We start from the raw sequence: 262,068 nt of genomic DNA, 5'->3' as shown, positions 1-262,068 counted from the left end.
ATTTGCTGTAATCTTGCTTTGTTTTTTGTTCTTTGTTTTTTGTTTTAAAGATTTTATTTATTTATTTGACAGGGAGAGACACAGCGAGAGAGGGAACACAAGCAGGGGGAGTGGGAGAGGGAGAAGCAGGCTTCCCACGGAGCAGGGAGCCCGATGCGGGGCTCGATCCCAGGACCCTGGGACCATGACCTGAGCTGAAGGCAGACGTTTAACAACTGAGCCACCCAGGTGCCCCTGTAATCTTACTTTGGGCGAGTCCACTGGCCTCGGTGAGGTGGTTTCTTCACCTTAAAATGGACGGACTGCTTTCCTCATGGGTTGTGCAGCTCCTTGAGAACACTGTTGTCCATCTTGCCTTTCGGTTTTTCTTAGGTACTGTCTCCTTTGCCTGAACAGCTATTTCTTTCCTTGCTCACCCCTGCATCCCCAAGGTGGAATGCCCCTTCCTCTAGGAAGTCTTCCTGAAGCTCCTTGTGGTGGACATAAGATGCACCATGCAGATGGCCCCTCAGTGAAAGACTCAGTGTCCTGGGTCCGGGGTGCTTCCCGCAGAGAGCCTGCACCCTTCAGCCCCCACCCCGTTCAGGGCTGCCCGTGCCTGGGGACTGCTCAGTGACCACTGGCAGGAGGGAGAATCAAAGAACTCCTCCCAGACATCCCAACCAACTCAGGATGACTCTGAAGGGCTGTTCTCACTCCACTGCTCCCGTAGGGGTAGCTGAGGTCCCTGGACCAATACTAGGGTCCCCCCTTTCCTCCCACCCAGTTTCTGTCCCCTCCCTTCCACGGGTGTTGATCTCAGAACACGCCCTAATAAGCACCTACATGCTGACCTCCGCCTAAACTTCTGCCTCCAGAGAACCCAGCCTGTGACCCCTAGTCCAAGTCCTAAGTCACTCCCACGGTGCCTGGTCATCTCCTATGTAACACTCATAATAATTTAGGGCACTTGCCCATTTCCTGTCTACTTCCACTAGAGTTCTCGTGCAAGGGGGCACGCACACACAGCACTAGCACCCCTTGGGGCAGGTTGAGATCACCAGGGAGGAACTGAGAGGCAGAGAAGTAGTAGAGTGTCCACAGCCCCTGGAACTCTCAAGATCCTCAGCATGGTCCTCAACATGGCCAGTGTTCCAGCACAGAGGGGCCCGCCAGTAGCCAGTGGGCGGGACGTGCAACAGTCTCCAGGAGAAAGGACCTACCCATCACTCTTGGGCTAAGAGGGAGGAGGGGACACGCAATTTCTCTAAGTAATAAGAAATACATCGAGGAATGTGTGGCCGTGAGCAGCTCCCCAAGGATTTGGGGAGAGCCTCGAAGGTCTCGGCATGCAGGGAACACCAATATTTGCCAAAGCGGACATGGGCGGCTCCTGACAGACTGGCCTGGTCCAGCCAAGCCAGCCCTCTGCTGAGCCACCAAAAGTGAGAGGCCCCCCAGGCTTTTCTCTCATAAGGGTACACACCTCATGAGGGTAGGAGCTGAGTGGGTCTGGTTCCCTGCTCAATAAATTGTATGGGTGCCATATGGATAAATAAACACACAGATCAGTAAATAAGGGACAGAAAAGCCATTTACAAACCTGAAGCATTATTCAAGATAGAGGATACTTGGGGGGAAAAATGCTTCTTCCAGGAGTTATTCCTTAGGAAGGGCAAAGAAAAAAAAAGGTCTATTAATAGACCCGATTAATAAACATTCAGCCAAGGTAAATGTTAACAGGAAGTACCTCTACAAATGTTGGCGGTCTCTGGCAGGGCTCAGGGTAGACTGCCATGCAGGCAAGGAAGGCATCCTCCCTTCTGTTTGCTCAAGGCAGCCTCATTCCTAGGGCAGCCTGCTCCTTGAGTCCCAGAGTGGGGGCCACTGTCCAGACTTGCTGCTTCCTGGAAGCTCACGCTGCTCCCAGCTACTCCTGCCCCTTAGATGTTCCCTAAACACGCCAACTTAGGCAAACACACCTCAAAGCCTCCCCCCTTCCATTGTCCGTCTTTCCCTCACTTCCTTCAGGTTTCTGTACAAATGTCACCCCCTCAGACAGGTCTTTCCTGGCCCCAATCTAAAATAGCAGTCGCTGTCCCCATCACTGCTCATCTCTCTCTCTCTCTCTTTTAATTCCCTAACTCTGTTTTAATTTATTGAAGGGACTTCGTACAACCTGTAATTGTATATATAATAGATATGATTTTTAAAAAACAATTCTTTGTGTCCAACTCCCCCTCTAGAATGAGGACAGGGACTTTTTCTGTCCCATTTACTGCTGTATCTGCTAGAAGAGTGCCTGGCACTTGAGTAGGCACTCGGTAAAATGAACAAATAAGGGAGGGGTGACCTGGACAGAGTCCCTGTCCTCAACCAGCTCCCCTTCTAACAGGCAGCGCTGATAGCTAACCAGGCAGTTTCTCTGCTGCAGGCTGGCTGGTGCGATGGAGGCACGCAGGATGCTCTGGGGGCAGTGAGGACAGCATATAACCCTGCTGGGAGGGTGAGCAAAGGCTTCCTGCATGAGGCTGCATCTCACTAAGACCTGAGTGCTGAGTGGGAATCCTCCAAGTGCGGGGGAAGAATGAGTTCTGGGCAGAGGGATGTACAGGTTCAAAAGCCTGAAAGCAAGAGAGAAACTGGCAAGTTGGAAAAAGGTAAAGAAATCGTGTGGCACTGGACCAGAATGGCGAGGGGAGAAAGGATGCAGTAGAGGCTGGGTAGTGGGCTGGGCAGGGGTCCCCTCATGAAGGATCTGGAGCAGACGCTGAGCTTGGAATAACATAACCAGATTGCACTTCTGCACACCAGTGTTTTCTCACCGTATCCAGCATCTCTCGTCCCAGTGATCAAGACTATTCACAGAATATTTTACATGTCACTGACTCACTTTTTGTATATGCATTCATTTAAAAGGGAAACTCTTTGTAATACGATCCTAATTTGTGTCAAATATACAAAGTGACAGTAAAATGAAACCTAATGAAAATGAAATATTGTTACATCCCATTGCCTGCCTAAGGCTCTGATCTTTTCTTGTTAAAAAGGGAGATTAAAGTATCAGCAAGGTGCTAAAGACACAATAGCACCAGCTGGGACTTTCTCCTTGACATAATCATCAGAAAGATGGAAAGAGGAGTCAAAGGGAATATCTTCCTTGCTATGTGATTCAGTGTTACTTCAAGCTGTGTCTGGATTTCTTCTAAGATTATTTTATAACTACATAAAATAATTTTATGCACGACCACTGGTACAATTTCCACACATTGAGAAACTCACTGTAAATGTTTCAGGTGTCTTTGACTGAATGGGAGTAGAGTATGGAAGAGGAAATGGAGTAAATGGCCAAGAAAACTGAACAAACCAATCAATCAAATTTTATCCCCTAAGCCTTCCTACCTTGGAAAACCCACCCACCCATCCAACCAGCTGGGCATCTACCTGCCTGTCCCTATGCCCACCCACCTTTTTGCAGGTCTGCTCGCCCACTCACAGATCCCATTTACTTACCCATTTGCTCACCTGCCTTCCATTTACCTGAATATATGCACCTGTCTCATCTACCAAATATATGCACTCACTCCCTCCACCCAAATACTCTACTGAACATTCCCCATCCATTCCTTTGTCTGCCTATCCACCTACTATCCATCCATCCATCCATCCACCCTTCCATCTATCTATCTATCCCACACATTAAATTCCGCACTTATTGTCTTAACTCCTGGTTCTGTTCTTCCTAAAATAGAAGCTGTGGCCATGACCTCTTTTACTGAGCTCTGACTTGGGGTTCATTGCCTCTTGTAAGCTTCAGTTCTCCCTGAGCTGCCCTTGTCCCTAAATGGAATCTCTGAAAATCACCTTATTCTTGTTGTCCCCGACCTCTTCCCCTCACACCCTCCTTCCCACGATGGGTTTTATTTACCATAATCTTACCAGGGCAGTGTCCTGGATTGTCAAAACTGAAAGGGACTGCAGAGACCACTGAGCCCAAAGCTTTCAGCTTCTAGATGGAAAAGCCGGGGTCCAGAGTGGGCAAAGTCACAGCATGAGCCAGTCACAGTACTAGGAAACTTCTCTTTCCCAAGCTAAATCCTTTAGTCCCCACAAACTACTCATAGATTTCCAAAATGGCAGGGCTTGAGGCATCCTAAGACATCATTTCCTTGAGTGGCTTTTCACTCAAGGATATGGGCTTCACAGAAGAGGGGGTTGTAAGTGGTCTGGTCTCTTAGTCCCTACATCCCTATTTCCTAGAGGACGGGACATGTAAGACTTCTTTTTTTTTAAGCGGGGCTTGAACTCACAACCCTGAGATCAAGACCTGAGCTGAGATCAAGAATCGGACATTTAACCGACTGAGCCACCTAGGTGCCCTGTAAGATTTTTTTTTTTTTTGAACAAAGATTTCTGGTGCTAAGAAGCAAAGTTTAAATCTTTTGCTCTCATCCAACGCCCTCATTTCATGGACAAGGAATAGTTTCAGAGAGGAGAAGGTTCTTGCCCAAAGTCATACAGCAGGTGAGTGGCAGAGCTGGTTTGCTAACCAGGGTTTTCTGGTCTTGTCTTTTTCCTCTGCTGAGCATCTGCTGACCTTAGAGGAACTTGAGTTGTGTGGCTGGGGAAGAGGGAATGCCATTCTTTTACCCTGAGGAATGCCACACCTAGCTTAGGGAGGGCAAGCGATCCCATTCACTGCTTATGGACTGAGGACATACTACTTTTCAAAAATCAGATGTGGTCCTCTGGACTCCTGGACTCCCTTCACTGGGCCCTGGGCCAAGGGGAGGCAAGCAGGGGCACCAATTATACCCCAAGCCCTTCCTTTATGATGGCTCTCTCTCTTTAACAGCTGTCTCTTCGCTCTACAAAATTCTGCCTATTAAAGTTATGAGAACTGAACACACTTTGTTCACTGTGATTGTGGGTTTTGCTGTTGAAATTGATAATCCCTCTTGGGAGAGGCATGAGAGGCCGACCTTGATACACAGTGTGAATTGGTCTCTGCTCCCTAGTGGAGGGTAGAAGTGTCAGGGTTCTGTGGAAATCTAGCTCAGCTGTATTTGAAACTCAGCCTATCAATGTTCTCTGGGGATAGGGGCCAAGCTCCACAGCACCTGACCTTGTCCTGAGACCTTCCACCTGCACCGCCAGTCACTCTCAGAGTTCTCTGGGCTTATCAACATTTGCTGAAGCGTCACCCTTGTTTATTTATAGGTTGGCTGTAGGCCCTGCCCCTGGCCTTTTAACACAAGTGAACTTGTCTTTGCATGACATAATGAAGCTGTTAAGAGCAGACTCTGGAGTCAGGCTGCCTGAGTTCAAATTCCAGCCGCCCTGTTTACTGGTAGTGTGTTCTTGGGCAAATTACTTAACCTCACTGGGCCTCAGTTTCCTCATCCATAAAATGGAGATATAAACTAATGGGAAGATCAGAGAAGATAGGAGGTAGAAGGTCAGAGATGTTAAGGAAGAGGAGAAGAGGAGAGGAAAGAGAATGGTGGGCAGAAGAGAACTGTATGTACAAAGGCCCTGTGGCAAGAGGACGTAGAGCGATTCCTAGGGACTGGAAGAAGGCCCAGGATGGTGGAGATACTGTAGCTTGGCTTGATCAGCATCTTTTGTAGTGTGCTTTCCTGTACTAGAAAGACCGAGAAGCTAGACTTCTGAAGCCAGGCCTCCAGATGTGAATTAGGTCCTATCACCACGGATGCACCACAGACAATAACACTGTAGGGCAGAGTCATGCCTCTCTGATTCTGGGGCGAGGAGACCTAGAGGTGAGGAGACTTTGTTTTTCTACAGCAGCTGTTGCACAGGGCCCAGTGTCTAGACCCTCGTCTGCGAAGAGCTTGGGGCCCCCATTCTCTCAGAGAGGGGATCGGGGCAGTTTAGTCCTGGATCCAGCAGTGGTGGTGCCAGCATCCTGATTTCCCAGCTGCTTGATCATGGCAGAGGCTGCAGTGTCATCTGGGGATCATTTCTGGAAGCTCAGCCAAGAACCCGCCTCTCCAGCCCTCCCTACAGTGCTGTAGGTACTTTCCCCTGGATTAAATTCCTTTCTGCTTTAATGAACTGGAGCGGTTTCTGTGATCAGAAGCTGAGACCAGCTGCGGTGGATCAAAGAGGGCCACCAATTCTTCCCCATCAAGCAATGGAGCTGCTTTTCCTCCCCTTCAACCTGGGTTGGACCTGTGACTTCTTAACCAAAAGATGGCGGCACACGTGGTTAAGAGCTAGACGTTTCTGCTTTTTACCTTCTGGAATGCTCACTTTTGAGACACTCCAGCTGGCATGCTGTGAGAATTCCAAGCCACATGGAGAGGCCATATGTAGCCTCTGGTCCACAGTGCCAGTCAAACTCCTAGGAAACAGCCAGTATCCATCACCAGACTGGTGAGTGAACATCTTGGAGGCCATAACTCCAGATGACGTCAGTCTCAGAAGAACCACACAGCTGAGCCCAGTCACACCTCCAGATGACGTCAGTCTCAGAAGAACCACACAGCTGAGCCTAGTCAAGCCCAAGAAGCACAAGAGGTAACAAACAGGTGCGGTTTTAAGGCACTACATTTCAGGGTGATTTGTTATGCAGCAACAGATAACCAAAATACTGACTGATGCAGGCAGAGGGAGTAAGAGGAAGTGAGATGAAGCTGGGCAGGTCAGCAGGAGTAGATTACATGGAGCCTGGTTGGCCATGATCAGGAGTATTGTTGTCATCCCAGAGCAGAGGAAAACTGTGGAAACGTATTAGGCAGAAAGGTGACATGTTAGCATTTACCTTTCATACGGACCACCCTGCCTGCTGTGTGGAGAACAGACTGGAGAGGTGAGCCAGCCTGACTCACCTATTGTTGAGGCTGTGGTTTGGGCTGGGAGAGAGGGGTAGTAATTCAAAGGGAGCAAAATGGGTGGCTCAGAGATACTTAGGAGATAAAACTGTAATGCTGGGTGATGGCTCAGGGTCATCTAGGTGGGCTTTACCCGATCTGTTCCTGCTACTCTCAGGGCCCCTGTTACTCAGTGCCTCATACCTCTACGGAGGCATAAAGGGGAAGGAGCAAGGGCTCAGGTATCAGATACATTGGGTGTGAGTCCCCCATTCCCCCCGTACCTGCTGTGGTACTTTGGGCAAGTCACCTAAATGCTCTAGACTTCACTTTCCCTCTTCAATCAAATGAAGGTAATAAGATGATCATAGTAATACCATTGGTTTATTAAACAGTGCCTGGCACACAGTAGGCATGCAATAAATAGTTGTTGAATGAATGAATGTAATAGACTGGAACCAATGGGGTACGAGGAAAAAAATGGCCTTATTTTTCTTCTCCACCTGCAAACTTCTTCTGTCAAAGGCACTTTTTCCTTCCTTGACTCCTGATGACAATCAGGCAGATCCATGACTTTCTGGTCCCTTTGGGTTAAATAACAGTTTCATTTTGGTAATTAAAACTCACTTCCAGGGCGCCTGGGTGGCTCAGATGGTTAGGCGTCTGCCTTCGGCTCAGGTCATGATCCCAGAGTCCTGGGATCGAGTCCCACATCGGGCTCCTGGCTCAGCGGGGAGCCTGCTTCTCCCTCTGACCCTCTCCCCTCTCATGCTGTTTCTCTCTCGCTCGCTCTCTAAAAAATAAATAAAATCTTTAAAAAAAAAAAACAACTCACTTCCAGTGACTGGAAAGTCCACTCTGACCCAGTGAGATAGAACATTGTGATTTCCCATCCAGCTCAAAGCTCAAACAAACCCTTCCTTCATGGAGCACTACTATGTGCTAGACCCTGTATTGGGGCAGGTAGAGCTGCCAGATCAAATACAGGAAGCCCCATGAAATGCAAACTCCAGACATAATTAGTGAATAATCTGTTAGCATATGTATGTCCCAAATATTGCACAGGGCACACTTATAGTAGAAATTATCTGTTGGGAGCACCTGGTTGGCCCTGTCGGAAGAGTGTGCGGCTCTTGATCTCAAGGTCATGAGTTTGAGCCCCATGTTAGGTGTAGAGATTACTTAAATGAATAAACTTAAAAAAAAAAAGGAATCATTGGTTGCTTATCGGAAATTCAAATGTAATTGGACTTACTGTGTTTTTATTTGCTAAATCGCAGCCCTCGTCCACCTTGCCCCTATCCCGGGGGGCGTATGAGCCCTCTCTGCCTCTGCCAAAGGCATTTGACTTGAGGTGAGCAGACAGGTCAAGGAATACCTTTCCCTCTATTTTCCCCTTAGCCCGTTTGACATGACTATCTACAAGTATGGTTTGAGCGGCGCTCCTCTGTCTACCTGATCGGCCCCACTGCCTCTATGTTTCCACCATTATAGCTGCAATCCTTTGGTCTTTGGAAACTTGTTTCTTTTCAGATGGTTAGGAAAGCATGTCTCCCTCCAGGAGGGTTAAAGCACTATTGGTTAGTACTTTATGTGACATCGGATTGGGAGTAGGAGTTTCTGAGAAGAGAACTCAGTGGTGATTTCCCAGAAGGGGTAGGGGCGGTGCTGCCAGGAGGGTGGGGAGTGGCCTGATGGAGGAGCGAGAGGGACCCAAACTGGGGATCCTGGGCCCAGCGACTGGCTGAGCAGGATAGTCCCTACCCTTATCTGAGCAACAGGTTGAAGAGAAAGCACCAGAGAGGGCCTGGAGGAGGCCACTGTCTGCCCGGGTGGCAAAAGGGAAGCACAGGGAGAGCTGGGCTGGGGACGTGGCCAGGGACAGGCTAAAAAGTGTGGGTTTGGGGCAAGGCCCTTCTTCTTGAGCTTCAGAGCCCCCATCTTAACTGCCCCCATGGGCAGTTGGGGCAGCCCACCAGACCCCTGTCCCACCCCCCTTTGATCTCTATCTCTGACCCGCCAGAGCAAGTTGGCCTTTCTGCTAGGTCCTGCAGAGCCCCCCTCCCAGGGGAGTCTGCTTTTGTGTCTGCCCTCCTCTGCCGCCACGGGCATGTGGGGCCTGGCACAGGGTGGGCTGCACATGCCCACGGGAGGGACAGCCTTTCTCCCACCTGTCCTCAGGCCCTGACCCTGGCTGTCTGTCCAGAAGCGGGAACCAGGTATAGGGCAGGGCAAGGAACGGAAGGGACCACTCTCCTGTCTTTAGCTCCTCCTTCCGTTGGCCTCTGTAGGTAACCACTGAGCCTTTGGGGGCTCCTATCGTGTAAATGGGGTTACTTCCAGCTTTCCCCACTGGTCCTTGGTTCCTCTAAGTTACGATCCATTGATCTGCTTTTCTGCCTTCCAGATTTTGTTAATGTTACCTCTTTGTGCTAATTATCCTCGTGGGTTTTTTTGCCTTGAACAAAATCCCTTTTGCCTCCGTGTTAGTGGAGCGTCAGGAGGGAGCCGAGTTGGGTGTGCGCATGCTCCATCTGTCTTATTTAACCAGATTTCATAGTCAGTCTGATTTAATCTTTGCAACAATACCAGGGGGCCACTTATTACCCTCATTTTCCCAATGAGGGAACTGAGGCTCAGTGACAGTGTCCACAGAGCAACTAAGTAGGCAGGACCTGGGACCTCCCACAACCCTCTGTCTCCAACACTCTTTTCATCTTACACAGCTCTCCTGGCAGTGTCCCCAGAAGGCCGTGCCCTCCTCACCAACCCCCCAGAAGTTGGCCTCCTATGTGGTAAAACCCCATTTTGCCGGAAGGATGACTTGAGGTGATCATGCCTTCGTCCATCTGCATGTGTCCTCTGCCTGTGCCTTCTGCAGGAGCCGAGGCATTATGAGAGCAATAAGCTATTGTCGAACGCAATTAACAATTGGAAATGACCTTAATGTCCAACCATAGCAGATTGGGTAAATAAATTACAGTATACCCATTTAAGTAATACTATCTGGCTGTCAGAATGATGAGGTAGAAGAATATTTAATTTCATGGAAAAATGCTCCTGACATATTGGTAAATCGAAAAAAACATATTTTCCGCGAAGTAGGTACTGTATAGCAACAATAGCATGCACATATCATAACAAATGAATAAAAAAGCAATTAACACTTACCTGCAACCCTTGATCCTTGAGTATAAGTTCCAAGCCGATATCCAAAGTCAGAAGGAATTCTCTCTGTCCCAGGATATGAGATCAAGTCCTAATGCCTTAGTTCCACCCTTCTTGCACTCCTATCTCTCCTCCCTCGTGATCCTGAAGCCCACAGTTCACATCCCGTGGAGAAGAAAGTGCACTGACCGTCCCTTACCCTTACCGGGGGCTTAGTGAATTTCTACTCCTGGAATACCATGGGTACTGAGAACATTTTAAATAGTCAGGTTTTCTCTTTACCATCAAGCTGGGACACTTGAAAACACCCCTGTCTTTTTTTTTTTTTCCTTTGAGGGAGAGTAGGGGTGACTGAATGAGCGAAAGGGAGGGAAATGGCAGGGAGTTGTAACGCTGGAAGGAAAATACCCTACCTCACACTAATGAGGGAAAATGTACCAGAAATGTAACCACAGCCTGCTTTAGGAAACACTGGATTTCCTTTTCCAAAGCTGCGCTGGACTAGGATAAAGATTTATGTATTCCGGATGCCTTAGGATAGTGTGTTTCATTTTTTTTTTTTTTTTTTTAGATTTTATTTATTTATTTGAGACAGAACGAGAGAGAGAGCACATGAGAGGGGGGAGGGTCAGAGGGAGAAGCAGGTTCCCTGCTGAGCAGGGAGCCCGATGCGGGACTCGATCCCGGGACTCCAGGATCATGACCTGAGCTGAAGGCAGTCGCTTAACCAACTGAGCCACCCAGGCGCCCCAGGATAGTGTGTTTCAGAATGAGGATCATTAGCCATTCCAGCTGTGCTGTCCAGGCTCGTAGCACCGGGCACACGGGGCTTGTGGCGCCCTTGAAATGTGCTGTAAATGTAAAAAACACACTAGACCATGAAGAGTTGGTATGTAAAAAAGAATGCAACTTATCTTATTACTGACTTTAAAATAATTGAAATAATATTTTAGCTGTTATGGATTAAGTAAAATAGATGATTAAAGTTAACTTCACCTTAAAAGATTATCGAAGTTAAAAACGCTTTGAGAGCCCTGTGGTCTCAGCGGCTTGATACAACACGTATTAATTTTTCATCTAAGCTTCATGCCAGTGCAGCCAAGGCAGATGTGCAGAAGGTTCTGCTCATCATAATCATGCAGGGACTCTGGCTGATGGAGCAGCTGCTGGCTGGAGCGCTTTAAGTCACCTTGCTAGAGGGAAAGCCGTAGCTCTGGAGGAGAGGGCTCTGGCAATTAAATGCTCTTGCCTAGAAGTGACACCTGCCATTCTGCTTACAACTCAGTGGCCAGAATTAGTCACGTGGCTCCATTCAACCACAAGGGGGTGGGGCAATTCTACCACGTGCTCTAAAGGCGGACATCCAGAAATAATTGGCAATCGGGGCAAATGACCCCCTCGGTTTCTATCAGCTTTTTAATTTTTTAAAAATATATAGAATACTAGAAGAAGTAGAATGGAACAAAATAGGAAAGAGAGGGACTGGCAAAGCTTTTAAATTATGGTAGGGGCCATAAGTATTTGCGGAATGGTGAAAATTCTTTCTGAAAAGGGATGGTAGCCACAACAAACATGTCCCTTTTGCTTTCTTTTCTTTTTTTTTTTTTAAGATTTTATTTATTTATTTGACAGAGAGAGAGAGACAGTGAGAGAGGGAACACAAGCAGGGGGAGTCAGATAGGGAGAAGCAGGCTTCCGGCTGAGCAGGGAGCCCTATGCGGGGCTCGATCTCAGGACCCTGGAATCATGACCGGAGCCGAAGCGACTGAGCCACCCAGACGCCCCTCCCTTTTGCTTTCTTACTAACAAAGTAAGTGCTTGACCACTGGTGATCTCAGTTGGGTGTTATGGGTCCCCTTTATGGATGAAGAAACTGGTTCAGAGAGGTGAGTGATTTGCTTAGCTCATCCAATCAAATGGCAGAGCTGGGGCTTGGGACAAGGAAGATAACTGGTAGGCTTCCGTCTTCAAACCCATCTTTCTTTTTTGTTTATCAACCTTGAATCCTAAACTTGCTATTTTCTATTTCTTTGAATAATGCAAATGTTTAACATGTACTGAATTTAGTACTAACATCACTGTTATTTTGTAGCCAAGGAAACTGAGGCAGATATAGATGAGATACCTGCTCAAAGTTACATAGTCCATAAGAGGCAGGACCTGGACTCATATGTGGGTCTGTAAGATTCAAGGCTGTAACCACAATTCTTTTGCCGCTCTGCCTTATTGATCTGGTTTTGGAAAACACTTGAATGGCATCATGGATAAGGCTTGAGGATACTTCCCAAGATTGTTTGGTCCATGTGGTCTTCACCCAGCAACACCTGCCTGATGCCTTGGGCCCTTCTTATCATCCTAACATTGTAAGAGCAGATACTTTGAGATTCTGCCTGGAATCTGGAGCCTCAATAAGCAACCTATGGACATTAGAAAACAGATGAGAGACAGACAAACAAATTAAAACTCTCTGATATTAGCAAATAGAACCAGATGACTACATTATGCCAGGGTTACATTTTAAAGATACTATTTCATTTCTAGCTTTATGGGATTTGATGTAAGCTTTTGGAAGTGTACTTTTATGAGACTCAGATATTTATTTTACATGCTCTTTAAAAAGTGCCAGTACCATAAATAATAGCTAACATTTAGTTCCTGCTATATGCCCTGCACTTTGCTAAGGAATTAACGTGGATTATTTCATTAATCCTCACAATGTTAACGAGGTAAATATCACCCTGAATTTCAGGAGTGAGAAGAAACTCGACCCCTTACTATGCTTGGGAAAGTGGCCTCCACTGGTATTCTCAAGTACTGAGACCCGGCACATGTTCTGCAAGTTACTTACTTACATGCTTTGATCCTTAGATTCCACATCTACTATTGAGATGGATGATCTAGAAACTCCTAAAGAGGAGGGGCTTGCCTGACTAGTGTTTAGCACAGTAGGACTTTCATCTGAAATGAAAAATCGCTGTCTAATTCAATCTTCACTTGACAAATCAGAGTTCTCATAGGGACCATGGACAGAGTATTTGAAAATGGAGCTTCCCTCCTGGAAACTTTGTTGCAAAGTTTCAGTTTGGGTTGCTAGCTTGCTTGCCACTAGGAAATGAAGCAGCAGTGGTTCTTTTTGTCTTTTTTAAGATTGGTTCACATTGATCAAGTGCTCACTATGTGCCAAACTCCATGCTCAGACATTTACAAGGATTAATTCTTGTAGTCCTCATAACCACCATATGTAGTAGGTACTGTGAAAATGTCCATTTCACAGATGAGGAAACGGGGGACTCAAGAGGTGGGCAATTTGCCCAAGGTCTCAATGCTGGTAGGAGACTGAGTCCAGACTCAGAACTGGTACTCTGACTCCAAGGTTCTTGTTCTTACCACTCTGCTTTCCCTTCTTCAGCATACTGAGGACTTGGGTTTGGGAGGTAGATCAAGAACAAGTCCAGCTCAGTTCCTGCTCACTTAGAGGATGAGCCTGACATTTGCTTCAGGCTCTTTATGCGCCCCTGGACAGTTCTTTATTGTGGGGGGCTGCCATGTGCATTGTAAGATGTTTAATAGCATCCTTGACCTCTATCCACTAGATGCCAGTAGCACTCCTCTCCCAATTGTGACAACCAAAATTCTCTCCAGACTTTGCCAAAAGTTCCCTGGGGTCAACATTGCTCCCAGTTGAGAATTCTTGCTCCTGGCTGATGGGTGACTTCTGATGCAGGGTTGGGGACTCAGGTAAGATGAGGTGAAAGGGAATCTCATGACTTTCTTTTAAGATCCATGAGGGCAGGGACACCAGGGTGGCTTAGTTGGTTAAGCATCTGCCTTTGGCTCAGGTCATGATCTCGGGGGCCTGGGATCGAGCCCCGCATAGGGCTCCCTGCTCAGCAGGGAGTCTGCTTCTCCCTCTCCCTCTGTGTGCTCTCTCTCTCTCTCAAATAAATAAATAAAATCTTTTTAAAAAATCCATGTGGGCAGGTGTTCGGGGCTCTGTGGCTCTGAAATCAGCCCCCACTGCACCGCGAGGTATTGACTAGGTCTTGTAGCCTGCTGGAGTGAGTGCAGCTGTAGGTCCTTTTATCTCAAGACTGACGGGGGGTGCTCTCACTGGGCAGGGCTCCAGTCATCAGTGTCTCTCCTGCCCAGGGTTCAATTTATCTGGGGCCATTAAGGAACCTGCCTGATGATTATCTCTTGGCTTGAACTTGGCTTTATCTCTGGTCTTTGATTCTAAATGGGACTAATGACCACTTGAGATTCATATTCTGCACCAACTGCCCAGCACCTTCTTGATGAACCAAAGGGAAGCCCCTCACTGCTTCACTGCTCCCATCTCAACAAATGCCCCCACCTCCGGGGCAGGTTAGAGAGCCGGAAATCAGTGCAGATGTCTCCCTCTCGATCAATGTCCTATTTCAAGTATTCGCCAAGTCCTATCGATTTTGGATTCTAAATATGATTTGGATCCTGCAGTCCTGGTGACTCGCACTTCCCCAGGCCAAGGCACTATAGACTATTGCAATATCCTCTGAGAGGCACCCACTTTGTTCACTCCTGCCTTCCATTCTGTTGCCCACACAGCAGCTAGAGTAGCCTTTTTAAAATGCTAATCTGAACCTACCCACCCACCTACCTCTATACACACATTCCTACTCCTGCCCTAAATCATTCAGTGATGCTACCTGTCTTTCCCCCATCACTCTCTCTACTCTACTCCACACTTACTGGCTTTTCTGTTCTCAAAAGCACCATGTTCTCTCCACTCCAGGGCCTTTGCACATGTTGTCCCCTCAGCTATGTTCCTACAGCAGCATTTCTCTCTTTCCTCACTGTCATCTCAGCCTGTGTACATATTTGGGGATTGCTTATTTGTTGGAACTCCCCTTCCCCTTGAGACTGGAAGCTCCACAAATGGGAACAATGTGTCTATTTTCGCTCACCATTATATCCCTGAAGCCTTGTATATTGCCTGGAACATAGGCACTTTATAGGTACTTGTTGAGTGATGGTAATGAACTCATACAATCCTCCCAACAAGTGAGAATTTTACCTAAGGCCAGTGCTCTGCTCTGACCCCCTACAATACCTGCTTTCATGTCATTATAAGATGGAGAGCAATAGGCTTGAAAGACATAAAGGGCTCTGGAGCCTGCCTGACTGACTGGGTTCATATCCTCCCTCTGCCACTTCCCAGATGTGGGACACGGGGCAAATTCTTTAATATCTGTGTTTTGGTTTCCTCTTCTGTAAAATGTCAGTAATAATAGTACCTGTCTCATGGGGTGATTGTAAGGATCCAATAAGTGAACTTCTAGAACATGCTATTGGGAGGGCTTGGTGGTTAGTGCCCCATTAATCTTAGTTATTATTAATATTATTAACAGAAGGAGCATAGATTCTGGGAGTACACGAATCTGGTTTTCTGTCATATTTGCAAATCATTCCCTGTGGGACTTTGGATAAGCCGTGTCACACCCCTGAGCCTCAGTTTCTCCACCTGTTAAAGTGGGATCTCAAGACCTACTTCAGAGAGAGCCATCATGAGGGCCTGATAAGATATGAAACACGCAGACCAGTGCCCTGTGGTCCTTCCTGATGGGCTAAATTGGTCCCTGTTGCCTTTTAGACAAGAAGCTTCCTGAAGATCGGCTTCACATCTGCCTTATTTAGGGCTGTTGTCCCCAGCCCCTCTGTACTTGGTTATTGTAAGTGTTCAATAAATAGTTCTATTTTTTAAAAAAATATTTTATTTATTTATTTGAGAGAGAGTGAGAGAGAGAGAGCACGAGTCAGGGGGAGGGGCAGAGGGAGAAACAAACTTCCCATTGAGCAGGGAGCCCGATGTAGGGCTCCATCCCAGGATCTGGGATCATGACCTGAGCCAAAGGCAGACACTTAACCATCCAGGTTAAGTGGGTGGTTGAGCCACTCAGGCGCCCCTCAATAAATAGTTCTTTACTGAATGAATGAATCAATAATGGCAGGGACCACGCTTTGTTCGTCTTTGTGTCCAACCTGAGACTAGTGAAATACCTAGCATCTAAGTTCAATAAATGCTTGTTGACAGAATAGATTTTTTAAATAGCTATTCGTTTCTGTTCCCCGCCCCATTTGAGTTTCCAAATTAAACTGAGAAAGATACTTGTTAACTTATCCTATACCTCTCTAGCCTTAGTCTTCTTATCTATAAAATGAGGCTATAAATAAAATCCACCACATAAGAGTGTTCTGAAAAGTAAACAAAGCAATATGTATTTGGCACATAGAAAATGTTAGTTCATTAGTATTCCTTTCCCTGAGCTTCAATTTCCTCATCTGTGAAATGGGCATCCACTCACTCATTTATTCATTGGTTATTCAACAAACAACGGGCCCATGTGCAAGGCATTGTAATTAAGACCTAGGGCAGTTAGAGAGGTGAACAGGCCATGGTCCCTGTCGTGAGGAAGTGTCTGCTGTGGGACAACATATGAATAGCAAAACCCAGTGATAAAAGAGCCACGATATGTGTGAGGTCTATGGAAGCTGGGCTGGGCACCTGCAGGGTTTCAGTGAGCTCTTTAGGGAGAGTGTAAAAGGTCACCAATTCAATGTAACCACCAACATGTCATCAATCTGAAATGGAGTTGTCCTCTCTGGGCTCTGGTTTTTGTAGCCTGGGTCTGTGGGATGCGACAGTTTTGCTGCAGTCCCACTTTCTACCCTGGCTCACCAGCATATGAGAGGCTGATCCAGGTGTCACAATCCCACTGAGCATCCAGTTCAAACAGACATATCCTTCCAAGGCTCAGCCTTGTCTTCCTCCCCTTCCCCCTGGATCCTACCTTCTCAGGGGACTGAACAGTGATTCACTCACAATGTGGAACAATGGGGTGCCTCCAATGAATGCTGGGCTCTTGGTTCTCCAAAGACAAGTCTGCCTCTTCCTGGAGTGGGACCCAGGGAGGGGATCCTTGGGCACTGGGGATGGGAACAGGCCAGGCTGGGTGTCTGGGCTCCTGCATCTAAGGGGATCACATGTTTGTCTCTGGTGTTCACAGCTGGTTCCAGGAAACTGACTCCTGCCGATCAAACTCGTGAGAGATTGAAACATCTGAGTTAGAATTTTACATTTAAGCTAGGTGCAACCTGTGGGGTTGGGAGGGACTATTCTCCAGTCACCAACATATTTGCACCTGTTACCCAGAGCAGTCTTACTTTCAAGTGAAAGAAATTTACATGCCATGGGTATTTAAATATCAGGGGAGGGTCTGCCGTCAGTGGCCTGCCAGAGGGAGAAGGATGTCTGAGTCCCCATGGCCCATCCTAACAGGCCTCAGGGAAGAAGCAAGATTTATGAGGTGAGAGCCCGCCTGGGCCGCTTCTTCTAACCATAAAGGCCTCCCTGCAGTATTTTCTGTCTCGTCAACACTGCATTTCATTTTAAATTGCAGCTGAAAGCAGATATTTTCCCTCTTGCCTATTACACCTCTTAATTTGTCTCTCCCTCTGCTGTTATTTGTCTCTATAAAGTGTTTTGCATGAAAGACCCACACCGCACAATGTTGCTCTGCCCTGGGTTAGGTTTAACAGGAAGGGAAGGCACAGAGAGACTTAAGCCCAAGGAGGAAGGTGTGAGGGAGGGCCTTGGGGTGGAGACACACACAGGTCTGGGAATATATGCCTGGCAGTGTGTACATGTGCATGTTTTTGGACCTATTGTGCATCAGTGGGTATGTGTGCACACATGTCAATGTTTGTACTGATATGTATAGATGTCTATGTATGCTCCGGCATAATCACTTGGTGTCCATATCTAAATTAAGTGTATGTGTGCAGGTACTCACTCACATGCAATCCCTGAGCGCATAGGTATCTATGCATACGAGCACACACGTGCACATCAACACATGCAGGCATGAAGGTACGCATGTCACATTATGTGTGTGGTCTGTACACACGACCAGGGTTCTCTCTTCCCTGCCCTCCCCTCGCATCTCTCCCTCCCCCACCGGGGGGCCCTAGTCGGGTTTGGGGCTGTGGCAGAGCAGTGGTCGGTGGGGGTCCAGTGGAAACACTGCCTTAGCCTGGTCCAGCCGTGGCCACAGCTCTCCGGCTTGGCTCCAGCCACCTTTTCCTTAGAGCCTGCCCGGGCAGCACCACCACGGCTCCTGCAGAAGCTCTGGGGACCCCTGGGCAGGCCCCCAGCTCCCTGCCAATCCTGGACTGGCACGGAGGGGGGACAGCGGCTCCTGAACAATGGCCAGAGCCCTTCAGACTGGCCGGGTCTCCTGCCCCCACCCGGAGACCAACTACCCGAGTGGCGCGGGCGGGGGCGGCCAGGGGGCCTAGCGGTCGCTCCCAGTCCAGCGAACGCCGGCCACTAACCAATGGGCGACTGCAGCCCAACGGGGATCCCTCCGAGGCAGCCAATGACCTTGCTCCGCTCTCCACCCCGCCCTCGCCAACTCCGCGCAGCTGGACCATTGGTGCTGGATGGGGGGGGGGGAGTGTGCGCGGCGCTGGCCACTTGAGGGAGGGGGCGTGGCTTGGAGTCCCGTCGCCTCTCCCCACCGGCGCTTAGGCCCCGCGCTCCCTACCCACGGACGCGAGGCCATTGGCCTGGCTGCGACGCCGCGGCGGGGGAGGACCGCTGGGCGCGCGCAGTGGGCGTGGCCCGAGGGCGTGGCCCGGAGGGAGGAGGGGCCGCGGGCGCTGTCTCAGTGAAAGCGGAGCTGCGGCGGCGGCGGAGGCGTCCGGGCGGGTGTGCGCGCGTGTGGAGCGCAGGCTCGGCAGCGGCGGCGGCGGCGGCGGCTCAGCCTGCGGCGGCAGCGGCCCGTTTGGAGCGGCCGCTGCGAGGACGCCAGCTGCAGCGGGAGAGGTGCAGCCGGAGCTGCGCGCTCCGCGGAGCCGGCGGGGGACGGGAACAGGTGATCCCAGCGGGTTGCCGAGCCCTACCGAGTTGGCTGGGCGGGAGTCCGCACTCCCGGGCGCAGCTGCGGCCGCCCCGCCGCGGCTGGTCGCGGAGGGCGCCCGGCTCCGGACCGCGGCTCCGGCATCCCTCGGCTCCCGGGGGCCCAGGAAGCCCCCTGCCCAGCGGGCTCAGAAGTGCCTGCTGCCGCTGCCCGGCGCCCGCTCCGCGGCGGAGCAAAGTTGTGGACGTGTCCGGATAGCCGAGCCGGGCGCTGTCGCGACCGGGTTGGGTCGGCGGGTTCTCGCAGCGGCGCTGACACGCCGGCCCCGCCACCGCCTCGCCCCCTGAGCCGGCCCCCTCTGGAAACTGCTTCTGAGGCTGAAACTTTGAGCCGAGGGGCTGCGGGCGGCTCGGCGCGGGGACGAGGCCTGCCGGCGCCCCTCCGCGCGGACGGCCTGGGCGCCGCGGACGGCATGTGACGGCCCCGGCGGCGGCCGCAGCGCGGGAAGGCGCGGGCTCCGCGGGCTCCGGCCGCTGCGAGGAGGGGCTGCGCGGCGGCCGGAGAGAAGGCTGTGGCGCGCGGCCGACCCTTGCGGGCCCGGGCCCCGAGCCGTGCCGCCCGGCGCGCCCGGGCCCCGCCGAGGCCGTTGCGCCCCTGCCTCAGCTCGGGGACACTCGCCCCAAACTCCCTTAACTTCGGGGGCAGCCTCCGAAGCGGCGAACCTCCCACGGACCCCCACCCCGGGCGGCGCCCCTCGACGACGTCCCCGCCCCGAGCCCCTGCTGCCCAGTGCCCGCACTGAGAGGGCCTGGGGCTGAGGCCGGAGCTGACCGGCCCCAGCCCCGTGCCAGGCCACGATGCTCATGAGGAAAGTGCCCGTCTTCGTCCCGGCCTCCCCGTGGGGGCTGCGGCTGCCGCAGAAGTTCCTCTTCCTTCTCTTCCTCTCGGGCCTCGTCACCCTGTGCTTCGGGGCCCTCTTCCTGCTGCCCAACTCCTCTCGTCTCAAGCGCCTCTTCCTGGCCCCCCGGACCCAGCAGCCCGGCCTGGAGGGAGTGGCCGAAGTCGCCGGCCACCCCCTGGCCCGCGAGCAGGAGTCGCCTCCCAACCCGGCGCCCGCTGTGCCAGCCCCCGGTGAGGGCGACGCCAGCAGCCAAGCAAGTACCCGCCGCCGGAAAGTGTGGCTGCGGCGCACGCACCCCACCGGGACACGGGAAATGGCCACGGTGGCCCGGAGCAGCGGCAGCACGGCCCTCAGACCCCAGGAGGGGGGCATCCCGTTTAGCTTTGACTTCAACGCGTTCCGGAGCCGCCTCCGCCACCCGGTCCTGGGGACCAGGGCAGATGAGAGTAAGGAGCCCCAGAGCCTAGTTCGAGCCCAGCGGGAGAAAATCAAGGAGGTAAGGACTCTCCTCCCCCGGAAAAGGAAAAGACTCTCTGTGCTTCCGTCTGTTTTCCCTGACCCCAGTCACTTCTGGTCCCTGGACTACTGCTCTAGGTCCTCCCAGCACACTGCACCCTCCTCTCTCCTCCCAAACTTTCCACCTTCTCCTCAGTGGGCACTTTCCCCACTGCTGGGTTCAGTTACTCGTCCCCACCTCTGACAGATGGTAGCTGAACCGCTGGATCGACTCTCCCCCACCCCGACTCTGGTCTTTTCAGTCAAGTCCCCAACCCAGGTGGGTTGCACTTTGTCCCTTTGTGGAGTTGCTAGTTAGCTTCATTAATGGACACCCTCTGCTTGCATGGGGCCAAGGGCCACACTCTTTCTCATCGTGTGTTCTTAAGTCCTGACTTCCCCCAAACCCCTGTAGGATCTGCTACCTGGAAATCCAGGATATGGGGGTGGGGGTGGTATTTAGTGTTCTGCAAGTATTTTGTAATCTAGCCAGCAATCTACAAACCAGAGGGTGTTGTGTATTCTTGCTATTTCTGTTGAGCTTTGAAACAATTGTGCGCAATCGTGTGTGATGCAGGAAGGAGTGATCAACAGGGCAGTGGTAATGTTACAGAAGCTCTGAGGTTATTGGCTTAATGAAGCAGGTCTTGGACTTGCTCCCTGTAGGGACTGTACCAGGGAGGGGTTTAGAAGGATCACTTTGAGTGTCAGTCTTGGTCCTAGTTTAAGAAACCAAGAACAAACACAGCCTCACCATGGCTTGAAGACTGATGCCAAGCTGCCTCTGGTAACCAGATATTCTGCTCTACCACTATTAGAGCTGCCTCCCTGAGGTTTTTGTCCAGCAATGCAGAGGGGGCTGCAGTGACACCCCCGGGCCACGAGGGGGCTATGGGCAAGCTGTGGGCCAGGGTCTCCTCCCTAGAAATGAGAGGATGCATCCCCCACTCCCCGTGGACCCAGAAGGAACGGGCTGTTTCTGCCTGGACTGGACTTCTTGGTTTGCTGCAAAGGGGTCAGCAGGTCTGACTTCCAAGGGGAGCCAACAGCAAGGGTCAGGACCTGCCCTGCCAGGATCTACTCAGAGCCAGTAGAGAGCTTAGCTATCCCTCTCTCCTTGTCTGGACTGTCCTCCAACCCAGTGTCCACCTCTGCCCTACTTCTTTCCTCTGCTGGTACCCAGCCCTTCTGCAATAAGCCCTGTTGGGAGACTCTATCTTAACTAGCAACCACAGGACATTCTGTGACGTGAAGATAGGAAGTCACAAAGATGAGTCCTTGTTTTGTGCGTGTGTGCGTGAGTGCGCTCTCAGTTTCCAAATTCTTGTTGAAATTTCAAAGGTTAATTGAAGGCTGGAACTTGTAGTAGCTAAGGAAGGGACATCATTTCTCCCTTTCTGGTTAAGAGCTGTGTTTTTGACTACTTACCTGAACCACCCACAGCTTCTTTGCTCAAAGCTGGCTCTGAGGACGTTAGCCCTTTCTGCCTTTTTATACGTCCCCAGAGGCCAGTCACCCCCAGTGAAATTACATATAAACTGCATGCTTGCAGTTTCTCATGGTGTGTCCAGAGCTGCCATCAGATCTTCAAAGGATCCCCCAAACAATTAAGAATTAACTATTGTCCTCTTCAGAAGAGGTGCTTTCTGCATTTGCATCTAGATCTGTGACCTATTTCTGAAAGCCTGGGGTTGGGAGCCATGGTAAAAAGAGTGGGCTGGCTAGTGGGGACTTGGTTCTGCCCCTCTTTACGTAGACAGCCTCCCTTGCTGGCCGAGGCTGCAGGCTGCAGCAGCTAGGGGGTGGTAGGAGGTGTGGAGACTCTGCTCTGCAGGTGGGTGTAAAATAATATGGTGGGTGAAGGTCTGTGTTGGTCGCCAGATGTCTGGATCATTCAGTCTGGCATCTCTGAGCACCCCTGTTCATATATACCTGCAATTGGTGTTCAGTGAGCCCTCTCTTACTATCTTGGAGACCTTAAACTCCTCAGAATGGAGGAGGCTGAACTATATACACTATTATATTTTGAACCCTATTGTCTCTTCAGGCTTCTTGAGTTTGGACCCCCTTTCCAAACAACCTGAAAAATGGGAGGCAGAGTTTTTGGTTTAGCTGTTAACCCAGAGTCACCTTCCCTGGTGTCCGGCCTGATAAGGAATGCTAGGACTGTCGCTGGAGGATGTCTTTATTTCCTTCTCATTTAAATTTCTGTCTGTGCCCTGCTCAGGGGTAGATCATTTTAGAAAGGTGCCTGTTTTCATAAAAGGGACTGTTGCTTCCTTCTCTGGCTTATTTCCAGACATGGATTGATTAGACCCCAGGAGCAGAGGGGACGCTAGCATCAGATAAAAAGGGCTCTGTTCTTATAAGATGAGGTTTTTAAAGTGAAAGTAAACATCAAGAGAGACCCAGAGAGGGTGATAAATGAGAGTGAATGAAGATAGGACACCCAGTTCTAGATCAGTGAAGTATATTTATAAACATTCTGGTTTGAGAGATGAGCATAGGCATGAGGTCTGTGCTGATAAGATGGGTTGAAGCTGCATGTTCTGGGTGCACATGCATCAGGAAGCAATCTGTCAGTAGAACCAACTATTTTCCCTTTGCAGCCTTGGAACCTTGGAGGAGGCAATGTGGTGGAAGGGGGAAAGCCAGAGACTGTGGGTTCAAGTCCCAGCTCAGTTACCAGCTGTCTGACTTTGGGCAAGCCACCTGCTGTCATTCCTGGACCTTATTTTTCCTTCTGTAAAATGGAGTAAGGGAGGGGAGAATAGGCTGGTCACGTACATTCTTGCTTCCAGACCTGGCCCCAGGCAGGCTGCCAGTCTGGTCAGGGACTCCTTAGCAATTGGGCTTTTCCCAGCTCTGTATTCAACGTGTTAGTTCCATGAAGTCAGAGACAATGGTGTGTTGTTGTTGACAAGGGTGGTGGTATTCACTGTTTTATCCCTGGCACTTAGTCAAGAGTAGATATTCATATAGTTGGTTAAGTTAATTCCCATCATCCATATGGAACTTTAGAGCTGGGATTGAACAATGACAGATCCTCAGCTTGGGATCGTGAGGAGTAAAGGATTTGGCGAGAATGTAAAATAGCTTGCTAGCAGCCTTCCCTTTCAGATCTGATGATAATATAGGAAATTATTGTCATGATTATTAATTACAGGGGACCTTCGCCATTGGTGGATTTCTTAACAGATTCAAGTTCAACAGACTTTTCTCACTCATGACAAGAGCTGGGAGTGTATAGCTTGTCAGGGTTACATCCCATGAAAGAACTCAAACTCTCCTGGGTCCTGCTAATGATGGTTGGTTGCTGATCTGGGGAACCTGAGTTGTCCCTTCCAGTGAAGGGGGCTTTTGTTAAAGGGAATTGGTCAGTCTGGGACAGTGAGAATATAGTACTGGAATGAGGCTGCTCCTGGGTTGCAGAACATAGGTTGAATTTCATCCTCATCCCCTGTGCACCACTGTGTGTGGCAGTCCCGCTAAGGATCCAACCTGGGTTCAAGTCCTGGCCACACCATCAACTCTGGCCTCAAAGAAAAACTCCTATCACTGGGCCTATTTTTCCGGTAAAATAAAGGGACTGGCATTTAGGGAACTCTTCTCTTTCCCGCACTCCCATCTATTTACTTGTTTGTTTATGCATCTCCCAAGCACCTAGAAGAAGAGGGTCGGACACCTAGTTGGAGCTCAGTTACTTGAATGAGTGCCTACAATAAAGATCTATAAACTAACGGCTAAGGTTGCTGGTGGCAGAGGCTGGGTCTTCTTTCTGAGGGTACCTGGAATTCTAAGAGTGTCAGAGGAGGGGCCGTAGCAAGGTTGGGGCCTCGGCAGCTCTGTGACCCAAGAGGCCTTTTAGAAGTTTCGGTATTTTTCCAAGTGCAAGTCTACCTTGAAGAGATTGGGGAGGTGGCAGCCATGAATAAAATCTTCTCATGCCTGGATAGCAGGCATCTGGAGGATGCCCCAGTCACCCTGGAGTGCCTGAGACTTGGCAGGGAGTGCCGCAGCTCTTGCTTTCTATGCCTGCTGCGTTAAGCCTCCAGGATATTGCTGGTTATGATATGCGACTATGTCTGAATAAGTCATCTTGGCAAATGATCTTTGCTCGCCATTAATGGGTTGGTTCGTTAGTCATGTGTGGTTTCTCTGTATACCTGATTTATCACCGCTAGTGCCGTGGACAGGTAGGAAAATTAAAAGGCTTTGTGTTCTTTGTAGCATGTGAATCGGAGCCTGTGAGATGTTCAGGATAATTAATATTAGGAACACCTTAGATTTAAATAGCTTTCCTTTGAAGATCTCTGTTTAAGTTGCCGATTCATCGAAGATCCTTTTCTCCCCCGTCCTTCAGTTTCACTCTTATCCTGCTCTGTGATACATTTAATGTAGATAGGAAGGCTGGCCTCTAATAACTGGACTGGTCCCTTGGGAGACCCTTAAATCCTGAGCCCAGCCGCACTTCATCCTTCCTCCTTGGAAATGAGTACTGTGTGTAAAGCTTAGAACTTGCCCCCGCCCCGCCGGTGTACAACTTAATACCAGCAGGTTGGGTGGATCTCTTCTTTCGTTTTGAGTTGTATTGTCATTTTGGGGAATTAGGTGCAGACATTCCAGAAACAGTTGCTTTTTGGGCCTCACATCCTTAACTCTATTGTTAGTGTTAGGTCTAGAAACAGTGACTTTTAAAAGTCAGTGTTTATTGCACGCTGTAGTTAGCAGAGGGGTAAGAATATAGATTCCCCTGCGATTTTTCAGAGTGACTGATTTACATCTGAGCTCAAGAAATGCTTTTTCTCTAGCTTTCCCCGAAGACTGATCCATTACTCTACCAAAAATAAATATTGTGATATATATCAGGCATACTTTGCTCAAAGGGACTTACATCTTTTCTCTTACTGAAAAAAATAAATCAGGCTCACAAATTGGAAAGTCCCATTCAGGGAAGCAGTTTGATTATCTCAGTGGGCACCCGGTTTGGTGGGTACTGCCTCTGGTCTTTCTGTATCCTAACTTGAGTCTGTGTTAAGGGAGGTGGTGGGAGCTTTAGGAAATTCTCTCCCTGCCTTGCTTTCATTGGCCAGATCAGGAAAGCCTTAGCAAGGGAATGATGGACAAGATTCAGGAGAGTAATTGCCTCTGGTGAATTCACGGGTATTTATTACATTACTTTAAAAGAGAGACTAGGGCGCCTGGGTGGCTCAGTTGGTTAAGCGACTGCCTTTGGCTCAGGTCATGATCCTGGAGTCCCGGGATCGAGTCCCGCATCGGGCTCCCTGCTCGGCAGGGAGTCTGCTTCTCTCTCTGACCCTCCTCCCTCTCATGCTCTCTGTCTCTCATTCTCTCTGTCTCAAATAAATAAATAAAATCTTTAAAAAAAAAAAAATGTTTTAAAAGAGAGACCAGGGGCACCTGGGTGGCTCAGTTGGTTAAGCATCTGACTCTTGATTTCAGCTCAGGTCATGATCTCAACATGGTGAGATGGAGCCCTGCATCAGGCTCCACACTGGGCGTGGAGCCTGCCTGGGATTCTCTCTCTCCCCCTCTTCCTCTGCCCCCTGCAAAATAAATAAATAAGAAATAAAAATAAAATGAAAGAGGGACCATGCATGGAGCAGGGATGAGTGTCATGAATCAAAGATTATTATTATTATTCCAGTCTGTATACCTGCAGGCCAAAAAGACGAGGCTCAGTCAAACAGCAAGCTCTGATTCTTGACTTCCGACTACCCCACGGTCAAGTCCTTAAACACAACAGTTTATATGATTTGGGGGAAAGAAACAGTGGGATTTCTTAGTTCTGCATTCTCATAGCAGATGATGACAAGACACCAAATTGGAGACTCCTCAAAAGAATTCTGAGTCAAGAGCCTAAGTCCCTCTTCTTTTCCCCCACTCATCTCTAGGGGTTAGTTAATAGCTTAGGCAGCATAGTTTTGGTTATTTTTTAATTTTTATTTTTTAAGTAGGCTCCACCCGCAACGTGGGGCTTGAGCTCAGGACCCTGAAATCAGAAGTCACATGCTCCCCTGACTGAGCCAGCCAGGTGCCCCAGTTTTGGTTCTTTTAAATGCAGAGTTGATGTGGCTGTGATCACTGTAAGTTACACAGTTTTGGCACCTCGATCCCCAAAGAGAACAGAAGTCATGGAGACCACAGCTGTAGACTGTAGACTCAGCGTGTGTGGTGGCCCACCTGAAGGTATTTTCTTCCCTGAAAAGGCTGTTTTCTAAGATTTGGGCTGAGAGCTCCCCAAACTTGGCAGGCAGGCAGTTGGAATAGCTCTTACAAGGAGGTCTGAGTATGTCTCTTAACTCTGCATTTTCATTAATTAAAGGCTGAGACCAGGGCAGTTGTCTATCTCTTTTAGGGCCACACTGTTAGTGGTAACTTTTACAGAAGAAACTGAGCAATAATTTTGCTTTTATCTGGCATGCTCTGGGTATCAGCTGTTCCACAGGTGAACATTACAGGCAAATAGTTTTCACTAAATAGCAGCCATTTTCAGTGGCTGAATAATAGATTTCTCTCCCCTCCTTCCACCTCCGCCATGATTTGGTAGTCATCAGAAAATCCACTGTGCAGTACAGCAGTGTTCTGTAGGGCCTGCTGAGTTGTCTAGATAAGCCTGTTGGCCTCTCAATGCCTGTCCCTTGTATTCTTGTCTTGTTTTTTTTATAACAATCCTGCAATGCAGGCACTGTCTCTTTATTTAAATATAGTTTACATATAGCAAAATATACAGATCTTAAACATACAGTTTGCTGCATTTTAACAAATGCAGAAAACTACGTAAAGCACACATGGAAATATGGAACATTTCCATCCCCTCAGAAAGATCCCTCTGCTCCTTCCCAGGCAATCCCCCATCATCCACCTCCCATCTCCTATTTCAGTTTGTCACTAGAGATTCTGATTCTGTTCTGAAACTTCAAATAAATGGAGGAGTACAACATATGCCCTTTTGTGCAAGGCTTCTTTCACCAAGGATGTTTTTGAAATTCATCCATGTGTGTATTCATACTTCATTCCTCTTTATTGTCAAGATAAAGTTCTGTTGCATGAATATGCTACAGTTTGTTTCTCTGTCACTTGTTGTGGACTTTTTGGTTGTTTCCAGTGTTTGGCTATTATGAACTAAGCTGCTATGAATATTTTATGTACAAGTCTTTGTATAGACATGTTTCCATTTCTTTTATGTAAATACATAGGAGTAGAATTGCTGGTTAATAGAGTAGACATATGTTTAACTTTATAAGAAAACTGGAAACACTTTCCCCAAGTAGTTAAGGCCATTTTATACTTCCATCAGCAGTGTGTGAAAATTCTGCATCTTTGTCAACATTTGCTATTTTCCGCCTTTTTAAGTTTAGCCATTCTATGTGATAGGCAGTAATATTTCATTGTTTTAATTTTTGATTCCCTGTTAACTGTTGGTATTGAACATCTTTTCATGTGTTTACTTACTGTTTCTATATCTTCAAGTGTCCAAATCTTACACCCTTTTTTAACTAAAAAATTGGGCTCTTTATCATCTTACTGAATATAGAAATTCTTTATATATTCTAGATATAAGTCCTTTGTCAGATATACATTTTGTAAATATTTGCTCCCAGTTTATGGTTTGGTTTGTCCTTGCATTTTCTTAGTGGTAGGATTCAAAGAGCAGAAGTTTTAAATTTTGATGAAATCAGTGTATCAATATTTTCTTCTATGGTTAGTGCTTTCTGTGTCTACTTACAAAAAAATTTTTGCCTTCCCCATGGTTATGAAAATAGTCTCCTATTAATTCCAGAATCTTGATCATTTTAGTTTTTACATTGAGTTCTCCCATCTACTTCAAATGAATTTTTGTATGTGGTATGAGGTAGGAATCCAGAGTCATTATTTTACATTTAGATGTCCAGTTGTTTAGTATTTCTTGTTGAAAAGTCTTTCCTTTTCCCATTGAATTGCTTTGAAGCCATGTTAGATTCATCAACCATATATATACCATATATATTCTGTTCTGTTTCTGGACTCTTCTACTGATTTATCTTTATGCCAATTCATACTATCTTGATGCTATAGCTTTATAGTAAGTCTTAAAAGCAGGTCCTCTATCTTTGAGCCGCTTTTGCAAAATTGCTTTGGCTATTATAGGTCCTTTGCATTTCTGCATACATTTGAGAACAAGCTTGTCAGTTTCTGTGAAAAATCCTGCTGGGAGTTTGATTGGGTTTGCTTTGAACCTGTAAGTCAAATTGGGGAGAACTGATACCTTAACAGTATTGGGTTTTTTATCCATGAAAGTGGTATCTCTTTCCACTTATTTAGATTTTCTTTAACTTCTCTGAACAATGTTTTGTAGTTTTCAATGTGGAGAACTTGAACATCTTTTATTAACTGTATTTCTAAGTATTTTATAATTTTTATGCTGTTGTAAATGGTAATCTTTAAATTTTTATTTTTAAATTTTTGTGTTTTAAAATAAAAATTTTTATTTTTTAAATTTTTGTTGCCAATACATAGAAATACAAGAGATTTTTGTATATTGACTTTATATTATGTGACCTTATTAAAGTCATTTAATTTTTTTTGTAGATTCTTAAGGATCTGTTAGGTATACAATCATGTTGTCTATGAGTCAAGACGAAGGCATTTTTACTTCTTCCTTTCCAGTGTTTATGCCTTTTATTTTTTTGTCTTCCTTGATTGCACTGGTTAGGACTTCCAGTTCAAGGTTAAATAGAAGTGGTGAGAACTGACATCTTTGTTCTTGATCTCAAGGGAGGAGCATTCAGCCTCTACATTAAGTATGATGTTAAGTGTAGGTAGATGCCTTTTATCAGGTTGAAGTTCCCTCCCATTCCTAGTTTGCTGAGAGTTTTTATCAGAAATAGGATCACATTTTGTCAAATGCTTTTTCTGCATCTGTGGAGATAACCATATTGTTTTTCTCTCTAATTCTGTTAATATGGTGAATCATATTGATTTTAAAAGAATGTTAAACTTGCATTTGATTTTCTAATATTTTGTTAAGAATTTTTGCATCTGCGTTCATGAGGCATATTGGTCTGTAGTTTTCTTATAAGGCCTTTGTCTGGGTTTTGGCACAGCTTATGTTACTTCATAAAATGAACTGAAAAATGTTCTCTTCTATTTTCTGAACAAGTTTGTGGGACACTAATATTATGTCTTCTTAAACGTTTGGTAGAATTCACCACCAAAGCCATCTAGGCCTAGAGAATGTGTGTGTGTGTGTGTGTGTGTGTGAGAGAGAGAGAGAGAGAGAGAGAGAGAGGGAGAGGGAGGGATGGAGGGAGGGAGAGAGAGGAAGAGGTTTTAAATTATCAGTTCCATTACTTCAACAGATATAGAACTATTCAGAATTTCTGTCTCTTGTGTTGGTTTTGTCAATTTGCTTTCAAGAAATTTGTCAATTTCATCCAAGTTGTAGAATTTATTGGCATAAAATTGTTCCTGAGATTCTCATTTTCCTTTTAACATTTGTAGGACCTGTAGTGGTGTTCCCTCTTTCATTCCCGACATTGGTAATCGCTTTCTCTGTTTCATTCTTTAAAATAGTTTAGCTAGTAGTTTACTAATTTTACTGATCTTTTTCTGGAACCAACTTTTGATCTTTTTTAAAAATATCCATTAAAGGGGCACCTGGGTGGCTCAGGTCATGATCCTGGGATTGGCCCCCCCCATTGGGCTCCCTGCTTAGTGGGGCTCCCTCTCCCTCTGCCTGCCCCTCCCCCAGCCTGTGCTCTCTCTCTCTCTCTCTCTCAAATGAATAAAATCTTAAAAAAAATCCATTAAACATTTTTTAATATTTACATTTGTCTTTATTTTCTTCTTTCTGCTTATTTTGGGCTTAATTCACTGTCTTCTTATAATTTATCTAGTCTGACAATCTGCTTATGTCCACTTCCCCTCTGTCAGTCATCATTCTGTTGTTGTCATGTAGTTTGCTTCTACATATATTACAAACCTCATAATACATTAGTAATTTTTTTGCTTCAAACAGTTTTCTTAAATAAATTAATAAATTAGAGTTTTTATTCACACACATACTTACAATTTATAGTGTTCTTCACTCCTTCTTGCATGTCTGAGTTTCTGTCTGGTACCATTTCCCCTTCAGCCTGAAAAGCTACTCTTAATATTTCTCATAGTGTAGGTTTGCTGATAACAAATTCTTGCAGCTTTTGTCTATTTTGCCTTCATTTTAAAAGGGTATTTTTTGCTGGATATAGAATTTTAAGTTGACTTTTATTTTTCTTTAATGAAAGACTCATTGTCTTATAGCTTTCATTGTTTCTGATGAGAAGTTAGAGTATATTCCCCTGGATATAATATATTTCCCCTCCCTTTGCATGCTACTAAGATGTTATCTTTCATATTCAGCAATTTAACTACGATGTGCCTAGATGTGGATGTCATTGTTATTTTTCTTGGGGTTTATTGAGCTTCTTGTGTCCGTGAGTTAATATTTTTTCATCAGGTTTGGAAAAATTTTGGCTCATATTTCTTCAGTATTTTTTTCTGGCCCAATCTATCTCATTTTCTTTTAGAGCTCCAGTTACTTATGAGTTAGATTGCTGGATATTTTTTTTACAGTCACTGAATTTCTTTATTTCTTTTCAGGCTTTCTCTCTATGCTTTGATGTAGATAGTTTATATGAACATATCTTCAGGTTCACTGCACTTTTCTGTAGTGTCCAATCGATTGTTAAGCCTACCCAGTGAATTTTTTATTTCAGGTATTTTTTTACATCTAGAATTTCCATCTGGACCTTTTCCATTGTTTTTGTTTCTCTGATATTTCCAATCTGTTCATTTATTGTCTCCGTATTTTTCTTTAATTTCTAAGGCATATTTATAATATTTTTTCAAAAAGTCTTTTTGGCTATTTCCAAAATCTTTCTCATCATTGGGTCTGTACTTATTGACTGTTTTATCTCCTGGTTCACATATATATATATTTTTTAATACATCTTCATGTGTCTACTCATTTAAAAAAAAAAACTGTGCAAAACATTGTGAATCCTACTTTTTTAAGATTCTAGCTTCATCTGCTTTTATGCAATCTTTCTCCCCTCTTTCTGTAGCTATCAGGCTACCTGCTCTGGCTGCTTTATTTTCTACTTTTCCTATTTTGTGATGTTCTAACCTATATTTGGCCAGGAAACCATTCAATCTAGCTTCTATAAGTTAGCATTATGTAACATACAAATGAACACTTTGAGTAGGTTTCTAAAGACTCCTGAATCAACTGTGTGAACTTTAATGTACATATTTTAGTGCAGTTTAGATATTTAAAGATTCTTATTTATTTTTGGTTATTGATATTGGGTACATGAAATATAATTTTGTATCGAATCTATATCCTAAGTAAAGACAACAGTTCTCAAGGGCTCCTAATTTTTGGATGATGTGATCTTAAACTATTTGTGCATTTTTTGCTCCTCTGTTTTTAGATGTTACAAGAAATATTTCTTAGTATCTTCATGTTCCAGCAGCCTCCATTAGTGTCCCTTTCTTCCCAGGATTTGACCTGTCAAATATTTTCTCTGGCTCCTTAACTTAAGTCTAATGACTACTTCTTAAACCTTGTTTTGTAAATGCCCACATTAAAAAAAAAAAAAAAAAGAACTGTTCACGTAGGCCACATTACTGAATTACTGATCAGAAGAAAGCTAAATACACATGGATGAAGGATTTCCAAAGTGCATTCTGTGAGATCTGATCTCTTATTTCCCCTTATTCAATAAAGTTAATGTGGAGTAAAGATAGTATTTTATAGCAAAGGCTACCCTTAACTTTATTTGTCTCCTTTGGAATGAGTGGGGTGTTGAATAAAAGTTATAAATCACTTATTTAAGATCCCTCTCCCCCATTTTCACTCCTGGAGTGAGCATTTCAGAGGTTAAACCAAAACTTTGCCAAGTAAATGCTGATCTCGTGGGAAGACATTTCAGCACCATTTTTGTTTTTTCTGTACTTGTGTTCTTGACCTAAATCAGCAAATCTTTCTCCTTTCCAGCTCTCCCAGAAGCCATTCTCCATGTCTGTCACATAACTTACAGAGCTCTGGAGTTGTCTTGGTTTTTAATTATAAGAATCAATGGGGAGGGGCGCCTGGGTAGCTCAGTCCTTAAGCGTCTGCCTTTGGCTCAGGTCATGATCCCAGGGTCCTGGGATCCAGCCCTGCGTAGGGCTCCCTGCTCGCCCGGCGGGAAGCCTGCTTCTCCCTCTCCCACTCCCCCTGCTTGTGTTTCCTCTCTCACTGTCTCTGTCTCTGTGAAATAAATAAATAAATAAATAAAATCTTAAAAAAAAAAAGAATCAATGAGGAAAGAAGATTTTGGTTTCTTTCAGAGCTGGGCCTTTTAGAGAGCAGCCTATAAAATATAACCAATGTTGTTACTTTGGGGTATGAGAAAACCCTTTATAGAGAAAGTTTCATCTTTAGACAGAGAAATAGCAGCTCAGTCTAGAGACTTCTCTAGGATTTTCAGATACAGGGCTTCTTGGATGTATAATTATGTAAGGGGCAGAGACTTCACACTGATGTACTTTCAGAGGTAATAGCCTCCTTACAATCATGTAAGGAGGTCTGTCTGGTTATTGATCCTTCAGTAGCTAAGAATGGTACCAGAGTAGTGTCTGTCCAGATGGGGCTGAGGGAGACAAACAATATTAGACATTTCCTGTGATTAGGCACTGAATTAGATTAAAGCATAATAAGATTCTCTGTGCTCTGAATAAAGTGCTCTTAAACTCGGCAGCAGTGGGAGCAGAGTTCCAGGTTTCCAGCCCTGGTATTTGAAGTCATCTTGCATGTTATAAAAAGGGTTTCTGACTCTCTGGCCTCTGTACCAACCACTGGCATTTAAATCCCCAGGGAGAATCCACGGGGGGGGGGGGGGGGGGGCGGTCTGCTTTGGAGGGGAGTGGGGGTTGGGCTGGGATGATGCCCACTTCCTCCTGGAGAGATGAGATCAAAAACTCCTTCTGGGAGTTTCTCCCCTTAAGAGTTTAGCTGATCCCCAGCACAGCCTGTGGCAGATAGGGCATGGACTATAATCCCATTTTATAGCTGAGAGAATGGAGACACTGAAAAGGCAGGCCACCGCCTCCAGGCCCTGCCAGTTTAAACGCTGATATATGATATAAACCTGCTCTCCTGCCACTTTGGTTGACATTCGTTCTATTACATCATCTAAAGGCTATGGGTGATAATTTAGAGGAAGAGCTTTCACTTTGGGATGGAATGAAGTAGAAATTGTCAGTCTTGGTAGGTATCAAAAGAACTGGTGTAGTGAATCTTTAGAACAGGGGTTCTAACCTTTATTACAGTCTGGAACCCCATTGGGGATTTTAGTAAATACTGACACCCGAGTTCCTCTTCCAGAGAGTTTGATTTAATTGGTCTTGGGTGCAGCCTGAACATTGGGATGTTTAAAAACTTCCAGGTGGTTCTAATGTGCAGCCATGCGTTCGCACACACCTATGGCAGCTTTGTCTTCATGTAGGCTGTGTCTCCTTTCTGGATTTATTTCCCTTTTACCCACTTATGGGAGAGGTTGGAAATTTTCTATATTTATTCAGACTTCAGCCAGGATCAGATAAGGAAAAAATGAGCTGAGGAAAGGACTCAATTAAAACTGACTTTTCCAGTTTATACTGTTAACACGATCAAGAGAAGCCATGAATTTATTAAAACTTTAAGAAAGAACATTGAAAACACCAACTATCTATTGAGCTTCAGTTATACACTGAAGGCTGTATGAGCTGAAGGAGAGGCAACGATGGATCTCTGGCTTTCAGGAGTTTTATGGTGTAGTATTGTTATGGGTCCGAATCACTTCCCACCATATATAGATGCAGAGAAGGGAGGAAACATTCGTTAGCTGCGTAATATTTGCCTGTCCCACCTAAATCCTTTTTTGGGAAGCAGGTAGGACATAAACATCTGGGTTGGAAATATTTGCTTGTCCAGAAGTAGATTTCCCAAAAGACCATCGCCCTCCTGCCTGTGGCCACTCTTCCGCTTTCCAGTTAACAGAGCCGCCTTTTCACATTGCTGTTTGGGCCTTAACATCGAGTAACAGATGCTCAGGAAAAAGAAGATATTGAAGAAGTGAAAAGCTGAACCCAGCCCCCAGCGTTCGGACTCCCAACAGCCGGGTCTGCAATTTCGGACCCTCTCTGCCCTGCCAGGTGCTAGATGTGACTTAATCTGAGAATTGCTGTCCTGGGTTATCAGATCGACTCTACCCAGGCCTTCTCTGGTGGAAGTTGCACAAGGTGAGAATAGCTACAAAGCGGTGTGAGTGTCCCTGACAGTCCTCTTGCGAGCTCTGTTTCCACGCAAGAAACCTTGGAATTCTCCACCTGTGCTATAGATTGCCCTGTTTCTTCAATCTGTCCCAACTATTTCTAGCAAATTCTTTGGCTGAAACGGCATATAAAACAAGTCCTATTTGTCCCAGTCTTATTTCATTCCAGCTTCCAGGGGTGGACATTTAGCATAGGAGCATTAATGGAGATGCAGACTTCAGAGAAGACATCTCCTTCTGTTGTTAGATCTTCTGTTAAGCCGTGCTTACTCAGAGGCCTCTGGCTGCAGCAAGCAGTGATGGGGATGGAACTTGGCAGATAGCTGTGGCTGGGGCTTTGTGGAGGCCTGTGTGGGGACATGATTGTTTGTATATTGGTTTGCATTTATGTATTGGTCTTATTTTCATCTTCCTGAGGTACCCAGATGCTATGGTGATAGATTGGTTGGAAACGACTCATTTGTCAGGGTTCCATGGGGGATGTAGGTTTCCTTCTCGTGTGCAGTGGAGTCTAAAATGTTTAATTAGATGCTGAGGCATTTCTGCATGGGTCCGTCTCTGCCAGTTCTTCTGGTGAATGTCATTCCTAGGTTGGAGAGGGACTGGGCATTTCCGGGCCTGACCTCCCCTCCCCTCTTGATGCAATTCTCAGTCCTCCCTTTTTATTAGCTGCTGGGTTCCCCCCCCCCTTTTTTTGTTCTAGAAACTGCCTTTATGTGACTGCTGGAATTTGCAGAGCTGATTCGTGTTGGAAATCTAGTTGTCAAACAGGTCCAACCCAGACTTTATGAAATAATGTAGTTGAACTGATATGCAGTGAGAGGAATATTAACTACCTGCTACTGATCTGTTTTGTTCAATGCAACTTCTTCAGAGAATTTACCTTGTTCTCACTGCATGCCAAGCGGTGCCTGGGATGCTGAGGATGCAGAGATGCGGCTCTGCTCTCGGGAGTAGAACATCTAGCCAGGGTGCGGTGGATGTGCACACAGTTGTGGCACCATGGAGGTGTCCAAATAAAGGGGTGAATAAAGGACTGGGGAGTCCCATCAATTTGACATCAGCTTGGGGAAAAGGAGAGCATTCCGGGCAAATGTGGAGAATACCAGGAATAGTGGGCTTGCGGGATAGCAGGCTGCCTCATGTGCTGGACCTGGGGAGGGGTTGGAGGTGTGAATGTAGGTGAAATGTGGAATGCCCAGGGTTTCTACCTGGGGTAGATGGGGACATCGGGGAGTGGGGACAGTGAGAAATCCTGGGAGGGGAGAGAAGTTGAATTCTAGGCATGATAAAATGATATGCTTGTGAAATTGAGGTGGACACATCCAGTGGGTGGTTGGAAATACGGGTTTGGGACTGGGGGTGATGGCACAGGAGATGCTGATTTCGAAGTCACAGTGTGGCGTGGCAGGGGTCGAAAGCTGGAGTGCAGAGCCATTCAAGGAAAACTTTGGGAGCACCCGTGTTTAAAGAAGAAACCGAGATTTGGGGAGAAGGTAGAGTCAGGTGGTAGAGGGACCAAGAGAGCCACATCCAGCCTTCCTTTTCCAGCTGGTTCTGCCATACCTGGCTGCCCACCAAGCCCTGGGAGTAGCTCCCAGGCTCAGGCAGGCTTGCTGGGCTGTGTCCTCTTCTGAGAGGCCAGCCCTTCATTTCCTCTCCTCCTCACCCCTGCCCAGCTACTGTCTGCAAACTCTTTGGCTGGCCTTCCTTTTTGGAATCAAGGATTAGTCTGTTTCTCCCCTTTGTTTTCTCACGGTTTATCAGGACTCACCTTCAGACCTCTGTTAAGAGCTGGGTGCTCTGAGTGGACTCTTCTGCTGGCCTGGTGCTGAGCGTGCCCAGCCCTGTAGCTTACTCCTTGTCCCGGAAGAGCATGCAGAGCCACTCCTCCACCTCCTTTCTGGAAATAGGGTGTGTGCGTCTCTGGCCTGGCCTTGCGCTGAAGATTCTCAGGCCAGCTCATCAGTAGGAGGAGGCCACGCGTGGAGGGAGAAGGCACAGTTTAATCTTCATTGCTATCCAGGAAAGGAAGACACTGTGGAGTAGTGAAGATACATTTTGTCTTTTCTCAGTGACCACAAGCAGGCCCTAGCCAAAGAGATACATTCTTCTCAGCTTGTGGCTGGAAGCCTCCCTTCCAGAGGAAGGGCTCTCTTGAAACTGAGCCACTGGCCATAGAACCGGGAGGGTCCCTAATGAAACTGCCATCCAAGGAACCTCTGTGTGGCTTTGTCACCCTGGACACCCTTCCAGATTTTCTCATGACGTGTGAGCTGCAGAAGCTGCCCTGCTTTCTGGCCGCAGCCCAGGACTGAAAACAGGCTCCTCAGCCAGACTGTGTCTAGAAGAAACCCGAAAGCTCCAGGGCCAAAGCAGCCCCTGCCTTGAGGCCACGAGGTGGCCGCGGCTTTTTCTGTCTTGCCCGAATTGCTCTGAGTTTTCCTGTAGTGGTTCGAGCATCTTGAAGTTGGAATACGTAGGTCTGTTCGCCCCCTGGGGTAACAGGCGCGACGTGGCCAGTGCTAGTCCATTCCAGTTTCTCATCGCTTGTGGTGTCTTTCTCCCCTCTGTCACTGCATTTTCTTTTTCTTTCTTTTTTTTTTTTTAAAGATTTTATTTATTTATTTGAGAGAGAGAGAATGAGAGAGAGCAAGCACACGAGAGGGGGGAGGGTCAGAGGGAGAAGCAGACTCCCCGCCGAGCAGGGAGCCCGATGCGGGACTCGATCCAGGGACTCCAGGATCATGACCTGAGCCGAAGGCAGTCGCTTAACCGACTGAGCCACCCAGGCGCCCTGTCACTGCATTTTCAATGACCGTCTGTGTTGGGTTGCTCAGCCTCCTCAGGGAGGGGACGAAAGCTAAAATGAGTTCCTGTTCGTCCCTGCTCATCCGTACAGTGTTGACTGAGGTTGGAGCAGCCCCACCAGCTCAGTTGAAAAGCGTCCAACTTCCTGGCTCTGTACCCCCGTGCAGTGCCAGCCCCCACTGGGCCTGGACCTTCTGCCCCAGCCAGCAACCCCTCTCCATCCCGGAGCTCTGGAGACTGCAGTCCTGCATTAGCGAGGCTACAGAGGCTGCCTGAGTGGCACCAAGGCATTGCACAGACTGTTATATGAGGTGACTTCTAAAAAATTGTGGGTAAAATACACATAACATAAAATTTAGTATTTTAAGCATGTTAAAGTGTACAATTCAGTAGCATTAAGTACATTCGCAGTATTATGTGATTATCACCACTGGCCAGTTCCAGAAGTTTTTCATCACTCCAAGTGGAAACCCGCTACCCTTTGAGCAGCCATTTCCCACTTCCTTCCTGACCTCAGTCCCCGGAAACCACTAACCCACTTTCTGTTTCTATGGATTTTTCTAGTCTGGATATTTTATGTAAGTGGAATCATACACCGTGTGGTCTTATGACGTCGAGGTTCGTTCATGTGGTAACGTGTCAGTTTCATTTCTTTTATTCATTTCGGAATAATGTTCCCTTGTATGAGTACACCACATTTTGTTTATCCATTCACCTGTCGATGGACATTGGGATAGTTCTACCTTTTGGCTACTATGAATAATGCTTCTATGAACATCTGAGTACATGTTTTTGGGTGGACCTCTGTTCTCAGTCCTTTTGGGTCCCTACCTAGGAGTAGAATTACTGGGTCACGTGACAGTGCTACGTTGAACTTAATGAGGAGCTTCCACAGACTTCCACAGTGGCTGTACTGTCTTAGATTCTTACCAGCGGCATGAGGGGCAGTGATGTGGGCAGAGAAGGACCATGTGGTCAACTTGGGAGGGCTGATCTGGGAGGTGTTTGTGGGCTAAGCCTGGGATGGTGGCAGAGGATGGCCTCACTGGGGGGAGGGGGGGAGTCTGGTTAGAGAGCCAAGCCCAGCCCACAGATGAGGCTGTTGGGGGGAGGAGTGTGTGATGGTGGATGGGAGTACTTCACTGGGTTCCAGCGTGGAGGGACCATGTTTTACCCTAAAGCAATGCCCCTTTCCTGAGGCAGAGGCCGCTGGTTGCCCTCTACATGGGGTTAGGTTCTGAATAAAGCATGTGAGGTGAAATCACTTATGGTCAAAAGTATCCTTGAAAATCTCTCATTACCGGGACACTGACCTTTGGAAGTTCAAAAGCCAAAATTTAGCTTCCTTTGTTTGCTCTTCAGTGGTAGGCTTCTCTTTCCTTGGGGCAATGGAGGTCAAGGCCTAGTTTGCTTGAGAAAAGAACAATAGGGAAAATAAAGACATTGGGGGAAGAGGTGGCAGATAGATAGAATCAAATATCTGCAAGTTAAATGTATATATGATGTGACACTCAGGCCTTCTGGCCTCTGTACTGATTGGCTTAGGACCGAGAGTAGGTGTGGTGGGGCTGGGGAGGACCAGAAAAGCCAACAGCAGCCCCAGCTCAGCACAGGCAGGGTTGGGGTGGCTCTTTCACCATACCCAAGCTTCAGGAGCCCAGACTGCATCTTGGCCTACCTGGGCCAAGTCAGTGCCACCTTACAGTGTTATGATTTATCAGTGTTACAGTTTCATTGTGATGCTTCTACATTCACTGCCTCCTAGAAGCATCTGGTAATCGGGAAGCTTGTTCCCAGTTTACAGATTGAGGCTTAGAAAAAGAATGGCTTTCAGAGTTGCATGATTAGGAAGAGACAGAACTAGGACACACACCTGGGACTTCTGGCTGTAGATTCAGCATTCTTTTTCTTGCGTTCCACTTCTTGAGGGGAACTATCTGATATTGGTGCTAATCTTTTCCAACGTGCTCTTTGTTAGGACGGATGATAGTCTTGGGGTCACGTGGTGGTGCTGAGAACCTGGGAAGCGATCAGGATCATGTCTGTTTCTTACACACGTAGCTTTCTTTCTCCCCAGGCTCTGGTCAGACGTGAGATAGATCTGTTTTCTCTGTCTCTGCCAAGGCCATCTTGGCCCCCGGCTGTGCCCCCATCTGTCTAAGCCCCTTTCTGGGCAGCAGCCTCACAAAGAAACAGCCCTCAGCTCAAGTCGGCTGAGATTTTTGGGTCGAGCCTCAGTTCTGATGAGGCAGAGTTAGCATCTCCTGCTGCAGCCCTGGTTTCAGCAAATGGTAAACCCTACTGGAGGGCAACATTCAATTATGAAAATCTATTTCTCTTGCCACATTCAAAAAGTCTCCTAATGTGCCTTTGTGCACATACACATTTAGTGACACATCACTAAATGTGTATGAGGTTGCCATGGAAATGTCTCTCCTCTAACATGGCATTCCAAGAGCAAAGAGAAGGGAAGTTTTCTTTGTAAAGAGAAGCAGAGCAGAACTTGGCTAATTGTCATCACATGAATCCCCAAACTGTCATTCTTCCCTGACTACCTATCTCCTACTTCCTGTCAACAACCTAGTGCTGGAAGCCAAATCAGCATGCTGCGTTTCCTCAGGAACTCCACAAGGATTGTTCTTAACCTCTATGCCAGGCACATCCCAGGAAGGATGCCAGGACTCCTGATTTGAGTTTTCACCTAGCTTAGAAAGTGCACCTTCCTGGACCGTCTAGCACATGCCACTCATGAACACTCAAGTCTCAGAAGAGCTCTTGGCACCAGCCTCTTTGTAGACGGTGCAGGCTGCGCAGGTCTTCAGAAGATGCTCGACATTTTCCACCAGAGACCCTGAGCTTCAATTTTTGTCTTTGTGACAAATGCACGATATGACAGCATACAGAGAGTGCTAATACTAAAGCACCTTTTGAATATCAGAAATCCCCCAAATTTTCCCACTAGTGGTGTGAATCCACAGAGTGAGGGAAAGATGGAGAAGAACCTCAGAGACCTAAATCTGACTGAATGTCTTCCTGTTTCTGACTCATCTTGCCCTGTTTTCATCTCTGTCCTGTCAACTTTCTTTCCTTTTTTTTTTTTTTAAAGATTTTATTTATTTCACAGAGATAGAGAACACAAGCAGGCAGAGCGGCAGGCAGAGGGAGAGAAGCAGGCTCTCTGCTGAGCAGGGAGCCTGACGTGGGACTCGATCCCAGGACCCTGGGATCATGACCTGAGCCGAAGGCAGCTGCTTAACCAACTGAGTCACCCAGGTGCCCCTATCCTGTCAACTTTCTTTATTGATCCTATTTATGAACAAAGAAGTCATTGTATTTCTGGACTTTACTGGCAATTTCGGAGGTTATCCTTGATCCATATTGGCTGATCCTTTGACTAGGACATGGGGTTCACTGGATTTCCCAGTTTTGGAGCTGGGTTGCTGTTCTTATTGGTTCTGAAGTCAAAGCTGATGGGTCTACTATAGTTCACCAGCGGCAAGCTCTAAGGTGGGGACCTTAGCATCTTGTCCTGCACACCTGCCCTAGGAACCTGTCATTTCTATTCTCAGTTGCTCTGGATTTCTCCGTAGTCCTCTTTGGCCTGTGAGGCTTTGCTATCATTTCACAGGTAAGAGACGGTTTCAGGGCTCAGAGGCCAGTTCACCCATATGCATGTTTCTGTTCCTGGCATCCAACACACATGTGGCTCTTGGGCTGGAGGGTTCCAGAATGCTGGACTCCAAGGGGACTTCTTGGTTCCTTGGGTTCTGAGAGCCTGCTTGTTGCTGTGCTCCAGCTGCCCGGCATCTGATAGAAGCATCTGGTTCCTGTCCAGTATCATAAGGTGAACTCCAGAGGTTGAACATATTCCAGCCTTGTTGCTTTTTTTTTTTTTTTAAGATTTTATTTATTTATTTGACAGAGGCAGACACAGCGAGAGAGGGAACACAAGCAGGGAGAGTGGGAGAGGGAGAAGCAGGCTTCCCACCGAGCAGGGAGCCCGATGTGGGGCTTGACCCCAGGACCCTGAGATCATGACCTGAGCCGAAGGCAGACGCTTAACGGCTGAGCCACCCAGGCACCCCGTGCCTTGTTGCTTTTAATGTTGAAAATCCTAGGATGCTCCATCTTGCTCATGGCCGTACTAGCTTCCCAAAGACCATTTGCCACTAGCCAAGCTGCGTTGCCAAACTGGTGGGACAGAACCAGCTTCTGACTTAAAAGAGCAGAGGGTATGTGTGCTGCCGGCCCCCCAAGTACTCAAATCTGCATTCCTGACAGGATCCTATTGGGTCTCCACTTACCTTGGGTGTGAAGCAGGTCTTTCCTGCCATGAGACAGATCTTCTTGCTTTTATAAATGAGGTTCTCAGCATTGTTTCTTAGCCAACATATTTCTCCTGCTGTCAAGGGATGGATGATGAGTCAAGTGGCTCATTGCTGCCTGTGACCTTGTCAATGATATGTATGTCGGACCATGAGCTGAGGGGATTCCAACCAGAAATTCTGTAGGGGTTTGGAGCCTTTTGTTACCAAGTCAGTGGCCAGTGCTCACCATGCTGGGGCCTCTGAGGAACCTGTCCAGCTCTGCAGGCAGCCGCTGCTCCAGGCTACTTCTGTGGTTGCTTCTGAGCTTATTTTGGGGCCTCTATTGGGAGCTCATGACCTCTCCCTCAAGAGACCAGGTCAGACATTGCCTGCTTTAACTCTGTGGCCTAACCAAATCTCCCCTCCAGCAAGGGACAGGGACTTTTAACAATAGGAAACTCTATTTGGGACCATATAGAACTTATCTCTGATGTAGAATGTCCTGAATTTTCCTTCTGCCATTTTAGGCTCTGATAAATCTGCCACACTTGAATGGTTAAATGTCTGTTAGGAGAGCTCACTGCCCCTTTTTGCTCTTGGCTTGTGCAAGTAAGTATCAATTTAATTCTTATAGAAGAAAAATAAAGGAGACTCGGTTGCCTTCCTAATCCACAAACCCTGTAATTCTCACCTGGAAAATCTGGCTCTCCTATTTCAAATCAGTTTTGATGGCACAGGTTAAAGGGAAGCTTTATTGCTCTTATCCGAGCTTATTTCTAAACTTATTTTTCAACTTGTTCGTTTAGTAAATAAGAACCCCTCAGAAGAGACCTGGAGGGGATTGGCTTAGGAGAAAGGGAGAAAGGCAGTGATGCCCGCAGGATGAGTTGGGGAGGGAAGCTTGGTTCTGGAGACAGTCCACCTACTGCACACTCAGAGTGGAGTCCACCAATTAATGAGCAAACATTCTAGAAATCAGTGGATGCCAAGAACCAAGGGCCTGGCCACTGCTGAGTCTTCTAGAGTGTCCCAGAGGAAAGCACAGATTAGCCCTTGCCAGAGACTTCTACTGGTAACCAGGCCCAGCTGGCCAGAAAGACAGACTGCCCAGTTGGAGGGGTGAGAGGGTTCTTGGTTCTTCCAGGCCCGGACCCTGAGCATGCTGGGCTCTTCAGCTGTACTTTAAGCTTCTCACTGAGCTCACTGCCTTCCTGGGGCCAGGAGGGGCCAGCTCCAGGCTGCTCGTTGCCCTACAAGTCCTTTGAATTGGACAGATTCCTGTTCCTCTTCTGCCCTTGTCACTTGTGAGCAGCCTCCCAGCATGTGGAAAGGGCAGCACATGCCCAGCACTGTGGACACGGCTCCTGAAGGCAGTGCCTGACCCTTCTGTGTCTGTGGGGCCGTGATCCAAGGCGAAACTCCGTATCTTCAAGTAAGGTGCTCTCTGCAGGGAGAGACTAATGTGTGTTCCTCTGGCTCTTGTCACTGAGCAGGTTGCCCAGAATTAACATGCTCACCCTTTAACCACAAGCTGATCCTTCTGGCCTGGTAGAGTGCATTCTAATTCCCACCCTGGCCGGGGCCTGAGGTCAACTGTCCGTAAAAGAGAGATGTTCCCCATGGGGAAAATCTGTGCTTTTGGGGGCTATATCAGGTTTATTTCAGGCGTTTCCTTAGACTACTGGATTGTGGGATTTAGAAGAGCCATGAAGTCCTGTTCCATCTGAGACGTGTTAGCGATATGGTCCCACATCAGTGCTATGGCCGGTCCTGAGGGGGAGGGAAGACACTGCCGCCTGCCTGCTGTGGCCTGAGCAGGGGTCGCGGACTCGTTTGGAGACCCGGAGGGCCCGTCCTGCTTCCCAGCAATGGCTACCCAAAGCCAAGCGCTTTATCTTTCCGATTTGCCCCGTCAGCAGCTCCCGACGCCTGAGTCTGAGTGGCTGACCCCCGGGCCTCCAGGCACGTCCCAAGGACACTGGTAGCCACTCTGCTCCCAGAGGAGTCAGGGCTGGAAGGCCCGGGTGGCCTCTGGCAAGAGGTTTGGGCAGCACCAAAGGCTCCTGCTGCAGGACAGCTGCTGCCTTCCTGGTGGCTGAGGGGAAACAAATGGCTTCTCTAAGTGACACTGGGGCTCTTGCGAGTCCTGCTTTGCTGCCAAAGAAGTCTGTTCAGTGTGGCGGAGCCACGCTCTCCTGGGAAGTGAGACTCTGCTAATGTGTTCTCAAGTTCTGTTCCAGCTGGCGGCCGCCTGTCCTGCCCCACAGGCTGGAAGGCCCCCCGCGCCCGCCCCGGCACGGGCCTCGGGGGCCGGCAGCGCCTGGCGGGTGGCTGGGCAGCAAAGACCGAGGCTGCTGCCGGCCCCGAGCCGTGCCATCTTTTCCCCAGTGGGCCTTGGGAGCTAGGGCCAGGGCCTCGTGAGGAGCTGTCGTGAAGCAGAGCTTAGGCGCGTCCTCCCAGAGACATGTGGAGGCAGCCGGGCGCCTCAAGCAAGTCACGGAACTGCTGCCTCAGTTTCTGTTTCCTCACAACGAGTGATAATGGAAACCACCCTTGAGGTTGGAATACGCGTAAAGTGCTTAGCCCAGTGCCTGGCACATAGTAGGTGTTTCATCAGTATTAGCTCCTATTGTAACTTCTCTGCTGAGACCCCTGAAAATTACCCAGCTTTCTAAGGGGCTTTTATAGGAAACCATCTTTTTTGTGTTGTGACTACTGTGTGCCCTTCCTTCAAATGCCTTCTGATCAGATGTCTTGTCCCCTGCCCTGGATGCAGTCCTCTGGCTTCTAAGGTGGGAATTCCACAGATGTCCAAATTTTTCTGAACTCTCTTGGAACCAACAGCTGTCAGTGTCGTGGGCTAGGGGCCATGTTGGAGAGGGTAAGCAGCTAAGCTGCTTTCTCCAGAACTAGGCTGCTGTGGCTGGCCTCAGTTTCCCTCAAGTCTGGCTCCAGCAGGAAATTTGCTGAGTGGCCTAGCTCTTGCCTGGGAGGCAAGGGATGAGGCATATTTGGGATGACAGTGTGGGGACTGCCCCTGAAACTCACCATCTGTCTTAGTGGTTCTCAACTGGGGTGATTTTGTACCACATGCCCCCCCCCCCCCCCCCCCCCGCCAGTTGCAGGTGACATTTGGCAATGTCTGGAGATATTTTTGGTTGTCACAACTGGGGATGGTTTTGCAGTGTGTAGAGGCCAGGGATATTGCTAAACATTTGACAATGCACAGGACAGCCCCCCACGATGAAGAATTATCCAGCCCAAAGTGTCAATAGTGCTGAGGCTGAGAAACCCTGATCTGTTCCCTTCTGGATAAGGAGACAAGGATTGTAGGGAGCAGCATCACCCAGAGAGATCCACCTGAGTTCTTTATCCCTTCCTGCCCTGCAGCCCAGAACCTAGGATCACTTATCTCTTACTAATATGCTGTGCAACTGTGGACAGATTTAGCCCCTCTGAACCTTTGTTTTCATTCCTTGTACTCAGGGATACTAGAAGTTGCCTTTCCAAATGAGGACCTATCCAAGACTTCCAGGTCTAATGTAGAGATTGTTATCTTAGGGGATCCCAGGCTGTTATACTGATTCATGAGGCACCTGACTCCTTCCATAGGGTAAGGCTTTGTAAAAAGAAAACAACTCTGACTTTTATTTGCGGGGGACTGTTGAGCTGGATCTAGACTCTGCATTAAGGCAGCCCTGTCCCATGGGGTGGGTGGATACTCACCCCAACCTCTCCCACGTCCCAGGACATAGCCACTGCTGAAGCAGTTTTTCTTGCCTCCATGTAAGCAAGCTTTTAACCTGTGTGTGGCCGCACTGGGAAACCTGACTTTATGGCAGATGCTGTGCAGTGTAATCTGCTCACGTTTAGGCTGTAAATTTTCTGTGGTTCCAAAGTGCTGTGGAGTTCACCAGAACACATGCTGTCCTCTGATAATTGAAGTGCCTTAAAACAAAGCAAGGCCTTATTGGTTTGAAATAAACTGTCTTGTGAGCTAGGCTATTTTTAAAAGAAAACAAAACTTAGAGCATATCTCTGATGGAGGGCTCCAACCTACTTCATCCCCAAAGATCATGGATTAAAGAATTAATCCACTCTGTGATCTTGGGCAAGTCCTTTAACTTCTCTGGTCTGAGTTTCATCTGTAAAATGTGGGGCCCAAACTAGATCCCCAAGTCTCCCTCCTACTGCAGCCTCTCACTCAGCTCCTGTGTTTCATGGAACTTAGGGAGGGAACTTAATGCTGCTCTTCCAGGGTGAAAATCACCCCTTCTGAAAGGTGTGGGCGAGCTGAGGAAATGACCCTCTCCTCCCCTCCATAATTACGATTCTCAGATGCTCTCCAAATACCAAATGACTAGTTTAGTTACACAGAGCTGACTGATACTCGTAGTTTAAATCTTTTTTCTTGACTTCAAGGGAGTGAACTGAGTTTGACAAATACAAATGGAAAACCATTCTCTGGCTCTTTCCTCTGACCCTTGGGGACAGAAGATAATTGATGTGTGGTGCAGAGGGTTGCTGGTTAAAAAAAAGTGGGCTCTTCCTCCCACATCCCTCTTCAACACCTGGTTTGTCTCGTTGGGTCTGTTGTCAGCCTCATAGCAGGGGTACTGATTTCCAAGTCTATTGGTTGAAATCTTTTCCTTTTTAAAACCCTCTGGAAAATGCCAGTTTTCCCTCAAGGACTTGTGCCAGGGGTTAATAGGACAATGTAAAGAAATTCACTCTGACCCTGAAATCTCAATTTTTCCTGTTGCAGTTTGACCTAAACAAACAAACAAACAAAACTCTTGTCCTTGAGCCTGACAATATGAAATAGCTCCCCTGGAGCTGGGGGTGGGAGAGCAAGCCCAGGGCCTGGACTGGGGGTCCGCATGAGCTGCTTCCTCTTTCGGAGGGGAGGGAGTGGTGGGGGGTGTCTCCAAAGGATTGCCTACAAAGCCGATGTGGGTCTTAGGATGGGATTATCATGTCCTTCTAAAAGATAGCATTTCATAACATAGCTGAAGGTACACTTGGCACCCTTACCAGGTCTAGAGATTCCCAGTTCAGTAGTCCTTCACCAAAGTATTAGCTGAAATACTTGCCCAGTTTGATACGGTCAGCTTCATATTTGGAATAAACAAACATGAGTGTTAAATTCCTTCTGGGTCTCTACCTTCTGCAGATAATTCCACGTGTGTTTCTCTGCTGTATGTCAGGCTGTGCTTCTGTCTGCTTTACTGTAGTGGTTCCTTTGAAGGTGCTGGTGGAAGTGGAAAATGGAAGGAGAAGACACTTGTTTGGTCATGCCCACGCTGGCGTCTTGCTCTTCACATTCATTGATCAGAAAGGAGTCAAAGAGGTGGCGGGGGGTGGGGGGAGTGGATCGAGAGGCCAACCTGGGTGGTAACCAAGCAGAGGAAAGGTCTTGTGCATGGATCCAGATGGAAAATGGATCCCAGGACCTTCAACCTTCTAAGTGAGAGCCTGACATGGTCCTGTGTATCATGACCTGGCTGGATAGTTCTGTGTCCTGAAACCGTTTTCTAGGAGTGAAGGAACATTCAGACTGAGAAAGCCGCCCTCAACATGTACCTTTGTCCAGAGGTTGGGGAGAAGGAGAAGCAACAGTTATAAGGGTAGGGGTAAAGATGGGGAGATGCTGCTCAAAGTATAGGAACAAAGTGATGAAGCAAGGCCCCGAGGCTTGAAGTGGTGGCGCCTTCCGTGTTTGGTTGGAGGTGCTTACCTTCTAGTGAATCATCCATACACACAGCAGTTTATGTCTTCATTATTCTTTAGCAAGAAATAATTTCCTACTCATATGTCACTTTAAGACTAAGGGCCTTACACTCCCGGTGCTGAGAATGTAGTAGCTCATTGTACATCAGTCCTATTTATGTCCCATTTGGGGACTTGGGGGCTGCCCTTTGACAAACACACAGAAAAGAGATTGATACAGCAAAAGCCATAGAAGAACAAGAAGGCAGGACCGGGGAGCTTGGTAACCTCATGGTAGGCCCTGTTAGCCACGGGGGCTTTGACCTCAATAAGTTATCACCGGCTAACCACTGCCTTTTAGATGTCATCCTTACTAGAATAAATACACCCATGTAACTTGCATGGTGAATCACCCGCCCTGTACTGTGATGAGGGACATGAGTTCTAGGCTGTGGATGACCACACATGGAGCCTGACCCACCGACTGGACACCTGCCCACTTTGAGGGCTTGCCCCCTTTCAGAGCATTACAGCCAGGCCCCTGCTGTGCTCCTCCCTGTTCTCTATGCCCACTTCCCAGCCCCCCAGGCCTTGATGGTCTAAGCAAGACCACACCCCTGCTCTCTACGAACATCTGGTCTCCCTCTGGGTGGCCTGGCAGGTGTTAGTCATCTGAAGCCACAACTCGGTGACTACTACCAGAGTGTGTGTGGGGGGGATCCTTTCCCATAGGTTATTCATCTTCATGATGGTTCCAGGAGACAGAGATGATAGTTCTCCTGTGTTACAGTTGAGGAAGCTGAGGCTCAGAGATGTGAAGCAACATGCCCAGTGTTATACAGCCAGAAAGTGACAGAGCCAGAGTGTGAATCTAGAGTGGGACCCTTGGTTATCCCATTCTGCCCTAATCATAGGATACACAAACTATAGGCTATAAGGGCTGCATGAATGGGGAGGTTTCATGGGAGTGAAGGAGATTGACCCAAGGGTTGGTGTGAGCCCCTCCAAACCTGCCTCGGAAAATTCTTCCTCTTCTCTGAGCTCCCTCCCATCTACTCAGCCCGTTACAGCTTCTGTAGCCCCTTCTCTTTCTCTCCTTTGATCTTGGGAATCATTCTCACAGTTGCTGTTTCTCTGGATGAGAAAACTGAGGCCCACAGGGAGGGCCTGTGCAAGATGGTATGGCAAGTTAGCGGGAGAGTTAGCGGGACTTGGTGTCCTGAGTTGTGCTCTCTACTTTCTGTGCCAGCCCCAGCCCTGCCATTCCCACCATGCTGGTGTTTTCTAAACCCCAGGTGTGACTGTCCCTGCAGAAGGACGCTGGGCTGGGCCCTCTGAGCCCCTCCCCAGACCCTCGCAGCCCCTCCTTTCCCTGGCTCACCCCAACCTACCCATTCCATCAGACTGACTCTCCACAGACCGTGAAGAAGCTGAGAGCAGCTGCACTGATTCCATGTGTTACCTGCATCTTCCAGGCCTGACCAGCAGCATCACCAACAACGCTGGCCCTCCCTGCCTCTCCCCTGCATGCCCTACATTGTTCCTGAGCCCACTGCCCAGGGGAGGAATGTCAGGAAGAGCAGGAGGCCATGGCAGGGTCAAGTGTGCTTATTCCCAGCACCTGACAAGGGACTTGAGCTGTGAAGTCACCCACTTGCCTGAATGGTCCCTGGTTTCATCACAACCGCTACCAGATGGAGCTCAGATGTGATTCAGGAAGTTGGAGTTGGGGATTTTCTTGTCTTGGGCAGCGTTCAAAGTCAGGACCATTTTGTTCTAGATCCCTTGTCTTCTGGGACCTTTCCCCACTCCCCATGCCCCCTGGTGTCAACAAAGCTTATTGTTCTACTTCTTTAGCACACCCAGCTCTGTCCTCCCACCCCTGCCTCAGACCTAGAATTACCTCTTCTCTGGCTGACCTGCCAGAGCTTCTGCTTGATCCTCAGGCCACAGTTTTCTATAATATGCACTTCACTACCTAAAAAGCACAGTGCCGGCTACATCTTTTTTGAGGCCTCCAAGAGGCGGCACCCTTCCCTCCAGGGAACTGAGTAGGCCCTGGGGTGGGGCTGCAGCATAGTTCTTAGAAACCCTAAATCCAGGGAGATTAGCAGGCCCCAAATATAATTCAAAAGAATTGTGTTTTTGTTTTTTATTTTTAAATGACAAAACTTACATGTTGTATAAACATGGTTGCACAGTCCTGGGTGAGTCCATTGCAGCTGAATCTCCTGTGATCCCAAAGCAGGGTTTGGTCTGCCTGTGGGGTGCACCCAGGGATGTACCAGAGCTGAAGCAGGAGAGCCACTGTTAAATTTTCAGAAATTTTGGGAGCGAATTGTTCAAAACAGCCATTACTTAAAAATTAATTATATAAATTTACAATTAAGGTATATTAAAAGCAAAGGTAGCCAATATTCAAAACTCCTCGCTTCCTAATTAATTTACTACGTCATTACTCATCTGTGCTCATGAGGTGACATGCATCTACTCTATCTGTATATAATGGTGCTCTTCTGCACATCTCTTCCTAACATCATGTTGGTAGCTTGAAATAGTCAGTGGTAGGCATGTTTATACCACAGAAACTAGCAAAGGCTATAAATCAGGATCTGATTTATTGTTCAGATGATTGTCTAGACGTAGGAAAGTGGTGGAGAAAATGTTAATAATGCAGAGTAAACTTAAAGTGTATCATTGTAAATAGCACGAAAAATTGAAAATAACCTTTTTCCAGTTCTCATAAACTGCTGTCGAATTCAGCAAAGAACCTGCTACTCTCTTGACAGACAAATGGAATTCTGGTCTGTTTTCCGTTACTTCATTTTTGTCTTACTCTTCAAGGTAAGCGAAAATACCCAGCAGAGCTCCTGTGGTAATGACACAATTGCCAAAACACTGTTAGTACAGCTCTGCCGCATGTCCTGTGTGTTTTGCCACCTGCCTGCCTCTGACTGGCGTGTCCAAGTCCCTTTTCATTCACTGGCTCATTTAGCAAGTAAGGATTGAGTGTGAACTATGTGGCAGCAGTAAACAAAACAGACAGTAAACAAAATCAATGTCAACTCCATAGTATGCATTTTCAAACTCTTCCCTGCTTTGACGCACAAGCTCCCCCTTCTCCGTGTCCTGCTCTTCAACCTTTCGCAGAGGGGGCTGAGCCTCAGTTCCAGGACAGAGTATGAGCAGAGTCCTGTGTGAACAGCTAGGAACTTGAACGAAGGCCCGGAATTGAATATTGAAGTAGCTTTGTGGGAGAAAGCCAATAAGAGGGAAGCAAAATCCGTTTCTTGCGGGTTTGTGAGATGGGATGCATCCTCCGAGTTGGATGATTTTTTAGCTGTTCTCTGTGCTGTGGGCTTGAAGGAGATCTCAGATGAGACCTGTGTGCCCGAAAGGTCTGAAAAATATTTAATATAAGAAACAGCACAGAATAGCCTGCTGATCCACTCCTCTGTTTGTTCAGCAAATACACGTGCTCCCCAGTGCCAGGTGCTTGCAAGCTCCGTGAGCTGCCACGCCTAATGATCCGTGGTCTCTCCCCTTGAGCATTTTCAAACTTCTGGGGCAGTTTATAATCCAGATTGCTGGCCAGTGAGCGCAGAAGCCCATCTCTCTGGAATCCAGCCCCCACAGGCAACAATTCTCTTTCTCCATTCTCCCCCTACTTAGCATTGATCCCAGTTTGTAATGATATATCTCTATATTTGATTGATGTCTGTCTATCTTATAAGAATGGCAGCTCCAGGAGGGCAGGGACCCATGTCTGTCTTGCTCACAGGGCCCTGCATAAGTAGGTGCTCGGGGAAAACTTGAGTAAGTGGATGAAGGAAGCATGGAGGAGGGCGATTGGTGTGGGTGACCGGCCCAGAGGGCATCTGGAGGAAGAGGCTTGAGCTGGCAGGATGCAACCTTCATTCTTTGACTCCAGGCAGGCGAAGCCAAGCCCTTGCATTTGCCAAGACCTTGCCCAAACATCGCCTCCATTGCATAACCTGTCCTTACCCCTTCTCTGTGGGTGGATCTTGGTGACAGAACACAGCAGTTTGCATTACAGCTTTTCTGTGATCCTGAACCTGTCTTGAGTCACAGACCCCTATGCTTATCTGATAAAAAGCATAAACCCTCCTCCCCCAGAATAATGCTAATGGTATGTGCACACATGCACAGTTTTATGTACAGTTTCAAGGGGTTCATGGATTTCAATTCCATCCATAAACCCCAAATCAAGAACCTGCTTTAAAAAATGATTCCCCATAATAGGCACTCCTCCTGTTCCTCTGAGCCCCCAATATCTAGCACGGTTCTTGGCATATAGACTGTACTTAATGTGGAATATTGTGTGGGTGAATGGGTATGTTAAAAAGTGTCCTGATCTGCCACGACCTGTTTAGAATTGAGCTAATAATTCCACTGAAGTCATCAGGGGGAGAAGGGGCAGCTTGAGCCGAGGATGGTAGCATTCTTGAGACCATTGCTCTGTCCCGGCACTGGGAGTATGGTTCTGCCCACATCAGGAGGCCCACCAATGCCGCAAAACCATTTTCCAAATAAAAACTTAGAATATGGTGTCTGACACATTGTCTAATAATGGGACAGAATATTTGAAATTGGGCCTGTCTCAGAGAATCAGAGATTGTGTGATTCTATAGGAACATAACCTAATCCGAGGCTGATTGGGTTGTTCTTGGAGCTTCTTTAATCCTCAGAAAGGGATGGTCAGGGACTAGGCTGCACTCCCCCTGGAGTCTAAGTTAGTCCTCCAGCTCTGGGTAGAGGGGCCCAGCATTGCAGGCTGTCTGTCCTCCACTTCTTCTCCGTAGTCACTTGTGCTGAGTAACTAAGTGAACCCTAGTGGTACCTCTAAATGCTGCCCATCTTCTGCTCATTACTCTCTCCCTCCACCCACCCACCCACCTACCCGCACACAAAAGGTAGTGTGAATCCCTGGCCTTTAAAATGTTCAACTCTGGAGGCTTGATTTTTTTTTTTTCTTTACTTCTGTTTTGATCCCTATTTTTCACATTAGGGCCTTTGACAATGTTGATTTTTAGACACCAGAATATTTCAAAACCATGGGGGAAAAAATCCTACAGTACTAACATTTGTTTGGAGAACAGTTGTCAAGGAAATAGATTTTGCAAAACACTTCCTCCCAGGAGAGCTCTCTCTTTCCATGTATCCCCACGTTGAACATTATTCTCTTGTGCAGTAGTGGTAGGCAAAGGTACCATTGGCAGGTAATTTGTCTAGCCAACATCTAATTATGAATTAAAGCCCTTGCTGGCAAGTTCTCAAGTCGGCAGCCAATGGTGGACGAAGTTCAAGTTCAGCTTATAGTGCATCTGAAACATTCTTGGACTTACAGGAATGACGGAAGACTTCTTGGCTCTGGCTATAGACTGGGGAATAAGATTCTGTAAACTCTATTAGCAGACAATGGAAGCACCTGATAGATGGAGCTGAAATTGCAAAGCGTTGTTAGATTAAAAGAAAAGGTGAAGGCTCATGGGGCAGGGGCTATGACTCAAGCACTCTCATAAGGAGATACTTATCTGATGATTAGAGTGCTGGCAGCCCAGGCACCAGCCAGTGGTTCTTTGAGAATCCATAACTGTTAGACATGCCAACATATGTACGTACTGCTCAGTTGTGATCAGACCTCACAAGCAAGGCTGGCGGGTTTAATTATCACTTGTAAGAACTTAGTGAAGAAAGTGCTGGCCTGGTTAGAGTTATGGCCACCAACACTGGCAGGCGGTTGATTACAGACTTGGTCCGTGCCGTGGAAGCGTAGGGTCCACGTGTAGGCAGGAGGACAGTTGCTGACAAAGAGGCAGAGAGATGGCCGTGTCTCCATTATTCCCATTTGTGTTAGAATCTATTGTACTAGCAGTAATCTTTAATTATAAAAGCTATTACTATGGGATTGATTATCAATATTATTCATTTCTGTCACGTTGCCTGGTAACGTCACTTTGTGCCCCAGACACACATGTTTCTGTAGTTACAGGTTGAAGAAGTGAAATCTTCCTCTCTCTTAGCCACTTTGCCATCACCATATTATAAAAAGCTATTTTGAGAGATAGTGGAGCCCAGTCTATGGCGTGAAAAATGGACCCGGTCTGACGACAGCCTGAATCTTCAAAAAGACTCCATTTTAACCAGAGTAGTTCTTCACGATGCGGTGTGCCTCAGTAGCAAGACGGACGGACGTTCCTAAACAGCTGACTGTTCTCCTCTTTCAGATAACGTTCTATCCAATTACAGACCAATCTTTACTGAGGGACCCATTTTGCACATCCCTACGGATGGCGTCAGATGTGAGATGTTGTGAATCTTTAAGTTTTTGACGATTTCCAGCCCAAGAAGAGATCACTGATGGAGAAAATAGGGCATTAGGTACTGCAGGTAATCTGTTTGAGCCTCTATGAAGTCAAGTTATCTCCATCACCCTGCTGGTTTTGAAAATGCCCCATTAGTGGAAGAAATGGTGGAGCATTATCACCAGAAGTACTCAAAATCCTTCTCCTTAAAGGTCACATTGGTGGGATTTTCAGATAATACTTGGCATTGCTATTTTTTTTTTAAGTGGGAAAGCAGCTCCTCCGGGTCTGGGGAGAGGTCATGTGTTGGGTTTCAGATCTCCAGTTAAGGCTGTAACCCCACAAAAGTGATTATCGCTTAAAGATAATTACATCCACGTTGTTTCTGCTAAACTCTTGAGATGGACTGATTGGTATATTTAAATCTCATCTCCCAGGCATTTGCTAATTATCATAGCCTCATTGGAAAAAAAAAAAAAAAAACTAATCAAATAGCTGTTTAGAGATGCTTTGCGTTTTAAAATTTTGCTGGGTTTATCATAAGAAGAGAAGAAATATGCCTCTGATTTTCCTCTGGTTCTTTCCCTGACCTCAAGAGGGTTTAAACTTTTAATGGCTTAAATAGCCACAGCTTATCACTCAAAAAGCATTTTTGCATTGACATTCTCTGTCTCTTTCGCATCATTTCCATCCCTGCCCTCCTCTGTCCTCCTCCAGTGAAGCTTTCTCACTTAGTGACTTCCTATCTGTGAGGGGACCCTTGGATTCCAAATAATGAGGCTCATACTTTTTATTCATTTTAAGTGGTACCAGGCAGGCCCGGAGTCAGATCTGAGCGTGAACGGTTACTCACATCTTTCTCAGGTGCATAAATAGAACACCAAATCCACAGTGAAAATAAGAGGCATTTCTTCCTCTTGCCCGGAAAGAGACACAAAGAGAGCAGCTTCTGAGGTCAGCAGGTTGAGTAGAAGCCACCCTCCTTAGAAAAGGCACCCAAGACGTTTGATTTTATTAACAGCAGCTAGAGAAGACCCCTCACCCTCCCCCTGCCCCTGTGCCCCCCACTCCCACCCCACCCCTGCCTCTGCCTGCTGAACTGATACCGTTTTATGTAACTTTTTTTTTTCAGCCATTGTGCTCAGAATTGGGAAAACATGATGGCTTTTCCTTTATACAGAACACATGGCTGTCAGTGACAGAAATCTCACCAAGGCCTTTCTTTTGTAGGGAATGCCTGAAAGGGCCTGTCTTTGAGATTTATGAAAGAGCCCCAGCGAGCCACCATCACCCAGAGTTGTACCTCCAAAGCAAATACAGGGAAGAGGAATTCTGTGAAGGTTTCATCAGATCACCTGTCACGGGCCATCAGTCTGCTTGTCTCCCTCCTGTGAAAGGGTCTGTTTTGCCTGCTGGTTTACCAGGCCCCAGCAGGAAGCCCAGATTGGGAGGCAGCTTAGGTGACAGAAAATCCTGGTTCTGTTAGATGCCAGAGCAGCAGAGCAGGGGCAAGTGAATCCAGTTATTTGGGATGTGTGGACTTGAGGGAGGAGAGAGCTACAAATCCAGCCAGCTGAAGACCTGCTGTGAGCTTGGATTCTGATTGTTCATACCATTCAAGAATCTGTGAAACTCTAAAGATGAGTTTTCTCTCTCTCCTAGTCTATCCCATTAGCTCATCAAGATTAGCGTCTTTTGGTTTTCATAGTTAATTATTCTTTGGTATTCTCTTCCAGGGTTTTGAAATCAAATCACTCTGTCCCGTGTGATTAGGTTATCTTTTATAACAGGACTGCAATAATCCTTTCAAGAACACAGGGTTTCAGATCAGTGCTGTCAAGGAAAATGTCCTGTGTCCCATGAATTTCAGTTTTGTGGGAGTGAGAAAACACCACCAACCCCTTATTATGCATCCAGAAGTGCCACCCCACGTCATCCATCATCACAGACCTAGAGAAATGAAAAGAAAACTTATGTTGAGCTGTCTGATTAATGCAAACTCAAAGAGAGCTTATGGGGTGGCAGCTACTTGGCTTGGTAGGATGAATGAGCTCCAACTACCGAATCATCTTATACCGTGTTTATAAGGCTGAGCAGGTCTGTTTACTGCTTTGGAATTTTCTCTTCTGAGGTGAACAGGTAACCTTATCAGTGGGTTTTGCAAGTCTTTCTAGCCAAAAAAAGAAACTATGTACTTTGGAATCTGCTGATGGAGACCTAAGAGGAAAAAAAGTCAAGTGCATTTCTCAGGCTACACATGGAAAACAGAAGGAGCTTTGTTTTTCAGATACTAAGTAAGATCTCAGCGTAGTTACCTCTTGGGGGCTTTCCTCCACCATCCCCACCCACTCAGTCACCCTCTATTCCCTCACCTTGCTCGGTTTTTCTTCATAGTGCTTATCACCATTCAAAATTACCCGGCTTGCTTATTTCCTTCTTATTATCTGTTTCCCCACACAGGTGTAGGAGCTGTGGTGGCAGGAACACAGGGTACATAGTAGGGGCTCAATACGTATTTTCTGAATGGTGTCAGGGGAGGGGAGGTTGAGGAAAGAACAGGAAGAGGCAAAGGTTGGAATCAGACCTGGGTTTGGCTGTGTACCCTTGGAATAATTACTGAACCTCAGTTTTCTTGTCCATAAAATGGGCATGATACCTGCTTCCCAGAGTAGCCATGGAGGATTAAATGAGATAAAGTATACGATAACATCTGGTTCAGGGACTGGCACATGGAGGTACGTAGTAAATACTGGTTCATTCTCCAAGCCTTGATTGAAACTGTTTTACTGGACAAGAAGCAAGGCCCTTCACTATCTCTGGGTGTCCAGTGGTTCTCTGGCCTCCTTCTTGAGTCCTGGACTGGGATCTCTGAGACCAGTACTGATCCTCTTTGGGCCCCAAGAAGAATCACCAGAGAACGTAGGTGGCCCCACGTGGTTCTACATGGATGTGTTAAGGAGGGGGCCCCAGGGATTCTACACCCAGAGCTTGTCCTCAAGAAATGGCGTCACCAGCTAGAAAACAAGACTCCTGCCCTCCTGGAGCTTTTGTTATCCTCCTTGGCTGAGGGCCTTCCTGTGAACCCCAAAGGCCCTGAAATAGGTCACTTGGGCTCCTTGCTGCCACTGAGGTGCCACTAGCAGTCTTTAGAAGGTGGTTATCTAGGCCGAACCTCCAGATTTCAGGTCGCATCATCTCCCTCGGAGACGTGGCAGCAGGATTATTTATCTCCATGATCTAGTCAAGATCTGTGCAGGGCTCATGTCAGTATTTTCCTTATTTTCACTTAAATCTGTTTTTCTTCCCCTTTCTTTTTACAAAACCCTTAACATTTAGGCAAAAGAATGGGTTCTGCCTCTTTCATGTTTCCAGAGGCTCTAGCCTCTACTGGAGCAGCTTTAAAGCAGGTCATCCATTTCTTCTAGCAGCCTGAGCCTTCAGGAACTGGGAATGTGGTCGTTTCTTGTTTTCAAAGAGAAACAGACCTTAGGATGGGCCACTCGGCCCAGGCACTAGGCAGCAGGCTGGTCCTCGGTTTGATTCTCTGCGTGCTGCACGCCATCCGGAGGTGCCAGTTCAACATTTTGTTCCTTTACTCTTTAGACAGCGGAGCAGCCTGGCGGGGGGGGGATGGAAGGGACACATAGCCTTTTGAATCAGCCAGACCCCAGCTTCAAACACCAGCTCTACCACGCTGCATAGCACCAGGTGTTGGGAAAAGGAGCCTCTGATCTCACCTGGGAGGGTTCTTGGGTGGGATGCGGTGTGCTGGTTAAGAGTGCAGGCTTCCAAGTTGTCCTGTTGCGTCCATGGCCTGGCTCTGCCACTGTTTGCTCTGTGTCCTTAGGCAAGGTAGCTAACCCTCCAGGACTTACTGCATCATCCTGTAAGACAGGGATACTAACAGTAGCCCACCTTGCAGGGCTGGTGTTGGATGAAATGCTTGTGAAGGGCCTAGACCTGCGCTCAACACACAGTAAATGCTCAGCTCACGTCTGCTACTGGATGACAGAGGTAACGCATACAACCATTATTATTACTCATGAGCTGTGTTGATTTCCTCTGTTCGGCCAGCTCCTGGGCTAGGGGTTGGGGATGTTTTGATGAACAGGTCACAGAGTTCAAGGGCAGGGGAGACAGACTTGAAAGAAATTATGACCATGCTGAAGTGTTAAGTATTACCATTGATGGATAGCAAGGGGCTGCAGGAGAACAGTGAATTCCGGAATGCTGGTACCCATGCTCCAGAATATCGGAAGTCCTTATGCAGAAAAGAGCCATGATGGAGAGGGAAGTGCATCTGGAGATTTGGTGGTTTGTTCATTCAGTTCTTCATTGGGAAGTACAAAGGCCCTGAGGTAGTGGCTTCGTCTCCTATACAGTACCAAATCACACAAACCCAGTGACTTGAAACAATACAGATTTATTCCCTTACAGTTCTGGAGGTCTGAAGTTGAAAATGTGTCTCATTGTTAGACTACATTCCTTTCTGGAGGCTCTGGGGGAGAATCCATCCCCTTGCCTTTTCCAGCTTCCAGAGGCACCTACATTCCATGGCTCGTGGCGCCTTCCGCCGTCTTCAAAGCCAGCAAAGGCCAGTGGAGTCTTTTTCACATTTCACCACTTGGACCCTGACTCTCCTGCCTTCCTCCTTTACTTCTAAGGATGCTTGTGAGTACATCGACCCACCTGGATAATCCAGGCTAATCTCCCCCATCTCAAGGTCAGCTGATTAGCAAGCTCAGTTTCATCTGAAACCTTGATTCCATTTTATCATACATATTCACAGGCTCTGGGGATTAGGACATGGCACCTCAGGGGCCATTATCTGCCTACCCCAGGCAGGACGGGGCTGTATGCGTTTGAGGCATTGTCCAGAGGCCCCCGTGGCGGACACACAGAGATTGAGAAGGGTTCTGGGGAGAGGCCAGAGCAGGCCTTTCAAGCCTGGAGCCTTGGGAGGCTCTCCGAGGCACTCACACAGAAGAATGGCATTTAATGATTGATGTTTGTAAAGGATCAGCTCCAGCAGTTGGAGAAAGGAGGGGGGAAGTGGGGCGAGAGAGAAAGCAGGGAGACTGGCTGATGTTCAGGGACGGGGGCCTGGGAGGGGGTGGGGAAGGAGGAGAATTACAGGTGTGTGTCAGAGATGTCAGTGACAATATTGCTGGATGTGAGGTGTGGAGAAGATGACTCTGGGCCTGTTTCCTGATGGGAGGAAAATGATGCCCTTGGACCCCGCGGCTGGCAGTCCCAGGTGCTAATGCTGACCAGGAGTCTTCCATGTGCCGGACACTGCGCTGAGTGCCTTGTGTTGTGATTCATCCATGTGGCACCCATTTGAGGCAGTTATGCAATTGGTCCACTCTATGAGAGGCGGTAGAGGACTGTGGCCAAGAGCACAGACTGCCTGGGTTTGAATCCTGGCTCTGCCACTGACTTGCTGTGACGCTGGGGCATGTGCCTCGGTTTCCTTATATGAGAATGGGGGTAATGATATACTAATGTTATAAGGTTAACGTGAGGATTAAATGAATTAATATATGTGTAAATCACTCTTGACTCATGGGAAACACTGGGTAAGCATAACAGTATCAGTATTTTTAAACAGATGAGCTCATTGAGGCACAGAGAGGTTAGGTATCTTGTCTAAGGACACACAGCTGGGGAGAGCTGGGATCCAAAGCCAGGCTCTCAGCTCCTATATCTTGTCGCCACCTCCTCGAAAGTGCCTTTCAGAGCCGTGGTGAAAATTGTATGTGCTCATACACACAAAAGCCCTTATTATGTTTGGCACATGGTATATGTTCCATAAATGTATGTATGTGGAAGTGCAGTTTCTTTTTTCTGTAAAATGGGGGTGATGACACCCACCCTGTCTCACTCACAGGTGACGATACGGCTCAAATGAGGAAGGGAAAGCACTTTGGAAATGGCAGAGCTGCCTGCACATGGGTGGGTTTTGTACTAAAATCCTGCAGAGGGCCTTGTTGAACCATTTCCCCCTGGAAGTTCACTCACAAATGAGCTGGGGTCTTCCCTGCTGTCATTCATCTCTGTTCTCCACACCCCATCTCCCGGTCCTTCCCCCCACACCCAGTCGGTGACAGAATAGAGGAGTGGGGAGGAGCCTTCACTTTGCAGGCAGGGAGCCAATCTCAATGCAGTGGCAGACCTCAGACTTGCTTGTGATCTTCCCCATCAGCTCCTTTTGTCCAGCTGCAGACTCTGTACCAAGATCAAAAAGGTATCTCATAGGAGAGTGTCTTGCTCATTCTTGCTATCCCTTGTGGCCTCACAGTTGGAGCTCTTCCATTGTTGGGCCTTTGGTAAATCCTTGCTGAGTCAAAGCCACTGGGCAGTCGGTGTTTCTGTCCCAGCATTGCCCTTTCTTCATGATCCTCATGACATGAGCAGCCCAGGGGAGCTTCCCTGTGTTGTCACCATCCTTAGGCATTTATTCAACACGTATTCATGGAGGGCCTCTATGTGCCAGGCACTCTGCTAGGGGATGGGGAGCAATAGTGAGCAATGGAGACTATGTTCTGGTGGGGAGAAATAGATACTAATTAAACAGTCACACAATTAATGTAAAATTCTGGCTTTGATGATCTTCCATAATAGGGGAATTTGACTTGATCCAGGAGGCTAGGATTCCCTAGGACCGAGATGTGAACGATGAGTGGAATTTGCCAGGCAGAAAGAAGAGAGGGCAGTGGTCCAAGGAGAGGTGCTATCATGTGCAAAGGCCCTGTGGCAGGAAGAGGCGTGGTTCTTTGAGGAACTGAAAAGGAAAGCTGGCATGGTTAAGGCAGAGACAGGGAGGATAAACTGAGGCTGGAGGCATGAGTGCGTGGAAATCTGCAGGGCTTGATGAGCTTGATGAGTTTGATCTTTATACCCGAAAGAAGTGTTTAAGTGTGTGTTGGGGGTGGAGTAGAGGTCTGAGTACATTTGCATTTCGAATAATCACCCTGGCTACAGTGTAGACAACGGTGTAGGAGGCAGGAGAGGGGCCCAACTGTAGGCCAGTTAGGAGGCTGCTGCAGGAGTCCCATGAGAGATGGGAGTGCTCCAGATTAGCGTGGTGGTGTGGGGAGAAAAGAATGGAGGGATACTTAGTCGGTAAATTAATAGGGTAGTGAAGATCCTATGGCTGCTTTTTATTGAGCACATATTATGTACCAGCTGCTGTGCTAAAACACTTTTCATAGATTATCTTATTTACTCTCAGGATTATTATAAGGATTATATTCCTGTCCTTATTTTACAGATGAGGAAACTGAGGCTCAGAGAGGTTAAGTCACTCACTCAAGGCCCCACAGCTAGTAGGTGACAGAGCCCTATAGCAGCTTCTCAAAATTTAATGTGCAACCGATCCCTTGAGGGTCTTGTTAAAGTGCTGGGTCTGATTCAGCAGGTCTGGGATGGGGCCCAGGATGCTACATTCCTAACATGCTCACTGGGTATGCCCAGCTTCTAGTCCCTGGACCACACTTTGAGCAGCAAGGGTCTATCTCCAGGGCCCAAACTCTCAACCGAGGTGCTCTAGAACAGCTACAGATGAGGGAATATTTCTGAGACTGCTCGAGTCTGCAACCCCATGGGCAGGATGTGGGAGAGCTGTCTGGACCTTGGATAGGTAGGGAGTGATATCACATTTTTATTTCCTACATTTGCCTTTCAATATCTCAAGCAAACCCAAAAGTGAAAGGGTTAGGGGCAGCACCTCCCCCTTCTACTTTCCACCCCACCCCTCCACCGCTCCACCCCTCAGCACAACCAAATCCCACCTGTGTCCAGCTTCTGAACTAGATCAGGGACTATGTGTATTCAAGGGTGTCTCATTAGCGGTCACCAGTCAGATCATGCTGTGAGGCGCTGATAGATGGAGGTAGATTGAGGAATCTAATACAGATGGTTTTTAGGGACCAAGCTGTCCCCTGTCTCCCTGAACTGTGCTAAAGGGGACAGAAAAGAAAATCAACCCAACATTCTCATCTCTATCTGTCTGGTCATTAGATCCCAAGATCATCAGAGGCCAAAATCGTTTCCCTCTCAGCCCCTGCAGATGGGCCCAAGTGTCACTGCTGGGAGACGCCAATAAGGCTGAGAGTCATGGTGTGAGCACTTGTCCCTAAAGACTGGGAAAATCCATTTCCCATCTTGGCAGCTTTGAGAAGTTGTGACAATGGTTCCGGGTCACTGCCAGGCCTGATCCTGTCTGTGTGTGGGTTTTCTTGACAAAGAGGAATGTTGCACCATTTCAGTGATTACTCCTTCCTCCCCAGTTGCCCCCAAAGAACTTTCCAACACAAACTGTCTCTTAGTTTTCCAGTCTAGAGGCAGGCTGCCAGTTAGTTCCATTTCCTCCCCTCCTCGAATGCATCCTTTCTCTTTTGATTCCGTTGTTCTGGAACCCTTGAGCCAGGCTGGGCGTCCGTGCCTGGGCCATGTGGTGGATTCCAGTAGCTTTTCTCAGGAGAGAATTCTAGAGCTCTGAGACAGGTAGAAAGAACATCTTAAACAAGATAATAATGTCTACCTCAGACAAGTAAATATTTTTCATTTTAATATTTCGTGTCCTTGTAATTTGTTCAGGCGGACAAGAACGTCTTTTGTCTGAGAAGAAACTGAAGGGATGTCTTAGGATTCAGCTCCCATTTGCTCGCCTGTGCCTCTCTATCATTGCAGCTTTGTTTTCTACCTTTGCAGGGCTCAGCAAAAGGAAGGCTTTGTGGTCTATTGTTAGGTGTTCTTTGAATCTATAAATCACAGACTGCTGGAAGGAGGGGCTTCTAGAGACCATCTAGAGCTGCCTTCTGTCTCCAGCACGGACACGCACGCATGCACACGCCGACAATGACTGCCTGTTGTGTATTTCTGGAACCCAGTGGGGGCAGAGGTATAATTTCTCTTGGTATTTGGTTCTCATGTCTCTTTGATTCTTGTAGTCATGTTCTTGAGTCCATCCCAAATCCCTCTTGCCATGGCTCAGGCTACCCCTGCTCCAGTCAGCTGCATCACTGTCCTGGCCCACGTTCTTGGAGACAGGACCATCTCTGTGCTGTTAACTTCTGTGTCCTGGCCACGGCAAATCACTTCCCCAGTCTGAGCCTCACCTAGTTCTTGTAAAATGTGGCTTTAGGAATAGAGAATGTCTTTGACACTCAGATTCCGTTTGACTCTGAGATTCTGGCTCTGTGCTTCTGTTTATGTTGTTTTTCTTGCTGGTTGGCCTTCTCTCTGACTCCCAGCTATAAAAGGCCTTCTTCTCTTTTGTCAAACCTGGCTCCATCCTATCCACTCCATGGCCAACCACCCAAGCACTCTCCCTTCTGACTTAGGAGTAGCACCATATCATTTTCTCCTTATGCTTTTCATTCTACCAACCTTTAATTTTCACATTACAAGTATTTCTAGATACCCATTATAGAAAATCCAGAAAATATAAGTCAATTAAAAGGAAAAAATAACAACCACTAAACGTCTTACTATCAGAGATAATCACTGTCAGCATTTTGGTGTATTTCCTTCCCGTCGTTCTTTTTCTTTTCTTCTTCTTCTTCTTTAAAATACTCATACACGGGGGGCACCTGGGTGGCTCAGTCGTTGAGCGTCTACCTTCAGCTCAGGTCATGATCCCAGGTTCCTGGGATCGAGCCCCGCATCGGGCTCCCTGCTCGGTGGGAAGCCTGCTTCTCCCTCTCCCACTCCCCCTGCTTGTGTTCCCGCTCTCACTCTTTCTCCCTCTGTGTCAAATAAATAAATAAATAAATAAATAAATAAATAAATAAATAAATAAATAAATAAATAAAATCTTTTAAAAATAAATAAAATACTCATACATAGTCCAGTAAGTTTCACACTATATAATTTGGTGCCCTGCTTTTTCACTTAATATTATACAAATAGCATTTCGTATATCACTATGCACTTGGGAACAGTTTTTATCATCTATTTAATACTTTACATCTCATACTTTATTGAGCTCTTGCATGATTATTTCTAAATGAGAATAATACTTATCCTGTCAAGACCACTGAACTACCCAAATCAAATGAGATAAAGTGTGCAAAGAGCTACACAAATATAAATGACTATTATTAATTTTATCTCCCCAAGTGAACTACATTACTGTATTGTATAACAAGCTTGTTATATATTTTTCCATTCACCAAGTTTTGCATACTGATGGGCAAAACAAGCTGTCTGGATTTACTCTTTAAAAGGGAACATACATATTAATAACTTCTAATTTTTTCCCAGCAATTTCTTGGAGGCTCTGGCCTAAATAACTTTTTTTTTTTTTAAAGATTTTATTTATTTATTTGACAGAGAGAGACACAGCGAGAGAGGGAACACAAGCAGGGGGAGTGGGAGAGGGAGAAGCAGGCTTCCCGTGGAGCAGGGGAGCCTGATACGGGGCTCGATCCCAGGACCCTGGGACCATGACCCGAGCCAAAGGCAGATGCTTAACGACTGAGCCACCCAGGTGCCCCTGGCCTAAATAACTTGTTTGAAGTGCGGAAAAAGGAGTGTGCACAGAGATGTTCATTATGGCATTATTTACAATAGCTACAAAGTAGAAATCACTGAAACGTCAGATTGTATGGGAGGAAGGTTAAGTAAATGATGCTGAACCTATGTGCTAGGCTATTGTATAGCTCTTGAAAATGCTGTTTACAAAGCCTTTGTAATAAAATGGAAAATGTTTATGTCAACATCCCGGGAAGAAGCAAAGATGAATGGGAAAAGAGTAGAAAGAAAGACACCAAAATGGGAATAGTGGTTATAGTATTTGAATAATGGGTGGTGGTTTTCTTTCTGCTTTTCTACAATGAGCATCTATATGTTAGGTACATTAAAAGAGAGAGATCTACTTTATTTTTAAAACTATTGTAAAGGTCAAATGCAGAAGAGGGAAGTAGAGGGCACAGAACATAGCTCAAGCGACAGGAATGACCCAGACATGGGAGAATGGGCAGGGGGCTGAGGCCTGGACTGAGCTGAGACTTCTGGAAAATGCCCAGAACCACAAAAGGGGACTTTATTTTTGTAGCAGGAAGAGCAGAGTAAGGATGGGCACCTCATTTAAACATGGTAATGTAATTATGAAAGGAGAAACCAAAATTGCTCGTTCCTCATTTGCTCTATCTTCTGAGGAGAACCTGCAGGACAGGCCTGGAGAGGGGGCTGTGACCGCCCAGCAGGGCCTTTGTGGAAGGAAAGGTCCCTGTGAGAGGACCTGCGGGGAAACTGGCAACAGGCATGTTCTGACATAATTTATAGAAGTGGAGGGAAGCAGAACCTGTAATATAGAAATGTGGGTGAAAATGGCATCAACTTCCAGCAAAGTTCCCTATCGGATTTTTTAACTTTTTTTTAAAAGTAGGCTCTACGCCCAGAGTGGGGCTCGAACTCACAACCCTGAGAACAAACATTGCATGTTCTACCAACTGAGTCAGCCGGGTGCCCCTTCAATGGGTTTTTTTAAAAATATAATTTCAGATTTGTAGAAAAGTTGCAAAAATCTAACAAAGGTTTCACATTTACCTTTTACCCAGATTCCGCAAATGTTAACATTTTACCCTTTGCTTTTTTCCTCTCTTGCCACGCACACACGCACACATGCACACACTTTTCTGAACCATTTGAGAGTAAGTTGCAAATGTAATGCCCCTCACCCTTAAATATTTCATTGTGTATTTCCAAAAACTTAGTGCCACTTTTCTACATAACCACAGTAAGACCCTTAAAAGAAAAAATTAACACTGATGCAATACTACCATCTGATTCCTACACCCCATTCAAATTTTGTCAGTTGTCTTGACAGTTGTCTTCATAAAAATAATTGTTGGGCACCTGGGTGGCTCAGTCGTTAAGCGTCTGCCTTCGACTCAGGTCATGATTCCTGAGCTGATCCCAGAGTCCTGGGATCGAGCCCCGCATCGGGCTCCCTGCTCCACGGGAAGCCTGCTTCTCCCTCTCCCACTCTCCCTGCTTGTGTTCCCTCTCTTGCTGTGTCTCTCTCTGTCAAATAAATAAAATCTTTAAAAAAATAATAATAATAATAATAATTGTTGTTGTTGTTGTTATTTCTGCTCCAGGATCATATTCAAGTTCACGTGTGGCATTTAGTTCATCATGTCTCTCTAGTCTCCTTCGATCTGGAAGAGTCCCTCAGTCTTTCCTTTTCTTTCATGACCTTGATGTTTTTGAAGAGTGAAGGTCAGTTATGTTGTACATGGTCTCCCGATCTCGGAGATCCTTCCTCATGATTCAGTTTAGGTTTGCATTTTTGGCAGGAATACCACTGAAATGAAGGAGTGCCCTCCATGTGTCATATCAGGTGGCATATGACATCGATTTGTCCCTACTAATAGTTTTTAAAAATATAATTAACTTTAGGGCACCTGGGTGGCTCAGTCAGTTAAGTGTCTGCCTTCGGCTCAGGTCATGATCCCAGGATCTTGGGATTGAGCCCCACATCAGGCTCCCTGCTCAGTGGGGAGTCTGCTTCTCCCCCTGCTTCTCCCCCTTGCTCATGCTCTCTTTCTCTTTCTCTCTCTCTCAAATAAATAAATAAAATCTTAAAAAAAAGATTGATATATTTTTAAAAGATTTATATATTTTTAAAAATATATATAAATAACTTTATTGAGATATAGTTCATGTACCATAAAACTCACCTTTTTTGAAAGTGTAAAATTCAGTGGCTTTTACTATATTCACAGAGTTGTGCAATCCTCAACATCAATTATAGAACATTTTCATCATCCCAAAAAGGCCTCATTCCCACTAGCAGTCATTCCCCATGTCTTCTTTTTCCCAGTCCCTGGTGATCACTAACTTACTTTCCGTCTGCATGAATTTGCCTGTTCTGGACATTGCATAGAAATGGGATCCTACACTGTGTGACCTTTTGTGTCTGGCTTTCGAGGTTCCTCCCTGCTATAGCATGTGGTAGTATTTCATTTCTTTTTATGGCTGAGTACTATTCCATTGCATGCATATATATTCTACATTTTGTTGATGCATTTATCAGTCAATGGACATTTGGGTTGTTTTTCACTTTTCCGCTATTACAAATAGTATTGCTATGCATATGTGTGTACAAGTTTTTGTGTGGACTTATGTTTTTTATTTTCTAGGAGATGTGTCAGGGGACCCCTAGGTTCAGTGATTCACCAGGAGGGCTCACAAGATTCAGCACTTAGTCCTACTCCCAGCTGTGATTTATACTGTAGGGAAAGGACACGGAGAAAAATCTGAGGGAAAAGGGGCATGCAGGGAAGCCCAGAGGAAATGAGGCCAGCTTCCAAGAATCCTCTCCCAGCGGGATCACACAGGGTACGCCGAATTCTTCCAGCACTGAATTGTGACAACACGTGTGAGGTGTTATTTATCAGGGAAACTCATTAGAGATTCAGTGCTGGAGGTTTTTATTGGGGGCTGGTCACATGGGTACCATTTTAGCGCATACCAAAATCCTACACTCCCAGAAGGAGAGCAGGTAGGTACTCAGCATCATAGATTGTACAGGAAACCACCCTCACCAGTTAGAGGATGGTGGGGACACTCGTGAAATCCTCCTTCCCAGACACCAGCCAAGGACCAACCTTGCAGGCAGGCCCTTTCTAGGGATGGAAGTCTCTGGCCAGCTGTTAGTTCTTTTCTGCACAGGTCCATAGGAGTGGAGTTGCTGCGTCCCATGGGAATTTTTTATTTAACTTTTTTTGCCAAACTGTTTTCCAGAGCGACTGTACCATTTTCATTCCCACCAGCAATGTATGAGGGTTCCAATTTCTCCCCATTGTGGCCAACACTAGTTATTGTCCATCTTTTTGATTATAGCCTCCTAGGAGGCACTAATAGGTTTTTAAGTTAGTGATTTGCAAGCATTTAGAACAAAAAATGATGATTCGTAGGAGCCAAAATGGGTTCTCTAAGAACAAATCGTGCCCGTCTAACCCGTGATTTTCCTTAAAAAAAAAAAAAAAAAAAAAAAACGGCAATTTATTTTTTTCTGTACTAGCTATGGTAGGGGAGTATTCTTGTGTTTCAGCCCTGTCCTTCACAGTATCTTCGTGTACAAAAATGGAGACACAGGGGTTGTATTGATTGGTGGGTTCCTTACTTGCTGACAGATGACACTCAAAAATGCAACAGCCAGGAGGAAGGCCTCTGCTGCAATTTCCCCAACGCTGTTCTCAGGCCCCCTGTTTAGTGTTTCTGTCCAAAACTCCGGGGGGCGGGGGGAGGAGACACAGATGGCTGTCCTATCAAGTTTGCAGATTACCCAAAGCAGGCAGACACACGCACATTGAATTATAAGATCTGGTTCCAAAAAGATCCTGACAGCACAGAATGGTAGGCAGAGTCCTACAGGATAAAATTATTAGGGACAAATGGCAAGTCTACGCCCACAGGATCTGGTCCAGATGTAACCAGGGAGAGTCTGCACTTTGGTTTCTGCTCATTAACAAAAGTATAGCCAACCATAACAAACGGGCAACGAAGTCTTGGGGCACCCCAGAAAAACATCATGATGTGTGGGTCTGCAGTTTCAGGGAATTCAGAGATCTGCCAGGAGGGGAACTGTTGAAGGAGCTGGGCTGCTCAGTGGGCCAATAGACAGCCTAAGGTGACTGGAGAGTTGGCTCCTCCTGTCTGAAGGTCTCTGGTATGAAGGCAGTGTGAACTGTCTTCTCCAGGGCCCATAGGGGAAAACAGATTTGGACCGATTAAGGAAGAATTTTGTGAAACTGTAGTGAAATGGGCTGCCGGGTAAGGTGGTGAGCACCCCATCACTGGGGGTGTTCAAAGAAGCATTACTTAATCTTTTATTAAGGAACTTGCATGGGGCAGGAGGTAGTCTGGATGAAGCGAGGGTCTGTCCACCTCTAAAGCCCAGTCCAGGGGTCACCTAAGGCACGTATCACCAGCTCCAGAGTGAGATAGCTTTTCTGTGGTTCAGTCTCTTCCTGTGCCCCTCCCAGTCCTCTGTGTCCATCAGGACGCTTGGGTACCCACTTGAGACACACACTTGCCCTCTTCTTAGTGCCCCTGTTGCCCAGAAGCCCCTCCCCTCTGACCCATTACCTATCCTACCGAGGACGTGTGTGGTCTACCAGTCTGCCAACCATGTGTTAAACTCTACAGCCATTTTCTTGTTCTTACAGCCATTCAGCAAATATTTAGTGAGCACCTAGTATGTGCCAGTCCCTGGATGAGTTGCAAGACGTGCCGCAATGACGAGGGGCTGGGCGGGGGGGGGGCAACTGTATAAAAGTTTGACTGCAGGCTGCTGTGGGCCGTGGCATCAGGAATGTGGGGAAGGAGTGGGGGCCTGACTTAGGCATGGCTGGGGAGGTGGCCTCCTGCAAAAGTGCTGTTTCAGCTGGGATCTGAAGGAAGATAAGCAGTGGGCAAGGAGGTAGAAGGTGGGGCCAGAGTAGCATTCCCACTGGGGCTCTGGCCCAAACTGTAGCTGACACAGGACAGGACACCGGGTCGGTGCTTGCTTAGGGTGCTTTAGGAAGAGAAGTAAGGACTGCCTGGCTGGGGGTCTTTTCCTGTCCCCTGCTCATCCAGTGCCCAGGTTGAGCCACTTGTGACCCGAGACAGGAGACACGAGTGTGTCCATGGAGGGGAGGGGGCGGTTTAAGAGCCGCTCTGGCTGCCTTCTGAATCCAGTCCCAGGTGGCAGAGGGATTATTGGTGCCTTTGTTCCCCTCCACTGATGTGGATGACTGAGGTAACGGGCCCCGTTCCAAACGTCTCTACGTCCCTGCAGTGGGAGCTCCTCTGGGAACATGTAGATACCTACGATTCTCCTAATTACTCAGATACACCCACTTCTCTCTTTCTCTTAAGCAGGAGGGGTTGGGAGGGGAGGGTGCCATCCTCCCCTCTCCAGACCTCTCCTGCTGCTTTCCTGCTGTCATTTATGTTTTACCAGCCTCCTGCTGTTCTCCCCCGCCTCCCCGCCACCTCAACTCACATTGACTTAACTGAGGGAGCCTCCAGATAAGAGACTGAGGGAGGAGGCCAGTCTCCCTTGAGCACTCATACCCGGCAATTAGTTTCTGTTACTGCCAATTCAGGATAAGTAGAAAATAACAGAGGAAAGGAACCAGGACTCAAAGCCCGTGCCAAGTGCTTGGCATGTGTTACCATGACATTTGCATGTGTGTCACATGGGAAGCCACATATCAGGCCGAGCATGAGGGTAGGGTCAGCCGGCCTAGGAGTTGAAAGAGCCTGGTTCCAGCCCTGCTGGCTGTGCTGTCCTGATCACTTCCACGTCTGAGCCTCAGTTTGAACATCTGTGAAGTGGAGAGGTGATGCTGGATCACTCTGCCATTTTATGGGGGGTGTGGGCCGTAGATTTGTCACATCTACCCTCCTGGCCTGTGTATTTGGGCCGCAGTGGCAAGCACAGCAGAAGTTATGGTCCAGATGTGCCTGGAAGAGACTGCTCCTAAGCCTTGGCGCCTGGAACAGCAGAACATGGAGGATGAGGGTGGAGATGTTCAGAAGGAGGGAGAAGAGGCATGGAAGACAGGCCAGGAGATAGAAGGAGAAAAGTAGAAGAGTGCCAGACAGTGTCTGGAGGTGAGGTGAGAAATAGAAATAAACACGTGTACCAGATCCGTGGTTCTCAGGGGTGGCCTGTGGACCAGCAGCATCATGTGGGAACTCGTTAGAAAGGCATGTTCTTGGGCCCACCCCAGACCTGCTGAATCAGAAATTCAAGGATGGGGCTGACAGTCTGATTCAGTAAGCTCTCCAGGTGATTCTGATGCCCGCAAAGTTTGAGAACCCAAGGATGGATGGAAGGAAGGGTGGTGGCTGTGGCTTGGGGGACTAGACGGGGATTTTAGAGGCTGAGGAGGGCAGAGGACTAGTGCTTTTCAGTCACGTACTGTGGCAGGTCAGAAACTGAGCATTTCCAGCTACTTTCTTTCATGTAAACTTTTCAGGACTGGGAGCTAAACCTTTCAGCAAAACAGCCCCTATGATTCCCATTTCAAAGAGAAGTCCACTGAGGCTCAGAGACGTTTAATCACTTGCCAAGGTCAAAGCAGAGGTGAGATGAGAACACAGACGGCTCTGGCCGCGAAGCCTGAGTTCTTTGCCCGACACCAGCTGCCTCCCCGGGCACCGGGCCCCCAGCTGTGCCTCAGCTGCCTGCCCTGCTGTCACCCAAAAAGCCTGCCAGGAAGAGGCGACAAGGCAGCACCCTAGAGAGGTGAGCCCGGGGGCCGGGGGAGCAGGGCTGAGCTCACGTGTCAGCTTGCATTCCTCTGGCCTCCAGGCTAAGTGCAATTGGGGGACCAAGGTGCCTGCGTGATGTTCCCTAGGGACTGACATAGTTGCCTTGGTGTATGTAGTAAGCACTCGTGCACGGACTGATGCGCAAAGTTGATAAATACTCATTGCTGCCTACATGTGCCAAGCCCTGTGCTGGATGCTGTGGGGGAAACTGAGGCAGGCATAGTTTCTGGCTTTGAGGAGCTTATGGTTCATAGCGTGGGAAACAAAAACTGATAAGTGAGCAGATGGGGTGCTAGGGAAGCTGGGATGGCCAGGGTAGGTCAAGCCGAGTGTCGGAAAAGTTTGGAGAGACTTGTGGTGACTTTATGGGACAGAACAGAGGCTTTGGGGACAGACTTAAGGTTTCGGAGCCACAGGGCATGGGTTCAGTTCCCAGCACTCTCACGGACTCTGGGTAACCTTGGACAGATTACCTCATGTCTCTGCCTCGTCTCCTCATCTGCAGAACGGAGCCAATAATCCCTAGCCCGGGGGATTGCTTTATTAGATTATACCAGGCATCATTCAGTGAGGTGTTTCCTTCCTTTTAGAAGACCACTTCAGGCCAGAGCAAAGCAGGGAGGCTTCATGGAAGAGGTGGCTTTTCACTTTGGCACTGAAGGATGGCTAGAATATATTTAGTGCTTTCTGTGTCTTCTCTCAGGCCTCTGTGGTTAGACTCTGGGCTCGTGGGGTCGTCACCATGAATAGAACTATGTGAGAGGAAGTTGTCTTCCTCAGTTTGGAAGACTATTTTTTAAATGTGGTTTCCAATCCTGTTGCAGAGGGCAAAGCCAGGTGGCCAGTGCACGTGGTTGGGAATTGCCATGCTCAGGTTCTGTTTCCTGCTTTCTCTTGCAGATGATGCAGTTCGCCTGGCGGAGCTACAAGCTTTATGCAATGGGGAAAAACGAGCTCCGGCCACTCACAAAAGACGGCTATGAGGGCAACATGTTTGGTGAGTTGGTGTTGGGGAGACCCGCTGCCCCTCTGGTGGCTGAGTGGAATTCACTTTTGGCTCTTCTCCCCCTGCCCCCCCGCCACTGAGTTGTGTCCCTATTTCCCCATACCCGGGGGGCTCCCGAGTCTGACTTCCTTCTGGGCTGTTGAGGCTTCTGAGCCTTCTAGATTTGGGGAAGCCAACACGCTTCCCTCTCACTTTACACTCTTTGTACGCACTTAGCATCTGTGTTTTAGAGCAAACGCACTTGGACATGTGACTGGGGATGGTGAGGAACAGAGACCTGTTTCCAAGGAGCAGGTTTGGAGTTCTGAAGGACACAGAGGACTGGGTTTAAATCCACTCCCCCAAGCATAGCTCTTAGACGATCTCGGGTGAGTTCGTGGAGAAACGGAACACGTTTCTGATGAGGTGGGCGCGTGTGCCGCCTTTAGGGTCCTGTGGATGCATCTTGCATGCTCAGCTGGTGGACGGACAGAACTGTCGCTCATCAGGGAGCGGCATGGGTGCTGCCACGTGTCTGCAGCTCCTGTGTGACCTGCCGCCTCACTTGCTCATGTCTCTTCCCTTTCCAGCCACGGGTTCTCCTAACTCGAAAGCCTCCCTCAGCTGGAGAGTCTGCAGAGTGCCTTATTGTGGGCACGGCCTCACATTCCAAATTTAACACCCTCCCAAGTCGCCAGCTCTCCTCTCTGCAGGCCTTTCTCCAGAAAAGATGCTGGAGGCGGCCTGGCTTGCTTCCTCCTTGAGAGACAGGAGCTGTCCGGGGCTGGAGACAGAAATTCACCCGCTATGTTCCTCACTCCTTAGAGACACAGGCTCCTGAGGTCCAGAACCAAAGAACCAAGCCAGATGAAAATTCCCAGGAAAATCTTCAAGGCAGATTTAAAGGGATGGCCCCCACATGTATGGTCTTGTGGGAAGTGCTTCTGTTATGGGAAGAGGGACACGGGACCTGCCTTCCTCCCTCTAACCAGTCAGCATCACATCCTTTCTGGATGTTCAGATAACTCACTCCCCTTGGGTGGGTGTGTGGGTGTGTGTGGGTGTGTGTGGGTGTGTGTGTATGTGTGTGTGTGTGTGTGAGAGAGAGGGAATTTGGGTAGCTTCTTTCATTTTTCTGAAAAAAGTGGAAAACAGACAAAAAATAACTCATTCTGCCACATAGATGCAGCCTCTGTTGAATCTTGTTCATTTCCTTCCAATCTTCTCTGCTTTTTTCCCCTCGATATATAATTTTATGTCCTTTCTCTCTCTCTCTCTCTCTCTGGCTTAATGTTACATCATAAGTGTTTCCCTAACTTACTCAAATTTTGTCATAAAGAATGTTTTTAATGGTTGCAATTATTGCATGAATGTGCCATAATTCATTTAACCATCCTGCTAATGTTGGACAGAAGTCGTTTCCAATTTTTTGTTATTAAAAATAATTCAGCAGTTGTCATCTTTGTGTATAAAATGTTGTCTTAGGATAGATTCTTAGGGAGGACTCCTGAATCAGAAGAGAGGAAGACAGATGTTTCTTTAACCTCAAATATGAAAAGTGTGGATTTCTGTCCAGGAGCCTGACTGTTTTCTCTGTCTTGGAACACAGACGTTCCCCAACGTCCCTCATCAGACCTGGGGAAAGGGGGCCAGTGTGGGTCTCACCGCAGTCTTTGGAGCTTTGGCTACTAGTGTAAATCCGGGATGGAAGCACAGAGGCTTCCCCCTCCTTCTAACAGTTTGCAAATATTCAGGGAATTGGTGGAAGTCGGGGGAGCTGATTTATGAAACTGCACAGCATGGGCATAGCTGTTGCTCAGACCATCCACGGGGACAGAGGGAGCACCGTGGGGAGCATTGTAAGTAGGATTGGGCTAAGCCAAGTCCCATTGTGTAAAATTCCTCAGGGCTGTCCTTTGCATCTCAACTCTTCAGTCCCTTTGCAATCACCAGACCCGATGGAGAAAGTGGGCAGCTAGAATGATGGAAAGAAACTTGGACCTTGAGTCAGAAGACCTGGGTGCAAGTCCTCACTCTGTCCTGAGTTATCTGTGTGGCCAAGTCTGAGTCACTTAACTTCTATGGCCGCCTGCTCATTTGTCCTTCATACTGGACTGCTGTGAGAGTACGTATGAACACGCAGAGGGCCAAGCATGTGTGAGTGATTTACAATTTACAGTATAATACATGCAGTCAGCAGTTGCCCAGGTGAGCCCATGGGAAGTCCTGAGGTCCCCTGGGTGTCTGTCTCCCAGAGCAGCTACTCCCTTGGGTGCCCATCATCCAGTGCCTGCAACAGTCCCAGCAGTGAGACAGCATCTTTCCTCTGCAGCCAGGAAAGAGGTCGCAGTGGGCGGCTGGCCCCTGGGAAGGGAGGATGTGCAGGGACCCGGGGAACTGGGCAGGGAGAGCTTGTCTCGGTTTTCTCTTTCACTCAACAAATGCTTATGTACTTCCCGGCTGTGTGACCTTAGGCAAATCATTTCTCTGGGAGCCTGAGTTTTTGTGCGCAGTGGTACTAATTTAAAACATCAGACCCCCAGCCTAGGGCCTGCCTGACACACAGAACCTGCTTAATAGGTAGTGGCTATGACCGTGGTTACCTACAAATGTGTCTTATGAGATAGAGGCTTATGGGAATGCACCCAGAGGAGGAGGTTCTAGTTTGGGGTGGATCCATGAGGGGCTTAGCCAGACTATTCCCGAAGATAGAAGGAGGTGAACTGGCCTGAGTTAAGCTGCTTGACACCCTCCCCCTTCTTTTTCCAGACTCATGTGGGCTGCTAGGTGGCATATGGCCGGGCTCCAGCTGCTGCCATCCTCAGTGACTTCACTGTAAACTGAGCCCTGCTGGGAAGGCCAGGTGACATCAGTGCCCCCCCTGCCCCACCAGACTGAGCTGTTTGGACATGGGCTTTTGCAACCCCCTGCCTGAGCCTGCAGGGCCCAGAGGGCTGCATACGGGGGAGAGCCACAAGTTCATACTGGTGCCTGGCTTTGCAGTGAGAACATCAGGTGCCGAGCCTGGTCTCCTGTGCGGCATTTCACCAAATTGAATTCCCTTCCCAGCTGCCCATGCACCCCTTCTTGAATCCGTTCTCACTCTGGGAGCAAGACTGCCGAGTGAGGTGTATCTCAAGCCAGTTTTTGTATCCTTAACGATTCAGAGTCAAAGTGCCTTCCTTTTTCGTAACCTCTGGCTCAGCAGACCCTGTCAGAAAATGTTCCCAAGAGCCCAGGGCTGTGAGCAAGGCCACAGCCTGCTCCTTGCCTTGTGGCCCAGGCCATGGCAGATGCCTGCCTTGTCCCCCTTCCTCTGAGACATCGCTCAAATGTCCCTGTTAGCGTCCAGCCAGGTGGTGGGCAGAGTGTGGACTTTGTTTTGTTTTTTGTTTTTTTAAAGATTTTATTTATTTATTTGAGAGAGAGAGAGTGAGAGAGCACAAGAGGGGGAGTGGGAGAGGGAGAAGCAGACTACCCGCTGAGCAGGGAGCCCGATGCGGGACTCGATCCCGGGACTCCAGGATCATGACTTGAGCCGAAGGCAGTCGCTTAACCAACTGAGCCACCCAGGCTCCCCAGAGTGTGGACTTTGGATCTAAGCAGGCCTGAGGAGAACCTCCGTGTTGCCACTTCGTAGCTATGTGGCCTCAGACTGCGGGGTGGGGCGGGGCCCGTGGTGACAGACTGGAGGTGGACAAAGGCCTCGCCTGGAGCCAGGCCCAGAGCGGGCACTCGATGGCAGCGTTCTGATCACTAGTAAGTCCCAGGGGCAAGTCTGCCACTTGAAGAACGCATTCAGGGGCGGCGGCGGGGGGAGGAGAGGAGACAGCCGTGACGCAATACCACAAAGCGCAGTGGCTCGGTACACAAAGGCCAGCTTCCTTACCTGTAGGAAGGGCTGCTGCTGGGACTTGGGAGGACAGTAAATAAGCCGGCCGAGGAGCGTGGACTCAGGGGCCAGATGGCTTGCATTTGCGTGCTGCTGTGCCACTTCTTAGCTGTGTGAACCTGGGCAAGTTTCCTAACCTTTCGGGGCCTCGGGGTCCCAGCTGTAAAGTTGGGACCACAATACTGCCTGCTCACAGGACTGTTTGGAGAACTACATGAGTTAAGACATGAGAAGCGCTCATATTCACCTATTCACGTCTGGCATTCTTAAAGTCAGCTGCTATGAGGATGACGTAAGGCTCTTAGGACAGTGTGGGCCTCGCCCATGTTGACTGGAGCGTGTCCAAGACCCCTGGACCCCGGGACCCGCCAGAGGGCTTCAGGGCTTTCCAAGCCCTGACCCCTCCTGCCCTGTTTCCCCAGCCCTGGAGTGCCCATGGCAGAGCTCGTGGGTGGGCAGCCCACCGGCAGGCAGTGTCCTGTTCACTCCCTCATTTAAGCAGCTTACAGAGGAATTTTTAGGCAGCGGACGGTTAAGGTTCAAGGCCATGGAATAAATCAGCCTCCCGCCAGGATAAGAGTTTCCGGGCAGGTGGTAAGTGACACCTTGCACTGGTGTCAGCTTCCAGCCCTGAAGCACTTAACGAGCATTAATCCTCACCAAGAAGCCAGAGTGAGCCATGCTAACTTCATCTTCTCTTAGCAGGAGGGAAAGTCAGCATGGGCACAGAGTCCTGGGAGGGTGCCACCAGAGAGGCCCTTTGAAGGCAAATCCCACTCCTTCATCTGAGTCAGGCGGGGCGGGGGGTGGGGGGAGGTGGACCAAGGTCAGAGAGGGGAGGGGACTTGCCCAAGGTGACACAGCACATTAATTACAGGACTGGGGACTTGGACTCTGGTGGTCTGAGTCCCAGCCCCCTGCTCTTTGCACCACCCACTCTGAGATTAGCTAAACTGACCAAGGCCAGATTGTTGAAATGCAGGCCTATGGTCATGGCCAGATCACCACCAAGAACTAGAAATTTGCAGAGCTTTAGTAGCAGACTATCAGGAGGTGTATGATTTGGGGGCAAAGAGCCCACCTGCTTCCTGCACATGCATCACACCAGCCACTGTAGCTACATTCGCTTGTGTCCTACTCACAGCCCTTGTAAGGAATATATCACCCATTTTATCCCCATTTCACAGATGAGGACACTGAGGCTAGGCGAGTTTTAGGACTTGTTTAGTCACACAGTTATCAGGCAGAGACTTGATTACAAGGCTGTCAAACTCCAAAACCCAGTCCATAAGCCACTGTGCTGCCCTGTCCCCCAGTGACCACATATGGTGGCCACAGAGAAGGGAACAGGGCAGAGGGATGGTCTCAGGGTTGGTGAGCCTGCATCTTCTATTCCCCTGCCCTGATGGGAGCTGGGGAGGACACGCACTTCATGGCCAGGGTCTGCAGCCACCCATCTCCACACATCACTAGTTAGCGGACATCAGCTGAGTATTCAGGGCTTGGAAAAAAGGTTCAGATGTTCCTCTTTTCTCCCAGCATAGCCCAATAACCCAAAAACACAGGATTGCAAAGCATGCCTTTGGCCGTCAGCACAATGAGTCGAGGGTAGTATGGCTTTGAGAACCATGGCTGCCTGAGTTTGAATCCTGGCTCTGCCACTTCCGAGTCATGTGACTGTAGGCAAGTTTCCTAATCTCTCTGCACCTCATTTTCTCCATCTGTACAATGAGGATAATACCTCCTTCACCCAGCAGTTGTGGAGATTGGATAAAGTTCACGTGCAGCACCTGCCTACACGTTCCCGTCCATGTATACTTGTTAACGGTAAGCTGCTGCCATTATTATTCTTTTTGTTAAAAAAATACTTGGGAAAATAATTATATTACAAGGAAAGAAACAGTGCCTGTCACATAACACATAGTGGGCTCTCAATAAATATTTTGGAATGAATGAATTGCCTGCTGCAGTCTCTGCCTGCCCTGTTTTCCCTTAGCCCTTTGTCCTAGGTTTGGCTGGGAAGGGCTGGATCCTGCTTTGCTCTCTTCCTCTCATTCTCTTCAGCCACCTTGACCTCCTCCTCTGTCACAAAGTGCATTTAGAGTCAGCAGATTAACCCTGTAAGAGCAAGGGTCCTGCTCAGTCAGCAGATCTGCTGCTCGGGGGTCTTCTCTGTGGAGCATGGTGATGCTCGCGTCACCTAGCCGGCTCAGGACGACTGTGAGAGCCCCAAATTGGATTCCGCCTCTGCCTTGTGAGTCCCCGATAGAACTGCCAACCAAATCCCCATTTCCAGGGATGATTTATGGCCTTGGGTGAGTTAAGAGGCAAAATGAACACAGCATGATTTTCAGATCACAGGCTGGGAATGTTCGGCCTTGGCAGAGAGAAAAATCATCTTTGCCTTGTAAACGCAGCAAATATGATGTTGAAGAGGGAATAAATCCAGGTCCCAAGATGTCACTTTTACAATTGCTTTTTGGCGTGTGACTTAGTAGTGCCTTCTGCAAAATGCTCACAGTCTTCTACACATACACCCCAGTCTCACTGGATCTTTCTGTGGGGGTGAGAGTTACTCTACCAGCATGGCTGCCTAGGGAACTGCACACTTTGCCAGAGAGACCGTTTGCGAAAACCACCTGCTTCTGCAGTTTTCCGCAGAACTCCATGTTGTTTCCACGGATCTCTGAGCTCCTTTCTGGGAGGCAGCATTTTGATGTTAGAGGTACGCCTGGATTCAAATCCTCAGCACTTACCAACTGAATGAAATTGGGCAAGTCACAAAATTCTCTGAACCTCAGTTTACTCACCTGTGAAGGTGGGGGCAGGGTTACGTCACCCCAGTACCCTGCCTGGCATGCATGTACACCCTTCCCAGTCCCCCTCCCCTGCTATTGGGTAGCAGAACACGTTGACTTATCTGGCTGAAAATACCATATCCGCTTTTATGAGTTTGGTTTTTTTTTCTTCTGAAACGCAAAAACACCCAGTATCCATCCATAGTTCTTGGAAAATCATTGTCAGGCCATGTTGCTCACTGATTCTTAGCAGGCTGTGGTGCACATTCCTGACCCAGGCTTTGAGTTTGTTTTGAGAAAGGGCTGTCATCTGCGTCGGAAGTAGTGATGTTGCAATTCCTTGCATAGAACGGGTCAGGCGTAAGGGCAGCGAGCAAACCTTCCGGGGAGTCACATGTTTTGGGAGCCGTGGCTGCTCCATCCGGAGGCTGGGGCCTGTCAAAGTGCAGAGGAGATGGATTAGAAGCGCTGGTCACTGGCAGATGGGCTTTTTAGCACAAGGAGGGTAATGGGATGAAAATATTAACCCCACACGTGAAGGACAGGCAGAACTGGCAGCTGCCGGTCAGATGCTGCGGTCCTGTGGGGGGGGCGTCTCCGTGTGGCCTTGAATGACACATCCGTGATTTCGTCGCCACCTCCTAAAGACCAGAAAGTCCCTCAGGTCACACTGGGTAGTTATCAGAGCAGAACGCTCACCTCTGAAGTAGCCTGCTGGATTTTCGCTCTCTTATGCTGCAGACCATTCATGGCATGGTGCTCTCTGCACCCTCCTCCCTCAAAGATTTTTTTCCCAAGCACTTTCTAATTAAGATGCATCTTGGCTGTTTTCTTTTCCTTTTTGTTTAAAAAGCTTCCCACCAGCACAGAGCATAATTTATTTCTCTAAAAACTATAGTAGCAGGTTGTTGTAAAAAGAAAACTCGAGGTCAGGAGCCTCGGGTCCCCGTCCCAGCCCTGGCGCCAGCAGCCATGTGAGCCGGCGGCCTCCTTTGGGCCTCGTCCGGTCTTCAGTACAAAGACACCCATCCCCTCTGTGATTCCTGGTTGGTTACTAGGCTGATTTCTTCTTCTTTTTTTTTTTCCGCCTCTGAGAGGCTATTTGGGCTGTGCTGGTTCTCTTGAAATCTGAAATTTTAGTAGCAAGTCTTGCTCCTGTCAGGGAGAAGTGAGTCAGGGTATCTATTCCCAGAGCAAGTTGCTGGATGCCTAAGATGATTCACATTGAAAGTGACATTCCCTCCCGGAGGCGGGGTGTTCCCACCCACTTTCCAAAGACCTTGCCTTCCTTGGAAACAAGGCTGAGCCCACAGCAGCCAGCCAGCCCCCTTTTTCTTCACACCACATTGATGGCAAGCACTTGCCAAATTTCCCAACAAACTCAGTGACAAATAGGTATGTGAATTCGCAGAATCTCAGACTGTCAGTGCCAGTTGGATTCTTTGAAACCATCTGGTCCGATGTCTGGAGGATGGAGAACGAGGCACGCCGAGGGACAGGGACTCTCACAAAGGCCTGACAGCCAGGACTTGAGCCTTGGTCTTTTCACTTGAGCCTCTTTCTTTTTTTTAAATTCCTTTTTAAACAGTGAGATGGGACTTACACCTTACATACAGTAGAAGGCACAATCCCAGTGAGTTTTACATACGGGTACAGCCCGTAACTACACTGCAGATCAAGGTAGCACGTCCCGTACCCCACAAGGTCCCCTCGGGCCCCTCCCAGTCAGCAGCCCCCAGGAGTTGCCGCTATTCTGACTTCTGTTGTCTTAGATTAGTTTTGTCTGCTTTAAAATTTCACACCAGACTATCTATACTCTTTCATGGTTTGCTGCTTTGCACTCATAATTATATCATAAACAGTAGTAGTTCACTCCTTTGCAAGTTTACCCACCATTCTGTTGTTGGACATTTTTGTTTCCAGTTCATGGCAACTGCAAGCAAACCCCATACCCATCAGCAATCACTCTCTCCAGCTCCCCCTCCCCTGCCATCCCTTGGCAACCACTAATCTACTTTCTTTCCCTACATAGATTTGCCTATTCTGGACATTTCATATGAAAGGGATCATATGATATCTGGTCTCTTGTGACTGACTTCTTTCACTGGGCCTCATTTTTCGCCGATCATCCACACGGTGGCACGTACCGGTTCCTCATTTCCCCTACTGCCAAATAATATCCCATCGTGTGAGTAGACCATATTTTATTTATCCTTTTAGCAGTTGATGGACATTTGGATTGTGTCTACTTTTTATTTTTTATTTTTGGGCTATTCTGAATAATGCTGCTATGAACATTCATGGGCACGTTTTTGGGTGGACGTGGGTTTTCATTTCTCTTGGGTATCTGTCTAGGAGGAGACTTGCCGGATCACATGGTAAGTCTGTGTATAAACTTCTGAGGAGCTGCCAGACTGTTTTGCACAGTGGCTACACCATTTTACGTTCCCATCAGGAGTATTTGAGGGTTATAAATGCTTTTGTACATGCTTTTTGGTGGAAACAAGCAGTCACTTATGTTGGGCTCTACCCAGGATTTGAATTGCTGGGTCATACCGTATTAGTATGTTGAGCTTTAGTTGGATGCTGCCGGTTTTGCAAAGTGGATAAACGGATCAGTAGTCACACCAGCCATGTGTGAGAGTTCTAGTCACTCCATTATCCTCGCCAATGCTTGTTGTTGTCAGTATACTTAATTTTCGCCTCCTACTGAGTATTTACCTCTTAATCAAGATGCTGCACCGGGGTTGCCTGGATGGCTCAGTCAGTTGAGCATCTGCCTTCGGCTAAGGTCATAATCCCAGGGTCCTGGGATGGAGCCCCACGTTGGGCTCCCTGCTCAGCGGGGAGTCTGCTTCTCCCTCTCCCTCTGCTGCTCCCCCCCTGCTCATGCTCTCTCTCTCCCTCTCTCTCTCAAATCAATAAATAAAATCCTAAAAAAAAAGATGCCACGCCCTTTGTTCAAAGCCCAAACTTCCCAGGCATGTGGTCCCTGGAGCAGAGCTACCCTGCACTGCCTGCTGAGCCCTGGTCTGGAAGGGTCCCTGTTCTTCCTGCCTCAACCTAGGAGTGAATTGGGGATCCCAGGCTGGCTGCCTGCCTCAAGTGCTCCTTGTAGCAGAAGGAATGATAAGCAAAGTCTTCCTTCATTACCCCCTCCCCACGCTGTCTTCCAGTGCTATTGGGGTGACCTCTCTACTCCCCAGCCCACCACAGCTGTAACACACAGGTCCAAAATGGTGCGAACTGGAGCTTTTTTAGCTCGGTTATTATGCCAGGAAGGGGGTCGTAATAAAGAAAATGTTGACCTGGGGTCAGAAGACTTGGATTCTCCAAATCCTGACTCTCCCAACTCAATGGGCAGGGGTCACAATGGACAGGGCTCTTTTCTGAGCCTCAGTTTTCTCTTCTGTGGAATGGGGAGGTTGGCATCTCATAGGATTGTTACTGGGATCATATGAGACTACTTCTTTGTCTACGATTGTTCATAGGCGATAGTGTGCCAGACACTATTCTCAACACAGAGGGAAGCAGCAGGAAGCAAGACAGAGAGACAGCCATGTAGACCTCCCAGGCCAGTGGGGAAACAAATACATGAACTTGTAGTTTCAACTAAGGTAGTACGAGTACAGTGAGGTGCTCACACCGAGGACTCTTTAATTCATTCTCGGAGTGATGGGCTTGAAACGTTGAACGAGACCATGGCCCCTCGAGGCCTAAAAGATGTCAGGTGTGGCCAGAGCAGGTGGGGGTGTGGTAAGAGACCGTACACAAGCAGTGCTAGCCTAAAAATGGGGTCCCCTGAATGTAGCTCCCCGGTGTTTTCTCCCCATCCAGGAGACCTGGCTTCTAATTGCTTCTCAGCCACCGATCTGCTCTGTGACCCGGGCAAGGCCCATTCTCTCTCTGAGCTCGTTTCCCCATCATACAGTGTGGGCGTCTGGCATACCGACTCTCCTGTGACTTCTAGGTCCTGAAATAGTAGGTGATTGGGCTACCGGCTGATGAAGGTCTGGTGTGGCCGAGTGGGCAGCGGGCTCAGTGATGGGGGAGGAGGTGCAGCACCAGTTGATGTGGGAAACAAAGGCAGAAGAAAAACTATTAAATTTCCTTACTACCTACAGCCCATTGACAAGTCCTTGACACAGGCAGGGTGACATTCCTCTAGGGATTTAACTGCCTCAATGTTAATACTTTGCTAAGGTCAAAAGGTAGTCTTAGCCTGACCCCCCCCCCCCCACGCCCCCGCCCCAGGATCCTGTAAGTCTATTTTAACGTATAACAATTCCTCTGGAAACTTCCTTTATCTCTAAACCCTCCAAGATACGTGTTGGCAATCACCCCCCAAGCATATGGCCCCCTGATATACACCTGAAGGGTCTCATGACTCCGGTTTTATTAGACGGTAATAAATGACCTTTCCCCAACAATAGCTAGCCCCCTCAAGGTCCTAGAAACCTTGCTTCCAAAATTCCTTAGAGACTTACACTATCCCTGACCCCCTCCCAACTTGAAAGCATATAATGGGCCACTTCTCCTGACCCCGCTGCCATGCCGCTCTTCCTGCCCCACGGGTCCTGTCCCCGTGCTTTAATAAAACCACCTTTTTGCACCAAAGACATCTCAAGAATGCCTTCTTGGCCGTCGGCTTCGAACCCTAATAATGTCTTTCCTACATCACGGTCACCGGTGAGGACCCAGCAAGGGTCGCTCCTCTGGGCTGGGGGAGCAGGGACGTCACTCCCCCCCCCCCCCCCGCACCCTCCCCATCCCGGGGCCTCTCAGGCTGGCAGATCAGTTTTCTGCTCCACAGACATGCTCTCCCCAGGCATGAGAACCAGGCAGGGATCAATAGGAATTGTTGAAAACTTCTGAAGGGAACAGGGAGGAGGACAAAGAGACCCGGAAGTGTGTTGTCAGCACAATTTAGGGCTAATACTCAAGTTTGTTTTTCTTTTCATCAAATCTGAAAGGCAGTTTGAAATCCACAGCTCCTGTTTTGTTTTGTTTTTTTAATGACTGGATAAAAGCACAATTGCATTTTCTCCCCCAATAACTTTGAATTCTGGGAATAGACCATGTGGGGATAATTGCTGTTGTCCAATCCTGCCGATGGCCAAGCAAATGATTAGGAAAGGGAGGAAGGGAGACACCGTGGCAGAGGCCCTCGGCCTGCTCCGTACCCAGCCAGCACGGCTCGGCTCCCCAAATAACACTGTTCCTGAAATAGCAGTTGCCCAGAAATGCATCTGGATGTTGTTTTGCAGCAAGTAACTGATAATGCTGTTAGGGACATGTAGAGTTGGGGTTATTTAAGTTTTAATTCAATTCTGCAACTTTGTATTGAGGACCCACTGTGTACCAGGCTCCCAGCTGGGGATGGAGTGGGGAAGAGGGTGCAAAATGAACAAGATGCCATGAGCTCCTTGGAGAGAAGACCAAGGCCATCTGCCTGTGCTGCCAGGAAGGACCCATGCCTGAGTTACACGGGTGTAGGAGAGGGTGACAGTACCCAAGGAGAGCTGCCCAGCAAGTTCCTGAAACTATTCGAAAAGTTCTCATAAAGTTCCCCACATTTCACTGCTGGCAGATCACAAAGCTGGTGCATCCTAGAAGAGTCGTATGGGAGGGGGCAGATTCTTGGGTGCCAGAGTTGCTCAGGGGGTAGATTTTGCCAAACGTCAATGAAATCTCTGTCACGGGGGGCAACAGCATGGGCCAGGCCTACGAGGTCATGCTGGGTAGAGCGTGGGCGCTGAGACAGAGGTGGGGGCAGTGGGTGGGGTGGGAGGAAGCAGGTTTGGAGGGAAAAGACCTGGTCCCAGCATCCAGCACCCAGCACCCAAGATGCCCCCGTACAGGGCTGACTTCTTCATTAGACACAGTGCCTACAGCTCACAGAAGTATTGTAATTTTCATTTCTCTTAAAATCAGAAGACAAAAATGAATATAATAATGAATCTAGCCTGGGTTATATTCATTTTTATACAAATGCAATTGTAAAAGATCTTTTTTTTTTTTTTTTTAAAGATTTTATTTATTTATTTGAGAGAGAGATACCGGAGAGAATACGAGCTGGTGGGGGGAGGAGAGAGAGAAGCAGACTCTCCGCGGAGCCAGGAGCCTGAAGCAGGACTCCATCCCAGGACCCCGAGATCATGACCTGAGCCGAAGGCAGATGCTTAACCAACTGAGCCACCCAGGCGTCCCTAAAAGATCATTTTTAAATATATTTTTTTATGAAGGTAGGGCCAACAAAAGTCATAATGCAGCCCTGCTTCTGTGTCCTTTGCCGGGGGCGGGGGGGTGTCCCGAAAGCCTGCTTACCACTCTGACTCGGGGGGAAGAATTCCTTCCTTCTCATAGTTGTCCTGAAAGCTGGCACCTAAACAACTCAGGGTCTTTGTCTCCGTTAGTGTGGGGTGGGGAGGGCATGTCCCCAGGTGCCCACCTGCTTGCACAGCTACCTTCTCCTGAGTTTCCTGTCTTCCCCTTGGTACCTCTTTGAAGTAGGTGTTGTGATGACAAGCACACTGAGACTTTGAGAGAAGTAACTTGTCCAAGCCTGCCAAGAGCCAGAGTGGCCGTTCAAACCCAGGCATGCCTACCTCCAAAGCCCACATGTTCTGTTTCCTCTGCCTTTGGAACTGTGAACCCCCCGTGGGCCAGGACTTCCTGCGTAATCTGCCTTGTGCGTCCCTGGTATGGCACAGACCCAGATGGTGCTTTGGGGGTCTCCAGTGGTAAAGGTGAATGGCAAAGAAGGGTCCATGTGGGTGCATTGATTAGAAGTGATGAGGGAGCAGAAGGCTAGCTGAGGACAAAGCACAAGCTGACACCCTGCAACCTCCCTCCCCACCCCCCACTCCTGGGTGGGATCTGTGTGACATTCCTCCAGGAAGCTCCCAACTGTCTTAATGTTAATGCCTTACTAGAGGGAAAACAACCTTAGTTTGATAATAGCAAGGCCTGCTGTATCCCGTAGGTCCTCCTTAGCATATGAAAGTTCTTTTGAAAACTTCCCTTTTTCCTTACCTCCCCCAGCTCCAAAGTATATAGTCAGCCATTCCTCTTGACCCTATAGCAGCTTTTTCTGCCCATGGGTCCTGTCCCCGTGCTTTAATAAAACCACCTTTAAAAAAAAAAAAAAGATTTTATTTATTTATTTGAGAGAGAGAGACAGAGAAAATGAGCAGGGAGGAGAAGGAAAAGCAGGCTCCCCGCTGAGCAAGGAGCCTGAAGCAGGACTTGATTCCAGAACCCCAGGATCATGACCTGAGCTGAAGGCAGATGCTTAACCAACCAAGCCACCCAGGGGCCCCTAATAAAACCACTTTTTAAAAAAAGATTTTATTTGTCAGAGAGAGAGAACACAAGCAGGGGGAGCAGCAGAGGGAGAGGGAGAGGAAGAAGCAAGCTCCCCTGCTGAGCAAGGAGCCCAATGTGGGGCTTGATCCTAGGGCCACGGGATCATGATCTGAGCCAAAGGCAGACGCTTAACCAACTGAGCCACCCAGGCATCCCTAAAACCACCTTTTTGCACCAAAGATGTCTCAAGAATTCTTTCTTGGTTGTTGGTTCCAGACCCCACCCCACCAAACCTCACCTGTATTCCAAAACCGCATCAGAAGGAGGCTGTGACATTCTTCTTTTGACACTGCTCAGCCTTTGTCCATTACATCCCTCTTCCCTGCATTAAAAGCAAAGCCAATGTAGTTACTTATCTTCCCCAAACCAAGGAGGACAAAATCCCAGATACCCCAGGTGACTCTGACACTAACCAGAGTCTAAGAGGGTGTCACAGGGGTCTGGCTGGACTGGGAAAAGCTGTATCTCCTGTTATTGCCCACATCCAGCAGTGGGTCCTTCTTGCTACCCACAGCATGGCTTTATCTGAAGGACCTTGAACTCCACAGACATAAACCATGCCCAGACCAGGGTATACATGCAAAAGCAGGTCCCTTGGCAAATGAGATATACCTTCTGGGCTCCCCCAGGCTCCAGAGGTCAGCATGCAAAGCTGAGCTGAGACCATTCCCCAGAAACATCCCAGACCCTGCAGCTCAACCCACAGACTGGAGAGGAGCAAAACCCCTGAGTCAGGGTCCTGGTGATTTGAGGCAGGTTTGCCAATTGGATAGGAACATAGGGCTTTGATTCCATTTCCTAGTTGTGTGACCTTGGGCAAGTGAATTAACCTCTCTGAGCCACAGTTTCCTCTCCTGGAAAAAAACAGGAATAACAGTACCTATTTCATAGAGCGGTTGTGAGAATTCAATTAGTTAATACATGTGCAGGGCTTAGAGTAGCACCAATAAATGGTAGAGGCTGCCATCATCATCATCACCTTATCATCTTTACCATCAGTATTGTCAGAGCTGTCCAGGGAAACAGTGATTGTCTGTGTAACCTTGGACAAAGCATTTTTCCCACCCCTCCCTGGGATAGTCTCACTATCTATGAAATGAGCAGCTTGGGCCAAGTTATGGCTCTTAAGCAGGGGAAGACATCAAAACTACCTACTGGACATTTGCAAACATGGATTTCCAGGTTCCATCCCCAGGAATTCTGATTCAGTAGTCTGTAGCTGGCCCAGGGATCTGTGTTAAAAATAGAATCTGTCAATGGTTCTGATACACAGACTGGGTTAGGATCCACAGGACCCTCCTGGGCCTAAGTCTGTCATTCCTGAAGTGGTTGGTACCCTGCCCATAGCCCTGTTAGCCCAGGTAATGCCTTTGGTGAGAGTGAGCCCCCTTGGGTGTTGAGTCTGCCACGTAGGTGAGCTCCCACCCTGTCGGATGTGGCAGGCCCCCAGTTCAACAGGAGGGCTGCGGGGGCCTGGGCCGCTGTGGGAGTGACCAGCATGTCTAGGGGTTTTCATTCAGCAGATGTTTGATGAACATGGCATTTGCAAATGGCAGGCAGAGCAGTTGTGTAAAGGGGTGCCTTCCAGCCCTGTAGTACTTGGGGCTAATCCTACCCTCAGGTAACACAGGCTATTCTTGGTGTAACTTTGAACTGTTTCTGAAGTGTGGTTGAGAAGGGGCTGGGAGTGTGGTTGTCTGTCAGCCCCAAATCCCTGCATCACCAGGGAAAGGATTTGGGATGCTTGCTTGCTTGCTTGCTTGCTTGCTTGCTTGCTTTATTTATTTATTTATACATACATACATACATACATACATACATACATACATACATACAATGAGAGAGAGCACATAAGAGGGAGGAGGGTCAGAGGACGAAGCAGACTCCCTGCCGAGCAGGGAGCCCGATGCGGGACTCGATCCTGGGACTCCAGGATCATGACCTGAGCCGAAGGCAGTCACTTAACCAACTGAGCCACCCAGGCGCCCGGGATGCTTTTAATAAGAAAGCCTCAAAGGAGCTTTATTATCACACATGGCCCATCTTCTTGGGCGCTGCTGGGTCCCAAATCCCCAATCCCCACCTTCCCCTGCTGGAGCTCACTGTAATGCCCAGGCGCACAACCTCCCCCCACCCCCCACCCCTCACTCCCCCCCCACACACACACTGACCTTGCTCCTTACCCTTCCGCATACCCCAGCTCCCTTCTCTGACCAGTACAGTCCTGCCAGGAAAGTAGGAAATATCAGCCCCTTTCTGTCTCCCACAGCTAAGAGGCACCACAGTCTCTAGATCAGCCATCCCCTTTATCTTTCTTCCTGCGTCCAATCCCCCACGTTCCCTTTGTGAGGTCAATTGGATTCCTGTTTTCCTCTTTGAAGAACATGCTCTGCAGTAGAAGCTGCTTCCTGAAGGCAGGCACAGACCCTCACATCCACCACTGGCACCGACCACAGTACAGGTCCTGGGAATGGGCCGGTGATTTAATCAATCCGACTCCTGTCCTGAGACCCCCGTCCCAGGGCAGCGGGGCTGTGCAGCCGGCCTCTGGGCACGAGCTTGCTAAAGAATCTCAGTAGTTAGGATAGCTTACACATTCAGCTACTTCAATTTGGCACGTGTCTTGGGGTGCTGAGTAAGCATCTTGTCAACTTCAGCACAGCTGACAAAGTTATGACATGAAAAACGTTTAGACTTTGCAGTTTTCCCTGACCTGCAGCTGATCCTGTGAAAACGTCCCTCCTCCTTCCAGAAGAGCTGATTTGTGCCCCGCATTTTCTCATCTCAGCAGGAAGGGTCTCTTGGCGAGAAATTTGTTGTCGTTCTGATACCCCGATTTTGCGTTCCCTAAGAGGAAGGCAGGTTTCACGTCTGGTTTGTTCCTGTCAAGGCTGGTGTCCCACAGGATGGGGTGATGGGGGAGGGCTGCTGGAGACCCTTTCATTTTAAGCTACTCTTCTCAGACACCAAACCTTGAAACGTGGGACTTTCCCTCTTCTTAAGGCTGCCATTCCAGGTGTCTCTTCTTAGTTGGAGAGTGATGAAGTTTGAACAAATCCCTTTATCCATGCTGGAACTACCTGAATGTGAAAATCCTTCTCTACCCTTACAGTTACTCCATCTCTTTTTTTCCAAAAATGATAAACGTAACACATGCCCATTGTAGAGAAATGAGAAATTACAAGAACCAGAAAGAAAAGCTCCTGAAGTCCCACCACCCAGACATCCCGTAGTTTCATGCATCTCTCCAGATACGTCCCCATGAAAATAAATAGATATAAATATGTATTTTTACATAAATAGAATCATACAATAAACACTGTCTTGTGATCTTTTCTCACTCCGTTTTTGTGATCACCTTTTTAAGCTGTTAAACACGAAACACCTATGTTGTCATATTTAATGGCTACGTGGTATTCTGTTGTATGAATGGACTCGATATGTATGTGTGTGTGTATTCACACACATATATATATACACACATTATATATATATTTTTTTTATTTCTTTTACCAGGCATTTAGGTTATTTCTGATTTTTTGCCATTCTAAGCACTGGTAAGATGAATTTCCTAATTCAGCTCACTAATCTTTACATACATGTCCTAATGTTTTCTTAGGATTAGTTTTTAGAACAGGACTAGCTAACATGTTCAAGCATTGACCACGTGCCACTCTGCTGAGCACTTTACATATATTATTTATTGAATCCTACAAATGATCCTATGCAGAAATATCCCCATTTTACAGATGAGGACACTGAGGCCAGGAGAGGTTATATACCTTGGTCAGGATCATGCAGCAGGTACACTGCAGAGCCAGGATTGGAACCCAAGCTCTCTGACCCCAGAAGCTTCTGATACAAAACATTAGGTCTGCTTAGCCTCCCGCTGTGTGGTGTAAGAGTCCTGTCCCCTACTTCCTTTCGCGCATCTCCATGCCTGCCTTGCCTGAGGCCTGCCCTCTCAGAATTCCCTCACACCCACAGTCCTGTAATAGGAACAGGAAAAGAAGAATTGGTGGTGCCGCTGTGACCTAGACGTGGTTCTCAGTCCCTGGGAAGTGCCTTCTAGGGAACCGTCCAGAGCCAGGCAGTTGAAGCGACTAGAGGCCCCTGTTAGGGAAGAAGGGAGTGTCTCTGCACAGCTCAGCAAGCTTGGCCAGCCTGTGGGCTCTTCTAAGAGCAGGTTCCTCTCGGGAGCTGGGCTCTGGCTGGGGGGAATCCTCACAGGCCACTCTGGGGACAGGTGGGCAACGTAAGGCAGCCTGAGCCCTCGACAGGGAGTACAGTGGGAAAAGAATGCTGTGAGCAAGAGGCAGATTCCATCCTCAAAAAGTTGAAAATAGAGCTACCATATGATCCAGCAATGGCACTACTGGGTATTTACCCCAAAGATACAAAAGTAGGGATCCGAAGGGGTACGTGCACCCCGATGTTTATAGCAGCAATGTCCACAATAGCCAAACTGTGGAAAGAGCCAAGATGTCCATCGACAGATGAATGGATAAAGAAGATGTGGTATATATATACAATGGAATATTATGCAGCCATCAAAAGGAATGAGATCTTGCCATTTGCAACGACGTGGATGGAACTGGAGGGTATTATGTTGAGTGAAATAAGTCAATCAGAGAAAGACATGTATCATATGATCTCACTGATACGAGGAATTCTTACTCGTAGGAAACAAACTGAGGGTTGCTGGAGTGGGGGGTGGGGTGGGAGGGATGGGGTGACTGGGTGATAGACATTGGGGAGGGTATGTGCTCTGGTAAGCGCTGTGAATTGTGCAAGACTGTTGAATCTCAGATCTGTACCTCTGAAACAAATAATGCAATATATGTTAAGAAAAAAAAAAGAAGAAGAAGGTAGCGGGAGGGGAAGAATGAAGCGGGGGAAATCGGAGAGGTAGATGAACCATGAGAGACGATGGACTCTGAAAAACAAACAGGGTTCTAGAGGGGAGGGGGGTGGGAGGATGGGTTAGCCTGGTGGTGGGTATTGAGGAGGGCACGTTCTGCATGGAGCACTGGGTGTTATGCACAAACAATGAGTCATGGAACACTTCATCTAAAATTAATGATGTAATGTATGGGGATTAACATAAGAATAAAAAAAAAAAAAAAGAGGCAGATTCCAGACTGGGGGCCATAGAGGTTTGCTTCTAGACTGGGCAGTCCAAGGCCAGAGCCCAGAAGGTGCGGCCTGTTTTGCAGGACTCACCAGAGAGCACTAAGACAAGCTGATGGCTCTGAGGTGAGACCGGGGTGCTCTTTTCATGACCCTCACTTTGCCTAACTCATCCCTTTGGGGATAATCAGATTCTAGCTGCCTCAGTCCTTAAGGCTCTGCCCTGGAGCTGGGGCACAGGATGTGGCTGGTCATGTCACATAGGCAGATCAGGGCACAGCATCTCCAAGGAGCAGAGGTTCAAGGATTCCCATCTTGCACGCCTGCAGGGCAAGGGTGTCTTGGCCCAGGGGAAGAGCCTGATGGGGAGGGTTTGCCCTCCCCTCGGCCCAGCTAGCTCTTCTTGATTTATCCATACACTGAGCTTGATGATCCAGACTCATATTCATTCAAATAATCACACGAGTTATTTCTGCAATTTAGGTCTTTGAATAAGTGTACTTGGTTGCTGAATATGTGATCAGCCACAGATTTCTCATTCTTTAAAACCCAAGGAGCGGAAATGCCAATATAGAAAAGCCATTCTACAACGGCAGAGATTTCCAAAGCACGAAAATCAGGCTGCTCAAAGCTCAGGCCCCTGAACCTCCCATCCAGCTGCCACTGGGCCCATCAGCGTTCCTTGCAGAGCCCAGATTGGGGGGCTTTATCTGTAAAGCCCCTGGGGGGATGACAATCAATGGAAAATCGGCTCACATCCTTTTTACTTAACCAGAGAATTGGTTTGCCTCTGAAGTAACAGGATCTGGAGGAGAAAATGCATTTGAGGGCTTAGGTCAACTGGGAAAAACCACTGCAGGCTTTGAGGTTGAAAAGGTCAGTGTCTGCTCTTGCTGCCCAGGCTCCGATATAACCTTGTACAGGTTCACATCTTCCTCGTCCTCTGCGTCCTCCTCGTCCTCCTCATCCTCAGCACACCTGTCCCCATCAGGGCCCCTGGAACAAGGAAACAGTCAGTGGACAGGACGTACAATTCATTCATTCTTTCACTTATTTATTCAACGAGCCATCGTTGAACTCCTGCAGAGTTCCCAGTATTGGGTTAGACACGGAGATTTCAGAGAGAACGCCGACCTGGGCCCTGCCCTTACATTGCTCATAATCTCACGGGGAAGACAGCTGCAAACAGGATGCGGGTGTGGGGAAACGGGGGTCGGGGGTCGGGAGGACAAAGGAGGCGCTTCCAGCCCCTGCCCCAGCACGGGCGTCTGGTTCCCATCTGCAGGTGACTGGGACAGACCATGTCAGAAGTCTCCACCCGGCTGTGGAGAAGAGGCTGTTCTTGTTCATTTCTCTCTGAACTGCTCAGAAGCTGCAAACTGTGCTGGGCCAGGGCTCCCTTGATGGAAAAGGTATTCCCTTGACAGCTACACTCGGTACCCCAGTTGGATTCTTCCTGTTTCCCCAGGGCCAGGAACACTAACTTGTACCCCAAAGCACAGAGGGGATGAAGTTCTCCAGCCAAAATAAGTATTTGGGGACAGAATTCCCCACGGTGACCTGGGATAATAAGACATACTAGAGCTGTAATTCCAGGACAGCCTTGCATCCTTCTAGAGTGATAGTCTCATCTTATTTGACCTCAAAACTTATATGGTTAAAAACAAAACAAAACCAAACCACTAGAGTGAGACAAGTGACTCTTTTTCACGGTGGCCCTTTTGACAAGCTAGCTCACGTTCCCTGATCTGAGAGCGGCTTTCAGGAACCAGCGCCTGAACCACGCAGTATCATGTCCTACTGATTTGTTGTCTCTCACCAGACTGGGACCCCAGTAAACTCTGTTTCTAGAAAGTTGGGTCTCTGCCTGCTGCTGTGGAGATTCAAAACATGGGTTTGAATTTTGCTTTGCCATTTGTTATCATCATTACATTGGGCAAATTACCCGGCTTCCGTGGATTTGTTTCTTCACCTGTAAAATGGGCGCAGTACCATTTCATCTAGTTGTGGGGAGATGACACACAAAAGCTCCCACCACACCTTATTTATGAGAGGATATGAGATATATAGTGGAAAGAGCACTGGACTGAGTCAGGCGGGAAGCCTGTGTGAGCCTACGCCAGATATTCACCTCTCAGACCTCAGTGGACTATTTCCTGAGTCTGGCCATCCTCAAAGGATTAGGGTTAGAAGGATTAAGTAAGAAGGATCATAGGACAGTATTTTTTAAATATAAAATGTTGGACAGCTGCTTATAGGATCTTAGAACCTGAGGCGATGAGAGTCCATCTCAAAGGGTCACTGTCTTGGGAAGTATCTGAGAAAGTCCGAGATGAACTTCATATTCAGTTCCAAATGGGGCTTGGGCATTTGCATTTTCCTGAGCCTAGGAGAGTGGGAGTCTGTAGGTCTGCCCAGCTGAAACCCAGCCAGTGATCACCGGACTGAGTAACCCCAGGGCACTAAGCAAGGGAGATGGATGGAAGATCATCTTGCCCCCACCAGATGGCACCTGCCTTAGTCAGTTGGGGTTGCTAGAGCAAAAATATCACAGACTGGGTAGCTTGAAGAGCAAACATTTATTTCTCACAGTTCTGGAGGCTGGGAGTCCAAGATTAAAGTGCCAGTGGATTCATTGTCTGCTTGATGGCTGGCTTCTTGGTTCATAAACAGCTGTCTTCTCTCTGTGTCCTCACATTGTAGGAGGGGGTGAGAGCTCTCCAGGGGGCCCCTTTCTAAGGACACTAATCCCATTCATGAGGGCTCCACCCTCATGACCTAATCACTTTCCAAAGGCCTCACCTCCTAATACCATCACATTGGGAGTTAAGATTTCAACCTATGAAATTTGGGGGGACACAAACATTCAGTCTATTAATAGGGAAAATCCCTAGGCTTCTATGTGCCAGGGAGGGAATGGGCTTTCCCACTTGAGAAACGAAGGTCAGGTATGATGGCAGTCCCTGTAGCTTCGGTTATTCTAAGACCATGAGGCTTGGATGGTAAGTGACATGTCCTGCTCTCAAAGAGCAGGGACACCTGGGGACCTGGTGAAGCCTTTAGAGGCCATGACCGAAGACCAGGCAGGCTGGTTGAGTTTAGAAAATTCCAATAGGACCATCTACTTACATTGCAGCCCTAACACAGCAGCTCCAGGGTCTCAATGCTAGCATATAGCAGGTGCTTGGTGAAGTCTGCCAAAGCCGTGAATGAGTCCTATAGAAAGTAACAGTGCGGGATCAGACTAGTGCTCTAAAGGCTCACAGATATTTCTTGTTCACTCCGCCTCTAAAATCCATGCTTATAAACCACAACTCTGTAAGGCCTCTTCAGTTGTGTTCATCAGTCAGACATGGTTGCTGGCCCTGCCCTCTTAGTTACAACAAATGTCCTTTCAAGTACAAGAGCCTGGGATCTGGTGAGGGGGTAGAGGGTGGGGGAGATGGTGCGTGAGAGTTCCAGTTGCTCCACATCCTTACCAATGCTTAGTATTGTCAGTCTTCTACGGACGCCCGGGTGGCTCAGTCGGTTAAGTGTCTGCTTTCAGCTCAGGTCATGATCCCAGGGTCCCGGGATCAAGCCCCGCATCGGGCTCCCTGCTCGGCGGAGAGCCTGCTTCTCCCTCTGCCTCTGCCGCTCCCCCTGCTTGTGCTCTCTCTCTCTCTTTCTCTCTGATAAATAAATAAATAAAATATTAAAAAAAATACATTGTCAGTCTTCTAAATTTTAGCCCCTCTGGTAGGGGGTGGGAGGCAAACCCTAGCCTCTTTGAGTCTCACTTGGGATTTATGTATTTGTTAATTCTGCACTTTTGTTCAATCCCCACTCTGGGCTAAGCAGAAGAGAGAACAAAGAGGAGTGATCGTGGTCTGTGCTCCCCACAGGCTTGCATCGGACAGCTGGGGTGACCCCTGCGCCACCGCTCCCCAGCTTCACTAACCGGGGGCAGATCCATCCCGCCAAGTCTCAGTTTCCTCATCTGTAAGATGGGGTTGGTAACTGCAGTGATGTATGTAACAGGCCTGGCCTACACAGGTACTCAATAGATGTTAACGCTGCCTGTTATTATTCATTCCCCTGCCTGCGGGCTGACAAAGGGCAGCAGGCACCAAAGGTTTAAGAACAATTTGTGAGAGGAGAATTTAATAATAATAGCTAACATTCATTGAACATTGAAATTTACTACGTGCCAAATGCTGTTCTCAGTGCCTTTCAGAGATTACTTTTAATATTGAAATTTTATTGGTTTCCGTAATTTTTTGCAAATTGAGAAAAGGTCCTTGTGGTTTGATTTTCATGGCAGAATACATGGTTACAATGCACGGAACCCAATGGCTTTCTAGGAACATGATGCTAGAACCTCAGAGGTATGACATCTGCTTTGCCTCTACATGGGTGCTGATGACTTTCGTGTACCTGCTCCTGCCCTCTGTTTGGATCCTGAGGGTTAATGACTTAGGAAGATGGAAGATACGGCTTCTTGAAGAAAGATCAGTGTTCAGGAGAGTTGAAAGGCCCTGGGTGAGTGGTTCCCACACTTGGATTCTTGTCACCAGCAGATGTGGTTTTAGGGAAGATCTCTCTTCTCTGGGCCTCAAGAATGTCGAATTCAGTGTATCGGTTAGCTATTGCTGTATAATGAACCATCCCACAACTCAGTGATTTCAAACAAAAACCATTTATTATTTCTCATGTGTCCACAGGCATCTGGTAGGTCACCTGGGGGCCAGCTGGTCTAGGATGGCCTTGGTGGGATGACCTAGCTTTGCTACATGTGGCCCCAGACTTCTTCTCATGACAGGTACAGGGTCTGAAAGAACAGGTGGAAGCATGCATATCCTCTTAAGACCCGGGCTCAGAACTAGCACACTATCACTTTCTTCACTTTCTGTTGGTCAAGCAAGTTAAAAGCCCAGCCTAGATACAAGGGCCGAGGAAATAGGACTCCATCTCTTGATGGAAGCAGCTGCTAAGTCACGGTGCCGAAGGCGTGGGTACAGGGAAGGGTGGAGAATCGGGATTGCTTTTGCAATCCACCACACTCGGATTCCTTCCTACTCTAACACCTCTGAAGTCAAAGAGCTCCTGGGTCACTGTGGGAGAAAAAAAGGTAGGATCCCCACCATCTCAGGCCCAGGCTAGATGCGCCTTTCCTGGATTTGGGATAAATTGACCAGGCACCCAGTCACTGTTGGTGCGGAGCTCAGATCCAAATGGACAGAATTAAAGACACGGTTTTACTCAGCTACCCATTCTGCATTTATTGAGCACGACTTGTGTGCCAGCTACTGAGCTAAGCCCCAAGGAGGTAGGTCAGCCCCTGCTTTCAAGACACGCTCCGGCCTTGAGCATAACAGACAGAGCATTATGATGCAGCAGACACGGGTGTTTATGGAGTCATGGAGAAGGCACCTCTGGATTTGTTTTAACACAAACTGCAGAGAGCTTCCTGCAGTTTGGACTTCCTTCAGCCCAATTCCGAGACAGATCCATGGGCCTCTTTAGACCACATACAAATCAGGGGGCCGTAGGGCCCAACAGTTAAACTCCATGACTTGGAGTTAGACAGCCCCATCCAAACCCCTCCAGCACTGGGCAGGCAGGAAATGGAAAAATAGAACAAGGTGTCCTGGGTCTGCATGTGAATTTGATTAGTCCCCTCCTGTGCTCTAGGACTGTCTCTGTCTGCTATTTGCAGCCGTGAACCAAGGCTACAGGTTACTCAGCACTTGCAAGTAACTGAGCTTCAGAGGGAGTTAGATAAACCTTTGTGTTTCCCATAGCCCCTCCTCAAATATATACCCAGCTGGCATTTTTCCTTAAATATCACTTATTTTTAAAAGGGGAAAAATGGTGGTGGTGCTGAAATAGATCACACTTTAAAATGCAGAGTAGCAGAAGAGTCCGTTCAAATTATTCTCTTAATAGAGTTCTTCAGAGAGGAAGTGATGGGGGAGCATAATCACTTCTTTTGTCGTTGGAGCAAAATCTAAGGACTGCAATCCATTTGTCTGCAAATGTGTCTCTTCAGTACAAATTGCAGCAAGCAATCCATTCCCAGGGTAAATGGTCTTTAATTAAAGTCAGTCAGTTGTCTCGGGTGGTTGGAGGGAAAGAGGGTTGTTTGAAACCCAAGCCAATATAAATCTTCCCCTTAAAAATAAAAAAGAGTGTATTTTTTTAATTACTTTTTCCCCCTGATTTGATAATTAGGGAAACTCTTTGTTGATAAGTAAAACTATTCTGGCTCTATTCATGAATCAAAATTTTGATAATAAGGCCTCAGAAAAGCAGTATAAGAATTTCTGTAGCAATCCTGGTAAAAACACGTCCTGAGCATTGATTTTTGTAGCTGAAGTGCATTATGTGTTTTGCATGAGCTTTTGAAAGCTTAGATAAATGAGATGGCTCAGAAAACAGATAAAAAAAATGGGAGGAAATTATACTGATCCAAAAGAAGATAAATGTCCACTAATTCCCAGATTAACATTTTAGACTCCTGTGTTTTTATAGGGGAATTTTTGCAATGCTGATAATGTGAGATTGGTTTACAATGTCACATACCAGGTAAATCAAGAAGGCCTTGTTTGAGTTCTCAGAGTCAGCTATACGCAAAAGGAAGTAGAGTTAATGCAACAACCTGGTGGTGCCCTGGTACCTATATCAGAATACAACACTATACCCAAGATGATGTATTTTAGGGGTGACATTGACCCTCAAGGTCAACTGTATTAGTTTGCACTCTCTGAGCTGCAAAAAAACAAAACAAAACAAAACAAAAACAAAAAACAAAGACTCAAGCCCATTTGGTTTAAGCCCAAAGGAATTTACTAGGTCACTTGATTGAAATCACTAGGATTGCACTTCAGGCACAGCTTGATCCAGGGATTAGATGAAGTCACTAAGACACAGTTTTTCTTTCTCTGCCCCTGTGATCCACTTTCTCAATTTGGCTACAGCTACTCTAGCTTCCATCCACCCAATTTGTGTGTGGCATAAACGTGCCATTTTCTTTTTTTTTTTTTTTTAATTTTATTATGTTAGTCACCATACAATATATCATTAATTTTTGATGTGGTGATCCACGATCCATTGTTTTTGTATAACACCCAGTGCTCCATGCAGTATGTGCTCTCCTTAATACCCATCACCAGGCTAACCAATCCCCCCTCCCCCCTCCCCTCTAAAACTCTGTTTCTCAGAGTCCATAGTCTCTCGTGGTTCATCTCTCCCTCCAATTCCCCCCCGCCCATTTTTCCCTTCCTTCTCCTAGTGTCCTCCATGCTATTCCTTAGGTTACACAAATAAGTGAAACCATATGATAATTGACTTTCTCTGCTTGACTTATTTCACTTAGCATAATCTCCTCCAGTCCCATCCATGTTGATGTAAAAGTTAGGTATTCATTCTTTCTGATGGCTGAGTAATATTCCATTGTATATATGGACCACATCTTCTTTATCCATTCATCTGTTGAAGGGCATCTCAGCTCTTTCCAGTTTGGCTATTGTGGACATTGTTGCTATGAACATTGGGGTGCATATGGCCCTTCTTTTCACTACATCTGTGTCTTTGGGGTAAATACCCAGGAGTACAATTGCTGGGTCATAGGGTAGCTCTATTTTTAAATTTTTGAGGAGCCTCCACACTGTTTTCCAAAGTGGCTGTACCAACTTGCATTCCCACCAACAGTGTAAGAGGGTTCCCCTTTCTCCACAACCTCTCCAACATTTGTTGTTTCTTTCCCTGTCCATTTTTGCCATTCTAACTGGTGTAAGGTGAAAAAATGTTCATCATCATCAGCCATCAGGGAAATTCAAATCAAAACCACATTGGGATACCAACGTGCCATTTTCTTAACTGTTTCAGGAAGTCCCAAGATTAGCTCTGATAAGCTTTAGTTGGGCCCATGGCTCTGTCTGTCCCTGACTAATCCTTATTTCCAGAGAAATGAAAGGTGTGGATTGGCTGAAGTCTGGATCACATGATCATCCCCTTTTCTCAGGGTCTGGATGGTCCCACCCCAAGAAGGACATAGACTAGGAGTGAAGGAGGGGAAGAAGTACCCAGAAGGCGATTTAAAGAAGGATGTGTGGATACTGACCTTTGAAACCTCAGGCTTCTGCTACATCAGCTTTTCATTCTTTCCTTCCACAAATACCTGAGATCCCACAGCACATCTTCTGGAGCTAGGTACAAGGGTTACAGTGGTGACCAGGAGGGTGGAGGCCCTGCGCACAGAGAGCAAGCTCGGTCTGTCTTGTGTATGTTAGTTAACTGGGGCTGCTGTAACAACATACCATAGACTGGTGGCTTAAACAACAGAAATTTATTTCTCACAGTTCCGGAGTCTGGAAGTCCAAGATCAAGGTGCCCACAACATGAGCTTCATTCTGATGCCTCTTCTCTTGGGTTGTAGGCTGGTACAGTCATGCTGTGTGCTCACATCTCACCTGACTTCTTTGTATACATGTCAGGGGAGGGAGAGAGACAGAAGGACAGCATGCTCTCTGGCATCACTTCTTACGGGGACACTGATCCCATCAGAGGGTCCCACCTTCATGACCTGTCTAACCCTAATTATCTCCCAGTGGCCTCATCTCCAAATGCCATCATTTAGGGGTTAGGGTTTCAACATATGAATTTTGGAGAGACACAAACATTCAGTCTATAACATCATGCTGGAACTTGAATCATGGTCTTACAGACAACTCGATGTTTTTCCTGAGAACCCGCTGTGTGCCAGCCCTGAAAGCAGAAAGATGGGGAGCACCAGGGCCCAGTCCCCAAGCAGTGTAGACAAATCCTACTGGTGGTGTCTGGGAGAGCCTAAACCTGGGAGAAGAGCACTTCACTGTTATGCCTCTGCTCATTTTCTTACTTAGGATGGAATCCTACTGGAACTAAAAGAAAACCCCAAATAGCAGTGGCCTAAACAGAATAGAAGTTATTTCCCTCTTATAAGTCTGGGCAGTCAGTCTAGGACTGGTATGGTAGCTCCACTCTCAACAGCAACTCCCGTTCGTCTCTTCCTCCTTAGTGATGCCTTCTACCTTGTGATCCAAGGTGGCTGCTCGGGCTCTAGTCATCATGTCCACGTCCCAGCAAGCAGGAAGGGAAAACAAGGATGAGAAGGAATGTTGCCGCCCTTCAAACATATCCACCACTCCCACTGACATCCCGTTGACCCGAAACGTGCTCACGTGCTTGTACCTTGCTACAAGGGAGGCTGAAGACAGAGCCTCTCTTCTCATGGCCCTGTGCTCAGCTAAAGCTGTGGCTTCTGTTTCTCTGGAAATCAAGGGAGAATGGACATTAGGGAACAGCTAACAGACTCGGCCACACTTGTTTGTTCTTTTGTTCTGCACACAGGTCCCTGCCCTTTCTTCTGTATGTCTCTCAAATTCATTTTTAAAAACCAAGCTGACACACGACCTCCTCCATGAAGTCTCCCTGGTTTTAACCCCAATCAAATAGCTCTATCCCTTTTTTCCCCACTTACTAATCAATTATATTGAGGTATAATTTCGTACAGTAAAATGTGTACATTTTAAGCATATGGTTCAAGGCCTTTTGACAGATGCTTTTAACCACTGCCAACATTAAGATACGGAACTTTTTTTTTTTTTTTTACCTCTGAAAGTTCCCTCATGCACCATTGCAGTTCATATTTCCTTAACTTCTGGCTCAGGCAATCACTGATCTGCTTCCTGTCAATCTAGATTAGTTTGAACCTTCTGGCGTTTCTTAAAAATAAAATCATAATATAATAATAAATATAAAATGAGTGTATACTCTTATGTCTTGCTCTTTCACTTAACATAATGTTTTTGAGGTTCATCCACACTGTTGTATATATCAGTAGTTTGCTCCTTTTTATTGCTCACTAGTGTTCCATTGTGTGGGTGGACCCCAGTTGGTTTATCCGGTCACCAGCTGGTGGGCATTTGGGTTGTTTCACTCTGGGGCTCTTACAAATAAGTCTGCTTTGTATCTTCGTGTACAGATCGTTGTGCGGATGTATATTTTCATTTCTCTTCTGCATGTACCCAGGAGCAGAATTGCTGGGCATTATATGAAGTGTCTGTTTAACTTTGTAAGGAATTGCCAAACTCTTTTTCAAAGTAACTGTACCGTTTTCCATCCCCCGCCCCCAGTTCCAGTTGCTCCACATCCTCACCAACACTCGGTATTGTTGACCTTTTTTGTTTTTTAATTTTAGCTATTCTGGTGGATAAATATTGATATCTCATTGTAGCTTTATTTACTTTATACACTCATCCCTCTCCCTGTCTCTCTCTTTCACACACACACACACTTCCCATTCTCCATTCCTTCTATTACCAAATATTGACGAACTATTGATTATTCGGTGTTGAACATCATCATAGCAGCTCTTCATGGCTGATCCCGATACAGTGTGACTCCCTTCTCTTTCCTACATACCTGTTCTCTGCAGTTTGTAATTGTCCCACTTGTTTGCCGCTTGTTTGTAACAGTTACCACCACATCTCCACACTCTCCCTGCTGTGTAGATTCCTCTCAGCATGTTCAAGGGCATTAGGTGTGGCATTGATTTCTTCCTCTTGAAGAAGTCTCCCCTTAAACCTCTGACCTGCTCTGTTCTGAAGACTTGACCTGCAGGCCTGCTGCACAGCAGCTCTTTGGGGATCTTTTGGCCTCTCTTGATTTTATTTTTTAATAGTTAATGTTGACATATAAGTTACATGCCATAAAATTCACCCATTTTTAGGTGTGCGATTCTGTGAATTTTAGTATATTTACAGAGCTGTATAAACAGCACCACAATCTAATTTTACATTTTCGGTGCCTAAAAAGAAACCTTGTGCCCATTCCCACCCCCGGCCACAGGCAACTACCAGTTTACTCTCTGTCTCTGTACTTTTGCCTTTTCTGGACATTTCGTAAAAATGGAACGATACAGTCTGTGGTCTTTTGCATCTGGCTTCTTTCACTGAGCATCATGTGTTCAAGGTTCATCTGTGTTGTAGCATGCATCGCTTTCTCTTTATTGCTGAATAATATTTCATTAAGGATCTGCTGCGTTTTATGTATGCATTCATCAGCTGATGGACATTTGGGTTGTTTCCACTTTTTGGCTACTATGAATAATACTGCTGTGAACATTCATGTACAAAGTTTTGTGTCAACGAATGCTTTTATTTCTTTTGGGTATGGATGCCCAGGAGTGGAATTGCTGGGTCATGGGAGGCCTCTTTGTTGAACTTTTTTGAGAAACTGCCAAATGGAACCTGCACCATTTTACATTGCCACCAGCAGTGTGTGAGAGTTCTGATTTCTCCACATCCTGGCCAACACCTGTGATAGTCTGTCATCTTTTTTATTATAGTGATCCTAGTAGGAATGAAGTGATCTCATCATGGTTTTGATTTTCATTCCCCTAACACCTGATGATGTTGAGCATCTTTTTGTGTGCTTATTGATCATTTGTATATCTTCTTTGAAGAGATGTATACTCAAATCCGTTGCCCATATTTTAATTGGGTAATTTATCTTTTTTTTATTGTTGAGTTATAAGAGTTCTTTCTATATTCCAGATAACCAGTCCCTTTTGGATATATAGTTTGTAAATATTTCCTTCCATTTTGTGGGTTGTCTTTCACTTTCTTGATGGTATAGTTTTCTTTTCTTTTCTTTTCTTTTTTAAGATTTTATTTATTCATTTGAGAGAGAGAGACAGAGATCGCAACCAAGATAGTGAGAGAGAGCATGAGTAGGGAGGAGAAGGAGAAGCAGGCTCCCTTACGCAGGGCTTGATCCCAGGACTCTAAGATCATGACCTGAGCCAAAGGCAGATGCTTAACCGACTGAGCCACCCAGACGCCCCTTGATGGTCTAGTTTTCAACAAAAGTTTTAAATTGGTTGTAATCCAATTATCTGTTTTTTCTTTGGTTACTTGTACTTTTGAGGTGTCCTATCTAAGAAACCATTGCCCAACCCAACGTCATGAACTCCTGTGTTTTCTTCTAAAAGTGTTTCAGTTTTAGCCCTTATTTCAGAACTGTGATCTATTTTGAGTTGCTTGATGTGTATGGCGTGAGGTAGGAGTCCAACTTCATTCTTTTATGTGTGGATATCTAGTTATCCCAGCACTATTTTTTGAAAAGACTATTCTTTCTCCATCTAGTGGTGTTAGCGTCCTTGTTGAAAAGCAGTTGACTGTAATGTAAGATTTTATTTCTGGACCATCAGCTCTATTCCACTGATCTCCAGGCCTGTCCTTATGCTAATATCACACTGTCTTGATTATTACAGGTTTGCGGTTTTGTTTTTTTCTTAAAGATTTTATTTATTTGAAGAGAGAGACACAGCGAGAGAGGGAACACAAACAGGGGGAGTGGGAGAGGGAGAAGCAGGCTTCCCAATGAGCATGGAGCCCGATGCAGGACTCGATCCCAGGACCCCGGGATCATGACCCGAGCCCAAAGGCAGATGCTTAACGACTGAGCCACCCAGGCGCCCCTAACTCCTTGCTTCTAAACCATTAGGCAAACGAATCACCTGGGGATCTTGTTAACAGTGTTGGATTCAATAAAGCTGGGTGGGACCGGAGAACCTGCATTTCTAAGACAATTCCCAGGTGATGTCCATGCTGCTAGATAACAGACCACATTTTTTCAGTAGCAAGGCTCTACTTGATTAACATTAGCATTAATCAGGACACTGTGCTTTAAGAAGAAAGGCACAGAACAGGACTTGCTCCTGTCCAAGTCAAGGGGAACCAAAGAACCAAACTCTAGTCAACTTTCCACTTTTTGAGGGGATTCCCTAGTTGGTCAGTTCTTCCAGCAGACCTGACCTATCATTTGGACACATTCCCTCTCCCACCCTTCCCTGTACTGCAGCTGTCCTTTTCACAACTCATCTGTGCCTCCATGACAAGAAGGCCTGGGAAAACAAAAGTGAAATGGAAATCCTTTCAGGACAAGTCTGGTAAATATATATATATATTTTTTAAAGATTTTACTTATTTGACAGAGAGAGAGCGAGAGCAGGAACACAAGCAGAGGGAGTGGTAGAGGGAGAAGCAGGCTTCCCGCCGAGCAGGGAGCCCGATGTGGGGCTCCATCCCAGGACCCTGGAATCATGACCTGAGCCGAAGGCAGATGCTTAACGACTGAGCCACCCAGGCGCCCCCAGCTTTGTAGTTTTTAAAACAGGAAGTGTGAGTCTTCCAACTTTGTTCTCCTTGTTCAAGATTGTTTGGGCTATTGTTTGGCTGTTCCTCGTATGAGTGCTTATACTTCCTTATGAGCTTTAAGATCAGCTTGTCAACTTCCACCAAAAAAGCCAGCTGGGATTTTGATAGGCATTTACATTGAATTAATTTGGGGAGTATTGTCATTATTAAAGTCTTCTAGTCCACAAATATGGAACATCTTTCCATTTATTTAGATCTTCTTTAATTTATCTCAACAGTGTTTTCTAGATTTCGATGTACAGGTCTTGAAATTCTTTTATTAAGTGTATACCTGAGTATTTTATTCTTTTTGGTACTATTGTAAATAGAATCATTATTATTAACTCTAATAGTGTTTTAGGATTTTTTAATTTTTAGGATTTTAAAATTCCTTAGGATTTTTAAAAAGATTTATTTATTTATTTGGGTGGGGGAGGGGCAGGGGGAGAGGGAGAGACAGTCCCAAGCAGACTCTGTAATGAGTGCAGACCCCAACTCAGGGCTCAATCTCACCACCCTGAGATCTCAACCTGAGCTGAAACCAAGAGTCAGATGCTTAACTGATTGTGCCACCCAGGTGCCCCAATTCCTTAGGGTTTTTATGTGTAAGATTATGTCCTCTGTGGAAACAAACCATAAGAGACTCTTAATCATAGGAAACAAACTGAGGGTTGCTGGAGGGGAGGGGCGTGAGGGGATGGGGTAGCAGGGTGATGGACATTAAGGAGGGCACGTGATATAATGAGCACTGGGTAGTATATAAGACTGATGAATCACTGAACCTTATCTCTAAAACTAATAATACTCTGTATGTTAATTAACTGAATTTAAAAAAACAAACAAAAAGATTATGTCTTCTGCAGATAGTTTTACTCCTTCCTTTCCAATGTGGATACCTTTTGTTTCTCTCTCCAGCCTAACTGCCCTGTCTAGAATTTTCAGTACAATGTTAAGTAGAAGTGGATGTCCTTGTTTGTTCCTGATCCTAGGGGGAAACTTTCAGCCTTTCACTATTAAGTAGGATGTTAGCTATGAGTCCCTCTTGTTTTAAAGCCCCAATTTTCTGGATCTCTTATCTTCCTTTTTCTTGGTTTACACCATCCAGTAGTTTCCTGGAAAAGAGTGCAATGGGGAGAATTGAGGGGATAAAATATTTGAAACTTTCAAAATCAGGAAATCTTTCTATTCTACTTTCATGCTTAATTGCTAATGGGCTAAATAAAGAATTGTAAGATAAAAGTCATTTTTACTCAGAATTTTGAAATTGGTTCATTGTTTCTAGTTTCTGGCATTCCTGATGAGAAGCCTGATGCCATTCTGATACCGGATGACTTGTATGTGGCCTGTGTCTTTTCTCTGGAAGCTTATAGGATCTAACGTTTGTTGATGATATTTTGAAATTTCATGATGACGTGTCTTAGTGTGAATCTCTTTTTAGCCACTATGCTGGGAAATCAGTGGACCTTCTCAGTATGCAAACCTATGTCCTTTGGTTCTGGGAAGTTTTCTTGAATTATTTTTTTGATTATTTTCTTCCCTCCATTTTTCTCCATTTCTGAAATTCCTATAGTTTGGACGTTAGACTTCCTGAGTTGGTCCTCTAAGTTTCTTATTTCTCTTCTATTTTCTCTCTCTTTGCCCCTTTACCATTTAAAAAAATTTTTTTGGTTCTGCTCTGAGAAATTTCCTCAAATTTATATTCCAATTCTTCTATTGAGTTTATTTCTGTCAAACTGTGTATTAATTCCAAGAATTCTGTTTTATTTTGTGAATGTTCTATTTTGAGCATCCCTTTCTTATTTCATGGATGCAATATGTCCCTCTGAGGATATTATTCTGTGTAACTTCCTTCCTCCTGCAGAGCCTCTGTGTCCTCTCAATTCACTTTTCCTATGTGTGTGTAGGTATGTCTAGCTCACATGCTAGTTTTTCCACAAATGTTTGGGGATCCTTGGTTGTGTGCTCATGTTAAATGTGGGGCAGAAGACAAGATGGTTGGAAGTCCAGTGTGGTGATTGGGCTTTATTGGCTGATGCCTCACTATAGGGTGATCTGACAGCAGACTTCTTGATATAGGTTCTTGCTTTCTAGGGATAGTCCAGAAATCTTCACCTAACCCTCATGCTCTCAGGATGAGTCTCTGTGCCTCTTCCAGGTATCCCACAGTCCAGAGGACCTATGTCTTACTCCCTCTCATGATTCAAGCTCTAATCTTCTGTTGGCGTGAGAGGGGGACATATTCTTGGCTAAAGAAAGGTAAGGAGGAGATCTAGGGTCTTACTGCCTTTAAGCTGACTTTAAACAAATCCTCCTATTATTCCACTTCCAGAGATGCCTGGTTTTGTCGCCAATTCCAGAGCCATTGGGTTTGCTGATGGAGACCTGGTGCATGTTTGCTCTCAGCATCAGGACTTATATTCTGCTTTCTTGGCTTTGTGAAGTCAGTGTTACACAGCTGTCTCCTTTCCAGCTGCCAAACCTTTCTTGCTGCTGTCTTTTCCTCTGTTTGCTTTGTCCTTGTGGATTGGTGCCTTTGAAAAATAATTCTCACATTGTTGTTTTAGTGGAGTTTCAGGGGAGAAACAGAGGTTAATGCATTTACCCAGCCCACTATCTTTACCCACAATCTCTTGCATTTCTAATTGTTTGGTTCCCTGAGCCTCAGTGTCATCAGTGTATCGGTTATGTATTGCCACGATGATGCTGCCTAACAAATACCCACAAACCTCACAGGCCTGTGACAAAAAGTGTTTATTTAGCATGAGGGTCTTCAGGGCTCAGCTGCTCCTGGCTGAGTCAGCTCAGTGACTGCCGATCTTGAATGGGCTCACCCTCGTGTCGGGAAAGCCAAGTGTGGGCTGATCTAGGAGACCCTTGCCTAGGACAGCTGGGCGACTCAGCTTTGCTCCATGTGTCTTCCATTTTCAGCAGGCTAGTCCAGGAATGTTCTCATGGCAATGGCAAAGGGGCAAGAAAGCAAGGTAAAACTTGCAAGTGCTTTCTCAAGCCTCTGCTCACATCACGTTTGCTGTCATTGGTTGAAGTTGCATGGCCGAGTCCAGAGTAAAAGGAGAGGGTCAGACACCCCGCTCAGAGTGGTGAAGGGTGCGGACACAGGGAGGGGTGAGGAACTGGGGCTATTTATGCAGCCTCTTTACCACAGGTGTCCAGGCCTGGCTCTGGAGCAGTGCCCCCACCTGTGAGTTTTCTTCTACTAAACCCAGAGTACGTTGCCTAAAGCAGGAACCTGGGGTCCTGCCACCCTGATCTGTATTCATTTGACAGAGTCATTCCTTTGCTTACTACTTGGGAGCAATGCTCTCCATCTCTAAAACAATCAGAAATGATCTCTCCGATAGAGAAATGTACTCCCCAGGCACAGGCTGGGGCCGTAGATCACAGGCAACCGATTTAATCTGCTTAATTATTTGATTCAATCAGAAGTTGGCTTAATTATTTTCTTGCTTCTCACCTCTTTTTAATCCATTTTGGAAACTGATTATGTCTTTAACACCAGCCCAGAGATAAGCGTTTCAATTGGGAAATGTAATTAGCCAAGGAAAATGAACATGGGTGTTGCCTTTTGTCAAAGCACCATTAAAACCCAACTCTGGTCAATACCAATGTAGTGTGAAGACAAAGAGCCCAGTTTGCACCTCTTGTGACTGAAGAGGGGAGTCCCGCAGGAGGTAAGGAATTAGGCATCTTGGGATCTTAGCAAAAGAGGCCCACTCATTCATTCATTCATTCATTTGGCATTTCTAGGCCAGTTCTGGGCTACTGCTAGAGATGCAAAGGTGAACTGGCCATGTCCCTTGCCCCCCAAGAGTGTAGGGGGAAGGGTCTACACATGGTTGTGATGTACAGAGCGTGGGGAAGACAAAGGAAGGAGGCCCTCATTCTACCTCCGGAGCTTCCTGGAGCCGGTAACATTGAGCTGGGCCTGGAAGGCAGAGAAGAATAAAATGGCATATCCCAGGGAGAAGGCGCAGCGTGTGCAAGGGCATGGCAGTGTGAGAGCAGGGCCTCCGAGGGCCTCCTGGGCCAAGCTCAGGCCTCTGAGAGCACAGGTGTGTGGTGTGGCTTTGGGCCATTTCACTTTTCAGCTCCTCTCTCCCTGCTAGGAGTACTAGGATTCTCCTAAAGTGTTTGTTTTAATAGAAGTTGAAATGTATGCCTTTTGCGGGAGACTCTGAATAATCTGGAACCTGAGGGATGGATTCAGGGCAATTGAGAACCACAGATGTGCATTCTAGAGCTTGAGAATAGGAGGGCAGGGGAAGGGAAGGTGTTCTGGACAGAAGGTCCAGCCTGGGCAAAGGCTCAGTGTTTTCGCCCATTGAATTGAGTATGACTGCAGCATGAAGTGAAATGTGGGTAATGAGCCACCCGGGTGGGCAGGACCAGGGCCACCAAGGGCCTTTTAGAGAGCAATTGGAGGCCAGCGGCTTGGCCTGAGTGTCTACAGTGGGGGGACTGCAGACACGGGGGCCTTCCTAATGCTGCTTGGGCTGTAACTGCTGCTTCAGGCCCCCTCCTACGAGTCTTTACTTTTTCAAAAGCTCTAAGTGCTCACATCAGTGGTCAGTGGTTTGCTTGGACCTCTGCCCACGACCGAAGTGTGTCTGGAATGTGATGAGGTGGGGAGGTTCCCTGGCCAGGTGGCTCTTGCACCTGGAGAAAGGGACGGAGGACCCTCTGCCACCAGGGCCAAGGAAAGGTTGAGCCACCACACCTGCACCTACCTGGTTCCTATATACCTTAACCCTCAGCCATCCTTACAGAGAAGAATTCAGCCAAGGGAGACCGTGAGCTAACAGAAGTTGCCAGGCCGCACCGCACTCAGAGGCCCACACCCACTGTCTACCACCCCATCTGATCCACGCGCACTCACGTGTGGAATGGAATGGTGACCGACGTGGGTGCAATTGTCTGTCCTGCTTTGTTGTTTGATAGGACCTTGCAGCCTCTTTCCCTGCCTTCCCCAGGTGGGACCCTTCGCACCAGGGAGACAAGTGGTGTAGGGAAAGAGCACCAACCCTGTAGCAGGAAGGCTGTGATTCCAGCTTCCTTGCTATGTGACCTTGGACAAGTTGCTCAGCCTCACTAAGCCTCAGCCTTGTCATCTGGCAATGGAGATAACATAGCCTCCTAATCCGTGGAGCTGAATAAAATGCTCGGCATAGTGCTTGGCATTCAGGGTGTCCCGGAGGTGGGGGGGGGGGGCGTCCCGGCGGGGAGAGCGTCCTGTGGGGGGGGGGGGGGCGGGGCGCGCAGCAGGACCCAGCACAGACTGCTGCCTAGGGAACTAGCTGAGTGGCCTTGGGTGCCAGTGGCTAATCTGCATGAGCCTCAGTTTCCTCCTCAGTGAAATAGGGGTGACAGCACCCCTCAGGTGTAAGGATCAAACAGGTGCATTGCTGTGTGTGAAAAGACTTTGGAAACGGATGCTTTTTGTGCTTGTTGTTTCTCCTCTGTCTCTCCAGAGAGCTTAGTCCAGGGCGGGGAGGGTCCTTATTCCGTCAGGTGATTTGAGAGCTCCTTGGAACCCCTAGCCAGGGCTGGCGAGCCGCAGTGGGAGAAGGTGAGAGCACGGGAAGCAGAGAAGGTGGAGACGGTCTGGTCTGCACCCGCCCGAGAACCAGGCAGCAGGGCCCCTGACTCGAGGCGCCGGAGGCTGGGAGAGGGGCATTCCCCACCCCTTTCCCCAGGCTGTGGGAGAGGAGGCCCCCTCAGCAAAAGGGACAGGTAATAACCAGGGTCCTGTTAAGGTTGGGGATGGCCAAATCCAGCTCATCACATCGCATATTGCTCAGGCCTTTCTCCTGTCTTCCTGTGGGTCTCAGCATCAGACCTGGGCTGGGAGTGCGGTACTGCTTCGGAGTGGGGTGCAGGGGGAGCCTCAGCCACCCAGGCAGGCTTCCATCCTGAGCCTTGGGTCCCAGCCAGACTGGCAGGCAGAACTCTCAGCCACACGAGGTTCTCAGATCTTCAAAGGCAGAAGGCGTGTGTCCTGAGCACGGAGCCTGGCAGGAGAACACCAGAGCAGGAGAATGTGGGGGCTGTGCAGAGACATGATAAGGTTTTGATAACAGTGTCTACCTGACATGTCTGAAAAATCAGGAGGGCATCTTCTTGGCAGGGCTTGCAGTTTCCTGCTAATGAGTTGTGAGAGGCTGGAACAAGTCATCAGAAGGCTGGGCTGACTCCTTACCAGGGGAGCTGCCAGGAGATGGAACCAGGCGCCAGCCACCACCACCCCCGGGTGGGGGGGTGCTCAGCTATGTGGGTATCATCTCTGTCGAGGGACAGAACTAAAACCTGGAGTGAGGTCAGGATCTGCTGGTGGACCTTGACCCCTTGCCTGGGGCTTCCCCAAGCCCCTGGCTGCATTTGTCCTGCCTCAGCAGGGTCTATGCCAAGTCCGCTCTCCTTCAGGCTCTCGGAGAGATGGAAGCCAGGAGCACCGGCAATGAATGGCACCTCTCTGGTACTGTCCTGCTTGCAAAGCAGCACTCACTTGTCATTTTATTGGATCTTCATGACAATCTGCATGAGAGAAACTGAGGCTCAGAGAGGCAAACTAACATGCCCAAGATCATTCCATTGAGTGGGTATATTTAAGGTATCACTAGCTGCTATAACAGATAAACCCAGAGAGCTCAATGGATTGAGACAAGAGACATTTATTTCTTGCTCATGTAAAGTCAAACTGATGGGAGGAGGAGGGGGCTCTGTTCCTCATGGCCAGATAGGGACTCAAGGTGATGGAGGCTCCATCATCTTCAGATTGTGACTCCCAAGGTTACCTTGACCTTGGAGCATCCCACAGGTTGATCAGGCTTCAAAGTGGTGTATGTACTTTATGTCCACATTCCATTGGCCAGAACTTGGTCATAGGGCCCCACCTAAATGCAAAGGGGTGGGACATACAGTTCCTGACCGGGCAGCAGTTTTCCCATGATGGCTCTGCCCCAACGAAGGGGGGTGGGATTGTTGCTGGGCCTAGGACAAAGTGTTTTCCTGGAACAGAGGTTGGGACACTGGATCAGAGTTTGATGGGGGGTGGTCACTTAGAGGTCAACAAGTGCCGGATGTGGACTAAGACCTAGAAGAAGACACAGGATGTTCCTGACCCTGTGAGGAGCCTGGACTGCACACTGTCCCAGCCTTTCCAACGACCTCTTTGTGGCCCCTCAGCTTCTAGCCCACACAGCTGCTGCGGGCCTGACCTGCTGACACACCTCCATGGCTCCCCACGGCCCTCTCGACAGAGTCCAAACCCTTTAGTCTGGCATTCACAGACCTTCACAGGAGGGCGCCAAGTTAGCTTGCAGCATCCCCCTCTCCTCACCCCCATACCTCCACATACGCTGTGCTCCTCCCTGACCAGCCTCTTCCTGTGGGGCCTTTGCACATGCTGTGCGCTCTGCCTGGGTGTCTTTCTTCCAGTTCCTCACCCTGCAGACTTCTGCTCATCCTTCCCGATCCAAATCAAAGGTTGTCTATGAGGCCCCTTCAGCAGTGAGCCGCTTAGCCAGCTTTGACTGACAGTGTACTGTGTACCAGGCACTGTAGGAAAGGCTTTATAGGAATTAACTCCTTCTCAGCCTGCCAAGCCTCCAAGATGAACATCCCGTTTTATAGAGGAGGAGCCAAGTCTCTGAGACACAGCAGGTGAGTGGCAGACAGGTCCCAAAGCCAGGTATGTATGCTCACAGCTGAAACAACCACTGGCTAAACTCCTGCCTTTTATTAGCACCTGTCACAATACGTCATTATTATTCATTTACTTAATAGTTTGCCTTGAATGTGCTGTCTTTCTGAGAAATCAGCTGCAGACTTCCTGTGGGCAGAAGTCACAGCAGATCCATTCTGGAATCTCCCTCACCACTGTCCCCACCACTGCCTTGCCAAGGTCTGGGTGGCGGTATTCTCTCAAGTCAATCCCTCACCATCCGCTGAGAAGCAGAACCAGAATTTCCTCAAATTATCGTCTGTCATAATCCCCTCCCTGCTTGCCTGTCAGTTTTTGAAAGTTAACCTGAAACCATTTGAAAATGATCTGAGAGGCATAGACCAGCCTTCTCTTTGCATGATTAAGTACGATGGCTTTTTAATGATTTGAGCTGTGCCTTCTGCGGTTTGACAAAAATGGATTACCATATATTTCTGAAAACTGCACCGCTGAAATCAGATTATTTTCCATTTTCTTGGTCATCCTCACAAACCTTTGCTGAGAATGACAAATACTCGGGGCTTTAATTGTTCAGTCGCACGAGGGTGGTGCCTCCCAAGTTCCGAGAACTGCTCTCTTCAGGGAAAGCCTTGAAAGGCTCCTGGGGTTCGATCTTTAGGAAATTGAACTGTGTGTTTTCTCCGAAGCAGGGAGAGCTGTCTTCTGGGCTTGGCATATTTGCTGCATTTGTGAATTGCTTTGGCCCCAGATCCAAAACAGAGGCAGTTCTTACCCAGGAAGCATGCTCAGGGTTGTCATACCAGGCATGCGGAGTGGGTGGGTGTGGGCAAGTGGGGTGAGAGGCCTCTCCCTGCTCAGCCCACGCACAGACCTTCCACCTCCTGCTCCTCCTCCTGCCAGACTCTATGCCTCATCCAAGCTGCCCACACCTTCAAGGGGGGGTGTTATCAGTTCCCTTTGACAGATATAGACTCATGGCTCAGAGAGGTTAAGTAACTTGGTTATGGCCACACAGCTGATAATATACAGAGCCAAGGCTTGAACATTTTGACCAGAAGCCTATGCTTTTTCCACTATTGCTACTGCTCTCTAAAAACACTAAATTTAATCAAATGAAAGGTGACTCACAGGCACCCCCTGCAGCCCATTTATATTTAAAGAAAAGAAAAAAAACTCACTGTACACCTACTAATCGGTCTCTCTAGTGATGTGCGTTATCTGACATTATCCCCATTTCACAGATGAGGATGTTGAGGCTCACGTGGATGAAGTAGCTAACCAGAGGTCACACAGCTAGGAATAGCCACAGTAAGGTTTGACTCTATGCCTGCCTGACTCCAAAATAATTTCCTCACCCCATCCTTTGTAGGAAATAAAAATCTGTCCCCCTCACCTCAGTTAGGTGGTTAGTGTAGATAAGTCTGGCTGGGGGAAGCCTGCATTACTTTCTGTGTAAAATGTGTATAAGTATCTTTTCAGTTAAGGAGAGGGGGTAGTGTGACTTCTGTTAGATTCTAGAAGGAGCCTATGGACAAAAGAAAGGGAAGGTCCCTGGTAGGTGGAGTGAGGTGAGTCATTCCCCTCCTCTTCCCTGGTTGCTGAGTGAATCAGGTGGGCCCATCAAAGGCTCGAGGGGGCGAGGACCACCTGGTCTGGCTTCTGGTCATGCTCTCTCTGACTTCTCAGGTCTCCAGGTTAACTCAGTACACACTTACTCAGAACCTCCTGAGTGCCCAGCGTTATACTAGGCTCTTTGATGACTCCAAAGATGAATGTGGTCAGGATCTCTGCCGTCTGGGGCTTTGGCCTGTCAGAGAGACAGACCAACATAGATCCTCCTGTGAATCAGCCTGGGCCAGGTGATTAGCAGTGGGACCCAAAATGGGGCAGGGAGGAAGCATCACCCCTAGAGGGGATCTGAGAAGGCTTCATGGAGGAAGGAGGGCCAGGCTGGTCTGTGTGTCATGGCAGGGCTCCTGCAGAGGGAGGCACCCAGCTCTCTGTGCATGGTCAGTGCCTACACCCCAGGGGCATTGCCACAGCCCACAGGTGAGGAGGGGGCCTGGGAGTCTTGTGGCTGTGGGCACCTCCCCAGGATCCTCTCAGGCCCTCTGAGTCTAGCCGGGGTGGCACAGCAATAAAATGCAGTCTCCGTAGCAGACGGCCCGAGTTGAATCCTGATTCCACCCTTCCTCAACCTCGGGAAATGTTTGTGACCACTCGCAGCCTCAGTTTCCCCATCTGTGGAAAGAGGACATGAATTGTGCCGTCCTCATAGTGTTGTTGGAGGCTTAAAAGAGGTGCTGTCTGTGGGTACGCAGCAGCTCAGTGTCCATCTCCACACAGGCTGCCGGCTCTTGGTTTGTCTCTGCCGAGGCCCCTGTGGTCAGCTGCGCATCCAGTATTTTGCACATGCTGTGTGATCGCTCACCCCCGGGATGGTTCTGCAAGGCAGGGTACAGATGAGGAAACTGAGGCAGCTAGTAAGTATGGCTCCAAGCTCACCCCTTTCTTCTAGCCCATTCCCTGCAGCTCGGCCATCCCAGCAAGTGGCAGGACGCTGCCCTGGGGCGTAGCTCCGTACCAGGCTCTCCCGGCACTGCCTCTGCCACGTGTCTATTTCTTGGGGTGAATAGGGCCTCTTTGATTGCCTTTCTTTTCCCCTTTCCAAAAATTATCATTCATCTTGCTATCAGAGCCACGCATCTGTGTCTCTTGGCTCTGGTCCACAGGCTGTGTTTGCCACGATCAATGCATAGCTCTGTGTGGCCATGATGTATATCCAAGATGGCACTGTGACCCTGCGCCCATGGGCCTGGGAGGACAGCGGAAGGCTCCCCTGATGGGGCTGAGGTGAGGCACCTGGCTGACCTTGCACTGCGCTCGGGGTTAATTCTTCTTGTTCCTGGACTGGTGAACGGCTGCCCCCCAGCTTGGGGGCATCACCAGCGGTCCTCAGGTCTCAGAGCATGGGCCCAGGTGCTCCCTGCCACTCTCCTGCCCACCCACAAGTGACGAGTGGGCCCTCGCCAACCGAGAGGGATAGCTCCCTGAATTACTCCACATGGGGTCCCTGCTGGGTCCCCCTCCCAGCCGCTCTTCACACAGCAGCCAGAGGATCAGGTCCCTAAGCCATCCAGGCCTCTCCCTGAGCCCCCAGGGCTGTGTAGCCCAGCCCCAGCCCCTCGCTCCCACCACTGTCCTTCTTCCTCCCTGCATGCGACCTCCTCTCTGCTCCACAGACGTGTGGAGACTTCCCGCACGTCAGCCTGGCTTGCCCCCACCCCCTCTTTTGTCCGGTGCTTCCTTCAGGCCTCATCTCAAATGCCGCCCCTCTCCTGGCCTCGGATCCTGCTCTCTCTTCCTTTATCACGTGCATTACTTTGTACCTAGAGGTTGTCTGTGTGACACCTGCTTGGTGTCATTCTCCCCCACCAGACCTGCAGCTCTTTGAGGGTAGGAGCCGGGACTGTCCGCTCCCCGTCGTGCTTCAGCATCAGGCACGTCCTGAGCACTCAGAAATGTGGTTTGGGGTGAAGAAATAAATCTTGAGCGAGCGACTTCATTCCTTGAAGCCTCAGTCTTCATGGGTAAGGAGGGACAATAACAGAGTTGTCACGAGGTTTTAAAAAGCTGCGTGTGAAACCTATAGCACGGTGCCTGGCACGAAGCCAGGGCTCGGCCGGTGCTCGCTGCGGTTCTTTCTGTTAACCTCTGATGAGGAAGGGGTTGGTGGTTGGCGTCGAGGAGAACTCCACATTCCACAAGCAAAGCTTTGTGGAGCCCCAGCCCTTGGCCAAAACCTCAGGGTGTCATGGGGTTGGTCTCTGTCCCCCAGCGCCTCACACCACACAGGAACAGCCTCGGGCAAGGGGCGCTGGCTGTCAGGGAGGCTTCCTCACCTGGGAACAAGGCAGTGGGAGGACGGCATCCATTACTTCTTTCGGCAAATCCCAGAGATGCCTTGCCTCTGCAGGGCCTGTTCCAGCTTAGATGAACCAGGCTTACATTCAGCCCCCCGAAGACACTCTCTGCCCGTCATGGACTTGAGAAAAGGACACAGACGATACAGATTACCATACTGAAAGTTGAAAGAAACTCTTTTATTAAAAGAGTTCAGAGGAGGAAGACCCCAGGTCCAGGTGGGGAAATCAGGGATGTCTTCATGGAAGCAGCAGCATTTTCTCCAGGACTTAGAGTAGCCATTGGATTGGGAGATATGTAGAGACATTTGGGATAAAAGGAGGGCATTCCAAGCAGAGGTAACAGCTTGAGTAATGAGGCTGGAAGCCGAGAAAAAGGGGGCCAGAGAATCAGTAGTCTAGCTGGAGTGTGGAGAACATAAAAACACTAGTAAGAAATAAGGCTGGAAGGGTGTTGTATCAGTCAGCCTCTTCCAAAATAACGCTGTGGAACAAATTATTCCGCAACAAGTGGCCGACAACAATGAGCATTTATTTCTTACTCATGTGGTTGCAGATAGGCTGGACTTGATTTTATTTTATCTAGGCTGTGCTCAGCTGGGTCCAGTCTGCTCCACCTATCTCTCACCGTTCTTGGATCAGTGGCTGTTTGAGATTCGTTCTTTTCACGGTGAAAGGCAGGAGCACGGGAGGACAAGCCCAACCACGCAGGCTTAGTTCAAACTTTCATTCCAGTCACATCCACCAATCCCATGGGCAAGTCTCACAGCCAAGCCCAAAATCAAGGGCACAGTTTAATTCCCCATCCACCATGAAGCCAAAGCAAATTACACAGACACGACCAAGGTTGATGGGCCGGAGATGTTTGCTTCTCCCATGGAGGTAGAGGGAGGGTACTGAGCAATCCTCTAACTTGCAGGTAAAAGCCAGGTAGACGCCAGTGTATGGAGGGACTCAGGAGCTGCCAGGGCTGCAGCTGGACTTTAATATCTCTTAGGGTGAGCAGCAGAAGACTCTGGCTTTTCTTTTCCCTGCAGTGAGGCAAGAAATGTGTTTAGAATGCCACAAAGCCTGCCCAGCTCCATCGTACCTTCCTGAGGGCTCATGTCTGCTGCCTGCCTGGCTTGAAAGCTATGCTATTCTTTCCTGCAGGGCTAAGGAGGCCAAGGATCTGCAAGGGATCCTAGCTTTGCCAGCCCCATTGTGGCTTCCTCTGCTGGAACTGAGCCTTATGATAACAGGCCCATGCACTGAACACCTAAGATGTGGTGTGCTAGGTATATCAAATTCTCTTGTATTGAACGCCTGCTGAATGCTCTTTGTATACATTTGTCTGAATTGGCTACACCTTTCTAAAAAGAACTTATTATCCCATTTTTATGAGCTCAGGTCGGTTGCCCAAGATCACACAGCTAGGAAGGGACTAAGCTAGAATTAGAACCAAGCCTCTAAGATCCCATGGTCTGGAAGGTGGTGCCTGGCTACGGCTCTGCCCTGAGCTGCTGAGCCACTGTGTGACTTTGGAGATACCACTGTAGCGCCCTGGACTCCAGTTCCTCCATCTGCCTTTTCTTCTCTCAGAGATGTTCTGAGATAAGAAGCAGTTCCAAATTGGATCCCTGGGACTGTCAGGAGTTTTTCTTTTTTTTTTTTTTTAAAGATTTTATTTATTTATTTGACAGAGAGAGAGAGAGACCATGAGAGAGGGAACACAAGCAGGGGGAGTGGGAGAGGGAGAAGCAGGCTCCCCGCGGAGCAGTGAGCCCGATGTGGGGCTCGATCCCAGGACCCTGGGATCATGACCTGAGCTGAAGGCAGACGCTTAACGCTGAGCCACCCAGGCGCCCCAACAGAAGTTTGAAAATACATATTTCCTGGGGCGCCTGGGTGCCTCAGCGTTAAGCATCTGCCTTTGGCTCAGCTCATGATCCCGGGGTCCTGGGATCGAGCCCCGCAACGGGCTCCCTGCTCAGCGGGAAGCCTGCTTCTCCCTCTCCCCCTCCCCCCGCTTGTGTTCCCTCTCTTGCTGTCTCTGTCAAATAAATAAATAAAATCTTTAAAAAAAAATAAAATACATGTTTCCTGATCAGACAGCACCCTGAGCTCTGACCTAAAAACAAACAAATACCACATTAACGTTTTTGAAACATATCCTGTTTTCCCACGAGGAGCCCCGTCCAGCAGACCGCTTCAGCGAACCGGGCCTGGTCGTGGGGCGCACTGAGCCCCCTCAGCCGCCGGCCACAGCAAACATTCTGCAGCCTCTGTGGCAGCGAAGCATGGCATCTGTCTGGGAAGGCGGAAGGCCGTGCCGTCTGCGGCAACCCATCTTGTCCCGGCCGCGGTGCTTTCCTTGGACAGCTGGCCACTGCTGCGGAGAGTGTTTTGTCCGAGGCCAAGACGCCTTGTCAAGGGTCTGCGGATCTCTAAGAAAGTGCCGTCCGTGTTTCCACGAGCCATTCATTCCTTCAGCAGCCCTCTGCTCTCACCTTCTCTGTGCCTGGCCCAGGGGTGGATCCAGGCCACTGGGAAGAGTCAGGTGCAGCCACTGCCCCTGGGGTTCACAGGCGCGTATGGTGTGGTGGGGGCATTGCTGTGACCAAGGCACCTGCGGTGGAGCCGGGCAGCCCGGCCCAGGAGGGAGAAGTCAGGTCTGCTGGGTGGCTCAGGAGTTCTTGAGAGAAGACTCGACACTCAAGCCCAGGCCAGGACAAAGTAGCCAACTCAGAAAAGGATGGTATCCCAGGCCTAGGGACCCATGTCAGCAGTCACCCCAGGGCATTTGGGGAGCTTCTGGTGAGATCATGTGGATGGAGCCTCACCCACACAGAGAGCAGCAGAGCATAGCAGAGGCTCCCAAGGCCTGGACCACAGGCACCCTGCACACGGTGCCCCGGGGACTTTGAATGTGATCGGGGCACTGAGGCCTTGATAAAGGGCAGGAGCATCATCGGATCTGACCATCTTTTATCGATTCACCTCTAGGAAGAGCATTCTGTCGAGTGCCAGGAAAAATTCCTAAAAAATATCTTTAGTCCTTCCAGAGGCTCCAGGAAACCTTTGCCTGGAAATACACATCCTCCGGACACGACTTGATGTGATCAGGAAATAGCCGTCCTGGGAAGATTTAAGAAAAATGTTATTACTGGAGGGGAAAAACCCCGCCCCGGACCTGACAAGAGTGCAGAGGTCCTGATCCCTGAAAGGATTTTGCATGGCCAGACGACCTCGCCAGACAAGACGATGTGGTTTTAAACAATGCCCTTTGGGGTGGGGGGGATATCACTTTAATCATCCTAGAAACCCACACGACAGAACATTCCAATTGCTACTCCTGCATAACAAATTACTCCAAAACTTAGTGGCTTAAAACAATTATTATGCTCGGAGATTCAGTGGGTCAGGAATTCAGAAAGGGCACAATGGGAACAGCTTTACCGCCCTCAGCTGGAAAGGCTTGAAGGGGAACTTGACAGCTGGAGCCATCTGGAAGCTTCTTAATTCACATGTGTGGAATTGATGCTGGCTGTTGGCGGGGAGCTCAGAAGGGGCTGCCGGTCAGGAAACATACACGTGGCCTCTCCCTGTGTTCTCTCCTTATGGGCTACCTTGCGCTTCCTCACAGTATGGTGGCTGGTTCTAAGTGCCAGCGTTCCAAGAGACAGGAAGTGGAAACTGTTTCTTAAGGTCTGGGTCTAGAAACTCCCTTCTGGTTTATTCTGTTGTTCCCGGGAGTCACAAAGGTCCACCCAGATTCAAGGAGAGGAATGGTGGGAGGAGTCCCTCTCCTGGCGTGGGGTATACTGTGGTGCCCTGTTTGGAAATAAGACCTGCCACACAGCCATACTGGTTTCTTTGGAAGCTGAGAAAGAAACACTTGGGTTGTTTCTTTACAGAGTAAGAAAAGTCTCTGAGGATTATGTCATCAAATTAAATGCACCCGTTAGAGTATGGCTCTGGGGATACTGCAGTAATAGGCTATGCTTTGGGTGATTTTTTTTCCTTCTGAATGTTCTTCCTGCAGTTTATGTTCCCCAGCCTGACCGCTTTCTCCTTGCTAATATAACATCCCATAAAAACCTCACTGTCATTAGTACGGCAGAGTCAGGAGAGGGGGTACAAACCTCAGTCCAGCAGAGCAGGGCTCCTGCCCAGGCAGCCCCAGGGGAGGAGGTGACAGGAGCGGAGGTCTAGTTCCTTGTAGAAACTGACCCAGGCATGACAAACAGCTTCACACAGGATGATGGTGCACACACACTTAGCCACTCCGGCTGATCTGGTCTCAGCCTGGTGGCAGGGTCTCCCCTGTCTATTGGCACCAGCCCCTGAAATAGCTAGATAGCCTGCCCTGGGCGTGCCCAACAGATGCCTGCTTGGTGGGCTCAGTCTGTTCAACCCAACACGTTTACCTCTAACACTTCTGGGTACCAGACTGTAGCCAGGCACTGAAAAATGTGAATTTTTCACATTCACATGTGAATGTGAAACCTGTATTTCCAGGCAAAGTTTTCCTGGAGCCTCTGGAAGGACTAAAGATATTTTTTAGGAATTTTTCCTGGCACTCGACAGCCACAGCCCACTCCAAACTCCAAACCTCCCCACCCAGGGTGAGGGGCCATCTATTCTCGAATGCTGGAAAGTGTTCTAGGCGATAGAGGACAGCAGTGGAAAAAACAGGGCTCTCCCCCCAGAAGCCCATGCTCCCTTAGGAGAAGATAGTAACGGGGAAACATCCACATGTAACATCTCTGGGATGAAGGTGCCAAGGAGAATAAAGAGGTGAGGGAGAAGTGATGGAGGTGCTGTTCTGGCAGAGTGATGGGAACTGCCAAGGCCTAACACGGAGCAGGCTCGGAGGGCTCCACCAGCAGCAGGAGCAGAAGGAGAGAAGTGGGAGGGGGAGCGGGGGACGGGGCTGAGAGGAAGCCAGGGCCAGATCACAGGGCCTCCGGGTCCAATGGGAGCCATGGGAGGATTTTGGGAAGAGGAGTAGCATGCTAGGACTGGCAGTTTCTTTCTTTCTTTCTTTCTTTTTTAAAAATTTTATTTATTTATTTATGAGAGAGAGAGCACACGAGAGGGGGGAGGGTCAGAAGGAGAAGCAGACTCCCTGCCGAGCAGGGAGCCTGATGCGGGACTCGATCCAGGGACTCCAGGATCATGACCTGAGCCGAAGGCAGTCGCCTAACCAACTGAGCCACCCAGGCGCCCAGGACTGGCATTTTCAAAGGGTCCTTCTGGCTGCCGTGTTGAGGACAGATAGGTGGAGGTGTGGGGGGTGGGGAGCACAAGGGGAGAAGCCCAGGGGCCAGTTAGGAGACTCTTGGAATAAATCCAAGAGAGAAGAAGGTGGCTGGACCAAGGTGGGAGCACAGAGGAGGTGAGAAGTGCGTGGAGTCTGGAAATCTTGTGAAGTGAGCCACCAGGATTCGCTGCGGGATGGGATGTGGGGAAGAGCAATGCAGAGTCAAGGGCTGGGGCACAGCTTTTGGAAGGAGGGGCTTGGCGTTAACCACTGTGGTTGGGGAACGGATTTCGAGGAACGGGTTAAAGGTGAGCCGCCTGTGACCTCCCAGTGGTGATAGGAGTGGAGGCTACTGGATAGGGGAAGTTGGGGTTCGAGGACAGGTCCTGGGAGTGGACATCTGGGAGCCCTCAGCATGCGGGTGGTACTGAATCACTAAGGGAATGAGGGAGGGCAGGGAAGAGAAAAGGCCCAACAATGGAGCCCGTCCGTAGAGGTCTGGAGAAGAGGAGGGACCCACAGAGGGGACTGGGCAGGCCCAGTCACAGGGTTAAAAGGAAAGGCTACAGGAAGAGTGGCATCCTGAAAGCCAAGGTCAGCTGAGAGCAAGCGCGATGCCAGGGAGAGTATGTGTGGCCGTCGGAGATGGACCAGCCTGCTCCCGGCCCTTCCTCTGCCCACTTTCACTGGGAGCTGTTGCTGGAGCCTGGAGACCAGTCTGAAGCAGACCAGAGCCCTGCTGTTACGGAGGGACAGACTGACAATTCCTCCGTGGTGTGAGGAGAGGGGAGCAGCCCTTGTTCTGGAGATGGGGGTGCACAGAACAGGGCCCTGGGTGAGAGCCTGGAGGAGCTGGTGGAGATTTCTCAGGAGAGGAAGGTCAGGGAGGCAGAACCTCATGTAGGCCGCAGGGTGGTGATCTCAGTGGCTTCCTGGGCAGGGAGACACCGGGTGGGCTCTAGATGGCCCAGGAGAAGGTGGGATGGGGGAGGCAGGTGCTGGCAGTCTGCGAAGAGTCACGGAAGTCGGGGCTATAACGAGGCCCCAGGGGATGGCGAGTGGCCCACGTGGGCTGAGGGCTCTGGCCTTTGGGGATGCTTGGGGATAAGGTGCAGAAGAGGAGCAGAGAGGCAGTGGGGACCCTTGACCTGAAGGAGCTCACGGTTAGTTAGAAGGTGAGCCAAGCCCCACAGTGCAGGCAGGGCAGGAGTGGTAGGCACATGACTTGGGAGCTCCCTCAGCAAGAGGGGGTTAGATGGGTGGAATCAGGGAAGGCTGCCAAGGGGAGGCAGACCTTTGAGAACATGGGGGCTTTGAGTATGTCCAGACGCACAGAACAGCTTTCTTGGCAGAGGAGAGCGCACATGCAAAGGTATGGAGGCAGGAGGGTGCGGCACAGCACGTGTCCAGGAAGCATAGCTTGATGGGAGATGAGATTAGCCAGGTCCTTTAGCACAGACCCTGAAGCTTCACCCCTCCCTCCCCTATTGCACGGGCACTTGAAAGCCATTGCAGCTTCTGAGCTGAGGAGGGACACAATTGGATCTGGTTTCAGGAAGACAGGTCAGGTAACAGTGTTCAGGGTGAATTTGAGGGGAAGGGCAGGGGTCCAGGAGGTAAGAAGACCTTTTGAGAGGCTAGGTGCACACCCAGATTAGGGGTGTTAATGGCCTCAGCAGCAGGCACAGGTGGGACCCATGTGACACTTTTAAGTTGGGCCAAAGGTTTTGCAAGCTGCAGTCTCATGCCACACTGGCCTGGGAGGGGCCAGAGATGCAAGAGATGCAGAGATGCAAGAGATGCAAGAGCGCTCCAAGGCCTGGGTGACCCCAGAAGACTTTGTGGAGGGGCTGCCCAGGGCCAGTTGGGGGCAAGGAGGGCTGCGCAGTTGGGTTAAGCTCACAGGTACCCAGCACTGCGCCAGCTCCTTTCCGTCCATCGCCCCATTTAGGCCTCCCTGTGGCCTTATGAAGTAGGTCCCACTGTCATCCCCATTTTGAAGACGAGGAACATGAGACTCAGAAAGGTACAGTGACTTACCTTGGCACACAGCTAGTATGTGATGGAACCAGAATTAGAATCCACATCTCCTTGAAAGGGCCAGTGTTTCAAGATAAGCTACAGGACCCCAGGAATAAGAACAGTGAACTGACTGATCAAGCACTTATTCTGTGCCAGGCACAAACAGGTGTCTTTGTCAGAAAGGCCAGGCACACATGTGATGCATTTCTCCCAGCTCAGAAACCTGCAGTGGCTCCCCAGTACCTAGCCCAGTGGTCTTCCCTCACTTAACAGAAGAAAACTTTGACACTGAGAGTAGATGTGTTGCTGGCCCAAGCTGGGGTTTGAACCCAGGGCTGTGTTCTTTTAACTCTCCTCACGGCCTCCTGCCTGGCAGGCAGGGGCGGGTCGGTCCTTTGTGAACAGCAAGGGTTCAGAGCTGGGGGTGGGAGAGGGAGCCAACCCGGAGCCTGCCTCAGGGACAAGCCCAGTGGAGCTTCCAAGCCGGCTGCCTGACTTTTTGTCCCCCTTTGGCTCTGAAATCCTGTGCCTGTTCACTGAATAGGTACGTGTGTTTCCCCGCATCTCCCCCCGGGGAGCCGCCCCAGGCCGGCTGCAGGTACAGATAGAGTTGAATTCCGGATTGGGCCTTCCCTCTTGCCCAGGCTGGCCGCTGGGTAACCTCTGGCCTAGAATGAAAGGCTTTCCAATAAGTGCCTAGCTGGCCCGCAGTCTGGCTGCATAATAAGTGTGGGCCGGGCTGAGAGATCATCTGAGGGAAGATGCAGGAACCTGAGAACAGGGTGGAGCCTTGCCAATAAATCCCTCAGTGAGCTGCCTTCTGAGAGCACTTGGGCAGGAGAACCGGTCACCAGGAGCCCTGGCTGCCTTCCTGGCCCAGCCTAGGCCCTCGGGCCTCCAGGCTCAGGCTTAGCCCAGGAAAGCAGGGCCCGTGGGAAGAAAACACCAGGCAGCCCAGGGCAGGATTCGGAAATCAGATACTCTGGGCCGCGTCGCCCTTGGCCTTGAGCTTCTCTTCAAGCCTTCACGGGTCACAGTGGCCTCCTGCCCCGTTGGGGGGTGGGGCACGGTTAGCAATCAGATCCGACCGTTTTCACAGGGAAACAAGAGAACTTGGGTTCTTCTCCTCCTTTGGTCTAATCATAGGCGTGTCCCAACCCTTCTCTGGGGGTCCTCTATGAAATTTAGGGGCAGGGTAGTGGGATCTTAAAAATCCTTTCAGGCCCTTAAAAAATCAGGTGTGAGGCCCTGTGGCATAAGCTTGGAGCCAAGAGGATGGACACCAGGCAGGCGCTTCTCAGCAGCTGTGGCATCTGGGGTAAATCCATGCTTTCATGCCTCACTACCTCTCTACCTCACGGTAAAGCGTTCCCGTGAGCCGTGTTTGGCCTTTGGCACCTGCAGGGGAAGCAGCCAGCACAAACCAGGAAAGATCAACTTTGTTTGGCTTTGGGTGTTTTCCTACCAATCCTTCAGCATAGGAGGGGTTGACATTCTGGAAATTCACTTCCACCCCGATACTGAAACCAACCTGGGATGCCTGACTCTGGATCGGGAAGCTCCTGCTTCTTGAAGTGGATTCGGAAACCTCCAGCCTGATCCTTCTCCCAATTTCTCCTGATCTCCCTCCCATCCTTTTCTAGGCCATGTCCTTTACAAGACCTTGCCCGGCCTAGAGAGGTGGTGGTTTGAGTTTCAGGAGTCTCTGCCTGCAAAGTCAACACAAGCGAGCAGTTAGGGAAGCACTAATTAAGGAGATTAGATGCTACCTCTGAATGCAGGTGTGCCCGCAAAGCCCATGCTCATGCTTCAGACTCTAGAGAGGCTCAGCCCGCTGGGGGAAGGTAGAGCCTGTGGTTCTCACTGCTTTTTGAGCCTCTGCAAGGACACTGAAGGAACAATCCGTCGAAGAATCAGTCCTCTTAAGCTAAGTCTCTAAAGGAAATTGCTCCTACTTGTAGTTTTAAGGAGTTGCTGGGAGGGAGCTACCTCTTCCAGGAAGCCCTCCTGATGACCCCAGGCACATCTCTTTCTCCCTCCTTTCCTCCTTCACAGTACTCTGCACTCAGGCTCTGATTGTGCCACATGGGGAGGCCTTCCTCATCACTCTCCTGTCCAGTCCATGGTGTGGAAAGCTGTGATATTTTACACCATTATCTCAGCCTTTACTCCCAGGACAAGAGTCTAAGGCCCGGTGGCAGGGGCCTGGTCTCATAGCTCGTGCTTTCTGTACTCACTGTCCTAGAGCGGCCACAAAATCTTTGCTTTGTGCATTTGTGTGGTTTCTTTGTCCAAACTTTTTTTTTTCAAATGGAAATACATTTCTGGTTATAAAAATAATCCATGAGCTAAAGAAATCAAAAAGCACCTGTAATCCCCGCCCTTGGAGATAACCATTGATCACATCCTGCCAGACTTAGTTCTGCAAAAGCTCATCCACATTTGGCATACAACAAAGAAATTATACTGTGCTGCCTTCCTTTTTTTTGCAACCTACATTTTTTAACTTAACAGATTCCATGGATATTTCCCCAGTAAACACAGGTCTACCTCACCTGCAGGGAGGGCTGCATCGTGTCCTATTTTATATTTAAGCCACAATTTATATAACTAATCCCCTATTGTTGGATTTGGAGTTTTTTCCCCATCTTTTCTCCATTGTATCTGGTACTGCAATAAATACCTTCCTAGATAAATATTTGTGAACATCTTTTTTTTTTTTTTTGGTCTTAGAATAAAATGAAGAATGAAATTGAAAAGTCAGAGGACTGGCATGTTTGTTAAGTTAGAGTAAACCCAATACCGATTCGCCCTCTCCCCCGTGTCACAGAAAAGTGGTGGGTGCCTGGCTGGTACTGATGGTTGACTTTCGGGTGGATATGTGTGGACCCTGAAGGTCTAGGAAGCGGTTCGGCCTGTGAACTCGGTTTCCCAGCCTGCTGCCCACTGCCCACTGCCCAGGAAGCAGCCTAGGGTGGGCGGGAGGGGGGATGCTTGCTCCTGGACTCCCCCCTTTTGAATACTGGTGGAGTCTCCCTGGATCGTGCTTGGGCCAGCCTTGGCCTTGGAGCTTGCCCGGGCACTTAGAAGGGGCCAGGGAATGAGGGCTTATGTGGCTGAGGATGGAAAGGATAGGAACAAACCTGGGTCATGCCTTCGATCTTTGTGCCTACAGGAGGTCTCAGTGGGGCAACCATCATTGACTCCCTTGACACCCTCTACCTCATGGAGCTGCAGGAGGAGTTCCAGGAGGCCAAGACCTGGGTTGAAGAGAACTTCCACCTGAACGTGGTGAGTCAGAGACCCTTGGAGTGTTAGAGGCAAAAGGGGCCTGGAAGGTCAGTGGCCAGCTCCACCCTATCACTTCGGAGACCCAGAGACCCTAGCCCCAAGCCGCCCAGCAGAGCAGTGCTGGAAATGGGGCTCCGTGCACGCTCTACTTTGTCCTCTCCTAAGACCAGCCTCAAGGTGGGGGATCCCTCCAGCCCTGGCCAGCGCATGAGTATTTACCAGCCTCTTCTCCTCAGGAAGGGAAGACAGCCAACGACCCCTCCTTCCCCTCCCTGCGGTGCCAGGCACCCAGGAAGTCCCTTCTAGGGCTGAATCTGTAGAACAGAACAGTGGCAACCGAAGGGGCTTATCTGCTCAGAGCTGCTCTGACCCGGAGCCCCCACCCCACCCTCGGCTGCCCTCAGGAGATAGGTGAGAGGATTGGGAGCCATGTGGTCGGCCTCGGCAATGACACTGCCTAATTCACAGGCTTGTTGTGAGGTGAACTACCGCGGAGGGTTATAACAAGCATCATAACACAATCAAGTCTGATCTGGATGTAGAGTGGTATCCTCCTCCTGATCATCATCATTACCATTATTCTGAGGCATGTTATGCCTTCTGGTAGTCTGTGTGAGGAAGCTTACAATCCTTCCTGAATGGGAGAAAGGCCGAGGTGGGAGAAGGAAGGGGTATCTTCACAGGCCCACCTTGCCTCTGTGCATATGGTGGAGGGAGAATGGGCACCAGGCAGCTACCTAGGGTGCCAGGTGCTGGCAGGTCCGGGGAGCCTGGGGACATTCAAGCAAGCTGGGGCAGGTTAGGGAAGGTCCTCGGAAGAAAGCAAGATAGGGTCACATCCCCTCTCTGAGCCTTGGCTTTCTCATCTGGAAAATGGGAATGGTGACCTCGCTGAGCACGGGGAGGCTAAAAGAGGGAATGGCTTTGCAGTTTTCTGTTTCACGAGGCTCTCCCACATGAAGGGATAGTCACTGCGTGTTGTTAGCGGTAAAAGGCTGTGATGTGGGGAGCGCTGGGCGCAGGGGAGGTCAGAGCGGGCACCTTTAGGAAGCCACACGGGGCGCCGGGCGGGTATCTCAGCTGTACCCCTCAGCGCCTCAGAGCCACCCTGCTCCTGGTGAAGAACCTCGGGCAGAGAAAAGCTAAATCTCTTGCCCGACGTCCCAAAGCCAAGTAAGAGGCTGAGGTGGGATTTTAACCTAGAGCTGGTCCTTGGCATGATGCCCCAACACCCCGGATTTGCAGTCCAGACCCAAGAAAGAAAGCACGGATTAAGGCAACTGTGGACATGCCCTGTGGGCCGCAGACCTGAAGCTGAGAATTGCTTGCTTGCCTGCAAGTGTCTGCCTGGCACCCTTGCCTCTCAGCCTCGGCTTTGTCCCCTTTGCCCCAGAACCTCCTCAGAGAACCTTCCCCTGTCTTCCCCCTGTCTTCCCCCTGTCTCCCCTCCCTCCTGCTAAGCCAGGAAGTTCCCGCAGGAAGGGGAGGTGGCTGGACTAAAGAATTTGCCTCCCCTCAGGCTAAGCTTCAGCCCCAGCTCCCCTACCAAGTTCTTGAGCTGCCTGGAGAGCAGCCAGGCACAACTTTGCTCTGAGGGCCTCTGGCAAGGGCTGGGGAAGGAAGCCAAACCCAGCGTTTATTTCTAATGCTGTCAACATGCTGCAGTGGCCTGCCAAGCAGGTGCTGATCCCTCTCAACTTTTGCTCTGAAAACCACCGCCCAGCATAGCCCGGCCTGCCAGGCAAGGTGCCGGAGCTCAGCATGAGGGTAGCCAGGCCAACGGGGTGGGGGGGTGAGGGGGAGGCTGGGGCCGGAGTGACCTGTCTCAAGGGCCTGGCTGTCCCTGGGAGCCCTGCAGGCGGCTCACAAGTGTTCTCCCCCACCCCGGTTCCCCCCCACACACATTCCTCTTTCCTGTGGCCCTGCAGAGTGGAGAAGCATCCTTGTTTGAGGTGAACATCCGGTACATCGGAGGACTCCTCTCAGCCTTCTACCTGACGGGAGAAGAGGTAAGTTGGCCCTTTGAGGCCCCTGGACCCTTCAGGTGTGAGAAGACTTCGGAGAACATCCAATCCCACTCCCTCATTTCACCAGTGAGGAAACAGGGATGCAAGGGGATTTGCCCAGGCTTGTGTTTCACAATTTCCACCGCTAGGGGCCCTTGGCCTTGTCCTGCTCCACAGCCACCCCTGTCTGCTCCCCTCCTGGGCCAGCCACCAGCCAGCCACCACTCCAGGTCTCCAGCGGCCACGGGACATGGGACTGCTGGTCACATGCCCTAAGTGCAAGGCCTCAGCCCCAGGCATCGGCTTCCAGCAGAAGGGCTGAGAAGTGTGGGGAGAAGGCAGAGCCCTGGGCACAGAGTCAGAAAACCTGGGTCTTATCCCCACACCTTGAGCAAGTCCTCTCCCACCCCTGGGCCTTGCTTCCTTCCCCACCGTGGGGATCGGCTCACAGAACTCTTGTGAAATGGGACAGGAGGGACAAGGTTTGACCCCGAGCTGACCAGCTCCAAAGCCCATACTCTCCACGCTGCAAGAGAATTTTGAAAACCACAGAGCTCTGTAGAAATGGGAGGCTCTTCATCCCCTTGTCAGCTCCCATGAAAGCACAGCCGAAGTATCTGGGCATGAGGTTGTCCAAGTCCCCAGGACATGGGTCATCCATTGTTGTGCTCCCCGTTAGCCAGAGGGCCACACTGCTCAATGCAACCGCTGCTCTAGGGCTGGATGCCTTGGCTTTGTTTGGCCTTTCCCTTCCCTGCACTTCTCCCTGCTCTGTCCACCCTGAGACAAATATCATCCCTACCCCCTGCCACCAGGGGACACAGAAAATTCCCTGCTAAGCCCCAGTGGCTCAGAATCCCTGAAGCATCCAGGGCACATGAGCAGTTCCATTGTGCAGACGAGGGTCAGAGACAGTACGTGGCTCACCTGAGGTCACACAGCTGCCAAGTGGGAAGATCTGAACCAAGTGGGAAGTTCTTGAGCTGCTCTGACTCGCAGCCCGGAGAACTTTCCACTCTACAGAATAGAATTCTTGCTAGTTTCTCTCACCTCTGTTCTGGAACCTCTGGGGCCCTGACTGTGGCTTACCATGGCTGCCGGCCTTTCTCTGTGCTGGAAAAGCCGCTGATAGCACTTACGGGCTCCACAACCTTGGGCAGATTGCTTCATCCTCAAAGTGGTCAACACCCTCCCCACCAGGCTATTGCAGGGATTGAAGGTCGTGTAGATAAGACACCTGGCACAGTGATATATTGTGATTTATAATAAGTAATATATATTTGGTCTTCATCCCATTTCTGGCAGAGCTCCTAAAACCCTTGGAATTTCCTAAGCACTGAGAGCAATAAATGTGTCTTTTGTTATGTAAATTGGGTGACTCTTGGACCCCACCTGAGGATAGAGGCTGGTTGCCAGGAGAACCAACCACAAGGTGAGAGGGTTGTTATATTCAGTCCCACCACCCTGACTTCCAGGGACGGGAGAGGGGCTGGAGGTTGAATCAGGAGCCAATTAGCAGTGGTTTAATTAGTCGTGCCCATGTAATGAACTGGGCCATGGAGCTTTCAGGGTGGCTGAGCACCGGGAGATTTGGGGAAAGCACCACTCCTGGAGAAGGCATGGAAGCTCTGTGCCCTCTCCTCATACTTTGCCGTAAGCATCTCTTCCATCTGGCTGTTCCTGAGCTACATCCTTTTATAATAAACCAGTTAAGTAAAATGTTTCCTGAGTTCTGTGAAGCGCTCTAGCAAATTAATCAAACCCACAGAGAGGTTTGTGAGAACCTCTGATTTAGAGACCATGGGTCAGAAGCACAGGTAACAGGCTGGACTTAGGAATGGTGTCTGAAGTGGGGGGGCGGGGGGGGCATCAATCTTGTAAGGACTGAATCCTCAAACTGGAATCTGATGCTGTCTCCGGGAAGATAGTGTCAGAACTGGGTTGAATTATAGGGCACCCAGCTGGTGTCTGGCGAATTGCTTGGTGGTATGGGGAAACACCCCCCCACACACATAGTGGAATCGGGTTCAGAATCTGTTCCACACCTACTCACTTCCAAGAGAATAATTAGGACTCGTGTTCTTCTGTTCCCGGTGGTACCCCTCTGGTCCACACACACTCACTCAGCATCCTTCCTGGTGTGGCTGAGATCCTGCAGTGCCCGCCAGCGATAGGGCTTTCCAAAGGTGGAGACGTGGAAATTCCTAAGAGCATTTAAGAAGATTGAGCTCGGAGTCCTCAGGGCAGAGGGCAGCCGGCCAGCTGCCTGGAGCCTCAGCACTGGGGTCAGGTGTGAGTTCAGTTCCTCTGCACCTCACTGCTCAGCCTCTCGGGGGGCAAGTGACACTATCAGGTGCCTCAGATGAGAGCCCTTTGTTGTTGCTAAACCAGTGGCTTCTGGGCCAAGGCTTTGGGATCTGGGTTCTAGACACGTTTCCGCAGGGACTCTGATGTGGGTGGCCCCCATGCCCACGTCTGGGACCCACTGTCTGGCGCTGGACGCTGTCCTCTCCTCTCGCCCGTCCCTGCCAGGCCCCAGGTGCGGTTCTTCCCTTCCCCCCCTCCCCTCCTGAGCAGGAGCCATAGCTGCCCTCAGAGGCCTCCCTGCCACATCCCAGCTAGTCCAGCTAACTCCTCCCCACTGCAGGCCCTCTGCAGCTGCCTCAGCCGTTCAGTGGCCCATACTGGGGCCAGGGGACTCAAGAGGACTTGGTGTTGCTGCACACGGGAGGTCGGCAAACCAGATCGGCCTTGAGCTTGGAAGCGAAAGGAAACGTGTGTTGTTCCACTCAGAACAGTTGCTAAGTGACTTACGTCTCACGTTTTCAAAAATAAATAATATTTACTGTGGGCTTGCTTTTATTATAAAATAGCACAGAAAGAGAGATAAGCCAGATGAAGAAAACAAAATTCCTCCGTGAGCCCACCCTGCATCCCTAGGAGAGCATTGTTAATATTTTGGTGTATTTCCTTCTCATCTGTTCCTCACACATCCGTGTGCATATAATTACTAAAGTTGAATTATACTATTTCAAAATACTCTTTTAATAAACTACAAACCCTTTCTTTGCTATTAAGTAATTGTCTACATCATTCCAGTGGCTGCCTGGTATTCCGTTGCATGGATAAGTCCTAATTTAACCACTTCTGTATTTGATGTTTAGAATATCTTCGTTTTTCCACTATTATAAACAATGCTGGAATAAATAGCCCTAAAGTTCAATCTTTACAACATCCTTGGTTACTTATTTCCTTAGAATAGATTCCTAAGAGGGAAGCTGGGGCATCAGAAGGTCACAGGTGCTTCTGAATTAGAAGAACGGTGTGAGGGGGTCAGAGACTCCATCAGGGCCCTGAGGCCGGGGGGCCTCCTTACGGCTCCTTGGCCATCATGTCAGCAGCTTAACCGTTCACCTTCTCTGCTCATTCCCGTCTGTAAAATGGGAACGGTGGGAAGATCCAGAATGTCCGGCCCTTCCCCTGGTTTTGCACACGGGGTGGCGTTGCTTTGCTGAGAAGCTCACAGCAGCCGAGCCGCGAGGCAAGGACTAGAACCGGGGGCGGGGCAGGGCTCCCAGTCCAGTGCTCCTCACACTCCATCAGATGTGCTCCCACACGCCCCACCTGTGGCGCCCTGGCCCCTTCATCCCCTCGGCGGCCACCAGAAGCACAGCTGGAATCACTGAGCCCTCGTCACAGTCCTGACACTGTCCTGCGGGCTTTACAACGATGACCTAATTGTCATTCCTCCCGACAGCCTCTGAGGAAGGCCGCTGTGGCCTTGTTTTGTGATTGAAGAGGGAAATTGAGGCTCAGAGGAGGTGCCTCAACTCAGGCCATGTAGCCAGAAATGCGGAGTCAGGTTCACATCCAGGCCCGTCTGACTCCAGAGCCGGACACAGCGCCCCCTCCCACTCTGTGCCCGCAGCTCCTGGGTGCATCCGCCGCCGGCAGGAGCGGGGCTTGGGGCGGGGATGGCACCCACCCAGCCCCATTCATGATGCCCTGTGCTTCTTCCTTTACAGGTGTTCCGAGTAAAGGCCATCAAGCTGGGAGAGAAGCTTCTGCCGGCCTTCAACACCCCCACGGGAATCCCCAAAGGTGTTGTGAACTTCAAAAGGTAGGACATCTTCTGATTTCCCTTTTGTGGCTTTGGCTGCATCTGTGAAGAAATTGAAGCATGGAGAGGACAGGACCCGCCTTGGGAATCCCAGTGAGTCAGTGGCACAGTGGAGACTGGCCTTAGCCGAGGGCTGTCCAGGGCTGATCTTCCCTAGGTGCGGAGGGAGCAGCTGGTCTGTAATCGTTCCCTAATACTGCCTTGACTCACAGCCCTACAGGTGTGCCCAGCTAGGGTCAGGCGCCAGGAGGCACATCACACCCTCCTGCCATGAGGTACCCCAAACTGCTAGGGGGTCTCAAGACCCTGAGCAGAGGGACCGCTGGACTGGGTCTCAGGAACCCATTGTCAGAACCCAGAGGGGCTTCTGGGGGCATCAAGCCCACGGAGGCTTGGACTCCAAGGAATAAGGGCCTAGTCAGGTCACATAAGCCAGTAACTGACCATTCCCGGACACAAACCCAGGACTTCCAACTCCATTTTTAATAATACTTATTGGAATTTCCCCCTCTTTAAAAATAGTAAGTTCTCGGGGCGCCTGGGTGGCTCAGTTGGTTAAGTGACTGCCTCCAGCTCAGGTCATGATCCTGGAGTCCCGGGATGGAGCCCCACATCAGGCTCCCTGCTTGGTGGGGAGTCTGCTTCTCCCTCTGACACTCCCCCCGCCATGCTGTCTCTCTCTCTCATTCTCTCTCTCTCTCAAATAAATAAATAAAAATCTTTAAAAAAAAAAAATAGTAAGTTCTCATTGCAGAAAATGTGGATTAAACCAAAAGTGTTAGGTAAGACTGGAAAACTCCTATGTGGTTCCACTAATCAAAGAAACCACCGGTAATGCTTCTTTCTACTGGCTTGGTTTTAAAACATTGATTTTCATTGGCTGCATTGATTTTCCTTCCTGAGGTATTGCTTAATTCAGTGTGTGAACTAGAGACTTTCTGGGTAGTCACTAAGTCACAGAATGTCAACACGGAAGGGACCCTGGGCGGTGCCATGGGAGAAAGGTAGAGCCGGGGCTGCCGCTGGGTCCAGCTCCAGCGCCTGGGGGGGGGGGGGGTGTGCTTACCTGCCCCCCTCGCAGATGCCCTTCCCCCTCGTGGGGATAGGAGTGTGTTTATATCCACTCGTTTTCCAGATGTGGCGACTGAGACCCAGAGAGGGGAAGGGATGGGCTCAGAGTCAAGAGAACCAATGGCCAGCCAGCTGGATGATGGATGAATCTTCATGAGCACGAGTCTTGCTCCTGGGGCTCCCCAGGGCCCCATTGTCTTGCCTTTCCTCGCTCTGTTCTTCCACCGGTCGACTTGCTCTCAAAGGCCAGCTCGCCCGCCACCTGTGCCGTTAGGGCTAGAAGCGTTTTAACTTCTCCCAGCCTCCAGGCACTTTCTCTGCCTCCTTATGGCCCCGTCACATCCCTCTTCATGGGATCCGTGTCCGGTTCTTTGCTCATTCCTTCCACAAATACCTGTGCTCGGGACTGTGTGCAGGATGAGAGATGAACCATGACACTGTGCCGACCGTTTCTGAGCACTTCCCTGTGCCCGGCGTTGTGCTAAGGCTTTCCGTACGTGGCCTCACCGAGTACTCCTCACAGCCACCCTTTATTCAAACAGAGTCTCGGAGAGGTGAAGTAACTTGCCCGAAGTCTTCCAGCTGCTAGGTAATTGGGGATACGATTTAAGCCCGTTTGGTTAGAGATAGAAACCTCTGCTCTCGAGGCCGGCCTGGCCTCCCTCAGACGGGAGCCCTGCTGTCCCTGGGCTGCAGGAGCAGCCCCCCGGGAGACGTTGTAGCAGGCACCCAGGGGCTTCCTGGGGCCGTTCTTGAGGCTCTCCCACAACCCCGAGTCTGGGAGGAAGGCTGTAATATTTCCGTCTCACCACACTTCCCCGTTCCATCTCCTGAGGTGATGTCTTACCTCAGGAGCTGCGTGGGAGGGGGCGCCGTGGGCTCTGGTGAGTGCCTCCGTGCCTCGGCTTCCTCTCTGTCCTGGGGAGGTCCCATTCTTCGGGTCAGCCTGCCCAGGGCCTCGCAGAGGAGAGGGGACTCGCCTGCTCGGCCCCTTCGCTTACGGTCTCTGGTCCAAGAGCATTCCTGGGGTGTGACCTCACATAAACCTCACCAGAGGCCACAAAGGGGCCCCCAGGGCCAATCGAATCCCGTTCTCGGTGCCAGGGTTGACTTCTCAGAGCCAGACGTTTGGATCACTGCTCAGATTCCTTTCCCACAAACACTGATCCTGGAGAAACACAGCCCAGCTATCATGGAGCCGAGACACAAACACGGTGTCTCTGTGGCTGTCTGTCCCAGGGCTAGCTCCTTGGGCCTCAATGCCTGGAGTCTGGGATAGGACCTTACGTCAGTCATCCTTCCCTCATCTGCACTGCCCTGGCTGTCTGCCTTACCCCTGTTCCTCAGAGCCCGGACCGGATGCGACACAGATCCTAACATTTCTGATTAAGAAAACGCATTTATTTTTAGGCTATTTGCATGCTGCCAGTGCTGTATGCATATGTATGTATATGCATATTTCCTGGCAACACCTCCCTTTCATTTTCTGGGTAAGAGAGTCTGTTGCTAAAAAAACGCCTCCCTGTTCCAGCGGGGGGAATGTCAGAGATGTTTACGGCCCGTGGGGCGCTGAGTTTGCTCTTTGGAGAGGGCCTGCTGGTGGGAGCTGGGCCGCACACTGCCGCCCCCGCCCTGGGCAGGGCTTGCCCTGGGCAGCTCCAGGGAAGGGCCAGACCGGGTCCCAGCGGGAGGGGTAGATAACTAACCCTGCTCTTCCTGTCTGGGAGGCAGAGGCGTGGACCCCTGTGACCTGTGACCTCCGAGGGACTGCGGAATCCGAGAGAGTGGCAGTGGCCAGTCCAAGGATTAAGCTCTCACACACGCAGACACCCTTGGCTGCCACCCACCCCAATCATGCAGGCCGAGATACACAAGTTCACCTGTATCACACGCTCTGCATCCACACACACAAACGTGCATTTACATAGACACGCTCCCCCCCCCCACAGATATCTGCATCTTAGTAATTGCTAATGTTTATCGAGCATTCACTGTGCACCACGCACGATGTGAACACATGATTTGGATTCTCTCTCTTCAACCTCACAATGACCACAAGGACCCCATTTCACCAGTGAAGACACTGAGGCGGAGAGAGGTGAGGTAGCTTACCCAAGGTCACACAGCAGTAGAGTGAAGTTAGAATTAGCAACCAGGTCTGTCTGGCTCTAAAGTTCACAATTATACCGTACACACGAGTGCACACAAAGACATACAGATACACATGGGAGCTTCCGCCGTGCTGGGGAGGGGCACTGTGGAGCGACCCCTTCTCCCCGGGCAGAGAACACAGGCTGCAGACTTAACAGACAGGGAGGGAGGCAGAGGGCAGAGCTTCATTAGCCCATTGCCTTGCAGGGCTGATGAAAAGCCCTCCTGGTCTCTGGATGCCACCCAGAACAGGTGCATTTGGGGCACAGAATACCTAGGGTTTGGATTTGGATTCAGCTCTATCAGTTCTGTCCCTTGCTGTGTGACGTTGAAGAAGTGTCTCCCCCTCTCCGAGCCTGAGCATCCTCACCTATGAAATAAGAATCATGGTATCTACCTCCGAAGCTGGATGTGAAGATGAAATAAGACACTACAGCTGTCTGGCACCCCTCAGGAACTCAATAACTCACATAATTTTAATAAACTATAAACACATGATTTATATGTGCATAATTACATAATGCGAAAAATGACAGTAATTACATGCCTAATTTATACCTCACAATAGCTCTAAGAGGTGTGGGTTTGGTCGTTTAACAGATGAGGAAACTGAGGGCGGGAGAGATCAGCAGACCTGCCCGAAGTCCCCCGGCCGGGCGCTGCGGGAGCCGGCGCTTGAAGACAAACAGGAGAGGGAAGGCGCCCGCCCACTGCCCACCTCTGCCCAGCCCTGGGCTGCCTGGCTGCCTGGCTGGCTCCACTGCAGGGATCCCACTCCAGAGGGAGGGGAGAGGAAGGAGAGGCTCATGTGGGGGAAAATGAGAACAAAAGACAACTGGGTGACCGGTGGCTATTTTGACCTTGAATTTCTCTGTGAGGGCAGGAAGCATCCATTATTCAGGAAACCCTCTGTGGGTACCCACATCTCCCACGGAGATAGCTGGAGAGAGAAGTCTCACTTGGCCTGAGGGGAAGAAGAACAGAGAGGGGACACCTTCCCCTTCCCTCTGGGTGGATGTGGGGCCATCTGGGTGGGAGACCGTTAGGGGATGCACAGAGCCCAGGCTGAATCTGGCCTCTGCCACCTACCAGCTCTGACCTTCCAATAGCTTACTTTCCTCTCTGAGCCTCAGTTTCCCCTTCGTATATTGGGATGAATGATGTGTTACCTTGTGGGCTTTAAATGAAGTCAAGAAGCAAACAGCTTGACCCAGTGCCCGGTATCTGTAGTGGCTCAATACACAGAAGCTGTTTTATTTATTATCCACGAGCCAAGTCTCCCCTCTCTGCGCAGCCCGTCCCTCTCTACCTGCCCCCAAGTCAGGGAAATACCCAAAGAGGTGGAGACAGGAGGAAGGGGCCAGTGGTCGTCTCTGTTTACTGAGGCCACCTGCTCCGTCAGATCCTAAAACTTGAGTCCTCCACCTATTTCTGGAAGTTGAGACTGATGAGTTTGATTTCAGAAACGATATTCAGGCCAGATAATGGAGTTTGGGGAGGAGAGGGGCAGCCTCAGGAGAGCCCCAGCCCACCCCAGGAAAAGGGGTGCCCCTCAGATGGCACTGTGACCTCCCAGACCCACCTTCTCCCCCATCTGCCTCCCTATGTCCTGTCCCCGGGAGACAGACAGACAGAGGCCGGTTCCTAGAGAGGCAGAGCTATCCCAGCAAGGAAGTGGAGGGGCTTCCCAGAGGCCAGGGCAGAGCCAGGCCCCTCAGCCTACTCCCTGGAGCCCCTACAGATAGGGGCACTCACTCCACCCTGCTCCATCCCCACCCTGGCCCCCTGGTTGTCCTAAATGTCCCACAGGAAAGATCATCCCGGTACATATGAGGAAACTGAGGCACGGGGAGAGGAGGCAGAAAGGACACCCCCATTCTGTGCTTTTCTTTTCCCTCTTCACCCCACAAAAGCCCTAGGAACAGAGACCAGGACCCGTTACCCTCGCCCAGTTTGATGATGCAGGTGCATAAGGTGGGGATGGTTTGCCCAAGGCCTCTCAGCTAAGAAACTTGATGCTGGCCCCCTGGCTATGGAGATTTAAGTGAAAACACCTGGAAAGGCAGCGTCCTTGCTTAGTATATAATTTAAGGAGAGGCAGGCCACACAGTGGTTAGGACCAGCTCTGGTGTCAGGCCAGCCTCGAGTCCCAGCTGCTCCACGTGCTGTGTGATGGCGAGTGGGTGACGTCACCATCCCAGGCCTTGTTTTCCTCATCTGTGAGAGGGGCAAGTGGGAGGATTTCCTGAGACCCCCACCTCTGCGCTCTTCCTCCTCGGAAGCACCCCGGACCTGGAAGCGGGACTGAGACAGCCTTCTCCAGCGAGGACCTGTCTGAGGTGTTCCCGAGACACACCTGGCTAACAGCTGAGGAGACCTTTCCTCCGAGAGCCGCTGTTCGTTTCATTCCTAACCTCGGGCCTCCCGGGGAGCCTGCAGCTCCGGGCACGTGGTCGTACCAGAGTCACCTGCCCGCCAGGTGTGGGGTCCACAAAATTCCAGGAGGGGCCACTGTGCGTCCTCGGGCAGCACTGACAGTGTGAGGAGAGGGAAAGAGCCAGGTAGGGTGCCCGCTTTTCATCTGCCCCGTTCCGACCCCAGCCCCAGCGGTGTGCCCCGCGCACAAGGCGCCACAGACTGTGAGGGGCCGGATTGCCTTCAGCCAGAGGACAGAAAGCGTTCTGCAGGGTCCTTGTGGTCCTGTAATATCACCTGTAAATTTAGCGTAACTTGGGTGCTGGGTCTTGGCCACCGAGGCAGCTCTGCTACCGTCCTTGAGCCCACACATCTCCCAGGGGCTGCCTGGCCATAGAAGCAAAGAATGGTGCAGGTGACCTCTGTGTCCTCCGCAGCAGCCGGGGCTGTTACTGGTGCTGACTCCCGGGAGGCGCAACGGAGACCAGGTGGCCAGAGCGCCCAGGATGGGCCCTGGCACGAGTGGGTGCTCCCCGACGGCGCGATCTCCCCGCCCCACCGGTTACTCTCAGCAGGGGAGCCAGCCTCCCCGGCAGCGGGGTGACGGGGTGCTTCCATCTCTTTACAGTAGCTCCAACAGGAGCTGGGGCTGGGCCGTGGCCGGGAGCAACAGCATCCTGGCTGAGTTTGGATCCCTGCACCTGGAGTTCTTACACCTCACCGAGCTCTCTGGCAACCAGGTCTTCGCAGAAAAGGCAAGTGTTCTCCCTGCTCCCCCCACCCCCGAATGGTGTCTCCCTCTTCCCCACACTCAGCAGGTCCCCGATCAGTGGGGGTGGCGGGGTGGGGGGGACGTCCAGCCACCGCTAATACAGCCGTGGAAGCCCTGAGCGTGCCCGAACCAGATGGCAGGAAGGTGCGCGCAGTGGGTAATCAGGGTTCTGCCGGGGCAGGGAGGAGAGGAGGCTGCCGGCAAGGTTTCCACCGGGGCAACCACGCGTACGTGGAATCTGGAGAGAGCACAGGAACTGAAATCCAGGCACCCGCGGGCGTTGGCAGGAATTGGCCACCGGCTGCAAAAGTCCCCTTTCCAGAGCCAGTTAACTTTTCCATGTGCGATCTGCTGCCTTTCCCTTCCAGATGCCCACCTAGCTCATGTTGGCAGCAGGTTGGCAAAGCGATTTCACTCTACGGCGGCAGAGGCACACGTCTCTTCGTCCTCATTGTTACCGGGCTGGCTCAGGCCGCAAGGGGTGCTGAGAGCTAGCATCCAGGTTGTCGGCCAGCCTGACAGCTGCCTGCTCCTGCCCCTCTGTGGAGCCCTCCAGAAGAAGCAGTTCCTCCACTTTGACAGCCCTCAGCAGTCCCACCGTCTGGAAGTGCCTCCGCGCGGGTCTAACCCTAAACCCAAGGAAGGCAAGGGTACACACACCACCCTCAGAGGGCGCTCGGGCTCCATCAGCAATTGTCCCTTCCTGAGCCCTGCCTAGGGAGATGAAGTCCCGCCTCCAAGAATATCCCTTCGGAGGCGCCTCCACTCCCAAAACCTTCCCTTCTCTGAGGGTTAGACTCTTGGGGTGCCAAGGGAGCTGGGAGATCATAGATTCACACCTCCACCCAGCGGCTCCCAGTCGTGTGTCCACCAACCAGCCTCAAAGCATCACCCGGCGTGCCTGTAGGAAACACATCTCTGGGTGTCACCCAGACCCGGGAATCTGCATTTTTAATAAGCACCCAAGTGCTTTTTGATGCCGAATTTAAGAGCACTGCTTATTCAGTGTGGGAATCCCCCCGTGCATTCTTGGGAAGCTCAAGGAGAGCTTTTCAGCCCCTTGATCACTTCCTCTGGGTTGGGGCTCACTACCCCCCTTAAATAGCCTGTCATGTCAGAACTGCCTTCAGGGCCTGTACTGGGAGGACTCTGCCACCGTGTGACACCCCACCTTGCAAGTTCATGAAAGGAATTCCATCCCACTTCCTGATGGGTCTTATTTACTGATCCATTTTCCTGCCTCCCAAACCCTCCTTCCCCCAGCCTCCCTGTTTCCTTTGCTCTTGAGTCAAACTCCTCTGGGAAGGTTGTGACTGGCTCACACTGGAGCGGAACAGGGAGCTCACTCTAGTCCCTGGCTAGCCTGGACAAACTAGCTACCACTGCCCGAGCACCTACTATTTTGTTGGGTACCTTATAGTGTCCCTAACCACCCTTCCAAACCCTGAGGTGGGTCTTACTGTTATCCGCATTTTACAGAGGAGGAAACTGAGACTCAGAGGTTCAGTCTCTTGTCCTGGGTCATTCAGCTGCTAAGTGATAAAGCTAGAATTCAAGCCCAGGACTTTCTGACTCCGAAGCCCACATTCTTTCAAGACCAGATTAGTATAGCAGGCTTCAGGCTTTTCCTCTCGAGTCCATCTGCCTGTCTTTCTGTCTCCCTCTACATTTATATTCTCCGGCTGTTTTCATCCCCCAATCATGCCTCCCACAGAGGCGATTATTGGCAGTCAACAAATTGGCCCAAATTCTAGAAGCACCCGTACCCTCCAGGGGAGCTAATTTAGCCTGCTTCACTGCTCACTACCAGGACAGTCGAGAATAACTCAGGTACAAGTACATTCCTGTCCCCTATAATGGACTCCGTTAACATAAATGGATATGGAATCTCATGTGGTAAAGCTAAGTGCCGTCCCCTAGAAAGAAAGGTCTGACAGCTAAAAGGCTCCTCTCCCTGCTCCTTGCCTTGTAGATAAATCTACAAGCATGATATACTACCGTCCCTGAGGGCCTTGCTGTTCTAGTGGAGTCTGTGCTGGAAGCATTTCATGTACTGCCAGAGAGCAGACCCCAAGGGATAAAGCCTTCCTGCTTCTCACCCTTTGTAGCCCCAAAGGTTGCAAATCTAGCCTCTTCTTGCTCCAGCCAAGCAGCCTCTGCGACATGTGACTGCACGGCCTGCCCTGACCCATGTTGGACACAAGGGCTACTCCGTGTGGCCAGCCGAGCCCTGCCTTGTGTCCTGGCTCTGCCACTTACGAACTGAGTGACCACGGGCATGCCACTGAAACTCTGGGATTCGGGTTTGTCACCTGTTACACAGAGATAATACCAGATGGGTTGTTCTAAGGGTCCGAGGTGATGTATGTAATGGGTCTGGCTCAGAAGGACTGAGAAATGTTAACAGCCGTTGTTGTTCGGGCAGGGGTGTTGAGGAGCCCAGGCCTTTCCTCTGGAATGGTTCCTATGGTGTCCGATACAATAACATGTTTCTAGGCTGAATGTTATGAAATTGCCGGGATTGACAATTTCTGACCTATCAAAGAGGCAGTGTTACCTAGCACTTAAAAATGAGCGGCTATCGCTTATAGGAACCGCCCCCTCTCCTGAAAATGCCCATGCCCCAAAGCAAGGCACCATGAGGAAGGGGTGAAGTGAGGGAGCGTGGGGACCTCGCAGGGCCCCAAGGCAGTGGCCAGGCTCCCCTGTGGCCATGTCCTGCAGTGCCCCACCTGTGGGCCCAGGGCATGGCCATCTCGCCACCTCCGGGCTGGGGCCTGCTGTTGTCAGCTCTCCGTCCTGCCTTGTCTGAGTGGTGTCCTCTTCAGATCCGAACAAGCTGCCTCCTTCTGCGGCGGTGGCTAAGAGCCGGTGGCTCCTTCCAGAAAGTGAAGGTGCGTCTGGTGTCCGTTTCTTGGCAGGTCAGGAACATCCGAAAAGTCCTCAGGAAGATCAACAAGCCCTTCGGCCTCTACCCCAACTTCCTCAGCCCAGTGAGCGGGAACTGGGTGCAACGTGAGTATGGAGATGCCGCCGCCCCGCCTTCCACTGACTGCGGTCAGCATCCCATGCAAGGCGTGCGGGCCAAGTGAGCAGGGTCACGTTTCTCAGAGCCGCAGGCCAGTGAGGCCTTTGCTCTGTGCTCCCGGACCCCACCCCCCCGCCAGGCGTCCTGGGGTCTTCACTGTCCTCGTGTTTGGTGGGCTGTTGTGACAGTGTGGTGGCTGCCCCCTTGTGAGGCCTGCCCTCTGCATCCCCTGCACACTCCCTGTCTCCAGGCTTCCATCTCTTAAGGCACCACTGAAGCATCTCTGGCCGTCCCCCAGACTTGTGGGGGTGTTCCACATAGAACCATCTGTCCACTCCAGAAATGGCCCCGGGAAAGACCACGCATCCTCTCCCAGGATCGGGTGCCCCACCTCCAACTTTAATCCTTTTTTTTTTTTTTAATTTTTAAGCAGAGCCTAACTATATAGCAATACAAAAATTGTGAATTTACCGCTGTATCTTGCACCTGACAGAATGGGTCCTGGGAGTTCTGTTCTCTGTTCAGAGGCTTGTGCCTCAACCAGACGGGTGTGGGTCCCTGGGGAGCCTCAGTTACAGCCCCCAGCTCCACCCACCGAAACAGAATGGGGTCAGGGGGACTTGCAGGCTGGAGGGTGTGGAAAAGTCTCCCAGGACCCTGGGATTGCACCCCTGTCAAGAGGCCCTGATCATGAGGTCACAGCGGGAATTGGTGGCCACAGGTTCCTTGGGCCCTGCCTCTAGGGGCTCCCTCCCCCACCTCCACCACTCCTGCTGAAACAAGGAGTCCTCTCCCTTTCCCCTGCCTCCAGCCCTATTTGTTATGACATCAGCAAGGAACTCAGAAGCAAAGTACTTGAGACTAATTACTGCCTGACTGTGGGAAATGCACTTTATCTCCTCAAGCCTTGGTTTTGTCTCCTGCAAATGGGAGAAGACCCCGAGATAGCTTTTTTGTGCACCACGGAGGGATGTGGGAGTAATGGTCAGAAGCTGCAGGAAACAGATTTCAGTTCATCTTCCAAAGATGACACATGTTGTGCCAAAAGGTAACGAGTGCCCATCAGTAAAGGTATGCAAGCAGGGCCTGGAGGCCAGGCCAGCCTTCAGGGACACGGGGGAGAAACTGCAGAGGCCTATTCTTGCAACCCGGGGCCTCTGTGACTGCAGATCCAGGAGGCCCAGAAAATGTGACCCAGGAATTTTCCCCAGTGATGACCTCACCCCCAAGTGGCCTCCTGCAAGAACCACTTACAGAAATACAAAGTATTTTTAACAAAAGCACACTGCCAAATCCAAAAGTGCAGGGAGAAAATGAATGTTTGAATTACAGATTATGGCCACGGGAAGACAGTTCAATAACCGTTACTGCTTTTAATTGCGAGGCTTGACTGGGTAAAGAGATAAACTACCCGGCTGCTGGCCTTAACTGCTCCCAGACGACACAGCAGAAGCCTTCTAGAGGCAGAGGGGGTGTGGCTTCCCTGTCTGAGCAGCTACTTTGGCAAATTCCAGGGAGCCGCCCCACCCCCACCCCCCTGAGAAGCAGAACTTTCTTTTCAGGTTGCGGGCCTGGGTAAGGTCAGTCACATATGGAAAATTGTTTCATATTAATACAATATGAATCTGAGGCCTGCTAAAGAACAGAGGGAAAGCTAGAAAGTCCTGCTCATCTGGGCACCTGCCTGCCTCCCCTCCCCAACCCCCCGGATCTGGCACCCCAGCCCATCTCAGGTTCTCTGTGGTTTCACTGGGATTTTTTGGTTATTGTGTGTTTTTCCAAAAGACGATAACATTCCCAACTTACATACGCTAAGTATGTTCACCTTCTTTCCTCTTTTTGAATCCTTGGTTAGCCCATTTGCAACCAAAGAAACTGCAGCTTGGGGAGGGAGAGTTGGGGCTGTGTCCTGGTGTCAGGCCTATGTTCTCGCTGCTCCCCCCTCCTGCTGGAAGCTGAGCTGCAGGGTAACAGGGGAGGCCAAGACCCTCCTGCCACTAGGACTCACAGCCAGGACAAGTCCACCAGGTTTCTGCCGGTACCTAGCACAGACGAGACCCATCCTCACAGAGCCACTTAGAGCTCAGAGGGCGGCACGCTCCTCTTTTGCATTTTATTGACCAAAAGCTGGAGGCCCAGAGAGGAGAATGGCTTGCCCTGAGCTAATGGCAGATCTGTGTCTTCCAGTTCCCGCTCTGGGCTCTCGGTGTACCACACGCTTCGGGGGGTAGACACCGCAGACGCGCACTAGCCAGGAAGCGGTGGGACCTCCAAAGGAGAATCGTTCACACAGCCCCAAGAGGGTGTCCTGTCGCAAACACCCATGGAGCTCCCGGGGGCCTGGCTCCCCTCTCCTGCACACCTGCCAGGCTGCGCCCTTAACCACGTCATGCACACGCTGCGGTCACATGAGGAAGTCCCAGCTCTTTGGCTTGGCATTCGAGGCCCTTCCCAGCACAGCTCAAACCTCTCTTTCTTCCATTCGGGACTTATTGGGTGTCCGCAGTGGGCATAAAATGTGAATCCTACACGGCCCCTCCCCATAGAGAGCCCACAGCCTGGTGGGGGGGGCGGACCCATAAGCAGATACGGACACCACCGCTTTGGGAGCTGCCAAGGGCAAGGCACACGCCCAGCACCAGAAGGATCGGCTGCCGCGGAGCGCTTCCCACGTGGGGCGCCGTGGGGCCAGATTTGCGTGCACCCTGTCTCACTCGCTCCTCATGTAGGGAAGGACGGCGGGCAGGCTTAGGAGAACACTGAGAAAGGCCTTTCTGCGGAGAGGAGGCCCGAGCTGGGGTGTAGCAGTGAGGAAGTGCTAGCCATGCAAGGGGAGGGGGAAGGGGTCACCACAGGTGAGAGATAAGTGGGAAGGCAGGGGGCTAGGAGTGTCTGGAGTGGCAGAGAAAACGGTGACAGGCGGCAGGCCCGGAAGAGTGTGGAGATGGCAGGGCCCCTGGCTGCGTGCCTGTGTGCCTCTTCTGTGGGCTCTGAGCTGTGGGAGGTCCCCTCAGCGGAGGCTGGCCCAGTTTGACTTGCAGCCTTCCCCAACCCCTGCTCGGCACAGACCTCCTGCTCCAGCTTCGGACACGCCATCAGCACGCTGGGCCTGGCATGCCCCTGCGCCTCCCTTTGTGCCGTGTCCTCCATGTAGCAAGGGGGGGGTCGGGGGGTATGTTGTGCTGGTGAACGGCTCTTCACACAGCAGGGTCCAGCCTGCACGGACCCCCTCCCGCGCCTCCCCAAAGCTCAGGATTTCTCTGGTCTGTTCCAATTTTTGCAAGTCCTGAGCCCTTGCTGGGCCATGATTTATTTATGGGGCTGGAGGGAGCTGGAAGGGCTGGTTTACTCTGGGTATTCCTCTCAGCCCACTTTCCTGGTCCTCACCTGTCTTTACCCTCTGACTTTTGGTCCCGCTGTCTTCACACTTGTCCTTTCTATCTCTAGGCATAGAAGAAGCATGTTTTCATGCTCTGGTTGGCTGTAAAGCAGCAGAAAGCGAGGGCTCTGCCACCTTGGTGGCCTTGGAGGAGCTATGTAGGCCCACCCAGTTTTCCCATTTGGGAAAGGGATTGGCAATGCCTACCTTGCAGGATTCTTGGGAGGTTGTTCTAGATAGTACAGTAAAGCTCCTGGCCCACAGTGGACCCTGGAGAAATGGTAGCTTTTGATGGATTCTCTGTTTCTTTCTCTCATCCCCCCACCTACTTTCCCTCCCTTCTCTTCCTATCCCCACTTTCTCCAGAGGAGCTGGAAATACCCTCCGCACCAACCCTACCCCGCCTTAATCTGCCCCCATTTTCCTTCCTCTCTCTGTCTCTCTACTTAAGTGCATCTTAACAGGGAACTGAAGTTGCTCTTTGTTATATCTATTAAATGCCTTTGTGTTTCCCTGTTGTTAATTTTTAAAGCATGTGAGTGAAGTGTTTTCCATGTCTTTCTTCTCTGGTTAAGTGATCCTGGTTGACCTGTCTTTCTCCAGGGATAGCACTGGGTGGAGTCACTCAGTCCTGTCCATGGGCAACTCCAGGCAGATGCCACCAGGGCAAAGACGGGCTCCTCAGACCCAATTCTTCCCGACCCCTTCTCCTTGGAAACTCCATTTATCCTAGTCTGCTCAACGGAAGCTCGGTTTTTCCAAGTGGCTCTGTATTCTGACTAAATTAAGCCTCCTGTTCCTCCTTTCCGTGGCCTTTTATGAACCTGCCCAGCATTAATTACCATGTTTGTCACTGGGTAATAAAAATCTCTGAACTCCCTGCCACCAGATTATCTTTTTAAAGAAATGCAACTCAAAAAAAAAAGAAAAAAAAGAAAGAAATGCAACTCATTTACAGTTAATAACCAGAGGCCCTGCCATCCTTGGCCTGCTAAAGCGACATGATTTATACACCCGGGTGAGTCGTGCACTCGTGCACCAGGTGATCGTGCTCAGGATGGCCCTGGGTTCCCCGAGTCTCAGCCTGGGGCTTCCTTTCTGCCCCCGTTCCTGCAGGGCTCAGAGGCTGCTGGTTAAAGGCTTGCTCCCCCCTCCCCCGCACATGGCCCTGGGGGGGCCACTGAGGCTGGTGGACGAGACTCGCTGCCTGGGTGCATTCCCTTGGGGAGGCCTGCCCGACAGCCTCAGCAATTGGAGATAATGCTTCTGTCCTCTCTCTCCTCACAGACCACGTCTCGGTTGGAGGCCTCGGGGACAGTTTTTATGAATATTTGATCAAATCCTGGTTGATGTCGGCCAAGACAGATGTGGAGGCTAAAGATATGTACTATGAAGCCTTGGAGGTAAGACTTTAGTTGGTCATTCACCACCAGCTCTGGCACTGACCCCTGAGTGCCGGGGCCTTCCTTGCCCACCCCTCCTCCATGGCGAGCTGGCTGGAAGAACAAGAGAGTCTCCCTCCCAGCCATGTGCTTTGCACACACAGCTTGTGACTGTACTCAAATGCCTTGAAATTAGGGCCATGTTAGCATCCTCGTTTTACAGATGCAAAACCCATGCTCATGGAGGTAAAGCCATTTGTCCGAGGTCTCACAGGAAGCGGCAGTCAGTCTGATTCGGAAATCATGGTGTCTGGGCTTCCGTGAATGTGTCAGAGCCCAGAACACAGCCAGACACTGGCCTGGGAGCCCCCAGATGAGGCTGCCAAAGCAAGATCCTCAGCCATCTCCCTGCAGAACCAAGGGTGATGTAATTAGCATGTGCAAGCAGGGAGGGGCCTCCCTCAGTGGAGCATCCAGTTCTGCTCCTTCTCTTTACGTGGATGGAAACCAAGGCCCAGAGAGGGGAAGTCACTTGCTCAAAGCCACACAGTACAGAGCTGGCGGAGCTGGAGCTAGAGCCAGATCTGAGCCCGTCCCAGTGTTCCCCCCACTGTCCCTCACCACTGCTGGTCGGTCTGCAGGGTGTGAATTCTCAACAAGGGATAATAGGCTGAGATGAGTCTCTCCAAAGAGAGGGAGACTTTAGGATGGAAGAGGAAGGTGGTTAGCTTGAGCTATTTGCAAGGGGGTTATGGAATCCCATCAGCCCATCACTAGATACTTCTGAGCCCAGCTAAGGAAAAGGCACTGGGTAGGCTCCAGGCCTTAGTTTCCCCTTAAAGTAAGTTGAGCAGCTTGGATCTACTCTGCCACCACCTTGGTCTGAGGTCTTGTGTCCCCTAAAGTAGAACTCTTGCTCCTGTCCCCTTTGGAGTCGGTTCTCCCTCCACACAGCAGCCAGAAGCACTGGAAATTCATGTCCCTACCTCATTGGCTCCTCATTTGCACTTGGAAGAAGCTAGACTCCTCCCCTTTGCCCACCTGATCTAGACCTACCAATCACCTTGAACTCTTTCCCCTTTACTCCCAGCTCTGGTCCCCAGCCTTCCTCAGGCACACCAGACTCATTCCCACCTTGGGGCTTTGTACTTGCTGTCCTTTCTACGTGGAATAGCATTCAAATGGCTGGGCCCCATTTATTGGTCAAGTCAAATGCCACTGGAAACTGGCCTTTCACAGCCTCTCTCTGTCATATAAACCAGACTTATTCTCTTCTTTGCCTTCATCAGCATCGAAAATTACCCCATGCATATGTTTGTTTACTTGTTCATTGTCTGTCTTCCCCAAGTAGAATGTGAGCTATCTGGGAGCAAGGATCTTGTCTAGTCATTCACCCTGTCTGCCTCACTCCTAAAACAGTGCCCAATACATAGGAGGTGTACAATAGCTATTTTGTGAACAGATGAACACACAATTGCTGAAGGGATGGGTCGGTGGATGGATGGATGGATGCATAGATGGATGGATGAGTGGATGGTAGATCAGTGGTGGAAGGATTGATGGGTGCACAGATGGGTTGGTGGAAGGATGGATGGATAGATAGATGGATGGATGGGCAGATGGACGGATGGGTGGGTGGGTGGATGTGTGGGTGGAAGGATGGATTGGTAGGTAGGTAGAGGATAGATGGGTGGATAGGTGGATAGGCAGGTGGAAAGGTGGATAGGTGGGTAGATATGGTGGATGGATGAGTATGAACTGTTGAATAGATGGATGAATGAGCTCTAACTACCCCCTGATTGCATGAATCTGGCCGGGAATGGTAGTGCTTAAAGGAAGCCTATTGAAACAGGCCTCCACAGTCATGGACCTTTTAACCTGTGGGCTTGGTGATGAGTTTTCCCTGCCCAGGTCCCCGGCACCAAGACCTTGGTCATGAAGCCATTACTGGGACTCCAGTCCCATCTCTGTCTGCGTCTCGGCCCCAGCTTCAGCTTCGGCTGAGCTCAGACCACAGCCTATGTCTGCTGTCAGGGGATCAGTGTTCAGCCTACACGGACTGTGCTGCCTGCAAAGGCCTTTCTGCCCTTTCCTCCATTCCTTGCGGGGTAAACATGAAGTTAGCAAGCAGCCTGGTTCCCTGCCCTCAGGGCACACTGTGGTTGAGGCTTCAAGGGAAGAAATGGCCATGAATTATTTAAGCAAACTGGGAGCTTTATGGAAAGCACTTGATTGAACAGGAGAGAACTTGGCTTTGCTCCCCTCATTTGATATCCCCAGTGAATAGCCTGGAGTATGTCTGACCCTGGGTAAAGACTGGCCTCTGGCAAGTTTGGGGCTTTGAAGAATATTCTGGTAATTCTCAACCTTGTCCACACATTAAAAATCACTGGGGGAGCTGTAAAATCCCATTGCTCAGGCTGCACCCTGACAAGGCTACATCAGAACCTCTGGACCAGGGCCCAGGAAACAGTCTGGAAAGCTGCCCTGGGGTGGGGGGTGGGGGGGTGGTGAGACCACCGTCCAGCTGCGGTGAGTGGGGATGATTTAGGCCCACGGGGCACACCCCTGAAGGTCACAGGGGGAGGGGCAAAAAGAAGAACGGGGAGAGCATGTGTCACGGTGGCATCTTCCAGGCAGGTGCCCTGACTGCCTTGTCTTATTTAGCCCCATCTTACAGATGAGAAACTGAGGTCACACGGCAGCCAGTGTCAAAGTCAGGGTGCAAACACATATCCGACTGACTCCAGATCCAGTGCTCCTGCCAACCACAAAGGAGCCTGGCTTGCCCAAAATCCCTCTGGGGAGTGGGGCAGGTGGGGTCCCCTCCAAGAGGCAAAGGAAGCCAGAGTCTTTGAATAACCTCATGGCCATCCCAGGAATTATTCCCATGTTACAGATGAGGAGAGGGAGTCTTCAGAAAAGGGAAATAATTTGCCCAGAATCGCCCAAGGCTCACATTGCAGAGCTGGGATTCAAGCCCGGGTCTCTGTATTCCCCCTCAGCTCTGCTCGTCTCCTGGATGATTTAAACCTAACTGGTCGGTTCCCAGCCTGTGCTGTCTTGTGCTTTGCTTAGAGTTTTAGAAAGCCTTATTTTTAATCTTCGCACCTATCTGCTTGTCTCAGCTGTGTCCTCACAGAGAGACTGGTCTGTCATTTCCTCTTTACCACGATTACTTAGCTTGGGGTTAGCCCCAAATGGAAATAACCCATGGAAGCCAGTCTTGAAGGGGCAGTTTCTGGGCTATCATAACGAGGCTTCATGGGCTCTCCCCAGGATGTCTGTGTTCTACCCCAAGTGTCCACAACGGATGACTAAACCAGATTTCTGCACCCTGGACTAGCCTACCACCCCTCCTCCCCACCTGCGTGGCCCCGGCTCTGCCCAGGAGCGGGGGCCCACGCAGAGCAGACCCAGCCCAGGAGTGGGCGGCTCCCCAGGCCCCTCAGTGCTCCGCCCCCCATGGCACGAGTGCTCTCGCTCGTCACATCATCAGAGCTTCCCCACCTGCTACTCAGTGAGGGTCCTGCAGCCAGCCCACCAGCCGGGACCTTGCAGGAGGGGGAAGAGGAACAAAGAGATCCAAGAGCGAATGTTTGAGCACCTTCTGTATGCCTGCCCTGGCTGGAGAGTGGGGGTGGTGCTTCTGCTGTCAGGCGGCACTCAGAGTCCTGGGAGAGAGACAGGGTTGCCACAGAACACACAAGAAGGATGCACAAGGTGGGGACAGCACCAGGTAGAAAGGCAACGGGAGGCGAGTACCCGGGCAGCAGTGGCCTGGAACGGGGTGCACGGTGGAGCATGCGCAAAGGCAAGCTGGGGCGGCGCCGCCGAGGCCGAGCGTGCGTGTTTCTTTCCAAAATGCTGATCACAAATCGTAATTCCCGCGTGTGTTTGATTTTGTTGGAAATCTCTATTAACAGGTGAGCTCCCCGAGGCAGGGTCCGGGCTGTGTGTCTTCGGGGGCTTCATCCCCTGCCCCGAGCCCCCGCTCATGGAAAACTCGAACACTCGATGGGAGGAGAGGGGTGTGACTGGAAAGAGGCTGAGGCAGGGGACAGACTGGAGCGGAACTGTGGTAGCCAACGTGCCCTGAGGATGCTGCGCCAGCAAGGATGCTGAGCTGTGCACACACAGCCCGTTGATCCTCACAGCCCTGTGAGGTGGTTCATGCTCGTACCCCCATTTCATGCATTTACTTGGCAATCAAGGCACAGAGAGCCCATAGAACCCGCCCAATGTCACACAGCTTGGAACTGACAGAGGTGGGATTTGAACCCGAGGAATCTGCTCCTGGGAGCCATGTCTCTGGCATCACGTTAAACTGGTCTGTTATTTACGGAGAGCGGAGGTCCAGGACCAGCCCTGGAGAATAGATTGGAGGGACAAGAATGCAGGAAGAGGTCTGGCCAGGGCCCCAGAGGCCCGGCCCTGGACCAGGAGCCACAGGCACTGCCATCACCTCTGTCTCCAGGGCTCCTGGGGACTAACGGCAGGGGGGGGGGGGGGGGGCACCGTGGCCTGACACCTGTCTCCCCCAACTTCCTTGGAGTCTTTACCAGCAATATCATCTCCCATGGAAGCTGGGGACGGGGGGCTCTCAAAGCCCCTTGCTACCAGAAGGAGCCACCGTCAGGTAGTAGAAGATGCCCAGTTTGGGCATGGGGGGTCCCTGTCAAAATCTCAGCATGGCTGGGTGACCTGGGATGAGCCACTCAACCCTTTTGTCTGTAGAGGGCATGTGCCTGGCTTGTCATGGGCATTAAATAAGAAGGTGTATGATAAGGGCTTGTAGAGAGCAGCTCTTAACTTTCTGTGGGTCCCTTTTGAGGACCAGGTAAAATATATGGACCCTCTTCCCATGGAAATGCACATACAGGAGAGTGTCACATAGAATTTGAGTGGCTTCTGGACCCCCTGGAGCCCATCCACAGGCCAGCTGGGCTCCAGGTTAAGATTCCCTAACAGAGGACATTGTGGAGGATGGATAAGATTTTACAAGATTTTTTTTAAATCTTTATACATAAAAGACATAAAAGCTTAAATAAGAGGGGCGCCTGGCTGGCTCAGTTGGGAGAGAATGTATCTCTCATTGATCTCAGGGTTGTGAGTTTGAGCCTCACATTGGGTGCAGAAATTACTTACAAATAAAATATATTTTTAAAAAGTCTAAATAAGAGACTCACTCCAGGGAGCTGCCTTGTGTCCAAGCCCCCAGCAGGCACCAGGCTTCAGTCAGGTGAGTGGCAGAACCTCCTACCGGCCCCATCAGGGACCACCACCAGCCGCCAGCGGAGGCCAAGGACCTCCTTTGCCTGGGATGGAGGGCTCAGCAGAGCTGTGTTCGCTGCTGTCTGCAAAATGTTCATTTTTCCATCCTCTCCCCCTCCCTTCTCTGTCCCCCTCCTATGCCCCTCCCCCCTGCCCAACTCCCACCTTGCTCCCAGGCAATAGAGACCTACTTGCTGAATGTCTCTCCTGGGGGGCTGACCTACATTGCCGAGTGGCGAGGGGGGATTCTGGACCACAAGATGGGGCACCTGGCCTGTTTCTCTGGGGGCATGATCGCCCTCGGCGCTGAGGATGCCAAGGAAGAAAAGAGGGCCCACTACCGAGAGCTCGCAGCCCAGATCACCAAGACGTGCCACGAATCATACGCCCGCTCAGGTAACCCTGCAAGGGGAAGGGGCAGCAGGAGAGACTGAGGCTAGATACCAGGAAGGACTAGAAAAACCAGCAGAGCGGCAGTGCGGGAAGGGAACACACGGTCTTAGGGCAGTCTCGCCTTGGAAGTTACGTAGAATTTGTATGAGGGATGTGCCGCCTACGCACTGAGACTGTACCCTTAGTTAAAAGGAAAATAGGGGTGATGTATCAAGCACCTGTGCTAAGTGTTCAACACTTGACCTTGCATCATTGCTGAACCTCACAACACAGATAAACTGAGACCCAGAGAGGACTTGGCCAAGGGCCCATGTGAGGGGCACAGAGCAGAGGGTCCTCCAGGCTTCCTGAGCCTAGCAGATCCCTTCTCCCCGAGCCCTTACCCCTGAGTGCACCTCTGCCTTTCCTCCCCAGCACCCCTCCATTTATGGGGTCTTACCACCTCTGGCACCACCCCGTTTACCACCGTCTTTGAACCAAGACCACCAGAAAGCTCGAGAGCTTCTTGACCATCCCCACCTAACACTCGTTGCAGAATTATCAAATGCTGGAGTCAGGAGTCACATTAGAGAACATGAGCCTTGTCTTACACGTGGGGAAACTAAGTCAGTCCAGAGCGGGGAAGTGACTTCACCAAAGTCACACTGCGCGTGAGTAGCTACGCCAGGGCTAGAACCCAGGTCTTGTGATGCCCAGCTCCTTCTTGTGTGCTGCCTCTCTAGACAGTGCCCCTCAGAAAGAGCCCTCCCCCCAGGGCCCTGAGAGGTGCCCACTGCTCTGAGTGTAATCCCAGTCTTGGAGGAAAGGACCTAAGGTTTGCCATAAACCTGGCTCAAGTGCCAGTCTGCCACTCGCCAGTGGGATGGCCTCTGTTTTCTCATCGGTTCAATGGGAACAACAACACGGGTCTCCCGGGATGAGATAGAGGGTCCCATAGAAAGCACATTGCCGGCCGTCCTCAGCCCCAGCACAGAAGGCATGTGTTAGCTTGAAAGGTGTCTGTGACCCCTCCAGCCGAGTCCAGGTCTCCCGGAGCTGTTTCCATGAAGCCAGCAATTCACAAGGGGTCCTTACAACGGGTCTGCGATTCCCCTCAAAGAGCCAGAGCCATAAACAGATAGGAAATCCCAGGAATAATAAAAAGCTCACTATTTGTCTGGGACAATCAACCCAGACCATAAAAGACATCCACTTAATAGAGCATGCGGTTCCAGCCAGCCCACCTGTCCACGGACAGCCACGGCGGCCGCTCGTGCCCCCACCCCATCAGCAGCTTGGGCAAAACGGCTGTTTGCTGGCAGCCAGGAGGACTGCAAGCATCTGAGAACTCGAGGGGGCCAGGGTCTGGCTAATGGCACCCAGCACGGCCCTTCTGTGAAGCCCTCCATGGAAGAGTAGAATGTCCTGCAAAGCTCCAGTCGTCTCTTGAGGAAAAACAACCCAGGGCCTCTCAGGGTCCTGACCTGATGGGAAGAAGGAAGGCACACTTAGGACCAGAGCCCGGCACTTGACTGACTCAGACAGGGTGTGCAGGCGCCGAAGGGTGGAGGAGCTGACCCCTCTGGCCTAAACTCGGGGCCTAGAGTCTCAGACCCAGGAGGGAAAGAGAGAGAGCACAGTCCAGGGAAAGGGCATCAGACAGATCCAGGGTCACATCCCAGCTCAGTCACAGCTTGCTGTGTTACCTTGGACAAATTACTTAGCCTTTCTGATCCTCAGCTTCCATATGCCTGAGAGAGGGACACTAACATCTACCTTAGCAAAAAAACAGGAAACAAAAACAAACAACATTTGTTAAGGATCAAAATAAACGTAAATAAAGCACCCAGCACAGCCCTTGAAATCAGAAGTAGTGGCTGTAGCAGTGGTTATAATTATGGTCCTCCAGCAAATAGGAATGGCACCAAATTGTCCAAAAACAAACAAACCAAACTGACAAAAACAAAACTCGGGGAGCCTGGATGGCTCAGTCGGTTAAGTGTCTGCCTTTGGCTCAGGTCAGGATTGAGCCCCACGTCGTCCAGCGGGGAGCCTGCTTCTCCCTCTGCCCGGTCTCTCTTTCTCTATCTCCCCCCCCCCCCCCCCCGGCTCTCTCTCACACGTACTCTCTCTCAAATAAATAAATAAATAATAACCTTTAAAGAAAAACAAAAAAACCCCTCAGACCTCATCAGGCCCTCTTTATCTAGCTGCCTCTGCCTGAGTATGTGCCTTCTGGGCAGCTTTCCCCCCATCTCCACCCCAGCAGCGTCCCAGCCTGTCAGCTCTGGAAGGCTGGTTCTGGGAGGTGCGAAAAGCAGTTCCCTAAGAAAGGGGTCCGTGGAGAAGCATCACCGCATATCAGCATGTTAAAGGATCTGATAAGTCTCGCAGACAGGAGGCAATTTCATTTTCTTTTTTTAAGATTTTATTTATTTGCGAGAGAGAGAATGAGAGACAGAGAACATGAGAGGAAGGAGGGTCAGAGGGAGAAGCAGACTCCCCGCCAAGCAGGGAGCCCGATGCAGGACTCCATCCCAGGACTCCAGGATCATGACCTGAGCCAAAGGCAGTCGCCCAACCAACTGAGCCACCCAGGCGCCCGAGGCAATTTCATTTTATTTGACCCACTCTTCCCCAAATGTCTTTTAAACCTGAAATTCTTTCTTGGCTGGTTAACATCTTGCAGAGTTTATGTCTCAAAACACAGTTGGGGAACATCGCCCACACCTTTTTCTCCCCAGATTGCTGGATAGTTCATCTGGACTCTCAGATTCTAAGACTGCAAAACGCTCGAGGCCTCAAGGCTCTTGCTTTGGCCTGCGTAGGCCAAGAGGGAAGCCGGGCATTTGCCAGCCTCGGCCTGCGCCAGTCACCTGCCAGTGCTTCCGGCCACTGAGTGCGCTCCTGGGGCAGCTGGGTCCTGAAAAGCGGGGGAGGTCTGACCCAGCCCTCTGGTTGGTTCTCCCCACAGATACCAAACTGGGGCCCGAGGCCTTCTGGTTTAACTCTGGCAGAGAAGCCGTGGCCACACAGCTGAGCGAGAGCTACTACATCCTGCGGCCCGAGGTGGTGGAGAGTTACATGTACTTGTGGCGACAGACCCACGACCCCATGTACAGGGAGTGGGGCTGGGAGGTGGTGACGGTGAGTGCGCGGGGCGGGGGCCCTGAGAATTCAGTCCGCCTCCAAAGCGCCCTAGCTCAGGCCTGGGGAGGAAGGTCACAGCAGGCTGACATCTGGCTAAGGGTTCAAGTGCAAAGGGTCAAGGAGTGGTTGCAGAGCCAAGAGTGCCCGGCTGGGCCAAAGCAGGCCGGGAACTTGTGAAGAGGGTTCTGGGCGCCCACAGCCTTTGGGGCTAGTAAACTCAGAGGGCTAAAGGCAGGGCACGAGCCAGAGGGGCCCAGAGCACATGCGGTCACTGCTTTCTGACCCCAAGCCAGAGAAGATGGCTTTAGATTTCTCCTCTCAAACAGAAAAAAAATCTGCCAGGCCGGCGGATCACCTCCCTCCTCTGCCCAAAGCCAGCCCAGCCCTGGGTGGCCCCCACCTGTCTCTGGGCTCTGCTCCCCGCCCCCCGCGTCTCCTCCACTAGCCTGCTTGTTCCCAGCCACCCAGCAGGAAACCTCCTGGCCCTCTGTGGGGTAGGTGTCAAAGGCAGGTATGGAGAGTCCAGAAGGATGTCTCTTGAGGGATGCTAAAGCTCCTTTGTCCGCCCCGCTTCCCAGCTTCCCCTAGGGCCCCCTGCTCTCAGAGCCATAGACTGTCCTGGGGAAAAGAACCTCACCCACACTCAGGCAGGGCACAGGCCCGCTCAGGTTCACATACATGGTTCATTGGCCAGAATCCCCCTGCTCCCCTGAAGCCCCTGGTTCTTGATCAGTGAAAGCGAAGAGTTTCGTGCTCCTGGGCCCAGCTCCCAGGTCCCTCAGTGTGTAAAAATGGCATTTATATACAAAAGGCAGACAGCACTTGGCCCTCTTGCCTCTGGACGAGGGACCGTATCTCCACAGGGACTCCGTGGGGTGTGCTAAGTCTAGTCTCCAAATCCCAGCCCTCCACTGCCTTCCTCTGTCCACCACTGTGGGTGAGTCTGTCAGATCAGCCTTGTTCCCTAAAGGGCCAAAAGAACATCCCCTAAGTTCAGACCAGGAGAAGAGCTCGAGCCAGCAGCCTGCTGGGACGAAGTTCTCGGCCCCGGGGGCAGGGCGGCTGAGCCCTGAGACAAGAATTTGGCTTTCTGCTTCCACAAATGCCAAGTGGTCCGGGGCCTGCCTGTTCACAACCTGGGCAGGCACGAGTCTTGGGGGGGTCTCTCTTCTCCCCAGACCAAAGCTACCCCGCTTTTCTTCAGGCCTTGGAGAAATACTGTCGAACAGAAGCTGGTTTCTCCGGGATCCAAGATGTGTACAGTAGCATCCCCAACCACGACAACAAGCAGCAGACTTTCTTTCTAGCGGAGACACTAAAGTGAGTTGGGGCTTGGCCGGTGTTCTTTCCAGAGGGACTGGGACTTTCTTAGGAATGGAGGGAGGAGGAGGGCGAGGCGTGGGGTCAGCAGTCCCTCCCTTCACCGACAGTCAGGTTCTGCCATCACAGGGAGCCCACGAGGGGTGGGGGGCCTGGGGTCCCCAGGGTTACATCCCCAGGGTGCCACTCGGGCCAGGCCAGTTTCTCCCCTCAGGGAAAGACCAGACAGCACCCCACCTCCAAGTACTAGTGGTGTGCTAATTTAGCTTCTGTAACCTGTCTCCTAGGGTCCCTTGGTTCTCTGAAACCATGTCCTCTTCTATAAAATGGCAGGAATGATAGTGACGATGGTCACTGCTGTTGATCTTCCCTCGACGGTTTTGCCACTGCACTGTTCCCTCGCTTTCTTGGGGTAGAAGTCAGCCACCCTGTTTCCTTGCTATTCACCAAAGCCGTCCCCCTGTGCTTAACCCTTTACAGTGGGTTGGAATGGTCTGTTCTTTGGCTTGGGAAGCTGGAGTTCTGGAGTCACAACTCCCTGTTCATTTTAGTGCCCTAACATCTGCTGGAGTCTAGAGTCTCCTGGGGGGCACATCAGGGAGCAGCCCAAGAGTTTGGACGGGTGCAGTACTCAGGACACCGTGAAAAGAAAGAATGTAGGCCGTAAGGGGGCCTGGCCGGCCTCTCCTACAGGTGGCAAAAGTACCTGAGTGAAGCCCGATGGGTAGGAAGCAACAGAGGGAGGGCAGGGGCAGAGCCAGCCTTAAACCAGGTCTGACTGCCCCAAATCTCAGTGCTGTCCTCAGCATCCCCAGCTCCTTCCCTGGGACCAGTGCTACAAGTGGCCTTGAGATCTCAAACCTCCCTGCACCCTTAGCCACAGGCCCGTGTTGCAGAGGCCTCCGAGATGGGTTGCCAGCGGTCCCCGGTTCCCCAGAGCCCTGACCGGCTGTGTCATGCTTCCCTCCCCGCCCCGGGGGCACAGGTATCTCTATCTTCTGTTCTCTGAAGATGACATGCTCTCCCTGGAAGACTGGGTGTTCAACACAGAGGCCCACCCCCTCCCGGTGAACCACTCCGACAGCTCCAGCAGGGCTGGGGGCCGACTCTGACCCGTCTCCCTGCCGCGCCCGGGACCCCGGAGGGGTGCCTTCCCTTTTCAGGATTTGGAACTGTCCTCAAAGGGATTGGGAACGTAGGACCCATTCCAGGCAGACCCAGGGCAGATGTGTCGGACAAGCAACTTCTTTTCCTCTGTGAGGAGACAGGACTTGGAGACGCAGCGATGTCACCCCAGGCCCGGACTTTCCTTTCTATGGAGAATTTCTATGAAACCCACTCACTTGCCATTCCAGGGCCCAGTGAATGGAGGTTTGCATATTGTCTCCATGCCTTTGATTCACTTCCTCTCATTTGGGGAGTTTTCTGTTCATTTGTTTTGCTTGATTTTGCCTTTTCTCTGCAGTTGTGTTTTATCACAAATTATAAATATCGTTTCAAAATCATGTGCTTTCGAAAGCAGCATCATCTTGATACACTAAACCTTAAAATGTTTGCACACAGAAACCTTGACCCCATTTTCTATATTTTAAATGCCTTTTGCCCAACATTTACTATACGTTCAACTACGTGGCATTTACCTTATACTTTGAGGAGGCGTTCCCTTTTGATTTGGGCCTAAGTGTTAACGAATCACTAGTGCCATTTTCATTATTGTAATGGAAAAATCTGTAAGCCTACAATAAAACAGTTTATTGAATAAGAAATACGATTGGGTTCATTACACATCAGTGATTCCTGGGAAAACCGTGGCAATGTTATCACCCAAAAAAATAATCAACCAGCAGTTGATTTAACATTAAGTTTAGACTCCAACTTCTATTGCCTTCCCTTAAATTGGTCTGGCAAATTCAGGAAGGGTGAAGCCAATCCTTTAAATGGAGGCGCATATTTATACTTAAGTCAAGGCTTGGAAGAGGCCCAGAGAGGGCCAGCAGCTTGCCTGTGGTCATGAAGCCAGGTAGAGGCAGAGGTGAGCCCAGTCCCTACAGTTTGCTCATGACCCCGTGTCCATCTGTTCGCATTCAGCAGATGCGTGCTGAGTGCCCGCAGGAGACCAGACACTGGGCTAAATGCCAGGGACACAGCCGGGAGTGAAACAGTCACAGGCCCTGCCCTCAGGGAGCGTACAGCCAAATGGGGGAAAGATAGACCATAAAGTAAAGGGACAGATAAGTAACATGAGTGCGAACCATACGAAGTGCCACAGAGGAGATGTGGGGCCGAGACGCTAGTGGCCAGGGCTGATATGAGGGCGTCAGGGAGAGCCTCTCTGAGCAGAAGACTTTCAAGCTGAGGCCTAGAAGATAAGAAGGAGCAGTGGGAGGAGTATCCCACAAACCCACTCTCCCCCCACCCACCCAGGGGCCCAAAACCTTGAGGCCATTATGCAGAGCAAGGTGTTCAGGCAGCTCTTCCCACAGCTGACCACACAGGGTAATTCTGAGCCTTCCCGCATGCTCAGCCACTTCAGTTTGGCTGTTAAGAACTTGAGTAGTCCCTGAGGTATTGGAGCCTAGGCCAAGTGACCTGGCTTTACGTCCCCGCAGTGGGACCCCAGCTAGGTCACCTCACCCCTCAGGCCACTCTTCCATCAAACAGAGGGAGGAACCTCCACCTCCCAACGTTGCTGTGAGAATAAGCAGGATCCCCTGGTGCCCTGACAGTGCGGGAATGCTTCTTCCTTATTCTGGAGACATAGATGCTTCCAGCATCTTCTTAAGCAGTGGTCAGAGCTATGGGTGAGTCGTCCCCATGGCAGGAACCCTGGTGTTTGGTGAGTAAGTCCCTGCTTGAACCCAGGAAATCACTTCACTCTTGACAGGCTCTGGAGACCTGTCTGTGCCCATTTAAAAAACAAAACAAAACAGAAAAACCCACTGTACAAGCATTGTGGAAAGGGTGAGGAATATCTTTATGCTAAGCAGAAAGAAAAACCATCCACCATTCTACTCTCCAGAATAAATACTGTTATATTTTCTTCCAGATCTTTTTCTATGAATGTACAGAATATATTTTGCAAACATGGTGTCATACTATGCGTCCTGTTTTACTGTAATCTGCTTTTGCTCTTAACTATATATTGTGAAGATCTTTCCATGTCAACAAATACACATTTATCACTGTACCTGGTTGTGGAGTGTTCCATTGTGTGCTGTATCATGCTTTCTGGATCTAAGCCCCTATTTCTGGGCATTTGGGTTTGTGACAGTTTGGGCTCTCAGTTACGAATAATAGAAAACAACTCTGTCTTAAGCAAAAAAAAAAAAAAAAAAAAGGAAGGAAGAAAAAAAAGAACATATTGAAATGCCTTGCAGTGACTCATGGGATCTCAGGAGAGTGAACAGTCAGACCAAAAGAAGGACTAGGAAGAGGATGTGGCCAGGAATCCAAGCTGCAAGAACCAAGGGGGCAGTCTCCCCAGTACCCCCATCAGGACAGGTGACTTCAAACCTTTCCAGAGCCCACGGTCTCCCTTCAAAGAAGCGGGCTTCCCACTGGCCTAGCCTGGGTCACGTGCTCCCAGCAGGTGGAAGGTGGGGCATCTTGACTGACAGACCCACCAGGACCCCGTGCAATGCCCCACAGGCTGGTCCCCAGAGAAGAAAACGAGGTTTGCTACCAAAATAATGAAGCCACGCGCTGGTGAAGGCAAAACAACAGGCCTGTTCGCAGGTTCTGCTTTGATTCTTTTCAGTATTATAAAGAGAGTTATGAAAGCATCCTTGACCATTCTCCTCTCCCCTCTCGTTCAGCTCCTCAGAGTCAACTCGGGGAATGTCTCTCCGTTGCAAAGCCACTTGGCAGTTCCCCAAGGCCCCGGGCTCCCCCGCTGGGCCCATGTTGCTGTGCCCCCCTCTCCTGCCACCAGGCTTCTGTCTTCTGCATTATCACTGGGGGCAAGTTGTAAAAGTGAACATTTCAAAATTCGTCCTCCAGGAGGGCCCTTGCAGGTGGAGAAATATCATCCTTTTGGCAAAGTTAACTCCATTCCAGGGATAAAAATAAGTAAGACCCAAGGTAGGCTGAGAGGAGAGAGAAATTAAGGGATGAGTCATCTTCTGGGAAGGAGGAGCCACAGAATCCCGGTTCTGGAACCAGTCCTGGCAACAGACCCTCCTTCCCCCACCAAGGGTCAGCATGCTGCCAGTCTCTTTTGAAGTCTCGTCGGATGGAACCCCCTTTTGCACCTGTTTTCTTCACGGAGGGGCGTGATGCTGGTTCCTGCCCACAAAGCTTTATTAGCACCTGGCTCCAGGCACTGAGGCCTGCCGAGCACCACACCCCTGAGAAGCAGGACAGAGTCCTTCTCCAGATGCTTCCTTTTAAACGACTGCGTTTGTTTAGATGCTTTGTACATCACATTGTGTCCTTGGCAATTTGCAAAGTTCAAAAACCCAATGCACTGGAAAGAAAAGCAAAAACAGAATATCTGATTTAAAGGCAACATCCTTGAGACCCACGATGTGAATCTCAGTTCTGCCTCCTTTGCTTTGGGGAGGGGATCTCTTCGAGGTTTGCGAAGGTGCTGGAGATGGGGAAGGGCCAGCTCGTCCCAGCTACCCCACTGGGGCTCTGTCCTTGGAAATATGCTCGTTGATTATGTGGCACAGAGATGCTCAGCCCTCTGTGACTAAAGCTTAATCACACGCTAATGGGGGTGCTAATGCTATTTTTTTATATCTAAAAATATCTGGTTCCCTATATTTGGAACAATATTTTGATCTTGCTCCTCCTGTCTCTTAAGACAGAGCTTTTCAAACTTGAATGTGCACCTGAATCACCTGGGGATCTTGTTAAAATGCAGATTCATATTCAGCGGATCAGGCGCGGAGCGTGAGCTACTGTGCTTCTAACAAGCTCCCAGGAGATGCTGATGCTGCCGGGCCTCAGACCACACTGAAGAGCAAGGCCTCGGCTAATGCCCACTCCTTTGGTTTCTGCTCTTTATTTGCATCCATGGAGGGGCGACTGTGTGGCGCAGTCGGTTAAGCTTCTGACTCTTGGTTTCAGCTCAGGTCCTGACCTCAGGGTGGTGAGATCGAGCCCTGTGTCAGGCTCACGCTCAGCATGGAGTCTGGTGGAGATTCTCTCCCTCTCCCTCTGCCCCTCCTGCTCGTGCTCTCTCTCTCTCTCTCAAATAAATCTTAAAAAAAATTATTTGCATCCATGAAGTCATAACGTCCCCTGAGTGGAGGGGCTCAGCTGTTGGGATGGCATCTTGCTTTGATGGCAGAGGAAGCTGTCACCTGCATCCGCGGCTGCCCGCCCCTCCAACACAGTGTGGACCAGACAGGAGCAGGCTTGCTGGTGGCTTAGCACAATGCTGTCCAGTAGAACTTCCTGTGGTGATGGAAATACTCTATCTCTGTGCTGTCCAATAGGGTGGCCACAGGTGGATATTGAACACTTAAAATGTGGCAAGTGCAACTGAGGATCTAAATTTAAATTTTTATTTCATTTTAATTAAATTTAAATAGCCATATGTGGTCCCTGGGCGCCATTTTGGACAGTTCAGTCCTAGAACCTAGAAAGCCAGTCCTCTGCTCACTGACTCCCTGCCCCACTGGACCCTCCCCTACCTGCATCATTACAAAAATAATCTTAGCACAAAATACATTGTTTGGGGAGGTGAGGGTTCCCTTGGACATACCTGGTTATTTTTATACTCATTCCAGCCTCTCTTTTCCACAACAGCCTCTGGTTTTTGTTTTGTTTTGTCCTCACCCACTGTAGATCTGCAAATCTGCGTGCATTAGATCAAGTTGAAGATAAGAAAGGCAGAACCGGAGAGGGTGAGCACAGACTGACTGAAACCATGACCTGCCCTTTCCCTGGGCTGTGTGACCTTGGGCAAGCCCCTTAACCTCTCTGAGCCTCTGCCTGTCGCTGTGGAAAGGGAGGGTGATTTCAAGGGTTAATTGAGCTCCCCAGTGTAGTAACTCAATACATATAGTAATGATTGTTACTGCTACTATGTGAACGCTCTCTGTAAACTAGAAAACGCTGGTGTCAAAAATCCTTCTTTTTAAACAAAATGCTCTGAAACTTGGAGGAAACTACATCAACCAGGCCCAGGAGACAACCCAAAATCTCAAAGCGATAAATCTGAACATTTTCCGCTTTTCACATTGAGCAAGTATTTTGCTGTTAGCCCTGAATCTATGAAATTGGGAAACTGGGGTAAAGATCCAAGGGCTTCCAGGGGCTGGCCTGGTTGGTGGGGGGCAGGTGGGGCTCAGGCAGGGGTGGGGCTTAAGGAAGATGCTGGGAGCTTGCCCAGAATCTAGCAGAGGCCCTCTGCTTGCAGGGGCGGTGAGGGGGGAGGGGGGGCTAGTGGAGGAGGTCCCGTTCATCTTTCCTCTTCAGGACATACCTGGTGAATCCTTCCTACAACTCTGGCAGGGAGGCACGGCAGGCAGAGATTTACAGAGCGGGAAACTGAGACTTAGGTCAAACAGTTGTTCCTGGCCTCTGGGCAGATGCCCACAGTGGTTCCCCCACCACACCCTTCCTCTCCCCTCCTCACGTAAATGACCCCAAATCTAGGGTGGCCCTCATCCTGCTCATGACATTTGCTTATGACAGTTTAGTTTTTAAACCTGTTGTTCCAGCACATTAATTAACAACGCCCCCTTTGCTCTCAAAAGTGTCCCAATTTGGACAACAAATTATGAGCCCTCCCTGGTATAAGTGTCACCTGCATCTGCGGTGTCTCCCAGAAGCCTTCAGTGTTTTAGAGAATGGTAAAACTCCACCCAGAAAAGCATGCAAATAGCCCAGAGATTCTTTCCTTTGGAAACCAATCTAGAATTGCCCATGTTCTCACATACCTCCATGCATTTCCATCCCTGCCCCTTGCCTGGACTGTCCTCTGCCCCCCAGGTATGCCTACTAAACTCCTCAAGGCTGCCCTCAATGTCACCTCCTCCAGGAAGCCTTCCCTGACCTCTCCCTACCCCTCCATTGAAACAGGCGCATGCACATGCATGAACGCCCACACCTCAACTTCCCTTTCCCAAGGCTTTGGATTTATTGGCCAACCTTGCAATCATCAGGGGTGTGACTGTCTCCCTGCCAGGAGACACCCAGACCCTCCTGCCCTGACCCTCAGGAGCCCCTTGCCACCAGTCACTATCCCCTTGGGAGTTCCCCTGAGACCTGGGGCGGGAGGTTCTGCTTTGGCCCACAGAATGATCCAGCATTGGGCAATCATTAGATCCGTGGTTCTCAGAGTATGGAAGCTGGGTCTGGGGCACCGGCAGCAACAGGAGCTTGTTAGAAATGCAAGTTCTCAGGCCCTGCCCCAGACCTTCACAGGTCATGGGGCTCATTGCCCAGGCCACCGTTCCAGAACCCTCCAGGCTTTGCCATTAACCATCTCTGCCGGGCAGTGGGCAAGGGCCGCAGCTGCAGCTTTGACAAGACAGACAAGGTCTCCGCCCCCGTGGGGCTTCCAGGCCAGTGGCAGGGTGGGGCCGGCGTGCAGACGGAGCTTGGTGCTTGGGAGGCCACAGGTAGGGGACATATGAGAGTGACAGGGGGGGCACTGGAGATGGGGAGCAGACCTGTGTGACACACCATTCCAGGCAGTGGGAACAGCGAGTGCAAAGGCTTAGAGGTAGGAAGTACGGGGGCACCCGAGGAGTGGGAAGGCAGCATCGAACGCAGGGCGCTGTGCGGTGGGTCGGAGCAGGTGGGATGGACCCGGCTCCATCCTGCAGGGCCTCGAGTCTGATTTTAATCTGCAGAGTCTGATTTTAATCTGAGCAGCAAGAAACCAGAAAGAGGTTAAAGCAGGGCCATGAGATGACCTACTTCGCATCTGTGCAAATTTCCTCTGACTTCTGAGGGGAGAGGCCTCTGATTCATCTCCCCCTTACCTGTGTCTCAGTGGAAACCCTTCTCTGCTTCCGAAGCAGGAGCTGCTGAGACTGGTCCCCCTGGGAGTACCGGGGAAGCAAGGGCCTCCTGCCCTGTGTTTCCATGGTGCTCTGGACTCTTCCCATCTGGAGCGCAACCGGAGACTTCAAGGCACCACAAAGACTTCTCCTTTGACCTCTGTTCCTGCAGCTTCCACTCCCCTCTGTGGCCCCACTCCTGTCAAGCAGGTCCAGCTGCGCTTTTGAAAATTGAAGCTGCTTCCTCAGATGGCCCTTCTCCTCTGCCAGCCTGTGTGGAACCAAGGCTGTTTTCTGGCTCCGGGGCCTTCTCTTTTCTCTTTGGAATCTTCTGGATCTGGGGCAGGTATGATGCCAGTGAGTTCTGGGTCTCAAACACCATTTTCCATCTGCCTGCACCCCTTCCCCATGGGCAACTCGAACCAGGAGATGATCTTCCGTGGAGCATCCTGCACAGGCTTTGATCGACCTGTGTCCCCTGGTTGCACCTTACCCTTTGCTGTGTCTACCTGTGTCCCCTGGTTGCACCTTACCCTTTGCTGTGTCACCTTTCCGGCTTCACATGTTCTCCCAGCATGAGGCTCCCCACCTACAATTGCCATGTGGCCTTGGCACCTTCCCTGTCCCAAGCTCACCTGATCACCAAGGGGGCCACCCTGACTGCCGCCACCCACTGGGGCTTTAGGACCCTCCCTGTGGGGCCTGTCCGTGCTCCCTAGGGAAGACACCTGACCCGCTCTCTGATGTACTTACTGCCTCTCCGTCTGGGAAATCTCTCTGGGATCTCTCCCGCTGAAGACCAGACAGACGTGTCCAACCTTCTAATCCCACCTCGCCAGAGGCCAGGAGCTATCTGCCTCCTCCTCTCTCTTTCATCTTTGTCTCTACATCCTCGATCTTTCTCTTAAGGAAACCCTTCATCCCTCCAGCTCAATCACTGTGTCTTCCTTTATTTGACTTTTATGTTTCCATGGCTCCAGTGTTTTAAATTAGTCCCATTTTTCCTTGAGCCTTTATTTTTTAAATTTCTTTAAAGATTTTATTTATTTATTTGACAGAGAGAGAGCACAAGCAGGGGGAGCAGCAAAGAGGGAGGAGCAGGCTCCCCACTGAGCTGGGAGCCCGATGCAGGACTCGATCCCAGGACCCTGGGATCATGACCTGAGCTGAAGGCAGACGCTTAACTGACTGAGACACTTAGGTGCCCCTTCCTTGAGCCTTTAAATGAATATTTTTTAAAAAGACTTTATTTATTCATTTGAGAGAGAGAGAAAGAGAGAGCACGCACAAGTGCAAGTGGGGGTGGGGCAGAGGGGGAGGAGGAGGGACAAGCAGACTCCTTACCCTCCTTGCTGAGCGGAGCCCCACGAGGGGCTCAATCCCACGACCCTGAGATCATGACCTGAGCCAAAATCCAGTGGTCGCTCAACAGACTGAGCCACCCAGGTGCTCCCAAATGAACCTTTTTTTAAAAGAACTTTTTTGGGGGGCACCTGGGTAGCTCAGTCGGTGGAACCTCCGACTCTTGGTTTCAGCTCAGGTCATGATCTCAGAGTTGTGGGATCGTGCCCCGAATCATGTTCTGCACTTAGTGTGGAGTCTGTTTGGGACTCTCTCTCCCTCTCTCTCTGCTCTTCCCCCCCACCGCCCCTTCTCTCTCTCAAATAAATAAATAAATCTTAAAAAAATAAATAAAAATAAAAGAACTTTATTTTGTTTAAGTAGGCTCCATGCCCAGCATGGAGCCCAGCACAGGTCCTGAACTCACCACTCTGAGATCAAGACCTGAGCCAAGATCAAGAGTCTGACGCCTAACCAACTGAGCCACCCAGGCGCCCCTTAAAAGAGCCTTTCCACTGAGGTATAGTGTAGACACAGTCACATGTGTAGAAGTCACTGATCTTAAGGGCACAGCTCCAGCAATGTTCACCTGTGTACACATTCCGGTAGCCTCCCCTCGCATCAAGATAGAGAATATTCCCAGCATCCAGAGAGCTCCCTCCTGCTCTCTGCCAATACCCGCCATCGCTGGAGTGAACCCTGTGCTGACCTCTTCCGCCACGGACTGATTTCAGGCACATGGCCTTTGAATTCCCTCTCAGTCTTCAGATCATAGACATTCCACTGAGTTTTCGGTCTCAAATTTATGAGACAACTTATAACAACTTATGTCCTATATACTCAGGGCTCTAACGCTTTTTTGTCTGGTCATCATAAAGCCCATCTACCCCTCTGTGGGTGCGGTGCACGAGTAAGCACCTCGGGGCACCCGGAGACACGGCCTTCCCGTGGTAGGGGGCCAGCTCTTCCCGGCTTGCCCAGAACTCGGCTGCTTTTCAAACTGAGCAGGCCCCAGCCTCAGCACCCCTCAGTGCTGGACAAACCGGGAGCTTGATCACCCCAACCCCTATTCTCTCCTTGGCCCTGGGCACAGCTCAGAGCAGACGAGTTTGGGGCTGTTGACCCAGCACCATCTTCCCGGGCTCGACACTAACCATTGGGAGGCCCCCAAATGTCCAACTCATTTCTTGGGGCTTGCATGACACTCGCCGGTCTTTGCATTTGAGAGCCTCAGCCTCCAGTCCTGAATGAGCAACAGGATTGGAGGAAGGGTGTTTTTATAAGAGGGAAAAATTCTTCTGGATTTGGCATTCACTGCTCAGCACTCCAAAAAACTCCAGCCAGGAAAACTCAGCGAGTACCCGCTCCAGCCCCGTGACGCTCCAGCCCGAGGGCGCATCAGAGCCACTGGGCTTTCGAGCCGCTCCCAGGGCCCCTGCGGCCATGGCGCTGAGAAGAAAGCTGTCCACGTGCGGGCCTTTCCTGACCCCAGGAAATAAATCTCCCTGCCTGGACAGGATGAGAGAGCCTAGCCAAAGGCAGTCGTGACCCCCACAATTCATCTCTTTTCTGGCTAATCCTGGCATCAGCCCTGTGCCTGCGAATCCAACCAAAGCCCCTCAGCACTCAGGGGCACGGCCACATCTGTGGCCACGTACCAGCCGCCGAGGCGACGCAAACCAAAGGCCTCTTCTCTCTTCTTCAATGATCTCATTGAATCCTGTGGCTTTAGTGTCATTTATAGGCCGGTGACTCGAAAGTTTACGGTCCCCATAGCTCACAGCTGCAGACCCCTGCACATGCCCCCTCCCCAGCACTGCGCTCCACACGAGGCTCAGGGTCATGTCCACACGGCAGCCTGGGACTCTCAGGCTTTCCCACCTCGGGAAGGACACCACTGTCTACTGGACACGGGCTGCACGGCCCCCACCCCCAGCCCAGGGCCCCGATGCTTTGGGCTGATACTGAACCAGCCCCCCACTCCCTCTGTCTACTCCTGCTCCCCTCAGTCTGTTCTCTACCCAGAAACCAGAAAGGTCTTAAAAACAAAAAACAAAAAAAACAAAAAACCTCAGCTTTATTGGGACATAATTTTTATGCCATAAAGTTCACCCATTTAAAGTATACAATTCATATTTTTGTAGTATATTCACAGATTTGTACAACCATCACCATAATCTCCTTTTAGAACATTTATACCCCAAAAAGAAGCTTTGTGCCCATTACCAGCCACTCCCTACCCCCACTCCCGTGCCAGGCAACCACGAATCTACATTCTGTCTCCGGATTGGTCTTTCTGGACCTGCCATACTAATGGAATCCTACAATACCCTACAGTCCTACAATTGTGTCTGGCTTCTTTGTTTCAGTGTGATGTTTTTGAGGTTTGTCCGTGTTGTAGTACGTAGTGGTGCTTTGTTCCATCTTATTGCTCCCAAATCTCCGTTGTGTGGATCTGCCACATTTTGTTTATCTACTCATCAGAGGAGATGGAGGTTGTCTCCTTTTTGGCTATTAGAAAAGTCTGTCTAAAGACACATCAGGTAACTACTCTGGAATTAAAATAAAAAGCTTAATTAAAAAAATAATAAAAACAAGTGACACGTCACTCCCCTCCTTAAAACCCTACAATGATTTCCATTGTATCCAACGACAGCTTGTTGCCTCGGCCTACAACGTCCGTGCGGCCCCGGCTCTCTCTCTAGCCCTTCCTGTTACTCCACACAGCCCGCCCTGCCTTCCACGCGTTTCCTGAACACACCAAGGCTGTTTCCTCCTCAGGGCCTCTGCACTGGCCCCTCAGCCTGGGATGCCCTCCCTTCGGCTCTCCCTTCTTTCCTTTCCTCCTGGGGAAGCTGCCTGCCCCCTGCCTGTCTCACCCCTTCACGGTTACCAGTATCCGAAGTGATCTTCTTTGCGTGTGTATCACCTCTCTCCCCCGCTAGAATATTTGGCTCCAAAAGAGGAAGTACCTCGTCTGTCTTCACTACTGTGTTCCAGGAGCCTAGACTAGTTCCGGGCACACAGTAGGGCCTGAGCTTGTCGAGAGGCCCCCGTGGTCCGCGCAGGTAAAGCCTCCCCTTTCCCAAGTGGCATTGTGCTCCCAAATGCTGGTCCTGTGATTGGCCAGCAACATGTCAGGGGTTGGGTTCAGAGCAAATAACCCCTCTGCCCGTCCAGGTTCCTCGAGTTAGAGGAGAAGCACAAAACCCAGCGCCAAATGGCTTTCCTCCCCCTCGGACCCCAGCTCATTATCCTCCTAGAGCTGCAGTCGAAAACCCTACTTTGATCTTCTCCCTGGAGAGCAGGGGCCCCTCCCCAGCAAGTCTGCCCCAGCGAAATAGCAAGCGGAAGAGAGGATGCTACTGGAGGGCAGGCAGGTGTGTGTGTGTGTGTGTGCGTGTGCGTGTGTGTGTGAGAGAGAGAGAGAGAGAGAGAGTGCGCACAAGCCAGAATATGAGGCAGTGATCCTGGCCCTGCCTCTTCTTCCAGCGGGCGGATGGAGCGCCCCGGGGTGTCTGCACCAATGCCCCCTGTGGACACAGCAGGGAGGGGAAGGACCGGAAGCCTCCGTGGCTGAATGTCCCCCTCTTCGGATGACTCTGTTGTCTTGAGGATAAAGTCCAAGCTTTTCACAAGTTGCTCGGAGCCCCAGCCTGTCTCTCCTGCCCCCCTCCCTTCACATTCCCCCCCCCCCCCCGCCCCGCTCAAATTCTCATCATGCCAGAGACATGCCATTGACGTTCATGCCGCCAGGCCTTTGCCTCTGCTCTTCCTGCCCCTGGAATGATCTTCCCCTGGTGCTCTGACTGGTGACCTCCTGAACTCAGGGCCTGGCTGGCCTTCCACTCTGTGAAGCCTCTTCTGGCCCCTCTTGACAGTCACGGGGACCCTCCTCTGCATACAGCCCTCTCTCAGATCACTTACCTCCAGGGAAGGTGGGAGTGGGGGTCATAGTACCCATTGACTTGTCTAGAAGAGCAGATTCCATTTGTCTTCTCTTGTGGATCCCCAATGCCCAGAATGAAGCATACAAGACCCTCCATAAACATGTGTTGAACGGGTGTAAGAATGATTTCCCTGCTCACCTGGGAGCCCCTCAAGGACATAGCCAGCATGCCACGTACTTTGATGTAATTTCCACTTGCTGCTTCTCCCAAATACCACCCTTGCCCACTCAGGGCTCAGAGACAAGGTGCCAAAAGGCCCCTGCAGCGCCACTGCTGACCAGAGCGACCCTCCTGGCCCAATCTCTCAAGGCCCAGCCTTGCCCAGGTCCTTGGTTTAGAGACAAGCCTCCTGGGAAGGGTGTCACTGGTGGGACACCTAGTCCAGCTCCATTGCCCAAGCCCAGAGCTATCTTCCCAGAGCTGGGTCCCAACATGGATCCTCTTCCCAGAGGCTCACGGATCTAAGTCAAGTCTCGTAAACCCACCCCTCGTCCAGCGCCCTCCCAATCCCAGCAGCCCATCTCCCCGGCCCTGGGCCACGGAGATCAGTGGGGTGTCTGTGTCTTTAACAAGAACCAAGTGTAATACATAAAAGTATTCTGGCAAAGAAAACTTCCCTCATTTATTTTCCAGGGGCCTTGGCTCATCAATCTTCCCCTCCTAACCTGCTTTGTGCTCTGTTAGCTTTGCTTCCTGATAGAGCAAAATTTGGTTTTCTAATAGCATCTGTCATACGCAGGGTGTCCCCAAACATTAGCGGTAATGAGTTGGAAGTAGCACAGTTGGAAGCCTTCAGAAGCCAACAGCAGATGTCAGCCCCTCCGTGGGTCCCCCTGAGGCTTTGGGGCCAGAGCACTGGGTAAAAGCTAGGTCCAGAGCCCACAACTCTCGGTCCCTGGGAATCATTCATCCAAAAGACATTAGAGTGCCTACCACGTGTCAGGTCCTGTGTGGGCTCTGGGAAGATGGGGTCCTGCGCACAGGGTGCTGTCATGGCTGGTTATCCATGAAGGACAGAAGTGGTGGTAGAAGAAAGTCCTCACCCCCAATCATTCGGCTGGACCATCCCCCAGGAGGTGGCAGGGCATGAGATGTGGACTCAGACCTGGGTGGGCAAACAATCCTCGCCTCAGTGGGTTGCTTGAGAACAAGTAAGAGCATAACACACCCAACACCAAGTCCAGCACATAGTGGTCCCTCCAGCATCTGCGACCGGACAGGTGCACATGGACTGGGGTTGGCAGTGATGAAGGATGGTGCTGCTGCTTGCCCGGGGCCGGGGTTCTTTTCTAGAGGCTTGGGCGGTTTCTGCCCTCTCCTGGGAAAGACAGAGCCATCCCTGGGCTCCTGGAGACCTTAAAATCATGGAAGAGGGCCCCAGTGGAACCAAGGCTTCTGGAGACAGGAACCAAAAGTATTGGCAGATCCCAAAGTATTTCTTCAAACTCCACCCACCCCCATTCCCAGGTCCTCCTCCAGGCATGCCAAGAACTGCTCTCTAGAAAAATCGCTCCTGTGGTGGTGCCATGTCCAGCAGAGAAGAGGGAAGCTGGTAAGTCACAGTCCGGCCTTGCCCATGCCGAGGGGCTGCCAGTCCCACCAACCCGGGTATTTCTTCCGCGCCACAATCCACAGGGAGGGCCTCTTTTGACTCCCCCTTACAGGTGAGGACATTCTGGCCCCAGCAGGTGAGGTTTTCAGGGCCGCGGCACCTGCGGGTGGCCGCGTACAGGTCGCCCCCCCCCCCCCCCCCCCCGCCCCGCGAACGTGCAGAAGTGGAAGTCTATGGACCCTGACGGGGATGGAGTAGGGGCAGGGCTTTCTTGGTAGGTCTCCATTCTTCAAGAGGACTGAAGACGGTTTAGAAAGCAGGTGGGATAAGGGGGGCGAGTGGGGTGTTCCCCCTCGGGGCTCCCTCGCGTCTGCCAACAGAGGGGGACACGAAGCCTGGTGGCCCTGAGTCCCCCCCCGACGAGCTTCCGAGGTGCGGACGCCCCCCGCCCCCGCCGCCTCCCAGGCCTCCGCCCGGCGGGACGGGACGCCCAGGCCCCGCTTTCATTTGGGGAGCCGAGGCGCAGGCCGCGCTGGGAGGCGGGCGGCAGGGAGTCCCCGGCGCCCCCGCACTGACTCGCTGGGCGCCCCCTGACGCCACCGAGCCCGCGCCCGCCCCTCGGCCCGCAGGCCGCCCCGCCCCCCGCCGCCGCGAGTCCGCCGCCGCCGCCGCCGCCATGGGCCGGGCCCGGCCGGGTGAGCGCGGGCCGCCCGGCCCCGACCCCGGCCCCGAGCCCGGCCCCGCCGCGCCGCCGCCCGCACCCCGCCGCGCCCGCGGCCTGGCGCTGCTCGGGGCCCTGCTCGCCGCCGCCGCCGCCGCCGCCGCCGCGCGAGCCTACGCCCGCCACAACGAGGCCCAGGCGGCCGCGCGGCAGGTCCGGCCCCGGGGGAAGGGCGGGCGCGGGGCTCGCGGGGCGGGGGGGGGGCTGGGCCCTGGGGGTCGGGGTCCGGGCGGCATGGGGGGGGGACTGGGAGGAGGTGGGGGAGGGGCTCGGGGGGGGCTCGGCGGGAGGGGGAGGGGCCGGGGAGGCACGGGTTGCCGGGTAGGGGCGCGAGGGAAGGTCGGGACCGGTGGGCCGGGGAGGGTGGCATGAAAGGGAGGGAAAAGGGTGGGGGTGGCGGGTCGAGCAGACTTGGGAGGACTGTGCTGGGAGGCCAGAACATTGGCCCAGTGTGAGGCAGGGCCTGGGACAGATGGGCCCCGGGAGAGTCTGGTGGTGGCCCCGGGGAGTGCTGGGACAGTGCTGGGGGGACAGGAGAGGACACTGGTGAAAGAATGTGACATGGGGACGAGACCAGGTAGGAGACTAGGACAGCCTTGGGCTTAGCGGATAGTGGATGAAGGAGCAGAGTGAAGCAGGGCCCAGCAGGGACCGGGTGGGGGACTGGGGCTCTGGGATGGTACAGAGGTGACATTTGGGTGGGTGGACTGGGAAGTGTTGTGAGAACTCAGGACGGTGGTGCTGGGAGCTGCCCCCTCTGCCTGTTTAGGACCCCCAAGCGGGTTATCCAAATGGTGCTCAACGGAGCCCCTTCCTCCCAAGCAGGAGTCCGCGCTGAAGGCCCTGGGGACGGAAGGCCTCTTTCTCTTTTCCTCCTTGGACGCCGACCGGGATATGTACATCAGCCCCGAGGAGTTCAAGCCCATTGCTGAGAAGCTGACAGGTACCGGGAGAGGCTGGGGCCTGGGGAGGGGGGCACGTGCGTCATGGCCCTCAGCTTCTTGACCACTGTGCCTGCTCCTAGCAGGAGGGCCGCCTGGAGAGGGAGATGAGGCACAGGGAGGTGCAGAGCCAGGATTAGAACCGGGGCCATCTGGCTCCAGGTCCCACACCGGTTCCCATGTTCGAGGATTGGGAGAATGTCTGCAGAGTGGCCAGTATATAGTAGCTTTCAGGAGACAGGAGCTCTTACCAGTATTACTAACGATTAAACTCTGCTCAGGTGCTGTCAGATTCCTAGCCTGCCCTAGCGATCCGTTTTTACCTACTTGTAATCAGTGACTTTTTTTTTTTAATAAAGATGAGGTGCTGAAATATTCTAATGAATTATTAAATGCTTCTCTCACGGTCTCACCAGCACCCCAACCTCTGTGTCCATTTCTCTCCAACATCTTGTGACATCTCTTGAACTTGGGATCTAGTTATCCAAATAGCTGGGTGTAAGTAGGTCAATAGCTGGGAAAGGCAAGGAAGAGAGACATCAGCTGCCCTCGGGTGAGTGAGGGCCAGGGGCCAGTGACGGGCCTTCCGTGTCTCAGGCGGGGTCGGGTAGGTCGGCCACTTGCTGGTCTGGTGACCACAGTCCCTGCCAGAGAAAGAGGGTCAGATGAAAAATGCGAATTTGCTGGAGCAGATGTGGGTCCACGTCTCTCAGTGGCATTCAGTTCTGCGGTGAAGGCAGATGGGCAGGTAAACAGTTCAGCCTCATGTGGATTGGCCTTGACCTCTTACTCTGCGAACGCTCCTCAGAGCATCCACCCAGCCACCTCCTTGTCCGTTTTTATGGACAGAGAGAGTGAGTTCCCTCATAATGACATGTTGGACAAGCTTGCTGGGCTCGAGGGCACTTGTAATTTTTTTCACATAAATCTTTTTCTCCGTCCCTTAACACCTAGGCTGCTAGGAGTGCAAAACTGGACCAAATTTTGGGAAAAGAACACATAAAACAAAGCCCAAAACATCAAATCTATGCAGGAACCAGAAGCTATCTGTCTAGTTGGTTCAGTTATGAGTGTGTTTAATTTTCTTTATACCTTAAAAGTTGTACAAATTGTCTCTAATGAGTTACTTATAAGTCAGGCAATAAAACTTTTTATGAAAGAAACTAAAAGGCCATAACGTGCTGGACAGTGGTATTAATAATAATCTGTGATAAGAGTAAAATACTTGAAAAAGCAAGGCAGACGAATAGGCTTGCACTTTCCAACTGTTCCCTTTCTCTGAGGTTTCCAGATTGCTCTTTGGAAAGTTTTGCTACATCGGCTTTCAAATGCAGAAATAACCATGATTCTTCAGAACAGGGCTTTACATCAGAAGCTGATGCTGATTAAAAGGGCAGCTTCCTGATTCTAGCTCCTGAGGATTCTGACTCAGTAGGTTTGAGGAGGATTCTGGATATACGCAGTTTAGAAAGGCATCTCGAATGATTCTGATGATTCCTGTTTAGGAGTTGCTCCCAGTGCTTCCAGTTGGCCTGTCAGTCAATTCGCCAGCAGATGCCAAGCATCATCTCTGTCCCATGAACCTGCCCGGGGACAGCACCATGGCGAGCAATGCCACTGCCTTACCCCTGAGCGGTGTCTAGGGCCCTCCCTTCCATCAGTCACCCTTTTTGAAATAGGCTTCATTTCTCCCTCAGTCTTCATCATGACTCCCTCCACACTTGAAAGGTCTCAAACTGGGCATACCTCAGGCAGGAAAAGACCAGAAATCAAGTTCAGCCACTGCCACTCTAGCCCCTCCTTAGACAGATGAGGAAACAGGACCACCCAGAAAATCGGGGAGAAGCGAGTCTCCTGTCTTCCAAACTGGCATTCTGGAGGACCTTGCAATCTATCTCAGAGCTTAATGACACCAAAGATGGTGTCAAAGACAGTCCTGTTTCTCGCTTTCATTCGTTCTTCTCAGTGGCTCTCTGACAAGCGTTCATTTCAAGAGGCCCCCAGGACAGGGACACGCAGGGCAGCATGGCCTCGATTGCCCATGTAGGAAAACCAGAGGGGCTGAGTGATTTGCCCCAAATGGTCCAGGAAATGGAACTGACCTCAGCCCGGAGCCGGGCGGATGAGGCCCAGCCCGCGTTCTCTTCTGCATGCCCCAGGCAGTAGCTTCTCTTTGGTGCTGGGACCCCAGCTCCTGGGAGAGGCAGCTGCCTGTCCAGATGCTGCCTTTGGTGGGCCCAGCACCAAGTTCATCTCGGACTCAGTTCACAGAACAGAGGGAAGCTGGACAACCAGCCAGCCTGGCCAGGTGAAAAGAGCACAGGGTGGAGTCAGAATTCGGTTTGAGCCCTCGCTCCGTGTCTCCCCGACCCTGAATCCTCTGGTAGTAGTAATACAGCTAAAGTTTATTACGGGTTCACTCTGTACCAAACCTGGTGCTAACACCACGTGGATTCTCTCATCCAATCCTCATAACAAGCCACTGGCCAGATCACACAGCTGGTGAGGCGGGGGATTTGAACGCAGGTCATGTGGTTCCTGAGCCTTTAAGGAAACGGAGTCTCTGAGATCACAGTGCCCTCAGAAGAGGGTCATGGTTGATTGTGGGTTTAGAGTAAAACAAGCCTGGGTTTGAATCCTGACTCCCCCACGACCTAGCTGTGTGACCTTCAGGAAGTGACTTCACCTCTCTGAGCCTCCACTTTCTCATGTGTAAAGTGGAATTGGTAATAATGTTATTATCGGCCTCTCCGGACTACTGTGAAACTCAAATGAGATACTTATTGGTTGTTACTTTGGGAATTGTTAACTATTACTCCAGCTCTAAGCCTGGCCCCCTTAAATCACCTTCCAGTGTGGGGGGAGAAGGGGGTGGACGTCCCCCAAGAAGAGAGGCCCTGCAGCCGGAGGGCAGGGCCGCTCTCCAGCAACTGTGTGTCTCCTAGGGTCCGTTCCTGCGGCCAGCTATGAGGAGGCGGAGCTGGCCCTTGACCCCAGTGAGGAGACGCTCACCATAGAAGCCCGATTCCAGCCTCTGCGCCCGGAGTCCATGACCAAGAGCAAAGACGGGTTCCTGGGGGTGAGTTTGAGTGGGGGGCAGTGGAGGCTGCCCCCAGGTGGGACCACAGATACAGGATCGTCTGCACACACTGACCCCCGAGAATAGGTCTGTGCTCGGTTTCGCTTTCCGTCTTTCCTTCCTTCCTTTATTAGCTGCCCCCATGACCCCAGTGTGCCAGGCCCTGGGGGGTCCAGAAGTGGGTGCGATGCCAACCCAGTTGTTTAGGACACAGTGTGGTGCAGGAGGGGTAAGCATGAGCCCCTAATCCAGACGGGATCCGGACTGGCTTCCTAGAGCCAGTGTGTCTGACAGAGACTGCAGGAGGAGGGGGCTGAGCCGGCGGTGGGGGGAGGGATGGAAGGATGGAAGGACCCTGGCAGAGGAGGCAACGGGCACTGGAACCAGCTCATTACTTTCTGCAAGTCGGTCTCGCCCCCCCCCCCGCCCCGGCCGCCCACACTGTGAGTTTCTTGAGGACAAGGCCTGCGACTCATGCCTCTGCGCTTCCTCAGGCCCCTGGCACCTGACAGGTGCTCTGCTGCACTCTGATGAACCAGACCTGAGGTTCAGCCCCTGGCAGGGGGCCGTGGGGGGGAAGGGTGCCTGACTAATGCTGTCCTGAGCAGCCCCGCCCCGTCCTGAGGCCCCTGGGCCAAGGTCGCCAAGCCCATGCTGGCCCCAAGGCATCCCCACACCCTGCCTGCCTTCCCCGCCCTTCCCCCTCAGCTTGCTCTGTTCCAGCCACTCCAGATGTCCAGGCTTTCTTCCTGCTGTGAGCCTTCTTGGATGTTGTTCCCTCTGCCAGGAGCAACTTTTCCTCTTTGCCCAGCCCACAGCGACTCAGCCTTTCAGTCTCCCCTGAAAGGCCACTGCAGCATGAACAAAGGTCTGAAGGCAGGAAGTGCCGGGCCAGCCACCTGCGGACAGAGAGCTGGTGCGGCTGGACCCAGAGCACGTAGGACACAGGCAGGTGCATCCCGGCCAGTGGGGCTGGAAGAGAAGTCGCCAGACTGCGGAGGGCCTCGTCGCCTGACTTTGGCCTTCATTCTGCAGCAGCAAATTACCATAGCAGATTTTGAAATGGGAGGGTTCCCTCGTCAGATGCTCGGCAGGCTGGGGAGAAACAGGAGACAAGAAGCCCCGTTCTTGGTGGGCCATTTGCCCCATGGGGACCAGGGGAGGGAATGGGTCTGGTGGGGAGCGAATGACGTCAGTCTGGACACATTGAAGTCGAGGTGCCTGGGGATGTCCAGGGGGACAGTCCAGTAAGTGAGGTTGGAAACACGGGTTTGTCCTCCCACAGAAGACCTGGGGAGGGAAGGTTGGCAGGGATAGTTGGTGGCTGAAGTTGTCCGAATAGATGAGTCCCCCGCAGAGCAGTGAGAACAGGGTGGGAGCTGGCGGGGTGCCAGGGTGCAGCTGCACTTAGAGGGAAGATGGGTCAGGAGCAGCGCCCCACAGAGCGCAGTCCCCCTTCGCGGGCAGCTCCCTTGCCGGGGTGGCCAGCCCATGGGCAGGACCCTGCGGGCAGGCGGCTCCACCGGGCGCCCCACATCCAGCCCTGCTTAGAGAACTGCCTGCTCAGTCTCCTTGGGGAGTAGCTCCGAGAACCTCTCTCCTCCCAGTGAGCCTGGCCCCCGCCACCACCGTGGAGGCAGGGAAGGGAGAGGGAGCCTGATGCCCTCGAAGACCTGGCAGCTCCCTGGTGGCAGAGCGCCCCCCGAAGGGGCCAGGCACGTGCTGTCTTAGTGGCGGATGCCTCATGGGACTCCTGCCTGTGGCGCAGAGGGGCAGGGAGGGGTTGCCCAAGGGGCAGCTTTTATCCCAGGACGTGCCCCGGGTCCTGCCTCGGTGCTCCAGACGTGCAGACAGACAGGCCCGCACAGTCTGACCCTCATTCTGTCCTGCGCATCAGCTCTCCTGACAGATGGGGCCGTACTGACCAGGAAACAGCTGAGGGACGCTGGGCATGCCAGGTGCCTGGCCAGCGTGGTACGGGCGACTCTAGAAGGGGGCGCTCTCTGGGGGTGACCTTCCTTCCCCTTCTCTGTGGTCGCATCCTGCTCTTCACCCCCGAGATTTCCCCCAAAAGGTGGTTACCACCTTTCTCCTCAGACTTCTCTCCAAAGCCTCGGCCCCCTCTGTGGGACGTTAGCCCCAGGGGGACACTTGGAGAGAAGAAGGTCAGGGAGAAGGCAAGGCTGGTGGAGGGGGTGGCAGGCAGTGGCTGTCAGGATTGCCATCTGGTGCAGAGGAGGGAGGCAGGACCATGTGTCTGGGAGGCCTGGGCTTGGCGAAGAGGCCGGCAGAACCCCTGCACAGAGCTCCCCGCCACCCTGCCCCCCGCCAGCCCTAACTGGCCCTGCCAGCTCCAGCCTGGGCTGCCCCTGAGCGGGCCAACAGGGTGCTGCTGGGGGCCGGGGAGGTGAGGTGAGCCTCAGCTCTGGCAAGATAGTGCCTGCCAGGCCTCTGGCCGTCCCCAGGACAAAGCAACCCCTGGGTCCTGCTGCTCCCTTCACTTGTGGGCCCGGTCAGGGCTCAAGGGAGACCTCCAGGCCCGCGTGGAACGGGGACGCCCATGTCGTGGTTCTCGGCGCCCTAGAGCTCCGGCTTTCCCCCCGCCCCAGGTCTCCCGCCTGGCCCTATCTGGCCTCCGCAACTGGACGACGGCAGCCTCGCCAAGTGCGGTGTTCGCCGCCCGCCACTTCCGGCCCTTCCTTCCTCCTCGGGGCCGCGTGGAGCTGGGCGAGCCCTGGTGGATCATCCCCAGTGAGCTGAGCGTCTTCACCGGCTATCTGTCCAACAACCGCTTCTATCCACCACCGCCCAAGGGCAAAGAGGTGAAGGCCCCATAGTGAGCCCTAGCCCCAGCCCAGGCATGGCCCCCTCTGCGTCTGCTCTGCACCCGGACCCCCAACCCCCTCCCGCACCCCCTGCCTGCAGGCCCAGAACAGACGCTCACCTAGGGGATCAGGACCCAACAAGCCAGCACGGGTCTTCACTACCCGCCCCCCGCCCCCAGGTCATTATCCACCGGCTCCTGAGCATGTTCCACCCTCGGCCCTTCGTGAAGACCCGCTTTGCCCCTCAGGGGGCTGTCGCCTGCCTGACAGCCATCAGCGACTTCTACTACACTGTGATGTTTCGGTGTGTAGTCCTCAGACACCCTCCCTGACCTCTCAGCCGGGCCGGGGACCCCCGGGAAGCATGGAAGGGCCCGGCACCGTGAGGGCAGGGCCTTCCCGGAAGCCCCCAGTGCCACCACGTACCACCCTCTGGTCTTGGGCAAGCAGTGTTGGCTCTCTGGGCCTCAGTTTCCTCATCCGTGGGGGGGATGGTAGTGGTGACTTCCTCCTGGGCGTGCGGGGAAAGCATGGGGCGTGCTTAGCATGAGGCTGGTGGCTGTGACTGTTACCCACCCAGAAGGGGGTGCGTAGGAGCTGTGACATCAGCTCACACACACCCTGCAGAGGCTGTGAGGGCTCAGAGGAAGGCTGGTCAGGCCAGGCCGGGCCCTGAGGATAGGCAGCGCTCAGAGAGCCTCATGGCCTCTCCCTGCCCCACACATTCTCCTTCGTCCCCTGCCCAGCCCTGTCCTCCCCATGAGAGTCTGGCCGAGGGCTCCCCAGCTTTGGCACAAAAACAGCAGGGTGGGCTCAGCAGAGGGCTGCTCCCAGCCAGGCTGCTTCCCCCCCGCCCCCAGGATCCACGCCGAGTTCCAGCTCAGCGAGCCGCCTGACTTCCCCTTCTGGTTCTCGCCTGGCCAGTTCACCGGCCACATCATCCTCTCCAAAGACGCCACTCACATCCGAGACTTCCGGCTGTTCGTGCCCAACCACAGGTGGGAGCCTTGGCCCCGGCCCAGCCCTGCACCCCACTAGAGTTGGCCCCACTCCACCCCCCAGCTCCAGGAGCTCAGGTGCAGGGGCCCAGAGGCCCCTTCCGTCTCTGTCCCTCCTTCGCTCCCCAGAGCCACTTCTCTCGGAAGGGGCCTGGAGCTGACCCAGGAGCAGGCAGCTAGAGGTGAGCGGAGGTGGGTCATTCCATCATCTGGCAACCATGTCCCAGTTGGCCTGGACCGCCATCGCTGTGCCTGGGACCCACTGCCGCAGACCTTCCCCGAAGCTGGAGCCTAACACCCTCGTTCTGCTGCCAGACCTCCCACACACCCATGACCCCAGCCTGCTCATGGCACCCTAGTGCTGGCATCTGGGCAGGGACCTGGCTGGTCCGAGGCCAGGAAGCCTGCCTAGAGGAGGAGACATGGAAGAGCTGGGTGGGGTGGGGTGGGGTGAGGAGGGTTTAACCAGGCAAAGGGAGCAGCCCATGTAGTGCGGGGGGCAGGCCCTCCACTGCCTGCAGTTGCTACCACAGGCCCTGGGGGGTGGAGGGAAGAGGCCTTTCGGGAGGGCTCCATGCTGGCCGCCTGCCTGCCTGCGCAGCCTGCTCAGGGTCAGCCTCTTGTCGGGGGAGCATGGGACCAGAAGGCTTGGCTTCAAGTCTTTCCAGATTCCTCCCTGATAGCAAGTGGCTGCTTAGTGGGTCTGAGTGACCCAGGACAGGGACAAGACCTTGGCTGGGAGTTGGGAGCCCCATAGTTAAGTCTCCACCGTGGCACCAGCGGGCTGCCTGGCCCTGGGCAAGGCCCTGGCCATCTCTGGGCCTGTTTCCTCATCAGCTACACGGGGGGATGGCTCCTGGGCATGGGTGAAGGGATGGCTGGGAGAGTCTGGGAAGAGAAAGCGGCCACCAGGAGCAGGAGTGGCTTCTTCTCCCTCCCCTCAGCAAGCAAGCCCCCCCCCCCAACTGCACAGGCTCAGCCCAGAGCACATCTGCTTCCACCCCAGAGTTGGAGGTGGGGGTCCTGGGTTGGGTGAAACAAGGCAGGGGCAAATGACCAGCCCCACGACCAGCTGCTCCTGAGCCTGTGTGTTGGGACCAGGCCCGGGGGCTGCCCAGCTCCTCATGCGCCACCCCCCCACCCTGCCCAAGGAAGTTACTTGTCGGTCCTGGGGCTCCCTCATGTGGCCGATCTGCAGGTGGCCTGTGGTGGGGCCACACTTCCAGCGGGAGGGGGTGCAGCTCAGGGAGGCGGGCGCTGCGCTTTCAGGCTGCCCCTCTCCGTGTCCTGAGGGAGGCACTGATGATCTTTCCGCCTCAAAGAGCGGTGGGCAGCCTGTGAGACACGGATGGCAAAGCCCTTTGTGAACTGGAAGGGGCTGGGCCAGTGGAGCGTGGTGCGGTTGCGGCGCCTCCTGAAGAGGCGGCCCAGGGACAAAAGAGGGCCCAGGCTCTGCGGGCAGAATCCCAGTGGCCCTAAGACCTCGGGGTCACCTTGTCAAGCGCTGGTGTTCTCATCTGTAAAATGGGGAGGCTTGTGTGCTCTCAGAGAGAGAAAGGTGGACATGAGCCTTGGTGACGGGGGTGTTCTGCCCTGGCTCCCCTCTCCCTGTCGCCAGGTCTCTGAACGTGGACATGGAGTGGCTGTACGGGGCCGGTGAGGGCAGCAACATGGAGGTGGACATTGGCTACATCCCCCAGGTGAGCACACAAGGGGTCCCGACCCAGGTCTGCACGGCTTGGTGCCGCAGGCAGTCCGGGTGAAAGCCAGGGCTCCTGGTGGGCTGAGGCCAGCTGTCCCCAAAGCAGGATTCTGGGAAACCACCTGATCCTGCCCAGAAAACCTAACAGTTGCCATTGGCCCTCAGATGGCTTCACGCGGTGGAAGGAGCCCTGGATGGACCCTGGCTCTGTCCCAGACTCACCGCAGCCCTGACCCAGCCCTGCCCTTCCCGGGGCCTCAGTTCCTCCACCTCCGCATTGAGTGGGGGGATCTTTGAGGGTCTTTCAAGGATTCTTGCCCCTCTCTGAGACACCCTCACCGATGTCATCCCCTCCTAACCTCTGGCCCAGATGGAGCTGGAGGCCCTGGGCCCATCAGTCCCCTCCATGATCCTGGATGAGGATGGCAACATGATCGACAGCCACCCGCCCTCAGGGGAGCCCCTCCAGTTTGTGTTTGAGGAGATCAAGTGGCAGCAGGAGCTGAGCTGGGAGGAGGCCGCCCGGCGCCTGGAGGTGGCCATGTACCCCTTCAAGAAGGTGGGGCTAGACGGGAGTGAGGGCAGGGGCGAGCTCTGTGTGGCCAGGGCTGGAGGAACAGCGCGGTGGGGCGGGGGGGGGTGGCACTTGATTCCAGGCCGGGTACAGGGCTTGCTGCTGAGGCCACCTCCCTGCCCGGCCCACCCATACCAGTGGGGACTCTCTTTTGCCCTTCAGAACTTGGCAGGAGGCATCCCCTGACCCAGCAATACCCTTTCTCTCTCTCTCTCTCACACACACACGCATATGCATGCATGCACAGTTACACATACTACAAACACACACATACACACACATTGTCCACACCTCCTGAATAGGACCCTAGCCGCACACGGTAGCTTCTCTGTGTCTCCCCTTGGCCCCAGGTCACCTATCTGCCATTCATCGAGGCCTTCGACCACGCCAAGGCCAAGAACAAGCTGGTGCACTCAATTCTGCTGTGGGGGGCCCTGGATGACCAGTCCTGCTGAGGTGAGGGAGACCCTGCCAGGCTGAGAGAATGGGGGGACACGTCACACCTCATGGGGTACAGGAGGTCTCTGAGACCAACAGGACTGCCCTGTTGGGGCATGGGGGTGGGGGGCTTGGGGACTACACAGGGCAGGGATGTGGAGTAAGAGCCTGGGGGAGTTCTGCGCTGAGCTCAGAAGAAGCTGGTGTTCACAGTAGGAAGAGCCCAGCTCAACCATCTTCAGCGTGGAGACCTTGGCCACGTGACTTCCCTTCCTTGAGCCTTCGTTTTCTCGACAGTGAGAGGGGGAACACACCCCGCAGAATTGTGAAAATGGGTGTAAGCATGTCTGTGCGCCGTGAAGGGTTGCACACAAGTAAGAAAGTAGTGCGTTCACATATTCGGAAGATCGACCCAAGACCTACCGGACACAGAGATTTAGGGTGTCTGACAGCGGGGACAAAGATGGTTAAGACCGTGCCCCTGCCCTCATCCAGTCAGTCCACAAACACCCCAGGCACCGCGTGCACCAAGCCTGTAGGCTGGGTGCTGGGAGTCTTGTCAGAAGTGGTCCCCGTCCTCGGGGAGTGCCTGCCGCGTGTGTAGAAGGCGGGCGTCGAAGACAAGCGTGGTGAGTGGCCCACAGGGCGAGGTGCAGGGTGGCACAAGACTGTAACGGGGGGCTCAGGGGAGGCTTCTCAGAGATAGGGATCGTAAGCTGAGACTTTGGAGGAGGAGTAGAAGTTTATCAAGTGGCAGGAGAAAAAGTGTTTTAGGTAGAATAATCTGTGCAAAGGCCCTGGGCTCTAAAGTTTAGTGGATTTAAGAAGCTGGCACTGTCTGCAGGTCCCTGGGCTGAGGTTGTTGTCCGTCTGTCTGTCTCCCTCCTCCCCCCGCCCCCCCCCACCCCGCCACAATGTCACTGACTGGAATTACAGCGATCCTCTACTCAGCACCTACTCTGTGGCAGGCTCTTTGAATCTGTTCTTACTGGGGCGCGCAGATGGCTCCACAGCCCAGGAGGTTTATTGCTGATAGAGAACCTGGCAAGACATGTGGGGGCGCCTCACCTTTCCGGCCTTGCTGTTTCCTGAACAGGTTCGGGGCGGACTCTCCGGGAGACTGTCCTGGAAAGTTCGCCCATCATCGCCCTCCTCAACGAGAGCTTCATCAGCACTTGGTCCCTGGTGAGGGAGCTGGAAGACCTGCAGGTGAGTGGCAGGTGGGTGGGAAAAGGCCCACGGGAGCCCCGGGGACGGGGCTGGTGGCTGAGGCATCAGGACACCTGTCCCCACAGAACAACCAGGAGAACCCGTCCCACAAGAAGCTAGCTGACCTGCACCTGGAGAAGTACAGCTTCCCCGTGGAGATGATGATTTGTCTGCCCAACGGCACTGTGGTAGGCAGCCCCCCGCGCCTTCCCCCAGTAGGGCCAGGCAGCTCAGGGCAGAGGAAGCAGCAAACAAGGGGCGCGCACTCAGAGACCTCACCAGGCTTCAGGGCTGGCTCTGCCACTTCCTGCTGCTCTCCCAGCCAGTCTGAACCTCACTGGTCCCCCTCTATAAAATAGGAATTGTCACACCCACCCTGCCTGCCTCGTGCAGGAGTGGGGCCACTTCCACAAGAAGGGGGACCTCGACAGCACTTTGGGGAATGGGGACAGGAACGTGGCCTGGAAGGGAAAGCTCACCCTGGACCGTAGTGGCCAGCTCTGGGAGGGAAGGTGGAAGGAGGGACCGGGCCTTATGACAAGCAGAGAGGACCAGGGGGCCCCAGGCCGAGCCAAGCTGCAAGATCCTATCTCTCCCCGGGGGCCCCTATAAGTACTCACACACAGCCTCTCACGGGAGTCTCACACGGCTTTGGGAGAGGGACAATGACAAGTGCCCATTTTACAGACAAGGAAACTGAGGCTCAAAAAGGTCCAGAGTCTTGGTGAAAGTTACACAATTAAGAAGTGCCGCTGGTTTGGAAACGGGGCCTGCATGTGAGCCTCAGAATCTCCTGCACCTTACCCTTTGAGTCCCGAGGGATGGTTTAGTGTGGGGCTGAAGGCCTTGGGAGGTTCGTCAGCTTCCCCAGGCTCTCAAGCGGAGGACGAAGTCGGGGAGCAAGAGCTGAGGCTGGCCGGGAAGAGGGCCACTGGTGCTCAGCACGGTGGGCCTGGCCCTGGCAGGCCCTGGCATCCCAGAGCCCGGAGGACAAAACTTGGCCTGGGGACTGCGCCCTCCCGCTTGTCCATTTGTTTCTTGGCTTGTGTACTGGGCACCTGCCCTTAAGGAGCTGAGTAGCCAGGGTGAGAGGAAGCGGAGAAGCAGGCACACAGAGTGGGTGGGCATTTTGGCAGAAGGGAGTGTGGAGTTCAAGGGTCACAGGAACAGAGGAGAAAAGGGCCATGGGGGGTGGGGGCGAGGGGAAGGCAGAGAGGCGTTAGGTTCTGGCCAGTAGATGAGTGTGGGAGAGCTCCGAAGGCAGAGGGCCCTGTATGCCCAGAGGCGGGAGAAGGGAAACAGCCGGGCCCTGGGTTGGGTTCTGCTCTGCCTGTCTGCCATCTGCCTCGGAGTGAGGACAGTCGAGGCCTGAGAGTGGCCCCTTCTCCCAGGAGGGCATGAGTAGACCGGGAGCAGTGGGGGCCCGCTCACTCTCCTCACCCAGCCCCTCTCCCAGGTCCACCACATCAACGCCAACTACTTCTTGGATATCACCTCCATGAAGCCCGAGGATATTGAGAACAACGTCTTCAGCTTCTCGTCCACCTTTGAAGACCCGTCCACGGCCACGTATATGCAGTTCCTGAAGGAGGGCCTTCGGCGTGGCCTGCCCCTCCTCCAGCCCTAGTGTGCCCTCAGGCCGTGAGAGGCCCGGCTGGAGCGGTGGCTGGAGCAGGGGAGCTGAAGGAAGGGCCTCCAGTGCTGAGGACAGGCCCCTCGGGCCCAGAGCCAGTGGTCCTCGCACTCCTACCCCTGCCACTCCCAGGCTGCCCGTGGGACCTGAGGTCAGTGGGGGGTAGACGGGGGTGTCTGGGCTGACTGGATGGATGCACCTCTGGCTCCAGCTGCCACCATTAGCCCTTTACTACCCACATGATTCCAGAAGCTGTTCAGGATACCAAAAATGGGGCCTCGGGTCATCTCCCTGGACTTCACCCACTCGGGCACATAGTCCAGGTCCTTGTGAGGTGAAGATCAGGGAGGAGTGGTGCTAGGAAGAGTGGGCCACCCCTCTCTCCTTACATTCACCCTCTCCCAAAAGAAACATCAAGAAACCCTGGACTGGGGGTTAAGGAGGGGTTGCCAGGGAAGCACTCTTGTCTGGAGCCTCCTTCCTGGCTGCCCCCCCCCCCCCCCCCCCCGCCTGGTGTCCCCCAGTGGATTGAGTTTCAGCTGGAGACAGCCTTTTGGAGGCTCAGGGCAAAGCCCTCCTTCAGAAGGAGAATTCACTGTACCTGGGACCTTGGCTTCCCAGACCACTCAATCCAACCTAATGAGAGGACACCCAGCACCTATTTTGGGACTTGCTGGAGATCAGCTGCCTGGAGAGGTTCACTGTGAAGGAGACGTCTGCTCTTAGCAAGGGAGTCCACTGAGGGGTTCCTGAGGCCCAGGGCCAAGGCACCCCCAACCGCCTACCCCAGCAAGGGTCACAGTAGGATGACAGACCCAGCTCCACAGAAGTGTGGCTCAGCCAAAGACCACAGCCTCCTGCAGGGCTGGTGCTGCCCCAGCTGTCCGGGCAGCCCAGACCAGCTGGCCCACCACCGAGTGGCCATTGACCCTCCTTGGCCTCTCTTAAGGCCTTGGTCTACGTCCCAAGCCACTGACCACAGCCAGTCTTTTTTATATACGCAGAAAAGTGTTTTTATGTGAAGTTTCTCACAGTTAGGTATTTTTGATAACCCCAACGCTGAGGAGAAAGAAGGGGTGGTGTCTTCCCCCAGCAGCAGCCCCATGATGGCTGGATCTGAAATCCTAGATGGGTCCAGCTTGATGTCTTTGCAGCTGCACCTATGGGAAGAAATAGTCCTCTCTTCCTTTTCTTCCAGCTTTTTAAAAAAGGTCAGTGTACCCCCAGCCCTATGCTTGTCCTCCACTCAGGCCCATGAGAGATCCTTGGACTTGTTCATTAAAGCCTTGGAGCCGTACCTCCCCAACGCCTGCCCCCACAGGGGCTCTCTCTTAAACCTGGAAGAGGAAGGCAGGCATTTCCTCAGACACATTCCCAGGCCTCCCATCCGCTGAGTTCTGCCTGCCACTGAAGTATCCATACTGAGCCTTCTCTGTCTGGGGCACTCTGTTAACATTACTTGTATTTCCTCATTTAATCCTCACAACAAACCTGTGAGGCAGACAGTAATTGTTCCCATTTTGCGGATGAAGAAACTGAGTCTCAAGGAAGTGAAGTGACGTGCCCAAGGTCACTGAGTGGTAGAGCTGAGATTCAGCCTGTCTCAATTTTGGAGTGTTTTGTTTTGCACTGCCCCCCACCTCTCTCCCCTGCCCATTTTCACTGAGGTGAAAAAGAAAGCCTTTCAGACCAAAATGTCTCACTCCCCGCTGATCTCCAGACCAAAGGAGGCGTGAGCCAGCCAGCTCAACCAAGTTGCGTCCTGGGAGGCAGTGCTTCCATGCCCCTTACAGGGAGGGAGGGCACCTGAGTCTGTCTCTGGGCTTCCAGGCCTGGACGGCAGTAACCAATCCCATGAGCTACCCAGTGTCAGCAGAGACTCCTCCGCCTCACCACCCAGCAGGCTTTTCCTCTCGTGCTGGTGCAGGAGGGCCCGCCCCACATTGAACAGTCCTTGTCCCATGTAAGGCACTGATTGCCTTGGCTTTCTGATCTTCATCTCAAGTCTTTTCCTGAACCTCCCCCCACACACTGTGCCTTGAAGCTCATGGTGGGGGAGGGCCCCCAGCTCCCGCGTGTCACCCATCTGCCCCTTCCCTCCCCTACCCACACATCCTATAATAAAATTGGAGAGACTAGGGTGGTTCTAAGTGCCGTTCCTTTGAATGGGATATTGGTCAGTTCTATCCTTGGTCTGACTCCTCTGTGGGATTGGCTTGGCAGATGGGCAAGGAAGCATGGCTGGAATGCCTTTGGGGATTATCTTTTCTGTCACTAGAGGGCTCAAGTGATGTTCTTAAGTTTGTGATAGACCTAACTACTGTTTTTAGAATCTGGTGAGAAAGATTCTGAAGTTAATTACCCATTGTCTTAGAAGCAGAGCCTAAGGTAGGCATTAGGTAATTTATTTTTTTTTTTTTGAGGGAGTACACTTCAAGAAAAACCTGTATAAGAAAGAGTGAAGAAGGGACACCTAGCTGGCTCAGTTGAAGGAGCATGTGACCCTTGATCTCAGGGTTGGGAGTTTGAGCCCCATGTTGGGTGTAAAGGTTACTTTAAAAAAATAAAATCTTTTTTTAAAAAGCCTTTAAAAATTTTTTAAATTAAAAAAAATAAAAAGGAGTGATGAAGAATGGGGAAAAGGAAAGTTGCTAAGCAGTGATAGAGTCTCAAATCCTAGCCTGGGCATGATCACAGAAGAAGCCACACCACAGAGTAGAACCTGCCTTTTGTACCCTGTATCAGTCAGTCAGTGACTTGGAAGGTGGAGTAAATTCCCAGGTTAGGGCCTCTGTGCTCCCTCTTGTAAGTGCAGTTTTCCAGGGAAGGGGGCAGCTGTGTGAAGCCAACACAGCAGCTGGAAGATGGGTTCACTGGCAGGGTAGAGGTGATCCGGGTTGGGCACCAAGACCGCATCTGCCACCCCCAGGAAAGACAGCTAGGGTGGATCTGCAAGATCTGCCATTGACCAGGAAGGAGAATCAATGATTAAACAATAATTTGCCATCCTGGAAAGAAAACTGGACCTGGAAGTCCACCCTCATCATCTGAAATATGGTAAGGATCAGGGTGGATAACTCTTGAGGTCTCTGGCTAGGACAGCTATATAATTTGCAGGGTCCAGTGCAAAATGAAAACTGCAGGGCCCCTTGCTTAATTTATATATATATACACACACATATATAAATGTATATATATTTTATATAATTATAAATACACATATATACAAATATATATATATATTTATACACACACACACACATATATACAAGAGGGCAACAGCAGAACATTAAAGCAAGCACAGAGTTCTGAGCAAGAGGCCCGGTGTGACTACCCAAACCTGTCCCCCTGTGAAACCAGCCTGTCCCTGAGACCCAAGAACTGCAGCCTGGGAGCCAGGCACAGCTGTATCCTGAGGTCAGAGGAGGGCATGTGACCCAGGCCGGATGCCATGGAGACCAGGACTAGGAGCAGGACCGAGAGGGTTTAAGCGGGAAGAGGGAGTGGGTGAGTGAGCCTGAAAGGAATGTGCGTCTCTTTCCCAGTGCCTCTGGGGTCTTGCCCAACGATTTACTATCTCACTGAATCTACCGTGTGTGTGTGTGTGTGTGTGTGTGTGTGTGTGTGTGTGTGTGTGTGAGTGAGAGAAAGAGAGAGAGAGAGAGAGAGAGACATAAAGGCTAAAATAGAAGACAGCTACAAAGAGCTGAAGGGCAGTAGTCAGAGGAGAAAGAGGCCTCTTCTTGCCGGACAGAAGACTGTAGAGGGTCTTGGCTGGGAAGCTAGAAGTGTGCAAAGCGAACCAGGGCGAAATGAGGCAAGGCAAGAGGTAGGTCCGGAGGGCCTGGAACGCCAGGGGGAGGATTCTTAAGTGTGCCTAGGCATAGAGACAGCAGACGCCGCACAATCCGGAGTCCGGGCAGGGACGTAGTCAGACCTCCGCCGCTAGAGGGCGGATCAGGACCACCCGAGGAGAGCCTCAAGGAGGCGGAGACCAACGGCGGATGCGGCCAGTTAGGCCGCGGGGATCTCCAAGCGCCGTCCTCTTTTCCCAAGGGCCGGGCCAGCGTGGGCGTGGTCTCGGCAGTGGGCGTGTCCTCTTCCTCGGAATCCCCGCGTGAGGCCACCCGTCGCCCCGCCCCCGCCGAAGCCGCAGTCCGCCTTCGGAGGGCGCGCGGCCCCCGGTGCGCAACCGCAATGGATCGCTTCCGGGGGCGAGTCAGCGGAAGTGAGGGCGGTTGAGGCTGGGCGGCCCGCTGTGGTAGGAGGGGCCGTGAGGTGAGTGAGTCCCGGAGCCCGAGTCTGAGGTGAGAGTAGGTCCGAGTGCCTCTACGGAGGCGGCAGCGCGGTTTCATAGCCCGACTGTCGATGCGGCCTAGTGCCAGGCGCTGTGCGGAGACCGCGGCTCCTCTTTCCGCGCCAGTTCTCGCGGGAGCCCCTGTAGTCCGCCTCGCTCGGCTGAGGGTGGGAGGACTCCGTGCCCGGGGGGTAGTTGCTCGCTCGAGTCACCCAGCTTCCGTGGCTGCGCTACAGCGGAGGCTTCTCGTTTCGACCGCGCTCCTCGGCCGGCCGGGCCACTTCGGCCGCCTCGCTCCTTCTGGGACCCGGGCCCGGGCCTGTGGGTCCGAGGGCCGCCAGGGCCGGCGGCGAGAACTTGGCCGACCTTGGCCCCTTGGGGTCGGGCCGTTACGGCGGAGAGGACGCGGGTCCCGGGCAAGGTCCCCGCAGCGGCTCCCCCCAGTGCAGCCGCTTGGGGCCCACGCGGGCTGTCGCTCGCCGAGTTCCACCGAGCGCGGCGGCCTTGGTGGGGCGCCCGGCGCCGGGGTGATGGGAATAGACGCTGCCCCAGGGGAGCCCCGAGTCTCCTGCTGGAGAGTGTGTGTGAACAGGCCAGGACAGCGGCCTGGAGAGGGGTCGTGGGAACGCAGGGGTGCTGAGAACCTGGAGAAGTCTTCTAGCCGATGACACTTGGGGCGGGCAGGGGGACGAAGGCTAAGCCGGAGTTCTCCTTCGTTCGTGAGCAAACGTTGAAGTGCTCGCTGGGGACCAGGCAGGCACCGTGCTGTGCCGGGGGAAGCTCCTGCCCTGCGCGGGTTCTAATTACTGTTGTGAGAGGACTCAGAAGGAAACGTGGGGTGCTGGGGGAGGGGAGGCAGTAAGGATCTGTCAGGGAAAGGGAGGTGATGCTTGAGCTCTCAAGAATGAGGAAGAATGAGCTTGGTGAAGAAGGTGCTGGTGTTTCAGGCAGAGAGGATAGTGTGGGTAGGAGCTGAGGGGCGGCCAGCGTGGCTGAAGGGCAAGGGGAACGTGGGAGGCGTGGCTGTCAAGTGTGCAGGGGCCCAGTTGTAGGCCTTGGAGTTTGATCTGGTGAGGTTGGGTCTGACTGGGGGGGACCGGTACCCGGTCTGGATGTCACCCTGTTGGCTATAGGGAGGGGCGGGGGTTAAACAGGAGCAACGTGTCCTGGAAAGATCCCTCTGGCTGGTGTTAGCCCTGAGTCTTTGGAGGTAAGTTGGGAGAGGAAGTGGCTGTAGTGTCTAGAGTGAGAAACACAGGGAAGCACTGTTCTGTGGAACTTGTGGCAGGCATTGACATTCAGCACAGAGCCTGGCACACAGAGGGACTTTGATAAAAGGCTGGAACTGCACGGAGTTGAGCCCACGCAGAAGGCAGCAGCATCTAGACCAGACTTGAAGTGCTTTCTAGCTGGCGTGACCACTGAGTGACCTTAGACACTTCCCTTCCTCTCTCCAGCTTCCTTTCCCCGTTTGTATTGTAAAGTGAGTGATAACTCCTCTCCCGCAGGTGAAAGAGAAATCCTGCAGGAGAGGTTTCAGTCCATCCCCTGTTCAGAGCCTGCCCTTGGCTCCCCAGTGACTTCTTACCTGGGCATTCCCAGCCCTCATGACTTGACCCCCCGTTTACCTTTCTCTGCTCTTTATGCCTCTCTCGCCTTCCTGTCCTGGACCGGTGCTATTGTTGCTGTTTTTCATCCCTTCCTACCCCCTCTGAACTCACCATGAGGCCTTGGGGCCAGGGGCCGCCACCTGCTTAGTGTACCTTTCTTAAGAGTGATATTCAGCCTTTGCTAGAATTATGTATTCAAGTCCTATTTCTCTCATATTGTGCGTTCCTTGAGAGCATGGGTGTGTCTTCCTCCTTCCATAGCCCCTGCAGTGCCTAGCACGGGGCCTGACACAGAGTGGGTATTGTTATGTTTGATGAACAAGGGAATGAGTTCATTGATTGCATCTGCTCACCATATAAGAGCAGCTGTGAAGAATACAGTCAGGAGTGATCCCATCCATCTGTGTTGTGTTTTAACAGTTCATTAAGCACTTTAAAATCTTATCCTATTTTGCTGATTGATCCTTAAGGTAATCTAGGATGGCAGCTCTTGTCCTCTTTTTACATACGGAAAAACCAACATTCAGAAAAGTTATGGGACTTCCGTAAGGCTACAAGACCAGTAGATGGCTAAACAGGATAAAAATTTTTGGCTCTTTTCCCTGTAGTCCAGTAGACTTGAGATTGACAAGAGCTGGTTGTTTATTCTACCGTTGTCTTCCTTACATCTCCCCCTTGCCAAGACTCAGCAGTACTAGGCTTGGTGGCACATGCTGGGGCTTTTACACCCCATCTTCAAGAATGAATGCTGGGTTTGAATGGTACCTACAATTTGGCTTTTAAACTACCAAGAAAGTTCTATTTACATCTCTACAAGTAATGCCTCAGGAAACCTAAGGGATCAGGAAGCTCCCAGAGTTGGCCAAGCTCATGCCTCAGGTCTGGAACAGAACCTTCAAGGGTCCGGATTTGGAGCCGTTGTTGGGTGAGGGCAGCCTCTTGGGTTGTTTTTCTCCCCTGTGAAACATCAGAGAAACCTTGGTGTTAGTCATAACTCTGCAGGACCTGGTTTTTATGGGGCTTGTGTGGTAGCCACTGAGTCTCCACTGTGGGGGTTGTTTCATAGGAAGAGAAATCTGATGTTCCTTAAAGATGGCCTGATATGAAGGAATCACGCCTCCAGCCTCCCCAAGCCCCCAGAGCTTCCCTGTGGCTGCCTTGTCCTTCAAGTCCAGGAGCCGGTTGAAATGTCAGGAATGGAAGCCAGTGTGGTAAGGGGCATTCCCAGGGCAGGGCTGTGGTGAAGAAGGGTTGAGCACTGGGCCTGCTGAAATTCTATAGGAAATTCTGAGACTCTCCAGTTAATTCTTCCTTTCCCCTGGAGGCGACCCTTCCACATACTCCCACCGCTTGCCCCCAATAGGCAAAAACAAGTGTGGTCTTGGGGGCTGTTAAGGAGTCAATGTGCTTCTGCCTTTCTGGGCAGAGGGAAGGGTGGGTAACCTATATGATCCCTATACCCAACTAATTCCTCATGCCTTCACTGGGTCCTCCCAGCATTTACCATGCCTTGGCAGCAGCAGATGTCCCCTTAAATGGCTGGCAACTGGGGAATCTGCCCTCACTTATATTGAGACTTGACCCACACACAGTGCCCTGTCCTTGGGATTGGGGACTTCAGTCTGCCTGCTAAAAGGGAGGAGGGTAGAATGGAACAGTAGTTGGACCCATCTCTGAGACTCCTTGTCTCTCTCCTTTAGACCATCCCAATCTGGCAAAACAAGCCATATGGGGCTGCTCGCAGTGTAGTGAGAAGAATTGGGACCAACCTGCCCCTGAAGCCATGTCCCCGGGCATCCTTCGAGGTAAGTATACTGAAAGAGCAGGGTAAGTAGAGGCTCAGAGCTCTGGGAGGATGGTGCTGCTTCTGTGCCCCAGACTACTTGGTGTTGCTAAGGCAGGTTGCTTTCCTGATCACTTTTTCATTTTGTCAAGAAATATTTATTAAGTGCATATAATGGATACAGGTCACTGTGCCTTCCTGATTGCACACAAAACTATGACCACAGCAGACTTCCAATCTGTTCATAAATGAATAACCTTGCATCTTTGATGCCACTAAGTGACGAAGATTTCATCCGGCTCCTGCAGTCCAGTTCATCAGAGTAGTACAAAGGCCCTTGCTAAGCCAGATTCCCAAAGTAGCCATGTCTTTGCCCTGAGGTGTTTGCCTGCAACCCTGGCAGGTCTCCATGTGGGACACTGAGTGTTGTGTGACTGAGTCGAACTCTGCTTTTCTTACCAGCCCTAAGACTTGACCACTTAGCCACCTATTTTTAGGTTTCCCTGAGGCCTTACTCCCCATCCTTTTCTTTCTGGCCAAGTCTGGCTATTCCTTTACTAGAGCACTTAAGGCTTACCTCTGTATCTAGGGGCCTTTAGCACTGACTCTGCAGCAGATTCTTGCCTGGCGCATGTCTTTGAGAACTCCTTCCCCCCCCCCCCCCCCCCCCCCCCCGCACCACCACTCTGCAGTGGAATGCTAAGTAGCATTTATTAGTCCCAGCTACCTCTAAGAATTAATGGTTAAGAACCAGCTCCAGGCTAGATGCTTAAGACATGTACATTTGGGGAACTGGGACACAAGAGAAGTACTTCAGCTTTCTGTCTACACAGAGGAAACAGAAATATATGCCTGAAAAGACATGGGCCCAGTGGAAACAGAAATGAAGGAGGCTGAATTTCTGTATCAGATGCTGAGCTGTGAAATTGTAGGAACTTGTTCTGGAGTCAGAAATGGTGTCAGGGTTGGTATTAAAGTCAGGAATGGAGTTGGAAGTATGTGATGTGGGGTGGCTATGCTCTGCCCCGGATTGCCAATTATCCAGGTTTGCCTAAGTGGCATGGGCAGGATGTGGTTCTAGCTGCCTCAAGCATCAGAAACAAAGGGAAAGCACAACTAGGGAGTGTGAGGGACTCAATGGATGTTGCCCCTACACTTGGCTATAACCTCTTCAGTCCTTTGGTCAGATGCTTCTGGGCAGGGACGATCAAGGGCACAGGCTCCCACAGATCAGGAGTATGCGTGAATACTATTAGTAATACTAGCTGACATTTTCTGAGCACATACTGTATGCCAGGCACTGTGCTAAATACTTTATATGTGTTAACTCATTTAATTGTCAATAGCGGAGCAGCATTCTGGAAAGGAAAACAAATGGAGGCTTCCCCTACATGGCCTATTTTAGCAGTAACTTCTGGGTCAGTGGAAGTCCTTTCCTGTGTAACCTTGGAGCATCGCATTGCTCCTATGAGACCCAGGTTCCCTGTCTAAAAGCTAGAGCTATCAACTCCTGATCCATCTACCAATCTATAGCAGAAACATCTGAATTTAACTCATGTGTAGATGGGTTTTTGAGAAATTGTCCCTGGATTTCTGTTGTAAATTAATTCCCTTATTTAAAGGAACCTTGCTGATTTATTTTTTAAATTTACCCATACAAAAATATTAAATTGTGAAAAGTGAAAAAAGAAAATAAATTACATATAATCACATACTCACCACACAAAATAGTTAATAATGTTTTGGTGTAGTTCCTTTCCATCTTTTTCTAGATGCATGTGTTTTTTGTTTTTTGGTTTTTTTTACTTTGTTACAATCATAGCATGATTGAATCCTCCTGATCTTTCATTTAACATAAAGTCACTCAGCCTTGTCTGTTCCCTGGTTATTGTTCATCTGAGTTGAGGGGCTATTTTAAGGAATCCTCTTATTCTTTTGGTATGATTAATCATTTTTATTTAAATCCAAATATTAAAATTACCCAGTTTGCTTAAAACAGAGTTGCTATAACAGTGTAGATCCCAATTAGCTATGGAGGTGTTGTAAAGAGCTAGCCCAAGAAACTTCTTGTTGATGTCCTTGTACCTATATTCTCATAGCTGGAGAAAGCAAGGTGCTCTTAGTGGCCATCTCTGGTGAAAGGTAACTCTCACCAGTCCCACTGAAGACTATTTTGCTCCAGCCAGGGGTCAGCAAATGTTTTAAGAGGCCAAATAGTAAATATTTTAGTGTGGGGGCCATAACTACTGTTAAAACTACTCACTTCTGCAGTTGCAGCTTAAAAAATAACACAGACGATACATAAATGAATGGGTGTGACTTTCCAATAAAACTTTATATGTAAAAATACGTCCCAATCCTGCTCTAGGCCACCATGTTTTGCTTGGAAGATATAACAGCCTCATAACTGGTCTCTTCACTCTCTCATGCATGTTCCACACAGCAGCCAGAGTAATCTTTCAAAATCTGATTCTTACTCAAAATCTTCCGGTGGCTCATTATTGGTCTTAGAATCAAAGTTATTAATTCACTTTCCTGCCTCTTGCAAACCACCCTCTACCCTCAGCTCTGTCCAGGTGTGCTGAACTACTTGTAATCCCACAAACTCTTTTCTGTCCTTCTTCCAACCAGGAACTGTCTTCTCCCTTCTCTGGGAAGCCTTCCTGATATTTAGGTGCCCCTCCTTTGTGTTTTGCAGTTGATGTCAATAAATGTTTTTTGATGACTTTTGCTTCCTTGTAGACCCTGCCCAACATCTCTGATCTGTGTCTGAGGGATGTACCCCCAGTCCCTACTCTGGCTGACATCGCCTGGATTGCTGCGGATGAAGAGGAGACATATGCCCGGGTCAGGTAGCTGAGGCAGTAGCTGGTCTGCTAGGGAATGGGGAGCTCCTTCCCACATGAGGTGGCAGGCAACAGGGGGAGTGCTTATGAGGGGCTGAGGGCAACAGAAACAAAAGCTATGGGCTCTGAGTGGGAGCAGAGCCTGGCTGTGTTACTTGTGTAGGAATGGGTGAAGGAATTTTAGAAGGGGTGCAGTGGCTGGCTATCTCTGACATACTTGTCTTTCCCTGGTCCAGAAGTGACACACGGCCCCTGAGGCATACCTGGAAGCCCAGCCCTTTGATTGTCATGCAGCGCAATGCCTCAGTGCCCAACCTGCGTGGGTCCGAGGAGAGGCTTCTGGCCTTGAAGAAGCCAGCCCTGCCAGCCCTAACCCGCACCACAGAGCTGCAGGATGAGTTGAGCCACCTGCGCAGCCAGATTGCTAAGATAGTGGCAGCTGATGCAGGTAGGAGCCCTTGAGTCGGGGCCAGAATTTAGCAGGCTGTTCCTTTACCCCTGGCTTTTGGTACAGGATAAAGGGTAGGAAAATGATGGTCCATGGTTCAGAGGGACAAAGGCCCAGGGCTCTGGGGTTGTCCTGAGGACTGGCTAGCCTGTAGTACTCCTTGGATGGTTTCCATCAGCCATTTTGCGCTGACTGGTTTGATTAGGTACAAAATCTTCACTTAACCTGTGACCCCCCCCCCGCCCGGTAGATTCCCTCCCTTGGCTACAAAAACCAACACCCTCTTCCATGAGCCCTCAAGCAGCTTCCCTTTTCACTGAGAAATAAGGATTCCCCACCTTTAAGCTATCTTCCTATCTACATATCTTCCCTTTCCTTGTTCTCCCAGAGACTACCTCTCTATCCCTCCACCTGTCTGTCTGCAGTTAAGGCAGAATCACCACTGGAAATGGATGGGAGTCTGCCTTGACCCAGTGCATGAAACACCAACATTGGCTCTCTCCCAAGCTGCCCAGGGTTTATCATCCTGTTCGTTCTATCCATCCTCACTTTTCTGCACTTTGTCAACTTAAAGTCACAGCTCCCAAACCTTACCTGTTGGTAAAATTCTCATATATTTAATTCACTCATATGGCAGTTTAATAGAGGAACTATACTTGAATTTTCCATTTATATGTTGGCTGCATTTTTGTCATCCAAGAGTCAAGATGAAGTAGTTGATGAAAAATGAAACAAATCTTTTGTTTTGGAAATTCTTTCAAGATTTGAGAAACTAGGAGGACTACACCATTCTGTTTTTGCTATTTCTTCACGTCACAGATAAGAGCACAGTCACAAGCACTAGCCCAGTTAGAGAAAAGGACACATTCTGGCCTTTGTTCTGTCACTGTTGCTTTGGTAGAAATAGGGCTGTCACTTCATAGCCCACTGCAGAATGGGAGCTTTTAGAAGCCTAAGCCTTTATGGGGTGGGTTTTTCCACCCCCACAGAACACTGGAAGAGCTCAGTGCTTTTCCATCTTTAGATTCTGAGAGGAGTCGGTAGTGGAGGAATCTTCTACAGGCTTACAAATAACATCCTGGGCTCTCCTAGAATGTCATGTCAAGCCCAGGAAATGAATGTTTGATAGGCACTGCTTGTAGGGAAAAGATACTACTGCTGTATTCTAGTCCCAATGTCCATCCATGCCTATTGTTTTCTCTTTCAGCTTCGGCTTCATTAACGCCAGATTTCTTATCTCCAGGAAGTTCAAATGTCTCTTCTCCCTTACCTTGTTTTGGATCCTCATTCCACTCTACAACTTCCTTTGTCATTAGTGACATCACCGAGGAGACCGAGGTAGAGGTCCCTGAGCTTCCATCAGTCCCCCTGCTTTGTTCTGCCAGCCCTGAATGTTGCAAACCAGAACACAAAGCTACCTGCAGCTCGTCTGAAGAGGATGACTGTGTTTCTCTGTCCAAGGCCAGCAGCTTTGCAGATATGATGGGGATCCTAAAGGACTTTCACCGGATGAAACAGAGCCAAGATCTGTAAGTATGTGACAAGGAGCTCTGGTGGTGTGTTTACTGTTTAAGTCGCCTGTGGCCAATGATCTAATAGAAAGAATTTACAAAGTTAAGTCTTCAGTAGTAGCTATGTATTACTTCATTCACAAAGCTTGCCTGCTTAATAACACCTGGGGCTCCAGTTTGAGGAAAGAACAACATTTTACATTTGGTTGGGGTGATCTAACTCAATCATTAGAAATTTTACAAGAAGGCTCATCTAATCCAACTTCTGTCCCCCAGTCAAACTGGTAGACTTATTTTTGATGGAAGGAGAATTTCATAAAGTTGGGGTTTCTGCTTTAAAATACAGTGGTCCCTTATGCAAACCAGCTCTCCAAATCCAGGCATTTGAGACTCTAAACCTGGCTGTCCAGCAGAATTGCTAAGATTTGTTATAAATACACCTTAAACTTACTAAAGCAGAACCCCCAAGGAGTGGAGCCTTATGTCTGGGGATCTTTTTTCCTTTGTTAATGGAAAGAGCTGGGTTGATGACTAAAAATGAGAAAGTAGCAACATCAGCAAAGATTCAGAAGTGTGACGGACTGATCTTATACCTACCTAATGACCAGTAAATGTCTTCATAAGGATGTATATAAGTTCAGTAGAATTTAAAGCACCTATTTTCCAGATATTTTTGATGTGTTAGGTAACTCAAACCTACCCCAATCTGGAGTTGGTTTTGTTCCCATGGTTCCCTTGTGATGTGAACATTTTACTATGAATTTTAGCTCTGTTATAAAAACCTCTGGAAAAAGCCTTAATAACAGATAAATAATCTGCCTGATAATTCAAAGGTCATAAAGATGCTCACCAAACTGGGGAGAATGGATGAACAAGGAACTTCAACAAAGAGGTGGAAAATACACCGAAGTACTAAATAGAAGTCACGGAGCTGATGAACACAATAACTAGAAAATTCATCTAGTTTGCCCTTAGAGGAGTAACAGAAGAAAGGATAAGTGAACTAAAAGACAAAGCAGTAGAACTCCCCTAATCAGAGCAGCAAGTAGAAAAAAGAATGGAAAAAAAAAGTAAAGATAGCTTGTGGGACATCAAATGGACTAATGTTCTCATTATAGGGCTCCCAGAAGAAGAGAAAGGCACAGAAATCTTATTTGAAAACAGAATGGCAGAGGGGCACCTGGGTGGTTCAGTCAGTTGAGCATCTGCCTTTGGCTCAGGTCATGATCCCAGGGTCCTGGGATGGAGCCTGCCTCTGCCCCTCCCCCCGCTTGTGCTTGCACTTTCTCTCTCTCTCAAATAAATAAATAAAATCTTTAAAAAAAGAAAATAGAATGGTTGAAAATGTCCCTAATGTGGGGAAGCAAACAGACATCCAGATCCAGGAGGCCCAGAGAGTTGCAAATAAGATGAACCCAAAGAGACCCTAAAAGCCGCAAGAGAAAAATAACGTAAAAGAGAACCCCCATAAGACTACTCACACATTTTTCAGCAGATACTTTGCAGGCCAGAGGGAGTAACGCAATATATTCAAAATGCTGAAAGAAGAAAACTTCTAACTGAAGTTATTCAGAACTAAAGAGAGAGTTTTCCAGATAAGCAAAACCCAAAAGAGTTTATCACCACTAAATCAGCCTTAGAAGAAATGTTAAAATGACCTCTTTAAGCTGAAAAGAGCACTAGTCAGTAACAGGAACACATATCAAAGAATAACTCTCACTGGAAAGATAATAAAAATAGTGGACTCATCACTTATTAAGGTTAAAAAGACAAAAGTAGTAAAAATAACTGATGATTACAATAAGTAAGGAATACACAAGATAAAAAGATGTAAAATGTGACATCAGAAACGTGGGTAAAAAGAGCTTTAGAATGTGATCAAACTTAAGTTGGCAACTATTTTATCAACTTAAAATACACTTACAGATATAAGTTGTTATACTTAAGGCTAATCTTAACTATAAAACAAAACCCTATAGTAAATACACAAAGATAAAAAGGAATATAAGCATACCACTAGAGAATGTCATCAAACCACAAAGGAAGAGAGCAAGAGAAGAAAGGAACAGAGAACTACAGAAATAGAAAACAATTAATAAAATGGCAGTAAGTACATATTTATCAATAATTCTACTTTAAATGTAAATGGACTAAACACTGATCAAAAGACAAGAGTGGCTAAATGAATTTTAAAAAACTATATGTTGCCTACAAGAGACTCCTTTAGATGTAAAAACACACAAAGGGAAGGGATAGAAAAAGATATTCCGTATAAATAGACACCAAAAGAAAGCCGGGGTGGCTATACTTATATCAGGAAAAAGTCAACTTGAAAACAAAGATTGTAACAAGACAAAGAGCATTATATAATGATAAAAGGGTCACTCCAACAAGAGATGATATAACATTTGTAAATATTTATGAATATATAAAGCAAATATTAGCAGACATGAAGGGAGAAACAACCATACAGTAATAGCAGGGGACTTAAATACCCCACCTGCATCAATGGATAGATCATCCAGACAGAAAATAAGAAAACACTGGCCTTAAATGACCTGTTAGACTGGGTAGACTTAACAGATATATATAGAACATTCCTTCCAAAACCAGGAGAATATACATTCTCAAGTGCACATGGAACTTTTTCCAGGCTAGACCATGTGGTAGGGCACAAAACAAGTCTGAATAAATTTTAAGAAGACTGAAATATCAAGCATCTTTTCCAACTACAGTGATATGAAACTAGAAATCAGTTACACAAAATCTGTGGAAAATTCACAAATATGTCCAGATTAAACATCATCTACTGAACAACTGGGCGGGGGGTGGGGTCAAATCAGAAACCAAAAATACCTTGACACAAAGGGCGCCAGGGTGGCTCAGTCATTAAGCATCTGCCTTCGGCTCGGGTCATGATCCCAGGGTCCTGGGATCGAGCCCCACATCAGGCTCTCTGCTCAGTGGGCAGCCTGCCTCTCCCTCTCCCACTCCCCCTGCTTGTGTCCCCCCCCTCTGTCTCTCCGTCAAAATAAATAAATAAAAATAAAATTTAAAAAAACCCTTGACACAAACAAAATGGAAATATACCAAAATTTAAGAGATGCAGCAAAAGCAATTCTAAGAGGGAAGTTCAGAGCAGTGAGTGCCCATCTCAAGAAACAAAATTCCCAAATAACACAACTTTACACCTTAAGGAACCAGAAAAAAAAAGAAGAGCAAATGAAACCCAAAGTTAGTAGAAGGAAGGAAATAACAGGGATTAAAGCAGAAATAAATGAAATAGAAACTAAAAAGCAATAGAAAAGATGAAAGTAATTGATGGGCCTTTGAAAAGATAAAATTGACAAACCTCTAGCCAGAATCACCATAAAGAGAGGACTCAAAATCAGAAATGAAAGATACTACAATACCACAGATATCAAAGGATAAAAGACTATAAAAATTATATGCCAACAAATGGACAACCTAAAAGAAATGGATAAATTCCTAGAAACATACACTCTACCAAGACTGAATCATAAAGAAATAGAAAATCTGAACAGATTGATTACTAGTAAGGAGATTAAATCAGTAATCAAAAACCTCCCAATGAATAAAAATCCAGGACCATGTAGATGGCTTCTTTGGGTGAATTCTACTAAACATTCAAAGAATACCAATATTTCTCAAACTCTTCCAAAAAAGAAAAGACGAGGGAACTCTTTCAAATTCATTTTACAAGGCCAGCATTATCCTTACACCAAAACCATACAATGACACCAGGAGAAAATAAAATTACAGGCCAATATCCCTGATGAACATAGATGTAAAATTCCTCAACAAAATATTAGCAAACTGAATTCAACAATACCTTAAAAGGATCATATACCATGATCAAGTGGGGTTTATTCAAGGAATGCAAGGACAGTCCAACAATCTACAAATCGATAGGATATACCATAGTAATAAAACAGGATAAGAGTCATGTTCATCTCAATAGATGCAGAAAAAGCATTCAACAAAATTCAACATCCATTTGTGATAAAAAAAAAAACTTCCAACAAAGCAGGTATAGAAAGAACATACCTCAACATAATAAATAATAAAGACCCGATATGACAAGCCCACAGCTAGCATCACACTCAAGGGTAAAAGCTGAAAGCTTTTCCTCTAAGATGAGGAATAAGAAAAAGATGCCCATTCACCACTTTAGTCAACATAATATTGGAAGTCCTAGCCTGAGCAATTAGGCAAAAAAAAAAAAAAAAAGAGAACAGGCATCCAAACTGGAAAGGAAGAAGTAAAACTCACTATTTGCAGATGACATGATATACAGAAAACCCTAAAAACTCAAAAAAATTGTTGGAATAAAGGAATTCAGTAACATTGCAGGATACAAAATAAGTAAAAATCCATTGTGTTTCTATACACTACTGACAGACTATCAGAGAAATTAGCAACCCCATTTACAATTTCATCAAAAGAATAGAATACCTAGGATAAAAATTAAGGACGTGAAAGAGCTGTATACGGAAAACTACAAGACATCACGGAAAGAAATGAAAGGAAACACAAACATGCTCATGGATTGTAAAAATATTGTAAAAATATCCATACTACCCAAAGCAGTCTACAGATTCAATGCAAATGCTATCAAAAGTCCAATGGCATTCTTTACAGAACTAGAAGAAAGTATCCCTAAAATTTGTATGGAACCCCAAAGACCCCAAATAGCCAAAGCAATCTTGAGAAAGAACAACAACACTGAAGGCATCACACTCCCTGATTTCAAACTCTATTACAAAACTGTAGTAATTAAAACAAAATGGTATTGGCATAAAAACAAATCATTGGAGCAGAACAGAGCCCAGAAATAAACCCACGCATATATGGTCAATTTATAACAAAGGACCCAGGAACATACAGTAGGGAAAAGAGTCTCTTCCATAAATGGTGCTAGGAAAACTGGACAGCCACATACAAATGAATGAAACTCAACCACTATCTTACACAGGCAGTAAGCTCCTTGACATAGGTCATGGCAATGATATATTTTCAACCGGACTACTAAAAGCAACACAAGCAAAAATAAACAAGTGGGACTATCTCAAAGTAAAAAGCTTCTGCACAGCAAAGTAAACCATCAACAAAATGAAAAGGTAACCTATTGCATGGGAGAAAATATTTGCAAATCATATATCCAGTAAGGGTTACTATCCAAAATATATAAAGAACTCATACAACTCAATAGCAAGAAATGAAAAGACAAGACCAAAAACCCAGTCTGATTAAAAAAATGGGCATAGGACTCAGACATTTTTCCAGAGAAGACATATAGATGACCAATAGGCACATGAAAAGATGCTGAACATCACTAATCATCAGAGAAATGCAAATCAAAACCACAAATTTTACCTCACACCTGTTAGACTTATTATCAAAAAGATAAAAAATAAGTATTGGCAAGGATGCGGAGAAAAGGGAACCCTTGTGACCTTGGGTAGGAATGGAAATTGGTGCACACACTATGGAAAACAGTATGCAGGTTCCTCAAAAAATTAAATAGAACTACCACATGAGGGGTGCCTGGGTGGCTCAGTTGGTTAAGCATCTAACTCTTGATTTCAGCTCAGGTCATGATTTCAGGGTCTTGAGAATGGGCATGGAACCTGCTTAAGATTCTCTCTCTCCCCCTCCCCCCCACCCAAAAACCTACCATATGACCCAGCAATTCCACTTCCGGGTATTATCCAAAAACAAAAACACTCACTTGAGAAGATAGATGCACCCCCATATTCACTGTAGCATAATTTACAATAGCCAAGATATGGAAAAAACTACGTGTCCATCAGGGGATGAATGGATAAAGAAATTGTGGCATGTATACAGAATGGAATATTATTCAGCCTTAAAAAAGACTGATATCTTGCCATTTGCCTCCCTCCCTCCCCCGTCGGGGGCACCTGGGTGGCTCAGTGGGTTAAGCATTTGACTCTTGATTTCATCTCAGGTCATGATCTCAGGGTTGTGTGTGAGCCCTGTCTTGGGCTCTGTGCTGGCATGGAGCCTGCCTAAGATTCTCTTTCCCTTTCCTTCTGCCCTTCCCCCCCTCCCTTTTTTTTTAAGATTTTATTTATTTGTCAGAGAGAGCACACACAAGGGGAGCTGCAGGCAGAGGAAGAAGCAGGCTCCTTGGAGCCCGATGTGGGACTCAATCCCAGGATGCTGGGATCATGACCTGAGCCAAAGGCAGACACTTAACCAACTGAGCCACCCAGGCATCTTGCCATTTGCAACAATATAATGACTAGAGGGCATTATGCTAAGTGGAATAAGCCAGACAGAAAACTATACGATCACTTATATGTGAATCTAAATTAAAAAACAAAACAAAAACAAAAACAAAAAAAACCCAAGCTTGTAGATAACAACAGATTGGTGCTTGCCAGAGGCTGGGGGTGGGAATGGGGGAAATAGGTGAAGCGTGTCAAAAGGTAAAAAAGAAATTTAAAACTTTTTTAATTTAAAAAAAAAAAGATTGTACCTGTATGTTTCCAATTAAAAACATCTCAGAGCTCCTCTGATGAGCAGACAGGGTTGTAGGAAATCCTCAGCACACCTTTTCCCCAGAACTAATAATAAAGGTCAGAATAGCCACGTTCACAGTCACTTCCCCTGCTGACGTGGGGAAATGTTAGTAAGAAAAGACAGCAACAGAAGGTGGGAGCAGAAGCTTAGCCACAGTAGGCCAACTCTAACTGGTTGATAGTCCTTTACTCTTGCCCACATTTTACAGCCATTTCAGGAAATAAAGCATTCTAGTTAAACCAGCTAGCTTGGTTTTGGACTCTGGATTAGCTACTTACTGGCTGAGTGCCTATTGATTTGGGGCAAACTGTAGAACCCTTCTGTTTCCGTTTCCTCATCTGAAAAGACTTCTTGGGTAAGATTGTTGTGAGGACTAAATGAGATAATGTATTCAAAGACACAAAACACTGCCCAAGAGCAAGTACTTAATAAATACAAGCTGTTATTTTGTCTCCAGGAACCGGAGTTTATTGAAGGAGGAAGACCCAGCTGTCCTTATCTCTGAGGTCCTAAGGAGGAAGTTTGCTCTGAAGGAAGAAGATATTAGTAGAAAAGGAAACTGACAGAACTCAGCTCTGCAAATTCAGTCTCATGCTCCTGGAATTCCTTCAATAGCTGCCTTCCTCACCACAGACCTTTTTGCCTCTCAGAAATCTTTTGCAACAGTCTTGCTGAAAGCTAGAGCTTGGACTGAAAGAGAAGAGCTGGATCATGCTTCCTTTGCTTTAAACCTTAGCAGAAGCTAAGGCCTGTTTTGCACCAAGACACTTGTTACAGGTAAATGTATAGGTTGGAATGTCTCCGTCTAAAGGGTGAGACAGAAGTTTGGTTTTTCCTTGCCTCTGTGAAAATAGGTCCTAAATGAATGGCTTACTTCACTGCATTAGACCCCATAACTGGTCTCACCGGACACTTTGTGCCCAGCTGTCACTCTCAGCGGCTTCCTTGCAGCAGAGCAGGGCTGAGGGGTGAGGGGCTATAAATGTTTATATGTGTTGACAGGGCAGGGAAAATCTTATGCTGCTCCATCATAAACTGACACCAGTGCCCAGCAATTACCCTCTCCCTCTTTCCTGTCCCTAGATGTGTAGAGGTCAGACCTCTGGACCAGCTGACACTTGGGTTGCTGCTGGGAGGCCTGGGTTTTTTTCTTAAATATATTTTGTAATACTGTACAACCAAATATACCCTCCCAGGCCATGGGGCCTCATGGGTTCCACCGATTGAAAACGCTTTCTCTTCCATGGACTTTAGTTTAAGCCCAGTAGGAAAGAGAAGTGGGAAGGAGAAACAGCACCATCCTTCTTCCAGGCCCTTGACTGCTCCTTTGCACTGGGCCAAGGTTTGTACCTACCATACCATGCATGACTCAGAAGCCCTCAGGTCCCTTTCTCTACGGTATGTATCCTGTGTGTGTTTGGGTTGAAGCACTACCTGATATTAAATGAAGGATATGGAGAGATGCTGCATGTGCTGTTTGTCTCTGCGCTGTAACCACCTGGTATCATGAGTATAGGATTCCTGTTAATTTTAAGGTATGTGAACTTTCATAAACAGGTTCCTGGCTTCCCCTCTTTCCTTATAAAGTCCTGCCTACATAAAAAAAAAACTTCCGTAGGGAGCCTCTTTTCCCCTTCTGTAGGGATCTTACCCTAAACTCTTAAAAGTAGTTCCATCTTAGAACTTGCACACTTGCCCCCAGAGGCTGTTTAAGCCTCTTAAGGTAGCACACCTGCAACATGGGAAACTGCCACCTGGTGGATAACATCTTGGATAGACACGGGTGTTAAGATGGGACCCATGGCAATGATAGAACATATTAACTATTAAAAAGTTGCGTTTTCAGAAATAAAATGGTAATATTTTAATTACCATCAGAGTCAGCTTTGTAAACAGCCATTTATTTGGATTCATAGTTTTACAAAAGGAGTTCTCTTACACGTTATAGAAGACTGATATCATCACAGCTAGATTGCTATATAACCTCAGGCTTTTTTTTTTTTTTTTTTTTTAAAGCACAGGCTTTTTAAAAATATTTTTTTTAAGATTTTATTTATTTGAGAAAGAAAGAGAGCACAAATGGGGGGTGGGGAGGGGCAGAGGGAGAGAGAGACTCTCCACTGAGCAGGGAGCCCGATGCAGGGCTCGATCCCAGGACCCTGAGATCATGACGTGTGAAGGCAGACGCTTAACCGACTGAGCCACCCAGGGGCCCCAGCAAGACTTTTTTGAGAGAGATGTTTAAACACAGAATATAAGACTTTAAAATGCTGTAAAGTCCCCACAAAAATAACAGTTTTTTTTAAAAAAACCTACCATTGGGGCGCTTGAGTGGCTCAGTTGGTTAAGCGTCCGACTCGATCTCAGCTCAGGTCTTGATCTCAGGATCATGAATTCAAGCCCTGTATTGGGCTCCACACTGGGCATGGAGCCTACTTTAAAACAAAAACAAACACCCTACCATCATTCTACTTTCTAGTTCTCTCTCTATTCTCCCTGCCCCCATACCTCTAGACCCAGGAGATGTGCCTTATCACTCAAAAAGGTATCAGGAATAACGATCCCAAGGTTGTGTGGTTAAGATAACAGCCAGAGATTAGAAGAACACACATCCATAAGAAGCAGTGTCCTAGTCAGACATCTGAAAGGGCAAAGAGGTGGCTTTGCAGGCTGAGTAAGGGCTCTTTACTGGAAGGATAAGTACCTGCCCTACCTCCTCAGTGCTCATCACAGACTTGTACAAGGTTACCAGCCACCTCTTCCTCACAGAGAGACACAATGCCAATCATACAGTCTCAACAAGTGGCACCCCCTGCTTTATTTACACAAAGAAAATGCTCAATAACATCCCTTGCTTCCCTTCCCCCCCCCCCCTCCGCCCAATATTTTCCTATAGCTCTGTCATCTCAAGGTACTTCTGGAACCAAACCATCATAAAGACATTTAGACTTGGTGCCTGATAACTTGATTACCTTCAGAGTCCTGGGTAAAGAGCAAATCAGGCTGCAGATTTAACTGAGTGGGCCTCTCTTGGCACTGAGCCCAAGAGCTATTATGAAACTGCCCTAAGCCCCGATTCTGATTGTTTGTTACATCTCGGAAAGGAGCTCTGGAGTTGTGGGCAATAACCCGCTGGCCCTGAGAATCCTCAGTGAAAAGCTGACTCCAGGAGTCCTTGTCATTCTTTTCACTGTCCCAGGAAAACGCAGGGACAGGACAAGGGCTTTGTTTCACTGAGTCTGTGTTTTCTCCACTCCAGGAATCCCTGCATGTTTGAAGGAGGATGGGGGCCTGCCTGGTTTCTCTGGCAGACACCTTTTCCAATTTAATCTTGTCCAAGTGCTGAAGGCCCTTGCCCCCAGGTGGTTGAACGCGTCTCTCTACATCCTGATGGTTTTTTTCCTTAGATCCATGAAGCCATTCCCTTTTCCAGGAAGAGTCTTTCTCTCCTTCCTTTTGGCCCAGCAAGTAAGAACCTTCCAAGTTCTGAGTGAAGGAACAAGAGAATGAGGCTTTACTCTTTCCAGCACAGACCAAGGTGTCAGGCTGGGGCAAAGACAGCATAGTCAAAAATGGAGTTCCCATTCTATGGTGGTCAGAAGTCTGGAGGGAATGAGGAGAAAGTCCAGCTTCCTGGGTATCTGCAGGGGTTGAAGTGGCTAATGGGGGTGACATGGAATCGTCCTCCAAGCCCTGGATCAGATGATCTAGATGGGTTGCATCTTTCTTAGACTCGTTGATCTGACTTTCTGTATGAGATGAAACACTCCTCTGGTCACCACCATTTGTCTTTCCTAGCAAAATAGACATGAATGATTATTCTGCAGGAAATCTCTGTCCTGAGCAGGATTTAGCTGGCTTTTTCTGAAATCAGTATCAGCTACTATCACTATCTAGCACGGGGGTCTTAGACTCATCACAACCTTTATAGCTGATCTTCGTGCTTTCCTTTTTTTTTTTTTTTTTTAAGATTTTATTTATTTATTTGAGAGAGAAAGAATGGGAGTGGGGCAGAGTGGGAGAAGCAGACTCCCCACTGAGCAGGACGCCCGATGCGGGGGGTCAGTCCCAGGATCCGGAGATCATGACCTGAGCTGAAGGCAGACGCTTAACTGACTGAGCCACCCAGGCGCCCCATGATCTTCCTGCTTGCAATCTCTACTTTCTCCAGAATGATCCTTCTAAAACACAGACCTTATATTCCAGTCCTCAAATATATGGATGCTTCCAAATGATCTACCTAATAAAGTTAAACATGGTACGTATGTATACTCAGACCACAGCCTACTTTTCCAACTGTGTTTTAGTATATGGGCACATCAGTTTTGCTTTTGTTTTTTCTTTAATATGGTTTCTGTTAAATAGTGATCTTGGCCAAATATATATTCCTGGATATTATCCTTTGAGAAATACGCACAATACAATTTTTGTAAAGTCACTAAGATCACATTAACCACCCAACTCTTAAGAAAACCTCTGGTGATAGTGCAAAGAACATTAGGTCCTCTACTCTGCAGACATTGCCTGAGAAAGGGAATAAACACAATTAGATGATAAGTCAACCAATCGGAAGAACAATAATAAACAACTACTAGTGTCTAGCCTATCCATTTTATCAGGCATGGAATGGATACTGTTCTACCTTAAGGATGAATACCGTGGACTACCCACTCCCCCCGCCCCCAAATTATACCAAGATCTAATTACAAAGCTGAATGATTTCCTTTTTCCTTCTCCAACAAGAATTATACTGCAGAAACTGTTTTGTGAAAGATTTCTCAACTTTGCCTAAGAATTCCAACAGATTATAGAATATACCAGAATTTTGAAATAGCGGGGGATGACTGGGTGGCTCAGACTGTTAAGCGTCCAACTCTTGATCTCAGCTAGGTCCTGATCTTTGGGTCATGAGTTCAAGCCCCATGTTGGTTCCATGTTGGGCATGAAGCCTACTTTAAAAAAAATTTTTTTTTTTTTTTTTTTTTTTTTTTAAATCAGAAGTGTCCTTGAAAAAAATCTGCCCTTGTTACTTAAAGCAAAAAGGGTGCTTATTTTAAGTTTCTGTTTGGGGCAGGGACAGTAGATTTTGAAGATTTATGCAAAGCAATCCTGGGAATCGCATCAAGAGTTAGAGCTCTCCTCCGAAAACCCTCCAGCTGGCAGACACACTGCTGTGAGGCAGCTCGTCCCCTGAAAAGGGACATGTAAGCAAAAAACTGCCAAAGGATGATGAAACACAAGCCAACTTTACGCCAACCTTTCTAAGAAAAAAAGCATCTTTGAACTCTGACAATTTGAGAAGCATTATACAGAAATATCTATTATCAAGTAATCCTAGAGAGACTGGTCATTATGGCCAATCCAAGACATTTACCTAAATAATGGCAGGTCAGCTCCCCTGCACACCCCAACTCCCCAAGCATACCTTTCTCCTCACTGCTCTGTCAGGGAATACAAATATTTAATATGAGACTGAGCACACAGAGTAAGAAAATGTTGGTAAAAGCATGTATATAATGCTTTGCAGAAGGGGATGTTTTGTTTGATATCCTCTTCTAATGAGTTAGCTAAGTTAAACACAATGCACTGGTGTCGCCACTTCTCATAAATTTTCCAGCATGGAAAAATGCACACACTCCTTTTTGCTCCCTGGGTATTCCCAGGCAGGTCATCATACCTGGCTGCAAGGTGAAGAAGGAAGCAATGCTGGTCTGCCGAGTGCCTGTAGGGGGAATTCTTTGAGTAAAAGAAATCTTAGCCTTTTTCTCTCCAGGAAAGAGTGTTAGCATTTTGGTGTTTGGCTTCATTAAATGTGTCTGAGGAGGGGGAGAAAAAGAATAATAGAATCTATTAATATCAAAACAGCTGCCAGACAGGAGAGATTCAATAAACACCTGTGACCCTCATGGAACTGCACTGGAACCTTTGGACTCCACTCCTATCCTATTCTCTAGGTAGTTTTTGCTGTACGTCATCTTCTACCATTTCCTGCCACACTGATGGTGTTTGTTTTTATCAGGAAATCATATTCCAACTATAGCCCAATCTTTCTGCTTCCCCACAGAAATCAATCACGTTGACTTAAACAAACAGGATTTGTTGAAGTGATTCCAGGAATGATACTCTCTCTTATACTTAAAGATAACTAATGATTCTACATCAGCAGCAGTTGACACATTTTTAGTGGTTTTCAAATAGTCACATACAGTTATATATACAGATATATACAGTTAAGAGCATAGCTCACACAGCTTGGGTTCAAATCATTCCAATTCTGCCACTGCTACTTATTAACTGTGTGACCCTATGCAAGTTGCTTAATCTAGGTCTCATTCTCATGTGTGAAATGAGGACAGTAAAGTACCTATCCCATAGGGCTGTTATGAGGATTTGGTGAGTTAATTCACATAAAAGGCTTACACAGTTCCTCGGGTTCAATACTAATTGGTTATTACTAGGAGGAAGAGCAGTGAAACAGCCAGTCTTACCCACTCTCAGCCCCTTTATACTTTACAGTATGAATTTGTACCAGAAAAGGTTAGGGAAGTAAATTTTGTCAACTAACTATAAATATAACCTCATCTTTATTTAATGTGATTTTTGTTTCCACTTGCTTGTTATGGAATGCCTGAGAAGTAACCCTGAGAACAGGGTAATTTATATTCAATTCAGTTTGCATGAAAACCAAAGAAACGAGATTTGCTGATTTTCATGTTGTAAGTTGGAGACAGGTCTGAAGCGAACTCAAATTATTAATTCTAGCCCAAAGTTGACTTCATTTTTACATTTGGAAACTAAAATGTACCTTAAGTGGATAAAAGAAGAAATCCTTGGTGTAAAACTCATACTCTAACTTGCAGTACTGGTGTGGAACTTTCCCCTCTACCGTACAAAACTAGAAAACTGGATAAAATACATGAAACAACTGATATTAGATGGTGGACAACAGGAATTGCATTGGATTGTGAGCCCTGAGAGAAGGAAAACAATGAGGTGAGCCCTATGATGACTCTAGCTTTATGCCTGGAATCACTTGCCAGACCAAAATAGATAAAGTACACAGGCAGTGCATTCTGGGTTAATTGAATACATCGAGATTGGAATTTGGAGAAGCTGAGGTGGCCACTCCTCTCAAGCTGCTAAGTCCATATTCTCTCACCTTGAACCTGGGAAGAACAATAAAGTGTGATAGAAATAACACTATATGGTTTCCAAAACTAGGTCATAAAAATGCCATGCATCTTAGAAGCTGGCCAGCATGCTATGAGGAAGCCCAAACAGGCACATGGCTCTCTAAATTTTATATGAGACATATCCTAGATATGTGAAACTATGTGAGATAGTATGCCAACAAGTATTTTAGCACCTATATGCTAGGTACTGGGAATATAATGATGAACAAAACAGACTGTTTCTGCCCTGGTAAAGCTTACAGCTTATGGGAAAAGACAGACTAATAATACATAGTTATTTAAATGACTACAAGAACACTAAGTCCTATAACACAAATACAAAGGATTGTAAGAGAATGTTATGAAAAATTATATGCCAACAAATTGGACAACCTAGAAGAAATGAATAAATTCATAGAAACATATAACCTCCCAAAACTGAATCAGGAAGAAATAGAAAATTTGAACAGACCGACTACCAGCAATGAAATTGAGTAAGTAATCAAAAAACTCCCCCAACAGTCAAAAGTTCAGGACCAAAGAGCTTCACAGATGAATTCTACCAAACATTTAGAGAAGAGTTAATACCTATTCTCAAACTATTCCCAAAAATAGAAGAGCAAGGGAAAACTTCCAAATTCATTCTATGAAGCCAGCATTACCCTGATATCAAAACCAAATAAAGACACTACAAAAATAGAGAACTACAGGCCAATATCTCTGATGAACACAAATGCAAAAATCTTCAACAAAATATTAGCAAGCCCAATCCAACAATACATTAAAAAAATCATTCACCACAATCAAGTGGGATTTGTTCCTGGGATACAAGGGTGGTTCAATATTCACAAATCAATCAATGTGATATATATCACATCAGTAAGATAAAGTATAAAAACCATATGATCATTTCAGTAGATGCAGAAAAAGCATTTGACAAAGTACAACATCTATTCATGATAAAAACCCTCAACGAAGTAGGTTTAAAGAGAACATACCTCAACATAATAAAGGCCATATATAAAAAACCCACAGCTAACATCATACTCAATGGTGACAAACTGAGAGCTTTTCTTCTAAGGTCAGGAACAAGACAAGGATGTTCACTCTCACCATTTCTATTCAATACAGTATTGGGGGGCACCTGGGTGTCTCAGTCGTTGAGCATCTGCCTTCGGCTCGGGTCATGATCCCGGGGTCCTGGGATTGATCCCGGGGTCCTGGGATCGAGCCCTACATTGGGCTCCCTGCTCCGCAGGAAGCCTGCTCTCCCTCTCCCACTCCCCCTGCTTGTGTTCCCTCTCTTACTGAGTCTCTATCAAATAAATAAATAAAATCTTAAAAAATATACATATATATAGTATTGGAAGTCCTAGCCACAGCAATCAGACAAGAAAAATGAATACAAGGCATCCAAATTGGTAAGAAAGAAGTAAAACTTTCACTACTTGCAGATGACATAGTACCATATATAGAAAACCCTAAAGACTCCACCAAAAAACTACAACTGATAACTGAATTCAATAAGGTTACAGGATACAAAAATCAGTGTACAGAAACCCACTGCATTTCTATATACTAATAATAAAATAGCAGAAATAGCAGTTCTCTTAAGAGAACTTAAGAAAACAATCCCATTTACAACTGCACCACCAAAAACAGTAAAATACCTCGGAATAAGCTTAACCAAGGAGGTGAACGACCTGAAACGACTATGAAAACTATAAACACTGATGAAACTGAAGACAACACAAACAAATGAAAAGATATTCCATGCTCGTGGATTGAAAGAACAAATATTGTTAAAAGGTCCATATTACCCAAAGCAATCTGCCGATTTAATGCAATCCCTATCAAAATACAAACAGTATTTCTCCACAGAACTAGAACAATCAATCATAAAATTTGTATGGAACCACAAAGACCCCGAATAGCCAAAGTAATCTTGAAAAAGAAAAACAGAGCTGGAGGTATCACAAGTCCAGATTTCAAGTTATACTACAAAGTTGTAGCAATCAAAACAGTATGGTACTGGCATAAAAACAGATATATCAATCAATGGAACAAAATAGAAAACTCAGAAATAAACCCACAATTATATGGTCAATTACTCTTTAACAAAGGAGGCAAGAATATGCAATGGGAAAAAGTATCTTCAACAAATGGTGTTGGGAAAGCTGGACAGCTACATGCAAAAGAATGAAGCCAGACCACTTTCTTATACCATACACAAAAATAAACTCAAAATGGATTAAGGACCGGGCACCTGGGTGGCTCAGTCAGTTAAGCATCTGCCTTCAGCTGAGGTCATGATCCCAGGGTCCTGGGATCAAGGCCCGAGTCGGGCTCCCTGCTCTGTGGGGAGTCTGCTTCTCCCTCTGCTCTGCTCCTCTCCACCCCACCCCCTTCCCCGCTTGTGTTCTCTCTTGTGTGCCCTCTTTGTCTCTCTCAAATAAATAAAATCTTTTTTTTTTTTTAAATGGATTAAGGACCTAAATGTGAGACCTGAAACGATAAAAATCCTAGGAGAGCACAGGCAGTAATTTCTCTGACACTGGCCATAACATTTTTCTATTTTTTTTTTTTAAGATTTTATTTATTTATTTGACAGAGAGAGACAAAGCCAGAGAGGGAACACAAGCAGGGGGAGTGGGAAAAGGAGAAGCAGGCTTCCCACGGAGCAAGGAGCCCGATGTGGGACTCAATCCCAGGACCCTGGGATCATCACCTGAGACGCTTAACTACTGAGCCACCCAGGCACCCTGGCCATAACATTTTTCTAGATACGTCTCCTGAGACAAGGGAAACAAAAGCAAAAATAAACTATTGGGACTACATCAAAATAAAAAATTCTTCATAGCAAAGGAAACTATCAACAAAACTAAAAGACAACCTACTGAAGAGGAGAAGATATTTGCAAATAATGTATCTGATAAAGGGTTAATAGCCAAAAAATATAAAGAAGAACTTATATAACGCAACACCAAAAAAAACCCCAAATAATCCAAATAAAAAATGGGCAGAAGACATGAACAAGGGTGCCTGGGTGGCTCAGTCAGTTAAATGTCCAACTCTTGATCTCGGCTCAGGTCTTGATCTCAGGGCGTGGGTTCAGGCCCCACACTGGGCTCCACGCTGGGTGTGTGGAGCCTACTTAAAAAAAAAAAAAGAAGAAGACATGAACAGACGTTTCTCCAAAGAAGACATACAAATGCCCAACAGACACATGAAGATGCTCAACATCACTCATCATCAGGGAAATGGGAAATGCAAATCAAAACTACAATGGTAGGGGCGCCTGGGTGGCTCAGTTGGTTAAGCGACTGCCTTCGGCTCAGGTCACCATCCTGGAGTCCCAGGATCGAGTCCCGCATCGGGCTCCCTGCTCAGCGGGGAGTCTGCCTCTCCCTCTGACCCTCCCCCTTCTCATGTGCTCTCTCTCTCTCTCTCTCAAATAAATAAATAAAAATCTTTAATTAAAAAAAAAAACTACAATGGTGTATCATCTCACACCTGTCAGAATGACTAAAATCAAAAACACAAGAAACAACAGGTGTTGGCGAGGATGTGGAGAAAAAGGAACCCTCATGCACTGTTAGTGGGAATGCAAACTGGTATAGCCACTGTGGAAAACAGTATGGAGGTTCCTCAAAAAATTAAAAATAGAACTACCATATGATCCAATAATCACACTACTGGGTATTTACCCAAAGAATACAAAAACACTAGAGGTGTCTGGGTGGTACAGTCGGTTAAGCTTCTGAATCTTGGTTTCGGCTGGGGTTGCAATCTCCGGGTGGTGAGACTGAGCCCCACATTGGGCTCCACATTCAGTGCAGAGTCTGCTTGAGATTCTTTCCCTCTCCCTCTGCCCCTCCTGCTTGTGTTCTCTGTCTTTCAAATAAATAAATCTTAAAAAAAAAAATACAAAAACATTAACTCAAAAGGATATATGCACCCCTATGCTTATTATGGCATTATTTACAATAGCCAAATTACAGAAACAGCCCAAGTATCCACTGATAGATAAATGGATAAAGAAAATGTACTGTACTACACACACACACACACACACACACAGTGGAATATTGTTCAGCCATAAAAAAGAATGAAATCTTGCCATGTGCAACATGGGTGGATCTAAAGAGCAAAATAAGTCAGAGAAAGACAAATACTGTAAGTTTCATTCATATATGGAATTTAAGAAACTAAACAAATGAAAAAAAGAGACAAACAGAAAAATGGGCTCTTAATTATAGAGAGCAAACAGATGGTTACCAAACGGAAGGTGGGTATGTGATGGGTGAAAGAGGTGAAGGGGATTAAGAGTATACTTATCTTGATGAGCACTGAGTAATGTATGAAATGTTGAATCACTGAAACTAATTTAACACTGTATGTTAATTATACTGGAATTAAAATTTAAAAACATACTAAGTTCTCTGATTATACACGGGCACCTGGGTGGTTCAGTCGGATAAGCATCTTCCTTCAGCTCAGATCATGATCCCAGAGTCCTGGGATCAAGCCCCGCATTAGTCTCTCTGCTCAGCGGGGAGTCTGCTTCTCCCTGTCCCTCTGTCCTCCCTCACCAAGCTCGAGCTCGCTCTCTCTCATTCTATCTCAAATAAGTAAATAAAATCTTAAAAAAAAAAAAGACTTATACAAACTACGTATTATCAGAGAACAGTAAGACCTCAATTAACAAAACATCTGGGAATAAAGCTTTTCACCAAGTTGGCCATCCTAGCAAGAGTAGGACATTCCTTACTTAGGTCAGAGCAATGTCAAGAGTGATACTGCCCCCAGTTATAGCTCCCTTAGAAGACTTTGGCTTTAAGGAAGTATGTTTATCACAGTGGAATGTTTATTTATTTTTTAAAGATTTATACTTACTTATTTGACAGAGAGAGAGAAAGAGCACGCATGAGGAGGAGGAGCAGCAGAGGGAGAGGGAGAAGCAGGCTTACCGCAGAGCAGGAAGCCCGATGCAGGACTCGATCCCAGGGAATTAAAAAAAAAAAATCCTCCTGGGATAAATCCTCTTATGAGAGCATACCATCTTGCTCAAAATCTGTCAATAGTTTCTCTACTACCTTATAGCATAAAGTGCTGACTCTCAGACTGCACACACCAGTATGATTCCAGTTACCCTTTTCTCCATTACCAAAACCCCTTTGTGTATACTGTAGCATAATACTCACCCACATGCCAGTCCCTATTATGGCCTCTGCCTTCCTCATTTTTGTGCCTCACAAGAAGGGCCTTTTTCACACCCACATCTGAAATGCTACATATACTTCAGCTTAGCCCCAAGCATTCCTGATTCCTACAACCAGAGGTAATCTCTTCCCCTTCTAAACTTGACATTCATCACTTGGTATTTCAAGACTTACCGAACAAAATTCTGGTATCAACATTTGATTCACATACTGTTTATCCTGTCCTCCACTGAACTAGCTTAATACATATGGTAAGTACTCAATTCAATAAATATTTTAGGAAGAAGGCAGATATACAGGAAGGACACATTTTGGTTATTTTTTTTTTAAGATTTTATTTATTTATTTGACAGAGAGAGAGACAGCGAGAGAGGGAATACAAGCAGGGGGAGTGGGAGAGGGAGAAGCAGGCTTCCCACGGACCCTGGGATCATGACCTGAGTCGAAGGCAGACGCTTAATGAATAAGCCACCCAGGCGCCCCTGGTTATGTTTTATATATATAACTACTCATTATATTTTCAACATCAAAAAAGCTCTCAGAAAACATTAAGCCTTTTCCAGTACTGTGATCAAAGTGAAGATGAGCTCCTGTCACTGTAATTGATGTCACACATAAGGTCCAGAGCACAGATGGGATGAGAGGTATACCCACTGAAAACTGAAGGTTTTTCTCCCAAAGTAATCTAACAATACTAAATTTATTGCAAGAACATTCTCTAGAACTACTTGGCACTGATTTTTCATCTAAACCTAATGAAAACTCAACAGGGATAAGAGAAAAAAGCAATTTCTTTTAAGTATCACAACTCCTAAACTGGAGACCTGATAGGTCTACATCCATTAGCATTTCATTACTAAGTCTCATAAAAGGGTACTTCTTGCTAATGAGATTCTTCTCACTTAAAGGATGTCACACATGTCAGAGATCATTGTAGTATAGCGTTTTCATACATTTGCCATCAGTTTTGCCCTAATAAGACTATCTATTGAAGATTTGTTTAAACCTCCTGATTTTAACTACTTCCAATACAGCAATGGCTAAATGTGGCCCTCTCAACAGCAGAGTTAACAGTCCCATGAAAGAAGAGCTCACTTAAATTGGAAAGTAGATGCCTCAAATAAAATGCAATGGAGTAGAAATCACTCTGAAACAAATCCCCCAGTCTCCCCTGGAAGGTGTCAACTTTGTGAAAAGAAGTATCACTGTGTGTGTGTGTGTGTGTGTTTGTACACACACACAATATATACAGCTGACCCTTGAACAATATGAGGGTTAGGGTCACCGACTCCCTGCATAGTCAAAAATCCACATAACTTTTGACTCCCCCAAAACTTAACTATTAACAGCATACTGCTGACCAAAAGCCTTGTGGACAACAGTCAATTAATACATACTTTGTATATTATATGTATTCTTACAATAAAGTAAGCTAGAGAAAGGAAAATATTAAGAAAATCATAAGGAAGAGAAAATACATTTACGGTATTGTATTTAGAAAAAAATCCACAAGTGGGCCCATGCAGTTCAAACCCGAGTTGTTCAAGGCTCAACTGTACACACAATCAGCCTATATTATTATATCTATTGTCCCAATTTCCAAACACTATTTCAAGATATAGTTGGGGTTTTTTTTGTTGTTTTTTTGTTTTATTTGACAGAGAAAGAGAGAGGGATCACAAGTAGGCAGAGTGGCAGGGAGAGGGAGAAGCAGGCCCCCTGCTGAGCAGATAGCCCAATGCGGGGCTAGATCCCAGGACCCTGGGAATATGACCCAAGCCAAAGGCAGATGCTTAACCGACTAAGCCACCCAGGTGCCCCTCAAGATATAGTTTTTACTTTTTCTCTATAATCATCTACTTACTCAGGTCCCAATTTCTGGCTCCTAAATGTAAGTGGAACTAAAGGGAAAATGCAAAAGTCCTTTAAAAAAGGAGAGATATTAAGGGATGCAAATAACTGGACCAAAGTCACAGTTTAAAAACATATTTAAGGGACACCTGTCTGGCTCAGTAGGTGGGGCTTACAACTTCTGATCTTGGGATTGTGAGTTTGAGCCCCATGTTGGGTGTAGAGATTACTTAAAAATAAAATCTAAAAAAAAAAAAAAAACGTATTTAAGAGACCTCCCAACTCTGGCCAAGCCCACATTTAGGTCCTTCTTGAGCGTAATGACAGTACATTAGATATATAACTATAGAGACAAAAAATCCACCTAAAATAATAATTTAAACTTCTACTATTCCTGATTAGACCCTTATTATTTCTTGCCTAAATTTCTGCAATATCCTCCAAATTTCTCTAGCCTACCTTTCAGTGTACCACTTACTTTCATATAACCACCATTGGGCTAATCTTACAGACTACTATGTCAAATGTCTTCCATGAATCCAACAACATGGTACTAGTTTACCCTCCTAATCACACCTTCAACTGCCCTACATTTACCCTACACTTTAGTCAAACTGAGTTACTCCCAATGTAGTAAAAGAATCTATTAAAGAGAGGTCTGGCTTTAACCCTCAGCTCCTGGGAGGTAATCTCTACGTCCCTGGAATGTCCTACCTGATTGGAGTATGTGTTTACCTGAGGCCTTGGGCCACAGCAGATAGTCTATGCTAACAATGTGATCTACGGTGAGAGCTTTGGGCCATGTATCAGCTTGACCTTCATAGGGGCTAGAAACTAAGGTCAGCCACATAACTAGTCAACCATGTCTACACAACCCAAACCCCAATAAAAACTCTGGATCCCAAGGCTCAGTGAGCTTCCATGGTTGGCAATACTCTATGTACTGTCACATACCATTACCAGAAGCAGTTAGGGCTGTCTAATATACTGGCTGCCCAGAGAGGACACTGCAAGTTTCCCACTTTGAATTCTCCCTAGATTCAGCTTGGAATTCTCCTAGAATCTGCTTTGGCTGATTTTAATCTGTACTCTTCATTATAATAAACTAATCATGAGTTTAACAGCTTTCAGTTGAGTTCTGTGAGTCCTACCAGCAAATTATCAAACCTCGGAGTGGTCTTGGGGTCCCTTGAACTTGCAGTCGATGTGAGAAGTGAGGGTGGTCTTGGGGACTCCCTAACTTTTACTCCTTATTTCACAAACATCTCTTGTTATTTCCTGCTCTGTGTCACTATTCATACTGTTCCTAGAATGCCTACTCCACCTTCATTGCTTTCCAACAAGATCCAACCCTTGCTTTAAGGTCTGTTCAAATGCCATCTCTTCCACAAAGCCTTTAACAGCTTTACTGAGATATAATTCACATACCATAAAATCTACCCATTTAAGTGTACGGTTAAGTGTTTTTTTAGTATAGAGTTGTGTAAAAATCACCACAATCTAATTTTAGAACATTTTTTTATTGTCCCAAAAGAAACCCTGTACCCATCGGCAGTCCCCATTCCCACCCCACCTCAGCCCGAGGAAACCACTGATTTACTTTCTGTCTCTATAGATTGACAAATTCTGGGGCACCTGGGTGGCTCAGCTGCTTAAGCATCTGCCTTTGGCTCAGGTCATGATCCTGGAATCCCCAGACTGAGTCCCACATCGGGCTCCCTGCTCAGTGGGGAACCTGCTTTTCCCTCTCCCTCTGCTCCTCCCCAACTCGTGCTCGCTCTTGCTCTCCTGCTCACTTACTCTCTCAAATAAATAAAAATCTAAAAAAAAAAAAAAAAAAGATTTGTCTGTTCTGGACCTTTCATACACCATACAATACCTGGTCTTTTGTGACTGGCTTCTTTCACTGAGCATGTTTTGGAGGTTCATCCAGGTTGTAGCATGTCAGATACTTCAATCCCTTTTTATTGTCAAGTAATATTCCATTGTTTGGATATACCATTTTGTCTATCCATTCATCATTTGTGGGCATTTTGGTTGTTTCCACTCTTTAGCTATTATGAGAAATGCTGCTACAAGCATTCAAACATTCGTTCACTGGTGTACAAGATTTTGTGTGAACTATCTTTTCCTATCTCGGGTCTATACTTAAAAGCAGAAGTGCTGGGTCATATGATAATGATGTTGAACATTTTGAGGAACTGCCAAACTGTTCTGCAAACTGCCTATACCATTTTATGCACGTACCAGTAATATATGAGGGTTCCAATTTCTCCACATACTTGCCAACACTTGGTATTATCTTTTTGATTATAGCCATCCTAGTGGATGTGAAGTGGTATCTCCTTGTGGTTTTGATTTGCATTTCCCTAACGACTAATGATGACAATCTTTCCATGGGTGTATCTGAATAGACCTATAACAAGAGATTAAATTAGTAATTTAAAAACTTCCTGCAAAGAAAAGTCCACTGTGTACCACCTGAAGAAGCTGATAATTTTCAAAACCAGCAAGTCTAGGCTCCTTTTTTGTTTAACTGGCCTTCCTTTAGCTTCTCTCTCTCTCCTTGGGCACTTCGCTATAACCAGCAAGAAGAAACCAGGTAGCCCTTCAACACGGCCTGTAAGTCTCCTTGGCTATATCACATCACCCAGTTCCTTAGGTACATTCTCTATCTTCCACCTTACTACAGCCAACAGTAGTTGTAGGAAACTTTCTGTCACTACATAACAAGGATTCCCTTTCCTCTAGTTTCCAGTAAGATTATTCTCACTTTCCTTTAAACCCTCACCCACAGTCTCCCCAAAGGCCAACCCTAGTCTAGAAATAGTTTCTTACAAGCTCTTCAAGCTTTCACTAGCACTCTCTTCAAAGTCCTTCCAGCTGTCACCCATTGCCCCATGCCAAAGCCACTCTCCCATTTTAGGTTTTTGTTAGGTAGTACTCCACTGCCAAAACCAAAATCTGTATTACCTTTCTATTGCTACATTAACACTTTGCCACAAAACTTAGCACTTTAAAACAACATTCATTACCTCACAACCTCTATGCATCAGGAATTTGAGAGCAGCCTATCTGGGTGGTTCTGGCTCACAGTCTCATCAGGTTGCATTTAAGTTATCAGCCAGGGTTGCAATATACACTTTCAAGGTGGCTCACTCACACAACTATTAGCAAACTCAGTAAGGTTCCTCACAACATGAGTATCTCCATAGAGCTGCCTGTATGTCTGCATGTGACAACTGACTTCCCCTAAAGAGAGAATGAGGCTGAAGCTACAATGCTCTTTATGACCTAACCTCAGAATTCTAACAGGAACACTTCCATCACATTCTATTCATTAGAGTCACCAAGTATAGCCCACACTTGGGGGGCTGGGGAACTTAGCATCCACCTTTTAAAGAGAGAGGTATCAAAGAATTTGTGGACATATTTTAAAACCACCACCCCTCCACACATAATAAAATGTAATCTCTTCTTTCTCTAAATGCTTAGAATTTCCTTATGCCTCTAAGGCACTTAACTGTCTGTCTGACAGTTATTTGTGTACCTACCATATTCCATATGCTGCCAGGGTTAGAACTATCTAAAGGTGAATACATTATTCACTTTTTATCATCTGAAGACACCTTACACATTATGACCACTGGACCAAGAGTCAGAAGACCTGGAATCAAGCCATAGAGCTGCACTTACTCTGATGTGATCTGAAGCAAATCTCTATCTGAACTTCAATTTCTTCATCTGCAAAATGGAGATAATCTCACCTCCCTCACAAAGCTACTGAGAAAGTGAAACAATACATGTAAAAAAGTTTTACAAACCATAAGCCAGTAAAGATCATATTGATAAATATTTGTTAAGTTACATTTACAGACCCTTATCAGTCTTACAGCACCAACCCCAACAGTGTTGCTACCATGGACTTCAGTATTATTATTGAGCCTATTCAGTTTCAGTGAAATAAGTTTTCTCCTCTATTTTTGTTTTTCTTTTTTTATCATTTCAGTAAGTATCACAGAGGGGTTTTTTTGTTGTTAGGTACACACTTTTTTTTTTTTTTTTTTTTTTAAGATTTATTTATTTGAGAGTGGGGAGGCAGAGAGAGAGAGAGAATCTCAAGCAGACTGTCTGCTGAGCATGGAGCCCGATGCAGGGCTTAATCTCACAACCCTGAGATCATGACCTGAGCCAAAACAAAAGAGTCGGAGGCTCAACTAACAGGTGCCCCTGTTAAGTACACACTTAAACTGCCATTTTACTAGAGGTCTCCTCCTGTCCATCTTTGCTTTAAAAAAACTCAAAGTCCTCCCATTTATCTTCTCATCAGAGAAAGATAAAATGAGCAACTATGACCATATCTAAAAGGTTTTCTGAAAGTAAAGCTCAGATGGATCATTCATTCAATAAATTCATACTGAGTACCTACCATGTGCCACTGTTTGAAGGACTGCCTAATGGAACTTTCATTCTAGTAGGAGAAGATCATAAATGAACAAGTAAATATGCAGTATATAGTATATCTAATGGTAAAAGGGTTATGGAGATAAATAAAGCAAGACTAAGGTGTTAGGGAGTACGGGATAAGGGAAAGGCTATTTTATGGTGGTTAAGAAATGGACTCAATGATAAGTTGACAAACGAACAAATGAAAGAGCAGAGCCATGTGGCATTTTAATCCCTGTGCATTTCAAGGTGTACAAAAGTCCCTGCAGGGGTATGAAGTATACTTGGCTTGAAAACCAGCAAGAAGGCCAGTATGATTAGAGCAGCGTGAGGCAGAGAAAAGAGTAGCAGATGAGGTCTAAGTGTATGAGAGGGCAAACATACATGGCCAAATCATGCCTTGTAGGCCTCAGAGATTCTGGGTTTTACCAGAAGATAGGAAACTACTAGATGGTCTTAAAATTAACAGTGAGCAAAGGGTCACTCTCATTCTGGGTCAGGCAGCAGTGGTAGAAATAGTAGGAAATTATGAGATTCTGAACACATATGAAGGCAGAGTCCAGAGAATTTGCTGATGGACTGAATGTTAGTGAAGCTGCACAATGTCACAGTGGTGTTCAGTGTTCCACCAAGGCCATCAGAAACCACTGATGACTGAGCCAAGGTTTCTGTTATCTTCACAGTTCTGTCCCCTTCTTAGGCCCACTTCTCCTTCTCGCTACATATATTTCAAGGGTAAGAAACTAAACTGCATTACAGATGAAGAAGAAACAAATTATTTTTGAGTTATGACATTTTAAATATAATACACCTGAGACAGCAAATATACAAAACACATACTAAATCTTTTTACCTCTTTATTGTGTAGAAAAACCTTTCAGAAATATTTCTCAATGTTTTAATAAAGAGGTAGCAAAGTTAAAATACAAAATTTGAAAATCATGTAAATTAAAACGGCCTTTTTAGAAATTCATACTAAAATTCATGTCTCACATAGAAAGTTCTCCATCATATATTTAGTGAAAGGTGAATAACACAATATGTTTGAAATAATCTCATTTGTGGGGGAAACAGATATATTTATACACATAGAAAATGTCTCAAAGGATACCAAATTGTTAAAAGTAGCTACCACCAGTGAAGCTTTCTGTTTTTTACTTAATACAATCCTATACTGATTTTTTTTTTTTTTACAAACACATATTACTCTCATAATAAAAAAAACTGAAATGAAAACAAATACGGTATCCTCCATACCAAGGCCTAGGTAATAAGGCCAAGCCTGTCATGCCTCTGTGGGACCAAGAGAGAAGCAAACTCACTCCAAACATAGGCATCTATTTTCTGGCTAGACTATGAGCCACCCCATTAGTTGCCCCAAAACAGCAGACAATTTGTTTAGGGATCAAGTGGGAAGGGGCATATTTTCTAAAACACTGGCCCCGAGCAACTGCCTATTAATGACTGACATTAAAACTCAAACAAATGTGTGCCTATTTGATAGCTACCCTAGGAAAAGGCAGGTTTCTACATCCTATGAAAGGGAATCTTTAGGACTCTGCTCTGGGCTGGAAGTCTTAAAAAGTCAAAGAACCAGTTTTTAACAAAGTTTAAAAAACTCTTTTTTAAGATTTATTTATTCATCTGAGAGAGAGAAAGAGAGAGCATGAGCAGGAGGGGAAGAGGGAGAGAGAATCTTAAGCAGACTCTACTCCGAGTGAGGAGCCTGACATAGGGCTCCATCTCACGACCCTGAGATCATGATCTGAGCTGAAACCGAGTCAGATGCTTAACCCACTGCGCCACCCAGGTGCCCGTGCCCAAAATTTTTAACACACATCTCTTACCACACACACATGCACCAAGAAAAGGCCATGTGAGCACATGGGGAGGAGGCAGCTCACTCTCTGCAAGCCAAGAAGACTGTCACTATTAGAACTTGACCATGCCAGCACTCTGATCTTGGACTTCCAGTCTCCAGAACTGTGAGAAAATGAATTCTGTTGTTTAAGCCACCCAGTGTATAGTATTTTGTTACTGTCAGCTTGAGCAGACTAAGGCAATACTATTGCATATAATGGATACTATTCCATATAATGGAATACTATCTAGTCTTTAAAAAGAATAAAGCAGCTCCCTGCTCAGCAAGGGAGGGGGTCTGCTTCTTTCTCTCCCTCTGCCCCCTCTCCCCCACTTGTGTTCTTGTGTTCTCTCTCTCTCAAATAAATAAATAAAATCATTTTTTTTAAAAGAATAAAGCAGCTCTTTGTGGATGCATATGAAATGATACATAAGATGCAATAAGTGAGAAAAAGCAAGTTGCAGAACAATGTGGAATATGCTACTATTTACAAGAAAGAATAGATACCGTTTGCTTGTACATATATAGAATATGTCTGGAAGGATGCACAAGAAAGTTGTGGCCTCTGAGATGGGCCAAGGATGGTTAAAAGTATTAGGGAGATATTTCGCTGCCTATCACTGCCATGCATTTTAAATTATGTACCAGATGAACGTACCTGCCCCAAAAACATTTTTAAGTAAAAAAAAAAAATTTTTTTTTAAGGAACAGATGGTTCATTTGTTATTTCTCAAAAAATGACTTTAGTTGTACAATGCTTTTTAACAGCCCTCAATTACTTTGTTCAGGAGGTTGTAGCCACTGTAAGGGAGCAAAATTTGCCACCCAAAGTGTGCCTCTTTGACATATGTGTTATTTTAGGCTGATTATTTTTAAGGAACAGCAGGCTCAGGAATAACTGCTGACCTTCCCCCAACTACCTAAAAGAATTTAGAGAACCTGCTCCAGGAAGGAAGCTGTCACCATAGACAGTTATTCAACTATGGTTGCATTTCTACACGCTAATAATGAGCTATCAGAAAGAGAAATTAAGAAAACAATCCCATTTACACCTGCCTCAAAAAGAATAAAATATCTAGGAATAAATTTAACCAAACAGGTGAAAGACTTGTACTCTGAAGACTGTAGGACATGGAGGAAAGAAACTGAAGATACAAATAAATGGGAAGATATATTCTGCTCATGGCCTGGAAGAATGAATATTGTTAAAATATCCATACTTCCCAAAGCCATCTACAAATTCAATACAATCCATCAAAATACCATTTTACACAAAACTAGAAAAAAAAAATCCTAAAATTTGTATGGAACCCCAAAAACACGAAGCAATCTTGAGAAAGATCAAAGCTGTAAATATCATGCTCCCTGATTTCAAACTATACTACAAAGCTATAGTAATCAAAACAGTACGGTACTGACGCAAAGACAGACCCATACATAGATCAATAGAATAGAACAGAGAGCCCATAAATAAACCCACATGTATATGGGTCAATTAATCTACTACAAAGGAGACAAAAATATACAATGGGGAAAAGACAGTCTCTTCAATAAATAGTGCTGGGAAAACTGGACAAGTTACATGCAAAAGAATGAAACTGGACCACTATCTTACACCACATATAAAAATAAATTCAAAATGGATTAAAGACTTGAATGTTAAGTCCTGAAGTCATAAAACTCTTGGAAGAAAAAGATGGGCAGTAAGCTCTTTGACATCAGTCTGAGCAGTATTTCTTTGAACAAATCTCAGACAGGGACAACAAAAGCTAAAATAACAAATAGGATTACATTAAACGAAAAAGCTTTTGCAGAGTGAAGGAAACCATCAACAAAACAGAAAGGCAACCTACTGAATGGGAGAAGATATTTGCAAATCACACATCTGATAAAGGATTAACATCCAAAATATATAAAGTTACACAATATTTTAAAAAACGATTAAAAAATGGGCAGAGGACTTGAAAAGACTATTGTCAAAGATGACATACAGATGGCCGACACATGAAAAGGTGCTCAACATCACTAATTAACTATCAGGAAAATGAAAATCAAAGCCACAATGAGATACTACCTCACACCTGTTAGAATAGCTATTATCAAAAAGACAAAAAGTAAGTGTTGGAGAGGATGTGGAGAAAGTGTGGAGAGGATGTAGAGAAAAGGGAACTCTGATACACTGTTGCTGGAATGTAAATTGGTGCAGCTACTATGGAAAACAATATAGAAGATCCTCAAAAACTTAAAAGCAGAATTACAATCCAGTAATTCCACTCCCAGGCATTTATCTGAAGAGAATGAAAACAGCAAATGAAGAAATATATGCACCCCTATATTCACTGCAGTATTATTTACAATAGCCAAGATATGGACGCAACCCAAGTGTTCATCAACAGATGAATGGGTAAAGAAGATGTGGTAAATATATACAATGAAATATTACACAGCCATAAAGAATGAAATCTTGCCATTCTCGACAGCATGGATGGACTTAGTGGGTATTATGCTAAGTGAAGTAAGTCATACAGAAAAAGACAAACATGTACAACTTCTCCTGTATGTGGAATCTAAACAACAGAACAAAACAGAAACAAACTCATAGGTATAAGAAACAAACTGTTAGTTACCAGAGCGGGGAGGGGCTGGGGAGCGGAAGGAACAGGTGAATAGGATTAAGAGGCACAAACTTCCGGTCATAAAATAAGTAAGTCATGGGGAGGTTAAGTACTGCGTAGGGAATATAGTCAATAATACTGTAGTAACTTTGTATGGTGACCATGGCAACCAGACTTATCCTGTGGATTTCTTAATGTATAAAAATACCGAATCACTATGACGTGCTAGATATTGAACGTCAAGTACAGTTCAATTAAAAAACAAAGAAAACAACACTCCTCACAGCAAATTTTCTCTCCACCACACCTCGAAGCTTTATTGTCCCAGTCTCTTCCTTCCCCATTCACAACCTGCCTGCCTTTCGTCCCATTTCCTCTCCACTCTTCCCAAACTCCATTTTTCACCCTTCTGCAGGCTCCACTCCCCCTAGCCTCAGAAGCCCCAAAGCTGTTCCTTTCTCGGACCCCGACTTGACCTCCACCACCCCCTTCTCCCTCCTCCAGGCCCCAACCCCTCCTCCAACACCCTCTCACGCCCCCACGTCCCACCTGCACTCTCCGCCGCTTCAGCGCCGCCGCGTCCAGCCACACGCCGCAGGCTTCTTCCTCAGGGGCCCTCCGCCTCATGGCCGCCGCCGTGACCCAGCCAGCAGGACACCTGGCTCCGGCTCCCGCAGCCTCAGGGAGCGGCTATAACTGCCTCCCCCGACGTTCGGATCTCGCGCCAACGCCGGGGGCGGAGCTACGCCGCCGCCGCCGCCGCCGCCGCCGCCGCCGCCGCCGCACGCACCGCCCCAGCACCAGCCCCGCCCCTCTTTCTCAGCCGGTGGCCTCGCAGGGTCGTCTGGTGGGTGGAGAACCTTTCGGTTTCCCAAGGCCTTCACGTCCCTTGTGATCTTCGAATTACAGAGTTGCCTTCCCGCGATTAGCCTGTGTGAACGCGTTCACGACAATGCACAAGGAATATGCGTTTCTTTTCGCTCAGTTAGTTGCACTTTCTTGCTGTGAACGTAACTACCCCGGGCTCAGGGTTTTCCAGTTTCACAGCTGCATCCTCACAGTCATCCCAAAAGGAAAGGTGGAGCCAAGGCTGCGGTCCGCCAACCCCAAAGCCGGCGTCCCCAGCACTACCCGAAGTGGTAACCATACACTAGAGTTTATGAATTACTTTTGAATTAAAAAAAAAAAATCCAAGCATAACTATGAAACCACATGGGAGAGGATTTAGAAAACGTTAAGAAGGGGGCGCCTGGGTGGCTCAGCGGGTTAAGCGTCTGTCTTCTGCCGGGTCATGATCCCAGCTAGTGTTCTGGGATGGAGCCCCAGCTCCGACTCCCTGCTCAGCGTAGACTCTGCTTCTCCCTCCCCCTCTGCCCCTCCCCCCACTCGTTTTCTCTTCTCTCTCTCTCAAAATCTTTTTAAAAAAAGGGGTGGGGCACCTGGGTGGCTCAGTTGATTAAGTGTCTGCCTTTAGCTCAGGTCATGATCCCTGGGTCCTGGGATCCAGCCCTGCGTTGGGACCCCTGCTCAGCGGGGAGCCTGTTTCTCCCTCTCCCTCTGCAGCTCTTCCTACTTCTGCTCTCTCTCTGTCAAATAAATAAAACCTTTAAAAAAGAAAAGGTTAAAAATGAAACCTAAAAATTTGGAGTCCCAGGTTTGTCAGCTCCCAAAACTATCTCCTAGTTCTGCCTTCACAGCTTAAGAGAGACCCTGGATTTTAAAGAGGATCAAGTGAGGTAAAGTTTGTGAAAGCTCCTCAGAAATGCAGAAGTGCTGGCATCCCACTCATCCTTCCATCCCTAACCACAGTCCCCATAGATGTTCTTTATATATGTATATTAGCTATAGACATATATACGTAGACAGGATATTTTTTAAAAGATTTATTTTAGAGAGAGAAAGTAGCGGGAAGGGCTGAGGGAGAATCTCAAGCAGACTCCCCCTGAGTGCGGAGACCCACGTAGTGCTGAGATCATGACCTGAGCCAAAATCAAGAGTCCAACATGCTTGGGGCGCCTGGGTGGCTCAGTTGGTTAAGCGACTGCCTTCGGCTCAGGTCATGATCCTGGAGTCCCGGGATCAAGTCCTGCATCGGGCTCCCTGCTCGGCAGGGAGTCTGCTTCTCCCTCTGACCCTCCTCCTTCTCATGCTCTCTGTCTCTCATTCTGTCTCAAATAAATAAATAAAATCTTTAAAAAAAAAAAAAAAGAGTCCCAACATGCTTAACCGACTGAGCCACCCAGGCGCCCCTATAAACAGGATAGTTTAGCAGTAGAGTGATATTTTTTAAAAAAATATTTTATTTATTTATTTGACAGAGAGAGTGCACAAGCAGGGGAAGCAGCAGGCAGAGGGAAGAGCAGACTCCCCGCTGAGCAGGGAGCCTGATGTGGGACTGGATCCCAGGACCCTGGGATCCTGACCTGAGCCCAAGGCAGACGCTTAACCCACTGAGCCACCCAGGCGCCCAGCAGAGTGATATTTTTTATTCACTTGGGTTTTTTTTTTTATCAGTACTTCCTAATTTTCCTTCACTGTACTGTGGAAAACTGTATTGTAAACTGTACTGTGGAAAAGCAGTATTATAAAAATTAACATATAAAATCCTTCTTGATTGAAGGAAAGACCCAAAAATGAAATCTTTGTCAAATTATAAAGTGGACTTATATAAAATTTTACACATTCCTTTAACTTCTAAAACTTATTTGGTAATAAAAATGCCCTGCCTTCCCTGCCAAAAAGAAAAAGTTCATATATATAGTGTATAAGGCCCCCAACCACCGCCAGGCAAAGAGAAAACATGAACTGCCTTCCTCTTCCCTGTTCCCACCCCTGGGGGCCCCAGCATGCCCTGGAAAACTTCCTCAACATGCTAAGCAGGTCCATGGGGGCCCCAGGGCCCCATTCCCAGGACAGGAGGCAAAAAGCAAAGAGGCTGCTCTTATCAGTCCTTTATTGCATCCTGGACATATCAGAGTCCAGACCACCCCCACCTCCAGCGCCGCTGAACTCCCTTCAGTATGTCTTTGGCCTTTGTAGAGGCTTTTCCCTCTGCCTGGAATGCCCTTCTTCATCTGCAAACTCCTATTCACCCTTCCCAACCCAAGACCGTGAGGGTCGCAGGCAGCATTATTCCTCCTTGGTGCTTCCCCTGACAGGTCATTCCCGTATTAAAACTCTCATCATCCTGCATTGATCCACAGGACTCAGCTGGTAGCCTGCCTCTGAGCAGAGGCCCAGGAAACACTGAAACGGGTAACTGAATCATGGACAAGGAAACCAGGAGAGAGGCTGGGAACAAGATGTGTGGGTCACAGAGGCCAGAGCTAGAAGGGCTGGGACTCACTGTGTGGGACAGTGACTGAGGAGGTATGGGCACTGGGTGGGATCCATTTCTCTCTAGCACCATCTTCTACTTTTGGACCCTCTGTGGAACTCCAAAACTCCAGGCTGGAGCTCAAGGGATGGTAAGATCCTACATACATTTGGGGCCTGCCCCTTCCCTGTCCACCAATGAAATCTGGCGGGGGGGGGGGGTTGCTGAGGCCTCTTCTGCCTCTGGCCTAAAGTCTACCTTCACCCCCTCTCAGATAATCTGGAAGCTCCCAACCAGGGTCCTGGCCCCAGCTGACCCCCGATCCTCACCCCTAGTGAGAGGCAATGGGGAGAGGCAAGCCTGGTCGGCGGCCCGCATCTTTATCTCTTCTCCTCTCCCAGGGCAGGGGGCTGGGGCAGGCCCAGGAGTGGACCCCAGCAGCTCCTGGCCAATCCCCAAATCCAGGGACTGGCCAGTACCGCCTTTGGCAGCTGAGGCGTGCACAGAAAGTCACCGCAGGCCACACACAAACAACTTTACCAGGCCTTGTTCCCCTCTGGAGCCAAGCCGGGACCCCGGGGCTCCCACTCTACCTCCCTCCCCTACCAGCCGCCACCCCACCCCACCCACCCCCGGCCCTTCACTGGGTCTTCTGGTCGAGTTTGCGCCGCACCAGCTGGCTCAGGATAAACGCCGTCAGCACACTGCTGCCCACGGTGAGCAGGAAGAGGCCAGAGAAGTTGTGGGGCCAGCGGGTGTGCAGAGGCTCGTAGATGGGCCGCCGGGCCTCGTAGTCCAGGGCCACAGCCTCCAGCTGAGCCAGCGTGCACAGCACCAAGAACACGTGGAAGAGCTGGTGGCCCTGCCCGAAGAGGTGGCAGCTGCCAGGAAACCAGCGCTCGGGCACGAAGGCCGAGAAGAAAGCGGCGGCCAGCAGGAAGAAGACCACCTGGCACTTGTGGTAGAGAAGGGCGGGGTCATCGGCGCTCGGCTCGGGGGACACCAGGATGCGGTGCGCCACGGGGCTGATGTCCAGCGCGTAGGCCAGCGCCGACGGCGCCTCCTGGCAGGTGCGGCCCAGCAGGCCAGGCTTCTGGCTATACTTGTTGTAGCAGGAGCCAGTGCAAGACAGCCAGGCGAGAAAGGCGGCCGTGGGCAGGAAGACGGCCTGCACCCGGGCGTGCCAGGCAGGCTCGATGGCATAGTAGAAGTGCGCCAGGGCGCTGCCGAACTGGTACACGGCCACGCCCACGTAGTCCAGGAAGAAGAAGCTGTAATGCCAGAACTCGGACTTGGCCTGCAGGAGGTGAGCCAAGGCGCTGAGGGCGAGGTAGGTGAAGGAGGCAAGCACAATGATGAACAGGGGCAGGGCGTGGGGGTCTCCCCAGAAGTCCACGGTCCCCGCAAAGATGGCCAGCCGCAGCAGCAGCACCAGCGCGGCCAGCAGGTGGGTCCAGACGTTCACCGCCTCGTTGTGCTGCTGGAAGAGCGTGCGGAAGTAGAAGCGCCACGTCTGGTGCAGCGGCCGGTAGCCCACGTAGATGTACGGCTTCCAGAAGAGGCGCGGCACCTCGGCTCGGGCCACCGTGAACACGGGCTCTGGCCGCCCGGAGGGCCGCGGCTCCCGGTGGGCCTGCCGCAAAGCGGGCAGCAGATGGCTGAGCTTCTGGGCCACCATTGTGGCCATGGCTGCGGGCCAGGCCGGGAGCTGGGAGAGAGGCCAGAGCAAAGTCAGGGCGCCCTGGGCCACCGCGAGCAGCAGCTGGGAGGCTCTGGAGCCCAGTTCTCACTCCCTCCTTCCCGCCCTCTTTATCCCCTACACTGAGTTTCTGAAGAGAGGAGTCATCCTAAGGAAGATCGCAGCTCTGCCCCGACGGCTGTTGCGCGCCCTGATGCATCCCAAGTGCCTAGAACCGTGCCTGGCATGCCGTAGGTGCTCAAGCGATGCTTGAGGAATGAATGGAGGTGGCTCACTACCTCAGCCACTTCCATTCCAGTCCAGGTCCACACGGCAGCCCCTGCTGCTTTCTCCCATGTTCGTGTCGCCATCTGTGTTCACCTGCCGGTGACAGTGACCTAGCTAACAGACCCACTGCCTCTACCTTTAGCCCCTTTGGAGTGGCAGGGTCTCCCACTGACCCTCCATCGGCCTCCATGATCTGGTCCCTGCTACCTTTTCCTGCCCTATTGCTCGGCCACAGTGCACTTCCAACCCAGCCACAGCCTCACCACACCCCTGAGCCTGTTTCACATGTCCAGAGGTTTACACAAGCTCTTCCCTCTGCCTGAGACATTTTCCTCATCTTGCCTACCTGGTAAAACTCCTACTCATCCCTCAAAACCCATTCTTCTGTGACACTTTCCCTGGCCCCCTGAACCTCTGATGATGACCTCTCTACTTGAGTGCCTACCATAAGATACCCATCCTTTGACCATCGTAACATTTCTCGTGGGCATTAAAATCGTTAATGTGAGCTCACATAAGGGTAGGCAGTTAGTCTCATTGTTTTGTGAACCCGCAGTGCTTTGCAGGTAGCTGGCATTCAGTATGTGTTGAATCAAAGAGCATAACAGCATCCCGATAACACTTCATACCTTTTAAAGTCCCCAACTCAAAAAGTCACTTTTTTCCCCTGGAAGTCCCCAGTTAACAACTGATTCTGTAAAAACAGCCCTTTCCTTCAGCCACACCTCCACTCAGAAGATGCCTCCTCTAGCCTTTCCATTCCCACCCACGGCTGCTAATTCCAAAGACATCAAATCTAACCCTTCACCCTGCCATTCAAGACCCTGCTCCTACCCTTACTTCCCACCTAACCCGATATCACACTCTGTTTATCACCCTCTATTTCCCTCCCCTGAAAGCCTTTAGGGCCAGTTCAAACTGCCACTTCCAAGGGACCTCCTTACTACCCCTGCCCTGTCTACTCCCCTTGTATAGGTTATATAATGTACCATATAAAACATATTCATTCACTCATTCATTTGTTCATTTAGCAAACACTTACTGAGCCCCTCCTCTGCCTCAGGTCCTGTGCTGGGTCCAGGGGACAGCAGAGAGGAACAAGATTTAACCCCTGCCCCCAGGACTTCATGGTATGGTGCAGATTATCGAAAGGAAAACAAATCATAGCAAATGCTTATACAGTACCCGCTATGTGCCAGACACCGTTTCAAGCCCTTTACGTATAATTGACTCATTTATGCTTCATAACACCCTGTGAGTAGGTACTATCATTATTCCCATTTTGCAGATAAGGAACTGAGGCATGGAGATGTTAAGGACCCTGCCCACCCACCAAGCTAGGCAGAGGCATGGTCTGGACTCAGTTTGCAATCTTAACCACTACCCTAAACTGTCCTTCGCAAGACAAGGTGACAAGTGCTAGTAATCATTTCATAGTTATATACTTTCTATATAGTTTTGCCTGAAACCAGTTGCTTACTTCAGGCTTATCATCCTTCACTGTGTCATTCATTAAATCAGTATCTATTGAAACACTAGCACCTGCCAGACAACTCCCATCCCTCCAACGAGCTTACTGGACTCCGTGCCCTGATTTTCTGTCCATCTTTCGTCAGATATTTGTTGCAACCACCTGTGCACCAGTCGTTGTAAGAGGCAAGGAGATCTGGGCAGGATAAAGCTCTCACGTTTCTGCCACCAGCGGCACCCTCATCACCCCCAAATCCCCCCCAATAATCGACACAAGTCCAATAAATGCAGGGAGCTTGCCACGCGAATGCAGTGTCAAGACAAGCCCACCCTCCACCCCGACCTAGCCTGACCTGCATCCCTCAGCGCCCCCGCCAATTACACTTCTCAAGTCAGCTCTGGTCTCTGGCCTCTCCGAGTCCAGTGAGGAGGCAGGAGTTAAACAAGTCGCTACAATACTGCACAAGGGGTGCTTTGGACAGGGGGGTGCAGGACTCTCCCACTTCCCATTCCCCAGACAGCATGGCCGAGGTCAGGTTTAGGAAGCAGACCTTGCTGGCCGCTTCCGTCCATGAGAACCGCCGCCTGGCCGGCCTTGCTAGTGGAGGAGCCAGCACTGGAGGTCCTCTCCTCCCCAAGAGGCTGGGCTTCAGCCTCTACCCTTGTCTCCAACTTTGGCTTTCCAACTCAGAACCTCAGGAAGCCAGAAAAGGCCTCTGAAAGTGTCTCATGCAGCACCTTTGTCTTACACTGAGAAAACAAGAGCCCAGAGACAGGAAGCCCTTCCCCGGAGTTGCCCAATCCAGCAAGGTTTCCATTCCACCACAAGGGAAAAGACCAGGGAATGATAATGTGTGCGATGGTGGCCTAGTTCCTGGGTCCCTGTGATCCATTAAATCTAGTCCAAGGCTCCATATCCCACTCTTAGAACTTTCCAAGTCATAACAGCCTGTTAAAGGCTCTGAGAAGTCCTGCAGCAAAGAAGGCAGCTTTGCTTTGTTGAACCTCCATTTGTCAAGCCTACCTGACCAAGAATTCTTTTCCTAGTAATAATTATATTGTAAAGCCAGCTGAAATGCGTGCTTACTATATGCTTACTCTTTTTAACCTTGTTGCAATTAACTCTCATAACTAGCCTGCTGAGGCAGGTATTATGCCCATTTTCTTTTTGAGGATAGTGAAACTCAGAGAGGTTAGGAGCTCCTCCCCAAGGTGCACACACACACACACACACACACAGAGGCTACGCTGGCTCCTGTCACGCCAATCTGCATTCCACAGAACTACTTTGGAAGATAATGGTCTAAAGCAGGTAGCCAAGGCCTTTCCCATAAATTGTTTCCTTAGTCTTCTACCAACTGACACGCATCCAGGGACCTCAGGCTCCCCACGTTACCAGCCACCCCCTGGCTCTACGCCAATGAAGCCCTAGCTCACAGCCACCTCCTCAGCTGGTGATAGCGCCCTCAGGGCCCTCCTCCTCCAACAGACACAGTGGGGCCTAAGCACAGAACCCAGAGGCTACATCCTGGGATAAAGAGATCCTGCTCCCTACTTCCTTTAGACCTCACCCAGAGACCCCATTCCATCTGGATACGTCTATTTTCAGAATTAGTTCCCATCTCCTGACTCCATGGAAAGGTGCAGGGGTCCAGCATGAGCTGAAAGGAGGACGGTAGGTATCCAGAGACCACCCCCAGAGAATCTGCAGAGTCATCTGCCCACCAGGCTGCCAGGACCTGCCTGTTTCGGGCCACCCTCCATGGCCCCTCTCCGAGCCTAGGTTACCTAGGGGTTTTCCTCGAGCCTGCGGGCCGATGGCTTCCGCTGTGGGGCTGGGCAAATTCACCAGATGCCGAGCACTGAGTGGCACTTCCACAGGTGACAGTCACTAGGGGCGGGGCTTCCAAGGGCTGGAGGTGTCTTGTGTGATGTCACCAGAGGGTGGGGCTAAAGAAAACCTCCACCTCTCCCTTCCCCCTCCCCACCATCACCATTCCCACACAGGTCAAAGCCCAGCTAAACGTTGCCCTCCTAGCCAGGCCTCAGCTGCAGAAGGAAGCTCAGCATTACCCTCCACATGAAATGTCGGGGGAAACCCAGGGCTGGCTAAAAAGTTGTGACTTACCCAAGATTCACACGGCAAGATGGGCAAAGCTGGGCTGAGACCAGGTGACCAGGGCCTGGTTGATGGATGTCCGGCAAACTTGACTGGCTTCTGTCCCTACTCACCAGGAATCATAATGGAAAGAAGTTAGAAATAAAGAAGAAAGCGGACACCAGAAAGGCTCATGAAGGAGATGGACTTCAGATTCACAAAAACCAGGTCTGATGCCTGCGTCCATCACATGCTAGCTGTGTGACCTAAGACAAGTGACTCATCTCCTCTGAGCCTTAGCTCCCTCATGGGAATTATAATATTATCTATAGCATAGATGGCTGTAAAGATTAAACTCATTAGAATAAAGTTTTAGCACAGTTTAGGGACTCAATAAATAATTGCTGTTATTATCAACTATTAATAGTAGTAGTAACTAATTATTATTAACAGTAGTAGTATTTGAATTATCCCCAGCCTGAGTAGTAGTAGTTGAAATATCCTCAGCCCTAGAGATTGGCTTGGCATCATCTTAAAAAACTGTCCTCTTTTAGCCCTCAGTAGCTGGTTCCACTGGATTTGGGGGCTTTGGTTAACTGTGTCTCTTGCATAGTTTACCTTTCTCTGAGGACACATGTAAGGACCAGGGAAATTTGGCTGGAGTTTGAACTTCTAGGGACACTGACCTTATTTCATAATTGAATTCTCCTCAGCATAGGCCATTCAGAGTAACCTCTCTGGGTCCAAAGAGCCCTGAAGATTCGCATTTGTGCCGCACAGACCCAAAAGACGTGGCTGGGAAGTGAAATCACCAGGGAAAGGGTCTCAGCTGCAGCTGCTCCATCCCCCAGTGGGAGGGTCAAAAGGGTAGACCATGCCAGCAGGTGATCCAAAAGGCATGTGGCCTGGCCAGGGCATGTCTTACAGGTTTGAGAGGCTTCCAGGTTGGCTGAGCCTCAGCACTGAGATCTCCAGGGCCCACGTGGGAGCTCCTGTGAATTCGAGAAGCTCGGTCCTCCTCTGCCCTCCCACCTCCCATTCCCCTTTCCTAAACACAAGGTCAACCTCCTCACCTCGCTCCTCAATCCAGGCTTGCCCCAGTTCCTCCTGGTCTCTCCCTGATACACTTTGCCAGAGAGTCCCCTAAATACCTGGGGAGCAAAACAGATGACCAGGTTGTAGGGATGGGGCAATGAATGGGTTTTGAGGGGCGCCTGGGTGGCTCAGTCGTTAAGCGTCTGCCTTCGGCTCAGGTCATGATCCCAGGGTCCTGGGATCGAGCCCCGCATCAGGCTCCCTGCTCCATGGGAAGCCTGCTTCTCCCTCTCTCACTCCCCCTGCTTGTGTTCCCTCTCTCGCTGTGTCTCTGTCAAATAAATAAGTCTTAAAAAAAAAAAAAATGGATTTCGAAGTGGGAAAGCCCCCAGTTTTACCCATCCCATTGAGTTTAGTGCACATGACAGGCAAAAAACTACAGAGCTGGGGCACAGGGTGAAGCAAGCAGACAGACTCCCTGCCCTGACAGCCCTCACCCACACAAACAAAATGCCTACGGGCTAAGGAAAATCCAGTCCTGAGAGAAGGCACGCAGGTAGTGATTGTGTAGCACTGGGGAGAGCTGATGCCCCAAGGGAGGGTGCCTACCACTCACCTCGGGCAGACTATTTCAAAGAGAAGCCAGGTCCCCATTATTATGTGAGAGTGGGATTTCAAGTCTGACACGTATCGGCTGTGTGACTTTGCTTTTAAGTCCCTTAACCTCTCTGAGCCTATTTCCTTATTCATAATCGAAGGATAGTAACAGCTACCCCTTGGGCTCTTGTGACAGCAAAACAAAGTCATAGATGCCATGTCGGCTCTGGCACAGCCTGGCTCTGCTATTTTTGTTGGGTTCGAGTCTTGGCTCAGCCGTTCAATCCCTGTGGGACCTTGGACAAGTCCATTCCCCTCTTGGCCCTGTTTCTCCAAATGTCAAAGGACAGAATGAATTTACTGGTAACGTCAAAGGGCCCTTCAGGCCCTGAGACGTTCCAATATTTGCTTCAGGCCGAGTATGTGCCAGGGGCTGGAGCTTCAGCAGTGAACAAAACCGTTAAGACACTTCCCTCATGGAACCAACAGCCCAGCTAACTACCAGCTAAGGGTAAGAACTAAGGGTATTAATACCCTGCCCTCTTGGAGCTTAATAGCCTAACTAAAAAAAAACGCCTATTATGAGTATTAATTGGTTGTAATTCCATTTTCTCTCTCACCTCCATCTTGGCATGCAAAATATTCATTGTTGCTTCTCTGGGCCCTGATTGTTCAGCACACTCCTTTAAAGAAAACTTTATCTTGCCATAGAAGACAAAGTCTAACCTCAGACAAAAAAAAAAAAAACTGTAAGGCAGGGGGGACACCTGGCTGGCTCAGTAGGTAGAGCACGCGACTCTTGATCTCAGGGTCATGAGTTCAAGCCGCATGTTGGGCCTGGAGCCTACTTAAAAATAATAATCACAATAATAATAGTAAGGCCAGACCTGTGTTAACACAGGAGTTGTTAGAGGTAAATATTCTTGAGGGGTCCTGACAAGGACAATACCATATAAGGGCCCAAAATACTATCAATAAGATTAGGCACTAACCTTAGTAATTTACAGTGGCTTGCTTTTTACAAAGAACTTTCACATACATTTCAACTCTCCCTCAAAGCGACTCTGAACCTCCATGTCAGCCGGTGTCACAGCCCAGGAGGCAGGATGGCCAGGACAACATCTGACTCCCAAACCAGTGCTCTTGCCCTTCATCTACTGTAGTCAACTTCCAGGCATCCAGTGGGTGGCCACAGATCACATAGCAAAGTTTTCATCCCTGGCTGGCCTCCCGATCTCCCAGCAACTGGGTCACCTCCCTCAACGCAAACCAATTCCCCAACTCGGCAGAATGTGTTTAAGAAAAAGTTCTTCCAGGGGCGCCTGGGTGGCTCAGTCGTTAAGCGTCTGTCTTCGGCTCAGGTCGTGATCCCAGGGTCCTGGGATTGAGCCCCACATCAGGCTCCCTGCTCCGCGGGGAGCCTGCTTCTCCCTCTCCCACTCCCCCTGCTTGTGTTCCCTCTCTCACTATGTCTCTCTCTGTCAAATAAATAAATAAAATCTTTAAAAAAAGAAAAAGTTCTTCCAGTTCTTCCAAAACTGAACAGAAATAATTTTTGTTTTTTGTAACTGCACCCTGGGCCTCCATCTGTAATCAGAATAGAATAAGTAAGTCAAAGGAATTCTGTGGAACTCAGATTCACTAATGCTCTGAGGACAAGGAAGAAGAACCTGTAGGAAGAAAGCAGGCTCAGAGAGGTTGGGTGAGCTGGCTACTGTCACCCAGCACGGGACGGAAAAGTGACCCAAGTTTCACCTCTAGCCAGCAAGGGCCCCTCTAGTCACAGAAACTGAGGCTGGAGTGGGGCAGCCTCTCACCAAGGGGTTCTGAGGTGGCACAAGCCCCTTGACGTGAGGCTGGAACCCTCTCCCACAGGAGCTAAAACATAAGGTCCTGGGCCATCCAGCCAGGTGCAGCCAGGCTCTGGGAATCCATCAAACTCTCAAACTCGCCAGCTGTGGCCTGACCAGGCCCCTCACTCAGGCCAGGCCTGCACGGGCCGCCCCAGGGAAACCCCTCTGGGGGTCCCCAAAGCCTGCAGGCTTAAAGCAAATGCTATGGGTGGTGTGGGGCTCCCTCCCCTTCCCCTCACTGGGTAGGGGAAACCTCCATGCTTTCCTGACACCAAGACAGGCTTCCCCATCCCAACCGGCCTAGGCGACCCCCAAGTGGGACGCCCTCACATCATCCGGTCCCAAGTAGTCGCGCCCCTTGTGCCCCCGGAGTCTCCCTAGATTCCCCTGCAGGGGGAGCAGCGAGCCCCCGGCCTCTCCTCCTCCCCGCCACCGCCGCTCGCCCAGGCCGGCCGGCCGCCCAGCCCACTCCCTCGGATGTGCTCCGTTCCAGCGGGTCCCCCAGGATCCTCCCCTCTCACCCGGGGCGCTCCGGCTCCGGCCCCGCGGCCCCGCTCGGCCTCGCCCCCTGCACGCGCGCCCGCCGCCCCCGGAAGCACCCCTGCGCCCGCCGCCGGCCCGCTCCCCTCTCCCCAGCCCTGTACCTACCGCGGGGCGAAGCGCGGCGGCGAGACCGGCCGGCTGGAACCCTTGGGCCTCGGCGTCCCCGGCGACCTGCAAGCCGATAAAGGGGGCGGCCGGTGGCTCCGCCCCGAGGCGGGCGGGGGGCGGGGCGGCGGCGGCGGCGGGCCGGAGGGGCGCGGGGACTGCGCCGGCCTCCCCCCCCCGCCCCGCCCACGTGTTGCCGGCGGAGGCAGGGGGCGCTCCCAGCCCCGCGACCACGGAGTCGTGGGCCTTCCTGTGGCCGTCGTGCAGAAAGATGTGGAGACGGAGGCCCGGAGAGCAGAAGCGGCTGCCCAAGTCCCCCGGCTGGGCGGCGGCGCTGCGGACGCTCCAGCGGAGCGGGTCCCGCTTCCGCCGACTGGAAGCACCAGCTGCGGAGTCCGGGTGGCGGACGGGCGGGCGCCGGGCAAGTTGTAGCGGGAGCGCGGACCGGTTTGCCCCGAGAGCCCGCCGCCCAGCCCCGAAGCCACGAGGATCCACACATGCCACCGCGCGCTGGGCTACTTCTGGTCGAGATGGGCCTGGCCTTCCCCATTTTCAGCTCTGCCCGGGGAGCCCCACCCCGCCTCTACACCCCTGTCTTACTCCGTGGGCCGCTTCCCCTGCGGCCGGCCCAAGGCATGGTGTTTGAATCTCTATTAAAACACCCACTTTCGGGCGCCTGGGTGGCTCAGTCGTTAAGCGTCTGCCTTCGGCTCAGGTCATGATCCCAGGGTCCTGGGATCGAGCCCCGCATCAGGCTCTCCGCTCCTCAGGAAGCCTGCTTCTCCCTCTCCCATTCCCCCTGCTTGTGTTCCCTCTCTTGTTGTGTCTCTCTCTGTCAAATAAATAAAACCTTAAAAAAAAAAAAAAAAAAGAAACACCCACTTTCTACTCCCTAGTGTAACATCTCCCCCTCAGAAGTGGGAGCACCCAAAGGGTGAGGGATCCCTGCATAGAGAAGGCCCTCAGCACAGACTGACAGGGATTGTCCGCTCCTCTGGCCCTGGACCAGGCAGAGTAGGGAGACACCTCCACCCCAGCTGGGGCACACACAGCCTGAAGGATGCGGAGCTGAGAGGGGACAGTCTAAGAAGGGACACTGATCCGCCCTCAGGGAGCTTCGAGTCCATTCCGAGAGACCGTGTGGGGTGTGGGCATGATGACAGGATCCAAGTCCTGGTGCTACCCCCAACTCACCATGTGATCTTGGGCAAGTCTTTGTCTCGGCCTCAAGTTTATTACCTATGAAATGGAAGTAATAATACCTGACAGGTTGTTAGGAGAATTAATAAAACAATGGGTATGAAGGTTCTTCATCAACTGCAATGACTACCAGAGGAATGTGTATTTCCTTGGTATATTAAAACAAAACATATATAATCATAATCGTAATAACCCTAAGAATTAGTTAAATCTCTGTTACCGATGTGGATAGAAAAAGTGGCATAGAAGACCCAATCATTTAGAACAAGTAGGGTGCGGGAAATGAAAACAAGTAAGGACATTATGGAAATTATATTCTATATGATAGAATATATTCTATCTGATGGAATATATTCTATCATAGTGAATAAAAATTTAAAACTTGGAAGATGACTTAGACTCCTCTTCCAGTTTTGGAACACCTGCTCTGTACTGGACATGTTTTTAAAGCTACAGTTAAAAAAAATTAAAATTAAAAAATAAAGTTACAGTTTATTAAACTCTTGCCGTGTGCACTAAATAGCTGCCAAACTATCTCCTTTGAGCCAAACAACCCTATTAACCCATTTTACAAATTGGGAAACTAAGGCTCAGAAAGGGGACATGGGACTGTTATATTATCTCATTTAGCCTCATCCATTCCTACAAGTTGGGTGTGATGACCCCCACTTTATGGATAGAAAAACTGAGGCCCGGAGGGGAGAAATGATGTATTCCAGGTCACATAGCTCCTGATGTATTTAGGCTCGAGAAATGGATGTGGAGGTGTGCTTAGGGGAGAAAAGTCACTTGACCCTGAAACATGGCTATGGATATTTGAGAGCTGAACGATAAAAATTTTAAAAAGTAGGAACAGTGATCAGTTATAGAGCACTTGCCATGTGCCCGGCCCAATGCAAAGCCCCTTCCATGCACTATAAGCCCACGAGGGTGTTGTTTCCTTATCTCATTTCATGGATGAGGAAACTGGTTCCGGAAGATGCTACTTGCCCAAGGCCACCCAGTTGGCTAGGGGCAGGCCTGCGTCCCAGCCTTGCTCTTATGCGCTACACAGTGCTGGTAACAAGGAGTGAAGCTGTGAGGCCAGGACAATTCCTTCCCTACCCAGCTGTGCCCCAACTCCTTTTCCAGCCCAGGGCAGCTCCCTTCCCTGCTGTCCCCCAGCTCAGCCACCTGAGTGAGGCCCAGTGACTCCATTGCTCCAAGAGCCCAGAGCTCTGTAATCCTTTGAGTCCAGACCCTAGAAGAGGAACATGGGGAACCTATCCAGTAAGCTGTGCACCATCCAGCTGCCCTCCCAGATGCCGGGTCCAGCTGTCAGAGGAATAGGGTCTCCAGGGAGACCAGATTCCTGGGCGGACCTAAAGAGTCAAAAGGCCTCAGAAGTCCTGCTCTGAGCAAGGAGACCATCAGGAAGGACTTCAGTGCGCCCAAAGTAAGAGAAAGGATGTGGGGCCTGACTGTCCTGAACACATTCTTATCTTTTCCCCAAAACAAGGGCATCCATTCTCTGGGGGCAGCAAAGCAGTAAAAGCACATGACTGTATTGTGCCCGGGTTCATACCTTGGCTCTGCCACTTAACCCCAGGCAAGGTATGCAGTCTCTCTGGATGTCTGGTTCATTCATCCTGAAACAGGTTAGCACCCTCCATTTAGGGTCGGCATGAAGAGTAAGTGAAATCACATATGTAAAGTACTCACGGCGCCAGGCATATCGTGCTATTGCTCTGGTTCAGTTCTTTACTCCCTCCCTTTGCCAATAAGGGAGAAAAATAAAGGCTTGTTGTAAGCCCCCAATGCTGAGCTGGTTTTTTACACAGTATTACTGCAGAAATTCCTGACTCATACACATAGCAGAGCCAGGATGCAAAGGCAGGGGTCTGACCCAAGACCACAATCTCAGCTGTGCGTGGGGGGGGGGGGGAAGGGGGGGCAGCGCAGGGGACACTGATTGCCTACAGAAATTCTCTGCCTGAAGTCCACTTGGAGTGAGACTTACAGGAGGAGGAAGGGTTCTCCGAGCCGCGAGGAGGGAAAGAACTTTCCAGACAGTGGGAACAGCATGTGCAAAGGTAGGGAGGTGTGAATGGTAGGGTAGGTTTAGGGAAGGAGCCATCATGTTCTAGGGCTGGAGCAGAGGGGGCCTGGGGGCAGCGGGTGGCATTTGAAAGGTAGGGAGAGGCTAGAAGGAAGAGAGCCTTGCCCTGGTGGGAGGGCCTTATCCTGAAGGCCATGAGGATACCGGAGGCAGAGATTAGAGAGGGGGGGGGATAGGGTGAGGGGACTTCAAGAAGGCCAGTTGGAGAGGTGGGGGGTGTCCCCTGGGACTGCAGGGCCGGGTATCGGACTCCTGCCCAAGAATCCCCAGAGGGAAGCGTTGGCAGTAGAAGCAGAAGACCGTGGCGGGAGGGAGCTGACTGTGTTTGCAGGAAATAGGCCGCAGGGGTGTGCAGCCCCCAGGCGGGAGCGGCCCCGCAGGAGACAGGCAGCCTGAGCTCCAGCCCAAGAAAGTCTCCTGCCGGTGCCAGGAGGCCTCAGCACAAAGAGGCTGGAGGGGTCCTGGGGTGTCCTGGGATTGGGGGGAGCCATCGTAAACAGCCGGCCCTCCTCAAGGGATCCCCAGATGAGGCCCCAGGGTGAGTGTCCCCAGCAAGGCAAACACACAAGAGTGGCCCGTCAGAGTGTAGCTTCAGCAGCGGTGGGCAGCTCCACGCGTGCCCACTCAGCCCCACTCCAAGCGTCTGCCAGGCAGGCCTCTACTTTCCGGCCTCCGGGCTCTCCTGGAAGCTGCAGCTCAGCCTGCCGGTTTAGGAACAGTCTAGAAGTGCGGGCAGTTAGCGCCCCGAGAACAGCCCTCAGGCCCTCGTGGAACTGCTGGAGAAAGCCCCAGCCTCCTCTTCAGAAAAAGACAACTCTGGGAGGCATTTGGTCTGCATCAGGCTTTCTGGAGTCCAGGCTCCATCACCCAAAGCAGCAACCTGGAAGACACATCCCATCCTCCCTTGTGCTTTGCCTGCTTCCTTTGTCTCTCCCCCCACTCTCTTCTGCTTTCTGTCGTCACCTCCCAAACAAACTACCCACACCTAAATCTCTGCCTCAGGCTCTGCTTTGGGGGAAAACCAGACCAAGACTTCGCAGACCCCATCCCCAAGAAAAAGAGTCAGCTTTAAACACCTGCCAAGCCTGGAATGCTCAGGACAAGTATGGGGTAAGGCAGACCTTTCCTGAACCTGAAGCCTCACTACCTTCCCGTTCCCTCCTGGGCAGCCCTGGAGAGGTCAGAACCTCAGTGAGCAGCAGGGAAGGAGGGGCGCAGGCTCAAAGGGCAGAAATAAAGAAGCCCACCATCCTCTTCTCTCCTGCTCCAGACTCCAAGTTGCCAACACATTCCTACCTCTTGAACTTTCCACTTGATATTCCTTCTGCCTGGAACACGCTTTGCCCCAGATAGGACTGGCATAATTTCCGAGGCCCTGTACAAAATGAAAATGCAAAGCTTTGTTCAAAAATTAAGAATTTCAATGTAGCTAGAGCAGAACATGAAACCAAGCAGGGGGACCCTCCTGACCCCAAGCTCCTATGTGACTGCATGGGTCACATGGCCAGGAAGCCGGTCGTAGTTCCCAACAGCTGAACTTCTGTCTGCTGCCCCACTGCCTTCAGATGTCTGTTTCAATGTCACCTTATCCAATGGGCGCCCGGCTGGCTCAGTCGGTAAAGCATATGACTCTTGATCTTGGGGTTGTACGTTCGAGCCCCATATTGGGTATAGAGATTACTTAAAAAATAAAATCTTGGGCGCCTGGGTGGCTCAGTCAGTTAAGCGCCTGCCTTCGGCTCAGGTCATGATCCAAGGGTCCTGAGATCCAGTCCCACATCGGGCTCCCTGCTGAGCAGGGAGCCTGCTTCTCCCTCTCCCTCTGCTGCTTCCCCTGCTTGTGCTCTCGATCTCTCTCTCTCCCTCTCTCTGACAAATAAATAATAAAATCTTAAAAAAAAAAAAAAAAAGGGAGGGGACTGATGAATCCCTGAACTCTACCTCTGAAACCAATAACACATTATATGTTAATTGAATTTAAATTAAATAAATAAATACAATCATACAGTGAAAAAAAAATCCGTTTCTCTCAATAATTGACTGTGGTATCAAAGTTTTTGATTTTTGCCAATCTGCTGAGTGAAAAATGGAATCTCAGTCTTCTTTTCAAATTTCTCCTATTATGAATGAGGCTGAATACCCATTAAAACACAGTGTGATGTTGTGATTTATTGTAAGAAATATATACTTGGTCTTCAGCTCTGGGGCATACAGCTCCTGAAGCCCTTGTCATTATTTCCTAAGTGGTACAGACACTAAGAGCATCTGTTGTCCTGAGGCAACTCGGTGGGCTCCTGGATGGCTCCTGGGTGGGGGCTGGCCCCCAGAAAGACCAAACCATTAGAAGCTTGGATTTTTCAGCCACCACCCCCTACTTCTCCAGAGAGGGGAGAGGGGCTAGAAATGGAGTTAATAATGGATCGAGCCTACATGAAGCCTCCATAAAATCCCAATAGTATGGGTTGGAGAGCTTTCAGTTAGGTGAACACAACCACACCTCGAGGGTGATGTACCCCAACGCCATAAGGGAAGAAGCTCCTGAGCTCAGGACATTCCCACACCTTGTCCTATGTATCTCTGCATCTGGATGTTCGTCTGTATCCTTTGATAAACTGCTAAGTATAAGTGTTTCCCTGAGTTCTGTGAGCCATTAAGAAATTAATCAAACCCAAGGAGGGAGCCATTGGAACTTCTGATCTATAGCCATTTGGTCAGAAGCATAGATGATGACCTGGGTTTGTGACTAGCATCTGAAGTGGGGAAGGGGCAGTCTTGTGGGACTGAGCCCTTAACCCATGGGATCTGATGCTCTCTCTGGGCAGATAGTGGGTTGAAGTCCCAACACCTGCACGTGTCTGAGAATTGCTTGGGGTTATGTGCGAAGTCTCTCCCACCCCCAGACCTCGGAATTGGGTCCAAGAACCCCTGGTGGTGGTGAAGTGGGATTTGCTAGAACGTCCCTGGCTCGTGGAAAGATGTGGTTTGGGAAGAGGAAGATGAAAGGCTGGGGGTGAAAAACCTTTGATTCCTGGGTGGCCACATGGATCTGTATCATCGGGTCCCCGAGGAAGCGTTACTGAATGGGTTGTGAGTGCAACTGACTTCAGCAGTGTCTGCAGTTTGGATGCTGAAGAGGGGAAGAACATGTGGGGTTTATGCAGCCCCTTCAGCTCACTCTGGAACAATCACAGACAGCTGTACACAACCCAGACACAAAGGGGGTTATTCCTAGTGGACCGGGTACAAGCCGGTTTGCCCTGAGAGGGGAGACTGTCTGTTTTCCCCCATAAACGCCAGTGGAACACCCCAGACGAAGCAGCTGATAGGCTTCATATGCAAATCATTTGGGAATGGCTTATGACCACCTGGATTTTTACCCACTGACCATGCCCATTTATGGAGAATGCTGTGGTTAAGGGGGCCCCTTTCACATGGACACCTATATAACCTTATGGCTGTAAAACCGAGAAAACAGTTCTGCTGTCTCAGCTTCCCCTCATGGGTCTTCTAGGTGCTAATAAAACATGAGGTTATTAGAGGATGAGAAAAGGCCAAGGGAACGTCAAGGGACTCTTCCCAACAAGCCGGAAATTTTTAGACCTTTATTTATTTATTAATTTTTTAAGATTTTATTTATTTGACAGAGAGAGCACAAGCAGGGGGAACAGTAGAGGGAAAGGGAGAAGCAGGCTCCCCGCCAAGCAGGGAGCCCGATGCGGGGCTCGATCCCAGGACCCTGAGATCATGACCTGAGCCCAAGGCAGATGCTCAGCCATCTGAGCCACCCAGGCGCCCCTTTTTAGACCTTTATTAAGAAATAAGGTAAATAAGAGTGCCTGGGTGGCTCACTCGGTTAAGCATCCAACTCTTGGCTTTGACTCAAGTAATGATCTCAGGGTCCTAGGATCGAGTCCCACGTCAGGCACCACACTCAGGGGGGAGTCTGCTTGAGATTCTCTCTCTCCCTCTCCCTCTGTCCTTCCCCCCACTCACGCTTTCTTTCTCTCTCAATAAATAAATAAATCTTTAAAAAAAGAAAGAAAGAAGGTGAATAAAGTGAATATTGGTAGAGACAAAATGAAGGGGAAACAGAGAGGGGAGAGTCACAGGACTCGTCCACAGGGGGAAATCTTTGGATGGTTATTAACAAATGGGATTAATAAAATGGACATTGATGGGGTTGAAACAAAGCTTTTAGGTTGGGTGGGCCAAAGGATCTCCTATTGGTCCCTCAGTATTAAAGTACTTCAAGTCCAATCTTTCTCTGTTTAGAAAAACATTAAAAGCTTGAAGGCAGGGTGCCTGAGTGGCTCAGTCATTAAGCGTCTGCCTTCGGCTCAGGTCATGAACCCAGGGTCCTGGATCGAGTCCCGCATCGGGCTCCCTGCTCCACCAGAAGCCTGCTTCTCCCTCTCCCTCTGCCCCTGCTTGTGTTCCTGCTCCCGCTATCTCTCTCTGTCTGTCAAATAAATAAATAAAATTTAAAAAAAAAAAACAAAAAAACCTGAAGGCAGAGATTACAGTGCGAGACCTGACCAGCAATCACGTGTGCTTGCAGCTGATTGTCAAGCAGATTAATCAAGTTAAAGATTAAAAAAAAAAAGTTAAAGACTGACCAAAGGGCCAGGGTCCCTTGGCTCAATGCCTTACTAGGGACCCAAAGTCTTTGGCACAAAAAGTGGGCAAAATGGTCAGGGGGACGGGCGCCTGGGTGGCTCAGTTGGTTAAGTGACTGCCTTCGGCTCAGGTCATGATCCTGGAGTCAGGATTGAGTTCCGCATCAGGCTTCCTGCTTGGCGGGGAGTCTGCTTCTCCCTCTGACCCTCACCCCTCTCATGCTCTCTCTCTCATTCTCTCTCTCAAATAAATAAAATCTTTAAAAAAAAAAATGGTCAGGGGGTGGCAAAGAAAACTTTTCAGGGCTCTTGACACAGGAGCTCCACGAGCTATGGTAGGAAGTCATGGTGTGGGCTCCATTAGGTTGTGAGACATAAAAATGGGAGAGCCAATAAATCTATGAAAATTGGAATGTTTAAACAGGGTTTAGGTGGAGTGTCTTTTTTACCTGACTCTACTCTGGGGATGGACATTGCGTGTGGCTGGGGAACATTTCCCTTACCTGGTATCATAAAACAGAAAGGCGTGTAAATCTGCCCTTCAAGCAATATTAATTAGTCATGCTAAATGAGAATCAGTAGGATCGCCTGAGCCCACGTGGTGTAGAATGCTCCGGAGTTCTCGTAAGGACAAATTTTCTGTATGATAGCCCTGTGGCTATGTCCAAAGCTTGTGGGCACCTCCCAGCAATGACTACTGGGACTTTGGGTAAGAGAACTTTCCTTTGAGGGATATTTATGACCTTGCTATCAATCATTAATTAAAGCTACCCCAATGACCAAAGGACATTAATAATAAGATAATGGATAAGATAATCATGAAGTCTGAGATACCCATACTGTCTGGGTGATGTCAGGTCAGACAAACACTCTAATAAGGAGGCAGTTCCCAGAAGAGTTCCATAATAAAATGGAAAGTGTTTCTACAGGAGCATGCCAATGGGGGAGATGCAAGTAGGCACCCACCGTATGCACCAGGATGTAGCCTCTTTTCCCCCAGGACCAACTTTGGAACGACCTGTCGGAACCTATTGCCATGTGAACAGTGCCCTACAAACAGCTGTCGATTAAACAACAACATGCTGCTTAGTTTATGAATGGCAGGTCCAAGGTGAACGCACAACCTCCTGTTTGGAAAGGTGCTGCATTCAGACCAGCAGATAGACTCGGATGGAGGAAGGGAAGAATGAATCAGCTTGATGGACTGAACTGCGTGCCGTGGTCCTAGCAGTGAGGGAAGAACCTGGGAGATGGGCAGTGGAAAACTGGACCGTTCCGGGGATGCCCACAGGGGCGCAGCCCTCTGTAAATCGCTCTGGGAATTTAAGAGGCCCCCTGGAGTAGGACATGTCAATGCCCATCAGAAAAGCTGCCTTCCAGGCTCAAGAGGTGATTGGAAAAACCAAGTGGCTCTTTTGGTGCACCCCCTTGAGGTGACCATCTGGATCCATGGCATAAGTGGACATGGGGAAGCTGCGGCAGCGCAGAGACGGGCTCAATCTCACACTCTCCCTATGCACCCTCCGAGGCACAAGGTGCCCATAGGAGCTGGTCTGCCCACCGGCAGAAGAGACAGAGATGGCAGGTGGCCGCGCGGCAGATTCCCTGGTGGGAAGGCCCTGATCGTAGCTGGCCAGGGACGCAACGCTGGCAGCCTGGCTGCGTGCGGGAGGGAGGCGCTGCAAGTGGATCCTGGCAGGGATAGATGCTTACGATGAGTGAGGCTTTGCTGACTTGGTGGTAGATGCAAACGCTCAGAATTCAATGAAAGAACCAGAACAAGAAGACAGTGCACGCATTTGGATGCCGATCACCATTTCTTTGGACCAAGGAACACAGTTTACAGCCGAAAATGTCCAACAATAGGCAGAGAGATATTCTCATTAGAGTTCTAGCTTGATAGAGAATTGGAATGGGCTGTTGAAAGATTGGTTATCTAAAATGGGGGCGGCTTCCATGAAGGGCTGGCTTACACATTTTCATGAGTGTGTGCTCACACTCAATATGAGAGGGACTCAAGGAGTGTCCCCACCAGATAGATTTCTCTGTTTTTCTGATGGATCTGGGCAAAAGGGGGTGGGGAAGGAGCTGGTACTCTCCCACATCACCTCAGTTGTTTTTCCCCCTATTTGATGCAGTGGTCCTAGGACCAGGGCTGTGATTACCAGAGCTGGAAGCAGGGGTGATTCCTAAGTGAGAAACTAACTGTGCTTGAAATCTTATGTCAGAATTCCTAAGGGCCTGAATGGGCAGGGTGTGCCTTCACCCCATCTGCCAGATGCAGCTATATCACCATGTAGTTCCGAGCCTGTGTGACCTGACCCTATGTGAATGGGAACCGACTGAGGGGAGGCGCTTGCTAGACTAGCATTGCTGTCCTGCGTTCAGAACCTGACAAGATGGAATTGGAAGACTGCAAAGCTGAGTGGCCTCACTCTGGGACACATTGTCATATCATATAATAATGCACTGGGTCCGGGAACCCAAAAGACACGTTTACAAGAGAAACAATTGGGGCACCTGAGTAGCATAGTCGGTTAAGCCGCCCAACTCCTGGTTTCGGCTCAGGTCGTGATCTCATGGTTGTGGGATCGAACCCTACATTGGGCTCTGAGCTCAGCGTGGAGTCTGCTTAAGATTCTCTCTCTTCCTCTCCCTCTGCCCCTCCCACTCGTGCTCTCTCTCTCTCAAATAAATAAATAAATCTTAAAAAAAAAAAAAGGTTTAAAAGAGAAACAATTCACCCACAATCTCGTCCTCCCACACTCTAGCGGGCTTTAATTTCCTCAAATTTACAGCCCATATTCAGGCATTGTTTTTCATAGTTTCAATCAGAGAAGACGGAATTTCACATTCGGCTCTTTAGTTTCATGTATCCTTATACTATTCAGAATGAGATTAGCCAGGTTATGCTATAGTAACAAACACCACCAATCTCGCAGGGGCTTAAATCAGTTTGTAATTCACGTTCACTGTACTTGTCATCCTCACTCCAGGCCCCAGGTGCATGCAGCCGCATCTGCCGAGATTAAGAGGATGGGAGGTTGCACACAGGCTCTTACAGTTTCTGCTCAGGAATGATGTTTCAGTGATTAAGTGAGTCTTATGGCCACAACTAACTTCAAGGAGTGGAGAAGTACAGCAGGAAAAGAAACAAGTATTTGGTGGCCTGCCCTGATAGCTATTTCACGGAGCATGTAGTCTGTGCTTGGCTGTCTGCTCCCTCCTGGGAAAAGGGAGCTGAATTAGATATTGTCCCTATCATCAACATTCTCCATGGTCCTACATGATCAGAGTGATCTTTCTAGGGGAAACACATAACAATCACTTTTAAGAGCTCCAAAATATCCCATCAATAGAACAGACCATACTTTGCTAATTTCTCAAATGTTGCATATTCAGGATATTTTTATTTTTCTTTCTTTCCCTTTTTCCGTATTAAAATAACTGCAAAAATGTAACGTTGCACATAATCACCTCAAAAGAGGTGACTACTGAGGAATAAAGATCATGCAAGACTTGTAGAATAAAATTACCAAACATTGCTGAAAGAAATTTTAAAAGGTATAAATATATGGAGAGACAATCTATGTTCATGGGCTGAAAGACTCAATATCATTATGATAGCAATTCTCTCCAAATTGATGTATATATTCAATCCCTACCAAACTCCTAGCAGACATTTTTTGTAGAAATTGACAAGCTGATCCTAAAATGTATATGAAAATGCAAAGGAGCCAAAATAGTTAAAACAATTCTGAAAAAGGAGAACAAAGTAGAGGACTTCCTGATTTCAAAATATACTGTCAAACTACTCAAGCAAAACATTGTTACTGGTATAAGTTACACATAGATAAATGGACTAGAACTGAGAGTCCAGGAATAACCCTCACATTTATGATAAGCCAACTAAAAAAAAAAAGATAAGTCAGACTGGGAGAAAATATTTGCAAATATCACATATCTACTAAAGGACTTGTATCTAGGATATATAAAGAACTCAAACTCAGTAAAATGATAAACAATTCAGTTTTTTTTTAAAGATTTTATTTATTTATTTGACAGAGAGAGACACAGCGAGAGAGGGAACACAAGCAGGGGGAGTGGGAGAGGGAGAAGCAGGCCTCTCGTCGAGCAAGGAGCCCGATGCGGGGCTCGATCCCAGGACCCTGGGACCATGACCGAGCTGAAGGCAGATGCCCAATGACTGAGCTACCCAGGGGTCCCAAACAATTCAGTTTTAAAATGGGGCAAAGGATTTGTTTTTTTAAGATTTATTTATTTATTTTTGGGGGAGAGAGAGCACATGCGAGCAGGGGGAGAGGGAGAAAGAGTCTCAAGCAGGCACCTCAGGGGGCAAAGGATTTGAACTAACATTCTAAGAGGATGTTGAATGGGGGGCACTAGAGTGGCTCAGTCAGTTAAGCATCCAACTCTTGATTTCGGCTCAGGTCATGATCTCAGGGTTGTGGGATCAAGCCCCACCTCCAGCTCCGCACTCAGCTCAGAGTCTGCTGAAGGTTCTCTCCCCTCTCCCTCTCCCCTTCCCCGCCCCCATTGCATGTGCTCGAAATAAATAAATAAATAAATAAAATCTTTAAAAAAAAAGAGGATGTTGAATGGCAATAAGCACACGAGAAAATGCTCAGCATCATTAGTCATTGTAGGAATGTGAATCAAAACCACAATGAGTTACCATCTCACACCCACTAAGAGGGCTATAATTAAAAAGAAAAGCAAGTATCGAGGATGTGAGGATATTGGAGCCTTTAAACATTGCTGATGGGAATGGAAAAATGGTGTAGCCACCTTGAACCTAATTTCGCAATTCCTCAAAGAGTTAAACACAGCATTATCGTATGACCCAGCAATTCCACTCTTAGAAAGTTATCAAAGAGAACTGAAAACATATATCCACACAAAGAATTCTACACAAACGTTCGTAGAAGCATTATTCATAATAAGCCCCCAACAGTGGGAACAACGCTAACATACATCAACGATAAATAGATACAATGTGGTATATCCATTCAATAGAATAATCTTTGGCCATAAAAAAGAAGAAAGTATGATACATGCTACAAAACAGACAAACCTCAGAAACATCATGCCCAGTGAAAGAAACCAGATGCGGGCACCTGGGTGGCTCAGTTGGTTAAGCGACTGCCTTCGGCTCAGGTCATGGTCCTGGAGTCCTGGGATCGAGTCCCACATCGGGCTCCCTGCTCGGCGGGAAGTCTGCTTCTCCCTCTGACCCTCCCCCCCTCATGCTCTCTCTCTCTCTCAAATAAATAAATAAAATCTTAAAAAAAAGAAAGAAAGAAAGAAAGAAAGAAAGAAAGAAAGAAAGAAAGAAAGAAAGAAAGAAAGAAAGAAAGAAAGAAAGAAACCAGATGCATGGTTCTATTTACACGAGATGTCCAGAAAAGGGGACTTGCTAAAGCAGAAGGTAGGTTAGTGGTTGCCAGGGGTGCGGGTGGGAACAGGCGTGAGAGATCTCTTTGGGATGATTGAGTATTCTGATTAGACCGTGGTGATGGTTACACAAGTCTGTAAACTCACTAAAAGTCATGGAATTGTATACATAGAAGAGGTAAATTTTATGGTATGTAAATTATGTCTCAATGAAACTGTTAAGAATGACATTGCAGGGCGCCTGGGTGGCTCAGTTGGTTAAGCGACTGCCTTCGGCTCAGGTCATGATCCTGGAGTCCCTGGATCGAGTCCCTGGATGGAGTCCCTGGATCGAGTCCCGCATCGGGCTCCCTGCTCGGCAGGGAGTCTGCCTCTCCCTCTGACCCTCCCCCCTCTCATGTGCTCTCTCCCATTCTCTCTCTCCCAAATAAATAAAATCTTAAAAAAAAAAAAAGAATGACATTGCAATTAACATCTTTAAACAACAAATTTTAAACTTTTTATTTTCTCACTACACAGAGGAGATCATTTTTGCGGACTCGCTGCCTGATTGCGGACTCGCTGCCTGACTGACCTTCTGAGGCCTACCAGAGCTTATTGCGGCTTTGGGCTCAGGACACGTTTAATTTTCCCACTTGGAACCGAGAGACCTCAGATCTTTTCACAGGCTGGCAAAGTCTGGCGGGGCCTTCAGAAAAGAGAGGCATTTCACAGCTAGAGAAACTGAGGCCCAGAGAAAGAAAGGGCCTTGCCAAGGCCGCATGGGCATCTGGCAGCAACCTCATCAATGCTGGGACAGATGGGGTTCACCAGATGACCCCCAGGGGAAGCAGTCCTTGAACGAGCTAGACTTAGTGCAGCGCAGGCGGCCCCTGGATTCTTTCTCGCCAGAGCCCTGTTAGCTTCTCTGGAGACCCTTGCACCTGCTTGAGATGCTCCTGTGGCTTCTCCATCCCCGGGGTACTTCTGTGTATTAAAAAGCCTGGTCCTGTTTGCTTTCAATGTTTTTGTGTTCTGTTCAGTCTCAAGCTTCTCCTCCCTGATAGCTCAGAGGAAGAGACAGGGGGAGGAAAAGTTCTTGCTGGTGTGACTATAATTAGGCATTGGCACCTCTGGGCATGGCAGACACCCAAATGCTGATTCTGTCCCCACAGGGCACTTTGGTGGGTTCCCAAGGGAACCTCCCATCAGGGACCTCACCCTGCCTTCCCAGGCAGAGTGGTGGTACTCCCTAGCTGATCTGTCATGACCCTCCCCCTCGGCTTCTGCAGCCCCCCATTCACTGCTCGGCTGCAGATGCCCTGTCTTAGAAGACACCCCATGGGAGGGTCCTCATCAGAAGGCTCACAGCCACCTTCCTTCCCACCCATGGAAGCAGTGCCTGTCCCCCAGCATCAAGACAAGAGCAGCCCGCTCCCAGAGCCGCTGGTCGGTGAGCTGCTGGGCCCTCTGCATACAGTAGGTGGTATCTTTGATCCTTACGACAAACTCCAAGGCAGGCATTTTCACCCGCCCTCCCCACCCCATCTGCCTTCACAGATGAATAAACTGAGGCCCAGACAGCAAGCACAACTGGCTAGTATTAGAATCCAAGTTTTCCTGACCCCAAAGCCCTTTTCCTTCTTTTATGCCAAGGATCCTCTTGGCCAGACTGAGGCCATTACCATCATTAACAGCAAATACTTAGTGAACACTTAGTGATGGTGAGGCAGGTCAGACCAGGTAATCTAGGCAGACTGGAGGCCCAGGTTTGGGCAAAGGGCAGGGGAAGGAGGGACACAGGACTGCTCGTGGGACCCAGGAATCCGGAAAGTAAATCAGGCGGGTGTGGGGGGGGGAAGAGTCACTAGGTGATCTGCAGCCTGGGGCCCTGGGACAGGAGGTGCCATTAATCAAGGCTAAAACAGGGGTTCCCAAACCCTGCTGCAAATGAAAATACCCAGGATCTTTAAAATATACCAGTGCCCGTACGCCACCCCCAGATTCTCGGATCTCATTGGTACTGGGAGCGATGTGAGCATGGTGAGCTGTGGAGTTATAGCAGGTGTGTGGCCAGGACAGGGTGTGAGAAGCAGGCAGCTCTGAGCGTCTGATCCGAGTGGCAATGACCCGGCCCCAGGGAGCCTGAGGCTCCAGAGCAAGAGCTCAGGGCAGAGGGCAGCGGGCTGGCCTCAAGTGCCCTGGGGAAAGGTTAGTTGGGGAACTGTGGGAGGGAAGGGCAGGAGGGCAAGAATGAAAGAGAAGAAGAGAAGCCAAACCCCAGGTGGTGCAGGGAATGTGAGCCCCTTGTCTGTCACTAACTTTCTTTTTTTTTTTTTTTAAGATTTTATTTATTTGACAGAGAGACAGCGAGAGCAGGAACACAAGCAGGGGGAGTGGGAGAGGGAGAAGCAGGCTTCCTGCCGAGCAGGGAGCCCGATGCGGGGCTCGATCCCAGGACCCTGGGATCACGACCTGAGCTGAAGGCAGACGCTTAACCACTGAGCCACCCAGGCGCCCTGTCACTAACTTTCTATGTGACCGGGGGCAAATTGCTTTCCCTCTCTGGGCCTCAATTCCTCCACCTGGAAAAGGAGGGGATTGAACTTAATGATGCCTCAAGATCCTTCTGGCTCCACGGTTGGAGGATGCGCCAGACCAGGCCCCAGCCGGCTGGACCTCCTGGTGTGCAGTAAACCCAGATGGCCTTCCTGGTCTGCCCATCCATGCACTGCCCGTCCCCGGACTCCCTGGCTGCTTCATCATGCTGCCAGACATGGTTTGTGGAAATTTCCTCTCAGTCCCTCTTAGCCCAGCTGGGGAGCGTGGCTGTCCTTCCAGCTTCTGGTGGAAATTTCCACTCTCGCCCTGACAGCTGGTGGGAGACTCGGTGCCTCGGAGCGAGAGACAGACAGAGATCCAGCAATGGGAGCGGGGGCAGCAGTTCCTAGTTACAGGCCACATGGGGTTGTCAGGGATCTGGGCATCCTCCTGCGACAGGGGTTTGCCGAACACCTCACCTACGGGGTGCTGGCCCCTCTTCCAGGTGCCAGGGACACAGGAGAGGAGGGTCTCCGGCCTCGGGGAGCTGGTCTCCTTGTGGGGAGAAGAGACCTACGTGAATACTGTGCATCCAAGGATGCAGGGTAAGGAAATAGGGGGTGGCACTGGAGGCAGGGAGGTGATCAGGGAAGGCCTTGCGGTCGGTGAGGGCACACTGTGTGATTTTCGTGGGGAGCGGCAAGTACGCAGGCCCTGAAGCTGGGCCTCCGCAGGGGGAAGAGTAGAAGTCGTGAGATCAGAGAGTTTCCGGGGTGGGAGGCCTTCCCATGGTCAGGACTTTGGATTTCAGGCTTAGTGCTCTGGGGAGTCCACAGGGGTTTCTGAGCAAGCAGAGGGGTGACAGGATCTGACTTATATGTTATTAGCTTTTTTTTGTGTTTTTTTATTTGCTTACTTTACAGCCTGGGGCTGATGTTTATCTCCCTATCAGGGGCATTAATGTGTAAGTTTGGCCAGGGCAGAGTGAACTCATGCATTAAACACCGGGGGCTTGCATCATCTGGAGGTGTTGGCAGAGATCAGAGGGTGGGCCTGACTCCTCCCCCCCCCGCCCCCACCGCTGCTCGCGGGCCCACATCTACAGGGAAGTGGGGAGAGCGGACTGCAGGGAAGCCATCACCCAGGAGCTTTGAGGGCCAGAGGCACAGCCCCCTTTGTTGGCTATATTTTCTTTTTCTTTTTCTAAGTAGGCTCCACACCCCGCGTGGAGCCCAACACAGCTCTCCAGCTCACGACTGTGAGATCAAGACCTGAGCCGAGATCAAGAGTTGGACGGACATTTAACCGACTGAGCCACCCAGGTGCCCCGGCTGTATTTTCATCCTGCATCCTGTTGGTCCCTTGACAATGCCGTATGGGCATACAGGACTTTTGGGGTGTCAGCATCATACTTCAAAACTGGACTAAGTGTGATTTCATGAAATGCCACAGGCCTCTGTTATAAAGAAAACCATAGGCCCAAAATGGTGTCACTAATATTACGGCCTTATTGCAGTAAACCAAGACTTAATACCTAGCAACAGTTTCAATGTCCCAGGAATGTAACCTTTCACCAGCCCAAATGGAATTTCCCGGTCAATGCTAGGAGGTAACCCCTTAGAGAGTGGCCTAAAACAATGCATTCCATGTGAATAAATTCTTTTTTTCTGCCCCCCTCTCTGCCTTTAAAAACCTTCCATTTTTCACAGCTCCTTGGAGTTCCCTTCTTTTTTTTTTTTAAAGATTTTATTTATTTATTTGACAGAGAGAGAGAGGGAACACAAGCAGGGGGAACAGCAGAGGGAGAGGGAGAAGCAGACTTCCCGCAGAGCAGGGAGCCCGATGCAGGACTCGATCCCAGGACCCCGGGATCATGACCGGAGCCGAAGGCAGACGCTTAACCGACTGAGCCACCCGGGCGCCCCATGGAGCTCCCTTCTACCTGCTAGATGAGATGTTGCTGTATCCATGAATTGTTTCCTAATGCCAATTAGATCTTCAGATTTACTTGGTTAAATTTTGGTCTTTAACAGATTTGGTGGCAGCAGTGGGATCCAAAGTGAACTTCTACAGCATTCAGGGACAGTGAGAAGCACAGACTTGATGCTCTGGGAACCCTCGTGAGTTCACTTCCTAGGCCCTGGGTAAGCTCCTCTTGGTCTGAGCTTGGCTCCTTTTGTGTTGAGTTCCCAATCCAATCAGCTTTCCAGCCCGGATTCACAGGTCTGTCTGGACGGACAGGAGGCTCTAACAGTGCACCAGTTCTTCGCCCTTGGTTCAGTCTGCAATTCTCCAGTTGTGTGGAGTCCCTTTCCCCAGTTCCAGTCTGCAGTCCCCATTTACTAGAGTCTGTTGGTTTTGTTTATGCTGAGAATTGCGGGTAGTGCATACAGGGCATTCTGTTGGCCTGTCCACGGGAACTTCAAAACCCCCAATTCCACACTGGGAACTACTGATGGCAGCTCTGGCTCTCTGTTCACTGGGAACCAGTCCAACAGTCTCTGTTCTCTGAGGTCTGCCGGTCCAACCCTTTCCCCAGGCCCTAGGTCTCTGGTTACTGGCAGTGCTCACACTTCCATTCCTTGGGTTACTCCTGGTTTCCGTCAATGTGCGTATTGAGCAAAGGCTTAGCTAAAAGAAAAAGAAAAAAAATAACGAGATGTGATCTTTGAAATCCAAAGAGTTAAACACACCACTGTCCGGCACACCTGCTTGTTTTATATATAAAAACTATGGTCCCCAAAGCTATAAATATCTTGGAAGAAAAAAAAAAAGGGGGCAAAATCTTACTAAGCTTGTTTTGTGTCCTGAAGAACTTGGCTTGGTAACCATCAGGTTGGGGGCCCCAAAACACAGCCGGAAAGACATGGGAGTTGCCCCCCATCTGCAGCTAGACATGGCAGGACAGAAATATGGATTAAAGTCCACTTTTGGCTCAGGTTCTACCAAACTGCCATCAGCCTCAGGGGAATTACAACCTAGAATTACAATGGCCCTTATGAAGAGTGTTCCAATTAAAAGAGATCGTTAAGAAGGGCACTTAAAAGCAAAGGCTTCAAGCATTGCAAAAAGTTCAACTCCATTAAAAGTTTAACTGCAAAAAACTGATGAAATATTCAAAGACACAAGAGGAACCTAATACCTAAGATGGATGTCATTCTTACTGCTTCCCTCCACACTCCTTTATTTGAACATTCATTCTAGTTACCCTCTGTCTGAACTGCCTTGACACAGAAGTCTGCCAAGCTAATGACTTAACAGACACCCCCATATCTCCCTTCAAAGAAGAGCCCTTGGTGAGCCCCTTCCAGAGGTGATGAGACTGAGGGATTTTCTGGTAAGCTGCTACATTATTCCTTGAAGTAGCCAAAGGAAAACTAAAATTAAAAAAAAAAAAAATTCCAACATAGATCAGTTCTTTAACACCTAGGCTACAATCCAACTGTTTGAGGAATTAAAAGCAACTGTCCTTATCTTACAAATCTTTATAAAACTAGAAATGTAGCTCTAGAGGGAATTCAGAGTTTACCTAGTCCTTTCACCAATCCCAGAACATCCTCTATTTATCTCAAAAGGCTTGTAAATTACTGGCCTTATGAAACCAAAGTCCTTCTTAGAGGAATTTTCATTCTTAACCTGTGTCTGTGAGATGAAAATATTAAAAGTATGAACCCCAAGGATATAATTCTTTTTTTTGTTGTTTAAGATTTTGTTTACTTATTTGACAGAGAGAGACACAGTGAGAGAGGGAACACAAGCAGGGGGAGTGGGAGAGGGAGAAGCAGGCTTCCTGCGGAGCCACCCCAGGGATATAATTCTTATCAGAAGTAAAACACAAGGGGAGGGGCGCCTGGGTGGCTCAGTCCTTAAGCATCTGCCTTGGGCTCAGGTCATGATCACGGGGTCCGGGGATTGAGCCCCACATCGGGCTCCCTGCTCCGCGGGAAGCCTGCTTCTCCCTCTCCCACTCCCCCTGCTTGTGTTCCCTCTCTCACTGTGTCTCTCTCTGTCAAATAAATAAATAAAATCTTAAAAAAAAAAAAAAGGGAAAAGGTCATTTGAAATTTAGACAAATGAAAAATCATGTGTCTTCACGAATATTAGTAGAAAAACTTGAGCCATCTGAGCAGGTAACTTTAACTTATTCCAACTCACAGAAAATCAGTTTGGATCCAGCTGTTCTTTTATAAACTAGTGAGTTTTGCATTATCATGCTCATCTCACGGCTAAAAAATTTTAAACAATAATTATAGGCTCTCTGTTTTTATGTTTATGTTTGTCTATTGTAGATGTGTGTGTCATTTAAATTTTCTTTTCTTTTTTTTTTTTTTTAAGATTTTATTTAGTTATTTGAGAGACAGAGTGAGAGAGAGAGCACACATGAGCAGGGGCAGACTCCCCACTGAGCAAGCAGTCCGATGTGGGACTCGATCCCAGGATGCTGGGATCATGACCTGAACCAAAGGCAGACACTTAACCAACTGAGCCACCCAGGCACCCCTATTCACTAAAGTTTTTGAGAGCTCCAGATTATGTGGTCTGTGACCAGTGGCACACATGTACAAGACCTCAAGTCCAAGTTTGGGACAAGTGTAGCCAAAGTATAGGGCAAAGCTAATTATGTTTAGTTGACTTGGGGCTCACACCCAAGTCACTGGTCCATCAGCACTGTGCCATCAGCAAGCGAGACCAGGGTGACGTGGTCAGCAGAATAAGAGGGTAACGGCTATAGAACCACAAAGTTATGGTAGAAACGGAGGCCTCGAAAGGCTCTGTGATTTCCTTAGGTCACAGAACAAGTTAGTCACAGAGCCCAGACTGTCACTTGTCCAGATTTTCAGTATTACATGTGGTCATAAAGTGCTTGTGTAAATATTTACAGATACAACCATTCAGGTTTTAGTTCGTTAATTATAAACCACAGATAAAGCAAGTTTTAACATAACAAAACCAATTATTTAAATAACGTATGCCCTAAATATGAGGATTTATCCCACTTAAAAGGCAACAGAA

The 262,068-nt window shown here is 49.3% G+C and overlaps 5 protein-coding genes and 1 long non-coding RNA gene across 18 annotated transcripts; 4 read left to right on the top strand and 2 right to left on the bottom strand.

Moving 5' to 3' along the window:
• Window positions 1-18,693: 18,693 nt before the first annotated feature.
• MAN1C1 (mannosidase alpha class 1C member 1) lies at window positions 18,694-160,247 on the top strand. Of its 5 annotated transcripts, XM_064589740.1 has the most exons (14): window positions 20,154-20,277; window positions 57,691-57,782; window positions 71,952-72,048; window positions 84,757-84,971; window positions 126,512-126,627; window positions 128,556-128,636; window positions 132,659-132,753; window positions 139,019-139,145; window positions 142,084-142,177; window positions 146,857-146,972; window positions 152,402-152,621; window positions 155,572-155,744; window positions 156,952-157,067; window positions 158,053-160,247. In XM_064589740.1, the coding sequence occupies exons 4-14, from the start codon at window positions 84,905-84,907 to the stop codon at window positions 158,177-158,179; spliced, it is 1,332 nt and encodes a 443-aa protein (XP_064445810.1). In that variant the 5' UTR covers window positions 20,154-20,277; window positions 57,691-57,782; window positions 71,952-72,048; window positions 84,757-84,904; the 3' UTR covers window positions 158,180-160,247. The 5 variants fall into 5 exon arrangements, with proteins under 5 accessions (XP_045754359.1, XP_064445810.1, XP_064445809.1 ...); XM_064589739.1 differs by lacking the exon at window positions 84,757-84,971; XM_045898403.3 differs by lacking the exons at window positions 57,691-57,782; window positions 84,757-84,971 and having other exon boundaries at window positions 18,694-20,277.
• Window positions 160,248-172,532: 12,285 nt separating this feature from the next.
• On the top strand, window positions 172,533-188,129 carry SELENON (selenoprotein N). Its single transcript, XM_045898401.2, has 12 exons — window positions 172,533-172,745; window positions 173,418-173,535; window positions 176,479-176,612; window positions 179,222-179,434; window positions 179,617-179,741; window positions 180,298-180,435; window positions 182,054-182,135; window positions 182,508-182,696; window positions 183,062-183,167; window positions 184,246-184,358; window positions 184,445-184,546; window positions 185,815-188,129. The coding sequence occupies exons 1-12, from the start codon at window positions 172,548-172,550 to the stop codon at window positions 185,983-185,985; spliced, it is 1,689 nt and encodes a 562-aa protein (XP_045754357.1). The 5' UTR covers window positions 172,533-172,547; the 3' UTR covers window positions 185,986-188,129.
• A 1,541-nt stretch (window positions 188,130-189,670) lies between these two features.
• Window positions 189,671-206,516, top strand: MTFR1L (mitochondrial fission regulator 1 like). 5 transcript variants are annotated; one of them, XM_064589738.1, is made up of 7 exons: window positions 189,671-189,820; window positions 192,965-193,109; window positions 193,599-193,703; window positions 196,424-196,533; window positions 196,764-196,975; window positions 198,183-198,504; window positions 205,514-206,516. In XM_064589738.1, the coding sequence occupies exons 2-7, from the start codon at window positions 193,086-193,088 to the stop codon at window positions 205,617-205,619; spliced, it is 879 nt and encodes a 292-aa protein (XP_064445808.1). In that variant the 5' UTR covers window positions 189,671-189,820; window positions 192,965-193,085; the 3' UTR covers window positions 205,620-206,516. The 5 variants fall into 5 exon arrangements, with proteins under 5 accessions (XP_064445808.1, XP_045754355.1, XP_054369038.1 ...); XM_045898399.3 differs by lacking the exon at window positions 189,671-189,820 and adding an exon at window positions 190,140-190,269; XM_054513063.2 differs by lacking the exon at window positions 189,671-189,820 and adding an exon at window positions 190,193-190,298 and having other exon boundaries at window positions 198,219-198,504.
• On the bottom strand, window positions 198,457-228,901 carry AUNIP (aurora kinase A and ninein interacting protein). Of its 3 annotated transcripts, XM_064589736.1 has the most exons (5): window positions 228,773-228,901; window positions 210,734-210,872; window positions 208,029-208,850; window positions 207,373-207,491; window positions 198,457-198,567 (listed from the first exon to the last, which is right to left on the bottom strand). In XM_064589736.1, exons 1-5 carry the CDS (start codon window positions 228,848-228,850, stop codon window positions 198,538-198,540), a joined length of 1,188 nt encoding a protein of 395 aa, XP_064445806.1. In that variant the 5' UTR covers window positions 228,851-228,901; the 3' UTR covers window positions 198,457-198,537. The 3 variants fall into 3 exon arrangements, with proteins under 3 accessions (XP_064445806.1, XP_064445807.1, XP_045754356.2); XM_064589737.1 differs by lacking the exon at window positions 207,373-207,491; XM_045898400.3 differs by lacking the exon at window positions 198,457-198,567 and having other exon boundaries at window positions 206,575-207,491.
• Window positions 208,409-228,860, top strand: LOC135364211 (uncharacterized). Of its 3 annotated transcripts, XR_010411048.1 has the most exons (4): window positions 208,409-208,524; window positions 209,027-209,314; window positions 211,917-212,049; window positions 228,728-228,860. It is a non-coding gene; the product is annotated as an uncharacterized LOC135364211 (long non-coding RNA). The 3 variants fall into 3 exon arrangements; XR_010411047.1 differs by having other exon boundaries at window positions 209,027-212,049; XR_010411049.1 differs by lacking the exon at window positions 228,728-228,860 and adding an exon at window positions 227,889-228,159 and having other exon boundaries at window positions 209,027-212,049.
• Window positions 228,902-229,145: 244 nt separating the features above from the next.
• Window positions 229,146-238,185, bottom strand: PAQR7 (progestin and adipoQ receptor family member 7). The gene is made up of 3 exons (XM_045898397.2): window positions 238,147-238,185; window positions 237,104-237,199; window positions 229,146-233,247 (listed from the first exon to the last, which is right to left on the bottom strand). Exon 3 carries the CDS (start codon window positions 233,224-233,226, stop codon window positions 232,180-232,182), a length of 1,047 nt encoding a protein of 348 aa, XP_045754353.1. The 5' UTR covers window positions 233,227-233,247; window positions 237,104-237,199; window positions 238,147-238,185; the 3' UTR covers window positions 229,146-232,179.
• Between the last annotated feature and the right edge of the window lie 23,883 nt (window positions 238,186-262,068).

Source organism: Mirounga angustirostris, unplaced genomic scaffold (assembly GCF_029215605.1).
Source record: "Mirounga angustirostris isolate CCGP_5_RB_7025 unplaced genomic scaffold, mMirAng1.0.hap1 SCAF_4, whole genome shotgun sequence".
NCBI lineage: Eukaryota > Metazoa > Chordata > Mammalia > Carnivora > Phocidae > Mirounga > Mirounga angustirostris.
The sequence above is the reverse complement of the archived record's forward strand: the minus strand, read 5'-3'. Positions and strand labels throughout refer to the sequence as shown.

Excerpts from the sequence above, each read along its gene's own strand:
- MAN1C1 (XM_045898403.3), top strand. The coding sequence starts at position 19,738 with ATGCTCATGAGGAAAGTGCCCGTCTTCGTCCCGGCCTCCCCGTGGGGG. Across the intron at positions 128,637-132,658 it reads TCTACCTGACGGGAGAAGAG|GTGTTCCGAGTAAAGGCCAT; the intron begins GTAAGTTGGCCC and ends CTTCCTTTACAG. Across the intron at positions 146,973-152,401 it reads TGTACTATGAAGCCTTGGAG|GCAATAGAGACCTACTTGCT; the intron begins GTAAGACTTTAG and ends CCTTGCTCCCAG.
- MTFR1L (XM_064589738.1), top strand. The coding sequence starts at position 193,086 with ATGTCAGGAATGGAAGCCAGTGTG. Across the intron at positions 193,110-193,598 it reads CAGGAATGGAAGCCAGTGTG|ACCATCCCAATCTGGCAAAA; the intron begins GTAAGGGGCATT and ends TCTCTCCTTTAG. Across the intron at positions 198,505-205,513 it reads ATGAAACAGAGCCAAGATCT|GAACCGGAGTTTATTGAAGG; the intron begins GTAAGTATGTGA and ends TTTTGTCTCCAG.
- AUNIP (XM_045898400.3), bottom strand. The coding sequence starts at position 228,850 with ATGAGGCGGAGGGCCCCTGAGGAAGAAGCCTGCGGCGTGTGGCTGGAC. Across the intron at positions 208,851-210,733 it reads CTTCTTCACCTTGCAGCCAG|GAAAGACAAATGGTGGTGAC; the intron begins GTATGATGACCT and ends CTATTTTGCTAG. Across the intron at positions 207,492-208,028 it reads CTTTACCCAGGACTCTGAAG|TAGGCTCCATGCCCAGTGTG; the intron begins GTAATCAAGTTA and ends TTTGTTTTAAAG.
- PAQR7 (XM_045898397.2), bottom strand. The coding sequence starts at position 233,226 with ATGGCCACAATGGTGGCCCAGAAGCTCAGCCATCTGCTGCCCGCTTTG.